The following is a 225964-nucleotide window of genomic DNA, read 5'->3' on the forward strand; positions in this document are numbered from 1 at the left end:
TGAAAACGAGCCTTGATATTTGAAGACTTAATTTGTATCAAAGAATGACAAAGAATTATATGCTATAACCATTTCCGTAAAATGGAAAAATCTTGAATCTTTCAAAGATTGAGTTATGCCTGTGTTAGTATATTAAGAAAATGATACAACAATGCAGACTGTCAAAGATGGGCTGAGACAAGTACATGATATTTTCAAACAAATTCCAGGAGTAAAGCCATACATTATTTATATTGATGATATTTTTTTTTGAAATATAAGTACCAGGTTAATTACCGACTTTTAAAACCATCAGAGCCACGGGGCACAATGACGCATGGTGATTTTGATCTAACAGTACGCTATTTGAATACGACGTAAATTCTAAGCCAATTGGTATTAAAATCATCGTCTCTCAGTTTGGTTACTATGATTCTGGAGCCAAGGATCTAATTTACTTTTTATTATTAACAGTTCGAAGCACAGTATTAGACGATAATTTAGAAGACATTCTTGATCATTATTATAAGTCATTTATCAACGCACTGACTTCGTTCAAGGTTGACACAAAAAAATTTATTAGAAAAGGCTTTGATGTCAAGGTGAAGAAATGTCGGCCACTTAAATTTGCGCATCGTATTCTGATGACGAGTACAATACATTTAGCCATCGGGGCGGTGAAAATGTGAAAGACCTGAGCAAAGATGTAACTGTGAAAAGTCCAAACTCGAAACCTTCCTGTTTCTGATCCAAAAACTCTTCGATCCAGGTTTGAGTGTCACTTCCTTGTCTAATTGGACCCCAAAGAATTCTGAAGAGGCAAGAAAAACGCCGCAACACCAGCAGCAGAGAAATTACCAACGAAATCTGACGTTTTTTGGCTGTAACTTTTTATTCGTTGCTCGCAGCGAGTTGGGACTGCAACCATTCGTTTTCTCTCGCATAATTACGTCGGAATAGTGCCAGAAAGAATTTATTCCGGCACTTTTCAAAATCGCGAAAATTTTCGCCAAAAATGCAAAGGGGTTAGCCTTACTTTTTTTTCATTTTTCGACCAAAAAATTTTTGGTCTCAGATTCGATTCTAATGACCCTTACCTGACCAATTGGACCACCAGGAACTCAGAAAACACAGCAAAAAGAGCGTGGGATCAACAGGAGAGAAGTTACGAAGGAAAAAGCACCTGCTGAAAAATGTCGAAAACACAGGTTCACGTTTTTTGGCTGTAGCTCTTGTTCTGTTGATCGCAGCCTATTGGGACTGCGCCCAATCGATTTCTCTCGCAAAATTACGTCGAAATAGTGCCAGAAAGAATTTATTCCGGCACTTTTCAAAATCGCGAAAATTTTCGCCAAAAATGCGAAGGGGTTAGCCTTACTTTTTTTTCATTTTTCGACCAAAAAATTTTTGGTCTCAGATTCGATTCTAATGACCCTTACCTGACCAATTGGACCACCAGGAACTCAGAAAACACAGCAAAAAGAGCGTGGGATCAACAGGAGAGAAGTTACGAAGGAAAAAGCACCTGCTGAAAAATGTCGAAAACTCAGGTTCTCGTTTTTTGGCTCTAACTTTCGATGCGTTGATCGCAGCGTTTTGGGACTGCGCCCAATCGATTTCTCTCGCAAAATTACGTCGAAATAGTGCCAGAAAGAATTTATTCCTGCACTTTTCAAAATCGCGAAAATTTTCGCCAAAAATGCAAAGGGGTTAGCCTTACTTTTTTTTCATTTTTCGACCAAAAAATTTTTGGTCTCAGATTCGATTCTAATGACCCTTACCTGACCAATTGGACCACCAGGAACTCAGAAAACACAGCAAAAAGAGCGTGGGATCAACAGGAGAGAAGTTACGAAGGAAAAAGCACCTGCTGAAAAATGTCGAAAACACAGGTTCACGTTTTTTGGCTGTAGCTCTTGTTCTGTTGATCGCAGCCTATTGGGACTGCGCCCAATCGATTTCTCTCGCAAAATTACGTCGAAATAGTGCCAGAAAGAATTTATTCCTGCACTTTTCAAAATCGCGAAAATTTTCGCCAAAAATGCAAAGGGTTTAGCCTTACTTTTTTTTCATTTTTCGACCAAGAAATTTTTGGTCTCAGATTCGATTCTAATGACCCTTACCTGACCAATTGGACCACCAGGAACTCAGAAAACACAGCAAAAAGAGCGTGGGATCAACAGGAGAGAAGTTACGAAGGAAAAAGCACCTGCTGAAAAATGTCGAAAACTCAGGTTCTCGTTTTTTGGCTCTAACTTTCGATGCGTTGATCGCAGCGTTTTGGGACTGCGCCCAATCGATTTCTCTCGCAAAATTACGTCGAAATAGTGCCAGAAAGAATTTATTCCGGCACTTTTCAAAATCGCGAAAATTTTCGCCAAAAATGCAAAGGGGTTAGCCTTACTTTTTTTTCATTTTTCGACCAAAAAATTTTTGGTCTCAGATTCGATTCTAATGACCCTTCCCTGACCAATTGGACCACCAGGAACTCAGAAAACACAGCAAAAAGAGCGTGGGATCAACAGGAGAGAAGTTACGAAGGAAAAAGCACCTGCTGAAAAATGTCGAAAACACAGGTTCACGTTTTTTGGCTGTAGCTCTTGTTCTGTTGATCGCAGCCTATTGGGACTGCGCCCAATCGATTTCTCTCGCAAAATTACGTCGAAATAGTGCCAGAAAGAATTTATTCCTGCACTTTTCAAAATCGCGAAAATTTTCGCCAAAAATGCAAAGGGGTTAGCCTTACTTTTTTTTCATTTTTCGACCAAAAAATTTTTGGTCTCAGATTCGATTCTAATGACCCTTACCTGACCAATTGGACCACCAGGAACTCAGAAAACACAGCAAAAAGAGCGTGGGATCAACAGGAGAGAAGTTACGAAGGAAAAAGCACCTGCTGAAAAATGTCGAAAACTCAGGTTCTCGTTTTTTGGCTCTAACTTTCGATGCGTTGATCGCAGCGTTTTGGGACTGCGCCCAATCGATTTCTCTCGCAAAATTACGTCGAAATAGTGCCAGAAAGAATTTATTCCTGCACTTTTCAAAATCGCGAAAATTTTCGCCAAAAATGCAAAGGGGTTAGCCTTACTTTTTTTTCATTTTTCGACCAAAAAATTTTTGGTCTCAGATTCGATTCTAATGACCCTTACCTGACCAATTGGACCACCAGGAACTCAGAAAACACAGCAAAAAGAGCGTGGGATCAACAGGAGAGAAGTTACGAAGGAAAAAGCACCTGCTGAAAAATGTCGAAAACTCAGGTTCTCGTTTTTTGGCTCTAACTTTCGATGCGTTGATCGCAGCGTTTTGGGACTGCGCCCAATCGATTTCTCTCGCAAAATTACGTCGAAATAGTGCCAGAAAGAATTTATTCCGGCACTTTTCAAAATCGCGAAAATTTTCGCCAAAAATGCAAGGGGGTTAGCCTTACTTTTTTTTCATTTTTCGACCAAAAAATTTTTGGTCTCAGATTCGATTCTAATGACCCTTACCTGACCAATTGGACCACCAGGAACTCAGAAAACACAGCAAAAAGAGCGTGGGATCAACAGGAGAGAAGTTACGAAGGAAAAAGCACCTGCTGAAAAATGTCGAAAACACAGGTTCACGTTTTTTGGCTGTAGCTCTTGTTCTGTTGATCGCAGCCTATTGGGACTGCGCCCAATCGATTTCTCTCGCAAAATTACGTCGAAATAGTGCCAGAAAGAATTTATTCCGGCACTTTTCAAAATCGCGAAAATTTTCGCCAAAAATGCAAAGGGGTTAGCCTTACTTTTTTTTCATTTTTCGACCAAAAAATTTTTGGTCTCAGATTCGATTCTAATGACCCTTACCTGACCAATTGGACCACCAGGAACTCAGAAAACACAGCAAAAAGAGCGTGGGATCAACAGGAGAGAAGTAACGAAGGAAAAAGCACCTGCTGAAAAATGTCGAAAACTCAGGTTCTCGTTTTTTGGCTCTAACTTTCGATGCGTTGATCGCAGCGTTTTGGGACTGCGCCCAATCGATTTCTCTCGCAAAATTACGTCGAAATAGTGCCAGAAAGAATTTATTCCGCCACTTTTCAAAATCGCGAAAATTTTCGCCAAAAATGCAAAGGGGTTAGCCTTACTTTTTTTTCATTTTTCGACCAAAAAATTTTTGGTCTCAGATTCGATTCTAATGACCCTTCCCTGACCAATTGGACCACCAGGAACTCAGAAAACACAGCAAAAAGAGCGTGGGATCAACAGGAGAGAAGTTACGAAGGAAAAAGCACCTGCTGAAAAATGTCGAAAACACAGGTTCACGTTTTTTGGCTGTAGCTCTTGTTCTGTTGATCGCAGCCTATTGGGACTGCGCCCAATCGATTTCTCTCGCAAAATTACGTCGAAATAGTGCCAGAAAGAATTTATTCCTGCACTTTTCAAAATCGCGAAAATTTTCGCCAAAAATGCAAAGGGGTTAGCCTTACTTTTTTTTCATTTTTCGACCAAAAACTTTATGGTCTCAGATTCGATTCTCATGACCCTTACCTGACCAATTGGACCACCAGGAACTCAGAAAACACAGCAAAAAGAGCGTGGGATCAACAGGAGAGAAGTTACGAAGGAAAAAGCACCTGCTGAAAAATGTCGAAAACTCAGGTTCTCGTTTTTTGGCTCTAACTTTCGATGCGTTGATCGCAGCGTTTTGGGACTGCGCCCAATCGATTTCTCTCGCAAAATTACGTCGAAATAGTGCCAGAAAGAATTTATTCCGGCACTTTTCAAAATCGCGAAAATTTTCGCCAAAAATGCAAAGGGGTTAGCCTTACTTTTTTTTCATTTTTCGACCAAAAAATTTTTGGTCTCAGATTCGATTCTAATGACCCTTACCTGACCAATTGGACCACCAGGAACTCAGAAAACACAGCAAAAAGAGCGTGGGATCAACAGGAGAGAAGTTACGAAGGAAAAAGCACCTGCTGAAAAATGTCGAAAACTCAGGTTCTCGTTTTTTGGCTCTAACTTTCGATGCGTTGATCGCAGCGTTTTGGGACTGCGCCCAATCGATTTCTCTCGCAAAATTACGTCGAAATAGTGCCAGAAAGAATTTATTCCGGCACTTTTCAAAATCGCGAAAATTTTCGCCAAAAATGCAAAGGGGTTAGCCTTACTTTTTTTTCATTTTTCGACCAAAAAATTTTTGGTCTCAGATTCGATTCTAATGACCCTTACCTGACCAATTGGACCACCAGGAACTCAGAAAACACAGCAAAAAGAGCGTGGGATCAACAGGAGAGAAGTTACGAAGGAAAAAGCACCTGCTGAAAAATGTCGAAAACTCAGGTTCTCGTTTTTTGGCTCTAACTTTCGATGCGTTGATCGCAGCGTTTTGGGACTGCGCCCAATCGATTTCTCTCGCAAAATTACGTCGAAATAGTGCCAGAAAGAATTTATTCCTGCACTTTTCAAAATCGCGAAAATTTTCGCCAAAAATGCAAAGGGGTTAGCCTTACTTTTTTTTCATTTTTCGACCAAAAAATTTTTGGTCTCAGATTCGATTCTAATGACCCTTACCTGACCAATTGGACCACCAGGAACTCAGAAAACACAGCGAAAAGAGCGTGGGATCAACAGGAGAGAAGTTACGAAGGAAAAAGCACCTGCTGAAAAATGTCGAAAACTCAGGTTCTCGTTTTTTGGCTCTAACTTTCGATGCGTTGATCGCAGCGTTTTGGGACTGCGCCCAATCGATTTCTCTCGCAAAATTACGTCGAAATAGTGCCAGAAAGAATTTATTCCGGCACTTTTCAAAATCGCGAAAATTTTCGCCAAAAATGCAAGGGGGTTAGCCTTACTTTTTTTTCATTTTTCGACCAAAAAATTTTTGGTCTCAGATTCGATTCTAATGACCCTTACCTGACCAATTGGACCACCAGGAACTCAGAAAACACAGCAAAAAGAGCGTGGGATCAACAGGAGAGAAGTTACGAAGGAAAAAGCACCTGCTGAAAAATGTCGAAAACACAGGTTCACGTTTTTTGGCTGTAGCTCTTGTTCTGTTGATCGCAGCCTATTGGGACTGCGCCCAATCGATTTCTCTCGCAAAATTACGTCGAAATAGTGCCAGAAAGAATTTATTCCGGCACTTTTCAAAATCGCGAAAATTTTCGCCAAAAATGCAAAGGGGTTAGCCTTACTTTTTTTTCATTTTTCGACCAAAAAATTTTTGGTCTCAGATTCGATTCTAATGACCCTTACCTGACCAATTGGACCACCAGGAACTCAGAAAACACAGCAAAAAGAGCGTGGGATCAACAGGAGAGAAGTTACGAAGGAAAAAGCACCTGCTGAAAAATGTCGAAAACTCAGGTTCTCGTTTTTTGGCTCTAACTTTCGATGCGTTGATCGCAGCGTTTTGGGACTGCGCCCAATCGATTTCTCTCGCAAAATTACGTCGAAATAGTGCCAGAAAGAATTTATTCCGGCACTTTTCAAAATCGCGAAAATTTTCGCCAAAAATGCAAAGGGGTTAGCCTTACTTTTTTTTCATTTTTCGACCAAAAAATTTTTGGTCTCAGATTCGATTCTAATGACCCTTACCTGACCAATTGGACCACCAGGAACTCAGAAAACACAGCAAAAAGAGCGTGGGATCAACAGGAGAGAAGTAACGAAGGAAAAAGCACCTGCTGAAAAATGTCGAAAACTCAGGTTCTCGTTTTTTGGCTCTAACTTTCGATGCGTTGATCGCAGCGTTTTGGGACTGCGCCCAATCGATTTCTCTCGCAAAATTACGTCGAAATAGTGCTAGAAAGAATATATTCCGCCACTTTTCAAAATCGCGAAAATTTTCGCCAAAAATGCAAAGGGGTTAGCCTTACTTTTTTTTCATTTTTCGACCAAAAAATTTTTGGTCTCAGATTCGATTCTAATGACCCTTACCTGACCAATTGGACCACCAGGAACTCAGAAAACACAGCAAAAAGAGCGTGGGATCAACAGGAGAGAAGTAACGAAGGAAAAAGCACCTGCTGAAAAATGTCGAAAACTCAGGTTCTCGTTTTTTGGCTCTAACTTTCGATGCGTTGATCGCAGCGTTTTGGGACTGCGCCCAATCGATTTCTCTCGCAAAATTACGTCGAAATAGTGCCAGAAAGAATTTATTCCGGCACTTTTCAAAATCGCGAAAATTTTCGCCAAAAATGCAAAGGGGTTAGCCTTACTTTTTTTTCATTTTTCGACCAAAAAATTTTTGGTCTCAGATTCGATTCTAATGACCCTTCCCTGACCAATTGGACCACCAGGAACTCAGAAAACACAGCAAAAAGAGCGTGGGATCAACAGGAGAGAAGTTACGAAGGAAAAAGCACCTGCTGAAAAATGTCGAAAACACAGGTTCACGTTTTTTGGCTGTAGCTCTTGTTCTGTTGATCGCAGCCTATTGGGACTGCGCCCAATCGATTTCTCTCGCAAAATTACGTCGAAATAGTGCCAGAAAGAATTTATTCCTGCACTTTTCAAAATCGCGAAGATTTTCGCCAAAAATGCAAAGGGGTTAGCCTTACTTTTTTTTCATTTTTCGACCAAAAACTTTATGGTCTCAGATTCGATTCTCATGACCCTTACCTGACCAATTGGACCACCAGGAACTCAGAAAACACAGCAAAAAGAGCGTGGGATCAACAGGAGAGAAGTTACGAAGGAAAAAGCACCTGCTGAAAAATGTCGAAAACTCAGGTTCTCGTTTTTTGGCTCTAACTTTCGATGCGTTGATCGCAGCGTTTTGGGACTGCGCCCAATCGATTTCTCTCGCAAAATTACGTCGAAATAGTGCCAGAAAGAATTTATTCCGGCACTTTTCAAAATCGCGAAAATTTTCGCCAAAAATGCAAAGGGGTTAGCCTTACTTTTTTTTCATTTTTCGACCAAAAAATTTTTGGTCTCAGATTCGATTCTAATGACCCTTACCTGACCAATTGGACCACCAGGAACTCAGAAAACACAGCAAAAAGAGCGTGGGATCAACAGGAGAGAAGTTACGAAGGAAAAAGCACCTGCTGAAAAATGTCGAAAACTCAGGTTCTCGTTTTTTGGCTCTAACTTTCGATGCGTTGATCGCAGCGTTTTGGGACTGCGCCCAATCGATTTCTCTCGCAAAATTACGTCGAAATAGTGCCAGAAAGAATTTATTCCGGCACTTTTCAAAATCGCGAAAATTTTCGCCAAAAATGCAAAGGGGTTAGCCTTACTTTTTTTTCATTTTTCGACCAAAAAATTTTTGGTCTCAGATTCGATTCTAATGACCCTTACCTGACCAATTGGACCACCAGGAACTCAGAAAACACAGCAAAAAGAGCGTGGGATCAACAGGAGAGAAGTTACGAAGGAAAAAGCACCTGCTGAAAAATGTCGAAAACTCAGGTTCTCGTTTTTTGGCTCTAACTTTCGATGCGTTGATTGCAGCGTATTGGGACTGCGCCCAATCGATTTCTCTCGCAAAATTACGTCGAAATAGTGCCAGAAAGAATTTATTCCGCCACTTTTCAAAATCGCTAAAATTTTCGCCAAAAATGCAAAGGGGTTACTTTTTTTTCATTTTTCGACCGAAAAATTTTTGGTCTTAGATTCGATTTGTGTGACCCTTTCCTGACGAATTGGACCCCCAGGAACTCAGAAAACGCAGCGAAAAGAGCAAAAGACAAGCAGCAGAGAAATTACGAACAAAATCCTGCGGCTTTAGGCTGTAACTCTTTAGGCGAATTCGGACTGCGTACAATCGATACCCCAGGCAAAATTTTGTCGACACCACCCATTTCAAAGTTCATTTCAGGACTATTGAAAATTATCTATAATATAACTAAGAATCCAAAGTGGTCAGCTATTCTTCTTTTTGAATGTTACGTCTTACAGTAAGTCTTTGAGCTGAGGGAGAGATCATAAGAGTTAATACTAAATCATCACATATTGTACTGGATTCTGATGAAAAGCGATGGGTTTAGCGATCGATCAATTTCTTTATTCTCAGATTAGAACTAGGTCATTGCATCAGCCCAGTATTTTGTTATCTTATCAGCGAGTATCATACAGTGTTATCAACCGAGTGTAATTAATAAAGGACCTGAATTGCCAATTCCCATTGCGTTGACGAATTGTACGATGGGTCACGTCGTTCAGGCGTCTAATCAGCAAGCAGAAGTTTGAATTCAGTGCGCTCGCACCTGAGCAGGGTTTCCTGCAGATTTTCTTGTTCCCTGCGCGGCTGCGGATGTTATTATCGAACACCTCGAAACGACTGCAGACGCATAATGATGCCGCTGTGTTGGCGGGAGTGTGGAAACGCATCATTGTACCAGAGCCGTAGAATCATTGTTATTTCAGTCAAATTATTGTACATATTTTGAATATCATAAATAATAATGAACTAATTATTTCCGGCATCAACAATATGATACAAAAATTATTACGTATATGTAACAAATAAACTACAAGGAAAGTTGCTGTAATTTCTTAAGTCACCATCAAACACTACTACTGTTAAATTCATAAAATACACTATTTCTGAATCCGTCAACTCGTGTCAAAAAACCACACATTTTGTCGACGATTTTCGGGATATGAATAACTTTCCTGAATTCTGCTACAAAAGAGCGATGCACCGACAAAATACGAACCCTTGCCGTTCGTTTGTGTATTTAATACAGGAAGACAAAGGGTGAGTTTGCTCGGTCGGTAAAGGCAGGAGTACAACGTGACATGAAATGCTTCGTTCCATAGCCAAAAAATATCGTCGGTCCACTTCCCTCAATCCGCATGCAGTGAGTTCGTGGAGCATGCAACGCGCCTGAAAACGCCGGCTCGCCTCGATCGGGCTTGATCCGAAAATTTGAAACGCGCTTCAACGTTTCGCCGAAGGGTATTTCGCGTGTCGAGGATTGGGCGGCGGGCCCCGGGCGATCCAGAAATGGAATATAATCAGCCAGCCGCTCCGCTCGGCGGGTTCCAGGGATGACAGCCCGAGGCTGGGACCGCCGCCGGCCTCACGGATATTGAGTTCGGAGTAACCATGGCAACTGCCTCGAGGCGTCACACAGCTCGAGAATTCGTCTGTCCATCCGTTCATTCGCTGGTTCAGTCCGCTCGTCGACCGCGGCCTGCTCTCGTCCAGTCCTCTTACTCTCTCTCTTTCTCTCTATATCTTTGTTTTATTAATTTATTTAATTATCTATTCTTCTTTTCTTTCTCTCTTTCTTTATTCATTTTATACACCACTTCTTCATTCTATACTTATTTATTTTTATCCACCTACCCGCTCATCTATAATATCGTTCTTTTTTTCTCCTACTTCTACTAGTTCGGTGCTAATTTTAATTTAATTTTGTGCTTCCTCACTAACTCGGTCATAAATTATTCATTCAATTGTTTTGTCTATGCACTGTTCATATTCCCGTTCGAAGGGACTTTTCCCAGGTCGAATAAACACTTCTCGCTCTCTTCCCCCCCCCCCCCCCCCCCCGCCCTTCCCGCCCCTCATATCCTTCGCCTAATCGAGTCTCTCCTTGCTCCAACATGCCCTTTGTTAATATTTTTATGCTCCTTTCATTCACCGTGCGAAGCGAGAGGTTTCGTTGTTGCGTTGACGGAATCGAGCAAGTGGCTCGATTTCAGTTCCATTGCCGGTAGTAGGTACCGGTTTTCTTTTAGTATCGATTGCACGGAATAATTTAATGACAAATCAAGACACCAACGGTTTCCCCGAACATATCGGCTTTGCGTCCAATTTGAAGAGCGGTTTAATATAACGCTCGCAAACAAACCTCGAAACTTGTTTTCCCGTTAACTCAAATAGCAATTAAGCTTACTTCAACGATTACAATCTGCATCAAAAGGAATTTTAGACAGAGGGAGAGCGAAGAATTTGTATTATAATATACTGCATTATACAATAATATCCGAAAAATTTGAAAATAGGCTTGAAAGACTGAATATAGGTATATTTTTTATACCGTTCGAACGGTATTTTGTGCGGTTCTTTCAGCAAGTTATTCAAGATCGAATTGTAGAGATAGGAATTTTCGTGGTTAGATAAACCGTGCTGCTACGATTCAAATTCTTATTTGCAGAACTGTAATGTATGCAAGAACAGCAGAGGTTATAAATGCATTCCCAGGATTATTAACGAAGATATGGAACAGTAATAATAGTAATTTTATCAATGAGATCAACGTTTCACATTTCGTTGTTATAATAATATCAATAATAATAATAATCATTATAGTTTATTATCTACAGTAAAATTATAAGTACGTTTAGAACAATGCTTAGAATGTATAATATACAAGTGCACAATTATAATATGTACAATAAAATTTTGTTTTTCTTGCTTATCTTGTATTTCGTTCTCTGATAGCATTATTTAAATACAAATATGCGATATATAATATGAAGTGTAAATTATCATAAATACATAAAAATGAAGAAATGAAAAAAAGAAATCGAACACAGTACCTGTAAATCCTCGATCGTGGTTGTAAAACTAACTGATAATAACAATAATGAGTACAGAATTACAGATGATGGTTTCAAACAATAATTTATCACCGTATACCGTATCCACAGTCTTTTCATTTCAACCCGCGGAGATCATGGTATTTGTTTGCAAAAATTGATGCAATTCGGTTGTCACAAGTATTCCCTATAGCTTGGTAAAAGCGTATCATATCTGCATCACGAAAAATTTCAAAGGCGAATGACAATGGTATCGATTGAAGATCTTACACCGAGTATAAAAATGCATCATAGATGAGGGTGTAAAAATGAATCATGACACCTAAAATTTGAAGACATGAATAACAAAATCCCTATGAAACATACAATACTTATGCAAAATACTCTCATCATCGATCGTTCTATCGTGCGTAATAACTATTACAATAAATAAATAAACGAAACTAGTCTAGCGTACAGCCGATACTTATATATCCACGGTTTCCCAGAGCAGACGAGAAAATGATTTTCACTTCTCACAGTAAAGTGAGCCGCGTTAGACGAGACCGCGCGCAATGAAACATCCCTGCACAGCTTTCAACGGGAGGTAAAAATGTATTTTATCGCCTAATTGCGGTGCGTTTTATACTTGCGCCGTGGCTGTACCGAGTTGCGCAATCCAAATAGCTGGTGGTACTGTGCGACTTACAGTCGAAGAAAATAACACGGTACCGTTGCGCTAGAGAGCGCAATTATTCGCCGCGGAGAATAAGCAGCGCATGCCTAACAGCGAGATGCGTAATGGACTCGCGCCTGGCGGACGGCAACCCGCGTTTCGCGGTGCCGCGGGGCTCGGCTATCGGTTTTGCGAATCTGCCGATTTGCAGCGGCTCGCGGGTGGCGAGGACATTTGTCAGGTGTTCACCGACTGCCGGACGAAGAGATATTCGGAGAACTGCTGACCCTCGACGCCGCCTCCGTTGCTAGCGACGACCCGGAACCCCGCGTTCAACAGCCTTGTTATCGCCTGCACCGAGTTTAGCTTGCAGTAGCCGTTCAGGGGGAATCGGATCACGTGCCGTGCGTCCTGCTGGTGCCAAGCGACTCCTGAACGCGCGTCTATCACCGCTTGGGTCGTCTCCGGAAAGACCTCGTCGAGGAGCGCTCGACCCCCCGACAGCATCACCCGCTCACCCAGGTCCGGGCTGACGTGGAGCGCCACGCACTCGTAGGAGTCGCTTCCTCGCTTCTCCGAGTCTCTGAACCCCTGCGGTCCGCCCCCGCTACCACAGTTGGGCTGTGTCGGCGTCGGGCTCGGCGAAGAGCCCGTTCCACCGTTTTTTATGCGCTCCTTCTTCATCTGGTCGAGCTGCCGGCACATTGCTGAAACATTTACAGAATCGGTCAGTCGGCTGGGGGATAATCTTGCAGGGCTACTTGAGTTGGGAATCATTCGCGAAATTAACTTGTGCACTTATTCATATACGTACAGGGTGTTGGGTGTTTTCAAGTGAACGCCGCAGTATGTTGGGTTGCCCACCACTGAGGGGAACAAATATCGGTAAGGTAGACCTACCGAGTTATCGGTAGGTAGTACGTTTAGTGTTCTCGCAAGTGAGCTGAAACTGCCGATATTGAAAAGTTGTGCGGATTTGGCCGAGCAGTTGTTTCGTTGTCTACAACCTATGCTAAAGCGTTTAGCTATCGTGTTCCGGAGTCAAGTTTAAGTGACTCGGTAGGTCTGTTTTACCGATACTCGTTCCTCCCAGTGGTAGGCAGCCCGGCATACCGTGGCATTTATTAGGAAATATAATGTATGTAAACGTATAATGAAAGATTGGGATTCTCACGTGCAATCTCGAAGTACCGTGCCTCTTCCAGGAGTAGATCCAGGTCTGCAAAGTTCTCGGGTATGAGCAGACGGGAATTTCTCATGAAGTTTAAAATGTGCCTGAACATCCCACCGTCTCGGTCTATGAAGTAGTGTTGCTTAAGCGAGTCTAAGACAATCGGTATACTACCGTTGAACAGCTTTGCCAATCTCGATTCTGGGTACCTGCGAAAGAAGATTGTCTATGAGTATAATGTAACAGTAATAAGGCGTATAATAGAGTATTTTTGGCGCCAAGATATTTGAACCAGGAGAAATAAACCCCGAACCATTGTCTTGTAGAACGGCCCTTCAGAAACAGAATTGTGACATGTGTTACAACGTGTTATAGTTTTGTACCTCACGGGACTCACGACTTACGATTTTTTCGCCATCTGCTTCCTACAATCGTAGTTTTGTTCGGATTCTATCGAGGGGTTGATCATTCATCGATTTGATGTACACCTAATTCAAGATTACAAAGATTTGAAAAGATTTCAAAGGATTTTAGAAGATTTCAAGGGATTTCACAAGATTTCCAGCAAAGTGTACACCAGATTTCACGAGTGATTAATCCCTCGGATTTCATCAAGTGCCATCAGTTAGAAAAACACAAATCGTACAGCCAAAGAATATTTGAAGACGAATCGAGAAAGGATGCGAAAGCAGCGTGGTTCTTGCGCATGCATGATATACTCCGTATACCTGTAGCTATTCCAAGTGAGCCTTTTATAAGGTAATTATTATAATATGAAGGTGCGGTGGTTCGGAGTGAGTCCTAAAGTTTAGCGATCAGCGGCAGGTGGACCGACGGACAATCAACTCCACCTGTTCACTTGCCCTCGAAGTTGTTCAAAAGTCGCTTCAAGCTGCTCCAGAAGTCTCCGTTCGCTTACACACGCCCTTGGCGTCGTCGTGTCGACGCTTACACATTCCTATAGGTATACCTTATACCTACACCTATTCCGACGACGCTGTGACTGCAGCTGCTGCTTCTCCGAAAATTTTATAACCGTTCAATCGAAGACCCGAGCTCTTCGAACTGAAATTATGATGTGGACCTAACGACGTTCGTTGCCTGATTCGTGAATTGTCTTTCTCCTAGAATCACACGATTCTCGTTATTATTAGACAGATTTCAGGAGATGAACCTACGGCACCGATATTAGATCGTGATTTCAAAATTATCACAAGTTTTGTCACATACGTTGATAAAAAATAAGTCGAGCGAGAAAGATCCCATAGTCAGTATATAGATGTGGTGTTTGGTATAAAAATGTGTGCAAAATTTTGTAGATTTCACCACGATATAAGCGTGAAAGTTGAGGAGTTGTAAAATGAGGAATACGAAACGGCATCTCCGCGTTTAATTACCTGAAAGACATCGCGACCGGAAGTATGCAGGACCTTCCATTCATCCGGTTTACAGCGGAAGCAATAAAAATGGTATAAATAACGTATAATATTAAGGCCGCACTAGATTTTGCTCTGGTTATACGATTATTCGCATACACTTAGGTGCAGTAATAACACAGCCATATATGGATGTATAAAAAGCATCTGGATCACCTTAAAACCTCTATCGCATGAAAGTTGCGACTAGTGTATCATAACCTATAAGCTTTTAGAATCCCGAGACTGGCCTCAGAATTTAACGGAACAAGTTGAAACAAAACCTTCTTGAATAATGATTAAATATTGTAAATAAACAGGGATAAGCGAACTCGTGTTACCCGTAAAAAAAACACCCCTGTGTATCGGTTTTCACACCCCCCGTGACTTTGCGCGCAGTATCATTTTTGCTTACCGGCAAGTTTGCGTTATAGGTATTATATTATAAGCAAAGCCTGCGGAGCGGAGGAAAACAAAACTCATTATTCTTCGGCATGGTTAGTGGGTATAGAGGTACAGGTATGCGGGCACATACCTATATAGGTATAATCGCGGAGGTAGGTAGGTAGGTAGGTAGGTATGTACGTTATGGCACAACGAGGAATACCCGGCCGCCCGAGGCGCGTTCCCATAGCATCCTCGCGATAACGCGTAATAACGCCCGCAAGCCCCGGGGGCCGAGGGGGTCGGAGGGGGGGGGGGGGTGGGTCACAGGGCCCTGCACTGAGTCGGAGATAAAGAGGGAAAAGGAGAGAAAGAGAGAGAGAGAGAGAGAGAGAGGCCCTGGGCTCCGCGTTGCGCCCGATCCCTCTGTTGTACATAAGTCAGGTAAAAAATGTTGAAACGAAACGAAACGAAACGGGACGGGACGGAACGGAACGGAACGAGGGACCGGGGGAAGGGACACCGTGAGAAGGGTGGGGGGCCTGTGCATCGGCCCGCCGGGCAAGAGGGGGTGGAGGAATCGCGTCCGGGGGGCGGCGGCGTGATGACCGCCGGGGATCCCCGAGCGGCGGGGTCAGATCCTCTTCTCGGTTCTCCGGTCGTCCCTTCTTCCTTTTCCTTCGTTTCGCCGGCTCGCTTGCTATGGGAAAATGTTAAACGATCGGCTCACATCATTCTCGTATTATTGCCTTCGTTCGTATGCAGCGTTATAATATCCATTTATACATATACATTAATGCCGCAGATCTACCATCGGCAGCGGATTTTGGGGTTGGTTGGTTGGTACGTAGGTTAAGGACGAGCTGAGTCTCTTAGAGCAGCTGTCCTGATACCATAAGTCAAGGATGTTTTATCGCTATTTTAACCTGCCTATTCATGTACCTGATGGATTACACAGACCTGCGATAGTTTTCTTCTTATAAAACTGAGCAGTAATTTCCGTAGGTATTAGGTACGAATCTATGGCAAGAAATATTTGAAAAATTCTTTTACGGCAGTTTTCTCAGAAGATAGATACATTATGTACCAAGGGAATAAATTCAGAGATTATTCTCGCGAGGGGTTTACTGCCCACCCACTCCCTTCAACTTGGAAAAGAAAATACACGTCTTATAATTTGTTAAACAGAGAGAATGTGTCATTAATATATTGTACAATCATGTAATATCAGTATCTATTATCATAGGTAAATCCTTGTATAATCAAATTTCAAGGAATCTGATAAATTTCAACTTACTCATCGAAATGTTTCGAATTTGTTGTATACCTTCAAAAATTTTTGGTTACAAATCGTTATAATTCTTTTATTCATGCGTAAGTGTGATCATTTTATCAGTTTGAAAGCTGGAATGTTGTTGAAACCTTAAAACAATACATATGGGCGGTTTTTCCAAATTTTTCATGTTGCACGTTGCAATGTTGTTCATTTCATAACTAAACGTTCATTATATTTTATTTTTTCACAAATATTGTTAAAAAGTTTGTAAATATACATAACTTACATGAAAATAAATCTCGATGTGCTGTAAACAAACTAGCACTATATTATAATTCAACATAACTAAATACCTAAAAAAAAGCATTATTATTTTCAGGGGAAATTGAAAGTTATATTTCGCAGGCCTGTGTTATTCTACCGAAGAAACAAATTACGTATACAAGTTTGGATCAGGATTAAATAGAACAAACCGACACGATTCAATCGAGTGTTCTCTTTAGTCCCAGACTCATCAAGCCTCCGGCATTTCAGCAATCCCGCAAACGAGTTTGTAGCGGCAAATTTCGGGCTCGATTTATTTATCCGCGCCCTGTGATATAATACCGTATAAGTTGAAATCTTTAAAATAATTCTGGTACCTGTGTTTCAGGTCTCTAATCTAGCTTCTGAGAACCGACCAAGATGAGACTAAATATTGCAAACTGAACAGATGGTTTCTTTATCTTGACACTGTGGAAAAAATTGCGAAAAAAACAGTTTAAAAAACGGTTCGAAGGGCAGAGAAAAACGTTCATAGTTTCCCGGTTTAACGATAGTCTCTGTGAAAACAGCATCGAATGTTACAAAGAAATTTCCCTGCTGTAGAGCGCTGGTAGCTTCTGCGAAATGTATGTTGAATCGTAAGTGTAATTTCCGATTCGGCACGACCTCCTTAACGCGGGGAAATAATTATTTCTATGTTAAAGGTATAACCGACGAGATTCGCGATTGCAGTGCAGCGGTTGATTTTTTTCCCCCGATTAGACATCGGTCAGCTGTAACGGAAAGTAGCAGAGTGAAGCAGGCGGCGGCGGCGTCCAACTCACCTACTGAATCTGTCAGCCTCGCATGCAGATGCAGAGAGCTCAGCACCGACACACACACACACACACACACACACACAAGAGACGTGGGGCAGCTGTACGTGTTTTGAAATAAACCGGACGCGATTAGCGATCGTTTGAAGCGAATCGAGAGCGGCTTATGGGATCAGAAATCAGCGTGTTGAGGCACCGGCCGCGGTTCACCGCGTTTGTAGAACGCCTATCGTTCTTCTCGAAAGGAGAAGAAGAATAAGAATAAGATGGCGGAGGTGGTTAGATGAGATGATGGAGCAGGAACTGGAGGCGATAGGCAACCGCTGTACCAAGTATCGCTTATGTGACGCTTAAAAAGATCTAGGGCCGCGGAAATCGGTCTGCTCTCGACACGCTCCGCTGCGCCTTCCTCCCTCGTTACAGGCTCTCTCGACCTTATTGTTTTGTCGAAAGCTAAGCTATACACGCCGCGGCCGCACCATGAGATTATATCATAAACGTACAGGCTACATGTGCGCCGAATGGAAACGGTGAAACTTCGCAGGCCGATGATTGACGTGCTGCGCATGCGCGAAATAATTCAGCTCCATTGGTCGGCGAGATCTTACAGCCCGTTATATTTTCGTCTGCAAGGTAGGAGAGTTTCAACTTTCTTGAAACGGTACGCAATTTAAGTAATCTCGTTAGTCAAAGTCCACGGTACAAGTTTTTCAATCCTTATTTAATAGCTACATCAGCTGTTTGAGGTCTGCTCGAACGAAAAAAATTTGAGCTGAAACTTGGGTTGGCCAGCCTGCATGAAGTGATGACAAAGCTTGCGCATGCGCGGTCAAACGTTTAATCTGACAAGCTTGACATTTTTTTTCGGTGAACGTACTTGCATGAATATACTTTCAACTGGATCGCATATTCGATGAGTAACACGAAAAAATTATCAGGAAAAAGCTCTGAATGCTCGAAGCCAAAGTGTCGGTAGGGTGAATTTTTCAATGGTCGCTTTCAAAGGATACCGCAGAATGCTTATGGATACTGGCTGCCGCAAAACAAAAATCGCGTAATCCATAGATATCAAAACATCCATCCACCCCCCTTCCGAAGTCTGTATCTTAGAAGCTAGTGATTTTTGGGACTTGTGTCCATGAGAACTTTTCGCATCGGGAGTACATGTACTATACCACATACTGAAAGTCCAGCCAATTCAACCGGGAGTCAATTTCCATCAGGATTCTGCGGGGTCCTTTCTTCACACTTCATTCAACTTCACCGTGGAATTACCGACGTTTATCGATCACGCCTTCACGGAATGGACAAAAGGAGTCTTCGTCGAAGATCCGAATCAAGCCTATGCATATATAAATGAAACTTATACTCACTTGGTCAGGGTTTCGAGGGATGAGGTATAAATCGTTCCGCCAACGTCAATGTGGACAGGGGCCGTGTACCTCGAGGCTGCAGCGACGCAGGGGATCCCCGTCATTTTTTGGTTATAGGCGGGGGCCGCGGGGGTCGGAGGAGTGGGCGAAGAGGAGTTCGACATCGTTGGCGACGTTGCTGGCGAACTGCTTGGCGATAGCAATCTGTAAATTCCGTCGAGGAGTGCAATGAAAATATAAAAAGTTGAGAAATTGTACGATAGATGAATAAAAGTGTTCTCTTTTCCATTTTCATCTGTATATATATACCTAGTTCAGTGGTAAATTACCTCATTTTTATTTGAGCGCTGGGGAACATATTGCGCTGCGCTGCCAGCTCCGTCTTGGTCTCCTTCCCGTCGGCCTCACATTTCCGTCTGAAATATAGAGAAAGCCCGGGAGTTACGAAATGCATTGCGGTTTGTATCGAAACAGAGGTAAGAAGCGATGATATGAAAAAAAGCACAAAGTAAACCAGGACGATTGATTTTATGCGTAGACTTGCGGTTAATTGCAGAACACGGGTATTGGCTCAACGATTATATCGGTTGAAATTCGCGAAAGGGAAAGTAGCCGGAGAAGGCGGGTGGGATATAAGCTGAAGAAAGAAGCAGCCTCGTTAAGCTTCCAAGCGCCATTCAGACCGGCTGCCAAACGAAACGGGGCAACGTTTTGTACAGAAGCTATGTGGGCAGATCACCGTTCTCGGGAGGAAGTGGGTAGCGAAACGGGATCCTGGCACGCGCAAGTAATCAGGATAGTGGGAGCCAGGGCACAGGCGCTAATTACGGTGAATTGCCTCCGACCGACCCACGCCGACAGCAGCCCGGCTGGTTCTCGGTTTAATTACCGCAAATGCAAGTTCATGCACTCCATGCGCTGACTTTCGCTCCGCGATTATATCGTCGCCACTTAATTAGCCCCCTACCCGTACCGACCCCCGTCCATTCAAACGATCGTGCAAATTTACGGAGAAACGATTCACTCCGTTTTACCCCATTGTTGCATGCTGTTGTTTCTCACATTTCTACCCCTATTAGCCCCCTCCACCCCCATTGCGATCGTTCACATCCATTTATAATCATACGATTAATTTCAGGGGGTCGTGGATCTGTGTGATTTTCATATGTATTAATAAGGCAGTTAAGTAGGCTAGCGGCGCGATGAAATGATACAGTGTACCTACTGTACCCATCAGATGTTCGTCAGCTGTATTTATACATATTACATTTCCGTTTGTGAAGGAATCGCTGTTGAAATTTCTTGCCAGGGGCGAATTACAACCTTTGATATAATGACAACTAATTTATCTTAGTCTCGATTTTTTGGGACGTACAATTTGTCGGAAAATTGCAACGGTTCTCATAGATTTTGAATTGAAATGGAACCTGGATTTGGATCTGGTTTTTTATTGAAATTCGTTCCCAGTGAAAATAGCTGGGTTTCTAGTATGTAGTATAGTACATATGGTCCTGATCAGAAAAGTTTTCATGGACACAAGTCCCGAAAATCACCAGTTTCCGAGATACAGGCTTTGGAAAGGTGGTGGATGGATTTTTTGATATCTATGGATTACGCGATTTTTGCGAATTACACAGCTTCGAGGGGGACTCGAAATCAAATATATCACTCAAAAAGTGCACAGCCGATTCGCAGAGATTCCGCAGACGCGTGAAAAACAGGACAAGTCGATTGTTGCAAGAGTCGGAGGGTCTCGTTCTTCGTGAGAAATCCGACGTTGCACTTCCTTCCGGTAAACCAGCGAGTTCGTGGATGGAATCAACGCGTCGATGGAATCGATCACAGCTTCCTGCCTATCTTTGAGAATCGACCGTGCAGTTTTTTGAGTGATTTGTTTGATTTCGCGTCCCCTCGAAGCTTTACAATTCACAAAAATCCCGAAATCCATAGATATCAAAAAACCTGTACACCTTTCTTATTCGGACTTGTGTCCACGAGAATTTTTCATCGAGAGAATATGTATATACTACAAGATACTAAAAATCCAGCCAATTTCCATGAGGATTTCGTGGGGTCCTTTCCAACCAACTCCTGTAAGACTGTTTCCGCTGGGTCCTTCAGGTTCTCATCTGCTTCCGAAGACACCGGGGAATCACCGAAAGAAATGAATAATTTTTGGTCCCGATTCGTCCCTGGAATGCGGGCAGCTTCGTCTTGACGAGGACTCGTATCGCGAGGGATGCCGGATGGGGGCGGGGGGTTGCGGTCCGTAAAACGCCGTAGGATCGTGCAAAGAGTCGGGCCCATTGCAGGCATGGGATGAGGGCGAGTGGATCGCCGGGGGCGAGCGTCTCTCTCGGACTCACGGGGCGTCGGATACTCCGCATCCTATCACCTCGACGCACGCATACCTGCAGTATTATAATCTTGCATATACCTCGGCCCTCGAGGGCCGGAGGAGCTCGCTTTTGCCCGGCCGCCTCTGACGCGCCAATCCAGATGCAAATTCAAAAATATATAACGCACAATGCCGCGTGCATGCGCCGCCTTTTACTTCTCCGTTTCACTCGATTCCCGCGAAAAATATGTCCGAGGTTGTAAGGCGTAAGTAGCCGCATGTTCAAGAACTCGCGTTGGCGCTATGAGGTAAGATTCACGGTCCGAGTATACGAATATCATCGGGTATTATGTATATTTGCTCGGAATTTTTCCGTCTCGTCACTGCCGCAGAGACGGAGAAGCTGCACCGTTAATTACGAACTTGAGAAAACCGCTAATTAGATATCAGCTTCCGTTATAATAACCGTCCGCCAGCTTCTTCTTAAGCAGCGGCTGATGTGCGTTATTATCGTTATTATCATCGCCGCAAATGCGGATCGAAGATCAGTGACAGATTCGCCTCGTTCGTGCTAATTAACGGAATACATAAATGGAAATCTGCATGCGGAGGATACAAGGAATTGCAAAAAGAAAGCGCAACGCTGTAGTATTACTTTTTTATTTTTTATTTTTGTATCAACGGATCCTTCAGTCTTCCTGCACTTGAAAATCTCGAAGAATTAAAGTGTTAATTATCGATTATCAAAGGACGAAGTAGTCACCAGCGTTGGGTGCAGTTTCCAGAGGCTAATCACTCATCGGTTTATGTGTAGACTTGCAGTTTTCAAGATTTACGATTTCAAATATTTCGAAGAATCCAAATGATTCATATGATTTCAGAATATTTCAGAGGTTTCAGTCGGAATTCTGCATTTGCAAAGGATTCAGCAAGATTTTGAATTATCCTACAGGATTTCATGAGATTTTAGGGGTATCAAAGAAAATTCATACGATTTTATATAGGATCTCAGAGTTTTTATGGGATTAAATATGATTTCGGAAGATTCCACAACATTTCATAAAATTTCAATGGATATCCGAATAGAATTTCAATAGATCACTTAGAATTTCAGCACTTTCATGTGATTTCAGAAATTTCTGAAATGTTTGTACACCAATTGAGATCTTATGCAATGTTGTGGAATCCTCCGAAATCATATTTAATTCCATTAAATCTCTGAAATCCTATACGTCATCGTATGAAATTACATGAAAGTGCTGAAATTCTAAGTCGTATCTTGAAATTCTGTACACGAGTTTGAAGGATGGGCAATCCGTCAGGCAGCCGTGAAGTACTTGAAGCAAAAAATTCCTGAAACCCATCTGACCGTATGGTTCGCTCCGCGCGGTTGTCGCAGAGTGAATGCTCTCGGTGGCTGCCATCAGCGCAGTGGAGATGGGGATTATCATTCCGATAGAACGGGGCGATAGCGCGGCTGTGGCGAGGAGCGCGTGCCCGACCGGTTTGGCTCGCGCTCCCCGGTCGGTCAAAAAGCGGTGGGGATCTAGCGGCTGATCTATGCGCGTCGCGTGTGTATGCAAAACGGCGCACTGGCGCGGCGACCGGAGAATTCGAAACCGCGCGGACGCTGGGTGCTGGAAATTTCGGAGATGCGCACAGCTGCGTCATCTTACAGTTTACACGCACGACGAGCGACGAGTTCTTGATTTCCATCGTCGCTGTATATGACCTCTATTATAACCTACCTTTTAGCCAAGATCGCCGTCCGACGAATACTTTCAAAAATTTCGCGACCTACTCACCGCCCGCTCTTACATTATTCGGGATAACTCGACGATGCGATGAAATGATTTTAGTCGCGGCTGTTTTTTTCCTTACATTACCGTTAATTTTTCACATGCTGCTGCAATTTTAGCCTCGTACCGAATGTATGAAACGAGATCCGAGAAGAAGTTGTTACGATTTGATGAATTTTGCCATTAGGAAATGTAAGGCTAAATAGATATTTTCAATTTTATCCAATATCTTATGTTTTCAACATTTTTTTTTTACCGTCTCAGCTCTATTGCTTTGAACAACCGACGAATCGAGAGTCTTACAAGCTGAAGTTACAGTGGCATAGCTCTGTGTATATGCCAGCTATGTGTAGTATGAACTTTCAAACGATCAAACGTCGCTCATTATCCAGCAGCAGGCATGACGCGAGTTTACTCTTGCGCGACGACGGGAACTAAGGAAAGCGAAACCTAGATAGTATTCGACATTTATATAAAAATTTCTACACACAAAATACCTGTCTCTTTATTCACCGTCACGTGGGGAAACACAGCAAAATATTATTCGCATGTCTTGAGAAAAGCGAAGGCACATACCGCGTCCAAATTTCGCAAACTGAATTCTCGGTTTTTAGGCTTTCGTCGATGGTGAAATCACCGGTTAAACTATTCTTGCCATCGTTATCTTCGGTATGAAGTAACGCTCGATTGCCACCGAGGTTTGGAAATAATCTAAGGGCCGAAACAAAATCGCAAGCGAGTAAACGGCGGCCATATTGAATCCTTCACTGGCTTGTTATTACCGCACGTAATAAGTAGCAAAATCCTTTTTTCTTAGAGCTTTGTTTTTTGACTTTAGGCGCCGTTTTACAGCTGGCTGTCGAAATCGAGTAATAATCAGAGAATCCCACGTATCTTGTGCAATTCGAGCCGAGGTCAGTATCGCTCGTTCTTCGATGGATCCGGGGGCTGAGCGGGGCGGTTGCACTGGCACTCCCCCGACACGCGCCAATGCGTGTCTTGCTCCATTTCGTCTGTGGCCTGCCTATTTGACCAGTTATACTCTCTCGCCTACTTGCCAACTAGACGGAAACTTCGGATACGCTACGCATATACCTACACATGGGTATGAGATACAGGCTGCGTGACCGAGGACCGCATATTACACCTTTCGTATACGTACCTACTTTGCACCCGGTTCTAGAAGTGTTTGAAAACTCGTTGGAGATTACCTTGCGTTCGGAATATCATTCCGGCTTTCATTCTGAGAGCGGCAAAGATTCGGCAAAGTGTTGTAAGGAAGATAGCAATATTCGAAATTTTTTTTAATCAGTAATCACGGAATTGCGTGCATACAATACAAGAGTTTTCGTTATTCGGAATTAAGTCCAATTTTTGATGCAGTTACATAATTATATATCATGACATGCAAGTTGACATGTCTCGATACGAGATTTTTTAAAATTTTAGAAACGCCAGATACTTCCGGTTATACACAGGCAGTCGCTTACAGAGATTCGTGAGTGATGAAGCTTGTTACAAGTAGACCGGTACATGATTGCAACGATTCTTGCAGCAATCGAACTTTGTTAGCATTATATTATACCTAGATGCGAATTTCTCAATTTTCATATCTTTCATAACGTTTCAGCAACAGTCTTCAAACTTCGAACCAACACTCATCTCAAATATTTTCCTCAATTCTGACTTAATCATTTTCCGTAATCTATCACATTCGAAATATTGAGTGTCAGATTAGTGATTTCAATTTTCAAAACCATCCAATTTCATTATTCCTCAACGGTTCGACGAAACTTCGTCTATTATACGATCCAGCGATGAAACACCGGTGTTGGAAAACAATATTAAATCATTGAAGATCTGAATAATTCAAGAATCTCTAGCATTCCAAAACCACAAAAATCCATCTGCATATCGCAAAAAATCTGAAACTCTAAACTTTCCTGGGAGTATACAAAACACTAATCTATAACTCGTACTGTATATTCGTACCTCACTTGAAGTAATTAACAAGATCGGCCTCTATAAATACTTGTGTTACTACAATATCATCGAAGCAATTATACATGCCGATACGTTATATTGTCTGACGACGATATCACAATTTTAATTTTACTAACGTAGGAAAAATCCTTAGTGAAATGAAAAAAAAATTAAGGGTCAACCGTTTACCAAGTCGGCGTGGAATATGCCGTACATACACACCTACATACGTGTATAAAAATATGGATATTTTCTCCGTCCGTTCATCCCCCTCCCCCTCCCTCCTCACCCTGATCCCGAATAAGTTCGGGGCCTCTTATACTGACGCGAACGCCTGCGGCTCGCCCTCCGGGCTTCTGCTCTAATTACGGGAACGGAACGAGAAGCGCGTCTGCACCCGGGGGCCCCCGATGCCCCGGGCGTCCCGGTTCCTCTCCTTTCACCCTCCTCCCCGTGTCCTCAACCTCGGAGGGCCTCAGGGCTCCCCGGGTTATCCTCAACCATCGCTAGTCTTTCCAAACGCCACTGATGTGAGCCCGAGGTGCAGTGTAAATGTACATATATATATATATATGTATATATATATATACACGCGATATAGGTGTAGTATAAAGTATACGCGATTGAAACACGCCTTATATTATATATTTACCGCAGGGAGAAGGAGCAAAGGATCGAGATGAGGGAAAAGATGAGGAATATTGTGACGAGGGGTGCCCCTCTGCGTCAGATGCTCGGAAAACGTTCTCAACCCACACCTGTATAGGTATACTAACAATTCGAGTTCTCTGTCAGGTTTCAACTGCACCGAAATTTCACTTTTCAGTTTAATCGGATTTAAACCGATGCGAAAATCGAATAAATTTATCCTTTTTTTTTTAAATTTTTACCTTAATTAGTGATAAAGTTTAATGATTTGTTTGGATTAAAAACTGTCGAGTACGTAATCGACTAGCTATGGCATCAATTCCCGATTTCGCGCAGACACGGCTGTTTGTATCTACAGTATACCTATATATTATACTTATATGTATGTGCATACATCACGTTTAATGGCAATTTCGCTCGTGCTCGGTAGCTTCTGGGTTTTAATTGCCCCGCTTTGCGTGTTGATTGGTCTCAGGTCGCAGCACCAATTTGTATACCTATCATACGATTCATTCTCGTAAATCTTTTTATACCAGATCGCTATTCCCCGCACTTTATTCCCCTCGTACGTTATAATACGAGCGAACAAGTCAAACCACGGACAAGAATTAGATGTGTAAGAAAAAAAAAAAAAAAGAAAAAATACCCCGTATCTGAACAGTTGCTTACAAGTTCAACAAGTTACAATCATTCATTGATCAAATATGTGCGCGGTTAAAATTACTTTAAAAACGGTGGCTGATAGTCGCTTTGACAGACTTTTGGATTAGGAATACAAAGGGCTTTAATACGGAAATGGCATGCTGAAGGGACTCCGCATTGCAGGATGCACCCGCATGAGGATGTTGGAGAAAATATCTGCGTCATGCTCACCGTTTCGGACACGTGGCCTCCAGGTTGACGGCTCCTCCCCGATTGTCCACGACGAATTGTTTTCCCTTGATTTTCTTCAACTTGACCAAATTCCGTGGACGATCAAAGATTCGAAATTCCAATGCGATATAATCAGGCACTTTCGAAGCACTTTGTATTCTTCGATTTTCAAACAAATCCCCCTTTGCTTTGCCAACTGGTCACCACAAGATAGTCGGATGTATTATAAGAGGTGAAAGATCGCACCAACTCACACGCGAAAAAAAGAAATGAAGATTGAATAACGAAAATGAAAAAGAAACAAAGAAATGAAAATAAAAACATGAAGGAGAAGAAGAAGAGAAAAGACACGCAGTCAGTCGTCAAATTCTCGATATGCGCGGAAAATGCGACTACGAGGCGACGGTCCTCCTGTCATCGGCACGTAGGCATCAGCTACGCCCACCTTCCTCTTAATTATTATATTATATATCTATAATACTCGTCACACTTGTCACGTGGTTGGTTTTCCCGCGTTAATATCGGACAGGTGCAGCACATCGACGCGCACGACGCGACAGCCGAGCGGGAACTGCGCTGCTCGCGACGTCGAGACGGACCGCAGGCCAGCGATCATCCTACGCTGGCGTCGCGACGCCGCCGCCGCCGCCGCCGACGACGACGACGACGCCGATTTCGATATCCGGCGATATTTTCACTCGGTGCCTTCATCGGGGTCTCAAGGTACTCCAAATCACGGATTGATCCAGTTTCACCTCTTCACGAACCCAGGAAAAAAGTGGAAGTGGGTGTAACTAGGGACATTGGGTTGGTGACCATGAAGCCGAAATCAAGATTCGGTACCGCGGAAGAATTAATCCGAAACTGCGTTATGTCGCAGGTTCGAGTCGCCAGAGATCGGCCAAAACCGGGTACAGGTATTCGTAGTCTCGATCATTTCTGATCGCTACTTATAGACAGGCGATGTGTACGATAGTTTTTAGGATTGGTGATCTGGGATAAAGCACCGTTGCTGTAGGAACGAATTTTTCACGAAGCGGTACAACTTGTGCGACGAAATTCACTTACTATTCTCGTCTCGATTATGGTACTGGTTTAGAGTCGAAGATGACACTCTGACATTCGTTCACGCGCTAAACGATGTACTGTATAGGATTCAATTAGAACTTCGCTGAAACGCTAATTATTGCTCCGAGAGAAAACATGTCAGTGTTGCGTAGCTGTTTGGTGCTTGGACGGAATGGGTGGATTTTGATGAAAAGAGGTTGATCCGAGATGCGTTAAATGGTCTTGGGAGAATTCCTTTTGTAAGTTTATTGATTTGACACGGTGGTCAACGAAAAATGTATATAACATGGAGTTGCTTCCCGGGTGTTGTTGCACGCAGCGTTTGATATTGAGGGAACGCGGGCTGGCTCGCCTTCGCAAGGTTCACTACTACACGGAGATATTCCTCTACAGGATATTGTAGTTATATTGGAATAGCCCAAGGGCGAAGCAGCCACGGCCAACAACGTTATTCCTCGATGCCCAAGGCGTTTCCGAACCAAATCGAACAGCACGAAACGGTCCGCGAACGCCAACGCCGACGCGAACGAGTATAAGAGCTGTAGGGCATGGAGCCCCGGCCGACTGCCCGGCCAATATCCCATCACCATTATCCGCCGTCGGTGTTAATATGCAAATTTGAATGACAGAGGAAAAAAGCAGACAAAGAAACGGAACGGAAACGTTAAAAGATCGAACGAGGCTGCGCCGAATGCGGTTTCATCGCCAAATCCCAACATTCCACCACGTGCAATGTCAATGCACCAAAACGAAACACTCCTGACAGGGTGCTGGAAGTAGCCGAAGGTATCCGAGATTCCATGGTGTCCAGTAAAAAATTCGTAACAAATTCGAGGACGTTTCCGGGACCACTGGACATAATGGATTCCAACGATCGGAATTTCCGTGGAAGGACCCTGCGGTAGACGCATCTGCACAGATGCACGAGGATGAGATCAGCCGTGGTTCGTCACCCACGTGGGCGAGTTATCCGCCCGACGAGGATAAGGTCGTCGTGCATGGTATCGCTCGTTGCCCCAGGGTCAGGGGCTCGAGTCCCTGTCGACGAATGGCGGAGGTATGACCGTACGAGTGCGCGAGAGAGAAAATAACCTCGTGTTTTTGTATCATACCTCGGCGCTCCAGAGTCAACCGGACGAGCGACGGACCGATGGACAGACGAACGGACGGACAAATCGGGCCGCCTCGGGGCATCCGTCGGGATGTAACGAGGAGTCCGCGTCGCCCGAGGGTCCACATATTTTAGGGCGCGCCCTTCCGCTCGCTGGCCCTATACCTCTACGTGTCTTTGAAACGGGTCGTGTTTCGCCCGAGGCGTAAGGCCGCGGTCGTCTTCCTCCGCGTCTCTCCGCGCCTTCCTCCACGGCACCACGGGCTACCCTCATCATCAGACAATGCCGCCCTCCCTCCCTCCCTCCTCCGTTTTTCGATCCTCTTTTCACCTCCACCTCATCCTCGCATCGCTGTACCTACAACGCGTCGGAGTCCGCCTGGACGCCTTTTCTGCACCACACAGAGTCGATGTCGCGTTCTTTCTCGCCTGTTTGCGAACTGTTGTGAGGAAGTGCACGACGTTGATACTCGGAAATGACGAGGTCGGGTCCGGTCGCGTGTATTTTTCAACTATCGATTATTGGAAAATCAAGATGGCCACCGTCGATCCGCACGCTTCGAATTTTATTTCCGACGCTCGATCGTCTCCTGCGCTTATAAACCACCGAACGCTACTCGACGCGCAATAAAACGATGGCAAGAGTGGACCACGTGCAATTTCCCCTTCGCTGAGGGGCCCGAGCACCGAGAATCGAGCCTTGAAAATTCATCGTTGCAAACCGTAGTGACGCGTTTGGGACAACGCTCGCGGTATTGGCGGAAGCGTTTCGCGAACGGTTCAACACATTTTGTTTTGCTAAATCCTGCTAACTGAGCTTCTCACTGACAAGATAAAGACAGACGGATGATTAGTAGAAAGAGGTGGGAGCTTACGACCTCCATTTGGCTAGTCACGCGGCGGTAGATCGACTTTAGAGTGTCTAAAAATAGAATATGCAGCGGTCTCGTGTGAACGCGAGATGCGATGAACACCGTGATCCTCTCATCCTACGAAACGGGAAGGAGATTTAGAGGAGAGAAGGGACGAAGGTGTTCCCCCCGACCCCTCGCCGCCCCCTTATGCATATTGTTCTTCTCCTTCGCGGCCTGCATATTCTTCCCGAAGCCTGAAATACCTAATAAGCCTTATAGGTGGGAGTTGGGGCCCGAAGCGCGTCCCACGGCCATCTACGGGGATCAGCGTCCGCGACGATCAGCATCGTCGTGCAGCCTTTCTCAAGGAATATTCCTCCTCTTCCTCTTCCTTCGTCTTCATCTTATGTAAGCGGACGCGAGCTGCGCCGCGGTACCGATCGCCATGGGGCCCGCAGGACAGAGGAGGATCGGGCCCAGAATCGCTCCCCCCCCCCCTCCCCTCGTATCCCAGCCCCAGCCTGGCTCTCCTGGGCCACAGCTACAGTCTACAACGCGGTTTACGAAATGATTCACAGCCTCTGGTAATTTACATGCCGGGTTGCGTGGGTGATCGTCGGACGTCGAGGTTGCCCCCCGTTCCCGTCTCCGCCCCCCTCTTACCGCCCGTTCGCTCGATCTCCCTTTCCATCAAAAAGGTTAAGCACACACCCACCCGCCGCAGAGGTCACGTGAGAGAGCCAAGAACGATTCGTAATCGTGGATCAGACTAGCCGCCGTGGCCCACCAACAACGAGCGTTATCCTCTTCCTGCAGCAATCGAGAGTCCCCCCACCCCCCCGTTTCGCCTATTAAAGTTGAGAAAAAACGAAGTTGTAAATAAGCGAAAACCGAATGAGAGCGACGGAGAGAGAAAGAGACGTCGGTACTGCCCGCAGGCATGGGTCCAGTTACACGGTTCCAACTTCGGTAGGGAAATTGGAACGAAAAAAGAAACTTGAAATATAAATATAAGACAATTACCTTGGATAGCAGATCCGAATCGCGTTTTGTATATTTATAACCTGCGTGTTCGCCTTTAATTGCAACTATTTCATCAACCGATTTATCAAGTTGGATAGGTACTCTCGAGTATCTCTCGAGACATGATACTGCGTGATTTCGGCATACCATTACGATCGCGCTGTCACCGAAACTCAAGTTGACGACGACTGGACAAGACGATAAGCCGAACAACATCCGTTGCACGGCATCTTGTGAAAAAATTCTCCCTTCCTTTTTTCTCCCACACTCTACTGTAATCTATACGTCGAATTGAGGCTGAGGTATGTACCTACGAAGATGACCAGAGCCTGATCGATCTTCGTGTAATTGTCTTCGAAGAATAGGACGTCCTCGGCCTTGCGGCAGTGGGGCATCTGGTTTCGTTTACGATGGAGACGCCACCCGGCGTCGACCGGAGGGGGATACCCGGTATCGAATTCCCAATTTTCACCAAAACAATTCATTAGCGTTCGTGCCTCAGTTTTCCGAGACACACGAACCCGTCGAAAAAAGCCCGCCAGGTCAATAAATCGAGGCGAGGTCAAAGTTCCGAAAGCGTCAAGTTCCGAATTTTTTTTGCTGACGAAACTTAAAGCAAAGAAAGCAAACTTTGACGAAACATCAAATTCTCGAATGGTCGGAAACTTGACGCTCAAACTTCCGAAAGTGCGAAGATGAGAAAATTTGCCAATCTGAAAAATCGAAATTTCGAATGATCCAAGATTTTCAGGTCTGTGAATGTCTAGCTCGATGAAATTTCACCACTGTGATCCGGCTTCGTTTTGGAGTATCGATATTTCATCGTTGGGGATCCTGGTAATTCCGATCATCGGTTTTTTTCATCTTTTCCACCCACTTGTTGAGTAAATTACGCGAATTGTAATTTTTCTCTATCGAAACTTTGAGCCGTAGGGTTTCGAACCATTCGAAACCTTGTTGTTTCTCGAAAGTTTGATTTCTCTACTCAAAGTGTCTCCACCAAACAATTCGGAATCAGACGCTGTCTCAACTTTTCATCTTCGAAACCTCAACCCGACCCCATCGAATCTGTTCCGAATCTCTTTCACCGCGATGACGAATCCCGCGTTTTCATCTCTGACAACGATCTGGAAATCATCGGGTCCACTGCGGAGAGCAAAACCGCACGATTATTCCCAAGATCCTCGAGGTCCGTTGACCGGCCGGAGGCTGTGTCGTCGAACAAAGGCCCCATTATCCGCGAACAGTCGGAGGTGTTCCACCGCCTTCGCATACTCCCGCCGTTCGTAGGCACACCACCTCCTCGGCGACGAGCCGTGAGAGGAAACTCGGTGATCGGGGGTTCGTTTTTTCCCCTTCCCCCCCCACCCTGCCAACCTTCGGCGCGGCGACGAGATGAAAAGGGGAAAGAGTGCGGAGGGCCTCCGGCTCTTCGTGAGCCTCGTGCTCCGAGGATCTTGGAGCTAGGTTACGGTTGCGGGGGCGTTCGGCTCTACCTCCACCTCCCAACCCCCCCTCTCCCATCCTTGCCCTCCGAGACCCGGTCTCTTCTTTCTTCTCCTCCCGCCTCCGGCTCCCGCCCCCGAGTCTTCGTGTACACGTACCTGAAACCTCTCGCTCACTGCAATTAGGAAATTGCCTCCGGTAGTTTGGTGCCCACATCGTATTCATACCGCGATGCATCCACCGCTGCACATCCAGCAAAGACCCAAGGACCGCGAGATCATCTTCGGTATTCTTCTTCCGCGTGCGGCGGTGATTCAGACGCGTATGGAATTTTTTATTTATTTATTTATTTTTTTTTCTCTCTCCCCAAAGACACACGGATAATAGTTGCAGGAATAGGAAATGAACGCCTGTTATTATTTGATCCCTGAACGTTGATATTCAGTGGTTTTTGAACGCAATCTTACATTTTTCATTCAATTAAAACGCGATAATAATGTTGTTTGTTTACTTTGAATTTTGCAGATCAGTAACGAGGCAATGTACGTAAATTCAATGCTCTACAAAAAAGATCACTTATAATTTTTTCATAACTTTACTCTTTCAAAAGTTGTTCAATGTTCAAATGAAATTCATGTAAAAATTTGCTATTTTTTCGAGATTGATAGCGAAAATACCAGACTTGTCAGAAAATGTTGTGGTTTCTTTTTTCATAAAGCATTTCAGCGGCTGTAAAATAATGTCGATCAATCAATTTGCAACTAAAGGAAATATATTTTTTGCTTCAAATAGACCAGGTGCTCTTAAAGCGGTATTAAATACATAACATATTATTACTTGTAATAATTATAAAATAAATTTGCCCAAGTTGAAAATTAGATTACACGTAATTTTTACACCGACAAGCGCGCACTCTTTTTTATCATGCGCATGTTTTAACTTGTATTGTTGTATTGATTCTACCATTAGTTTTTTAGATTTTGATTGTCGGTATGCATATTATTGCAGATTCGGCATCGTTACATCGGTGAAAAAGCAGAAAACTGTAACGGGAAGTTTTTAAATATTTACCGTATTGAAGCAGATTCTGAGAAGACGGATAGGTCAGAAAATCTGATTCCTAATTTCTATAATTAGTACACCAATCCGCGAAACTGGTTCAATCCACATTTGACAGACACTTGGGTAGTTGTATCGATTCTCGTATACTTTGGTACCACTTGTGCAAGCCGTAACAATCGAAAGTTGTGCACCACAGTAACATTGCAAAGTCAATTCCATCCGCACCTCCGACATAACAATAACCAATTCTTGAATAAAACAAAATGAACCTACACGCAATGCATTGAGCACTCGTACCAAAGTTCCGACTAACATACGAGTACAATAAGCAACAGAACATCACGAAATCGGTCAGATCGAAACATCGCATCGGCCCTAAACTTCGTACCGCAATATCCTAATTCCGCGTAACTGCGTCCGGAACGTGATTAGCGTTATTTCACCGTGCAACAACAATTCGCAGAATAATTACACGGAAGTTCAGCGTGCGTAATATACGTGCGATACATTCGACGACGATTGCAGTCTCACATGCTGCAAAGCTGCGCATTACATGCGGCGTCTCCCTCTCCCTCCCTCCCTCTCTCTCTCTCTCTCTCTCTCGGAGGGTATAGGTATATTGTTTATTATTAATATTTCATTCCGCGCTTATAATTTTCTCCGTTCCGTTGCCAGCCGTGGGGCAGAGAGCCCGGCGGGCGTCGTTACAGCCTCGAAGAGAGGTCCTCTTACACCCGCCGCCTTCCGCAGCTTCGCCCGAGGCGGCGCGGCAGGCCGCGCATTGTCTCATTCTCGCCGCAGGCGCTGGCCGCGAAGCCGCACCGCTATCTCTGCCCGTTTCCGCCCCCCCCCCTCCTCCGCCCCCACCTCCGGCGGGCGGCCTCGACGGGCCCCCAGGTGACCCCGACCCCGACTTCCCCATCCTTGAAGCCACCGCGAGCGGCGTCATCCTCGCTCAGAACTCGCCTCCGGGGGACGAAACGACTGCGACTCGCGTCTGCCTGCAGCGCCTCGGGCATCCCTGTTCTTGTCCTCGTCCCCCTCGTTACTCGCCGGTCTTCCTTCCCCACCGCCCCCGGCACCCTTCTTTTCTTTCTTACAGTCGGTTTCGTTCTACCCCCGAAGCCGTCTCCTTCAGCTCGGATGAAACGCGACGGGTATCATACGAATTCGCGTGCAACGCCATTGAACGATCGGCAAAATTCAATACGACCTTCGAATTGTCGTATGGATTTCCTTGCCTACGTAAAAATGTTTCAGGGAGACGAGACGTGTTTTTTTTTATCATTTGATAAACGGTTAAAGGTGGGGGCAAAAAACATCGACGACCTTGACGCTGCTTACGGTTTCTTTAATTAAACCACTTTGTACGACCAGGAACATCAAACGCGTTACAGTATCGTCGGAGGATTTTAGTTGTGTCGCAGGTATGGAGGCGGATTTTTTTCTTACAGATTATTGACTCGTTGCGGCTAGTATTGTATAAACAATAGTGTTCGCACGCACACGCTTTGTTACCTGCGTAATTTGTATGTTTAATTACAATTCGATCAAGCTGCAATGATTCGCGCAATCGTCCGCGTTCAATTTGCCAGTTGAAAACAGTGATTGTTCATCACCGATGTATCGGGGAAGTCCCGGAATTTAGCTGCGGATTGTGAATATTTCCGGAGTCGCAACAACATCAACATTGAAATATTTTTAAAACTGTATTTTATTCTCCAAACATTTTAAGACCGGGCTCGTGACCGGCTGATTTGCTTTTATATATTTCTTGCAACACTTTTTAATTTTTTTGATTAACTAAAACATTGCTCAAACGGTCTGAAAGTTCGTGAAAAATTCTCCATGCGTCTATTTTTTACAGATTTTTCACTTAGAACATTTCTAGACTGGTTTCATTACGAAGTTGATAAAACAAGTTGAATGTGTCAAAAATATAGACAAAAATCGCTCCACAATGAAACCGGTCTAAAAATGTTCCAAGTGAAAGATCGAAGTTTGTTGAATTTTTTGGAAATGTTCAAACAATGTTTCAGTGGATGAAAAAAAAAAAAAACAATTGAATCTAATGAAAAAAATCGGTACGTCAGAAGGGTGATCTTGAAATCTTTAAAAGAGAAGATATACTTTTTGAGCATTGTGAAAAACGTTATTTTCAAAATCACTCTCAACAATAACGAACAATAATCAACCACTTGAATAAAAAATTTAGGGTACTGTTTTAGAGTTGGGACAATTGCAGAAGTTTTTAAAAATAAATTTAAAAACGATAGATGTCAGCAATTGTTTGGGTTCGGATGGATTTTTCCGTATAATTATGTTCGCGCAGGAGTTTGTTTTTAGGTTTGATAAATAAAAGCAAGCCGTAACTCGTGATCTTGAAGATGCACGTAGTTTCTTTTTTTTTTTTTTTTTCTTAAACCAACTTTAGCACGGTGTATTTTTGTAAAACCAAATCGATATAAACGTTGTCGCGGAATGATTGTAGGATTTTAAACGATAGATAAGGAGGTAAATTTTTTCATTCGTATTCTTAATTCATTTATTCAAAACACAATCCAACCGACGATCAGTCCACCATTCACGTTATCTGATCCATCGATCAGTCGACCAGGACGCAGCATACCTTGTTGCCGGGACATGGACCAGGACGTTTCAAGATTTGGTTGCAATTGTTGAGGCATTCGCCACCGTAATGCCGACAGGATGTCTCCTGATGTCTCTTCACTGAAATTGTACCGACGAATAAGTCGAAAGGTTTTATGTAACGAACCTTAATCACTCACTGCGGAGAGTAGAGGTAAGAATAAGTATCTCGTATGGGGTTTTTAACTGGAAAATTGGTTCAACGAGTCACCGGAAAGGCGCTTATAACCAACAAAGAGAAACAATCTGATCGGAGCTTTGTGGAACTTTTGCTCCGGCATTCCCATTTTAATTTCTCTCTGGTTTACGGGCACTTTCCAAACACGGAGATGGTCCTCCTCAACCCTTCAACCCTCCATGTATAACTCACCAACGCTGCAGCAGACTTCCTGTTTGTTCGGACATTCGGCCCCTTTCCAAAGAGTGTCGCAACGATTCGCCGACATGCAGTTTTCCATTGGGCAAGTTTCGCCGGCAGATTTACCTGAAAACGGATTGGCGATAAAAATTGCTTACCGATGTTCGATTTATATCATTTCGTCACCGATCATTTAATCTTGCTACGAACGCGATGCGGATTGAATTCGGTTCACGGTGTGAAAACACTGCTGCTTTATCCGGTACACCGAGAGTGAAATTTTATCGAAAGAATGCTTGGGTTTTTAGGATCTTACTTGAAATCGATTAGAAATTAAATCGTTGCAACGAAACGGAGGTTCGGACTCACCTGGAAGATCGACGAGCGCCGTGACGGTGAATAGAAAAATACAAACGAATCGCATTTTGGCAAACCTCGTCGCGTTTTTACTCTTCTCGATCGTTCGTTGACTGTTTACGAATTAATGCCGGCACTTTCCCGTGCGGCTACTATTATACGAAGGAAGGTGTTCGACACGCACGCGCTTTAACGCTTCCATGATCTCTGCGTAACCACTTACACATTTGCAAAGGGGGACGTCAGACATTCGCAATGTTGGAAGCGTGGGCGCGTACGTTATACGTAATGATAATAAGAAAGTTTTTGCGTGGGGACGAGCGAACGAGCGAACGAAACGCGATTAGCGATATCTTCGAGAGATTGTCTCGATCACGCGCTAATTGGCGCAATGCGGTTGAAAAAAACAATTATTGTTCATCACCGATATGTCGGGAATGCCCCGCCGTTTTATACGCAGATTGCGAAAATTTCCGGAGTTTCGACAACATCGACGATAAGAATTGCATAGCACGATACGTGCGTTGCAGGATTGTTTTTTTTTTTTGTTATAAACTTCCAAGCACCGATCTCAGTGAGATTAAATTCCACCGTCATATGTATGTATAAATGTTGAGCAAATTTTTCTTTCAACTAGTGCAAGGCTTTTGTAACCGTTTGCGGTTAAGTACTGATTAGGTTCAAGGCAGTGCTTAGCAAGAAATTATTACCCGTTTAAACCCGAATTCAACATTATGCTTTCAAAAGTTATTTTCTTGGTTTTTTTCTTACCAACCTAGATTCAAAAATTTTTTACTGTAACTTACAAGTAAAGTTACGTAGACTTTACTGGTTCAGAATTGAAAGACGAGGATAATGTATTAAGCTGTTAATCTTAATTGCGTATATTAATCGCGCGGTGTTTCCTGTAGAATTAAGATTATAAAATTCTCGACTAGTGGGAAAAAGTACTTTCAGGAAAAACGGTGCATCCAAGTACGACGAAATGTGTTTGAGATAAATATACGTGAATATGAAATCGATCGATACTGTCCGAAGGTAGCGTTAAAGAAAAACGTCCCTAAATTGAAAAACTCGAGGTCCATGTAATGAAAAATAAAAATCGCGGGCTCGGTTTTTTCGTCTACCCATTTTACGCACTAGGAAATGAAAAATGATCACATGACCGTAGTCTTGACATCGCGTCATCTTCAGATTCTCGCCTTATTGCTTGACCTTAACGTACTTTATACACGTGGTTATATTGTACAGAAATGTCAAGTCTCTCATCGTAAAACTAGTCCATGAAAATCCTTACAGCAGTCGTCGTGCATCTAATAGCAGCACTGAAACAAAACCAACGGCTGTATCACGATTTTCCGTCGAGGTCAATGAGACATAAATAATGAAGAATATTTCCTTCGAGGCTTCTAATTCTCCTCACCTTTTATCGCGTCAAATTCTCGACATTCGACATTACATTACACCCAATAACACCGAAGGCGTTTCTTTTCATGTGTAAAAATACAAGCAGCCTGTAAAGTAATTAGAATACTTTCCATACACTTAAAATTCAAATTATCTTCCATCAAGTTTTTCAGCGATACACTCGTAAAACATTCAACGGACATTGAAATGACTTTTGCGATAAGGAATTGGCATGGCGTGTGACGTGCACAGTTATACAACGATATCTAACGTATACACACCGCTTTGGTTTATTCTCGCAACGCGTGTTATTTAAAACAAGCAGCAACGCCACCAAAGCAAAGTGGCATGGTTATACTTACATTCAGTATCCAAGGAGTAGCTGGACGGTTTTTTATTCATTCCAATGCCATGTACTACGGCTCTTATCGGACTTCAACCGACGAAGAGAAGGGCCGAGCAGCCCCGAGCTGGTTGAAATCGCCAGGCCGGTTTTGCTATCTCCGAGGAGGACGAGTTGCAATCGAAACGCCTCGAGCCATATCTTCGTATTATAGGTACGTAGGTAAGTACGTATACGATATACATAACGTGCATCGCAGGCCGAAAGGAAGTCGTAAGTTTTTGTCGACAGATATGCGTGTGCTTAATACGCTGTATTTTGAATGCTGTGAAAAATTTACCATTATTTACACCGCGTCATGAACACGGTCAATTAGGGTCGAGACTCGGCTGGTATATTTTCTGGCTAAAACGTTTTTTCAACATCACTAATTGTAAAGTCTGCTCCAAACTTCAAGCCCCTGTCCTAGTTTTTTGGGCAGATTTTTTTCTTATACTAACTAATAGAACTAAAAGAAATCTGGTTCCACGAAATTGCGAAAGTTGATGCGCGCGCTTTTGATGGATTCATGAGACCCAACGTCTGGATGAAAAGTTACGGGAAAAGAGAAGAAATCTTTAGGAAAATCGATGATAATATTTGACTGGACTTAAAGGATGTTTCTGTAAACTCAGGACCGGTGACTTGGCAAATTCTTCAGGTATGGAGTTCGTTACAGAAGTGGGAACGGAAAAGGGTTGTTCATTTACTCTATTACAGTTATATACGGTATTTTGATTAACGTTACATCTTTGCAATTTCTACTAATTTCGTTCCATTCGAGTCTTCGCTTACCAATAACGCCCAATCTGTAGATATTTTTCGCTACTTTTCCCAGCTGTATGGAAACTCTATACTCAGCATTCATCGAGTATGAATTACTGGAAGCTAAAATTTGAGAATATATTTTATTACAATTGAAACATTGTGAATGATTAAACTCAAGTATTTTTCTTCCTAATTTAATGCTTCTGGGCTTATTTTGCCTCGCTGACCAGGTTTTCACAAATCGTCTGAAAAACATTCGATTAAATCGTGAATGTCGTTCTTTTGAAGTGCTGAATTCTGTACTTGTACGACTATACCCCTTAAAAATTCGAAGCATCGATAATAATTTCAGGTGAAACACCATCGATTTCGTAGTTAGGAATAATCGTACATACTTTCGTTATTCCATCCATCAAACGCGACTCGCGTCGTGTATAAACATGCATAAATTGCGATGCATAAATGGGACGTCGCGTCGTCAGCCGGCTTCCGGTGTTCGTGAGTCCCGGTAAAAACGAATGTCCAAGTCCGAGTAACGACTCACGTTTCGCTTTGTCTAATGGGACAATTTGCCCAATTTCATTTCGGCTAATGGACACGGGGACACAAACGAGTGTGGATAAAAGCTCGTGACCCGGCTGACCGTCCACCCAGCCTTCAGGCTTCCACCCCTCGGACAAACGTATCCATTCCGTTTACCAGCACTTACTTATATGTCGCAAACATTTCCTGGTTCACCTGTACAGGGTTGGAATATTACCGATTGGACGGCCAATTTGTCTGAGAGACGAATTGCGCCGTGACATAGCCTGGCATTATACGACAGAAAAAAATTCAAGTTTCCCTGTTTGAATTATTTGGACACCGGTGCAGGTAAACTGCCTCCCGATTTCCTCGCAAAACGGCGACATTAACGATATCATTTTCGGTTCTGCGATTATTTTCCTGTAACCTTTTTTGACGCTCCCATCAATTATCGTTCCATTGAACGGAAATTGGTAGGAACCGAATTTTACTCCGTCGTTAGAAATGATTGGAATCGATTTCACCGATTCCAGTCGAATTTAATTCAACGAAAGTCACTTCTTTGATGGATTAGGTACATTTGGAAAAACTACTGGCACGAATTCCAGTCCTTCGTTCGACGCATTCGTGGGAATTCGTAGGAGAGCGAAAAACAAACATTACGGATTTGAATAATGCGGCACAATTTTGAGAGACCCGAGTTATTAGCGTAGAACCGTCGTTATACGAATAATGAGAACCCTTTTAACTTTAAATTTTCTACCGCTGCGACTCTTAATAGAATAAATTATGAGAAGCGAGCGCGAAAAATGCAATCCCGAGTCTAATACTACCGGTAGCGAAACTTTCCCTTAATTTTAACTATAGAAATTGTTTGTTAGTTTTGTAAATTAAAACGGTATTACTCATTTAGACGCATTATATATAATTTAAAGTATACGCTATAATATACAAGTTCGTAGATTAGTCAGCTTTTAGATTCTATAGAATTTTCTATTATACATTGTACAATATAATACGATCAAATTATTCATATAATATACCTACAATTTTATATCGCGATTTATACTTTAATTACTATAGAGTTAAGGATCTGTACATCGTGTAATTAATTAATCGTTAACATCACTCACGCATTCGGTGTACAAACGGAATACTTATCATCGGGAAATCAGTGAAAAGCTTATCGTTCGAAAAATTAAACTTGCACGGTAATTTTTCGTTCGTTAGATTATCATTTTCTCCAAACCTTCTCACCGCCACCGTTTATCAGATTTCTCCGGCTATTGTTGTTTTATCGCGAACAATTTTCAGCAGCTACATCCAAGTATGTAAATTATTTTTTTCGTCAGCGCAAATCTTAACAACCACAACGTTGTGTCGTAAACATATCGTACATAATCGAATATACATAATTATATGCTTTTTATATATCTAAGGATTGTCACAAGCTGACAATTAATTATTCATCATTTATACGCGCTAGGATGATGTATCATTAAGAATTTCGGCCGAGAGAGGCTGACTGCCCTACTAATATCATCTCAGGAAACAGCGCGATACATTAAACGAAACGTTGACGCATACAGGAGATCGATTTCCTAGCGCTCTTCGTCAGTTATCACAGTCAAGCACGACGATTTACATTCTACGCTGGCATGTAATCGCCATTAACGGTGACCAGGAACCCGCAGATCTCCTTGAAACTCGGCCGTACGGTTTCTTCGCGTTTCCAGCAGGAGCACATCAGCTTGTAAACATTTTCCGGGCACATAGTTGGCTTCGGCAGAAACACCTGTAGTGCAAAATAAAAGTGTACGAATGAAGTAATATGTTTAGAAAAAAACAAACGACTTATAGAATAAGAAGTAGGATAACCCTCACCTGCAGCTCTCCCCCGTAATACATTAGCTCGGCATTCTGGATGACCTGCTCGTTGCTGAGATGCTGAAAGGGTTTTTCCCGAGCCAAGCTCATTACCTCCCAAAGTGTGACGGCGAAGGACCAAACGCTGCTGGCGCAGGTGTATCTGTCCTGTAAAAAGACACGAGGAGTCAAGATGACGGAAATACGAAAGACGGATTAACGAATTACGAGGTCGACACTCACCAAGAGCACGCTCTCCCATGGCAGCCATCTGATTGGCGCCGGAGGCCTTCCGCCGATGTCGCAATAGTCCTTCTTGTACAGATCGCTGCACATCGCGATGTCGGTTACTTTTACGGCGTAAGAACGTCCCAGGAGACAATTACGAGCTGCCAAATCCTTGTGCACGAGATTCCTCGACTCGAGGTACCTCATCCCCGACGCTATTTGCGCGCCCATGTAGAGCAGGCAGCCTTGACTGTGGAAAATTGGTGATCAGGGTCGCGAAAATCAAAGATATCGGTTAATTTCGCTGTTCAACGCCGGTAGTTAGGCAACCGCAGTTACGTTTGAGGTCCGTATTTGCTCCTTGGTACCGGCAGACCGGCAACCAAAGTTACATTCGAGGTCTGTCTCACTGTCATTAGCGCACCTTCGGTTGCCTATCCGCCGGCGCTGAGAGGTAGGATTCGACGGAAATAATAAGTACCAGGCGATTTTCTATCACAAATCGTCACTGATTCCCGATCGGTGATGATTCCACGTACCTGAGGGCTTTCAGACTGCAACTAGTCCTCGTTGCACCGGTCAGAGGAACGCTGTACTGCAGATAATGAGCGAGGTCTCCAAGTTCCGTGTATTCCATGATGGTCCAGGGTGCGGGGTCACCGGCACAGACGCCAAAAACGCGGGCCAGGTTCGGATCGACGAGGTTTGAGAGAAACTTGACCTCCCTGAGGGCCTCGTCACCGCCGATCGGTGGCACCCGGGCAACAACCAGCTTACCGACGCCGTGAAGAACGGCGCCGAGTCCAACCGTCTCGCAGATGATGACCTGCATGGGTTTGAAGGCGGGTGAGGAACGGTGTCGTGCAGAAAGTCACGGCGAGAGAAAAGAACTCGATCGTAAAATTGACGATCGATTATATTATTAGGAGGATAATTATTCCTCGGGGGTGGCGGGAGGGGGAGGGGGAAAACTAATCAGGAAGTATGCATCATCAGGGTAGAATTGGGGCGTTGAGATTAAGTGGGTAATTGGACGTCGTTAAGGGAGGCTAGCAAGATTGTTGAGATTATTGAATTCGCCTCGTACGAGTGGAGGGAGGGCTGTATATCGACTAGTTACGACAGTCATTACCCTCGGTGTAAACTCACCTCGCCGATGTGACCCGAACCGAGTTTCTCAGCAACGCGGAGACACTGTCTTGGTATTTCCGACGGTTCTGTTTCTTTGCATTTGTATGGCCTGCTCATGCTCGGTGCGATGTTCCAGCAGACGACGGGTGCCGGTATCTGACGTGTAGTCAAACAAAAAGGTAGCTTTAAAACTTTCTTACAGTGTAGATTCCGCAAGTTTCTACACAAGGTAGAACTGAATTGGCACAAGTGCACCAGTTGCACGAATACCGAAAGGATTACAAGGTGAACTGGAAGGTCGGAAAGCGCGGTTAACTGTCGGGCAAACAAGAACCGCATATCCACTAAGCAGTTAGCAAACTTGCCACTCAATTTCCAACCGTCATAAACATGAGGTACAGGTATATGATACGCATATGATATGGCGAAGGCGGGTGGTTTTAACGCCGTCGTGGAAGCAGCGCAGAGGTGTCGGCTAATTAACGCGCCGTCAACTTCCATTATTTTAATACTCTACCGTGAGGACCCGAGACCGTGTGCTGTAGGTTCGTTCCAGCCGAGCAGACGTGAGCAGACTTTAGGGGATTTATGGCTGTCTGCACCTCGCACAGCGCCATCCGATTCATTAACGAACCGCAACGAGACGGAATTCAAGATCTTGAGTTGGGGGGGGGGGGGGGTGGAGAGGAGGGAGGGGGGCGAAGCAAGGCGCCCCATTCCTCCGCCCCTGCGGCTGTCTTATCGCGCGTACAGCGCGCAGTCATAATTAGTGGCGGTCTTACACGAACCTTGTGTTTCTCCTTGGGCGCGGTATGCCACCGTTTAGAATGCCAGAGGTCAAGGTCCCTCTGGGGAGACGCTGACGATACCACAGGAGGGTTTGTCCCCCTCGAACCGGACTGCAGCGTTCTGTAATTCTGCGAATGTCTCGAGCCGGATTTAACCTGATGCGAAGTGGGCGAGGCGTAGCTGCTGCACCCCGACGAACCCTTAACTACCAAATCCGTCTTTACTCCACCTCGTGGCTTACTCTCGTACGCCTCGGAGGAACCTCCGATATCCTCGTCCTCGATGTCTTCGAAATCCTTCACTGCGTCCAGAGACACTGTTAACAGAACAAAAAATGTTCTAGTTTTCTTGCAAGTTTTGCATCAAAATTTTTCTCCGGCGCGCCCTACGGCGTGCAGCCTGCTTCGCAATGACGCAATTCGGGTGGTCTGAATTCAGGCGCGTTAATTCGCTGTCAGTATCGTGTTTTGAGGAACAAAAACGTCCTCTCACCCCATGTCGGGTTCTCATTTCATCCCAAAAAAATGAAAAAAGAAGCAAAGCAGTAAAAATAAAAGGAAAATAAAACTGCCGACAAGTGTTTCTTTTCTTGCAAGCTCTTACCAGTCTTAACCACCGTCACGTAGGTCGGCTCGAAGGAGAGCGAATGAGCGGCGACGAGGGGCGAGTGAAATTGTTCCATTGTCAGGGACTCGTGCATGCTTAAATCTTCGGCGGCGCCAGGGGAACCGGCGTGCCCGTTGTCGCGAAGCATTCCACTTGGTGTTAGGTTCAGCAGCAGACCCTTCAAACAGGTGTAAAACGTAGAAAAAGGAAAACGACACCATAAATCCAGTGACGGAGGGTTCGAATCTCCTCACAGTTTTCCCCCCCTATTTTGTTCGATTCTCCAACAGACGATCAATGTACATGTCTGATGGAAATTGATATCTGTCGATAAAGAAACCGTGTACTAAGTATTAATCACCTTCATGTTGATAGCGAATCCGAAGGGATTTTTCAGAACGGTCGGTGAGTTTTGTAGCTTCTGTCGCCGGCTGAGCAGTAAGATGATAACGAATACCAGAAGAAGAAGAAGAGTTATGGCTGTAAGGACGCCGATTAAAACCTCGACGTATTCCTGGCCCTTTTCTCTGGCTGTAACTGATTTCCAGATGTTTCAAGATATACGTTACACACATGTAAAAGGGGAAAGATAAAATAGAACAGGGCAACAATATTCTTAGACAAAGGCTCGGAACGTCTGGGCATAATCAATCTCAATATTATTACACGTGATTAAATTCGCTTGGTAGGTGTATTAATATGCAACGTTATATTACTGTTAGTTCTCTCCGTGTAACCATCTACCTATACCGGCACCCTTTCCCGTTGGTAAAACGCCAGGAGTAGGAAGTCGCGGCGCCTAAACTTGGTCCATTGTTGGCAACAATAGAGTCATACTTAACGTCAATTCCTTGCCGTCGTGGATACCGCGTTATGGTATCTATATGTAATATGTATACGTATGTATGTACGTGTATATTCTATGCACGAGTGTAGGTACAGTGTATCAGTTACATTATTAAACCGTCCAACCGCACTACCTTGTATAACGGAAGTCTAGACCATTTCTCTGAGAAGTGTTTCAGGCCCGTTTACCCTACATTGTTCTTGCTCGGAGGCTGTTACATACCTCTACAGTATCCCGGCTTTCCTGGCACTTGAGAAATTTCCTATTCTATAAGCCGCTCGCGTCTTCCGTGAATGGAGGAGGGGAAAAAATCAACGAATTATTACCCATGCCTCGACGCGACGGTCGCGAAACGAAACGACGGAACAACGATGGCGCTACGAACATTTTCGAAAAGGGCAACGAACTTGTGTATACATATATTGGCATTTTGAAATTTTTTTCCTCGCTCAAAGAACGTCTTTCTTTTCGTTTTTCTTCCCTTATATAAAGGTGAATCATTCTCCTTTTTTTTTTTTTATTTCATCTGTAGCGAAATTTATTGATAAAGTTGTTCCTGCAGTTCCTGTCGGATATTATACGTAGAAATAGGTTCCACGACTAACTTATAGGTATAAGCGCGTGGGTATAAGTTCGGTATAAGCTGGCTACCGTATAACTTTTTCAATAAATTTTCCAAAGACGTTTGAAAAACAGAAGAAAAAGCATAAAGGAAGAGAGTCTGGAAACAAAAAATTAGGAACGAGGAAGTCTATTTCAATGAAGATATTTCAAACCCCCTTTCGTTGCTTATGCGATATCGTATTTCTCTCTATCGTTGTAAGAATATCATTTGAAATTCACGGAGGAATTTTATTACTCTTATAATCCATATAAAATGGTACGATATAATTTTAAGAAACACTGAAAAACCAGTTTCAATTAATAACCGAAAACGAAATGAAACCAGACGAAAAGAATATGATTACACGCAGCTCTATATCTACCTAAATTCGTGCCCGAGGAGCGCGAAAAGCGAGGAGAAAATCTGGGCCATGTTTCATCAGGACCGCGTCCCTCCCTCGTGTATTGTAGAAAATATGCATTTTCCTTCAAAGTGTAAAGCTTATGCAGTATACATGTATTTACAGAATATAGATTGTGTCGGTGCAGTGGAGGTTTTGATACATGGCGCCCGTATTCGATCGCGTAGAAGAATTCGTTCATACATATGCATTGCGTAGGTATGTACATACATACGTATGTATATTTATATATGTAATATACATGTATACAACATACACATACGCGCGCGTATATCTTTCGGTTGAAATATGCATTTCCTCACGTATGTATTCAGTGCCGTAGCACAATCTGCTATAACAAGCCTCCACCACCGGCACCACCAGTAGCAGCATCACCATGGTGTGCACTTGTCCCCTCGCGAATTTTCACCACGTATATATATGTAATATACACACGCACACACACACAGTATTTTGGGCATATGGCAGGTACATTTGCGTACAAACAATCATCGACAGGGCGTCCCGGTTTCGTAAGAGTATAAATGGTGTCTTGGAGGTATAATAAACCAATGAGAAAGAGGCTAACTATAAAGATAGACTCAAGAAATAGACTGGGTTGACGATCTAGGCAGTTGTTATTCTACGTTCTTCTCATCTGGAGCTATATACCGCTTTGGGTGTAACAAACGCCATCTATTGTATATAATTGTATGAAGTTCTGTTTCTTGTTATATTGTAATAAATACATTACGAACGAAAGTTCAAGTGTATCATGAAACAAAATTCTGTCCCATAATCATCTTTGCTACATGGTGTAGGGATATTTTGGAAAGAGAAGAATTATTTTCCCAAAAAGAATTCCATGTATTTGTATTTTTTTTGAAAAACTGGAATCTAGCACGGTTCCGGTCCTAAATTCGAGAATGAATATCGACTAAAGGAGAGTAGTTTTGGAAAAGGGACACCCTGTGCGTATCTCGACACTGAAACGGAACAGCGCGTAGCTCGTCTGGCACGTCGCTTAATTCGCGTTACGTATGCATTATACAAGGTATAATACACATACTCACACACGTTTAAGTGGAGAACGAGATATATGCATATCAGAAACACGTAGCTCCGGATATTCCGGCTGGCTGCAACTCGGTTCCCCGTTTCATCCCCTCGTATCAACCCTGCGGGTTATCCGCGTGCGGACCGCGAAGCCGAAGGCGCGACTCTGCCGCCTTACACGAGCCCCTTTCCCTAATCCGACTAATTGTTTACGTTAGCTGGTGGAAGTTGCCGCGTGAATTATAAACCGCACCCCCGCCCCTGCGCGACGCTACTTTTGCTAATCGCATCTACGCGGGGTAAAGAATAGAGGCCTCATTTTCCTAATGAAGTTACTCGAGCCCGCTAGCTGGCTCTCTCGTTTTCCACCCCCACCCTCATCCCCCTTTCGAATCGCGAATAACGCACGCTTGTATCCGCACGCCTGATTACACCTTCGCGCCGTGACGATTTTCATCAAGTAAAGTCAACAGACGTATAATTCCATGCACACCATGCAGGAGGCAATAGTTGGTATGCAATGAGGGTTCTGCGTACAGATTCCGATACCGGTGTTTTACCGACGATTCACCCGCTTTATAGCTCAGACACAAACTCTTCTCAACTTTTCATTTGCGCGGTAATTACAACTTTCTTTTTTATCTTGAAACAGAGGAACGGGAAGTTGGGTAGGGTTTGCGTCTGAGCTATAAAGCGGGTGAAACGTCGGTAAGATGCCGGTATCGGGATCTATACGCAGAACCTACCGGCAATTACGAGCGGCAGATTTATGGCTCCTGGATGCTGTGATTCCGCTTACAGCTGTGGATGAACCGAAGCGCGTATCGATCACGCCTCGTTCCGAAGAATAAGGTCGCTCAAAATAATTGATCCAGTGATGCTGCTTTCCACTGACATGCGCAATTGGGTAGGTACATATAGAATAAGGTTGGTAATATTGCTGCGGGGGAGGGTGAAAGGGTCGGACGGGGATGCAGAATGCCTCGGCGTTTGTGTTTTGGCTTTACGTAATTTGGGGAATGCCTCCGCACGCCGTTCTAATCAGCTCCAATCAAGCCAAATCAGATCCTAATCCCGAAAGCCTCCGCTGAATAGGAACCCGGCAAAAATACCTCGCTTTGAGCATACCAACTGCACCCGCTGCCCACTAAAAACATCCCTCAGTCCATTGGGCTTTTTGAATTGTACTTACTCGTCTGCAAAGTCAGATCCAATTCCGGACTCACTGGCGACTCGTTCACCCCAACTTCGAAGTTGGTCACCTCGTCCGTTGCGTTATCGGGCAGACTGGCTGCTCAGAGAAGAACGCGTCACCGTTATAGTCAAATTTGTGTTTATAGTTTTTTTTTTCACTTTCGCGTCAACATCGACAGACGTAATCACTGCACGCAAGTGAACTTCTGTCATCCATGTACCCAACTATTCGTTTCACCTCTTGTTAATTTTTTTCTTACCGCCTTACTTGTGTTTCTAATTCTTGTCCAACAATGCCATGGGCGTTTTAAACATTATATATCTATCTATCTATATGTAGACCTGCCGTTCAACTCCGTAACGCAATCGCGATGAGAGATGTGTACCTTGGATGCTGTGCAGCTAATTGCATCCGACGATGAGGACCAAGTGGTAAACTTACAGGTCTCGAAGACGACCTCGCTAATCATGATCCATCGGTTTGCGAAGTGTAGCTGGAGCTTGACGAATCGGCCGGTTTTACCGTGGAGACCGATCGTTACGTTCCTGGCGTTTTCGAGCACGGTGTCGGGCATGTAGGAGTAGGAAATGGGTCGACCCTGGTAGGCTTGACCACCAATGCTGAACCAGACATCCGCCTTGGCGAAGACCTGCCATAATTTCGTCGATATATATTCCTACAGTAGAATGTCGCGTCGTGATTTGGAGAAGAAGGTATACGATCATCAACGTACCTGGACGTCGCGTGAGAAGTAATTGTTGGCGTATAAGTGGACGGCGTGAAAGATCCTGATCTCGTCAAACTGAAAGACGAGCTCGAGGAAGTTCTCGGTAAAGGAATCGCTCATCCAGGCAACCCATCCCGTACCTGAAGATGAATCATTACCCGGTAGAATTTAGCATCCGCGCAAATGTCGAGGGGTGGATGTATGGTGCATACTATCCATGGACCCAGATCCCCAGTGTAAAACATTCCAACCGTCTTTTCGCGTATACTTATAACAGCCCGTTTCAGCGGTGCGCACAATGCAAGGGTGAAGTTTTCAGCTACTTGACAGAGCTGACAATGAGACGAAGGTGGAGGAGGGAAAAAACAGTCTCCACTATCTAACTTTCCCTTCCAACCTTCAATTTTATTGTACCTTTTCCGTAGCCGGTGTCAATCCTGTAGTCGTCGGCTCCAACCTCTCCGTCCATTAGCCGCCCGATACCGTCGAGGAGATTCCCCTGTCGCTTTATCCCGTCGTAATAGGTGTCCTCAAGTTCTGTTACCGGAGATTGGGGGACGGTGTAGCTGACAACTCCGCCTGAAAGTTAACACCTACGAATTTCGGCAATGGACCGCTATTTTGGTTGTCAACGTTGTTTCTTTTACCCCAAATGCAGAAGAACCCGTCCTCAAGTTTGTCACTGTACAACGATACGTAGATAGAGTATAGCCCCAAATTGGAGGGGTCTTCTATCAGATTCCTGAGCAAATCTTGAAGCGACTTGAAGTCTTTGTTTATAAGTCCAGTATCTTTTATTTCTCATTTTCTTTTTACATAATTGGACTTATAAGATGTCAATGTTGATGTTTTAAGAGGGGTTGTGATGATTCCGCGAATACAGTAAGGGCTATAAAGTGTTGAAACCGCTTGTTTTCACAGATTAAATGTAATTGTGGAAAGTTTGTGGGGAATAGAAAAGTGGAACTCGATAATCTTCGGTTTCTGGGGTCGTTAAAAACGAATCTGACGTCAGAATTTCAAATTTCCAAACAGCGGATCCATTATAGTAGACTCAAAATATAAAAATTGATCCAACTCGGTTGAAATTTGTTGCCCGGGGGTTTCCGGGATCGGTGAAAACGAATCCGGCGCCGGAATTGCAAAATCCAAGATGACGGATCCAATACGGTGGCCAAAAATACAAGAATCGATCCTAATCACTCGTATTTGATCCACCATTTTTAATTCTAAAAATTTCTCAGATCCGACCCTATTTTCGAAATCAGCAACTCTGAGGACCGCAAGAAAAAATGTATCCATCAAAGAGTTGAGAGATTTTTCGATGAATATTCACTACGCGATCATCTCGTAATGAAATTAATAAAAAGCACAGCTTTTCGGCTAACCGACCACCTCAATAATTCATTCGATAAGGAACAAGCCACCGGACGACGAAGTGTCGTGTCGTGTTTGGAATCCGGCGTTATAATACCGGCCTGGGCATTAATTCATCTGCGAAGGCACGCGACGACGCTGCATGCTGTGTTACGAGGCGGCGTTCGGTATTGAAGAGGAGGTGGAAAAGGTGGACGACCGCATTACGGTCACAGTGAGGAGTCGGAACTTGTTCGTACTTGTTAAAATTGGGTAAACGCGATCGGTTTTTGATTTATTAATCGGGGCGCCGCTGTCGGAGCCTCAAGAGCCATTTGCGATGACTTCAACGTATTTCAGCCAACCGGGTGTCGTGCACGACCGCCATAAATCTGCCACTCTCGTTCTCACGCGCTCTCTGATTATTTCTTATGCCGGTGGAACCTGGAACGCTCCAGAACCGGGACCAGCTATCGTGCCGACCGCCGTTCGTACAGACCGACGAAAAATTGTTTATGCAAATGTCGGTCTGCCTCGGCGCCGCCTTAAGACGCGGTTACGACGATTCCGCGCTGATTCCAAAATCCCCCCTCCTCTTAATTGGCTCTCGAATTACACCAGACGCATTATCTGTTCACAGAAACCGACTGGCATGTCGCGTTTTTCCGATAACTTCGATATAATCGAGCGCATACCGCGTTTTTCACTTTCAACTTCCGGGAGGGCGTGACTATCGCCAGGATGAAGAAATTTAACTACCCCATTTGGAGGCAACGTTAACAAAACCTACGATTCTGCGAATAGAGAACTTTGCATCGTCCAACGTTTTGGATACAATGTGATCTCAACGAAGAAAAAGGGGTCTTTTTTTTCTTAAACTTCTGTTAAAATAAACAAATTTTATAACCGAGTGGATTTTTACTTTCCTGCGATTCAATGTTCGTTATCTACGTAACTTTAAACACTGCGAATCGTCGCGGGGAATTCGGAGAGTGAAATATGTAAATTTGCAAGCGATAATTAATGCGAAGGTCGGTATAAAGGGTGGTAAAAAGTGTTCGTCTGACTTACTGGTTTCCGGGCAGCCCTTCAGCTCGATGCGAAGGCAAACGGTTCGCCTGTGAACCGAATGCGGTAACAGGCGTATTTTTGTGGCAATTATAGGCGGGTGAAGTTCCTGAGAAACGACGGTGGCCGTGTCGGTGTTCCCTGTCAATATCTGGGGAAAATAGAGGAAGAGTGAGAGCCGGGAGAATATACTGTCTGAATGTAATGAAAAAAAAAAGGACGTAACGGCGTTGCGGGTGTTCGATATAGATCGAGGAGGCGCTCGAGTCCTCAGGACGGTTTTTAATATAATGAACAGGTTCAAAGCTAGACTTTATAATGCATAATATCACCGGCGTTGTATATTTCCGAACCTGCAAACTCTCCCCCTGGACTTAATACAGGATATTGAGGATAATCGTTCGAGCAAAGGCGAAGCTTTCGCGTAGAAGGAAGCTCGCCTCTTCATTGCCCTCCATGCAGATTAGTCAATAAATAACGCCTGTGGTATTAAAATACACTCGCCGGTCGATTCTTCCACGGCTTTGTTGGGGGAGGCAAACGATGCCACGGGATGCAAATGTAAATTGATCTAATCACGGCGTGCCTTCAACTTTGTTACGCTAAAAAATACAACTGTCTACCGGTCAAAGTACCCCTGAAATTGAACCGAAGTTGCACTTAGATTTCACGGTGTAGTTGAGAATTTTTTTTGTTTTAATTTTTTTAACACCCTGTTTTCACCGCAACTGCATTAAAGGAATACCAAAGTCACGCAGAAAGATCACCGAATTAAAATTTTTCGACCTTACCGCTAGAGCAACACTGAAATCGAAAAGATTTCTTTACCGACTGATATTCTACCGAATACTTGTAACTGAAATCGCACCCGAAATTTACTGAAATTGTATAATGAGGAAATATTTTGTATTTATATAAAAGAAAAATAGTTTATCACTGATATTTTTGTCATACAAAAGTGAATTCTCGGAATTCAATTTTGGCAAAACTGTAGTGAAAAATTTACACAACTACACCGAAAAATTGATTGGAACCTGGAATATCACTGATTTTAGGATCCACTGAAAAAACACTCTAATCGTGCCGAATAAATTGCTTGAAATGTGGCTTTCGATAGTCGAGCAGTACAGATCGAGGATGAATTTTTCTAAACCGTAAGAATATCGGAGCGAATTAATGAGAAACGCGTGCTTTGGATGAAAATAAAAATGAGGCGAACCTTTTGGCCGTCCCACTTCCGGTACTCCCGCCATTCGGCGAACCCGGGTCTCCAGTACTCGAGGGTGTACTCCTCGACGTATTCCTGGCCTCTGCCGTGGTCGTAACGACCCTGCGTTTCGATCGCCGTCACGACGTGAGAGCCGACGAAATCGACCTGCAACCACTCCCGGACATCCGCCTCGATCGGCCTTTTCGGGCACCAGGCACCCCCCGCTGTCTCTTTTCGCAATCTGAAATCATAATCGGCTATTATTCGGAGGAAATCGAACCGCGAGAAGACCAAACGGAAGTCGTAAAGCTTCGTTATCTTATTATTGTTTCGTTTTTTTCGAACGATCAAAAAGCTCGGGGGGTGGGTCTGAAGATTGTTATTTTTATAACTTCGTTTTTTCGTTCCTCTTGCTTCGTGACGAATACGATAATTCCATGTTAGGTAATCCGACTAAAAATGTTCGCGCGTTGCGTCATTGAATATTTTTTTAAAATTCAGCGCGTCATTTATTATATGGTTTATCTTGTAAATTCGATTACGAACTTCCGAATCTTTAGATACATGTAATAAATCAAAATTGGTATAGTTCTAGGTAGAAAATGAAAATTAGTTTTATAGCCGTTACCGGAAAGTCTAGTATCAGTTACTATTCTTTATAATTACGATCGATTTTGCTATATTTTCTTGCAACTGTTGCGAAAATTTATTGCTCGTGCAATAATAAATTGACGTCGAAGCCTTGTTTAACTAAAAAAGTAGAGCAAACCGACCAAACGGATTTCGCGTTGCAATTACCAAAAAATTCGAATAGTTTTTTTAACGATTTGCTGTTTTACCGAAATTTTCTAGTTACTGTAACAAATGAAATTTTTCTCAGTGTAGTTGATTACCGGATATTTGATCTAGTATACCCGACGATTCGTGCTTTCGTAATTAATCATCCGATTTCTTATATATTTGATCGAATTCAGAAAGTAAATGTTAAAGTTATAAATTGCACGCTGTGAATTCTTTCGAAACTTTATGTGATTTGACACGTGAATCGTTTTTCCCCTCTCATCTCATTCTCGTTACGTAAACTTGTTACACATACGCGATACGCAATAATTTAAGCCCGATAAAATAACGGGAATAATTATACCGTGAAGTAACGAAAATAAAATTCAATCCACCACACGCGGAAAAATTGAAAATGGATGAGAAAGTGACGGCTGTAATATACAGGGACAAATGAATGCGATTTAATACGGTTTCGAATTAGAGAGAGAAAGAGAGAGAGAGAGAGAGAGAGAGAGAGAGAGAAACACGTATACAACATAATATAAAGGGGACGAAGGGACAAAGAATAACGAAAGCAAGGAAGAGAGAAAAAAAAAAATAAAAATAAGGGACGGAGATAGAGAAAGAGAAAAATGAATAACGACTTCGGGACGAATGAAACAGGAATGGAAAGAATGGTCGCGGGTCGAAAAGCTTTGGGCGAAATTTGATCGAGTGGAGTGGACTGGAGGTATGAAAAAACACGATATATACATATATATATATATATATATATATATATATATATAGCACAATAATGCACGTTATTCTATAACTATTTATTTGGTCCTTTATACATGGGGCATTCCATGTCAACTCTGTTGAACGGTTGAACACGACGTTTTTTAATTTCACCAAGGATTTTTCTTACGTTAGTAAGACCCTTGAAAAGCTTCGAAAAAAATTTGACATTTTTTTCAATCACTCGTCTTTACCCAATTTTTTAAACCCATCTGAAAAGTACCCAATTTGATTTTTATGAAACAAGAACAAAAAAAAAAAAAAAGGGCACTTGGTTTAAGAAACGAAACATTTTCACGCAAGATTCGGATTGGGACTTCGTTTTTTTTTTTTTTTTTTATAACTCTTTTTTTCATCGTTTTTCATATTTTCACATCTGTTACTCAGATTCGGCGGACCGTGCAGTCGTTAGAAATTCTCTGTGTAAGTTAAGCGTACCAGTTGCCGACACGTTTGGACCCAATTATTGACCCATTCGTTTTCAAAAATTATAAAATAACGGTACACAAATTGTGAATTTCTCGACGGCTAAAACCAATTGCCAGAGGATTGAACCCTAGAAAATTAATTTTTCTGGTAATTTCAGAACTAAGGATAAAACGGATGCAAAAAAAAAAATAAAAATGTCAATTTTGGCCACGATTTTTCAAAAAAACTGGTACACTAACCTAACAGACCGAGCCAACTTACCGAGCATATCGAGGTCCGACGTTCGTTACGTACGAGGAGGAAGCGTTGACGGCGGAATCTGGAATGGTCCCCGACTCCATCCCCAGGGGTGAATTACAAGATCCTGAAACATTTCGAAAAATGTGTAAAAAACGCGAGAAAAAGAAAAAGACAAACCACGATCAATCGTTTCATCAACAACTCTGCGATACTTACGGACCGGACATTTCCGTCCGCCCATATAAGATTCGCAAATTTCATCGATCCAAATTCCCCGTGCGGAACATGAAAAAGGTCCCCGATCCTCGGGGGTCCGTCTAGAACTTCTTATGAGACTGTTCCACGAGTTTCCATCCCATTGCCCGTTTGTCTCGTCTCCGAATTCGGTCGGGGGGGAAGTAAGAGAAAATAAATAAGTGGAAAGAGGGGGGCGTAGAAGGAAAGGGAGGAGGAAAGTAAAGTTCAGCCGTCGCCCGGGGCGAGTCAACCGTAATAAATGGCTCGGGACTCGCGGTAGGCTGCATGATGCGTAAATATATATATATATATATATATATATATATATATATATGTGTGGGGTGGTATTGAGTCATTAATATTAAGTCGGGCTTCCAAAGGGGTGGGGGGTGGGGGGTGGCTTTCACGGGTCCGAGCATACGTCTTCCTGTTGGTTGTATAGACAGCGGTCTGCACGGGCACATCATGGTGGGGGTGAAATTTTTATGAACCCATTTCTTAACCCTCGTTAGTTTAAAACGGGCGCCTCAGATCGAGGTTCGCGGCTTCTCTTCTTCCCTCGTTATCGGGGCATAGTGTAGTAATGAAAACAAGGAGGTCGGTGTTATTTTTTAACCCACCGAATCGATGCTGTCGTTATTTTTTTATCAAGACGTCGGGCGGGATAAGAAAACGAGGTGAAAATCAAGCGTCACGCACAACGGGAGAAAAGAAAAATCGCACGTTGATGTTATTGTAGGTAACTTTTTCCCGGGTCCTGATGCCATTCCGTGATCGCGTTATTTCGGGAAACACCTTTCGGATGTGTTCGGTTGACTGGTCTGACTGGAGTGAAACTCGGAACTTACTTACGTTTGTCCTCCTTGACTCTCGGAGGGACTTATTGGAAACGCATTCGGACCTGGAACAGATTTTCAACCCCTGATAGTTGCGCCGAGGTATCTAGGCACGGTTACCCGTCCCTGAAATATCCGGGTTTCCATGCTCGTAACGGTGGAAACTAACCGCGCTAATGATACTCGATGTGAACGCGATATTAACGAGCTTTACGCCGGAAACTCGAAAAGAAAAAATAACGCACAGGCACTTTTTACGCTGTTAACTTTGCCGCGGAATATTCGAACACTTGTGTAGAGTATGTGGAATTGAACAGGAGAATTGGAAGGTATCGACGACGATGAAAATTTGAATTCTAACCGAAATGCGGATTTTTGACAATCAAATAATAGGAAAAATTACAACAATGAGAGAAATTTTTAATTATCGTTTAGTTTTTTAGTCTCTCTGCAACTATCGCGATTATTTCACGTTGCTGAATTGGCGGTAAATTGACGGTTGAAAAAAATTTGATCATCGAGTAGACGGAGGTTGGATTAAATAACTGGCCTTGCAAATTGTGATATAAAATTTTGTACAACGTTTACTTTTAACTGGAACAATATTTGTGACGGTAATTAAATTGTAACGAAACGAATTTCACCTGATTTTTATATATTGTTGCTTGTATCGGACGATAATTGAAATTTTATCCAAGCGCTGTCGGAAATAAGAGAATTCCCGAAAGATAAGGATTCGTAGATTCGGAGGAATTCGGGGTAACTTCGATATTCCCGAGGGATCGGGGAAACGGAAGGCGAGCAACGATCTCGTCGAAGACAGGTGTGTCAGGCAATCCCATGAATACGTTTCGAGTGGCGGAAAGAATCGCTGCTGCAACGATTTGCATGCAGCCGAGTCTTTCTTCTCGACGACGAAATTTGTTGCACGCTTCAGAGATATCAGGCATCCTGTAAAAGCCTCCCAGCAGGGGCGGGGTTGAAATTCCGAATTTGAAACTTTCCGAAAGCGTTTGATTCTAAAAATTTCTCTCGGTGTTCGAAATTTCGATGTCTTAAAATTACTAATTTTTTAATTTTTGCACTTTTGGAACTTCGAACGTCGGGTTTCGGATCGTTCGAAACTTTGATGTATTTTCTTCAACTTTCGCGACGAAAAAAATCGGACCTCGGAGTTTCCGGATCTTATCAAATTCCGACTCAAATTTCAACCCCGTCCGTTCGAACATCTCTCTCTCTCTCTCCGGCTAACTTCCTCGCAGCTTGCCGCGATTCGACGCAGTTTTTTCGCAGTTCGCGAAAGCAGGCATTCCACGTCGAACAATTCGTCTTGCCAGCGGCGTGCGATTCGCCCCCCTTTTCCGAGCTGCGCATGCGCGGAGGGAAAAAACGTTTCGCAAAATCGCACAATGCCCAGCAATTCATGCTTGAAACGACTAATTCGCGGATTTTCAACCCCCGCGAATCATTCAACGCGGTTTAAACCCCGATCGGTTAAAACCGTTTCGTTTATTCGTTCGTTTGTTCCTCGATCCCTGTTGGCGTACGAGCGTATAATGCCAGGGTTTATATACTCGGGTAAACATCGGGAACAACGCTTGCCCGGAGCATAAATTGCGAGTAAAGAAATATACGTGCGAAGATTAACCGGTTCTCCATGACAGGCTGAACGGGTGAAATGTAGTCGCGAATTCGTGCAATAAAAATTCCCCTACATCATATCCGTATAATGCGCAACTTATTGCGTGCAGGGTTTACGTACACCTGTAACAAAGCGTGCGCCTATAAAAATGTCGGCATTTGTGCCGAGGGAGAAATTGCCGAAATCGGCGGAATCGGATTTCACTGCGGAAAAGCCCGGAGCTTCAAATTATTATTCTATAATTTTCGTCCACATTTTTTTTTACATCATTCTAAAAACCTACTTTCACGGAATCACGAAGCAATAATATTTCATTTTTTTTTTCCCCGATTAAAATTTCCGCAATTTTCATCGCGGCGAAATAATTCTAAACCAACAATTACGTAATAATACGGATATTTTTCTACAATCTTGGGCAATTTTGTCCGCTCGACGTTTCTGTTTGCTGAGAAAGAGCGAGTAAAAGTGTGAGTGAGAGAGAGAGAGAGACGGAGAGAGAGAAGAGGTGAGCTTGCGCCGGGGAATTGCATAACTTTTCAACATAAATTCCAGCACGGTCGTATATTAAACATGATATTCGTACCTATACGCGTACCTAGATATATGCAGTATATACACATATCTGTACGTATCTACACGTACGTGTTCAGCATGATGATATATGACGTATATTCACGAACCAATCGTAATACAGAGTAGGGTTGTACCTTCGAGACTGCGAATAGCGCGGCAAGTGAGCGAGGAAGAGTGTTTTAAAAACAGAAGAAGAGAAAAAAAAAAAGAAAAACAAAAAAATAAAATAACAAAGCCATTCATTTTCGACCTCGTTCCCCTCTAATTGAAACCCTTCTGCGGAAAGTTTCGGAGACGAAAAGCTTTTTTCCCGATGTAAAAGCTTTTTCTACATCGTGCGCGACGCGCGTACAATAATTCTTTCAATTTTGATCCAACTTCTTTTTTTTTTTTCTCTCTCCCGTTTTCACTTTCGAACCCTGTTTAAAGCTCTTCTCACGACAAAGTACCATACATGCCACGCGCGACGCTTTGCGGAATATCGTACTTTATACTCGACATGTAAATGCACCGCCAGCTAGTAGTGAAGTACTCACAAAGCGATTTCAATGGCTTGAAACGCATCGGGCTTAGCATTCGCTTCTGCATGCAGCGATCGTCGGGGTTGGTTACACTTCGTAAAAGGAAAGAGCGCATTTCGCACACAACGAGTTTACGAGTACGTATGTATGGGGCATTCCCTGACAGATTTATCAGATTGGGTTTGTCATTTTTCGCACGAAAGTAGGTACAGGACGAAAAATGCAATTGCAATTTTTCTTCAGGATTTTTCTACCCGGCGTATTTGAAGTTTCATTTGAAAAGTTTTAAAAAAACACCCAGTTTTCTAAAATCTGATAATATTCAGATAAATCTTGTTAAATGTGGCGATATTTTTTACACATATTAGAAGACCAAGATTTCACAACTTCGAAGGATAGTTGGAAGAATATAATAAAAATTGTTATTATTGGATCGCATTTTTGACATAAAAATTAACGTAAAAGCTTTGAATTGATATTTTTCGGCCCGTACACTTTTTCCTTCTCGTTACATTTTCTAAATAAACGATCACGTTTTCCCAAGTTTATACATATTTATTTAAAAACGAATTTATAAATCTTTTGTTCTTCCAATTTTTTTCTTCAAAACTTTTCTCACATTCGGCTGTCGAGTTTTATCATTTTCAGATTTTTGACTCTTTACTTTTCAACGGCGATGAAAAGTATGGTGGAAAAACTGTTTCTCCGTCTTCGTTTCATTTTTTTTTTTTAGAAAAATTACTACAGGACGTATTTAATATACGCCAATTCGAATCTGTAACTTTGAAAGAATGTAATAATTCGTAATTCCCGGATTTATTTCGGGGGTGGAAAGCGGCGGAGAGCTTTAAATAGGAGAGCTATATACCGTTGACGGGGTGGTAAAATTCCCCCGTTGAAACCGGTGAGATTCCGTCAGGTGGCCGAGGGTATTAAATCCCGTGAACCGAACCGAACTCGGCTGCATCGTCGTTCATCGATGCAGCAGCACTTACAACTGATCGCGAACCGTGCAGTCTGGTTTCGGATCAGCTGGACCGCGTATTTTTATCCGGATTAATTGAATCGAGGTGACGATTCTAGAGGTAGTGAGGTAAGGGTGGAAAAAAAAAAAAAAACAACGGCAAGCGCACTCGTCGAACTTTGACGGTGGATAATGCAGGTGGGAGAGGTGGAAAGTGGAGAGTGGAAAGGTATACATAAGGGGGATGAAGGCGTAGGTGTGGGTTAAGGAACTACTTCTGGGTCACGGTGGAGATCGAGGTACGTCCTTCTCGAGTGGCGGCGGCGGTTTGTCTTCCTGAACAAAAGCTTCTCGCCCGGATAATTGAGCGGTAATCTGGCCGAGCATCCTCGAGACGATTTTCTCTCCGGGGGATTTAAAGCTCATCGCCCACTTCCATTTTCCGTTCGTTCGTTCGTAAGACGTTTCGCGAAACCTCACCTCCCCATCCTCTCGCCTCGCCCTTCCACGCTCGGCTCGTTATCGAAACGTGAATTTGCTTTCGATTACACGCGGCACGAATGAAATCTGTCGAGGACGAATCTGAGGTTTGGAAAAAGTCGACGAACCGTAGAAAAAAAAATCTCAAGAATAGTGTATTGTGTAACAAGGAGGCAAACTCGGTATTTTCGAACCGAGGTTAAGTTTTCGATATCAGTCGTAGGTCAGCCGAAGACGAATATTGTAAATACGCGAGGCGAAAAGACCGTTGCATCCTTGTTGCGCACGATTCTTTGTATAACAAGAGTATGTCACGCGTCTTTCACGAAGTACGAAATTGAGGTTAGGCTCGCGTAACGTCAGATTTCTTCGCTACAGCGCATGCGCGGAGTGCAGAAAATACCACTTTTCACTTCTAGGACTTAAAAGTGGTCATTTCCGTACTCCGCGCATGCGCAATCGCAGACTCACTTGATCGTCATAGAAACGCGTACTTTGGGTACGGAAAATACACAAGAAAAAAAAAAAAACAACAAAAAAACATTCCTTCATATGAAAATGAATCTGACAAGTAAATTCGAACAATCACGCAAGCTGAGACGAATCAAGAATTTGGTAAAAAGTTTTTATTGTTAGGATTCGGAGGTTCAAAATGAACATATAGGCGTGGCGATGGCGATTCCTCAATTCACTGGGGGGGATGAAGACAGGCACCGCATGGCACTATTCCCGGCATGAGCCAGCAGGGATACTGAATTGCGGAACGGGAATGAGGAGATAAAACCGACACGCCATACCCTGAACACACAGAGAGTGTGTGAGAGAGAGAGAGAGAGAGAGAGAAAGGGGTAGTTTTGTGTGCTGCGAGTATACATACATGTATATTCATGTGTATGGGGGAGTGTATAGGAAATGCATATGGGGGAAAAGACGGAGAGAGCGACGGGAAGAAATACGATGAAAGGTACAATTGAATTCACGTTCGCCTCGGCGAATCGATGCGATCTCAGTGCCTATATATATATATATATATCTGCATTCCCTCCCCTCCCCTCCCCATCACTCTCCCTCCTCCCCCTCTCTCGCATTCTCTCTTTTTCTCTCTATCTTCTTGTATTGATAAGAGCAAAGTGGTTGCACAACGGTTGAAACAATTTCGTCGAATACCCGTAGGCTCAGAAAAGAAAGATTCTTTTTCGTTTGTTGAAGACAAAAAAAAGGTTTATTCCCGACTTAACCGTAATCTTTACTTTTTTGAACTGAAAAGAGGGACGAAAGTAGCATATTATTCCCTCTTAACTTTTTTCCCTGACCTGAGGGGGGAAGAAAAGTATGTAACACTTTTTTCCCGCATTTGCTAATCTACGACTTTATTCCCTTGTTACATAATCTACTACTAGCTTTAAAACCCTTGCTCGCTAAACCTCGCTCGGGGTCGAATGCCTAGTGTAACTGGTTTTTGTGCTCGTACTCTCGCTTACTAGTTGTCATTGTTTTATCACATGATACGAGATTTATCAGACACCTCACGCCCTCGATGCTTGAGGATTGTTCAATGGGTAATAAATGTTCATTGATGATTATTTCAATACGAACCTACGGATTAAATAACAATTTACTCGTTGCAGCTAAAGGAGAAAATTATCTTTCATCTGATCGGTAGGAAATTTATTTCAAGGAAATAAATTTTTGTCTCTTATCCAGGAAAGAATTTTCTGCAATACGTTATGACCGGTTATAAATCGAGTAAATTTTCTTTTTATATATTATGTTATGTAAAATTCTATCAAAAGTCATCGGCATCGAGTTATTTGTTGAAATGACACACACACACGATCCGAACGAGAGGTTCGCGATGAACGTTTGTGTATTTAACACAAGTTTGGCGAAACAACGGGGTCGGCGAAAATTCTGTCGGACCTACTACGAGGGGTGAAGTTTGACGGGCTTAACACGGGGTTAAAAAATTAATCCTCGTTCACTCAGTCACTCAATCTCGGGGGACGAAACGCGACGCATGAATGGTCGGCCAATGAGATACCCACGTGCGTTTTTAACACGGAAAATCCATTCTCATCGGTCACAATATCTCGATGGACATTAAAATATAGCTTGGGAATTAACGTCGGTACTTTTTTGCCAACGGGGATACAAATAATTGAAGAGGAGAATTAAGACTCCGTAAGTACCTGCATCAAAAAAATTTCAAACAAAAATAAAAAATATGACAACTGTTTGGATTTTTTTTTCCTTTGGTGCATATGGTTGTTTCTTTAATCGCTCGACGAGTTGGTTTGAAAAAAATTCCACTTGAACAGCCATTTTAAATTCTCCTCTTGAATTTGAGGAAGATCGGAGTAGCGATCAAATATCCGATACCGATTCGCTCGACGGATGAGATCGGAATTGCGGGGATGCTTGGTGAAAGTTGAAAAATTCCAGCCTCGTCGCAACTCGCGTTTAAAAAATCGAGCGAAGTTGCACACGCTGAGAATTTACGAGTATATTCTCTATACATTTTTTCGATCGACCGCAGCTACGAGAGTTCCGAAGTTGTTGCACCGGGTGTTGAAGTACGGTCGTTCAAACATTTGGTATCCGGTAATTGAATCGACGAGGATATTATACTTCGCGAGTTTAACATATTAAAAATTTTCAGCGATCCTGTCCGGTCATTTTCACAGCAGGAAAACGTGTGGAATCGTGCCTTTTTCCGACAAAGTGTTTTTTTCACACATCAAGGAGTAACGCCAATTTAGGATTTTTTTTTTTGTCAACTTAAACAACGTTTTAGGGGCATGAAAACAATAACTCTCGTTGTTCAATTCTCGATTTTTTTCCACACAGTGTCTCGGAGCGTATAACTTTAAACGAATTTTCATCGAAATCAATCGGAGGACAGATTATTTGGCATACACCGTTGCTTGGATCGATTTGAAATTTTTATTTCATACACGAATAAGTTTTAAACAAACTCTTCGAAAAGAAATCCTATCCCTGTTTTCATGCTCCTAAAATAGAGTGGTGTTAAACTTTAAAATAAATTTGTTTCTCGTTTGAAAAAATTCTTTTTTGTATCCTGCATAGTTAATTTTGCGAGTGTGATAACGAATCGATCCACACCCTCTACGGTGAGAATAATTTACGTTCGTAGTCTTTATGAGCAGCAGCAGCAGCAGCGGTATAATTTGAGTCAGGCAAGCGCAGCGAAACGCATTTCAAGCCGAGCGGAAGGCTGTCGGCAGCCTCTTCCAAGGGGTGCATTGTGCTTGGCAGAGGTTCGCAGGGGTGGCACCGACCAGGCGAGAATAATGCTGCATTATGCACCGGCAGCCCGAGTCACGCATGCAGGGTGAAAACGCGCGGTTCGTCGCTTCGCGATCCAGGAATAGATTCTTCTTATCAACCCGTCGCGGAATTTGAAACACGGATCAATCGCTGTTATATTTTTTTCAACTTCCAGTTTCCCTGTTGAGAAACGGAGAAAGGAGAAAGTTATTGTAATCACCCCGAAAATAAAAAGTTGAGCTTTATTCACTGGATCTTCACGTTTTGAAGTTTAGAAAATCACCTCCAGTTATTTTCGGATGGACGTATGTCATCAATTTTTTTGTTCGACGATATTTTGGTAACGAGTTACAGGATTTCGATGATTTTGGTATCAAACGACGCGACTTTTCCAAACTTGGAAGTGATTGGATTTTGGATTTGATCGATTCCGTGCTTTTTCAATTATTTAAGTAACAAGGTTTCAAAAATTCAAGTAAAAGTGAAGATATCTTGACAATGAATGAATGAAAATTGGTACCGTGATTCGTAGGTGGAAGTTTTTTGGGTAACCGATAACGGATCCAAGATCAAACTTCCAAAATTTGCAACGGTGTATCCATTACAGTAGTTAAAAATAAAAAAAAATCCAAAGGCCTTAAAATCGTTAATCACGAATCTGAATTTTTACTTCGAAATTTCAAATTTGATATTATTCTTTTTTCTCTCCATATATATATATAAATCCGCTTGTTCCCTCTAGTTTTCGATCGATCAGGCATTCGAAAAAGTCTCTACCTTATTTTTACATCAATCCTGGACGTATCTACAATACGCGCATTACGTATCCGCGAGTATAATAAAAATAAATCATAGCCGGGATGAAATATGATCTTAAGTCTGACATAAGTCGACAGACGACAGGTTATACCGTTCATTTTTGTGTCCCTTGAAAGGCGGCGGGAGACATGCGATTTTACACCCCCTGCCAAGACAAGGGTTGAAAAGTGTTATTTAGAAACGAGGGATCGACGCGATCGTCGCCGATTTACATACATATCTTTTCACGTACATCTAGATGTGTGTTTTATATATATGTATATATATATATATATATATATATTATGTATACTGTATATACATGTATATGTATAGGGAGGTTGGAAAAACGAAAAATCGACTGCGACAGCTGTCTGTACGAAAATATGTACCTACCTGTATTACACACATCGCGATTAGAATGATAAACCGACGTATGATGTTCAGATTGGCGTGATCGGTGTACAGATTTGTTTGTTTTTATTTTTTTATTTTTTTTATTTTTTCGTTTATCTATATATCTCACCGTATTTCTTTTTTCGAACCGGACGGGGGATGGAGGAAGGGAGGGGAAAATAATAGATGACCTGTCTCGTTAGCGGAAATACCGTGCAGCACGTTCGAATTCGTGCCCACCGATCAGACACGTACGCATCGAGTTTCGTCCCTGGCTGAGTTTCTATACTGCATTTTTTATCATTCATTTATCCAGTTATCGTTCGGTGTACATGTAAGGTAAAAGCGAATCGAGGACTGTAACGAGCCTGTGATAAATTGACGTTCGGAGTCGGAGAGCGCGGGAAATATGAAGTAAAGTAGGCACAAAGCTCGGAGGAAGTCTTTGTGTCGGTTGTAAATCGAGCAGCTGTGGCTCGTATACACTGTATATTTTTATTTCGAATAATAAAAAAAAAAATAAAAAAATAAAATAAAAGTAAAAAAAGAAATACGAACCACAGCGAGTAATATTCACAGCAATTATGTATTTAATATTGACATTGATGTAGAAGAACGTTGAATACTCAGCGAAATTGATATTACAGGTACGTACAAAGTTTTTTTAACGCAAGCTACGAAGCAACTTTGTGTATTGGAACGTTGCAAGACAAGCTGCTTATTATGACAAATATTTACCGAACTTGGTTGGCCAACACACACGGGTATCATCAATTATTCATACCATCCGAAAGCGAAAAGTTTGTCAGTCGGTGTGCGTTTAAACTCGTTGTAGGTTTTTTTCGCGTCTACAATTTTACACGTCACGGGGATTTTGTCAAACGAAACTTTTCGCTTTTACGAATGAACGGGGCACCTCGGTAGATACGTATAAGTATGATATTATATAATATATGTATATATGTGGAATAATACCTGTTTGTAGAGGTAAATTTAATATCCACAGGAAAAGCCGAATACATTCGTTGGTAAAAGGAACAAAGTGAAAGGGAAAGAGAAAAAAGAAAACAATTGGATATGATTTCTGAGATTATGGAAAGTCTCTTCCAAAGGAATTTTGTCGAAAATTCAGTTTGCGAAAAATCATATATATACAACAATATTCAACGGTATTCCCTGTTCGTATATACGTCATGTATAAACAATTATCTTGTCAAGCGATTCGTAGATCAAGTCGAGTCTACGATGAAAATTCGTCAAATTATCAAATCAATGCTGAGTAAGGAATGCGATAGATTATACATATTTTTGTCGGGTACGTTGTATTTTGGGAATTATGACCGTGCGTAGGCACATTTATACATGTATATATTTATCAAATCGTAGGTACGCACGATAAGATAATATTGTTGATAAAAAAAAAAAAAAAAAAAACGCACCTCGCGTGTTAACGCGTGCTTGATTATGGTGGTCAGATATCCGAGTCTCAGTCGGTAAGTCAAAATACTGCACGATTACAATTCTTTACCCGCGTAGAGATACGACGAATCGTGAATTTTTGGATTAGCGCGATGTTTGATATATTTATATCATTTATAATTCTCACATGCAACGGGTTGATGCTTGATTATTAAATTTAATTCCAACATACGTTCGTGACTTTCAGGCTACGGGTTCAACAAAGAGTTAACAAAACAAAAAAAAAAGAAAGATAAATGAAACATATTCGATAGAAACGATATTAAGACTGGGATTGATAAGTTCCTAGTCATTTCACGCATTTTGGTTTATCGTGAGAGGTAAAGTTGGTAAAAAATTGTTAATTAATCCTTAAAATGATGAGGAAATAAGCAATTTATTTAACTTGTTCGACGATCTGCAGCTTAATCAGCTGAATACAGCCTGTTTAATTAAATTGTCTGCATCTATTCAGCCATCATACACACAGAGTCGTATCTACGTGTAGCCCTGCAGTCTGGTACCTAAATTGCAAAATCCATTTCAGCATGATCGCATTTCGTATCAGCGAACCGAAGCAAACGCCTAGCAAGAGGCTAATCGTAAGCCAGAAGCCTGCAGTCCTAATATTGTTCTCTGACAATACACGGATGCGTTGCTTCGATCGTTTCGGGGCATGTAATTCAAATAATTTAACAAATGTACCCGGCATGCGGCGTGGAAACAGGTGTTTACCCCAAAGGTATAATCTCACGCTCGCAGGTCTAGACTCTAGAGTCTAAAGTCTAGACTGCGTTTTGGGGAAGGAGCATCGGGCGAAAAAACTTAGAAATATGAAGGGTTGGTTGTTATTTACCGAGAAAATTCAAGAGGTGTTATTAGGAGTTATTATAATACGTTGCGTGTATAAACTTGGCACGTTGTAAAGAACGTTCTTCTGTCTTGTCGAAATTGTTTCACATCACGATTCGTCCGTTTTGTTAGTACGTTTTAATTTATCTTTGATTATTTTTTTTTGCTTAAACGATATCGCGTACGTCTTTATGATATACTTGGACGGATGTGTGAATGAGGAATGAAAAGAGCAGCGACGCACTTATCGTGGAGTTTAAATACCGGGACAATCTCTTGAAACTTGAGAATCAACTGCGCATGCGCGAATTTTATCGTCTCTTCGTGCAGGCTTGCCATCCCGAGTTTTCGGCTGTCAAACTGATTCTGGCGGCGATGTAGTTGATACGAATTTCCGAGGTTAGAATCTCAAATAATTGAGGCAGTGACTCGGAAAGGTTTGGGAAGGATTTGTCATTGGGTCGGAAAGTTGATTCTTCAAAGAACGGTCGGAATTTAATGCTTACGCTCTTTGAGAATTCAAATGTACAAATTTTGCGTAGGTTGGCCCGCCTGCATCGCGGACAAGAATATCGCTGCGGGAAGATTTCGCCGACCAATGAGATTTAATTATTTGGCGCGTGCGCGGTTGATTTTCAAGTTTCAAGATATCGTTCCGGTACATGACGAATGAAAACGTAACGTCTTAGAAAAGTCCACGAAGCACTAAGCCAACCGTTGACAATTGGACTCCTCTGCTATGTAGGGTGGACTTTAATTTTGGCGAAGTGAATTCAAGCGAATCATCGCGAGAGAATGAAAGCGGAGAAACACGAGTTTGATCGATACAAGCCGATGACTGGAAGATCCTTCCACCTAGCCGGAAAATGAAAGGGGGCCAGCTCTCTATAGCTGATTATATCTAGGATGAGCTGCATGACGGGATGCGACGTCGCGACGTCCCGGAGGTCGCAGAGGTCGCTGACGGGTCGGAGGACACTCGGAGCGTCTCGAGTCTCGCTGCCTGCCATGCCCTTCTCCGTATTCCTTTGTGTACAACTGTTTACTCACCGAGAGGATCTGCCATTTACCGTAACGAGGGAACCTTCGCCATCTCCCGTATTCTACCTCCAACGACTGCCGCAAGCTCTTCCGTTTAGCCCTTCGAAGAGTTGCAGGTAACGACGCTCCTGTTCCTTCACCTCTTCACACAGGCGTTGATGACGCTCTTTTGCGTCGTTGCAGGACTGATTCGATCCCCCTTTTTTATGAATACATGCTTGCCCGGTTCAACAATTTTCCAAGTTGGGTTGGGGAGGGTTTCAGAGTATTTAAACAAAACACTATTATCATTGTTATCAAAGGTTGCTACAGGAATGATACTCAAAAGTCGTTTTAGTTAACGTGGCAATTAGGATGTGTCCAAAGGTTCCAGAACTACCATACTGTACATATATTAATTGTTTTAAATTCAAATCATTGTTGAAAAGAGAAGTCAATATTTCTTCAAACCGAGAATGCTTTTTCACTCCTTCATCAATATTTGGCAGATCGTTGACCTATATTTTGTGCTTGGGATACCCGTTGGATGTTGGGGGACGAGATGCGTAACCTATTAACGGTTTATTGAGCTTTAGCACGTGGTGCGAGGGCTTGCAGGAATGATTCACATCCACAGAGAGAGAGAGAGAGAGAGAGAGAGAGAGAGATACGCCGGTGGAAATCTCGGCATCGATTCGGGGAAACGGTTCGTTTGGTTCGGCGTCGGGCTCAGCCGTCCATTATTAATGGGATTCTACTTTCGTCATTTAGGTAAGCCGTTCAATTACGATTGCAACGGTAACGCCAACAGCAATTCAGTGGAGCAATGCGTCCGGTGAAAACCAACGCCCATCCACAAATAATATAACATGACAGCTGCTAAGGGAATTTCGATCATTTTCCTCTTGCTTAATTCTGCAAGGAACTTATGCCTACACTTCAAAGCGCGGTTTACACCAGAGAGCGAATCTTGGCTGAAACTCGGCATAGTGAACCAACACACGTGAGCGATATTTGTTGTACCATTGGACTGAGATGTGACAGGAAACAAAAACAAAGAACAGAAAAAAGCGAGTAGAGGAGATATTAAGGAGACGAGAAAAAGATGAACCGGTTGTCAAAAGGAGCTGGATAAACACGCGCGACATCCTTCTCGGTATCGCCTAGACTGTATGAGGGGGATGAATCCCTCTTTCGCATCCACCCGCAGTTTATATCGTTTCTCTTCTCGTGCGTGTATTACGAACATAAAAAAAACCAACTGCTGTTCATCGTTTTACTATATGTTCCCTGATATATCGAGCTCGGATATAAAACACGGAGAAAAAGAAGAAGAAGAAGAAGAACGTAAAAGGCTGAAAAGAGTCAGGTATGACATATCAGAGATTCGATCGTCAGATCCATGCATAGATCAATCGAAACATGGATCGCAATCATGTGTTCATGATACATCTAAACACAATTTTAGTTTTTCTACTTACCCATTGTGAACGACGCGACATGTTCGCCAATCCATATCAGCTGAAAAATAAGCGTGGCCTTCATCCTGCCCGACCAATTGTCTCCTATGACTCGGTCTCATGTGAACCTGTGAAAAAGAACAGGTGTGTCAAATCACAGAGATAAGCTCAGTTTCATCCCGGAGGGCAGATTCCGCGACTACCTTCATGATATACCTATAATGTACCGGAGTGAAGGGAGCTGCAGTTTAGTCATGGCGGTTTCAGTTCCAAACTTTGCTAATTATGGACGAGTAGCACGAAGTACCTCTGCGGCAATTCGTGTTAATTCGTCCATGTGCGGATTCCAAAACACGGTGTAAATCAGGCGTCGTCGTTGCAGCTGCCGATCAATGCAGGATAAATAGAAGCCTCTACTCTCCTCTCATCCTAATTTACGCTGCGGTGGGAAAACCACCCGGTAAAAGAAAAAAAAAAAAAAGAAAACAAATGCACGGAATCCAGATTCGCAGGTTCTCTTCGCATCCGAGACACGTGCGCACGTTTTGCCCGAAGCGTATATTATACGAGGTGTCCATAAGTCTAGTGAGAGTAAAGACAACAGTTTCTCCGAGGGCACAATATGCTCCTTCCCATTAACTCTTCTCTCGTTATGACGCCGCGGTAGACTAGCAATGAGAGTTCTGGATACAGATTCCTGCACCGACCTTATACCGACACTTACCGACACCTTACCGACACTTTACCGACATTTTACAAACATTTCGACAATTTTCAACGGTTGGGGGATACCCTCACTCTGGCTCATTTCTCAAACGTTCTGGAAGTGTCGGTAAAATGTCGGTGCAGGAATCTGTATCCAGAATTCTCCTTGCTGCTGTATTCGACGCGTTTTGGCCTCTGGTCATCCGTTGGAATGGACCAGAGGTCATTCGGAGGTCGAACGTCTACATGCTGCACGGTTCAGCGACGATCAAACAACTGATTCCGAGAGGAGCACCTCGGGATTTTTGCTCGCGGATTTCTTCTCTTTTCGAAATTGCACAATAAGGACGACGACGCGGAGGAGGATCGAGTTGTTCTGCAAACCGTTGCAGAGCAGAACTCCCTCCGCACATTATCGCGGCTACCCTCGCAGTTTCGACTTATCGCAGGTACATAGGACAGAACCCTTCTCGGCTGATGGCTTGCTCTTTCTCGCTTTCCACGGGGTTGCGCTCGCTCACTTCCGTCGCGATAACGGCTTCCCGTTTGCGCAAAGTGTGTTGCAGCCTTGGTATAAACGGGATGCTTCTTCTTCTTCTTCTTCTTCTTCTTCTTCTTCTTCTGCCCTGCAGACCAAAAGCTCGAGATGCGAGATACGGGGTTTGACACATGCACGAGTCAGCCGCGCAATCTTCAACCACCTACCTACTCTTCTTTTTCATTTCCTTTCCACCTTACGGGAGAAAACCGCTTTTCGCGATGCGATAAGATTCGAGGTATGATGGACGCCGTCTGCATGTGCGGGGCGACGATTCAAGGTCGCAGACTTTATTCATAAATCGGTCCAGAGCATATGTTATATGTATATATTTATCTACGCAGGATCAGGCTTCCTGGCGTTGAAATCACCGGATACCTATAACAATATAATCGAGTCCAGCTCCTGCCAGGATGCGGAAACCGGGTCAAGGAAACTAGCGAGGAGTTCGTCTCTTTGCACGTTCCGCGAGATGATAGCTTTTCGAACGAGACCACGAGCCTGCTCTTATTCCGTCTAATTAAAAGGAACCGTCTCTCCGAGTTGACGGTAAAAACTCGAATCTCATCTCGAGTATATATTAAGAGCCGTGGAACGATGCGCAAAAAGCACTCTTGTTCGTTGTCAAGTTTGTCTGCGAAATATCGTCGGGACTTATAAATCAGGTCAGATCTCCGTTTCCTTAATTAATTGTGATCCGACAATGAATCCAAATTACTCGTTTGCGCGATATAATCTAGCACAACATTGCATCACGATGGTTAAATTTAATAATTCCAACGATCACGAGATGTTTTCGCTTGTATTCCACGGTGCTTAAGAAGCTTTTCAAAAATCGTCCCAACAATATCAAGTAAAATTTGCAACCAACGTCTTACACGAAAATTGTAAAAGCGGACGGGTTATCGCTGACGTGTGAGGCGTTGTTGATCCGTATCCCAATTTTGGGGAAAAATATATCGGTACGTGAAGATTTTTAGGTATTTTTATCTCGCCTTTCTCGGGACGAGAGAACGTGATGGAATATATAAGCGGCCCGCGATCTGAGAATAAGAAGGGAGAAGGAAGAGAAGTGGAGAACGTTGGAGTTTAGCGAGCGGTCTGCATCGTCGAGCGTTGTAAATTATGTACCACCATAACAGGGTGAGGCAGGGGGTGGAATGCCTTTCTCCGCTTTCATCCGTCACTGTCACGACTCCCTCCCTTCTCATTTTTACCTCCCCCTAAGTCCCACCCTCTCTCTCATTCTCTCTTTCTCCCTCACCCGTCCTCTCGACTTCCCTGCACCTCCGTTAAGCCCTCTAACGGCCCAGAGTACCCACCCCGTACGTACCCCTCGTACACCAAGCTCGCTAATACATCCCTATTTACTCTGCACCACTTCCGTTTAACTTTTTCTGTTTCGCTTCTCTTTCGGTATTCCTCTGTTCCCCTACGCATACAGACACTTACACACAACCATTTTCAAAGCTCGGATACGATGAATTTCGTAGTTTTATTAAACTACGATTTTTTTAAACTTTTGGTTTTATTGAAAATTTAATCGGGACGTGTGCCCACTTAATTTGACATACAAAAATCTCATGGCCTTTCCCTGTTTCGACTCAACGAAATAACGTTTCTGTTTTCATTCCTTACTATTTGGTTGTGTAAATGAGTCAAATTAGAAAATTCATCAACTTGTTCGAGTTGCTTTTTGTTTTTAAAAAACAAAAAAAAAAAAAAAATAAGTTCAGACACTATTCGACAATCGTCTATACAAAACTACATCGATCGAAGTAAGCATTCCGATACGGTTTATTCTAAGAAAATTGCTGCGAAAAGTTTTATGAAACACGAAGAAATCATTTTACAGAATAAAAAAAAAAAAAAAATAAAAAAAACATGACAAAATTTTGATCAAAGCGATGAAAAGTACGGCCAAAAAATACTCCTTACGGTTTGTTTTCAACTCCGCGATGAAGGGGCTGCTTCTTCACCGCCATCTGCATGCTTCAGTTACGAAATTGAGTCGAGACGAGAAAAAGAACCGATGAAATATATTCTTCTATATTTTACACGTCTGTATTATATATATATCACAGGTACAGACATCGTGGTGGTAAATCGAGCGTTTTTTTTTTTTTTTTTTTATCGAACCTCCGGAGTTGGTGCAGGATATACGTGTGGATGAGCCGCGATCGATTCGACTATTTCCACTAATAGCCAGTTTGGCTCGAGCAACAAAGGCGTTCCTGACGCCGCTTACACCTCCTCGTTTGCGCGATTCTATACCACACGTCGTGCTTCTCGAGTTCGTCTATAAGTCTGACGTTTCTGACAGGCGAGAAGAAACGATTATTTCATCGTCCGTAAGTGTGTAATGGTGATTGGTGGATATGAGAAAGGGCGATAAAGAAGGCGGCTTTCCTTACCGACGCTTAAGCCGCGTTCAGTGATCGTGTGTTTAGAATAAGCACGGTGAAAAAGCACGGTTTCGAGTTACTCTTCGACAACGTTGACACGTCCGAGGAAACGAAATTCGTCCATTTTAGATCCTTCTGGGTAAAAAAACCGTGCTCTCGGTAGCAGGGAGAAATTTCGAGCTTTCCAAAATGGTTTTTGGAAGTGAAACGAGTTTATGCCGGTATGGGTTAACCCGATAGGACTGTTTCCCTTTATGTCCTTTATCTTTTCAACGCGGTTGATGTAGGTGCGGTAATTATTATCCAGAGCCGCGGTGACATCCGGCTTTCTTTATCCACCCTCCTCTTGATTTAATCGCCGTTTAGACGGCAAGAAGAAGGCCTCGCACGGCACGGGTTGGGTAATTTTTGTCAACGTCGTCGTTCGCCGGTTTCCGAGGCGAGCGCAGCACGCGATTCTCGAGGCCAGTCGGCGATAAAACGGGAATCTAAATTTACCGAGGCTTGATTGGGCGTTAATTTGTCGACACTGAGCCAATCCGAAGCTGCTGCTCAGCTTAGATTCGCAATTTCCTAGCACTCCCATGGGTCATCCGAGGACCGGACGAACTTTCTAAATGAAATTTACCGCCCGCCTGGCTATCTTCTCTTTCCTCCTCCTCCTCCTCCTCCTCCTCCTCCTCCACCACCACCACCACGTCCTTCTCCAAACGCCTATCGATTTATTTGCTACACAACTCGGAGCTAATACCTGCCCGATGACTCAGCCCTTTCACCCCTGCACGTAAAGCCGTCGATGCGATTTGCGGAAACGTCATGGCATATGTCCCTCTTACACGATGCAGTCTCTGCACCGGAAAATGCATCATGGCTGCAAGGCGACAGTCGCGTCCCGAGAAGGGATTCCATTAACCAGTTCAGGGTAGCAACGAGTCTCGCATATACTCGTATATGCAGCTGCTGCTGCCACTGCCCTTAATATAAGATACTCGTACTCACCGTGAGCGAAATTAAGGAAAAAAGAATCTCACGCTTTCATCACTTTTGCATGCTGCGCGGTTTTTTCTGCTTCCTATTTTCAGGAAAAAATAAAAAATAGAGAAATTGGGGGGGAGGGAGAAAAAAATTTACCGCGAACTTCCATGGGCAGGCAACTAATACACACCGGCCGTCGTTAGCTGGATGTTTAATTTCGCTCTACCGCGGTAATTGCAAACCAACCTCGGAATACGGGGCATTCCTATTTCACCCCATGCAAGTGAATATTGGCACGGCCCATATAAACACCGGTCTTTTTCAATTTTAACTCTGATTTTTCATTTTAGGGGGGTTGGTTGATTATTTTCTAAAATATTGCGGTTACAGGTATTGTTACAGCTTTTGTTTGAGAATATGAGTAACAGAGGAAATTAGTCGAGGCTAAATAACAATGTTCGATGTCTTCGTTTTCACTTTTTAAGTAACTAGACACGAATTTTTCGGGCCGTTTAACGTTTAGATCGGCAATTTAATGTCGGCGGGATTTTGGTTAAAATTACGACCTGACCTGACCGGGCCCTTTAAACGGCGAGAAGTTTCAACAAGTCTTTTCACCCGACGTGTATACTCGTATCTTATAGCGTGGAAAAAACACGGTTGCAGTGAGAGCATTCTTGAGAACAGATGCATACGTGTATACATACTAGGGTGGTTTTTGTTCAACTTTTTTCCTTCTATTATACACCCTTCGAAAAGTTAGTTTTTAACCTGAAACGAAGCTTCGTGAAACCGGAACACGGTAGCAAAATTGTAAAAGGTGACTTATACGCATTGAATTTTTCAAACACTCTAACCGACACATCTCGGAAACTATACAAGTTGGAAAGGTGTTTTTGGTTTCGTTTTGTAGATAATCAAATGTTCTTCAAACCAGATCGTGATTACTATCTGACATTATTTGTATCAGCTTAGAAGACGAGTGAGAGAAAAAATCACAAGGTAATAAGCATCTTCATTCGTTTATTCCATGCACTCAACTTTAAAGGTTCGTATCGAATACGAGGTGAAGATTTAAGTGTAAAGTAGTCTGAACCTTTTTTTTTTTTATAGAAAATTTGATTATCTACAAAATAAAACCAAGAACTTCCCCACTTGTATAGTTTTCGAGATATTTCGGTTAGAGTGTTTGAAAAATTAAAACCAGATGAGGCACCTTATAGAATTCTGCTCAAACGAGTTCCGCTTTCGCGTGGCTTCGTTTGAGGCTAAGAACTAACTTTTCGAAGGGTATATTAGAGAAAAATAAGAGTTAAAAAAAAAACCACTGTATTACACACCTGTGTACGTTAAATCATGTACAGTGACTTCGCATATAAAACAACGATGTTTTTCTCTCCTCTTTAATTTTCCACCGTGGAAATTTTCAAGGATCTGCTGCGGCAGGATTGTTCAAAGTTTTATCCGTGATATTGCCAAAATAAATAAACAACGAAAGAAACAGGTACACGGGGTTTGGAGCTTGCAGACTCCCCGCGGTTATTTCGTGCTTATCCCGACGACAAAAGCTCGAGCCAGGAGAGGGGGGGTGGGGAGATTTTTTTTCACGAAGTGAAATGGTAATCCTGCAATTGTAGGTTATCCGAGACTAAATTTCGTCGTACATAGCGAATAACAAACTTCCCCATGAATAAAAAGCTCCGAGGGTTGAATTGGTTACCATTGCCGATGCAAAGTTTTCCGTGTTGAAAAAAAAAAAAAAAAAAGCTCCGGGAACATTTGCCACTCCAAGAGTGCACGACGTTTACGAACGCACGCGAATTGAAACCTCCGTATCAAAGTTTCTGGGTGCTCGTACAGGCAGCGGGTTTATTTCGCGACGAGATAAAGCTTCGCGTATCCATCCCTTTGTGTAACGCGATTTGCGAGGGGTCTCATACTGCGTGGGTCGCACTTTTGAAACGCGAATATAAAACCCCCGGCAAAGAACTACCTGTGGAGAGTTTGGAAGTCGTCGTCGTCGTCGTCGTCGTTGTCGCGAAAGCTCATATCGTCGAGGCGTGTAACCGATAACATTGCCCAGGCGAAACACGCATCGCCCACATTTCCGCCCCCCATTTATCACACACGCAGCTCACACCCTTCGATAATTTGTCGATTCCACCCTCGATTCGTCGCGCATGTAGATATAGAACGAAACGAATTCACGGATTCAAGCGATTCGACAATCAACCCTTGACTTTGATCACCGAGCTTGCGGCATCGGGGCGTAGTTTTTTGTTGGGGAAAAAAACTTCCTTTGCATTATCAAACGTTCTCACTGAACCTGAGACTGATTTCGAGTCGTTTTCGTATTGAGCTTTTCACGAGTCAGAATATCGTCTGCAAGCCCTCGAAAGCTCTGAGAAGCCGACGGAAATTCATATATTAAGAACTCTTACCACGACAGAATGAGGCGAAAAGGTTAGTGTTCGATAAACAATCCTGCAAATTTTCCAGAAATTGAAATCTGGAATCTTCAGTTCCAAGAGATTCGACAATCAACCCTTAACTTCGATCATCGAGCTTACGGCAACGGGGCACGATTTTTTGTCGGACGACAAAATGTCCTCGCAGTATTACACGTACTCACCAAATTTGTGGCCGTCTTCCAGTCGTCTCCGTCGTGAGCTTTCCCGTAGTCAGAATATCGTCTGAAAGCTCTCGAAAGCTCCCGCCGGGGCACAATAATTCACATAACAAGAACTCTTACAACGGCACGTCGAAGCGAAACGTTCAGTGTCCGACAAAGAATCCCGCAAGCTCCGCAGAGAGTGAAATCCGAAAGCTTCACCGAGGCTCGAGGGGCTTTTTCCCATGCTAATAAAACCCGGTATAATCGTTGCCGCCGTGTCACTTCCGGCATTAGTCCCCTGTGATCTCGCGATTTCCGGACATTTTTCGCACCCGGTATTTCTCCAGAGTCTTTGTTGCCATTTGGAACGCTTAGCGACTTGTTATTCTCGGTTGTTTTCGCAGCGCCGGATGCGAAACGGCGCGATTTCGGTACCGGCTATCACACCGGAACGAAGGCGAGCGACGCGCGCGAAGCTCTCTCGCCGACTGAGCGCCAACCTTAGAGTACCATCGATTTTAAACCGCGCTCGCAATCCTCACCTGCCCGGCCGACGCGGCACCGCCTGCGCAGATGCGCTTCGTGAGCGCACGCATGGTCCCAGCCTCTGGGTCCAGCCCTCGGAAAAGCTGCGAAGAGTCAAATTCGACCTCTACGAAACTCGAGGTGAACAGGACAGAAATCGCAAGCTCATTTTTGGCTTGAAAGCTCGATGTTACGCCGCGATTTTCTCATCACTTATGCACGGTTTTTCTTATAATACTCGTCTCGACAGGGATTCCGGTGACAGCTTTTCAGAGAACTAAGAACGAAGAAAAAGAAAACCCTTGGTGATTGATTTAAAATCAACCTCGGATAGCTGACACGCATTCAAATATATATGATTCTATATTTATCTCTATTTTAAGCTCTCAATTTTGGAAAGTGACTGATAATGGTTTAAATGTACAATTTCATTTTACACTGAGCGATGTTTTTTTTTTTTTTTTTAACCCTTTTCTGCAATTTCCGCAGAAAGTGAAATTATTCATGTTCAAACTAAATCGTGCCTACATGAGTCGTGAATCGAAGATCTGTTAAGATAAGATAAAATTACAAGATACACTGAATTTAGCGAAACTCACCGTGTCTCTGATTTGTAACCGACAGAGTCTGATAGTTTTGACTTCGATCAACAATCATTCTAGTTTCTGTAAAAATAACTGATCAGCACAGAATCCTACAAATCTCCATCAAAATCTTACCAACTGTTTTATCCAGTAACATATTGAAAAACTTCGTTTCCAGTAAGTTTTAAATTTTAACCTATAAAGTTTACCGATTAAAAACCGATTTCACGTCAGAATATCCGGAAGAAATATTTAGAAGATTGAAGGGTTCTCTAAATGTTCCCAAGTAAAATCTCACTCCTGTCGAGAAAGTAAAGACATTTATTTCAGAAAATTAGAGTGCACTCGAAATATTCTTGGGTAAAATATCACTTCGTAATATCGAAATAGCGAAGCTTTGCTTGAACAAATTTCGAAAAAAAAAATGAAGGAAAATCTAAAAACAAACCGAGAACTGTACAAGCATTTTTTAGGGGCATAAAAATTGGCTGCTCGCTAAGCTTTCCCTGCCAATAATCAGCCACCCGAAGTTGACTCGACAATAAAGCGACGAAGGTTGACCACCCCTCAGCACCCGTTGGTTCGCGGGGTTGCAGGCAGCATTGACCATGAATAAATTAGCCAGCATCAGCGATTGGGCGGACCGAAGCAGCGCAACATCGCCTCTGAAGTGTCCGAACCCAATTTCGCTAAAAGCAGGCGTTTAATTCGCGGGAACATCGGCAGGCAATGATTATACCGGTGGATTTTTATACGAGAGAAATTTCTCTCACGGAGATTTTCGAGCGTTTGAAATTCCGAAAAAATTTCTACCCCGGCGCGCTTCAATGCCTGCGATCATTGAAATTGGCGGACCGCGAGTTGTCTGCAGCAGGCCGGGCGAAAATTAAAGGGATGAAAGGGGGCGGCTGGTTGGCAATAAGTGGGGTCGATATCCGTGCAGCTCCTTACACCGGCGGCTCAACGTCGCTGCTGTACAGGAAATTCCCTCATGTAAACATTTAAACGTTTAAACGTGAAGCTAGTCGGCTATCGAAAACCTTTCCGTCTATCAACAAACGAGCAGCTTGAAAATTTTACCCTGATTTTAAGGGGTGATATTACTTTGTGTATACGAGATCGAGGCTCATTTTCCACAATTTATTTAAGAAAGATGAACTTGTATTTTTTAATTCTGTTTTTCATACATGTTAACCCGTTCACTTTAAAATGAAAATATTAACTCTAAATGCCTTTGTTTAAGCGAAGAAAGACTTTTTGGACATGTTTCGGAACTTCAGCTTTTTTTTTTTTCAACGCAAGGTGGGAGAATAATTCTACAAAATAATAGCGGCAATCGATTAGTCAGAAAATTTAACCCCTATTTTGCGTATTTGACTATTATTTGATATGCGGCGTATCTCGAGAAAGTTGTGAGAAACGGAAATGAATATTGCATATTATAGTGCACGAAAGAGCGAATGGGTTAATATAAGTCTTGAAGTACAGGAACCTTTATTTTTCTTTTGTTTTTAATTGTTTTAAAAGAAAACGGCAATGCAGTGGCTAATGAAAGGAAACATCTTTTTTTTAAATAATATCCACGGGCAACCACCTGCAGGTCGCAATTTTCAATCTAGAACAAAATACGAAAAAGCTTTTGTAAGTCGATGCCAAAATCTAGCGAAGTGCGTAGGGTTTTTCAGATATAGTAATTTTTACAAAAATGGTGTCAATTCGAAGGAAAAAGGTTTTTTTTTAATGGCAGAATCCGGTCATAAGATCGTGAAACTTCAATCATTCGAAAAAATCCCACGTACTTCACTGGAAAATGTATTTATAAATAAAGCTCCAGTTAAAGTTTGGAGTTGATCAGTTTAAAATTGAGGGCGCTTTTTTTGTTGAAAAAAAAAAAGATAAATAAAAAAGGCAAAATTATAAGGTAGAAATAAAAATTTTGCTAAGGATAATTGTTAACAAGAACGCTTCGGTTATTTTTTCCCGCAATACTTCAGGTGGGTATTATTATTTTTTTTTCACATTTGGAAAACATCTTTTCGCTTATGTCACAGTGTGAAAAATAACCGGATGTATAATTTAGCGCGAAAAGGGCTTAGCAGAGAGCGAAGTGGAGGCGCGCGGTAAAGGATAAAATCAGCGTGGTCCGGATTTTGGTTTTAGTACAACGGTTTTCGCGGGATGAAAGGGTGAGACTCTTTATTTACTCTTTAAAGCTGCCGACACGCAAGCTGTTTCCTTCTCTTCACTCTTATTCTCGTTTTACAGTGTATTACTAATCCATACCAAGAGAGTGGAATATCGTCATTAAAATAATTACTATATAGTAATTGTATATGTATGTATACATATATACTAGGGTGGTTCATTTTTTATATTTTTTCAAAGAGGTACTAATCCAAAGATCTAGGATAAATATTGAACAGAAAATTATCGCAAGGCCTGGAGGAGGTGGGAAAATATTTAGAGATCGCTACCGATTATTGAAATATTTTTTATTTATTTTTACACGTACACCTTACGGACTTACATGTATATTAGTTTGTCTTTTTTGTGTCGTGGTTCAATTAATCGTTCACCAATCAACGGCAAACTGCGCCTAACAATTCCGCAGTTGGCTGTTCTCCTCTTTTATCCGAAAGATTAATCGTCTCGGAGAAATTTGGATAACAGTTTTTCTCACCGAAATAGAATTATCGCATCACCTTGATGTCCCTGTTTCGTTTTCAGTAATGATTTTTATGAACGACGCTTAATTGGACAACGATACGTAAAACATAAACCAATATATAAGTCCGAAAGGTTTACACGTAACAATAAATAAAAAAAATATTACAACAATCGGTAGCGATCTCTAAATATTTTCCAACTTCCTCCAGGTTCTACGATAATTATGTTTTTTTTTTTCAGCATTTGTCAGAAATTGTTGGAGTGGCAGTTTAAAAAATAAAAGTTCAAAAATGAACCACCCTAATATATGTATACATATTGTATACAACGTGCATACCCGCGTTTCACCCCGCTGTTAATTTTTTAACTTCTAGTCTTTTTCCGACCGTCCGTTCCGTCCTGTAGTTCACATGCCGGGGCTGAAAACGAAAGAGTAAAAAATACTTAATTGCAGGTTTAAGCACATCCTCGAGCTCAGGATGAAAAACCACGGTCTCCCTCCCTTAACTCCCTGAGGTTTCTCATGTAGCAACCGTTCACAATTACCTCGCCATGTCGTCATTTGCATAAGATTTTCCACCCCGACCTTATTACCAGCGTTTTATAGCCTGTTGTTTTTTTATTCTCCTCATCTTTTTATCCCTCCCTTTTATTCCTCGTGCTCTGTTTAAATTTGCCAAAAAGAAGTGAGAAGAGGAACGAAGAAACGGACAACCACCACCCCGCCAAACGATGATCCATCGAAATTTGACTTTTATCTGCCCTTCTATGGACACAGATTCGAGGGCTGGGGGTTGATATACATAAAATACAGATACGATATACGAATTTGAAAATCATGCGGTGAAATCGAGTCGCGGGTTTCTATGGAATTTTTATCCATATAAGCGAATAAAGCGAACCGATTTCGGTTTCCTGAATTATTCACGGGCAAATCAAGGCCCTTCCCCGACACCTCGGTCACGCCACGTCTGCTTCCTCCCCTACCCCTTCACCCTCATCCCTCATCCCTCATCCCCAAACACCGCTGATCATGCCAACGTCGAGACTTCCGTCCGTCCAGCTCTTCTGGCTGCTCCTGAGTTGCGTGCAGACCCGCAAAATGCTCGGAGGTTAAAGGGATGGCGGTTAGGGGGGAGGTAACGCCAACCGGGATCCGCACCATGTGCCAACTTAACTAAAGAGCTTACGAGCTTAGTTAATTGATGCATCGTGCATAGTTAGAGCGACGTTACCCCTCCTTCGATCCTGTTTAGTTCCTGTTCCCCGGTCGATTCGACAAAGCTCATCCTCATCGTCTGGTTGAGGGGGCGTTCAATTTTAGTATATGCGGAAAGTGTGCGTTTGATAAAGATCGATCGGACTGTGTACGAATCCCCAATTTTTAGGAAACGAGAACAAAAATATTGTTCATAAAATCTAGCAACGTTATTTGCGCTAATGACCTTATATAATGTTGCTACAAATGGTCAAATCATCCGTTTTGCCCTCCGTTTCTAATGATATAATAGCCATCGTAGATAAAATACATACAAGAGCTCTCGTATGTTATGAAATGAACAAGGTTGCTGCGTCGATGAAAATTATTGCAAAAACAGTCCTGCTTCGGACTTTGAAGTGATAAAACGTATCGATGTTAAACGCGTTTTTCCACCTTCTAATTTCTGCATGACTTGGTCACTTTTTTATCGCTCAACGAACCCGGTGTTTAATTACCGTAGCAGCAAAAGTGTTAAAGTATCAACATAAGCGATGCAAAATTTCAACTATAAAAGTCTGAGCGAAATCGAAAAACGCAAGTCGTTCATAACTGAGTGCGCAGGATTCATTTTGTGTCACTAGTGCGGTAATGTACTACTTTGCGCACTCATAGGAGTACGCAAAATCAAATTTTGCACACTCCGTTAGGAGAATTCCTTCATTCGCGTCCATTGTATCATTCATGCCCCAATAACATTGTTTTCGATTTTTTTAAACCGTTGTCTTCGTCTCCTTTAGTCTCAATTCAGACTGCGCTTGTTTTGTCCACCCTTAAATTATTCTTACATAACTCGATTTTGTCAACCGAAAATGAATATTGAAAAATTGGACAAAATTGAACCGATCAATTATCACGACCACAGAGGTCGATACCTCACATTACGTATTTTCGAAACGAAAGTCACGCGTCGGTTTTCCGCCCATGAGAATATATATTATAAAGATCAGGCGTTCGCCCTCGAATCGTAAGTTGGGTTATTTATGCAACTTGCAACAGTTTAGCACAAGGGGGGTGGAAAGTTGGTCTTGGATACCCGCGTGCAGATGAAATGTATAAGGCAGAGAGATCAGAGGAAGCGGATCAGGGTGAGGGAGACTCTCGAGGGCCACAAATCTGCGAAGATATTGGCACTCGGTGGCGCCTTTTCCCGGCCCGCGTCGCGCTCAGCTTTTCATCCCCTAGCGGTGCGGTTCTTCCCTCTTGGAGCGCGCTTTTTCTCCTCGCGGGGAATTACAAGTTGTACTTTTGCTTCGCCGTTTCCGCAGGAGTGAAAACTTGGAGTATTATCATTGTAATCTGCGGCGTTGTTTCCGCGGTTTGACCGAATTTTTTAAACCACCTCCCTTATTTTCCTTCACCCCTGCGCTGTCTGCTGTCCTGCAGCAAAATTCGCTCGGATTACCGTCTACCTAGGTTATAAAATCGAGACTGAGTGCGTTGCGCGGTGGATATGGGATGAAGGTGGATAAAAAAAAAAAAAAAAAAAGAAAATAAGGAGAAGAAAAGATGAAAAACGTACGGGGGTTGAAACGCGTGGTGAAAAGCGTTGTACAGCATATCCAGCTGCTGCGGATTTCGCATATTTTGTATTATTATGAACATACCTTATTCTGCGGGTGGGGGGGGGGGGGGGGGGGGGTAGTCAGTCGGGCGGCTAGGCTTTCTCACCCTCTGAAAAGAAACTTTTCGACTAAATTTCCCGACGCTATCCTCCCCCAACCCTCCGATTCTCACGCCCTGTCGGCGAACCCCTGACGTTTCCTGTGAAAAACCTTTGCCGGAAATACATATCGCGACGCGGATACAATGGATGTGTGAAATGCAAAACGAGAGAATTTCGAAGCTATAACGATTAAAATATTTCGGGGAGAATGTATCCTCAATTTTTCAACCTCGTTTTTTTTTTTTTTTTTCCATTTTTCCTTTGTCGCACATTCGGATTAAATTATTGACCGCCGCTGAAAGAAGCAAATTAAAAAGTACAGAAGTAAACGAAAAACGTTACGATACCCGCCGATACGTGATATCATTGATGGAATTGAATTTTCATCGTTATATACGTTGAATGATATTACGTAGCTAATATACGCACACGTAAAGTAAAATCTCATTACTTTAAAGGTAGGAAATAATTATTGGTGGAAAATTCGTTCACCGCGTTGAAACGACGAGATTCCCTTACTCGGGTAAGCTGTATAAAATATTACCCTCAAGGCTCGACTCGAGTCGCGTCGTTGGGTCAGGTGTGGGTGGATCCCTTTTTCTCTTTCCTTTTCTTTTTCTTTTCCCGTCCTCCCTCTCCAGTCGAGCTTTTCTACATAAACTCGTCTTTTCGACGGGCTACGCGCGACATCCACTTCAGCTCGTTGTTTCCTCCCTTCTCTGATTTTATCCTCATATTTTCTTTACCCGCCTTCATAAAGCGGACGTGAGGTAAAGATAAACAAAATTCGTTTCTCGAAACGTCGAGTATTTTTCTCCAAGTTTTCGCAAACATTTGAATAGACAATAATGTTCGAATTTTTCTTCGACGAACGTGCGAAGATTTTCTTTTTTTTTTTTATTCGTTTCTTTCACATTCAACTAAACAGACGTAGAAAAAGCGAAAAGAAGAGAGAAAGAGAAAGAAAAAAGGAATCGGCATTAGTTGGGAAATCGTCGTCGAGGATTAAAGGCATAAACGTTGCGGGGATCACTGATTTTAGATTCCGGTGTAAGATTTACGACGGGGGGGATTCGCCTTCTACGATTTTCTCTCAAACCAATGCAAATTTATACGGTAAATAGTAATCCCGCCTCTCTTTGGCGGCGGGCCATCCTCTCTTCTTCTTCTTCTTCTTCTTCTTCTTCTTCTTCTTATTCGCCTCTCCCCATCGTGTATACGTATATACCTAATAGGAATAAATTTTGGGAGAGTCAAGAATTGTGTCTGGCCCGAACGGGACGCGATCACTTGCGCCTCGTGTCTGACTGCCTGGTTTTCGCCGGCTGTCGCTACTCGTCGTCGGTATATGTATAATAATAATAATAATAATAATAATGATAATAATCAGCCGCGAGTGTTTCTTGCCTTGATGTGTTCCGAAAACTCACTCGCAATCAGCTCCTCGTCCCCTTCGGCAAGTTAACGGTGAAACGAGATTGGGAAAAAATATTTCTCTCGATTAATTCAAATCGTAAGAAATTCCGTAACGCGAATATCTCGCAAATGGTATAATATAAATATTAATATTCCCGGAGAAATGCTCGTTTGCGAGAAAATTAAATTCAAAGTATTCAATTAGATATTTAAAAGTTTTATTAACTCGAAAGTTACAGGCTTGTAAAGTTTTCACCATTATTTTTTTTTTTTACAAACCGTTTCTTACGTGTTTGTACGTATATGTTGTACATACGCGGTTAATTTGGACGAAAATTTTACTAGTTATTATAAAGCGTATTGTCAGATTCGTTCTCAAATGATATAATAATATTACGTATTTCTAATCGATTCAGAATAAAGTCTACGTATTGTTTGAGATTGTTAGTAACGAGATGTTTCACATTTTTCATTTCCCGTTTTTCTGTTTTAAGAGAAAAAAAAGTTGATGAAAAGTTGAGTTTTCAGTAGATTTCCACGTTTGGAAGCTCGGAAAATCACCTCCAATCATTTTCGTTTGGATGTGTGTGTTTGTGTACGTATGTACGCATATGATAAATTTTTTTGTCCGACGATATCTTGAGGATGTGTTACACTGGATTCCAATGATTTTGGTTTCAATCGACGCGGCTTTTCCAAATTTAGAACACATTAGATTTTCGTTTTGATCGGTTCGGTACTTTTTCAATTATTCAAAATCACAATATTCCAAAAAATCAAATAAAACTGACGATATCATGAGAATGGATGAATGGATTTGGATGAAAATTGATTTCGTAAGACTTTTTGGGTCGCTAATCACGAATCTGAAGTCGGATTGCGAAATCCAAAACTGCGATCCGATACGATGGAATGAAATCTACAAAATATTCCGATTTTGGTAGAAATTGGGTAGGAGCAGGTTTTTTTGGTCACCGATAACGAAACCAAGGTCAGACTTCCAAAATTTGTATCGCGGATCCATTATGGTGGTTAAAAATAAACAAAAAAAAAAAAAAAAGAGTCATACTTTGACGCAGAGGGGTTTAAAATCGACATTCAATCAAACCTACAACCAACTTTCCAAGCTTTTCGGACCGTTCCGTTTTCCTCACGTTTTTCCACCTCGTCCAATATCGAATCAACCATGCATCCTACGGCTATGGGGATTCACGTCCGCGGAAATCGTCAATTCGACAGGGGACCGAGCCGCCGTACAGACGTTCCGTCGAGGATCCTGCAGCTGACCATTATCAATAGCTCGTCATTACAATTAAACATTAATCACGTATTTGGGCTAAATGTGTCACGGGTATTGGACGTGTCCGTCCGACGAGCCGTTTGATTGCCGGCTGAGCTTCAGACGCATCGAATAATCTGCACACACGCTACTTGCCCGTATCTGTATACCCAATTCCCCGGATCACCTTGTACAAGGCGTTCTAAACACAATCGATCAGCCACCGAATTTCAACGATATTTTTCCTCCACTCCCCCCCAGTTTTTAAGGTTTGATTAATTTAAGTCTGACTGGAGTTTTATATTCCTTTACATCGCTTTGATCGATTACAGCGAGTGAAAGTTTTCAAATTACGGAATAAATCCTGCCATGGATTTTGAATTACATGAAAAACTGTAAAAAGTTTTTCTTTTTTGTGTTTTTGTTTTTTCTTTCTGCCGATTTCAATTATTCCAACTGTCTGTGATATCTACTTGTATAATCTGCCGGGCTGGGTTCGAATTCTGAATTTGAAAAGTTCCGAAAGCGCAGGAATGAGAGAATTTAAAGATGTGAAACGTGAAAATTCCGAATAATCGATGATTTTGAGTTCCGTGAATTTCTGACTCGGTGAAATTTCACCACTTTGATCTTTCTTTCTTCTGGATATTCGATATTTCAACGTTCGGAATCGTGGTCATTCCGTTCACTGGTTTTTCTCATTTTTTACACCTACTCAATTTTTCGAATTCAACTCTATCGAAAGTTTATTTATCGTAACTTCGCTCTATCGTAACTTGAATTTTCGGAATCTTGCACTTCGTAACTTTGAGCCATCGGCTTTCCGACCGTTCGAAACTTTGTTGTTACTCCAAAGTTTGATTCCTTCACTTCAAGTTTCCCCACCAAACAATTCGGAATTGGTCGCTTTCGGAAGTTTTCAAACTCGAAACTTCAACCCCGCCACTAATCTGCGTGTATTACGATTCGGAGAAATGACGTAGATTCGAGAAAAATGGATCGACCGGTTATGTACCAGAGTTGGAACGGAATCGCTCGTAGATACAAACACATCCGGCATCTGGTTCTGCAGAGGCAACGAGATCGGAGTCAGTCGGCATGCAGATGATGTCCCGGAGCAGAAGCTGCACACCGAGAGCTTTCACGTTGCCCAATTTGGATTCCTATATTGTCCACGACGCTCGTTTCGGTGTCCAATAAAATGGAAATGTTCACCCCACGGCGCTGCTACGGCTTATATAGTTTCCCTTCTTCCGGTAGCGCGGAAAAACCGAGTGGAAATAAGGAAACGAGACTTGTTGTCTTTTCCATCTTGATATTTCGACAAAAAATTTGGTACTAACGTTCAACTTTTTTTAAAATAATATTTCATCGCTTGCAGGTGACGTTTTTAATTCATATAACAAATATATCTGTCAATGAATAACTGATTTTTCTCTCTCGATTGCAATGAATTATACTCTGAGAGAAATTTTTAGTTTCGTTTACCGCTCGGTACTTAACTATTTTCATTTTTTACCACAATCGAAAATACAGTTCTCGGTAGAAAATGAAAATTAGTTTTATAGCCGTTACCGGAAAGTCTAGTATCCGTTACTATTCTTTATCATTACGATCGCTGTTGCTATATATTTTCTTGCAACTGTTGCGAAAATTTAATGCTCGTACAATAATAAATTGCCTGAATAAGAATAAATAAATTATTTTTTTTAAACATGTAAATCGTTCGACTTGACGGTGAATCTTAATCAGTCCTGACCACTCGCTCTTTTATTTTGCATAATTATAACGAATGACTGTTCTGTCGTACCAACCTACCTTCCGACAATTTGAATCTGAATTTTAAATCATCCCACCGCATAAGGCGCGCGGTAAATTCAAACACTCTAACGGCACTTTTTACCACCGTATTTTTTCGCTCAACCGTTGAGACGATTTTGCGCCAGTCATCGTCTGCCAGTTGAAGAGTGTTGAAAAATTGTTTAAATTTCGCAAACGATCCAACTTTATTTAAGCAACCGTAAGACAGTGCAACAAAAAAAAAAAAAAATGATTTGAAATAAACAGTCTACCGATACACGAGTTTAAGCTGGCTTCGTACCGCGAAATTTTCCAGCTTTGAGTTAGAGGAAAAAGTTAACGAATAACAGTTTTTGCAGCGAGTAAAGGCGAAGCTTCGTACCTATAACGAGACGGTTTTTACAAACCTTTCTCGAAACCCGTTTTCGTTTGATCCAGCGATAGATTTGAGATTGTTCTCGTTATTGGCGTTATTAGTAATTGTAAAAAATTAAGTGGAAAACCGTCGGTTTGCACACTTGTTGTATATCCAGCTCCTTCTTCTTATTCTTCTTCTTCTTCTTCTTCTTATAATTTTCACCCGACGTGTTTCCGCCTTAATCATTTCGAGAGGGGATGAGGGCACGCCAGCCTGTTGTTCGTTTAACAAAAGGTTTACTGCAGTAATTACCCACGCCTACAAACCGCAGAGCCGTAGAATAAGAAAATTTACACGAAGCGGTGTGTGCTGGTGGTTGTGGTGGTGGTAAAAGTTTATGTTCATTGAAATTTAGCCGAGCGGCTGTTGTTGGCTTTTAGCAAACATACGCCAGTTACTAATTTTCACGAGAATTCCTATTCCAGGATCGGTCTAACTTGCACTCGGAACACAACGTCGGATACTTGTTTCAACAATATTTCCTCGAGTGAAATTTAATCTGCAGTTGTGTTTCAAAGGCACTTGAAGAAAGGGAGTCCATAATAGCTACGATTTATTTGTCTACGTTGTAAAAAAAGAAAAAAAAAAAAATTCAAAAATTCGGTGTAGACTTCTATGGAATATTTTTTGATGCCAATCTGTTATTATGTAACGTTCAAGTTCTGAATTGACCACAAATATTGTTTTATAGTGTCTGCACTGGCTACTATTGTTAAATTTACTATTTTTAGGATGTTCTTTTTAATTTTTTTTTAAGAAAATGACAACACTTAGAGAAATTTGAGTTCGAGGGCTTTGTTATTTATAGTTTCGCGAACATTTTAGAATTTTTTCATTGAAATTGATAACAAAATGGCGGCATGGCATGCAAAAGTAGCGAACGACTACGTTTTCAATCCGGTGGTGCAGATGCCTCGGTCAATTTTTATCCAATCGACTTGAAATTTTGACAAAATCTTTAAACCTTGTCTATCGATTCAAACTAGAGGCTGAGTTTTTTAATTTCAAACCCAAAATTTTTTTATACAAATATTTATAACAAACTTGTGGTAGAAAGATTAAATTTTTCGTTTGTAATCGTACATTATTTGAAAAAAAAAAATTTCTTTCAACATTTCGGCTACGAGCTTTAACCTGAAAAGGTATTTTTAACTCAAAAAAATGTTTTCCATATGTCACAAGTTGGACAAGTGATGTGAAGAGTCGTTTGATACTTACGTGTGCCATTCCACGATTTTGTTATTAATATCAATGAAAAAATTCTAACCCGTTCTTAAAACTCTAAGCAATAAATCCCTCAAACTGAAATTGCTCCAAGTGTTTTCATTTAAACAAAAAAAAGAAACTCCTAAAAACAGGTATGGTTTTAGACCGTCCAACCTGTACCCCTCCCCCTTAACACCATCAATCTTTTACAGTGTTAACAAATCAATCGATTGCACAACTCGAAAATACGATATCTTGATAAACATACCAAAGCATGTAAGACCATCACCAAGACCAGATAGATGAAATGATCAAACCGCATCGATTTTCAGCCAACCAGCCTGCTTAATATTTATCAAAGAGGGTGAGGATGACGTGACTAGATCGTCCTGGGGGTAAATTATGATTAATATTCGTCCCTTCCGATCGTCGAAGCGAAGAGACTGCAGGGGTTTTGTTTGAGTAAGACCGGGTACCTGCAAAGTAACGATCGTTTTGCTCTTACTACTTTGTCTTCGTTTATTCGTGAAAAGCGCGGCGAGGTCTGCAGGGTGTATATATATATACATATAATGTCTTCGAGACGTCTCCCAGTTTAAAGATTAATCAAAATACCCGGGGCTAAATATTCGGGGACAATTTATTACCGCGGAGCAACGGGATTATCTCACCCTTTCGGGGGAGGCCGGTACATTGTTTAGCCGTAAGCAGATACGTTATCGTCTGGCAGCCGGGAGAAGGGAAGACGGGGGTGTAATGGAAACCAGGAACGCGGTCCGGGCTCGTTTTCGAGACAGCGAGTCGACGGGCAGAAGGCGTGCTTTTGCATACCGATGAGTGCAGCGGCGAGACGAGACGCGTGCAGCACTTAGAGCAGCGTGGAATTGGTGACAGCGGTGGGACGGGAGAATTGAATTTTTGCAAGCTTTTCCCGCGCTTCCGCAACGACCCTCGGATATTTCCCCGGCATATCCGTTGTATCCCTCCGGAATACGTGGCACGTCGCAAGCTCGCTGATACGAAGATAAATAAACAAACGCAAAGGACGAAAATCATCCGTCCGGATCACCCGGGGCGTGTCTAAGCCGCAGTCACGCACATGTATGCCCGGAGATTTTCGCCTAAGCTTGAGGGATGATTCGCGAAAGTGGAAACAACGATTTGCCGATTCTCCTTTACGCCTTTTCTCCACGTGTAGGTACGTACCTGTGAGGAAGAAAAAAAAAATCGAGCTTTCGAGGGAGCTTCTCAAAGGGTACAAATCGTTCGCGTAATCCTGAATTATACACGAGTTTCAACACCCCTGAGCAAATTCGCTGAAAATTTTCGCACGAGATTTCATCGCCGTGTCGACCGGTCGTCAAAATGTTGTCTCGTCACTTATATAACGTACAGGAGATGAGGATCGACGCCGGCTTTTTCAACCCGTCACTTCGCTTCGTCGTTCATTTGTCAGCCACCCTCTCGATACCGTACCAATGTGATTATACACCTCCACCATATTTTTCACCCACGAAAAGTATAATCGCGCTTCGCACATCCGGCTGCATAATCAGGTCCCTTTGACGAACGGTGGGAAAGGATCCCGCAGAATCCTTATGGAAATTGGTTGGATTTTCAGTACGTTATAGTACTACTATGACATACTGTAAATCGATCCAATTCGACGGAGAACCAATTGCGGTGAGAAAACTGCAGGGCCAAATTTGAAATTGGAACGAAGCTTGGGGTTAGAAAAGATGGTTCGGACTGTTTTCTAAGTTTTCTGTCCATCACCCCTTTACACCGAAGGCGTGTTATTTTTCCGACCGTCTTATCCGGGCTGTGCAACACCCAGCGCAATAATTTCCTCGCCGTATATTTTCAGCCGTATTCGGTGAGCTTGCAGGTAGCGAGGCTTCGGAGCTTTGGACCTTGATTAGGCGAGGGTGACGTCAGCCGGCGTTTCTGACGTCGAGGGGCTGAAGGCGTTGCCGTCGGGGTGACATCTTGATCCATTACGATCCTCCCCCGGCGAACAAACGTCCAATAATTTTACCGGAAGTTACGGGTGACGTGGACACGTGTTGGGCTTGCGAAAGACTCCGTGCAGCGAGGTTTCCTTCTGCCCGAAATTATTGTCCGCGTGCAGTGATCCAGGTGTGTCTCTGGATGTTGACTCTAATGGACTTGACAACCGTCTGATTGGATTATCCTCGCTTTTAACTCAGCCGCTTTAGAACCTGCTAAGGATCAAAGGGATCTACGAAGTCTGAATAACGAAGAAGTAGAAATAGGCAAATCAATGTTTAAAAAATCTCCGGCAATTACGTCACGTTTCCACCAACGGAGGTGAATTCATTAGTGAAACATCATCCTACTAAACCTAAAACCTTATAATTGGTTAAAAAAAAAGTCAGAGTTTAACCCTTTCGGTGAAACATTTTTGAACGCGATGTTTTGGCCTGAATTTTGTTACCGAGGGTTTTTGGGAATGCTGATTAAGAATCTAAAACTGGAGGTTTATCATTTTTAAATCCAATATAGTGGATGCAAAATCGAACAAAACTATCGAAATTTAATGATTCTGGTCGAAATTTGTCGAAAAAGTTGTAACTAAATTGTGGTAAGGCTTGGACATGAAAATTTGTATGACTGAAGGGGTTGGTCGTTTCGAACGTTTTTATTGCTGTAAAAAAATCACCTGAAGCCGTATCCCGATTGTCGTAAGTAAAAGTTGAACTCGTTCTGTGTTCAAAAGAACAGCAATAATCAATTTAATTTATTTACTACGATGAATCCAGAACAAACAAAACAATAATTAAATATGTGGGTGTGAAAGACGTCTTTGCAATTTTTTTGCTATCACAAAAATCTAGACGACTTGGCCTTATACTTGAGCTACAACGTCCAGTATTTTCAAAGCTTTTTTAGACCAGGAACAAGCATATTCTTCGAGATCGTAATGAAAGGAATTTTTCGTTTGGCGTTCAACAGTTTACCCCTAATGAGATGATGCTTTATACAGAAAGCAGCTGAAGTTTGAAAAACTTGCTCGCTCTGTTGGTAAGGAAGTGAGAAAAAGTAGCGCTTTTTAGGTTCTAACTAACGTAAGTAGCAATTTCGTTTTTCTGTATTTCGACTTATAAGCTTTAAAAATTCTGTAAAACACACTTTTGTATCTTTATAGTTTTTTACCCCCGCCTTTTTTGAACAATACTGAAAATAGATGTTTGAAAATTTTCTCCACTTCTATCGGTTTCAACTATGATTTTAAACAGAAAATAAAGTCTTACCGTACAAACTATTCGTAGTGAATAGGGTCGACCACTACGCAAGCTTTTGCCTAGCCAGCAGATTGACATTCGTCATAAATCTGGGACAAGACTTGTTCAACTAACGCTGTCTAAACTCGGAATTGGTAGACGTATCACGGCATTGAAGGAATAGCAATTATACCGTGACAATCTCTTGAAACTTGAAAATCAACCGCGCATGCGCCAAATAATTCAATCTCATTGGTCGGCCAAATCTTCCCGCAGCGATGTTCTTGTCCGCGATGCAGGTGAGCCAACCTAAGCATTAAGCGTTAAATTCCGACCGTTCTTTGAAGAATCGACTCTCCGACCCAATGACAAATGCTTCCGAAACCTTTCCGAGTCGCTGCCTTGATTATTTGAGTTTCTAACCTCGAAAATTCGTATCAACTACGTCACCGTCAGAATCGTTTTGACAGCTGAAAACTCGGGATGGTCAGCCTGCACGAAGAGCCGATAAAACTCGCGCATGCGCGGTTGATTTTCAAGTTTCAAGAGATTGCCCCGGTATAGGTGGGAAAATGGATATGTACTTTGCTTTTTTTTCTATTTCAATTCGAAACACCCTGGCACATATACGCAGGTAAAATTTCCCCAGGGCGTTCGGCATACATTGCCGCGTATTTGCGGTTTTCCATACCGTTTCATGGGAATCTCCGCAGGTATTAATTAGACAATATTCGGTGCCGGTTCAAAGCTGGATGTCGAGATCCCCTTGTCGAGGCCTGAGGGTGGGTCCGGGTTTCGAAAGGTCGAGCATCTCTCGTTAGCCTGTGACTTACCCTTCTCTCCTTACGAAGGTGGCTGCTGCTTCTTTGCCGGATAAGCTCGGCGGCGGTTTCCAATTCGGGTTCCAAGAGTGATCGCTGCATCCCCGACCATCGTGTTCAATGCTTTGGATATATGTTTATTTTCGCAAACAAAAATCGTTATTTACAAACGTTCAGCGAACATTTATACTGTATGTTACAATTGAGTGTGTGTTTGTGTGCGAGTGTGAAATAACAGTCGATTGTTTTTTTAGTAGATTTAGTTCGTGACGATTGGTGTGTTATTTATTATTCGTCATTGTTGTCACGACGAACGTAAAACGTATAACTTACGTTAAGGGGGAGGGGAGGCAGCTTGGACGGTTTAAAATCGCACCTAATTTAAGGAGATCTTTTTTTTTTTAACACATAGCGAAATTTGAGTTTGAGGGCTTTGTTACTTATAGTTTCAAGAATATTTCAGAATTTTTTCATTCAAATCATTAACAAAATGTCCGCATGGCTGGTATAAGCAACGAATAATCACGTTTTTAATCCGGTGGCGAAGATTCCTCGGTCAACTTTTATCTCATCGACTTGAAATTTTTACACAATCTTTAAAATTTGTTTACTGACTCGAGCTCGTGGCCAAATTTATGAATTTCAATCCCAACATTTTTTGTCCATAATCGTATACATGTGAAATTTTTTTTTTCAACATTTGGGCCACGAGCTTGAAACCGAAAAGGTGTTTTTGAATCAAAAAAATGTTTTCTCTCCGTTACAAATTGAACAATTGACGTCAGGAGATCCGCTACCGCAAAAGCTCTCGATTTCGAAGTCATTCGCTACTTATATTTGCCACGCCGTAAATTTTTTATAAACATCAATGAAAAAATTCTAAAATCTTTTCCAAACTATAAGTAACGAAGCCCTCAAACTGAAATTCCTCCAAGTATTTTCATTATCGTTGAAAAAAAAAAAAAAAAAAAAAAAATAGGTATGATTTTAGACCGTCCAAGCTTTATTCCCCCTTAATTACACATTACGCAAGGTGGTTATTTATTTACAGTATAATGTATTTATTGTGTACGTAGTGTTATTAAATTACTGCGCATTCTCGGCTCAGTCATAGATTATATATGTATACATATGTATACGTTTAGGAAAATCGCGTGCTTCGAGCACTTTGCGATGCAGGCAGGATTATTTGACAAACTGCTTATTTCCCATAAGGTCGATTAGCCTGCATCGTGGCGTCTGCTATACACACACATATATATATATATATATATATACATGTATATTATATATGTATACAATTATACATATATAAGAATCGCCGTTATCTCGTTCAACAGATCCGTGTATATAAATTCGCGAGCGTAATTTAATACGTACCCCGGAGGTTGATGGGCCTGCAGTAACAATATTATAGGTCGTAGCGTGTAACTGTAGAAATTTGCAAATTGTAGGAAACTCAGTAGCGATCAACGATGAGACTTGTGCTAATATTGTCACGCAGCATATCGCGGTTATGGATTGAATTATATTGCACAGGCGTATAATGCGGTTTGACGACAAACAAAATTACCCCGTCCGATTATACTGCGGTGTATAATGCGCGTGTGTGTTTACAAAATTTATGCTCAATTTTGTTCGACCAGTTTGTGTATAACAGGCGGTTCGAACTTTCGCGTTGTACAGGTGTATAAAACAAACAATTACGTTCACGTTGATCGCTGATCGTTGATCGGTTTTGGTTTAGAATTTTAAATCGGGGTGAAAAATTTCTTAACATCGGTTATTTATCGTCGACGCAAGTTTAAGATATTAAAACTTCGAAGAGAGCGTTTTTTGCAGTTTGCCTATTTATAATACACATGTGTATAGATTTTTTTCAACCTCAGACGCGAGTAAACTTTGACGCTTTGCGAATGAAAAGAAGAAGGAGGAAGAAGAAATAAAATAAATAAAAATTCTTCTCCACCCCCAAAAAACGCCCGAGACATGGAGGCGTATGTATAATGTTTCATCTCGTCGTTGTACAAAACTAGTCTGCACGATTAAACGATAAATGTAATAAATTTTATTTTTAAAATTAAATAAATATAATATATATATATATATATATTTGTGTTGTTTAAAAACGTTCGAGATTTTTTAAGTAGGTATATTGTGCGAAACATATTACACGCGTACACAAGTATACAGGATTTTTTTTTATTATGATATGATTTTTCTTTTATTCATATCGAACGACTCAAATTTTCAACAATATTCAACTCATAATATTACTTGACAATTAGCTCCGATTTTATAATAATAATAGCAATAATAATAATAGTTATATCGTGTCACGTAGAGTAGTAAACTTTATTTATATTATACAGTCATTATAATGTATTTATTATAATAGTTTTATTGTGCAGAATCAGGATATGTACGATTTTCGAACATCGGTGTTTTTTTTTTTTTTTTTTTTATTCGTTTCCATTTTATATGTACCGTCCTTTTGTTGTTGTTTTTCTTTCGTTTCAATTCTTTTAATTCCCATATCGAAGATATCGTCTCGCACTTTTCGGATACAAAGCTTTTCACATTTAAATTATACGTCCCGTTAAAAAATTTCTTCGATATTTAACGCATAGTGTTTTTATTTTCTTTTTTTCATTTATTTTTTTATTTTTTTTGTTTTTTTTTCTAGCGTCACTCCGTACACTTACAAATGGAATGAAACCGCGGGTTTGGAAAAAGCGTCATCTAAGTTTGTCGATAGAAATTGAAAATTTAGGTAAGAAACCAATAATTCAACCGATCAAATTATATATATACACAGATCGTAGAAAAATTAATATCACGATCATTGATCGTGTCGTTGGTTCTTTGGTCGTTGTATAATAACATGACATTACAAGTATTACATAATTACTCGTACGGTATACGTGTCGTATATACGCGAAACTTTAAACCTTACTTAAACGATATTTGGATTCATTTTATACTAACCCCAATTCATATTCATCCATGCATGTATATATTGTATGTGTATACGTATGCGTTTATTATTCACGTTAATATAATTATTGTTGTCATGTTTATCGTATATATATATGTTCGCGTGTGTGTGTGTGTGTGTGTGTGTGTTTTGTGTGCATATATATAAATTTGAATTATATACGCGATACCACGTTTGCAAATTAAATATACATATATATACGTAAAAATGTTTTAATATAAAACGTATATAAGGTAAGCCTTGTTTAAGCTATTTTATTCCGTTTTTTTTTTCTTTTTTTTTTACCCCGTATTATAATTAAAGTGTTTCTTATAATTCCTTCGTTTTTTTTTTTTCTTTTTTTTTCTTTTTCTTTTTTGTCTACCCTTTTTCACTCTTTAATCATGTTACTAAAACGCTACTACCAAATGTTTTTACCTATTCGTTCGTAAATTTTTTTTTTTCTTTTTATTTTCTTCTTCTCCTCAATTATTAATTTCCAATCTCTTACCTCATTCGTCAACAACTTTTATATAATATTTATTATAGATATGTGTATATATATATATATATATATTTTCATATACACTATGTCATATGTATATATATATATATATATATTTTATTTTATTTCTTTTTTATTCTGCAACCACCACGGTATTGTCAAATATTCATGCACTCGGGCTAAGCGCATTATTGAAGCTTAAGAATTAGATAATTATCTATAACTTATTGCAATACAATTCTTCGTCTTTATTTTCTACAACGGCTTATCAATATCGGCTGCAATTATACCTCGCAACGATTATTTGCCTATTAAATTTATTCATTTCCATTCTTTTTACGTTCGATTAATCAACAATTTTGTTAGCTTTTACGCTAGAATCTTTTATCTCAGATCCTGCGATATGATTCACGTGTATACAGAACCGCTTGTTCATGCTAAAAACATTTTTATGCATAAGTAAACGATGAACAAAATGACTATTGTCAAGAAAAAAAACGTGGCAAAAAAATCGGGCATATATTTCTTGAACATAATCCGTTCGTTCCGAATTCTTCGCAGTGGGTTGAGTAATTAACCCTGCGATGAATGATATACCAATAATAATAACAACAATAATGAGGTTAATAACGGTGTTCATCACGTCTGCAGACGGAGAAAACGACCGGCTTGCATGACCGCATTTATCGAACTTTTTAATCGCGTGAATCAGGTGTGTATTTTTTGTGGCTTTTCTGGCTGAGATTATTCTGCGCGGGATAATCGAAGGAAGAGTAAAAACTAAGGAACAACATTATAGATCCTCGAGCATCTCTCCGTATACGCTATAATCCACAAAGTGAATAGCTAACGATCGAATAGTCCGGCGTCTGTTAAAATCAAACGCGCATGCGCTGAAATTTCAGATAGCAATTGTTTGCCAGGTTGACCAACGGTCGAGAACGTAGTCTCAAAAATTTTTTCACAGTCGCGCTCAGCACCGACAGTTGTGAAAATTTTTGAGGTTAAGCTCGCGACGGTTGGTCACCCTGGCAAGCAGCCGCGCTCTTTAATTTCAGCGCATGCGCGTTTGATTTTAACGGATACCGATCCGTTCGGTCGTCAGAAATTCACCCTGTAAAATCTTGCGACGGCAGACGATCTCTATCGACTCGACGCATATCATCAGGGGGTGAATATTGTTTACGGGGATAGGATACAAGGTATTGGTCCAGTCTTGACCCCTTTAAGAGCTTAGGGGTAATTGTTAGGGTATCCCCACTGCATCCAGTTGCCGTTTAGTTCTCCGATCATCGAAAGCCGAATCAGGTTCCAGCCTTCCAGCTCTCTGTATCAGGTGACGTTGTTGTTTGGCCTGTAACCGAGGTTCTTACGCTGCAGGAATAAGTGGATCTCACGGAAGGTTGGCCTGTCGTTTTCACCACGCTGCCAGCACTCGCGCATCAGCTCGTAAATCTCCTTGGGGCAGTTTTTTGGCAGCGGAAGTAGGACGAACTGAAAAACCCCGTTACACAAAGATGAACGGGACCGAATATTATCCGCGTTCCAAAAGTCTCGGGGAGCGGAGATAAAACAGAATATATTCAACAATTCAGGATACACCAAACACGAACAGTCATTGACGAACGAAATATGCCCCAGTTTATTAAAATCGGTTAAACGATCCGATTTTTTTTAATGTAGAAATGATTCGATAATACCATCTCTTCAGAGTCGTTTATAATTATGTTACTGTAACTGAAATTTATTGTTTAAACAAGGGGTTAATTACTGTTGTAATCTGGTTTACATAATATTTCAGGTAATCTCTGTAATCTCTTTGTATTCGTCACGTTACTCTTTATAATTCTTGGAATCCTTGTAAAATTTGTAATCACCCGTCATCAATTGTAATCCTTGTAATCTCTGCAATCCGTGTAATCTTCGTCTAATCTCTACAGTCTTTGGGTAATCTTTGTAATCTTTACCGTGTATAAAATCTTTGTGAGTTTTGCAATCTCTTTGCAATCCATCCGTATAATTTTCGTGTAATCTTTACAGTCTTTCGGCAATCATTGTAATATGTGTAGTCACGTGTGATTCATGTAATCGTAGTCGACGTCTGCCACTTTTGAATAGTGATCAACCACTTTGGTCAGGTTAGGTCAGGTCAAGTTAAGTTAGGTTAGATCAGATCAGGTCAGATCGGGTTATGTTAGTCTAGGTGAGGTTAGGTCAGGTCAATAAAATGTCGTTTCAACTAATATCAAATCAATGGACCTGAGGCTGCACGTCCAAACCTTCGTTAAGGTAGGTGAGTGTACCAATTATTGATTCGTTCAGACCCAACCATTGACCTTTCCATTTTCCAAAATCATAAATCGACGGCAAAAATTGTGAATTTCTCGATGAGTCAAACCAATTGCTAGACATCACAAATTCATTTTTTGGTAATCTTAGAACCAAGGATCAAACAAACAGAACCAGAAAAATTTCAACAATTGGGACAGGGTTGATAACTGGTACATTTAACTTTATATCAGATTTATGCCCGTAGAACAACGTGACTGGACCCTACGTTAGATGCGTCCCTGATTGTTCGAACGGATGGTTCTTCTCCACTCCCGACTTTCGATTCGCGTCAAGGTCCGTTCACCCGGAAATCGGCACCACCGGCATATCTTCATTGCCTGTATATCCCTGACCTCCCGAAACTTACCCGCCTCTCGTTGTCCTGGCAGAAGAGGGTCGCGTTCTCGACGACGCGGTAATCGGGCAACTCCTCGAATGGCTGTTCCCTTGCGAAGGTGAGGACCTCCCAAAGTGTAACGGCGAACGCCCAGACGTCGCTCTTCGACGTGTATTTCCCCTGAATTATACCCGGAGTATCAATTAGCGGTGTTTCCCACCGAGTATATGGAATTTCCGCGGGTTCAAGAGCCAGGACCGCAGCATCCTTGACTCTTGAGTCGAGGATCAACTCGGGGGAAATAATTCCTCCTCGTCTCATCCTCCTTCTACCCGACAGTCTTGATACTTTCGCAAACTTGAGCCAATTAGTCCCGAGTTTCCGGGCCAACTTAACGAATTTATCTCCGTGTACATGTGCCTGTGCCTTAGCGATAGTGTCTGTGATACACCTGCGCCATCTACGTCGTGTAAAAAGCTTACCAAAAATCGCGAAAAAATTATTCTCAGGATACCTGCGAGAAAAGTCCTTTTATACTTGATTTTCTGACGTTAGTTGGAAATATAATGACCTACCTACGTAACCACGAGGCAGGTAGGTATATACGTATGTATATTTAATGCACGGATGCCAGATGCGTTTCATTAGTACGACGTAATGGGGTTTTCTGGATAAATAATGGGCCATAATGAAACATTAATGACATAGTCAATTTGAAGCAAAAGCTCGACGAGCTAGCCTGTGTATGCAAATGTATGCTAAATGTAACACGAGGGTAGTTTTCGCATACATATACATGTATATTGCATGTATACATATCGCATATACCCGCACAGTTGATGGAGTGTATAAATATAATATACGGTTACGAAACGCGGAAATTCGAAAAAGGCACCCGGAGCATCTGGCTTACAGATCGTCGTTTCACGCAGAATTCGAAAACCGAATTTTCCTTTCCATTAGATTTTCCTCAACGGCGAATATCTGTCTAATAATTCTAGTTTTGTTTCGAGGATCGTGTTACGAGGAATTCAATTTCACCGAGACGATCGTTCGACACAAATTGCGACACCCGATACGCCGGAAATCAACCCAAGAACTTTCGGCATTAAAATCCCTGGCATTTTCTACCTTTGTTTCGTTCTACTCGCTGCCAGAGCGAAAATCCGCAGACATTGCGGATCAATTTGCGAGCAACGGATCGAGGGGATTCAACCGGACTTTGGCCCAAGTGCGATTCGCGATCGTCCGTCATCGCAAGTATTTTTTTTTTTTTTGCGTGTTCAACTGCGCGTAGTGACTTCTAATCAATGTCGAAGAATAGAAACGGTTTCTTCGACTTCCAAGCGAATGGCTCTTGGACGTTTCTACAGACTAACAATAAGACACGAAATGCAAAATTACCAGGAGTATCGACTCCCAGGCCATCCAGCGGATGGGTAAAGGTGGCCGATCGTCGATCCGGAAGTAGTCTGCAGCGTAGAGTCTCCGTCCTGGTCCCAAGTCGGAAACCTTGATACCATGGCCTCGATTGACGAGGCAATTCCTGGAGAAAAAACAGTTGGAAATATCCTAGAATCGGGAATTTCGCACCTTCGTTACTGCGTCTCGTGTCGGATTCGCGATTTCGAGCTTTGGCATCGCTGCATTATTACGTGTGTGTATCTGATCATCGTGTATGCAGTAAAAGTTGCATTCCACGTCGCATCGAGCCGACAAACTCCTACACGTGTACGTATAATAAACCGAATACCGAACGAATTGAGGTATCTCTCATTTCAGGTACACCCTAGCCATATCCAATTATACCCACGCTATCCGCGAAACTTCGTAATTCTAGCGCGAGCTGCAACGCTAATTGGTATTTCACCCCGTTCGCTCGTACCTACGAGCAATTGCACGACCCTGTTTTGTTCCAATGGGTAGCTCATTTTTTACCATTTTTTTTTTCCAAGGTGCTACTCAAAAAATCCTTGACGAATGCTAAAAAACAATTTTTCATCGAACCTGGAGGAGGTAGGAAAGTATTTAGAGATCGCTACCAATTATTGTAATATTTTTTTAGTTATTTTTACGTGTAAACCTTTCGGACTTATATATTAGTTTATGTTTTACGTATCGTTGTCCAATTAAGCGTCGTTCATAAAAATCATTACTGAAAACGAAACAGGGACATCAAGGTGATGCGATAATCCTGTTTCGGTGAGAAAAACTGTTATCCAAATTTCTCCGAGACGATTAATCTTTCGGATAAAAGAGGAGAACAGCCAACTGCGGAATTGTTAGGCGCAGTTTGCCGTTGATTGGTGAACGATTAATTGAACCACGACACAAAAAAGATAAACTAATATACATGTAAGTCCGTAAGGTGTACGTGTAAAAATAAATAAAAAATATTTCAATAATCGGTAGCGATCTCTAAATATTTTCCCACCTCCTCCAGGCCTTGCGATAATTTTCTGTTCAATATTTATCCCACATCTTTGGATTAGTACCTTAAAAAAAAAAAGTTAAAAAATGAACCACCCGAACACATACATACAATTCAACGTGGAGCGATCAAGAAAATCGGAATAAATACTAAACAGTTTAATAAAATCCCAACGAAATTCATCCCCTGTAGAAACGATGAGAAAATTCTCCTCCAAACGGCGCGAAGGGTGTTTGCAGCCCCTTCAAGAGTAACCGCACCGTGCAGGGTGACACGTGCTAGGTCTCGATAAATCATAACAATTAACGCGTAAGTAACGGTAGTTCGGTGTTAATGTTCGCAAAGGCGTGTCTGCGTATAATATGATATACAATCAGTGTTTGCATACGTATACACACGTCACCCCCGTAGGCACACATACGTGCATAAATAGACGTTTATACGCAATCGCGTTCAACTGTTATACGGCAAACGACGGGGTAATTATAATCGGGGTTTATGATTATAGTTAATAATTCGAACACGTGCCTCCATTAAAGAGTAAATGGACCTGCAGGGACCAGCCAACCGACGCCATTTTGGTGCCGGCGTGTCGCGCTGCCGGCTATGGACGCCTAGGATTTCGGTGGCGGGATATCCTGGAGGACGAAACCGGCACCTGGCCCTCCTCTAATCGGGTGGCGATAAAACAATGGACTACTCTAATAAAGCGATCCCACCACCGCCTGCCGCCCGGCTTCTCCTCCGCCCCTTTTCCACCCCTTCAGAACTCTCTCTCTCTCTCTCTCTCTCTCTCTCTGCACTTTCAGTTAATCAACGAGCCGCGCGCCACGCGGCACACAAGCCAACCCCCCTTGCGCTTTCATTTTCTACCTCGTAAATTATTTTTCCCCAAAAACTGAACCTGTCAAACGTTCCGCCCCGTCGATGTCAAGAATAAAAAAATACAAAAATTAATATACTTTCAATCCGACCCTGAATTCTCCTTTTCTATCCCTCTTCTGTTTTTTTTTTTTTTTTTTTTTTTTTTTACTCAACCCGTGTTTTCGTAAACTTTTGTTTTTTTCTGCTCACCCTTTTTTTCAGAAACTTCGGGGCTACTTTTTAATTCACGCGCACAATTAATATTGTAATTTCTTTGCGTACACAAATAAGGTAAGACAAAAAAAAAAAAATTAAAGTACATATGCATTCAGTGAAATTATTATTATTATTATTATTATTATTATTATTATTATTATTATTATTATTACCTTGTGGCGAGATCCCTGTGAACGAAATCCATCTCCTCAAGATACTTCATGCCAGATGCAATCTGGGTGGCCATGTACATCAGGGTACCAAAGCTGAAAAACACAGGAGCGAAGGGTTTTGCAAGAAACTGGATAACCTGCGAGGGTTGGTCGGACGGGGTCAGGGGGTGGTGGGGGGGGGGGGATGTTTACGCTGCAGGTCACCGAGACAACGTGCCTCGTAAAAATTTACGTCTGCGGTAATCCGCGTAATCAGGCATGATTAGAATGTTAACGAGCAGCGAAGAGAAAAAAGAAAAAAGAAAAATCGTCGGAGGGTCTGCGATTTTTTAACCTCAAAAAAAAAAAAAAAAAAAAAACTCTGGGCATGTGTTTGATCCAAGCTCTCGGAAACGACGAGATCGATTGAGAGTAGTGAAAAAAATTATCCCGAGTCTAAATGTACAGTTTGAAATTATAGGTATGTGAGAAAAGATTTGCGACAATCTCGTGAAAAACGAAAAACGAAAAAAAAAAAAGGTTTTAGGATTCGATTGGAAAGAAAAAATTGGGATTCCAGAGGTGCTATTGTATATATCAACTGAAAAAGTTGACAAAAAAAAAAATATGAAACAAATAAAATCAAAAATTCCGAGGGTTAAAATTGCACTGGTCTGCAAAATAATATTTTATTTCAGGTCTATGGGATGTTTTTTAGTAATTAAACGAAAGTCAGAAATCACTTTTTCATAGGATTTTTATGATCAAGAATAGGATAGCAGATTTCAAATTAAATGGGTGTTTCACTCTGGATGAAACCACAAACACGAGTTGAAGAAAAAATCACCTGACGCGATGAAATTTTTTCGAGTATTTTTCCATGTTTCAATCAGTAAAAATCTATGTAAAAAAAAAGTTTAAAAACTTGTGCACTTTTTTTCATTCGCAGACCTGTGTTGTAATTGCTTCATTGATTTCGGATGAAATGTAAAAGAAAAAATTGTTGAAAAAAGTACAATCGTCTATCCAATCGCGTGATTTAACGTCTCGTTACGCGAATCGAGGCGCAGTAATCGCAATTAGCCAAACGAGGATTGGCTCGATCATTATAGATCTCGGGAAGGCGTTGAATGATAAATAAGCTTCGACGCTCGGACAATTTTGGTGAATATCGGATTTACCTCAGCGTTTTGGCGGTCTGAACGCTCGACGTTTCGGCTATGTGACTCTGCAGGTATTGATTCAGGTCGCCGAATTCTCCGTACTCGAGGACTATGCACATCGGATCGTCCTCGAGGCTGGCACCGAGCAATCGAAAAACGTTCCAGTCGGAGAGACGCGCCAGTCGCTTTGCTTCCTCTTGGAATTCTACCCTGAAATTTATTTCAGGATATTTTACCCCGGAGGCTTGACGATTTCTCCAACCCTTGTCCTTTCCTCACGAATCTGGAACCTGGCGCTCGGTCACTTCCGGTTAATGATCTCAACCGAGGGAGCTTGGAATTATATTCTCGGCAATTACCGATCGACCATTTAAACCACAATAATATTTGAGACTACGATAGAAACATGATTATTATTTTACAAATAAAAGAAATTGAATTTATATGTATGGTCCATGAAATTGTAAACGAGGACAAAAGTTACATGCACTTTTGCACGACTGAAAACATGATCGAATCAGGTGAGACAGTGGAATATATTTTTTTTTCAGAAAGGTATTGCAACTGTTGACAAAATCTATATCTTAAAAGGAAATCTGATCAGCGAAACTTTTGTTGTAAATTTTCAAAGCGTACGTTCACTTGAACGGATAAGCATTCTGGAAGGGTTGAAGCTCCGTTTTATCTCGTTTTAGTTTTAACACTTTTTCGGGGACGGGGTTTAAGTTCCGAAAGCGCCCAAGTCCGAATTATTTGGTGGCGAACCTTGATGTAGAGAAACAAATTTTTGAGAAATAACATAGTTTCAAACGGTCGGAAAGCCGACGGCGTAAAGTTCAAAAATACATGATTACGAAAATTCAAGTTACGGTAAAGCAAAGTTCCGAAAATTAAAGTTTTGACGGAGTAAGATTCCAAAAATTAAAATATACTCACACAGCGTAGTCTACTCAACAAGTGGGTGTGAAAAATCCAGAAAACCGAAAATCAGAGGGACGAGGATTCCGAACGAAAAAATATCGAGAATTAAAAATCAAAGTGGTGAAATTTCACCGATCCAGAAATTCACAGAACTGAAAATCTTCGATCATTCGGAATTTCGAAGTTTCAGATTTTTAAATTTACTCATTTTCGTACTTTTGAAACTTTGACTTCGACCGTCGAGTATCGGAACATTCGAAACTTTGATTCTTCGTCAAAGTTCGAGTTCTTTACATTAGAATTCGAAAAGAAAAAAATTCAGATTTTGGTGCTTTCGGAACTTTTCAAACTCGGAATTTCAACCCCGCCCCATTTTTTCGACCAGCCAGTAATTTTTCTGGTTCAAGTGTTTACCCAAATTTCCTAAAAAATTCCAAAACAGCGCAAGAACGATTTTCCGCAGTGACGATCTTAATTCCCGGCTCACATACGAACCTGAGAGTCTCGGACGAGCCAGGCCGAAGGGACTTGACGACAACGAGGTGGCTGCCAGCTGACCTGAAGACGTCGTCGAACCCCGGGAACCTGTCAACCTCGCAGAGGTGAATTTCGCCGAAGGCGCCGTTCCCGAGGTTCTCAACGATGCTGAGCCGCTCCCTGGGGAAGTCGAATATCCCGAGTTCCTCGTCCTCCTCCTCGGTCAGCATGTCCTCCGGACTGTAGCTCGTCATGCTGCTCGATGCTTTGGCGCTTGGTGGGGGCGTAGGGGATGGTGGGAGGGGTGGTAGGGGGCTCTGCAACAGCCCGAGGCGAATTTTTACCCTCGCAGTTTTGCCAAAATTCCTGGGTAACCTGACGGCTACGTTTTCCCGCTGCAGTTTCTCATTAGCCGCGGAAAACTCGGCCCGCATAGTTTTAAATGAAAAATTTTTACTCCCCCTCCTCCCCTTTCGACGTGTTACTTTTATTGCCGACCTCTCCTATGGGTATATTAAATTCACCCCCATCACCCCGCACTTTTCACGTATTGTTTACGAGAAGAAAAAAAAAATACAGATCCTGAAACGCGATATTTTATCTGCAAACGGAAATGATTATTCGGCGATATTCCCTTAAGTATGAATAAGCCTCTGACATTTTTTTCCTATTCTCCATGTACAGTTTCGTAGTATATAATTTTTCAGAATTTTTCGTACGCTAGTTTTCGAAAAAAAGGTTTTGGAAATTTTTAAAAATGAATTTTTGCTACAACATTTCGAATTTCGTAATTCTGAATTCAGAATCGTTATCAGCGACCCCTAAACCTGTATATCACCTATGATTTTCTAAATTTGTTTGATAGAAAATGTGACCCTAAAAGGGTTAACTGAAATTTATACAATTACACTTTACATCGCTAAAAATATTCACCGATATGATTTTGTATTATATTTATTCCCGATTCAACCATAATTTTAACTTTTTTTACCTGATAAACGGGATAAAAGTGGCATATTATTCCCTCTCAACTTTATTCCCTCATCTGTGGGAGAAAAGTAGTACTTTTTTCCCGCATTTGCGGCACATATGAGATTGTCGGGAAATATGAGACTATATTTCCTCCAGTATCGTTCGCTCGTTTCGTTCAGGCGGTAAACGCATCCACGGGTATAACGCTTCAACTTTATTCCCTTGTTACATAATGTCCGATTAACCATAAGCCTAAGATAAAATTTTCACGAATCTAATCAGTATCAAATTTTAATACGAGTAAGAAAACTTTCATCAACCTCAACACGGTCACTGTGTTTGTGAAAAGCTCATCGCCCAACCGCTAAATTCGCATCCCTTGATTTCTGCGCCGAGCTTTAATTCCCGGGAAATTATCCGCCGGTGCAAGTTCGACTCACCTTCAGTATTTCCGTGCTTGCGTAGTACTTTTCAGGCGGCGGTGGTATCGGCGGTGGATCAGACTGGTACTCGTCGACAGGTGGAATCGGCCTTGAAATATTGATTGCGGCGTTCATCAGCAGCGGGATCACCGGCTGCTGTATTTCCGTGAGTCCCTCTGCATCGGTAGAAATAATGAACTCAATCCTCCGGGAAATACGGATTTTCATCTCGGGTGGAGAGCGAAGGAAAAGGGGGGGGGGGGGGGGTGAATTTTTTAATCCTCCAATTGACGCGTTCACAAATTCAGGGTAAAGCTCTCACTCTCCCAGGGTAAAATCTTCGATGAAAAGTATTTACGTTAAATATCGTGGTAAAAAATCGTCAGCGGGTAATTAATCGAGCGTTGAATTACACCCCACCACTTTTCCTCGATCATTTTTATCCCGCAGAATGAAATTTGCGGGGACAGGATAATCCCGCTGGAATACTGACCGGGATCATAGTCCAGGCAGGTCTTCCGAGGCTGTGACGTTTTGTAGACTGCGGAATGGTACTGCGGCGGAAGTGGGGGACAGATCGGACCCTTGTCTTCCGGGGCTTCTTCCGTTCCTTGGGCCGTATCCTCGACGCAGACCTGCGAAAGAATTAGGAAAGGCGTCGGTTCAGATCCCGGATCTTATTCGCGGCGGGATACGGGAGAGGATTCGGATTGCCGACATGTGCCGTCTGGGCCGGATGTGACGTGTCACTTGGGGCAATGATTTTCGGCCCCAAGGTGCCCTGGCAGTAAGTCGAAGTCTCACAATCACGCTCAACGCTTAGCTCGACTATCAAGAAGGGTATTCCAAGTCGATATCTCAGATTTCATGTCTTTTGTAATATGTATGCGATAGTAGACCGAAAGCTAAGCGACACGTATTTTTTTTTATCCGCCATTAAACACTTTGAGGGGTTGAAACCACCTTCCAAAGTACCCCATGTGTAGGTTATTTGTTTCGTAAAGAAGCGTAGGGTCCTGGGGTTAAAGTGAAAGTAACGTTACTTCGGCATCTGTAAGAAGACAGCCTATGAACATAAACTAACCCTTCGTAAACATTTTCCCCTCATCTTTCTCGCTGTCGCATCAAACATTCGTTTTGCCAAATTTCTTTAGTACGGTGTGTACGGAACTTTCCGACACCCTGCCGTCTATTGTTGAGACACGTCAAACCGGTGATCGTAACTCCAACCCTCGAAACTCTCACTTCTCGACTCAGAATATCTCCTTGAACAATTTTCGCCAATCAACGGGAACTAGCAAATTTACACCCTTGGAAAATTTTCAACTCTCACTCAGAAACTTATTAAAGAACTCCGAGAGAGTTAGTTAGAGAACGACTTCCTTGTATACAACAGACGTAGCGACACTAGAAAACTTTACGTACAATTTCACCATTGTAAAGAAAATGCATAAAGACCACAAGTAAAAAAAATTGTGTATCATAGTTACGTACAATTGCTGTCGTGATTATTTCAACCAGTCTAAGGCCAGCAGATCACCATTACACAACCCTCGACAAATGAGGAGATGATCGAAGAGCCAGATAGTTATATCCAACATCGTTGAAGAAGCGGCTACAGGTATACTATATTTATATCATCTGGTTTCCTGTGATAAAACACCGGAAAACTAAGCCACGCGAAAGTGATCCCTTATCATTGAATTCGTTGTGCTCATTAGCCGGAATGACCGTTCTGGAAGAAAATGTTTAACGCATAAAATCGGAAAACTGGGTGATAAAAGTTCGTTTATTGTCGGCGCCTGCGGAACGAGACGAAGACGAAGGAGAAACTGTGGTATTTATCTACGTCATCGGTGCGAAGGGTGTTGTAAACGGTGTGGGTTTATAGTTTCCCTCGTACCGACAACACAGACATGAAAGACGAATGAGAGGAGGAGTCGCGATCTCTGGCTTCGTCAGCCTGGGCACCTCTCGTAGGAAATTAACATTTTTATAACAAACAATTGGTGAGTTAGTCGGTTCGCGATAAGGTGCCACGGTGTTTATGTTATGTTTGATATATATATAACGATGGCGTCGCGTAGCGTTTAGGGCGAGACGATGCGACCGGCTATTCGAGGTTATCATATCGCTACGCCCATTGATTTTTGTGTTAGCTCTCAGACGACGCGACAACCGACTGGCGTTCTCTTCGGGGGTGGTGGTGGTGGTGGTGGTGATGGTGGTGGTGGTGTTAATTTCCGTTTAGGGCGCGTTAGCGCCGCGGGGGTGAGGGACGAAGAGAGGCCACGGACCGTTAAGATAAGATAACCACTTAGCCATCAGGATTCTGCAGCATCCCACCCACCCACCCCTCCTAGAGCCCGCAAAACTCTTCTCCCGCTCCCCCTCTCTCTATCTCTCTCTCTTTCTCGACTTCATGGTTGTTGGCCAAGTTGTATCTTTCGGAAGCGAGTCGTCTTCCCCCTTTTATCCACCCCCTCCCCCCCTCCATACCTTTTTGCAATAGCTGGAACTCCGTTAACCCCGCGTACCTACGTCCGAGATTAAAGTTTGCGCACGCTTCGGGGTGTTTCGCCCCTTTTCACCCGTTATATAATGTCTATGTGCTTAGCCAAATCTGTTCACTGCGTACAGTGTAGGTAAAGATACATACACCCTGTTCTCTCTCTCTCTCTCTCTCTTTGCATGGTAGATCGGCCAAGAACGAGGGGTGCGAGGTTTTCAATCTACCCCAACACCTCACGTTTTGCGCACGCTGCTGTATGGACGTGTGCATGAGCAGCGATATTGTATTATCATATTGTACATAGGTGTAAAACCGGATATGGCTGTTTGTTCACGCGCCATTTCGATCTCCATGTCATCCACATTCACCCACTCGCACTCGTCGTGTGGGTGTAACGCTGTTATACTCTACGTAATGTGCATGTGTGACCTGGTCGGTGGTTTTATCGAATCGTTTCAAACCACGGGGTTATTTACAAGGGGCAAAAAGCTCACGCGTGTGTGTTATATTGCGTGTGTACCTACCTACCTTGGCGAATATTACCTACGCTTCTGATAATTCCGAACTGATAAGAGAGAAAACTAACTAAAAGTGGAATGAAAAAGAGAAATTGAGACAAAATAACGAAATGAACACCGAACGAGATAAACGTAAAATAATGCTGAATTAAAACCGCGACTCTGCGTATATGTCTAACCATATTTTTGCGTTTCTATTAATCTTGCAGTTTATGTGTTACCGAGTTTACGTTCCGTTCTTCGAATTCGTTATACCTATTCCAGAAATATCGTAGCCTATGCAAAGTTATGGATCTATAGATTTTGAACAATTTTAAGTATTCAAGTTAAAAAAAGACTATTCCAAAATACATCAACTAGCTTTGAAAAAAAAAAACTGGATTAATTGACGTTATTTAATTAAACAAATGTTTCGGTATTTCTTGCTAAATTTTATTTTCATCTGATTTTGTAGGTGAGAGAATTTTCAGTGCGATGGGAATAAAAAATAAACGCCATTTCAGCAAAGGTCGGCCTTGAAATTGTCGGTGTGAAAAACGTGCTTTTGAGTCGGAGAAAAAAAAAACCGGTTAAACTGTAAAAACGTTTGAATATACTTTATTCCTGAAAATCGTTCGTATTAAAAACAAAAAAAAAAAAAAGGGGACATCAAAATTTTGGGCTCTAGAGGCTTTATCATCACCTGAAAAAGATTGAACCAAACTAAAAACGAGGCTGAAGACAGTAACGTTAACGTAACGGAACATCGGTAAGAAAAAATCATCGTTGTGGAATTTTAGCACGACTTTTTAGGAGTTGGATTTTCAAAATATGAGTAATTTTGTTTATCATGGTTCACTGAATTTCGGATAATCCTAAAAATGCAAAGTAAGGATTTTCCGATACATGCATTGGAATAGACAATAACGTTACTAACTTCAACTTCATTACTAAAATCGAAACGATCAAAGCTTAGCAGCGAGTTGGCTGGCTTGGAACGCACCATAGGCGCACGAAAAATTTTCCCGAACAGGTTTTCCTGAGGGTTGACGGACAGCCGTGTAGGAGGATGTGGATGGTGTGTATAACGCGCATTGTCCTATAAGGGTACCTACGTATAGTATGTTTTCCAAGGGGGTCTGCAAGACAGACAAGATGTCGGGGGTAGCAGGTGGCTAATGCGACGAGAGCAGAATTAGGAGCTGCGAGGAGAAAAGAGGATCAGCAAAGGAGAGGCTGAGAGACCGAATGACTGATGGCGATAGCGCACGTCCCGAGTTTCGCGACAGTGAATTCCGTCTCGGTTCTCCAACTCGGCCCGAATCCCTTCTCCTACAACCTTCGTCGTCGTTGCCTGTATATTCCAGCTTTGTACCGAGTCGCTTGCTCCGCGGCTATAGGGGTTCTAATTAAGTGGAGTCAGCGCCGCGAGAGCCAATAAAAACTTTTAAACTGGAATAATAGTATTGCATCGATCGGTAGTTACAAGTGGGTATATATAAGGCTTATCATGTATAACGGACCGCAATTTTCACCCTCTTTATACAAAGTATCAGGCAGCGTTCGTAAAGAAGTTTGGTATATACCGCGTGAAAACTTGTCTGCAAGGTAGTTATACGAATTCGAGGGTCTATAAGGGTGTAAGTTGAGGCAGATAGGGGGGACCACTTTACGCGATTATTAACATCCTGTCGAGAAATTTTGGGAAAAGAGACATTGAGGGAGGAATGGGGAATATCATCGACTCTTGATCCGCGATATCGTCGTTTTATCTTTGCGGTAATTTTCAACGTGAACAACGTTCCTGATTCAGAAAGTGCTGGAGTATCGGAGCTGGGACTGCGGACTATCAATTGGTGCAACTCTTCTCGTAGCTACGAAACGTTCATCTGGAGATTACGCGGTGTGTATACAAAATCTGAGAAGTTGTACCGTCTAAGGGTGAGTAAACGAACGCTTGGAGTGCGGACAAACGCAGCAAATGAACGTGAGTACTTGCTCTGCAGGAGCAACGTTCGTAAAGTTTACATAAATGTCCAATCGCTGGTAATTGGCTCTCTTTCTCTCCTTCTCATCTCCAAATTCAGTCGAGTCTCTGCACCAGTTGCAGAGACCAAGTCGGACGAGTCATCCAGTCAACTGAATGGGGAAATTCGCGGATTAGTGAAAAATAAACATCTCACCTTGGTCTCGGGATGCTGGTGCTCGTTATGTTGGTCGTAGAAGGTCGGCGGTGACAATGTCGCCTTGAGTCTCTGGTTGCGGTAGAATATGAAGGTGATGGCAGCCAACAGCATGACGATGACCGTCGTCAGTATGCCGATCACAAGACCGATAAGCTGCCGGGATTCCGGCTCTTTACTCTTGTCTGGAACTGAGGCAGAAATTGTTCAAATCGTTATCAAGAATTAGAGACTGGAGTAGAGGCAACAATCTGCACCTGCTCGACTTACAGATATTGTCACTCCGTGTGGCGTCGTTGTTGTTGTTGAAGGTGGCTTTGACTTCGTCCCTCTGAAGCGGACCCTCGTTGTTTTGATACGGACTTCCCGTCGCTCCGGGGATGACGATGGTGCTACGGTTCCTTGCGTCATCGTCGTCGGTGTTGTTCCACTCGGAGATGACTGTGGAAAGAAGTGAAAAATTCTACTATAGCACAATCATCGCCGTAAAGTAGGGTGTTTCAATGGTTGTCCGAAGCAGGAAAGTAGGGCGAAGAACCAAGAGCTTGGAATCCAGCTCGCGGCACATAAACGTGGGCAGTTTTCGCTTCCCATTGAACGTCGGAAGCAGGCGGCGGGTCCGCAGTTTGTTATGGCTCTAGGTGTGGGTCTCCGGCTTCTGGAATCCCGTGTGTGAGTGCCAGTCGAGTGCTGTATCGGAATCTTACAGTGTTTTCTTATCGATGACGCGGTTCAGCGGAGCATTTGAGCGGCGCTTGGAGGGGCCCAAAGAGCAGAGAGTGTGGGTGCCTCTCTGCCGGCGACAGTCACCTCGCAGCGGTAAGCTAACCGTGCGGAGAAGAGGAAGAGGAAGAGAGGAAGAGAGGAGAGAGAGGGTTGGGAATGATTAATGGCGTCGGTGCGGCCCGAGCTCGCAGCCGCCGCTCCTTAAGTCAACAAGTCAGCTCCTGCGCCCTCAAGAAAAAGGGAGAAAATCTTCCTCGGGATACCTACTCTGTTTCTGCGATTGAACCTACTGGCACCGATGTTCGTTAACTCGATTTCAGTCGCAATGTGCGCTCTCCGCTGATGAGCACAGGGCACTTCAACGGCTATTCATATCGCGCGGAGAGCAGCGGAAGAGTAACTGCAAAGGGGGAAGTGAAAATTTACAGAAAATAGGTGAACGGGAAAATCGAACCCCTCGGAAGTAACTCCAGATTCATTCGACTATGCGACCTCTCGAATTTATTGAAAATTTGTTTGCACGGCTGCTGAGCTTCGTGAAAAAAGATCCCGAGGTCGACGAATTGGTCGAGCTGGATCGAGTTTCCCGGTCGAATTAAGAGGTGGTCTAATCAATCAAACCCTTGATCGGGAACTACCACCGTGAACCATTCACATGTGAGAATTGTGACGTAACAAGACTCACCAGACTCGAAGACGACTTCACTGAGCATTATCCATTTGGCGGCAAAGTACAGCTGAAGTTTGAGGTACCGACCGGCCCGCGAGTGGAGCTTTATGGTGACGTCACGAGCCTGTTCTAAGACGAGGTCCGGCATGTAGGAGAAATGGACCGGCTCGCCGTTGAACTGACTTCCCGCACCGCCGCTGAGGTAGACCTTGGCGTGCGAGAAGACCTGCGTCAAATGGTAGGAAAATGACAAGTCAGCGGGCTAGTTGCGACAATTTTGAATACGTGTTGAATCACCTGTACGTCCTTGGAGAAGAGGTTATTCGTGTGGAGATGCATAGCGGTGAAGTTCCTCGCGTAGTCGAATTCGAATGTTATTTCAACCGGATGACCAATCATGTTTGGGGTGTCGTTGCGCCATCCGACCCACTCGTATCCTTGGAACAGAAATAGGAAGGTGCTCAAATTCCTGCTGGATAAAACGGATAGGAGTTGTTTCATAAGTAATTTGAAATGCTTGAATCTTCTTGTTCCCATTCCTCGGGAGTCGGAGAGAGAAGCTACTACGGTACCTTATACAATATCGCCAAGTTTGAGGAGGGGTGAGACCACGCGACTCGGGCTCTCTCAAAGTCTATATTGAAGATAAATAAAAGAGTTTTCGAAGATATACAGTCGCCGGTTATTGCGAGACCATTCGCCATTAGAACTATCTTGCGCGTCGTATGAGTCTTCTCGTGTGGAAAATACTTCATCCGCATCTGGGTCATCATCGATTCCGTGTTACCCTCGGCTCCGAAGTCATATTTCCCGCACCGTAATTCAACCGCTCTCATCTCGGCTATATGCAGTAATATATCAGTTGTACCTACCTACCCTCGCAATGAATGACTACAGAAGAAAAAAAACCAACCCCGTGACGATATCCAGGCGAACCGATCTCTCCTGCAGTAGAAATTGAATATCATTGCTCCGAGGTTTTCCTGACCTGCACAGGTAAAGAGCTCGGGTTTATCGCCACCAAGACGAATATCCATCCTCGGGTGAATGGTTCCCCAGGTTTGGGTCGCCCGTCGAGATTAGTCGGCTCGTTGAAATGAACCCTGAATGATGGTCTCGACTCTCCTACAATAGTATCGGTGTCCACGAGGCATGTGCCGTAATTCAGGGAACGTGAACCGACTTCCAATGAGCCGAACGATCCCCGGCTCTGCAGGGATCGGCGCGAACACCATCACCGACGTATCACGATTCCGCGGACTAATTTAGGCCCGTGTCCGATGGTAAGGGATCGGGTATGGAGATTCAGTCGTTGAAATTCCACCCTGTAGAATTACCACTTGGCGGTCCAATCGAAGGCGCGAATTTCACCCCGACTCTGCACGGCACGCGAGGCAACCTAACCAGCACTCAGCTGCTGCGTTCAGGCGAATGGGTACCTATTGACGCGTAATCGCTTTATTCCGACCAAAGTTGAGCCAGCTCACCCCGCCGTTCGTTCGTTTGTTCGTTCGTTCGGTGCGGCTGCCCTCTGCCCGGCAAATGGAAAAGTTTGGCAATTTCGTTTGACGGGAAACGAACGTGAGTGAATGACAGGAGAGCTGGGACGCGGGCGACGTTTTAGGGGCAAAAATTTTCAGTCATCAATTTCAACGCGTCCTTTTAGTCCTGATTTTTAACAAAGTAATTACCCACTTTAGGTTCTTTACCGTGGTTAAATGCAGTGTGAAAAATGGTCGTGTTAAAATTCTGTGCAAATTTGCCGATGCCCGCTGCTCTGGAACAATTTTTCTGGTCAATTCGGAAATTCGGCAGTGGACCGTGAGAGATTGACATCAGAAAATGGTGTTGGATTGACGTGGAATGATGGTGTGAGATTCCCTTACTGAGAAACCCCCTCAAAACGCTCAACTTGGTTGTGAATTGGTACCCTTCAATTTTTTTCTTACGGGAATTTAGCATGTTGTGCAGAATTTTTATTTTTTTTTCGTAACGGTTAACATCAGATAGTTATATTGATACGAAATTATAGCTCTACAGAAGTTCGTTGCGAATTATTTTGTTCAACATTGGAATTGCCTGCCGGTGAACCGTGGATTAAAAGTGCGGAAGCTCCAACTCTACGCATCGAAATTATATATTCGGCAAGGCAATGGTTATGGATTATATCAGTCTGTGGTTGGCGGATCGGTCGTTGGGTGAGCGAGTGGTATTCCAATTAGCGGTGTAATTATGTATCCGTGGAAATACCAACGAGAAGAAAATAAACGAGAGCTTCAGGATACACCGTGGTTAATTGAACCGGCCGCTCTGCCGCGTTTCAAAATCATCATCCCCGGTCATGGCGATCCGGGACGGTCAATTATTGGCAAAGCGAAGCGATCCGAGCGGTTAAAGCCCGGTCGAAAGGTGAAAAGCCTCGGAGGCCTCTCTGAGCCGGAAATGAGATGACCGGGACGCCGACGGTTGACTTTACTTTATTATGCCTTATAGAAAAGCGACGAGCCGACGGTAAGCTGTCTCCGCAAATCCGCGACGGTAAACCTACCTACCATTGAATGGGAAAAATGTAAAATTACGCATACAGGTAATAGAAAGACATAAATTTGTAGAGGAACGGGTAAACAGCAGCCGCGCGGCCTAGCCTGCGGTTCAATATAAATGTAAATCCGAACAGATTCAAATGTAGCCAAAGCCCTCTCGGCTCTACGCCCTCCCTTCGCCCCTCTCGGCGACCAGAAGATCGGTCTGCGGTCCAGGCCCCCGAGCTCTTCCGCTCTTACACAATGCACACATGAGCGTAATGTACACACAGAAGCTTGCAAGGTCCGTAGGTCCGATCGTTTTCCACTGTCTCCGGCGGATCCCCGGCTGATTGAATTTTTCCTTCGTTTTTCCATTCTCCCGTTTCTTTTTTATTGTCACTTTCTTATCCCCGCAGGATTTGACGAACGTCCCGGGAGCTTTTCTCCGGGAGTAGGTATAGGTATGTATGTGCAGTAGACTGGGCGATAGAGAATAGACTCTGGGAACCTGCGAGTTATCCGGGGAGTGATCTCTCCTCGCCGCTTTGTTCTCGAAAGGTTATACGTATAATGTACGTTCGGGAAAAACCGGACACAATGCGCCGCGGGACCCGTAATTCCATTCGTTCCTCGGCGGACGAAATACCCGTTCGTCAGTGTGAACTTGGCCGCGAGATATCGAAACAAGGGATAACAATATTCATCTGATGCGTGGAAACACTGAATAAATGAATACACAAAGTGAATTCCTAACGACTGCACGTTCTGTCGTCTGCGAGAATTTAATGCGCACGCGCCTTAACCCGAGAGTAGCTGTTTATCAGGGTGACCAACCGACGTAAATATAACCTCAAAAGTTTTGATCACTGTCGCTGCCAGTTGTGCTCAATCCATAACAGTTAAGGTTTTTGAGGTTATGTTTATGATGGTTGGTCACCCTGGCAAACAGCCACTCTCAACGCATGCGCATTAAATTTTATGAAGTCGTTAGGAATTCAGGAATGTAGCTATTCAATTCAGATAGGAAGAAATGTTAATATAGGCGCAGAAATAAAATGCGTTGCGACAGTTAGAGTTTTGCTAGTTTAACTAACGGATTTGATACATTGGAACTTGAACTTGACCATGTTTGCAGATTTTTTGCTTCACCAGCTAGAATCTTTGCTGAGGCTATATTAACACTGATATTTGCTGGTGGAGCGAATTATGTTTTTTGTGAACCCCTTTTAAATCCAGGTGGATGCGTGCCTCAAAGTCAAAGGGGCCGATATAACCGCGGAGGTTTTAATCAGGTAGAATTTGTAAAGGCGTTACGTCGGGCTGCACAATCACTTTGGCCCGCTGGGTAGACCGGTAAAGTTGTTAAGACGTTTCGAGGCGCCATGTGCCGCCCCCTTTCTCTCCCGGCGGCTAAGGGAACGATTAATGAAATTTCATCTCGAGCCGCGGATTTCTAGAGCGGCGGAAATTGCGCCCCCATATTGTACTTTTGCCAAAACGGGCCCGCGAGTCGCGATATAAGGCGAGAGAAAAAAAAAATGAGAAGAAGAGAAAAAAGGAAACCACACGTCTACAATAATGATAATAATGAAATCAAATTTAGCGAGGAAACGGAAAAAATTTCTCCACTTGTCGCGTGCAGGATTAAAAATTGATCCGTCAACCGCAGCGCGACGTCGAGCGTCCCGACGATAGAGAAACGAGCCGGAGACAATACAAATTGAAACTTGAGAGATGAATATCTCAGCTCTTCTCTTTCCGCGCGTTTTGACGCTAATTGGATCTTTTGTTCCCTCATCTTCCAGGGATCTCCAGTAATTCCAGAAACCCCTCAACTCAATGGAACCGTTCGACATCGAGTTACCAACGTTGCATGGGGATTCAGCCGCATTTACCTTTCTCTGATATATCCTTACACACACCTTAAAAGCTATCAGCGTTCCGTTGACCGGTATTGTAATGCATATGCATTCACCTTCGGGTAGTTATAAGAAACTGCACGCGGTAGGGATTCGAATTCGTCGGCAAATACCATCGTGAAACGGAATCTGAATCGCGCTTATGGTTGAAAAACTGAATACCTAACGAGCGAAGGCAAGGTAAAAGAAAATAAGAAGTAATCGAGGCCAGCTTACCCTTCCCATTGCCACTGACGTCCAGACGAAAATTGTCGGCGCCCTTACGGCCGTCAACGAGTTGGCCCAAGCCCCTTGAGAGGTGTCCACCCTCCTCGCGGCCGTCGTAGGTTCTGTCTGAAAGATCGACCTCGGATCCTCGTTGAATTCCCTGGGGCATAGAGTAGGAGACGAGGCCTTCTGCGAGCAGAAATTGACCAAAATAATAAATAATAATTTTATCAACGGGTCGTAGGAAGGAAAAATAAGGGAACGCCGTACGTCGTCAACTTTATACTGAAAATGAGAAGGTAGGGTGAAACTTATCAGATCGTTCATCTGACTGCGCATGCGGGAGATAGGCTACGTCGTATTTTGATGCAGGATAGCCAACTCAAGCTTCTTCAGCTGTTAAACGCGACTTATGGAGATTATGCTGGTGATGCGAATTGTTTTTTTTTGGGTAAAGCAGACCTCAAATATGTAGTTGATGTACGAATTCGTGAAGGCTCGGCAGTTTTTTTTATCGTGTACTAGGAGTAACGAGTAACAGCATAATTTCGATTCACTCACTCTCGATGTGGAAGAGCTTGACATTTCATTCCCTGTAGTTTTGCTTAAGTTGGCCACACTACGTGGCAGATGAAAATGTTGCCGTGGTGGGATCTCCTCGACCAACGGAGTTCAATTATTTCGCGCAAGCGCAGTCAGCCTGTTAAGTTTCACTGTTTCCTTCTTAATGTATATATTATCCATTTCAAGCAACTGAGAGTTGAGTTTTACTTTATAAATGCAAAAGCGAGACTGTATAGCATAGAAAAGAATACCAGCGACGGAAATGGAGTCACGGGATAAAGAGAGAAAAAAGAAGAAGAAAATAATAATGGAAAAAAAAAAAAAATACGAAACGAAAATAAGGAAAAATAGTATAATAGCCAGCGAGGAAGAAATGACGGAAGGAAAGTCCGCCGCGATAATTAACTTTTCGAGATTGTTGTGTGTATATTGTTGGGTTTGCAGTACCGTATACGTACTAACGTATACACACAGAGAAAGAAAGAAGGAGAGAGAAAGACCGAGATCCGCATCCCGAAAAAGGTGGCAGATGGCCGAGCAGGAAATGGCGGACTGTAGGTATGCCTATAATAATACAGGCGTGCAGCAGAGAGCAGAGTAGAGCTATTCGGCCGGCAGTTTCGGATTGGATTAATGCAGACACAGCTGTGCTTTTGCCGGTGATCATAAATCCAAGTTAATCTCAGATAGAGGCTGGGATGTTGGGGGTGGGGGCGGGGGTGGTGGTTGGATTCCGCTGGTACGGAGAGAGACAACCGCCCACCCTTGCGTTCTCTTTTAGCGTAAAATAGCAAAGGATCTACAGGAGCGAGGGAACACAGCCCGAGGGCAGTAAACCTGGCGGTGGAGGGTTGCAGGGTTTGCGGATGGTGGACCGGACTCGAGCGGCTCTCGCGAAAAGGGTTGATACAACAGCGGTGGTTGGAAAACCGCCGGAAAGATACACTTTCCGAATTATGTTATCCCCGAGTGTGACGGGAGCTTTTCCGGAACGAAATTTGGAAAAATTGAAACATCGCTTGCGGGATTCCAACCCGCTAATCGATTCTACGCAGACTGTCGTTCGGCACTGGCTGATTTCCCGTGTGGAAAAGAGAGGGTATAATAACGTGTGTATACGTATAGCAGTATAGTACCAAGCGAGAGACGGTAGGAAAATAGAGTCTCTTTAAATTTCACTCACCGGTCCAGGGACAGCCGTAAAGTTCAACTCGCATACAGACTATCCTCATGTGGGACGTGTAGGGGATGAAACGTATTCTTGTAGCCACTATCGGTGGGTCGAACGTCTGCTCCTTCTCTGTGTAGGGATTGTTGTTACCGACGAGCAGCTGAAATCAGAGTGACGGATCTACGTGGTTAAATTGATCGACGAGCTGTTTCGCCCTCGACGCCCTCCATCCACCCCCTTTCGGAAACAACACCCTCGACACCCGCAATTCATCCTAGTCACGATCTTCAACAATATTTTCTATTCTAGTCTCTTCCTAGTTTTCTTCACGCACTTCATCCTGGACTGCGGATATGTTTTTATTGACGTGCAATTGTAAAAGAGGTTGGTTATTAATTTTGTTTCAATACGAGCGATGATGATATTTATCCTATATCCTTTCACCGGATGAGATGAAAAATTTGTAGCCAGTCGGTGAGAGTGCTCGCTGAGTTAGACATAATATGAGGAGAGTTCTGGATGCAGATCCCTGCTACCGACACTTACCGACTTTTTACCCAGACTCAAACCCTCCTCCGCGATAACGTCATGTGGATAAGTGTCGGTAGTAGGAATCTGTGTCAAGAACTCTCGTTTTAATACTACTAAAATTTACTCAGAAATTTTGACGATAATAATATCGTAACAATAACAATAACAGCAGCAACAGGGCTCGCAAAACAAACATATATATAACGTAACACATACATGTGTAAAATTGGAACGTGGGGGGTACAATTTCGCCTCGGGAGGCACTTACGGGTTATTATAAAACTTGAGGCTTAGCCGTCGGGTCGGTGTAATAATTTTACGAACAAGGTTCCGCAGGTGCTGCTAGACTGCGGAATCGGACCATCCGAAAGGCTCGGGGCTGCCAAACCCTTGCCCGAGATACGTAATCGGGGCTGGTCACAAATCCTCCGCTCGAGGAATTATTAAATACGTAAGGGGGATGATCCGTCAGGCGGGCAAGGCTGCCCGTCAGGCTTACAGCTTTGACGGGGTTTCCCTTTGGCCAAACGCGTTTACGACCTCCAGGTGGCTCTTTCCCATTTTTGGGGAGGAATTACCTACCCGCTGATACCGACCTGCAGTGTCCACGATAAAAACTATCGGAATTAGCGACGACGAGGAGGAATGAAAACACATCGATCTTTGGTTTTTATATTTTGATAAGAAGACCGGGATTACCTTCTCAGACCGAAAAGTCAAGCTAGCATACATTCGTTTTTATCCCCTCTTCTTCGTTGGACAATTTAAGGATCTATGGAACCTGGGTTGAAACTCTGCTGGAGTAAAAACACGAATCAGCAAAGGATAGAGAAATGCAACAGAACCTAATCAACTTGAATTTAATCAAACGAAAATCCCAGGTGTAATTCGGAGGATAAATTTTCAGATCACGAATTTAAATCGTAAAAATTTTATGATTATTTAACAGACTCAGAGAATTTACATTATTTTCAGAAGTGTATTCTTATCTAAGAATCTATCACATATTACTTTCCATTTTGTTGAAGAACAGTTAATTTTATTGACGAATTAATATCGTACAATTCATCTGGCGATGAGCCATATTTTTTCTCGATCTTGTGTGCATTTGGCAATTAGAGAGAAAATTAAACCTGATATTATACGCAAAATCGTGATAATAACTCAAGGGCTATAAAGTTATGATTAAGCAAGAAATACGTTGGTGATGTTAAAAATTTATGCACATAGACGATTTGTGAGGGATAATTTCTTTGCAAAAATAATCAGCTAAAAATATTTTTGTGTACCGTGATTTCTCCGATTTTGCTTTCATAAAGAAGTGATTGGAGGGAAAATTTATTGATTTATATTCTGCACGACTCGACTGTGCATCCTTTGACTGTACACCACCAAAAATCCGAAAAATGATAAGAAAATGTTGCCCTGTAAGGTATCCAAGAATAGCGAATCATGTTGACACGTGTTAGTGCATCTGTAAAAAAAATGTGTAAAATAATCCCAAACTTCACAGACCTTGCGAGAGTGTTGAGGGATGGGACGGAGGCCAGTGTACTTTCGAAAAGATTTCCATATACTCATTTGAAAGAAATTTGGGAGTGTCCCAGTCAAATTTATAAAAAGTCTAAAGTACGGACCATCCTAATATACATGTATATTACGGTCGCGCTTAGAAAGTTCATTTCTGAATTTCAACTCTCTCACCCCTGAAATCTGCTCGGAATAATTCAAAAATAATTTCCTCATTTTTTTAGATTCTTACATCAACTCCAACACGTGCCCGCAAGAGGTTGGATTTTCCCATTTAACCCTTTCAGGGGCACATCAAATCTACTCAGCGGATTTTGATAAAATCTGGTACAGGGGGATTTGTTGGGTCGCTGACTACAAATATGAACTCAAAATTTTAAAATCCAAAAAATAATTCGATTTAGATATAACTCGATACTCGGGGGTTTTCGAGGTCGCTGATTACGAATTTGAACTCGAAATCACAAACCTCAAAATCATTGATCTAATATGGCAACATTAAGTGATTCTATCAGGATTTTGATCGGCCATATTGAATCCGCCATTTTGAATTTCTAAATTTCGAGCTGAGATTCGTAATCAGCGATCCAAGAAACCCTCTAAGACCAAATTTTATCGAAATCCGTGAGGTGGATTCAACGTGTACTTAAAAGAGTTAAATGGGGAAATTCACCCTCTTGGTGGGAGAACTTAGAGTTGAGATAAAAATCTTAAGAAATGAGGAAATTATTTTTGAATTATTCAAAGTCGATTCGGGAGGGATGAGCCGGTAAAATTCCAAAAATGACCTTCTACGAGGATTACCCTAAAGTATACAGGTAAGCATAAAAATCTGACGCAGCGATCTCTTCGATCCAAAGGTTTCACATATCCGAATACATGTACGCAAGCTTTCAAAGGGGGTTGAAAAATGGTTGTAAATCCGTAGTCGTTGCTGTTTCAGGTTTAACGGCAAAGCGGGGGGGAGGGGGATCGGTGCTGTCCGGAAAATGAAACGCGTTTCCTTTGAAACAGGTAGGTAGACGTTTCCTGTAAAGAGCCCTTGGATGCGTTGCCTCGCATGCACATGCCGCCAATGTCTACCTGCAGGTATACGTGCGAGCTGTCGCAATCCGGTGTAGGTATATAACTACGGAGGAGGATAGCCGACCAGCCGCAATACGCGATAGGAATAATTAATACTCTCATAAACAAGGACGAGAACCGCCGGCTCAGCTACTCGCGATATCCTTTGCAGCTAGGTTTAGGTATCTGGTATATGTACCCTATACATGGGGCTGGAATTGATCGGACTGCCTTACACCGACCTGCAGCCCTGTCCGCAATCCTCGGCTCTTCTCCGCGTCGAGAGAAGTATCTAGTTGTGCTCGTAGTGCAACCCTTCGTTATAATATAGGTGTAAACATTTTCGTACGGGGTGAAAACGACCTTTGCAAGTGTAATGATCAGTGACCGACCTTAATATACCGTATAAAAATAACCTGAACAATAATAACTCCAGAAAAAAATTGACAAAGTATTGAATAACATTTAGTTGAATTAAATGAAATTGAATTGCATTTTATAAATGTTATATTTTTGTCACGGGTTACTTCTGTGTGGGTTATTTTTGTATGGGTTATTTTAAAGTGGGTTATTTTTGACTCACGGTATTTTAGTGTAGGTTATTTTTGTTTGTGTTATTTTCGTGTGGGTTATTTATGTGTGGATTATATTTGTCATGGGTTATTTTTGCTGTCACGGGTTATTTTCGTGTAGGTTATTTTTCCGCAGGTTATTTTTGCTGTCGCGGCTGATTTTCATGTGGGTTATTTTTGTCACGGGTTATTTTTGTCCAAGTTATTTTTCTCGTGGGTTATTTTTTATCACGGGTTAATATTTCTGGGGAATTAGGCCCCAGCACCGTAATAACCCGAAAAACATAAATTTGTGTTAATACAGTTATTCTTGATTTCCGTCAGTCTTCTTATATTTTCTTCCAACTATATTTCGATTGTTTGATATTCGTGTAGCAATAAATTGATATTAAGATTACTTGTTTGGCGGGAGAAAAGGTTTCGGAAACCAAAGTACAGATTTTATTTTACACTAACCGGATAACATACTGTGAACAACTATAATCAAACTGAATAATTACTATTTATATCACATTTTCTAGCACTTTGAACAATATTAATAATCGTTATGTTACGACGGTAATCATTTCACCAAAATTCCCTACAACGGCAACTTTGTAACAAAACAACAATCTTCGCAAGCTTAAATTCCAGGTAATAATTACAATCAACATAACATGAAAAAAACTTTGTATCAATTTTTCACCAAGTCGAAACTTCTGCACGATATAATAACGAGCAAGAATATTCGGCCGAAATTAACAAGGAGGGGAATTAAAACAAAGCGCTATTTAAATGAGTGACACTCGCTTCAAGACCGTTTTAATACCGTCTTGTTCATATTTATTTACACGACGATGTAGAACAACGCTCAGTTTTCTGACAGCGTGTCCGTCCATTTGTATAATTAGCACAAGTAATTATGATAATTATGCCCCAATGAGTTATTGTTATTATTTTTATAACAATGAAACGCGCCTCGACTGCGTTGCTGGGTGGGAACGAGGTATTATAATTAGCAATTAGCCCCGCACCTTGTTTAGGCGTGTATTAATCGTCGGGAAAACTCGTGAAAACTTCCGATTCAACCTTTCCGGTATATTAAAAGTCACCCCCCCCCCCCCCCCCCCCCCGCCCCTTCCCCCACTCCCCGGAACCTCTTCAACACAGCTGCTTATTGTGTTGTTGACAAATACACTTATTCAACGGCTGTTCATTCGCCTGAAAATCTTGTACGGGTTTTTAATTTGAAAATTTTTTTTTTTTTTAGTTTCCGAAAAAACTGTAAGAATTTGTAAATCGATTTTTGAAAAGAGGTACAAAGACGAAGACGAATCGTGAAAATTTTTGGGAAACTATGATAATACCTTAGAAACATGAAAGATCGCCCGAGCTTAATTCAGGGATTGATTTTTTGTCCCTTCTTTGTACGTCTGCAAGCCTGTTCGTGCAAGCTCGATGTGAGAATTCGCGTAAACTACTCGGAGGCGAGACTCGTCGGCTATATTCAAGTGGGGACAAAAGTTTAATGTTTTTTAGTCACATTTAACATGAAAGCTGGCTCGCCGAGGGCGTCATAAATCATTCGAAAAAGCTTTTCTGGAAACTCTCGACTCTTCGCCCTGAGGTTGTTGCAGGCTATACAAGGTGGAAATTATTATTAATACACGTTGTTATTGTGCCGGCCTTGCCAGTGTGATTGTGCATTAGGAATTAACGAGCTTAGGAAAGAATTAGAGACGGGGATGAAAAATGCGAAATAAAGGGGGCGGTTGTTTGCTGTCAGATTAGATATGAATTTTTAACACTAGCTGCCTGGGATTATGGAAGTTATAAGGTACGCACATACAGGAGGTTACAACACGGCTTAATAATTTGGCTCAATCGAGCGTTTCGCGTTATAATGTTATGAGATTTTAATTACAAACTTTTCGAGTTACGGGGATTTTGTTAATTGCATTTACTAATTACAAGTTATGACGGTACGCGTTTTATACCCCCGCAACTATAATAATAATAATAACGGCTGACAAAGGACTGGGAAAAGTTTTCCTCTCTTAAGAAATGTTCGACGGTGTTGTATAGGCATGCAGGCAGGCAGCCGGCTAACATTTCTGTATACCGGCAACTTCGCTTCGTATCGTTTTTTTTTTCCATTTCTTATTCGCATTCGCATTCCAGCCTTCTGCTTATTTAACTTCGAGATATCAGCTTCCAATCGCCAAAACTCGTCATATTTCTTATCAATTTAATTTAAACAATTTTTAAACAAACAAAAAAACAAACAAGTATCGCCATGTTCTGGTTTTCATAATCAAGAGTTTGATCTTCATATAAATGCAAAACCGTGTTATTATGGCTTGACAAGTAATCAAATGCAAAGAAGAATTTTCTAATTACGTATCAATGGGAATATAAAACGGATTGTAAATTACATTGCAGAGATTCTTATTCCAATCGAGGATTGTGATATTATGATTACAAAACCTGGACGGATAAAACATCGAATAATATATCGCTATCAATTTAATATATGTAATATTAATATGTTTAAGCAAAAATTTATTACAGAGGGAGTATTTTCGAAGTGTAGTAACGTTTTGTAAATTTCGAAAACAAAATTGATGGTGTAATCACGGTAAGTGCAAACATAATTCTGATTCGCATCGGGGCGATCAGTTGGTTCGGAATCATGTTCCCCTCTTCTCAAACAAGGGTTCCTACGTTTTTTTTTTTTTTTTCATTCAATCGATGAAAAGCACGTTCTACGGATCGTTCAGTCCCCAATGATGTAAGGAAATAAAAATTAAGGGGTGAATAAAAGGTCGCAAGATGCGGTGAACTGATTTATCAAAATTCACGCTTCGTCTTAACAAAATGAAAGTCGTCGAAACGTTATTTCTCATCATATCTCTCTGTCTCTCTGTTTTATTACATACGGGAACTGAATAATAGCGTAGGGCAAATATAGTAATATGATAAAATAATCGATAAATCGGATTATCCGGCGATTACTCATCGCGAATATGAGTATTAACGCAAAATATATCCGATGGACGCATTAGGAGGAATTGAAACGTCGCGTGACAATATAGAATGAATATTCAAAATGAATAAAAAGAAATATATGTCCATCTGCATATAACGTAAAATGAATTATACAGTATTGCGTAGGTTCATAATTAAATAAATATTTTAATTCACTTTCAGTTAATGCGAAGAGCTGTCGTTGCATTTGGCACGGCATGATTATTCCATCTCGATGAGAGAACGAGCCGGGGAAGGTAAAAAGCCAGAGTATTTTTTCATCCCTTTTTGCACCCCTCGCGTATACCTGCCTACATTTGTTCTTTTTATCCTCTTTGCTTTTGATTTGCATGAGAAGGCGGTAATGAATATATGCTAATCACGAACGAAGTTGGTTCTCGCCTTCGAACTGCTGCTACCGAGACGTAGAGAAGCCAGACTCGTCCTGAATTTGACAAGGATCGGACGCTTTGCCAAAGGGTATCGTTGCAGATCCGAGCGACACGTTACTTCAACCCGTGTCCTGCATAATTATAGATCCTGATTGAAATCCGCAATCGCATCGAAATACCAAGACGCGAAGTTGAGAATCTTTGAAAACTTTTGAAAGATATAAATATGATACATCTCATTGCTGTAAAAAATCGAACGAGGAATAAAACATTTACACGTATCTTAGCTTCAATGATAAAACAGTTTCATACAACTTAGCTCTAGTAATAAAGCAGTTTCGTGCAACTTAGCCCCAATGATAAAACAGTTCCGTGCAACTTGGCTCTGATGATAAAATAATCGTTCGAGATTTCGAGCTAGGGTCAAAGTTCGTTTTTGCAGATGTAGAAAAGGAGTCGCGTCACGAGTTCCAATAACGTTAGAAATCGGCTCGTTAATCCGGCTAATTTGACGGTGTCTTATAGGACTGGCAACGGTAAAAAAAAAGCTGTAGAAAGGAAGGAAAAACCGCTTGTTTCTCCTCTTGGGCTCCTCTTAAAGAACGGAATGAGACACGTCTCTCCGCTGTCCGCGATTGTCCCTTCGGTCCCTTTTCAGGGGGCCCGCAAAGCTCAACTTCTCGGCGCCGTCCCGGCGCCTCGTGAATTCAAATGAGGAACTCGGAGCTTCGGATGATCCAGCTTGGGGGCGGATGGACGGGATGGCCTGGCCGATTCGCAAACTCGACAACGGAATACGTGCGTGAGGCGGTGACACGTGTTGAACAACTGTTCTTCAACGCCATTACGAGTAGGGAAAACTGTTGTGCAAGTTAGCAAGATACGAAATTTGCCGATAAAGTTTCTCTCGTTTTCTATGCGTTATTATGACGAACCCGGTTTCGATTGTACGGATTCGATTTTCTGTTCAAATAGTATATTTAAAGGGGAGGTATAAAATAGTAATGCGCAAGTGTTGAGTATGCTATTTTTCTTAGCTTGCTGCGCAAAATTCGGTTTTGCGTAATCAAATGAGTGTGCAAAGTAGTACATTTCTGCACTAATATGCGAATTGAATTATAACATTTTTTCCTAGTGTTACTAGATATTTCGATTCAATTCCAGCACTAGTGTGGGAATGTACTACTTTGCACATTCAACAACATACGCAAAATAGAATTTTGCGCACTCATTTATAAAAAAGGCTGTAAGTTCCTGAAACCATAAATTAAAAAAAAATTGGCGATAACCTTTATATCTTCATAATTATTTATCGCTAGAATTTAACTTTACTTTTAAAAATGGCACTCACAGCCTTTTTTAATTCTTTTTTTCAAATCGATCAAGTGTCCTATGTAGCTGTTTCAAATTCCTACGAAGGTGCATTATAATCAAGATAGGAATTAGAGACCACAAAGATGAAGTAGAAGCATTAAGGAATAGAAGTTTCATTAAAATCAATATAACTGAAATGAGTTTCGACATATTTTTTCGGAAAACCTTCTCGACCTTCATACAACGAAAACATTTTCGTCAGAGTTAATAATCCAGTGATTAATCAACTGACAACGAGAGGATTACATTGTACAAGCGAACACCTTTTGTTAACGTCAAATTCGTATGACAGTTGGTCCAATTTCAATAAATAATATATCAAGTCCTACCTATAGGCTTATTCTGTTCGAGAATGGATTGTAAACAAATCACCTGACGTGACGTGAACGTATAATATTTCAAAATAGGGAGCATCAGTTTGTTCTGTGCGATCTGTATCGATTTTTGGTATATTGTTTTTTCGGTCAAAATTATTGACAAGCAAAACAGAAATTTAAGATCCGATGATTTATCGATTATTTATGTTTACAAACGCTGTGATCTATGAATTATTTTAATTGCATTATACGTTGCACACTTTTGTCAATTAAAAAAATGGAGAATCTAGTATGATACTTAATAAATGTAACGAGTAAGATATTCTGTGCGAAAATTGAGTTTCTTTTTTTTTCTCTGTTCCTTTTCTATATGTAGAAGACACGAATATGCTTCAACCTAATTCAACTTGATGAATCTCGATCACTCTTGTTCAGTCTTTGATTCCCAATTATGCTCTAATAATTTAGTAGATTGGTAAATTTTTTTTGAAAGTTCAAAATTTTTCAATATTCAGTAACATAAATCAATGATCGGTAGACTAGAAAATGCGATATAAATTGCAACCAAAACGGAATTTCATTCGTAGCATCGGCAAAGTGTGTAATTTACAAAATTACATACAGATTAAGTGTACATTCCTGTCAATTAATATTTTACGGCTATAGATATACGCGTATGATACACAAAACGGCTGTGCGAGATCCGCGTGTATTTTCACATACTGCCTAATACAGAGGCAGAAAAGTTAACGCTTCTGCATATAAATACCAATATGATAGGTATTTACATATACACAAAGTTTGCACGAAATGCAGAAATGCACTAAATTTTTCGTCGGCTCGTTAGTGGGTACATGGCTCGTTAATGGATATTTTCCCATGCACATACACGTATGTACAAATCCAAAAGCAAAGTACATAATCCGGTATTAATTCCGATTCAATATTTGAACGGAAGAATTACGGATATGATCTAGACGCTGGATTTGTGTACATGCATGTGGGTTTATTTGCAAGCTCGATTGGTTTTTCCTATCATTTTTCAAAAAGCACTTCAGAAGATCAAGCTGTATATATATATATATATATAGAAATAAAAGATTTAATTGATAAACGATTTAAAAAATGTCTGTAACATGTTTAAAAATTCTAATCATCACCATAATTTTCAGCACACTTGTTTATTCGTTTCAAATATTCAAAATGTTTTTTTCTCCCTTGTACATGGGCTGAAAAAACAATTTTTATTCTCCCCCCTTGGATAAATAACGTGATTCGAATAAAGGGAGGAAACAAACAGCAGGGGAAAAAAAAAGAATAAAAAAAAAATTGCCATTCCGTCTGATTCTCACGATCAATGAACGTCCGTCAGATGCCAGAATTTTTTTAACTCGTCAATGTCAGAACAAATCATATAAAAATCGGGGAGAAAGAAAAATTAAATGACAGATACGAAATGGGTAGAATCGGTACAGCGTATATTGAAATTTTTTTATTTTAATTTTTCTTTTCTTTTCATTTAACGTCACGAATATGTCACAATTAGCAAAATGGTTTCCGTTAAGCGCGCAGTCGAAAAGTAGACGTCTCTAGGTCTGAGCAAATATTTGAGAGGCGCAGGTTTCCTGCACATGCGAGACTTCTCGAATAAAGTTTTGAGTCCCGTAACGTCTTCGGAGCGATACGAGTCGGTGTGCAAAAGTTTCAGTCGAGACTTGAGAGCTGCAACTTGCTAGCGCACCTGCGCCATGAAACTCAATCGCGGAGTTCCACTAATCACTGGGAATTTTTAATTTCTATCCTGGAACGCTTCACGGTTTCGTGCGAAAGAAGGAAAATTATAAGAGTGAGAAAAAAGGAAAGAGAAAAAACAACACGAGGAAAAAAAAGGGAGGAGAGAAAAGAGAGCGAAAATAAGAAGGGTGAAATTCTATTACCCTCGGGTGTGCAGACTCCGTAATTTTTATCCCGGTTCAAAGGGGTTCGTTGGGTGCGAGGGGAACGACAAACTTCAGTCGGATGAAATGACATTAAAACAAATCTGTTTTTGCAAATTTCAGGCAGGAGGATATGTGCGGAAAAGAAGAGAAGTGTAGAGGGGAAAAAAAAAAAAAAAAATTCTGGCGCGATGTAAAAGTTATAAATAAATATGTGAGTCGAAATTTCGTATCTTATAAATCTCAATGCAATTTTGATTTTATTTTCAGCTCCTCGAAAATAGAATTTTACTCAGTCGTTAGAATTGAAATAATGAGAAAAAACGAAGCATTTTCATGATAAGTTAAATTTTATATACGCATAGTGCTGTGTGAATTTATCCGTCCGAGTTAAATGTTGCGTAACTGATTCATGATGAATAATCCGCGGTGATTAACCGCTACGATTTTCCACTAAATTATATACTTTTTTTTTTTATTGCTTTCGCTCCGTGTTTTCCCCAACTTGAACAAAATCAATCTTCCTCATTTCACCCTGTTTTTATAAATCCCCGCACGTGTTTTGTACCGTGTGATAAAATATGTAGCGAAAATTATATGTACGCCTGTATAAGTAACCGTAATCAATTAACGAGCTGTAATTCAATTAAAAAAAATAAAAAAATAAACAAATAAAATAAAAATCTGTCAGTCGTTCGGAGCAGCAGAAAAAAAAAAAGAAAACGATATAATTAAAGGAAAAAATAAAACACTGCCCGAAGACAATTAGGTAAAGAAGCGAATTAGCAGAAGGCTGCAATTGGCATTTTTCTCGAAAACGGAAGGAAATGGAATTGGGAGTTTTAAAAAAAATTTCTTCTTCTATTCGGTGGTGCAGAAGAGGGTTAGAAAAAAATTTCTCCTGGAAGTGTAATATTATATATTATACTCACGTCCATTCCTCGCCGGTTTCTCCACCTCGTCCATTTGGTGAACCCGTTGCGCCAATACTCGACGAAATACTCCTCGGTGTATTCGACTCCGTGACCGTTTCCAAACCTTCCCTGAGTCCGGGCCGAGGTTAGAACCCTGGTGGTGTGGAGATTGATCTCGAGGTACTCCTTGCCTTCCTTAGTCACCATGTTTCGGGGACACCAAGCGCCGCCACCCTTGTCCTGGCGCAGTCTGAAAGCACGTTGCAAGCTCAAACGAGGGATTTTTGCCTCTTTCAGAAATTAGATATGAAAAAAGGACACAAGGCTGAGGAATTCGTAACGTTGATGAGTCGTGAAATAATTGTTTTATGGAAAAATCATGATTGCACAGTTTTTAAAACCGTAGCATAACATGACGTAATCATACTAGAGGCATTGACTTTTTTTCACTTTTTTGTTTCATCGTTCAAGTTTGTAAAAAATATGAGGTCGGTCAAGCGGTATAAATATGGAATTGGGAAATGTATCGCGTTTTTTTTTTATTTCGCCGAATGAAGCACTGCGGTATTAAAAAACTGCTCAGCTTCCATGAGTGCGGGCATATCACCACCGCGGATGCACGAAGGAAATGAATTGCGGATTATATACCTGTAGGAAGAAAAGCCAAACCCCCGTTTTCACACCCCGCATTATAACAATTATGAACATCGTAACAAGCTGGGTGCAGTGAATTCGGTGTATATTAAAAATTCATCGCCATTGTATACAGTTTGCTGCAAGCTCAAACAATATGTTTGTACAAAATTTCATTATGTAGGGAATTAAATTACCTACTCGGTTACAAACTGTTCTTGTACGTACATGTATATATACATAGAAATTTGTTTTCCCGCACGATGTAAATTGTCAGCCTACGATAATATCGTGATAATACAAGCAGCAATAACAGACAGCTTCTAGATACAGATTTTTGTACCGCCATTTTACCGACAGTCCCAAGACACAAACCTTTTCAAAATCTAGAATAATCTAGAAGAAAGGTTTGTGTCTTGGGAATATCGATAAGATGTCGGTAAAGGAATCTGTATTCAGAACCAGCCTTGTATTGCTACTTATATAGATAAAAAATAGTGATTTTCCATAAGAGGATTGTTCTCTCAATGATTGTCAGCGAATAAGGGACAGCTTGTGATAGTTCCGCAATACCCAAATTATCAATACCTGAGTCCTCAGAGATACAATAAGCGGTGGCTTGCTGACCCGATACAATATTGCTTATACTGGTTGAGCTAAGCGGTCAGATAACGCGTCAATATCGTTAAGCGTTCTGGCTCAAAGCCGACTAAGCATGGTCCAGCCCTGCTCCATCCTTCTCTCTCTCTCTCTCAGGTCGAACTATTGCGCTTTAAAGCTTAAAGCCCGGTCCTACAGATAATATGCGGATGCTGAATAAACTGACAAAAAAGGTATTGTGTATAATCATTATATCAATGTTCTCTTTCGTACTCTTTTTTTTTCTCGCTCTCTTTCTTTCTCTCTCTCTCTCTCTCTTTTTCTCTCTTTTCCCAAAAATAATGTTTTTCTGACGGGTATCAGATCAGACACGTCTGCTAGGAGGGAGGTGTGGGCGAGGAACGGATTAAAAGGGTGGGACTTCATTAGAATAAAAGAGATAAATTCGGAAGAAAAGAAATAAATAAAAAAAAGAACGGCGGGTCATTCGGATATCAGTTTTTACAATCGGACCCTTCTTTTTTTGCTTATCCCTTTGCCGGAGGATTTACGACCGTTGAAAATCTCACAAGCATAAAGAAGAAAGAGAGAGGAAAAAAAATAAAAAAAACTTTACATCCCTCCGAAATTTCACTCCACTTGATCCTTAGAATATGTAACCTGACTATTGTATTGCAGGTAATACAGGCATAGGCATGTATATAGGTGCATGTACGCGTTATATGTATATGTACATATCGTACGTATAGTCAGTTCGAGAGTGAACTTGGGATAGCAATTAAAGACAACCTTCTAATCAAGCTTAATTGGCTGTACCGCGAGATGTACCTTCTTACTCTGACAATCCTTCCTTGTCTAATTTAACGATCAAACGGCGATTCGATTCCGCAGCCATATTCGCAAAGCCTTCAGCAATTTCCCACTCGTGCCTGCCGGCTGCACCACTTTAATTACACAATCGGTGTAATAAAAACTGTAGTCTCGCAGGATTTAACGCTCATTGTTACGCGTCTTACTCCACTCCCTCCTCTCTCTAAATCTATAGGCTAATTTACAATTAGGCACTTGTTTCATAATTCCTTTTAATTTCACTCCCTTGGGTTGGAACGTGATCTCGAGTTTCTTGTTTTCGCATTTTTTCTTCGTTTTTTTTTTAATGGTACAGGATCTAAATTTATACGATGATAAAACTTATCGAAAGATACCCATCAATTTCAAAGATCAACAAAAAGATAAGAAAAGAAGAATAAGATTTGCCAACCTTGAAGTAAAGTGATAATTACATTTCAGATATGTTACATGAAAATGATATGACGTTGAAAAGATCGTTGTTAAAAATTTTCAAGGTCAATTCAAAATCGTACAATTAATAATCGCAGTACAATATTCTGTATAAAGATACATCCATGTATGATACGAATAAACTCCGCATATATATAATATATGCGAAGTTAATTTATAAAATCTGATTTGCCGCATGGTGAGTCAGACAGATAATACACATACATATATATGTTAGAGTTACGTATCGCTGCTGTGATGGAGAAGCCAATCAGACAGGCCGAGGATGCACTTGGATTTGTAAAGGGTACGTATTATGTATAGGTATAATATAAGTAAGGGAAACCACGGACCCAGAAGAAAGGGGGAGAAACGAGAACGAAGAGGAATAGTACTTATACCTATACATATAAGGTACGTACAGATATACCTACGTATGTATAATAGGCGAGTAGAATCAGACGGGGGAGAGTTGGCTTCCTGCAGGGGAGAAGTGGAGGAGGCATTACCTGCGATGGCGCGCGCCTCATCGCTCGAAAGATGCATTAGCATTGCTAATGACGACCGTCGTTACCACCACATGCTGCAGGAGCCCCCCTTCAACCCACCCCTCGAATAGCCGAGAGGATATCCACCCCATAGCACTTTCCTTTACACCCTGGTCTCAACAATTCGCCTTGACTTCGACGTCGAATCGTGCCGAATACGTCGCTAATTTATCTCTTTCGCGATATAAAAATATGTGGAATTTTTCGTAAAAGTTAATAGTTTTACTAGCACTTCGTTAAGGATATCAAAATCTATCGAGTAATTGTTGTGCGATGGGAATAAAGTTGAAGAGAATGAATTATACTCACTAGTGTCGTATTTATTTACAACTTTTCTCAGGTTTTATTTGGTCATTCCACAGGTTGGTTCCAAGTAAAGAAAGAAAAATCTGCTTGAGCTTAACACGATCCGATAAGTGAGCTTAATTATTAGGATGTGGCTTCGAGAATATGAATTAGAAGAATGCCTAAATTATTGTCATTTTTTTTATTTTTTTTTTTTCATTTTTGGCTAGCGATTTTTAAGACTAAAACACTTTTTGTTACAATTTAAGCTTTTATAGACTCCAAATTCGAAATAGTAAGAAATTCAAAGAGCTGCAATATTAAAAAATTATCATAGGATCAACAGTTGAGAAAAAACGATAAGATGTCACCGTTTTTCGGCTGTATCTTTTGAACCTGCCGATCTAGACCGAAAAATGGTAAGAAGGCAAGAAAACTCTCTTCAAGTGTCAGCTCTTATGCACGAAACGAATATTACTTACAGGCATATAAGTAGGGCTAATTTTCCTCGCGTAATATCTGCACGCGCAATAAATAACACCTGGGATCTTACCGAATTAGTGAAATACAGGCGAGCTGCTCGGTGTCGGGTGAAAGGCCCGTTATGGGGTAGAATTATTGTCAATAACGGCGTAATCGCACTCTCTCCGTATTGTGCGGCCTGCCTGTTACGTATCAAGGCTTAGGGTATCGATTTGCCCGGAAGCTTCCTCCTTACTTCTCATGGCTTCGATTCTCCTGAAGGTACAATGTTCTGTGACCCTGAACCAGGTATATTTTTTATAAGTAGTAATATGTGACCGGTGCTGGATACAGATTCCTATAACCGGCATCTTACCGACACTCCCAAGACACTAACCTTCCCAAAATCTAGAATAATCTAGAAAAAAAGGGTTCGTTTCTGAAATATTCTAGTGGAAAGGTTTGTGACTTGGGAGTGTCGATAAAATGTCGGTGCAGGAATCTGTGTCCAGAGCTGGCCTTGTATTGTTACGTAAGTAAGCTAGGCAGGCTTCTTTCTTGCTTCTCATGGCTTTAGGTATAATGTACTGTAACCCTGAGCCAGGAATATATTTTGTATGAATAGTAATACAAGACCGGTTGTAGATACAGATTCCCGTAACCGACATTTTACCGACACTCCCAAGGCACAAATGTTCGCAAAATCTAGAATAACGTAGAAAAAAGGGTTCTGGTCTGAAATATACTAGTAAAAAGGTTTGTGTCTTGGGAGTGTCGGTAAGATGTCGGTGCAGGAATCTGCGTCCAGAACCAGCCTTTATATTGCTACGCCAGCAAGCCAGGCAAGCTTCCTCCTTGCTTCACATGGCTTCGGTTCTTCTTTAGGTACAACCACTAACCCTGAATGAGGTATATTTTGTATTCAGTAAAGAACCCAAGTATTTCGTTATCTGTCTCTTGGGCCGCGCGAAGTCAGCCGCAGCGCTTTGCCATACAAGGAGTATGAATTCATTAATTTAATTTTTTTCCCTCCTTTTCCTTGGTTTTTTTTTTTTCGTTTCTTATTTTAATTTCAAGTTCGAGACCGCTTTCACTACCTTTTATCACATAACTGAAGTAATTAGGCTATTCGAATGGAGAACCCGTTACCATTTAACCCCATGGACAGGTAGATTATACTATACTTATACCTGTTGCTAGATAAGCTCGATGTTCAATTACACTCGAGATTGTCTGACTCCTTAATTTGGGCAATTTTTTAATTTTTTGTTCTGGGAAGCTCCGGTTTTTCTCACGCTCATTAGTCAGGGGAACGAGTTTCGGTTTTAATTTCTTGACGGTGTAATTCAAGAGTTTCCCATCGTATACGAATGAGAACTTCTGACATTTTGACCATTCGAGTCCACAAAACCCTCGAGATAAAATTTGATCCGAATTTGAGCTCAATAAGTCAACAGATATAAGAATTATGAACATTTTCTCTCCTCGCGATGTTAAAAGTATATAAGCTAAAATTTTTCATGGAAATGTATATAATTTAATATTGGACTAAAAACTGAGGCGTAAGATTTTCTCATTCAAGTATTCCAACTCATTTATTTCTCTACCAGAACTGACTGTTCAAAATTAAATATTCAATAATATATTCCTCGCTGAATTCAAACTTGAATCCAAATTAAAAAAAGAATGATGCTTCGTTAAAATGAATACTTTTAATTATCCATCCACTATTTCTATTTCCATAAATATGAATAATTCTATGAAAATTTCGTATTATTGCTTTCTTTCCTGTTTTACATGTTTTCTTGTGATTTCGAAATATGAAGCAACGTAGAAAAAAAAAAAAAAACTTCACCAAAATTTCCCCTCGGCTCAAAACAAAAAAACAAAAAATTTCTTGCAACGAAAAATCGGCCTGCCTTGACGTATTGTAAATCGCAAAAATGTTAATCTCGGCAATTTGGATGTAAGAGGCAAGCGTAAGCACCGCTTACATGGATCAACGGTAATTAATATGCAAAACGGGGGTGGAGACGCGGGGCAAGTTGCCTATACTATCCGACGACGACGACGAGGATGAAGAGGAGGAGGAGGATGATGATGACGACAACGGTGCCCGGGATTCAACACGTGTTTTATTCACCCGTTAAATCTTAACGCTCTTTGAAATTCTGCTTACGTAGCGGCCCGCCGTGCGACAATCGCGTTGGTGTAACACCATATATACATATATACATATTACATTAGGGTGCTTCGTTTGAGACGAATATTTGTTTTTTTTTTAACTCAATTCACGGTACATCACTCTGAGCATCCAAAAAAGAATTCTCACCAAAGATGAGCTTTTAATTTTGATTCCAAGTACTCGCTAAACGAATTTGAAATTTCTCCATTTATTTAACGCGTAAATTTCAATTTTTTTTCTGAAAAAAATTAGTGATAATAATAACACCAATAATCATGATAATGACAATTACAATTTTGTATCAGCGATACTGTAATTAATTTTTTTTCGACAATAATTTAATGAATAAGTACTGAAATCTAGGCTAAAACGAGGATATTTTGAATTTTTCAATGTTCAATTGGATGTATCTCTTAAACTACTAGGCTTACGGGTTTGGCCTACATGGCTTTTTTTTTTTGTAGGAAATTTAATTTCCTACAAAGAAGTCAAATACAATTTTGCTGTGAAGTTAGTGGTTCACGAGAATAATGAAAAAAACCATGAAATTAAAGAAAAAATCGGTTTTAAGACTTATTACTGACGAGTCGGTTCGTAAAACATAGATTGGCTGTAGGTGCTTTCAAAGAGCAAAGAATCCCCTGTAATTTACATCTACAGCCGATTGAATATCCTTAAATGCCGCGTTGTTTTAGATAACTGCAATAAAAAAAAAAAAAGAAATCGAAATTTACGTGTTAAATAAATGGGAAAATTTCAAAGTCGTTTAGCGAGTATTTAGAATTAAAATTAAGAGCTCATCTTTGGTGAGAATTCTTTTTTGGATGCTTAGAGTGATATTCCGTAAATGGAGCAAAAAAAAAAAATAATCGTCTCAAACGAAGCACCCTAATATACGTACAACCACACTATACACTATACGCAATATATACTATACACTATATATGTATATATATTGTTTTTTTCACGTATACGGATACCACACCCCCCTTTTTCACCCCTTATTTCCTCCTTTTTTTCACCATCCGACCGTCGTACTTCTCCTCTCGAGCTCGTTATTCCAACAGATTCTGGGTGGGTACATAACGCCACTTTCCACCTCGCCCTCCTCGTCTCATCCATCCTATCCCACCCACCTCTGACACGCGTATATCAACCCCAAACTCTCCCGGTTCACGCTCACGTTTGATAAGCTTTTTGCTGACTCTTTCGACTTTTTTTTCTCTGTTTCCCCATTTTTGTTTTTTTTGCTCCCTTCTTTTTCAATTACTAATTCTGTTTCGGCTTCCCCTCCCCCCTTCCTCCTCCCACCGCCACCCCCCTCGCCAGCTGTTTTATTTTCACATTATATTATACATTACTCCGCGATATATTATCGTGCAACGTTTACGTTGAGTACGTGGTGTTTAATTTTTTTTTCTTTTTTTTTTTTCGTTGCAATTTTTCATCTCCAGATCCTGGGGGGGGGGAGGAGGGGGGGAGGTCTTCTGCATGTACGGAGATAAAACGCGGGTTATATTTTATGCCAAAAATGTGAAAAATTAATGAAATTATTACACAGATACGTGGGTACGGTTGACAGATGCGCTCGAACGTGTCGATTTGAAAATATATTTAAAAAGATACGAATGAGAGAAGAAAAAAAAATGTAAAAATTCGGATCAACCCCGAACGAAAAATATTCTCACAAACACGGTTGTCGGGGAAAATCGCGTGCTGCTCTTGAGGGTCGAAAGAAGAGGGCGCGTCGTTTATGTAATAATGAAAAGAGTGCGGGAAGAGGCAGCGGAGATATTAATTGGCGTTAAATTACACGCGAGGGAAGGCGAAATCGGACGGGGAGGGGGGTTAGGATTATAAATATAAAGGGCAGGTGAGCGGGTGTGTTACAGGCATATAGGCAGGGTTGTTAATTAGCCGCCTGAACCTTCGCAGGATCATTTCCTCACGTAATCATCCTAATTTAGTGATTTTTCGAGAACTCGTTCTTTTCTTTTTTTTTTTTTTTGTTGCCCCCCCCCTCTATTTCGAGCCGCATCCGAACGAAACGAGCTTTTTAACTGAATTTTCACAAGTTTTCAGAGTATGAAAATTCTTTTACAGTACTGGTTATTGTTGAACGAGAAAAATATGTGTATATACGTATTATGTACACGTATGAAAGTATTTTTTCTTTCTGGCACACTCAAGAGCATTTTTCATTCAACATTCCGTTTTTGCGAATCGAAATTCCAGTCACGACGTGACGGACACGTGGAAAAGGGCTGAATTTTGCGCAGCTGAGAGACACGGACCCCGTAGAAGTTTGACGCAAGAATACAAAACAGGCGCGAGGGGGTGGAAAGTAAGAAAAAAAAAAAATAAAATAAATAAACATTTCTTCAGTCGAATAATATGCTCACGATTTGAATCCCCGGCTCTCTAATATATACATTGTTTTATATACACGTGTGAGACACATTTTTATCTCAAGGTAATATATGGACAGTATGTAACCCGTGAGTGATAATAAAGTCATCTAACATATTTTTTTTTTTTTGACTAAAATGAAAAATGTGAGCATGGAAAATAGTATTTGAAATTTAGATGTTACCTAAGATCACTTCTAATCGGATCAATCTAATTATTTATTCACTAGTAACGATAAATAAATGTTTTGTGACTCAAGTATTTTTTCCCGCGTAAAATAGATCTGGCAACAGCGCATGTAATAGATGTATGTTGTTGTTGGCAGTGTTTAGTTGAGTTTCATTGATAAATTTAGAAAATTAGGAACGAAACAACTCAATTTTGAAACAACTACGACGATTTGAGAGGAACAAAAATTAATAAATGGAACAAAAGTTTTTTATCCGACGTTGCCACATTTTGCCATTCATTTTTAAGTATGGCTGACTGATATTTTCGTGAATTTTCTACCATTTAGATCAAATTACTCACAAAACTACACGTCAGAATACGTTTCTTATAATTTCTGTGTAATTTACGAGAATTGATTAATAACAATTACAGTATGTTGTATTTTTATCTTTAGCAGTTGTGATTGAGTATCAAATTTTCAATACTTAATTACAGAAAAATTACTCATCAGATCTGTATCGGAAAAATTATTTTATACGTTTTATACGCTGTACTGCAAAAAGGAGACAAAAACCGTCTCTACCGGTAAGTTAGAAGACTGTATTATACTTGGAGCACCATGCCGAGTTTCAGGAGGAGCAGAAGTCTATTACCACCCACCCATAGCTGCGTTACACAGATGCGGAAAACTTTTGATCCGATATTGTCGCGAGGAGTATAATAAGGGAGGGGGGCTAGGTACGATTCGGAGGGGCGGAGGAAAATTTTTCGGCTCAAACTTGATAAAATTTGCGAGCTTCGGCCGAAAGTTTTGGAAATATTTCCTTCCCTTACAGAGCAGATACACTCTCGGCGGTTTTCATCCACTCGGATCTTTCCCTCCCTTCATCCCCCAAAAAATAAGGTAATCTCATCGCCGCTCCCGGTGTGCAGATAGCGGAGAAATCTTGGAAGAGGAAGGGGAGAGAATACCGAGATGTGGTACGCGTGTATGGACCATCTGGAGGAATGCGGGGGGGGGGGGGGGGGGGGGAGGAGGCGAAAAAACGTGGAATTCTTTATCGATCGGGGGTGTTTCATGTCCCTCGGTAATATTTCGACCCCCCTTCTCCCCCACCCTCGTAGCGGGTGTGGTTAAGAAGAAAAAGAAAAAAAAAAAAATATTACCACCGATTTTCTTGAAAAATATCCACACCTATTTTTATTTGTTTTTTTTTTTTTTATTTTGGCGCTTTTGATTTTGAAGGAAATTTAAAACACGATCGTAGTTTTTTGAACGGAAACTTTTGTACAGTTTCGCGTAGTTTTTGCACGTAGACGATCGTTGTAAAATTTTTAATCGCATTTTCGCTGTAGTTTTTACTTGTTGTATAAAAGTTGATATTTTTCTGCGATATTTTTTCTACGAATAATTGTTACTTCTTCGATTAACCCAAGGTTGTAGATGTGTTCTTTGATGTTGTAATTGTAAGACCTACCAGTTTTTTTTTTTTTTTTTTTTACAATTATCCACACAGTCTACGCGAAAAGTTTGTACCGTTTCTTTTTAATCTTGAGCTTTTACGTACGAATTTGTACAATAATGTAGGCTTTTCTTTTCTTTCTTCGTCGCGATTTCTTTCAGGCAGTTAATTTTTTTCATTTCGTCGTGAAAAATAATACATACGTAACAACGATTTCCGGCAAATTTTTGTTCATCGATTCCCGAAAGATCGTAGAAATTATTCTCACCAATCGGACGCGCGAAACAAATCGACGTTTCGCTGTTTCTCACACGCAGATTGATCCGAAAGCTCCGCTTTTCGCCATATCTCCAGCATCCCCAAGGGTTGCTTTTCAACGTTGCACGATAATTTCGTGTATCGGACACGGATCGGCATGTCGCCACATTCCCCCCCTCATCCACCTCCACCTCCACCTCAATTCGCCAACTACATTTGGCCAGGGTTCACGAGGGTGTGACACCCCGGCTATCCCGATGTGTCCTGTAGCGGCTGCTGGTCGTCGTACGGTATTATTGAATATGCCCGCCAGAAATGCGCGGCCTCGAAATATGCCATCAGCTAAATGACCCGTAAAAATTCCTGCTTCAAGTCCCCCTTGACGATTTTTTATACTCAGCCGAAATCCCCCCCCCCCAGGAGTACGTTTCTCCCTTTTACTTATCAATTTAGTAATTTTCTTTTTTTTTTCCTTTTGTCGCCGTTACTCGTTTTATCAAACCCTGAATTTGTGTATTTGAATATCGTTTATTTATTATTATTATTATTATTATTAATATTTTTTTTTTTTTTGTTTTCTCTTGATTTCGCCTTTAGACTGCGTAAGGAGATGGGAGAAAGATACGAGTAATTGAAAATAAAAACGAGAAAGGGACTCTCGAGGAGTATTATACATATCAGGGAGCCTGACATACAATCTGCGGAATACGACAAGATCGTCGTTAAAAGGTTGAGGGTGAAGGCCAGTCAGCCTGACGAATTCTTCAAACGGCATTTGAGATAAAGGGCATTGAAGGGATGTGCGTGCGTGTAGAAATACGAGTATACGCTTAACGAGGAGCGAGTGGATAAAAGAATTCCCAAAATCGCGTCTCGTGACTTTCGTTAACCTCTCGTTATACGGGAATTCGAATCAGATCGATGCGCGGACGAGAGAGGTGTTCCTGGAAAACGGTTTTATTCCGATCGAAAGGAAATCCGGCGATGTTTTCCGAATGAAAAGAACGACACGGGACAATCAAATTTTCTACAATAAACAAAGAAGGAGAGAATTAATAAACAATTTGAAAAATAAAACAAATACAACAACGTCGCGTGAATTCAGACCCGTTCACGATATTCATCGGAGCTTTTCCCACCGTTCTCCAAAAGCCGGTATATATTATGGATAATGGATGCGGCCCGGCTGAGGAGTTCCGCACTATCTGCCTAAAAGTTTTCGACTGACGTGGCCCAGTTTCCACCCCCGAGTCAAAACTATCCCGGCCGATTCTACTGCATCTCGCACCGAGTACCCGTACAATTTCACCGCAAGAGGCTCTCCGAATTTGTCGCGGTTTCTCCCTCTTCAATTTTTTTTTTCTTCTCTTCTTCTTTCTCTGTCTCATTCGCTCCCTTCTGTTTTTCTCACCCGAATTCCTACGGTTCCTAAAGTTACAACACCTAAGGATTGTTAAGCCTTCGGAATGCCCGAATTTCGGGCTGAATAGTAAGTGAAAAAAAAAAAAAAAGAAGAGAACAAAGAAATCTGTAATACAATCGTACGAGTGAAACGTAACGATCGAAGACGAAGTTGAGAGTTTGTCAAATCACGCGTCAAACTTCCGTTGTTTAAGGTATTTTAATTTCACGCAGTGATTCGAGCAGCAAAGCGAGAAGGATTTGTCAAGAACCAGGGTGGTGACAGGGTGAAGTAATGCCTCTTCCAATTCAGGCCCGTGTCAAGGTGACGTCTCACACCCCCTCCACCCCCTTCTTGCACCAACTTCTGCTTGTACTTGTTCGTGCGTGCCCGTTGAATAGTCCTATTATACCTCCAACACAAGCGCTCTAGGAAAGTGCAAGGAGGGTTCGAAGGGGGCGGAGGGGGATGGGGATGCGCGAGTTTCGTTATCAAAAGAACGGTACGTATGACGCTTTGGTTCGTTTTTATTTTTTTTTTTTCCGTTTCTTCGCGTTCGAGATTTATGCCAAACCTTCGTCGTACGCGACGTAGCTGGTATGGGTGTATACGGAGTTAGCCTCTCTAGGTTTCGCGACACAATATCAAGCCTCCACCCCAACCCCCCCCCCCCCCCCCCCCCCCTTCCTTTCAACGCCCTTATACCGATTCTATACCCTCGCGCATCAATGTGTGTATCCGAGTACCAGCGCGTTATTTGCGTTGATGCGCCACGCGAAGGATTCGCCCGTAAATCATGTGACCCACCACCACCACCACCACCACCACGTGCGCGTCTCTCTTCCCCCACCGTTACCTACACTCACCTCGCCGTTTCCAACCCCTGAAAATACGGAACTGTGTACAGGAAGTGGCGGAAACCGTTGCCGATACGATACGATACGCGGCAGAGCGACACGTCTCTACATGTGGATAGTTACAAATGGGACACACTCCGCATCTGCGTACCTCGCACACACACGCACACACACACGCGCACGTGCATGTATATACATTATATATTAGGTAGATATGTACAATACATACATTTCTACGTATATACTACGCGCGCACACACACACACACATATATATATAAATACATGTCCATATATGTATGTATACAAAGGTAGTACAGATGCACGCTCGGGGTTTCGCTTCATCCCCACGACATGACACCACCATCACACGGTTAAGGGTGGGTTGCCGACCATTTGTCGCAGCGGTGAAAGCCATACGATACGTGCTACGTGGCGGGCCACCAGACGCAGGTTCCGATTTCATCCATCGAATTTGCTGCCCTGCAGCTATCGGTATAAGGTATAAGTCGACGACCATCTTTCTTTTTTTTTCTTTTTTTTTTTACCCGCCCGGCAACACCTGAGTAATGCTCGCACGTCACCGGGCTTCGATTCTTACCAATGCCGCCTATTATATGGCTGCCTTGATAAAGGCCTCGATTTGTCTCGAGGAGCCCTGCGGATCATCCGTCTGACTGGGTATACTTACGTGACTGTGTATGTATGCATGTGAGCACGAGTGTGTGTGTATGTGTGTACCTTTTAGGTGGGCATGTATACATATACCTATGTAGACACGCAGCTTGGTATATGCTAGATATACCGGAAACGCGACAAGAAACACAGTTTTTGCCATCCCTTCCTGCACGCGGACTCCACCGTATCCACTATCCACCCCTTCTAGCACAGATGAAAGCTATACGGTATATATAGCCTCGATGGCTGAGGAATTGGTCCCAGGAATTTACGGGAATCAAGATCGGTTATCGTTTCAACCGATCGGTCGTTTATTTCTTTCTTTCCAGGGTTTTTTTTCCTACCCCTCAGTTTCCCCCGATCTATTTTTTTTTTTTTTTCTTAGTTTCTTTTTTGTCCATATGTCCTTAGTCCGCATGAACGCGAAAATTCGATTCCAGTCAGAGTGCGCGAGAAAATAAGCAGACGGATGAAAACCGAGGGGTAAGGACGAAAAACAAAAGGGAGAAAAAAAAATAAATAAAAAAAAAAAAAAAAATGGAAAACTTTCTCAAAGTGCAAGCTTTCACTTTCTAACCCCAACCCACTCTCTGCAAATTGTCGAGGCACGCATGTTTCGGTTGGTAGGTAAAAAAGGGACCAGGGTGGTCGTGTTTTTTAAGAACAGTATTATCGATTTTTCATCCCCTGCTCGGATTCATGGTGCTCGGTTAAAAATCAGAATTTCGACGAAGTAGAGAAACAAAACTTGAAAGAGAAAAAATCATCCTGCGCGGAATGCAATTTCGCTGGATAGAGTCATTTTGCAATTTCGATACAAGTAAATGATAAAAAAAAAGTGACAATTTGGCAAATATATTTTACAGAACCGTGTTAATTACAAAGGAAATTATCAATCAAAGGTTTCACAGGATGGCCACAAATTTTTGGGGGAATAAAATTCCATGAGAATTCCAGGATTTCCAGGATCTAAAAACTTGTTACCTCAAAAAATTATTTCCAATTCTCGTGACAGAAAATGATACTTTCAGTATTTTCGATGACGAAATTAAAAATTGCCCGACAATTCCAGGTTTATTCCATGACCCCTTTTAAACACCCTGAAACATTTCCAGGTTTTCAAGGTGTGTAGCCACCCTGTTCCAATCTCGAGTGTTAAGTATAGTAATTTGAAGTTGGGCCGTGACCAAATTCTTTGAGGTATCCATACGCAATATCTAGGTATAGTATAACTGTATAAAAAAGGGTTGTGAAAGCGGTATTACAGGTCAGTGATTGGCCTGAAAAATTTCGTACCTCGTGCCTGTCTCGGAGCCGTTAACGCCCGGGAGCTTTCACCGTTTGGCAAAATACTGCTTTAATACAGATTTATTGCCGGTAAGAGCTCGGCCCCGCTTGCCTAATACAGGTATTATGCTGAGGCGAGCTTCGGGAATTTACACAAAATTGGGGGTAATTTGTAGGGCAGTCCTTCTTGGCTTCAGCTATACACACCGTGATGGTGGGGCGGAGGGGTTGGAGGGGGTGGATATATAAGGCTCCTCGAGCGCTCCCCGTGTGTATCTTGTAGTTTGGACCGTAATGACCCACCCCCTCTTCTTGTTTGTCTTGTTTCCTTTGTTGTTGCTTATACAGTTGCTTTCGGTTCCCGCGACCGTTATAACCGAAACCAGGTTGCAAATATCCGCCATCCGGCGGCCCTCCAAACGAGCCTCACTAGCGGTTTACACGATCGGTAAACATTCGGAGATACAAATGTGATAACAACCCTCGAGCGAACATACAAGCAAGGTCAGCAAGGGTGCAATCGCAGACGGACAAAAACTTGCATAAGTATAGTTTTATTTAATCACCTTGCGTGCTTCGGTCCGAGGCTTGGATCGTACATGGAACTTGCCGTGATGTCGTCGTCAGGAATTTCCCCATTTTCCATCCCCAGGGCCACGGTACATTGCCCTGCAATACACACACAAAAAAAAAAAAAAAAAAAGGAACAAAGAATTAGGTAACAGGAAATTCTATAACTTTGTAATTCTCTAACAATCAGTAATAATAATTCATACGTTATAATTTCCGACAGTTGCACATAATACTATAAGTTCAGCAACTTCGTAACTTCGTTCAAGCAGCCATATGCGATTTAAAGACTTTTGAGAAGGTAGGTGACATATTCAGTCGAGTGAAGGTAACCACCGGGGCGCATTGTATAATCCAGCAGTGAATATAACGAGAGAACGAGAATTTATTCAAGTGACTAATTATTCCCTCTTTCTCTTCTAGGAATAAAAAATATAGAGCAGGAAAAAAGAGTGAAAGAGAGAGAGAGAGAGAGAAAGTAGACAATATGGCAAAAGGAGGACTGAAAATGGACGATAAAGTTAAAAAGAAAGAAAAAACGAACGAACAAAGTTATAAAAATTGCCCGGGCGGTAATTTCTCTTAGCGTTCAGGCTGTGTGATAAATTGGTGGCAGCGGTGGGATGCGGAGGTGCAGTGCACTCAAGTTACCGGCTCGCTACAATGCCTGGCTAGCTGGCTAGCTCGGGGGAAGTTTCAAAACTGCAGAATGCAGCCGTGGTCCCGGGATTAGTCGGAGCAGAACGAATCCTGTCCTGCAGCGAAGCGAGGGTAGCGGGGGGGGGGGGGATGGCAATAAGGGGATATAGGAGGAGGAACAGGGTGACTGGAAATGTTTCGGTCCAGGAGGAACGGTTGGAAGGCATTACGTAGTCCAACTTCCGGTACCCCCATGCGGCAGTCCATCGCGTTCCGTCGTTCCCGTGTCCTGTAACGAGTGCGTGCGTGCGTGTGTGTCTCTGTGTGTTCAAGTTACAACCCCTAATTCCTAAGGGGGGGGGGGGGGGGGGGGGACGCGTGCACGTGTTTCACCCGGGAACCGTCGGAGTTAGGTGAGACAAACTGTGGAATGAGCAATGCGAAGCGCGTCCGTTCGATTGAAAAATTCATCAGTGAAGGGAGGCGCTGTGTGTGTGTTTTTTTTTTTTTTATTTTTTTTTTTCATCCACCTTTTTGAGCTCGGGATGCAGGTGCGGCTCTGTTCCCGTGTTAAACTATTCATTGGTGACGTATGCGCGTCCTTCCCCGGCGTGGTGAACGACGTCCGCAATTCGTCATTCCCACCGTTCGCGTTCCCTACTGCTGTTGGTTATTCGTTCGTTCTGTACCCCCCGTGTGTTATTGATTTCAACCCCGGTTTACGTGCTCCTCCAGCTTTTCGTGATTCTAGTATACTGGAAACCCTGCACAGTTAATTGACTCAGTTTGCTACAATTTAATCATACGGTACCGGATGCAATCGAAACGGTTCATCGACGGTTATAAGCTGCTGCTGAAACCGTTGTGTTTACGAATGTTTACTCGGGGGATGTTAACAACAAGGTATGAATTTTGCATCTTTGATTCGGCGTCCGATTTGATGTCACGTATCAAAGGTCGACCAAAGGTTCGTGTTATTATATGCATGAGTCTCAAAGTCTTCGATCATTTTGAAATACATGACACGTATCATCCGACGAGATGAGAAGGAATCTCGGGCATGTGACTAGGTAAAATGTAATTCGAATTGGAACTGTAAAAATAACACAGGTATACACAAAAAACGTGGTCTGTACCAAAGACTAGACCTAATAATTCTCATGTACTTTAACCTACTGAAATCGAATCCGGGGTTAGAAATGATTGAATTTACACCATTTTTTTTTTTAATTCTTCACGATATATAATGCTGATCTCCTTCATAGTAAATTTTTCGATTTTAAGGACGGTTCTTTTGATATTTGAAAAGAAAAAAAATGAAGTGTGTTCGATTATTTCTGATTCCGCGTTTGGATTCGGCACATCAAAATACATGGGAATTCATAGATCTAGTCTCTGGTACAAACCAGTTTTTTTTTTATTTTGTGTGCCTATGCAATTAATATTTTGACTATTCTATGTAGTTAATTTAACCATTATGTGCACAGTCAAGTTAACCATTTGTACAAGCCTACAGGTGTTTTTTTTTTTTTTTTCCTAATAACGTAGTTGAAAAATGGTCATTTCGACTAAACACCTCTCCGAGTGTGAGGACGAGAGATGGAAAAACGCGGTGGGAGGATTGCTCCGTTGGCTGGCAGTGTCACAGCGTGACTCGCTCCGGTTAATTAACTCTCGCGACGAAACCCGTGTAAAAGACGTGTAAAAAAGCCCGCGGTAGCAAGAAACAGACAAGGGTATGTATAATAATACCTGTACGCGTAGGTGTGTTCTAGAGGAGGAAGATGTGTAGGGTAGAATTTTGCGGAGGGTGCCCACTTGTCTGTTTCTCGGTTAAACGCCCGCGTTAAGATAGAATTGTTAATTCATCGTGCGGTTGACGTTTCATTTGCTGAATGTAGGTACACACAATGCCGACGAGTCACGGAAACTCGTCGACGCGTTGCAGTACACAAAGGACTCGACTCGGCTCGACGTATACTCCCAGTAAAATACCGGTAATTGCACGTCGGCACGGTACGAAGAAGCTCGGTGGTGGTGGTGGTGGTGGTGGTGGTGGTTCCTGGATGGAACTGGATGGGGTGCAGGGTAAAAATTTGAGAACTCACCGAGGTCCAGGGCCAGGGATTCAGGGACCCGCCCGATAAAGAGGAGGCCTAGAATCAGGATCAGGACGTCGCGAAGCTCAGGTGCAAGTCTCATCTTGCCGCCAAGCTGAGATTCAGCCATTACCCCCAGGCCTCGAAGGTCCTCATCGTAGGCAGAGGCGACCATCCGCCTCGGATCTGGGCTCCAACATGACTCCGACTGTAACTCCTCTTCACCTGGAACCAGAGGAAACACAGTGTCGGTCAGTTTAGTGGAGGAATCGTTGTTGCGGAGGCGATTGATGCCTGGATAACGACGCAAGCACAATCGTACTATCACACCCTCACACCCTCGCAACCTCGCGCCTTCACATCTCTCTCTTTGTCACTCACTATCTCTTCCAACGTCGTCACCCGGCAGTAGCTTTTCTGCGCGTTCGATGGCCCGTGCAAAGCAAACGAGCCCTACAACAAAACACACTCGAGTCTTCCACCCTCCTCTTCGTCCTCTCTGTCTGGGTGTCTGTCTCTCTGTTTGTCCTCAAAGATCCTCATGGCAGGCCCGTCTCTGTACCAGAAACACAATTTACAACGCGACGCGACGGGACGACGACGACGACGAAGACGACTCGGAGAGTAGGTTCATCATGTCCTTTGCCCGTTTCCACTGTGTGGGTTGGCGGATCGTTAGCGACCCTGCCGACGACTCGCCCCTCACTTGAGAGGAGACATTTTTTCACGAATATACATTCCTTACCCTACAAACCTACGTTACGGGACCACGAATCTTGGGAACGGTCCTGGCAATTCAGTAGGAATTTAACCCTTCCATTAAACAAGGGTCGGACAATTTTCACCAGTCCAATGGAAGAGGAAATGCTTTTTTGTACTATTATTAATCGTTTCGTCCCTACAAATTTTAAATCATTATAAACTCATCTATTTCGATGTTGTACCTGCTACAGATGAGTGTTCAATCGAAGGGTTAAATTCGCAAGCTCATTCGTGAACTGCCAAGATATTATAAGCCGACCAGTCTCATTTCATTAAGGGAGGTTTCGAAATGTCTTCCTCTTTTTATCAATACGTTATGCGTAAGATATTAAATATGGAATGTTGATATTTGGTATGCTTACTAAGGGGTCTTTATAAGATATTTTTTACTTTTCAACATTTCTTCTTCATTCTGGTTCAACTAATGAAGTTATTTGTTGTACACGTGCCTGTCAAATTTCTTAGCAAGCATGCGAGATATCAACATTCTATATTTCATATTTTTTCCATAAAAAATTGATAAAGAATGGAACGTAAATTTTTGGGCCCAGTAAAGTAGAAGCCCCTCTTCAAGAAACGGATCTAATTCCAATAATGTAGTCACAATTTCTCCCTCGACGTTGAAAATTCAAAGTGTTAATCAACCGACTGAGACTAAACACCGGATGTACATTACAATTATTCTGCACTGATTAATCCCAGGGCAAGAAAGTCGATTGGCGCTGGCGGATTTTCCGCAGACAAAGGAGTGCACAGCAATTTATTGTTAAAGTCTTGACTGCGAGAAGTTTGTACCTAGTCTGAGTACTCGATGAATATTAATGTTTATACCGGGTGGCGAAACGGCTTCGAAGGTATCGCGTTTTAATCACCATTTGGGAAATTAGTTTCCAGCGTGTGATCTTCACCGACCTTGAATACAGACTCGGGGATCCAGACCGCAACACTGAGCACAAAATCCCAGGTCCAACCTCAAGAAATTGTACTGCAAGAGCTTGTTGCTTCGGTCCAAACGGGGTTTCACAGCCGCTGATCGACGGAATTTCACGCGTAGAATCCTTATAGAAATTGGTTCCCGATCGAATTGTATGGATTTTGGAAGCCAAAGTGTCTGTAGGGTAAGTGGTTCAATGGTCGCTTTCAAAGGATCCCGCAGAATGCTTATGGATACTGGCTGCCGGTTAAATTGGCCGGATTTTCAGTATATTATAGTACATGTTCTCCCGATCAAAAGTTCTCATGGTCACAATTCCCAAAAGTCAGTAGTTTTCAAGATATAGGCTTCGGAAGAAAGGTGTCCACATTTTTTTGATATCTATGGACTTGGTGATTTTTGTAAATTATAAAGCTGCAAGGGGACGCGAAATCAAACAAATCACTCAAAAAACTGCTCGGTCGATTCTCAAAGCGTTGATTCCATCCACGAACTCGCTGGTTTACCGGAAGGAGGTGCAACCTCGGATTTCTCATGAAGAACGAGACCCTCCGATTCTTGCAACAATCGACTTGTCCTGTTTTTCACGTGTCTGCGTGTACATGAGAACTTTTTGAATCGGGAGGATATGTACTATACTACATACTGGAAATCCAGCCAATTCAACCGGGAGCCAATTTCCATAAGGATTCTGCGAAGTCCAAAGAGACGCTGCGAGATTTTCTCCAGCTTGATTCCTCGCTCGTCTAATGGATAATTTTCACCCTCCCCCGAAGCGTTATAATCCTGAAGCTTACTCCAAGTTTTAATTTCGCTCTGAATTTCGGAGTGCCTGTCAAGTCCGCCTTTTATAGCAATCAAAAGTTGTTTTCCCCACTCTGTCTCTCCTTCCTTTTCACTTACTTTCCCGTTCCTCTATTCACGCCGTTTTTATTTCCGATGAAAAATACTCTAACAAATCTGCACCTTTGACATTTGTCATCCCGCTTTTGCTCCCGAGGCTGAAGCACTAATAGAAGAAGAAGAAGAAGATAAAAAAACGCCCAAGACGATGACGAAGGTCGGGATGAGGTGCGTTGATTACTGTAGACTGGATGGAAGGTGGAAGGTGGAAGAGGAGGGCGGGGGTTAAACTTTGGCTGAAATGTGAAAGGAATGTTTCTTCCGCTGATTTTCCTACGACCTATTGTCTACCAAGGAATAAAACGAACGGTCGACAATGGCCGAGAATCCGAACGAATATTATCATTACACTGTGTTTTTTTACTCTCTCTCCCATTTTCTCTTCTCCTTCGTATTATCTTTCATCAACTTTCCACCAGATACTTCTCCTCACCGTCATCTTACGTCCCGTTAAAGTAAATCGACTCATTTGCACAACGTTTTCCCTCACCTCATATTACATTTTCTTGGTTCTAATTTCAGGAAGTTCTTGTCAAAATAACTGCGCGAAAACAATTAGTGTTAACGTTTAACCCCGATAAATTTGACGACAAAATCTTGAATGCGTTTAAAGATTAGTCGACAACAAAGCTGTTCGACTTAATTATAAGGTAAAATACAGAGAGTGCGGAAATGTAGAGGAAAATTGAAGCGGCGTGTTTGTCTTCTTGATCTTAATTCTCTTCTATTTTTGAATTAATAATCACCACCGAGGGAAAAAGCGAGGACAGCATTTCTTGAGCGACGAGTAACCGAGCGAAGAAAACGGAAGGAGATATTTCTGAGCGTCTCGGGGCGCGGCGTTGCTTGTTTGCATTACATCTTTTGCAGCTAGCTCTCGAATAAGAAAAGTTTATTTCCTGCAAACAATTTCCCCCGCAACGTTGGGAAAGGCATGTATACCCAGGTTCGGATGGTAGTTGGGTAGTTCGATATAGCTCCAGCTATAACCTACACCGCCAGCTTCTCTCCTTCTCATTCGTCTTCTCCTTCTTCCCAGATCTTAATTAAATTACTAACAATGTTTTCCCAGACGAAGAATTGCGATGAAATAACTTCGCAAAGACGCCTCTACGGTGCCATCGAGAATCTCGTCTAATCTAAATGAGCGAGCGGTTTCTCATTCTGCTACCTATAAAAAGAAAATTACCTTGCAGTCTCTCTCTCTCTCTCTTTATCTCTCTTTTTCTACACCCATCTTTTTCCATCCTTTCCTTGGCTGCTGCTGCTGCTGCTGCTGCTACCGCAGAATAGATTTGCCCCTTTGTGATATGCGACCTTTTAATTTGGCTCGAGTTTGTAGAGCTTCGCAACACGATTCTCGGGTTAATTTATCACCTGCACTGCTCGGATCTAGAATCGAATGAAACTGATTTAACATTCAATTTTGTTTTTCGTTTTTCCCCCTCCCTCCCTCTCACAACTTTCCGACTCTCCCTGACCGACTAATTCCATTACCTGAACGTTAAATTCGAGGGAAAATTCACAAATTTCAACATCGTTTATACGAGGGTCCGAAACGGCAAGTTTACACCGTTATAATGTACATTACGAGTTTTAAAAAACATACTGAAAAATGAATTTTCCGCGAGACACGCTTTGACGAGTGGCTAAAATTAACACGCATTTTACTGACACGTGGCGTGGCTTGCACACTGAGAAAAGAGTTTATTTACTGTTAACAAGCGTACATTTCGATATGGCGTAATAAATGTTTCGTTATTGTTATCAAATTTTAATTCAACCAAATGTGACTGGTTAACTATTAACAAACTCCTATCGATCATTATTTGACTCAACTATAAGGACCCCGTAGAATCCTACTGAAAATTCATCCAATTCGACCGAGAGCCAATTTCCATAAGGATTCTACGGGTTCCTTTGATGACAATACCAAAACATTTGTTTCGCCATATCCAAATATACGTTTTTTAACAGTAAATAAATTCTTTTCACAGTGTAATGCGTTCGCATGACAAATTGCGAGGCTGAAAAGCCTTTCTCGAAAACTATCTCTCTCTCTCTCTCTCTCTCTCTCTCTTTCTCTTTCTCTCTTCTCGTTCCTCGCCCTCTCTAATCGCGTTTAATAATGCATTTGCAGCCGGCTTTGCGGCCACCGTTCGAACGGAATTACCGGAGTTGCAATTAACGGTTGATTATCGCCACAGTTCGTAGGCACTAAGCCTTATTCGAGCTGTGCGTAGTCGCGTCCCGTCGGTGGATATTTTTTCCGAAAATCCTGCTGCAGGCTGTACCATTGAATTATAGAATACAAGATAATCCGAAACGTGTTAATGATCGGCATTCAACCGGCACGATCCGCTGCGGACAAACGGACCCAAAACACGTTGGATTTCCGCCAATCGGCTGCAGCGCAATTAACAGAATTCAACGGACTCGATTGCTCGCCGGCTCTGCAACCGCTGCATAAATGATTCGACCCTGCGTTATAGATGTCCCACTGTTGCGGGGCTCCGAGTTAATCTCCATTCAGCACGAATCGCGGATGCGTTTTCCGTCCACGCATGCCGGCCGCAGAAGCAAACCGTCTGACAATCAGCTGAGAAATGCGCGAGGTCGTTGCCAGTTTTACCTCGTTTTTCCTCTTTTATTGAGGCCCTTGCTTCGAACTTCCCGTTTCTCTATTTTCGTAGAGAAAAATAAGGTGTTGTAATCATACCGAAAATGAAAAGTTGAGCTTTTACTGGATCTCCATGTTTTGAAGTTTAGAGAACCACGACCAATCATTTTTAAATGGACGTCTGTGCGCGCAGATTTACGTTATCAATTTATTTGTCCGACGATATCTCGAGGACGAGTTACCAAAATTCAATAATTTTGGTCTCAATCGACGCGGCTTTTCCGAACTTAGAACTGGTTAGATTTTGGTTTTGCCTGGTTTGGTACTAATTTAAGTATTTAAATAATAAAATTCCAAAAAATTGAATAAAAATGACGATATCTTACGGATGGATGAATGGATTTGAATGAGAATTGGTACCGTGAAGTTTTTTGGCTCACTAATCGCGAATCTGAAGTCAGATTGTGAAATCGAAAATAGCGAACCAATACGATGGAAAGAGATCTAAAAATATTTCGATTTTTGTAGAAATTGGTAGGCGGAGGTTTTTTGGATCACCGATAACGAATCCAAAATCAAACTTCCAAAATTTGTAACGGTGTGTCCATTATAGTGGTTAAAAATAAGAAAAAATCCAAAGGCTTTAAAATCGTTAATCACGAATCTGAATTTGTAGTTCGAAATTCGAATTGGATATTATTCTTTTTTTTTCTCTATGAACTTGGAACCTGCGGTGTGAGAACGGGAAGTTGGAGGGCTGGCTGATGGCCAGTCTAAAGCCGCTTGTTCTTTCAAGAAGAAAAACCGCATGTCGCATGATTTGCGAATTTACGAAGCGGAAAATGTCCACTTTCGGATCTTGGGCGATTATGGCGTTACATAACGAATTTAGGTGGCGAAAAATGAAAGGCGGAAACGGGATGAGACGAGAGTCGCGCGATAATTCATCAGCTTAACGCGTATTTTATTCAAGTTGAGCTCGGCGAATTACCGGGACATTAATCAGCCTCGCGAGAGTCTTTTATACCTGTATATGTAATACGTCGTGAAAATTCGTAACAGCGGAAACGGGGGTTTGCAGGGATAAACTGAAACACTTTGAGAACCCTGTAATATTAGAGGGCACGAAATAAGCGATCGAACGAGCCATTTCAGTTTCGGGATATGGGAATTACGCTATGACACGTGATTCCCGAACATTTGCACGGACTAGCGGGCGAAAAATACCAATTTGTCAAGGTGCGGGTAAAGCGGAGCGAATCTACGCCGTCCGAAAAATTGAGGGGGGAGAAAAAACCATCCGACATTGGAAATAGACGGGAAACACTAAATCCTACAACATAATACACGCCGCTTTTCCGCCCCCAGCCGAAGGGGATCGGCTGAAAATGTTTCACCAAAATGATTCCCACATTTTTGCGTCAAGATCTTCCTCCCATTTTTCTTACAAGTATCACGTGATAAGGAAGATTTATCGTTCGTCAATTGCAAAGTGAAAATATTTTTTTTCCACAATTATTCATTATTTTTAGATAGGTACACTATTTTTTATCACACTAACAACGATTCTTGTTATCTACATGTCTCAGTTTTTTCGCACCCCAAAATCTTCAGATTTCTTATAATTATAGAGGTTTTCACTAACGCTTACACACTAAAAAAACATTTTTTCACCAGTCTTGCCTCAAAATCGCAAAATTCTTCGCCATTTCTTGTCTCTCGTGATAAAAAGTACAGGTCAAAATGTACTGTCACACAACGCGAGCACGTTTTCCGCGCAAAAAGTAACATTCTCTATGACGGTCGAGTGAGTCTGCGAATGCGCATGCGCGGAGTGCGGAAAAGACCACTTTTAAGTCCTAGGAGTTGAAAGTGGTCTTTTCCGCACTCTGCGCATGCGCTGTAGTGAAAAAAAATCTGAGATTACGCGACCCTAACCTCAGTTTCGTGCTTGATGAAAAAACGTGTAACATACTCTTGTTATATAAAAAATCGTGCGCAACAAGGAGGCAACGGACTTTTCGGGTCGCGTATTTTCAACATTGGTCTTCGGCTCACCTACGAATCATATTGCAAGCTTACGCTCGGCCCAAAAATACCGAGTTTTCCCCCTTGTTACACAACATACGATTTATCCAACGATGATCCGGGATCTCGCCCAAGTTTTTTTGCAGCACCATTCCTGACACCCGTGACTACTGCAGTACTTTAGACACGTCGCAAGACGGTCATTACTCACATGCAAATATACCGGAGGCGAAAGTTGATGTCCGCCACTTTGAGGTAATACGATTCTGCGAAATTTCCTATACCTGTCCAGAATACGCGTTTTGCACTCCGGAGTTTCGTCTCTTCGGAGTTAAAAAATCGAAGGTTCTTCCGACAATTTTTACATTTTTCGCTCCAGCGGATTTCTATGTATATACCTATAGGTATATGAGTGGCATGATTATTCCACGTCATTTGGTTTTCGCGAATCCAAAACTCTCCTTCAGAGCGAGAGAGAGAGAGAGAGAGAGAGAGAGAGAGAGAGAGAGAGAGAGATACTAGGGTCCGAATAAAAACTTGTTAAACTCCTACTTCCCGCTTTTCGCATCGTTCGTTTATACGGGGTTAATGGGCGGGTTCCAGGGTCCTCCTCAAATGGTCTCGAAGAAACGTTGAGCCTAAAGTAAGTTCTCGACTTAGTTTCTATCGCCGTTGGGATCGCGGGGTGACCCATAGAAACCCCCGCAAATTCCGATCCCCGTTTTCCCACATTGCGGTGCGTTGTTTCTCCCTCGTTCTATAACAGCGGCCGGTGGATTCCATTGAAAGACAAAAAGGCAACGTTCCTCGGGGGGAAAGAAGGGAAATAAGAAGAGAAAGGAAAAGTATTGAGACAAAAAGAAAAAAAAAAAAAAAAAAAATTGAAAGAAAGAAAGAAAAAGAAAAAGAAAAACCAACGCGTCGACAGATTCCTCTCGCTGCACGGTCAAACCGAGAGGCAAAACTGGCAGGTGAACGGGATACGAATATCGTCGAAGGGCCGAAGGGGGCACGTCGGGTGGTTTCAACCCCCCCCCCCCCTCAAGAAGCTCTGTATTCCCGGCATGAACGCGAACACTCAATAGTGTGCTTTAGAAAAATTCGTGACGGAACTGCTAATGCCCGGAGTACAATTTACGTTATTAAATCGGCAGAATGGTCGGAGCGTAGCGCCGCTCGAGCCAGTCGAGTGCTTTCTTACTTTCTCGCCCCCTCGCGATTCTCTTTCCCCAACCCAGAGGGCCCCCCCCCGCCCCCGGCCCCCCCCCCCGCCCACGGCGAAATCACATATATACGTATACAGCGCTTTTCTTACGATAAAATTTACACTCACCCGGCTCTCTTTTCACCTTTCGACATAATGCATATACAGGTGTGTGTATATATATATATATATACATATGTACATACATACACATATAACGTGTATTATACACAGGGATAGGAAAAATCGCAAACGAATTACCTTTTACGGAAATCGAAAAAAATTTGCCGAAGAGAAGAAGAGATGAGGTGTAATCTTGATTGCGGAAACTTGCTATACCTCGTGTTCGCGATTAGGGACAATCGTATGAACCTTCTTTCTCTCCTCCTCCCTCCTCTCATTCAATCGCTCTCTCTCTCTCTCTCTCTTTCTCTCTTTTATTCCGCGGCTATCTCCGCCCTCGCTCTGTCACAACTCACGACGACGATGCCTCGCCGTTTGCTTATCGTCAAATGAATACGGCGACAACCCTCTTTTTCCTTAGGCTCTCCTCCACTTTCATTCACATGAAACAGATTTAACGTTCCCCTGTGTTGTTTGTATAACCATTATTTGCCACGTGCGGACATAATTCTTACGTATCAACGTGATACTGGATTATTCCGTGCAGGAAATATTACGTGAACGAGCAATTTAGCGTTGGTTTGAATCTACCTATATTTATGAAACTCAGGGTACATTTTACTGAATCAGCCTGCGTTTATGCAATCCGGTGTAAAGTTTGTCTGAATCAGCCTGTATTTATGCAATTCAGAGTACATTTAGCCTGAATCAGCCTGAAATTATGCAATTTGAGGTACATTTTGTCTAAATCCGCCCGCATTTATGCAATTCGGAGTACATATAGGCTAAATTAGCCTCCATTTACATAATTCAAGGCACATTCAACATGAATGATCCCGAATTTTTGTAATTCAGGATACATTTCACAGATCGAAGAATTTTCCTCGTGGTCCTCAATTATTCATGTATATATTGAAGAATCGACCAATCGTAAACAATGTGACAAATATAAACCAATGAAATGTATCCCAAGTTGCACAAATGCAAGTACATTCCAGTAAATCTATCCCTGCATCGCATCAATACAGACGGATTTAGCCTGTGTGAAATTGTCCATGTAACAGTTCTGATGAAAAAAAAAAAGAAAAAAAAAACAAAACTCGACGCAACCTTTGTTACCCCGAAAAACATGCGAATTGGCCGAGTATCGATTTGCTTTAGGATTTCCCCTCCGTTTCCCGACACCAAAGCTGTTGACATTATTTTTCGTTGGTCCAAAAATTCAAGTATACACAGACATCGCGTAAAATTCTCAAGCCAGTATCGATCACATTCCTTGAATTTATTAGGTATCTCAGGTAAATGAAAATTCGCTAAGATATAATATAAACAATATTATTCCACGTGTCTGTGTAAACATGTCGTTAAAAATTTTACGAGATCATAAATAAATTCCTCATTTATCATATCATCGTCTTACAATTTCCCCCTTCACCGACTTGATCCCAGCTCTTCATGCACTTGATTCGCAAATCTCGTTGACCCAATTGCGAACGATCGTCGAGGCGGCTAATACGGCGATAAATAATCGGTCGAAAGAAAACCTAGGGGAGGTAATGAGGTGAGGGGAAGAGAGGCGGAAGTGGGCGGTGAAATTAGGATCCGGGGGATCGGGAATATACATTATATACACATGTATATACAACCCAACTATACACAAGCAATTCTACACGAGCTGGGAGCGGTGACAGTTTTAATATCGTAAACATTTTCCTTGGGAATGAAATAATTGCGTGCTTTGTTGGCCGGAATGCCTTTATGCTTTTACGCGGGCCGTTCTCTCTCTTTCCCTCTCTCGCTTGGATCCGTTGTAGCTGGTTGTGTACGTACAGAGGGTATACACCTACACACCATCATACACCCACACACACAAATACCTATACATGCGTAATGTGTAGCTGTGCGACTCTACACGTGTTCCCTCAAGAGAGGATACGCGAGGTCCTGGAAAGATCGCTACGAGCAAATTCCTCTCCTTGTGTATGGTATACGAAGGAAGACCCTTCTTGCAAAGGATACAATCGATGCCTACGAGGAAGGGTTCTGCATATTTTACCTTACCCTTATCCCCGCCATCCCCTCTGTTCTTCCAACCCCCCCCCCCCCCCCCTCCGCCCCTCATCCCGCCGCTGCCCTTTATTTTCTAAGGATTCCCGGTTTTCTTCGACCTTCTGCAGTAATTTTTATATTCTGATCCCTGCGCAAGGAGATGCCATTTCGATTTTTGCCTTATTATAATAATAATAATTATTATTATCATTATTATTATTATTATTGTTATTGTTATTATATATTTGGTAAACTCTTGAGATTGCTATAAAAATTTCCGGGACCATGCGAATATTGTGGTAAATTCTATCAAGCCGAGCGTGGACTCGGTTATACATATACCTATTATTACTTCATCCTAACATCACTGTAAATAAATCGTCGTTTTTTTTTTTAACGCTTTTTAATCAGTTATTATAGAGGTAATGTGTAGCATAATGTGTAAAGTCTGCAGGGTGTTTGTTCGAAATAAATTGATGAAGATGAAGAATAAAAATATAAATAAACAAGCAATTGAACGGACAAACATATGAATAAACAGCAATGTTTTTTCAACGCGGGAATCGTCCTATTATCTCTGTAGCGAGAGAAAGAAAGAGAGAGAGAGAGAGACAGAGGCCTGGAGCATGCGTTGTTGAATTTTTACGTGATACTGTCGTGCCAAACACAGTGAAAACAGCGAGTGAAAGAGGGAGATAGATGAATAACAAAAAGAAAAAAACGAAAAATGAATAAATTAATTTAGACGAGTACATAACGCTCGCGTCACGCGGTCTGGTTATCTCTGAAATTCAGATCTCAGCGGGAATTCCAATTGTAGCGAATGAATGTAGATACGTACAAATATGTATTTCCCACTGGGTGTGCGATATAGTGTAGTATGTATGGATGTGTGTACATCTATACGAAGTTGTTACATCAAAATGACGAATTATAAGCGAAAGGCGCGTGGGAGTGAAATAACGACGTTACCAATTTCGGCAAGTAATGTAGTATATAATACATATTATATAGGCGTGAAAAAAAAAAAAATAAATAAAAAAAAAAAAGATCCGACTTGAATAGAATAAGGGATGTGAATGAAATTCACACGTGCCGCGGGTTAATAAAGGGGGAAACACCGAAAAAAAGGGTAATGAAAGAAAGGAGATGAGATAAAAAAGAAAAAATGTTTTAAAAAAAAGTAATTATTCAAACACGTGTGTTTCGCGCTGTTCCAGATTTGATTATCTCTTACTTTTTTTTTTTCATCTTTTGAAGGGTGCAGGCTCTTCACGATTCGTTACGTACAACGTTATCCCTTTTTTACATTCCCTACATGCAATTTAACTGTCAATATTATACTAGATTTAACCGAAAAAATTAATCTGGGTTTCTTCAACTTTGCGCAATGTAATCGACGAGTAGGCGTGCTGTGTAAATAATGTCAATTCGTTTCGAGTTCGATTTGGAAAATTCCAAGACTTCGCCTCGTGTTCCATTAAATCGCAGAGATATCTCGTCGTCCACGTGCAAAAACGGAACGTTGCAGCTCGAGCTGCCGGAACGGGTTTCCGGATCCCGGACGATGCAGGTGTATACACATACAATATACGTACATATGATATTACATAAATTTTTGGGTGCCCCGGTCGTCGCAGCAGCATCGGTGCTATAATATTGATCCTGCATGGGTATACCAGCCGATGCACCGCTTTCCGAATCCAGGCTGCACTGCGTAGCGTATCGGAAAGTGCAGTAGAAATTCGCGCTCGAACGAGCAGTGCTTCTACAGTATAGTTAATAGTATATATTTGCACTACGTACCGAGCCTCAGATTCGCGAAAGTGAATATTTTATTTGAAGCAATAACAACCGTATACCGAAATAAATGTAAAAATCGGAATTAGAATGGTTACGTTGTTATAATAATAATTATTGTTATTCAATTGCTCGTGAATATTCGTCACTTTTCGCTTGTCAGTCGAGGTTTGATGGATTCCCGTACGCCGATGGAGTTCAGCCTGCATTTATGCAATTCGGCGTACATTTTGTCTGAATCAGCCTGCATTTATGCAATTCGGGGTACATTTTGTCTGAATCAGCCTGCATTTATGCAATTCGGGGTACACTGAACCGGAATCAGCCTACACTTACGCAATTCAGAGTACGGTTTGTGTTCTTGTTATTCAATCGCTCCCGTATATTTGGCAGTTTTCCCTCGACAGTCGAGATTTGATAGAGTCACGTACGCGATGGAATTCAGCGAAGAAAAAGAGTCGGAGAACAAAGAAAGAGAGAGAGGGAAAGAGAAAGCGAGAGACTTGAGATTTGAGAGACTGCACATGGGGATGATTTCACGAAGCGAAGTTTAACCGAGACGATTCCAACCCATCCAGCTTCTCCTTCTCCTCATTCTCTTAGCGTTTCCCGATCACTGCATCGCGTGTGTTTTCTGCTGAATCAGTGGGTAGGAAGGCACGAGCCGAGCCTCGAGGCCCCGAAGGGATGCCGGAGAGCCGGGACTCGCTATCTAATACGCGAAATTATGGGTGGCACACCCGGGCGTACAATACCCCCTGCGAACAATCGTATAAGTCAGACTCACGTCGAATAATAACCTATGGAAACCGGGAACGCCGCCCCGCAGCATCACGTTTGTTAGAAACTGAAGCGTGCACAGAGATACGAAGGCGAGAGACGGCGAGGGGGGAAGAGGGGAGAAGAGGAGAGGGAGAGAAAGGGCTTCTCCGACTTATCGATAAGTGGATGTAGTCGCATGGCACCTGCGTCCGTAGAACCGGCTGCATGAGAGGGTTGACAAAATTTTCAAACTCGCGATTTTCGATAAACAATCAACCGGTCCCGAAAAATTGTCGTTGTACTCCGTTCCACGTCAAAACCAGGTCACTATTTTTCGGGATATGTTTAGCCTGATTTGTTCTGTTCTAAAAAAGTGGAATTCAAATATTCATCTCCGCGACTAATTCCTACGAGAATTTCTAACCTGAACAAAAATACTAATATCTTTCTTCAAGTACAGAAAAATAAAGCTCAACAACATTTTTTAATTATTCACTGTGCTGATGTAACAATAATAATCTGCAGGAAATGATAAAAAAAAAAAAAAAAAAGTTGAAAAAAAGGCGTAAGTGGCGGGTTTCTCGGCACCGCGAAGAAACCGTTCTCATCGCAACGGAGGATATTCGGGGTAACTCGGTGACGACTCGAGGGAGGTTCCGAGGTCGAAACGTGCGGTCCCCACGAGTAGAATTGGCGGAAAGAAAGGATCATCGTAGGCGGTAGGAGGACGTCTACCGGGGGTGAAATGAATAGAAATTGACTCCTCGGAATGAGGTAAAGGGGAAAAAGGGGGAGAAGGGAGGGGGAGGGGGTCGTGAAGTCCCTCGGCGAGCGGACCAAACCGGTCAACCAGTAGCCACAACGGGTAAAACCGGAAGTCCTCTAATCCCGTTTAGGACACTGTGGCGTAGAAAATTCCCTCCGTCGATCAGGAGCTAATTCCACCTTCGGGAAATTCAACGTTTTCGAGAAAGTCTGTGTGCCTGGATCAAAAAAAAAAAAAACATCAACTCTCTATTTTCGACCGCTGGATATCCGGCAGCTATTGCGGGGACCGGAAAGTGATATTAGGGAGGACACATATGTCCCTAAGTCTAAAGGATTCGTGTAAAAAGTTTGTAGTAACGATAGCAACACTTATAAAATTATATTCAAAACGATTGGTTGACTCTTTCAGTCAAGCAATTCGCTTGTTTTTCATTTTAATTTTTTTTTGTTTTCGGCACGGAAGTGAAATTATACGTTACATATCTGTTTTTCGACGCTCAATGCGATTCTGACGTCAAGAATTTATTGAAACTGAGAACAACCCCTAAGACGGGGTAAAAATAGGGGTGAATTATTAGTATTGCTTTAGATAGTGTTCTTCAATGAGATTTATACGAATGTTTATTTTAAGACGGCACGATTTTAGGGTGAGAAGAGCTGCAACCCTCAATACTATCAATAAGCACCCCCAAGGAGGGTGAAAACTACCCTTATGAATTGAATTTTGTAAATCTAATTCTTATTCCGAGATCTCTCTTTGTCAACCAATGAATTCCAAGCGTTAATATTAGTATACGTTTGTTATAAAATTTCACCGCTAACGAATCGCATTCACGAAAATGCATCATTTTATCACACATTTCTCTACAACAATTGTAAACTAGTACGGATTTACGAAAATATTCAAATCGTTCCAAAGTTTAAGTATTTTATTACCTGAAAATCGAAAAACAGCTCAAGATTTTGCATGGAATATAAATAAGAATCGTGAAAAAGAAAAAAAAAAGAACGTGCCACTGCAGCGGCATCTGTGACTGAAAGGGTTGATCTCGCGCTCATGATTGCTACGGCCAAGGGAAAATTCCCGTCGGTTTGAAAAAAAATACGGTCGTCATTTTCACGCACGATCTCGGGTGTTAATATTTGCTAATATCGTATCGGGGAGGTGGGGGATGTAAATTTCGATGCGACGCGATATCGACGATAAACTAGCGATCGGGGAAATCCGGGAAATGGGAAAATCCTCGCTGCTTGTGACTTGGCAACACGACGATGCAGCCGAAGCTACATGTATACTTGACAGGTTATACAGACCGGCGAGTGAATATCCACCCTGCATTTTAATGGCTCTGTTACATGCCGCCAGGCAACCAACCGTGCAGTTATAAGAGATATCAAGCTCGCAGTTCCAGCAGCGGATTCGCGTAAATAGAAACCCGGAATGCAATCTTCCCGCCGCAGTTTTCATACACGCGGTACGGCACGTTTAAAGACGGAAATGAAAAGGATAAGAAGATGCGAGACGTGAATCCGGAGCTTTGCAAGCTCTTCTTCGATTTCGTACGAAGAATTTCCTGAACCCAACGTTTCTCGATCCTCGTCTCTTCTTTATGGAAACAATTTCTAACTACATGTTTTTTTATTTTTTTATTTTTTTTTTCAATCTTTATCCCTGCTTCGTGGGTTTCCTATTTTTCGTTGAAACGTTCAACGTGGTTTTCCTCACTCGCGTGCTACTGAAACTAATTCTAGGTAACTATAGGCGCTATCGCTCCGAGAGGGGTGGAAAAAATAGGAAAAGCAAAACGCACGAGACGGCTGACGCTTTGCACAATTGTAACCCGAGAACCGTCACGCCGTTTTGTTTCTACGATAAAGGTGAAATATTATTTTTTACACGGGTTTGGGTTTTTTTTATTCAACTCTTTTACTTTTCATACTCCGGAGAAGAGAAGGGCGAAAAATGAGAAAACACCGTTTCTTGTCGTTTTTTTTTTTTTCTTTCTTTTCTTTTGCACATGTTCTCTCACTCACACCTGTGTTTACAGACATTACGTATAAAAATCCCGCCGAAGAATGTTGCAATAATACCTCACTGTAATTAAAAGTGTTTTTTTTTTGTTTTTTTTTTGTTTTTTTTATATACACCGACGGTCGCACGCCGTTGGATAATTGGAGTTTAATGGTGTGTTAAAAGTTTATTATATACTTGGGGAAAAGTAGGCAGGTGATTAAAAACAATTAATCTCAACCCCTCGCGCCATCCAAGTTTCCCGCCCACTTTGTCATACATACATACATACATATATATGCGTTGTGTAATATTACACTCAGATGCTGTATGTATCAATATCAGTTTTCAATATCAATTCTTTCGAGCACGCATAAGGTTTTACGGTCTGAGTGTGTGTCCTCAAAATACGAAGTGAAAAAAAAAAAATGAATAAAAAAAAAAAATAGAAAAAAAAAATCAAACAACTCCAATACTCGCAAGAATTCGATCTTCTGCGGTACGCGTGAGAACCGAAGAGAAAGAAAAAAAAAGAAAAAACTGAAAAAAGAAAGAAAGGAACACGTTAAAGGGATGAAGAAAAAGAGAGCGCAAGATGTCGATAAACAAGGGAGGTTAGTAAAGCTAGGGTTTGGAAACGGGCGGTTCCCCCAGGTGGAATATTGTCACGTGAAAGGGGAGGGAAGTTTGAGGTTACAGGGTCACGTAACCCTGCTGGCGAATATCTTGTGGCATCGTCGAAATAAAGGAGGATAAAAAAAAAAAGCAAAAAAAAAGGAAAGAAAAATTGGCAAACTTTGGTGCTCTTTCCTTTTAGCGAGTAGGTAGGTAGATAGGAATCGATCCATTGTACGTGTGTGTGTGTGTTGTGTGCGGTGGAGGAAAAGATGGGCAAGCGTTGGAGGGTGGTTCAAGTTTAAAGGCTTGATACGTCGATACAGTACGTTAAACGTACACGTGAACACGCGGCAGCTACGCGTACATGCACAACACAAATACAAGTCGAAAGCTGTTAACTTTACCCTATTCGCCCCTGCTGTGCATCAATGCTTGCAAAACTCCGTATCAATCGTTTCGATTTATAGACGTGAAAATTTTACCGTCAACACCGCCTATCTCAGCATACGTATACATTATATATATATATATATATATATATATACAACGTGTATACTACATGATCATACGGACTCTATACTTGTGCGTACATCGTCACTTGGCAAACATTCATCTGCACCGTTAACCATGCACACTTTTCTACCCCATAAGCACGCTCCGAAGAATAGGTATGTAGGCATATATGCGTACCTATATATATATATATGTATATATGTATATAACATATCCGCGTTTTACCGAACCGTGCATAAAAATACTCGACTTGACTTGAATTCACTCCAACTTTCCTACCGAATGAGGATACTTGTCTAGTAGTTCGACTAGGGCGCATAAGCATATCTGCGAAGAAAAGGATAAACTAGTTGATAAAAAAAATAAGGAAGGGAAAAAATAACACTAATGATAAGAATAACAAATTTCACAATGCCGTGAAAATTCTGCAGAATCATTTCTAGGCGACGTAGCTCTGCAAAAATGTGTCTTGCCGACAAGAGTGGCTGGATAAGACCGTAAGCACGATTCGTACTTTATTTCCCTCTCTTTTTCTCTCCACGTCACTTCCCGCAGTGATTACATCGAACCGGTGAACGTTACGTAGACGAGTTTCTGCGATTTTAAATACATGCGCTCGCAAATGCAGGAGTACTATTTTGGTTCCTCGTTACAACGATGGGATTAATCGAATGGCAGGAAGGTTTGAAACAAAGGGAAGAAATAATTTATTACCGTAGGTATGTGGATAAGTAAACTTTTTTAATTAGCTGAGAATTTCAGCAGGAATACTGTCTGTATTAACGTAGGTAATGAAAAAAACTTTCCCATGCGTTTCACGACTGTAACATACAGAGGTGAAAAAGCTCCGCGTCTGGTTTTCTTCTTCTTCTTACGGAAAAGGGCCAAAGAAGGCTACTGTGTAAGATGAAGAAGAAGAAGAAGAAGAAGATGCGAAGGTATTCGCAGCGATCCGGGATTGACCCAGTTGCGGAAATCGTAAATCTGTTGAAACGTGCGCTTCTTTCAAAACGTCGAACCGCTGGCACACGAGTCGGCGGAAGGTTTCGAATTTCCCGCGGTATGTGATACATTTAAAACGGTATGTAAATATATGGGGAAATATTCCATGCGAATCCACCAACCAACAACTGAATTTGTTTAAAAAATTTTGGGATATTCTTCCAACTCTTAAAAAGCACCCTGAATTTTTTAAACTTCTCGATCGACCGGTTAATTGTTTATAAATATTTAAAGTGATTTTGAGAACGATCATTTTTCTAATTCTTAAGACAATTTCAAACGGTAAATTTTTAAAGTTTTGATAATTGTTCGGCAATTTTCAGACCATTTAAACAGTGTTTTAGTTGATCAAAAAAATTAAAAGTGCTAAGTAGAACAAAATAGAAAAAATAATGGCCCACGATAGGCCCAATTTTAAAATCTTTGAAAAAGAAAATAGTGTTATTGAAAATTTTTAAAATGGTCGTTTTCGAAATCACTTCGAATATTTATGAATAATTGACCAGTTGAATAAAAAGTCTGAAAAAATTCAGGGTACTTTTTCAGAGTTGGGACAAATGCATAAAAAATTTGATATACAATCAAAAAAAAAAAAATCATTCATAAGTAAGTACTATAGTGAAAAAGTGGGGGTATTACATCACTTAGACACCAATAAACGAGCAAGTGGAATCAAAATTTCGGGTATTACGAGCTGGAGGAGAATCGATGGGGTAGTTTTTATATTTTTCTAAACGGAAGTGCATAACGTGACCGCAACTGCACGACGGAGTCGCGTGTCGGAAATCTACAGAGCAATCCATGCGGCAGGTGTAATTAGACGACGTGTTCATCAGGTTGCATGATCGACTGCGACTCGTATACGAAATTCAATTGCGATTCCCAGCCCGTTCCGATCTCTGGGACTCGATACACCCCCGGGGTTGAAAACATTCTCTTTCATCCGTTATTCACGGGTGCGTAGAAAAGGAGGACCGGCACTCAGGAGTCCCGGTATCGTGGCTGAATAATTCACCCACATGGAAGAAGCGGGATACCTAGACCTGAGAGAAAATACCCCATCTGGACAATGGGTGAAACCGTTTTACAACACGAGGTACGATAAAACCGGTGGTAAATCCTCAAATGGATACGAGACTGAGAGACTCTTAACCTCAATTAACTAGAGATTTGTGCGGTACCAATATGGCCGAAGTCGTGGAACAAAGAAACAAGGAAACGATAACTAAAACAGAAGGGATGAGGGATGCGTGACGATCGGTCAGAGACCAGGGGGACCAACCACGCGATCCTGTAAGGCCTCTGCCACGAGGTTTATGTTATTGATTTCATGAGGCACGAGGCGATGAAAATCGGCCAGACGATGTATTCCTGCAGCCCGCGGTAACTCGCTGGAGCTCCAGGGTTTTAAATGATGGGCAATTTCACCGCTGTAATTATTATCCATAAATTATGCCGGTCTACGTATGCATCCATGTATGGAGGTACCAAGGCTTGTGACTGCATATAGTGCGGAGCTCGTACAGCTACCGGCACATTATTATACCCAATGCGGGAGGAGAAACGTGTGTATTATATAGCATAATAGCATCGCGTTAACGTCGGCCGGTGGGTGGGAACCTGCCCAACTCGAGTCCCAAGCCTCTGGTGCATCGCTTCCATGCTCTGCCAAGTTGTAACAACCAACATGCCCAGCGCTACTCGACTATCGTGCCCGGGTGATCAACGCCCGCCCGAACAGCAACCCCGTGCCATGATTTTGGGGTAAAGATGGTAACCAGAGGTGGTTCCATACCCCGGAGTACCGGAGGGACTCGCAGGCTTAATTGGAAGCTCTTGACGAGCTAAACTATGCAAGCCTGACTGCAGAGCTGTCGTCTCGAGGTGGGGTGAAAAAGTTTCAATTCTACCGTATAAACGTCTCGAAGAATTTTACTTACAAGGGTGGAACGAAAATTGACAATGAGATTGACATTTTTCGAGGCATCAGCGTCGATATTCGAGTCTGACGCTTTCGAACAGCAGCTTCGTACGGACGTACACCTTGTAATTGAATCAAGCGAGGCGCGCGTTGTATCAATCAAAGTGAAAAGAGAAAGGGAAAGAGAAATCCGAAATAGAAGGGAGAAGAAGTTGATACGAAAAAAACAAAAAAAAAAAAAAACAAGAAGAAGAAAACAAACGTAACCGGAGAAGAAAACTTTATTTGACGAATGAAATCCGATAAAAGCATGGCCGGCTGATGGGGAAGTTTATAAAGCTCCTTGTCAAAGTTGGTTTCAACCACTCGACCAATTCATCTGGGACTTTTCTCGAGATACACGAAATGAACAGGTGATGGTTTTGGATGTACGACTTCTCCCCGACGTGATCCACCCAACCGAGCACCAAAATTTCGACATCTCCTTCAGCGTTCCAACGACTGATCAAGCAAGCACGGCGTCCTTTGGCAAGTTCAGTCCTTCCGAAGCAAAGGGATGGAGAACGGATTGGCAAGTTGCACCGTCACATCTATCCTCGTCTGTTTTCGCTCTTGGGTGTTATACGTATAGCTGGCGAAATCGTTAGACAAGCGAGCCTTGAAAACGAGCGTTTCGGTCGTTTGATGTTCTCCGACAAGCAGAGAGACTCCGTGTTCCCGATCCGTTTGAGGAGCGCGGGTTGCGCGGCTGCCCGAGTAACGAGAAACTTTTCAATAAACATGCATGCCATACACTCGAAACGAGTCTGCGACACTTTACGAACACGATTGCGCGCGGTTGGTTATTGGGCTTCCCGTGTCCTCTTTTATCCTTTCTTACTTCCCTCTCGACTCCTTCATATCGCTCGCAGACTTAACAGGGTAAAAAATTGACAGCGCCATTTCACGGACTAAGGTGATGGGATTCACCATTTAGAAATTTATGCAGTTTTGAACCGGTGTTACAATTCGTTCTGGACAACTTCAAGGAAGCCAGGGTTTTAGTCGGGATTCATTGGGGCTTCCACGGTAAGACGTCCACACTGATTCCCGGTCAGGGCTAAGTCGGGAATTGATCAAGTTTCCCTGGGAAGAAGTTTTCACTCATTATTCCAAAGGTCCCAGCACTAATTTTTTTAGTCGGGATTAATTGGAGCTTCCACTGGGATTTCCGGTCGAGGCCTGGTCTGGAATTGATCGGGTTTCCCCGGGAAGAAGTTTTGACTTATTATTCCGAGAGGAAAAAAATTCTCGTCAAGTGGATGCACGGAGCGTTGGGTCCCGGAGGGACGTAAACGACGCTTTGCCCCAGTTCGTTGCAGCTCGTTGACGAGAAGCATTAGACGGGTGGAAAGGGGGCGATTCGTGTCAAAGAAAGCGTTACAGCGGAGCTCGCGAGTGCCTTTAATCTGGGAATACCGAGCATTCAGCCGGGTGGGTGACTCGGTTCGTATTCCGGGGCTTATAACTATGAACCTGCCTAGAGCCCATTCGTGTAGTTGGTAAGCCCCGAGACAATGGCCCCGGCTTCTCCTAGTCGTGGCATTTCAGCCCTGAGACGTGTTCGGGGAATCGGCGCCGGAGGGCGAAGACCGGGGACGAGATTTAACACGAGATAAGACGATTACAGCTTAGCTTAGCGCCCGGACGGAGGCGAGCCTATCCTCGTCCTCGTCCTCGTCCTTATCCTCGTCCCCCGGGTTTTGCTCTGGTACAACATACAACGACGGGTAAAAATTGAAATTAGCCCCTCGGTCGAGTTTTATTTTTCTCTGTTACTGTCTCCTGCTTTATTTCCATATACCCAAATTCAGCGGGACGAATTATTGCAGCTTACGCTGGGCTGCCGGTATTCCGGATTATTCGTCATACTCCAGATAGATTTTTAGGGGTGAAATTTCTATCCAGCTACAATTTCAATTTCGATACGTCGCAGGCCGAACTAAGATACGAGAATCCTCCGATTCTCAAGCCTTCAACAATAAGACCCAAACGTTAACCCGAAATACGCTGCTCGATTTTACCGCTTTTTTGACTCAAACCATGAATTTCTTTTCGAACTTTCACCACTTCCAGCAGTGATCCAGAAATCAAAAAAACATTACAACCTTATATGTTTTCGGTACAAAGGAGCTTCACCTTTCCAAATATGAAATCCATTACAAACAAATCTTCAACAATCTACTGAAAAGCACGTTTTTTACAGATACGAGTATATATCATTAACGTTAAGCGAAAAAGTAGATATTTAGAGATCCTTAGATCTTCGGAATAAAATGAAAACGGAAAGGTCACGAAATTGTTGATTCGTGCATGTATGCGTGTGTTCCTTCGGGATTGAGGGGATTGGCTTTCGGGGTAAATATATTCTTTTCTTTTCTTTTTTTACATTCATACGTTTACGGGACACGATGGCGGACGGCTCACCTTTAGGACCATCGGAGTATCGTCTCGTTTTGATTGTCCTTCCCTTTATTTTTTTTTCTTCCTCGTACTTTTTCTCCCTCCTATCCCGTGGCGCGAGGGTTCCGTATCACCTACCCTTAGCGAAGAAGATGTGGTGGTTGCTGCCGTGTCGTTAATAGCTCGGCAGCTCCGACGCCCACCGTATCAAGATACGCACCGATATTTATTTTACGGTTACGAGTTTGCCACGGGCTGTCCCGCCGGTACAGGTGCTTTTATTTTATAATAATTTGTTGGTTTCTTCTCCTATTTTCTCTGCCATAAACGTATTTTCATTTTCATTTTTTTTTTATCCATTTTTTATCATCTTCTTCACTCCTCTTCGCGTCCTTGGGTAAGAACTATTTTGACTCTCTCTCTCTCTCTCTCTGTCTTTGGGATTTAGGGGTGGATGTTCGGATGTTATCCGACGCGCGTTGTTCAATTACCTAACGCGAAAAGGGTGTGGAAGAAGAGAAAATAATTCTTAGAGAGTTAAACCGTGAAACTGTGGAACATCTAATTTAAATACCAATTCTTACGGGGTGAAGAGGGAGAAACAAAAAATGGATAAATAAGGGGAAGCAAATGGCCAAAAATCAGGGAACAAACCACTGAAGATTCTTTTCTACTGACACGACTGCAGAATTTACCTCCATCGTTGGATAGTCGTTGGAATATTGCGGGGGTTGTGTTTTATACGTGTGAATTGAATTCTCAGGTAATCAACAGAAAACGGAGTTATCGATGCTGCACGGTGATCAACGAAGCGTTCGAAGATAGATTCTCGATACAGTGTCCTTTGAATTTTTTTGAAAAATACAGCTCGAAGCTGGTAGGGGTGAAAAAAGAGGAACCAAGATACGGATGGAAAGAGACGACATTATACGTACAGGGTTTCTATATCAGACTTATCCGTGTCTTGTCGTGCTCTTCGTCCTTCTCCTCCCCCCCTCCTCTTCCTATTCCTCTTCACCTGCAGTTGTGTCGGCGATATATCCTTCTTTATCATTTTTATGGAGGAGTCAGTGGTCGTGAAATGAGCTTCCATTTATCCCTCAGGCCAATAAAACACACGCCGTGTATCTCTTATTGCCATAGCTCCGCGAACCTCGGGGCGAACCGACCAACCTTTCGCCTTACAACTTTGACTCTTTTCCCTTTTTTTACTTTTATACACCTGTTCCTATAATATCCTTACGCTTATGCTCCTTATATCCCGTATACCTCCACCTTCCACGCGACTTCCTCACCGAGAATTCTCTCCCGTCGCGTCGTACGCTTATCATAATTCTCTCGTTTACCGACTATTGACAATATGCATACATACATACCATGTACCCACCTAAAATTGGCTCGGAGGGTGGATAATAATTGGGAAGTGTATTTTATTTATTCCCTGGGTTTTATATCCTCCGCAGATTGAATGCGAATCGAACTGTCGACAATTGGCACCGAACCAACGAGTCGGCCGGAATTTCTGAACGAATAAATGAAAGAATGAATGAATGAATGAATGAATGAATGAATGAATGAATAATTGAACGAAGAGAGCCGGGGGCTTGTACATCAGCCGATCAGCGATTGAATTGGATTGAATTTCGGATTTCTCTGTACATAAGGGGGTCTGATTTTAATTAGGTGTTCTCTTTTTCTCTTTTTCTCCTTTCGATATCCGATTCTCGTTTTCACGAAACGTCGCTTTCGTCCGGTACATTTTATGGTATCGCGGTCCTGTAACCCCTGTACTTTCTTCATCACGTGCGCAATAAGTACACCTGTGATACACGTGTACGGGAAAAAGAAGGAAAAGGCAGACATGCGGTGAGTGAAAACTTGGAGAAAACCTTTCTCAGAAAAGAACGATCGCGCCGCAGCAGCTCCGAGTGAATAAACAAACCCGTCAACCCATGTCGAATTATGGTTTTCAGTGTAAACCCCATTCCTCTTTCACCCCCCCGAGTGAAAATCCCTAGAATTCCTGCGCATCCTCGACTCGTTCATAACACTCGATTGCACTTTCTTCTACTCTCTCCATTGCGGTTGCGATTTCGAAGAACTTGTATAAAGGATACCGTACATATGAAAACGAAGGGAGTACGTTTCAGTCTCTCTAGAATTTTATATACTAGACTGGATGCGCATAAAGCGTTTTCTTCCCAAGGGACGTAAACAAGACTCATTTCGTCGATCATTTTTCCGTTTACACTTTTTCATATCTTACGATATTTAAGCTAGTGACGTTCATCATCAGTGACAAGGTCATCATTGGATAATATTAGAATGACTATCAATGATTTTTCATTGAAAAATATCGTTAAATTTTATTCATCATGGTTTATTAAATTTTAGACATCCCCAAAGTTGCGAAGTGACGATTTTTCATCAACAAGCCATCGTTACAGTAACGCTACTAGCTTCGTCCTCGTGATATCTTGATGTAAAAATGATTGTGAATTTACTACAAATTCAATGTACAAGAACTTGTCAATTTACGAAATCAGATTGCCATTTCACAAAATCAGTGTAGCGATATAAATTGCTGCACATTTGTCTTAAACCAACGATAAAAGTTTTTAATTTCACTAAAATTTATAGAGAAAACAGGAAAAATCAATTTAAACTTACTGAATTGCGTAGTAAACTTATTAAATTTGTAAACCGAATAAACAATAATGTATGATGTATTCACCGTCCCGTACGGAAATTTTTAACAGCGTACCTTTGGCCCTGGAATATGAATTTACTGCCATGCGACTAAAACTGTGAGTTGATTGGCCAATTTATAAAAGTATAGATATCATGTACTGATCGAACGCGTATATACGCATAAAGAACTGCACATACCCTTCATATGTACATGGTGTACAATGTACACGGACCAGTAATAAATATACGAGTAAATAGAGAGAAAAAAAAAAAAAGAAAAAGAAAAAAAAAGAAACAAAGAAGGAAAAAGTACGTGTAGTAGATCGATATTTGCGGGCGTTAGAACCGGATGCAGGATAACGGCGAGGGAGGAAAGTTTGGGGGAGGGGGGAGGAGGTTTGATAACCGAACGGACATTTTTATCGAAAATTCACAATTCCCGCGGGGTCAGAGATGCGCTAGTTCAGCGCACAGTTTACAAACGCACACACACTGAGAGAAATTTTTAGTTCCGGTTACCGCTAAGTCCTCAACTATTTTCATTTTTTACCACAATCGAAAAATTTAGTTTTCCAGCTTTTACCGGAAAGTCTAGTATCCGTTGCTATTCTTTCTCATTACGATCGCCGTTGCTATATTTTCTAGCAACTGTTGCGAAAATTTAACGCTTGTGTAAGAATAAATTCTCGTTAAAGCCTTGTTTAACTAAAAAAGTAGAGTAAACCGATGAAATTGATTCAGCGTTGCAATGACCAAAAACGAATCGACAATAGCGTAAAATGTTTACGCGTACTTCGTTTTTCGCAATTCCAACAATATTCAAACAGTTTTTTCAACGATACCAGTTTAACTGAATTTTTCAAGTTACCGTAACAAATGAAATTTTTCTCAGTATAACGGGGGTTTGTTTCGAGGGAAACTGCATAATGAGCAGTGAATGGGGTGGTCATAACTAAAAAATTGGTACGTTTTCCGCTTCCCATTTCCCTTGTAATACCTCCCCCTTGGATTCTTCTTATTTTTTCGACGACATCTGCACCCGGACCTTCGCCTCCAGCCTCCCACAATCCCCGTTGTACAAGGTGGGTGTTGTGTAGCATTGTCCCGATCCGGCGAAGAGACGTCGTTATTTATTCAAGGCGAGCCCTGATGAAGTCAGCACTCTCCAAACCCTCCCTCCCTCCCTCCCTCTTTCTCTCTCTGTCCTTTTTTCCTCGATTCACCGACTGTTTTTATTACGACCCAGCATGCCACTGCAGCGTGCCTAAAAGGCAGACCGACCGACCGTGCAAGTGATGACCACGCAGGTTAACGTGGCCGAGGTCCAACCTGCAGCAGCACCGCGGTTCGTCGTTTTGAAAGTATAATTCGGCTGGCAACCCCCGTGAAGAATAAATACATCGGTAATAATTCATCCCCAAAATATCCAGAGACACCTGTGCGATAAATATTCGTTTCGAAGGAGATCGTTTCGATCGAGGATTAAGAAGAAAAAAACCTCGACGCCTCCGTAGGACTTTTCCTACCCTTTGGAAATTTAGTTTTTGCACTCTGGAGAGGCGGTGACTCGAGCAGCCGAGAACTCGGGCGAAACGGTGGGAGGTATGCACCGTATAATAAGCAATTCGATTTTCCATTACACGAGGGGGTCGCAGCCAGGGTAGGTATTAGGGCTGTGCCGGCGACTTGCAGGGGCAACGGGGCGATTGCTTGGTTGCGTGTTAGATTTAACGACTGATCGAAACAGCGCAGCGCGGCGCCGCGAGAAGGGTTGAAAAGACAGAGAGAGAGAGAGAGAGAGAGAGAAGGAGAGCGAAAGGGAGAAGGGCGTACCTATTTTTCATTTACTTATTTTCTCCCATTTCTCTTCTTTTTTATTTATTTTTATTTTTTTTTTCTTTCACTTTGTCTCGTTTTCTTTTTTCAATGAAAGGAAAGTAAAACGCGACACCGCGGCGCAAGGACGCGGAGTAAATTTATACACCCATTATCGCGGCTGATATCTCGGCTCACCGTGAAACCAACCGACCGACGACGAGGCCGCGACTATGGTGCAGAAACCGCCGAGGGATGCGGGTCTTTAAATTTGAATTTCGGTCCGGGTGAGGAGTCGTACAATTTCACCCTGAATCCCGCGGTCTTCCCTTATTCTCTCCTTTCACCCTGCGCCCCCCTCCCGTCCCCGCGGCGGAACCACTCACCGTAATTGGGTCACTATTGCAAATAGAAACCCACCCGTGTCAGTCCGACGACAAGAACGAAGGATCAGAGTCCGAGGAAAAAGCCGGTGAACAAAATCGGCCGAAATGGTTCTGTCTGGATGTTGTAAAAATTGTTCGCAGTGGGCGGTGGTGAGTCTTCGTCTTTGCAGAACTTTTCAGTTTTCATACCGTCGGTTTTCTTCGTTTTTGGTTGCATAGATGAACCTTTATCAAACAAATTTAAACGAGGAAAAAATGAAATCTCTGAACTATAATAAAAATGCTGCAGCAAATTTGTATTATACGTTATTCGATTATCATTAATTTTGGCAGTAGAGTTTTTTCGTCGGTCCGGAGGGGTGAATAAATGATACGAAGACATATAAGATTCCGCGTGAGTTGTTTTTCGGGTAAACCGAATCATGTCCCGCGTGTGCAGGAATTGGTGTAACGGTATTTCATCGCTCTTCGTGTCTCCGCGGAATATCGGAAAATCCAGGTTGAGTTGCAGAAGGGGGAGAAAAACCACAGGACATCCGGCGTTATTCGATTGTCTCTCAATCGGTCCCGGGAAAAACTCGGGAACGGTGATAAATTCGTTAGGACAAAGGGCGAAGGGTGCGGAGAAGAAGGGCGCATGTGAGCGGGAAATTCGAATTCAGTCGGTACGCCCTCGGATAGAATTGAACGGAATGGAATAGAATATTTTACAGAGATCCAGAGATCCAGAGAGAGAAAGAGAGAGAGAGAAAAAGCTGCAGGAAGATAATAAAGAGTAGAGAACGAGAGAAGAGGATTCCCCGAGATTTTGTTGATTTCCTAGTGACAGGATCTCAGCTCAGTCTCGAAATATATGTCCGGAATCGCGGCCAACCAGTTTTTCGGAAAGGACGCTGGACGTCTGCGTCGCGATGCGTTACGAGGCAATAAACCTCCGTCCGTGAGTCAAGGTAGACGTCCTTGAGATTAAGCTGAAGCCTGGTGGAGGATCAAGGTAGCGGATCGAGAATTCGAGTCCTTTGGGAGCTGCAAGTCGCACTGAAACGAAAGAGAGGAGAGAGAGAGAGGGAGAGAGAGAGAGGTAAGGGGTTATAAGGGTAGAATATCCCCCCGGGGAAAATATGCGGCCACGCGCGGCGGAATTTGCGGTCACCTTTTACCTCCGCATCGCTGCATCTTGCGGCTACGCGCGTCTAACCGTCACAAGCGTAACGCACATTACGGTAAAAACCTCTTCTCAGGGCCGGCTTTTCTCATTTTTCGGTCATTCCGTTCCTGACTTGGTTTACGCGGATTGTTATCATTGTTATGATTATCAGAGAGGTCTCATTCGAATTTGTTGTTTCCCGGAAATTTATACATACCGTCTACGATATAAACATTGCAGGCCAAGGCAGCCTGTATTTAAGCAATTCGTGTTTTGTTTTACCAAAGTTAGTCAGTATTTATACAATTCAGGGTACATTTTCCTAAAATCCGCCTGCATGTACGCAATTCATGGTACAGCTTTGTTGTAATCAGCCTGCAGTTATGCAATTCATGGCACATATTGTTTACATCCGCCTGCATTTATGCAACTCAGGGTACATTTTGTTTCAATCCGCCTGCACTTATGCAATTCATGGTACAGCTTTGTTGTAATCAGCCTGCAGTTATGCAATTCATGGAACAGTTTGTTCACATCCGTAATCATTTATGCAATTTTGGGTATATTTTTGATGAAATCAGCTTGCATTTATGCACTTCGGGAGATATTTTACGTATTGAAATTTCTCTCGTATAGTCGAAGAATGAAGAGAGTGAGGATTCGGCCAATCTCAAATAACAAGACAAGTCGCAGTAGATAAAATATACTCCGAGTTGCAAAAGTACAAACGAATTTCGATAAACTGTGTATCGTACTTCGAATTGCATGAATGCAGTCGAATTAAACCCATGATAAATTATTCCAATTACGTACGTTTCCGCGAGTACATTACTTTCACATAATTTTCAATATAATACACACGTTCAATATACATATTTTATGGAGTTTTCTTATCATCAGCAAAATATTTGCATGTACCAAGTACAAGTGAAAACTAGAGACAAAAGAAAGAGTGACGAGTGTCCGCATCTTTCGGAGTTCCAGAGTTGTAAAAGCGGGGTAAAAACGACGGGAGATTTGCGGTGTCTCTTTTTATTTATTTTTTTTTCTTTCAAGGATCTTTTCTTCTCATCTTTAGTAGTATAATTTACGCGACGGGGTGGTAAATCATTTTGCGAAACCGAAGGGCCGATTTATAACAATTACGGGCGTCGGGGAGCCGCTTCACCTCCCCCTCGACCGTCCCTCTGTCAGTTCACCGATGCGGCGGGAAGGGGGGGTGAAAAGCTCGGCTACTCGCGCGGGGCGCGACGGGTAATAAGTCTTAATAAGCGAGGAGCTAGTTGGCGGCGTGGCTTCGCCGTCCCGTCCCAGCCTACTTCGAAAGCTTTGCAGGGTCTCGAATCTCACCCCCCCCCCCCCCCCTCCCAACGTTCCTTTACCCGTAACCTGACTGAAACAACACGCGGGGTTTGCGAGAAACCGAGAGGGAAAGAGAGAGAAACAGAGAGAAAGAGGCAGAGCTTTGGGGTGCAGAGCAGAGTGTGCTTGCGAGTCCGCAGGTTTGCGCTGTGAGTTCTGCCAGGATATCGTTGGCATTACCGCCGGATGCCGCCCCATATTAAAAGCCCCCCCCCCCCCCCGCCCTTCCCTACTTGCCACCCCCGTAGAGAGAGAACGAGAGAGAGAGAGAGAGAGAGAGAGAGAGAGAGAGAGAGGGAAGGCAAGGACGACGGCCCTCCGAACGTCGTAATTTGTTCTAAAACGTTACTCTGCCAAAATGAATAATATCCTTTGTTCCGAGTATTGTTTAAGAAAGTTGGATTTCAGGGCGTGTAAAGCCAGATTTATTGAGGCGGGTCGCCGAACGGCATGCGCGCTGCTAATGGAAATGTAAATTGGTATAATAACTCATTTGCATTGCCGTCGCAAAGGAGTGTGTGACGTGTATTATTGAGCAAAACGATCGACGCGACGAGTTACAACGAGATCGTTTGCGGATACCATTGTCGAATAGATTCCAGCGTTGTTTTTCAGAGACAAACGATACTTTTCGCAAAAGGTTCTTGCGTTTCGAAAATTGACGGGGGATCATATCAAGTCACGATTTTTCAAAAGTCGATTTATTCAAAAGTTGATGTGAAAATTTCACGTCGATCTGACAAATATTCTCGAAGTTGTACGCACGTTTGCAAAGACGCCTCGGAGGGTATTGAATTGCTTTTGAAACTTTGAACGCGTTTTTTTCTCAAAACTATGTTTTCAAAATCGGTGAGCAAGATTTCCCGGAAACGGCTGAACCGATCAGTATCAAATTTTTACCCAAGCTTTGTGAACATATTTTTCAGTCCTTGATCGAAGCTTTTTTCTCGCCGACAAATGTTTTCCATTTTACAGACAGATTTGAGCGAAAATTTCTATCGAAGATCCGTTTTCGTTTTTTTTTTTTGTTTTTTTTTTTTTAAGAAGCCGCCGTTTTCTTGAAAATTAATATTTTGCTTATTCCTTTGATCAAAGACAACGGCTTTTTTTTTTACAAGTACTCCCGGATATCGGGTATAGGTAGCAGCTTTAAAAATCATTACTTTCGCAAATAAATATCACCAGAGTGCAGTTCAATGTTACCACGACATGTATATAAATTCTAATACAGTTAAATTGAAACGTCTCTTGACGGAAAAATCCTTGAAAAATTGCTTTCCTTCGGTCTCCTCACAGGGTTAACAACCCCTTAAACTTCCCTCCTGCAGCCCAGGTTCATAATTCATCCCTGAATTACGGTACAATCCCGTATGCATCGACGTTCGCCGCGCGTTTGAAGTAATGAAATTTTTTCTAAAATCCACGCTATAGCTGTTGGAGAAAATTAGACTTCCAGCCTGGGAGGAAAAATTCACACACAAACTCGGCAGGCGGAGAAACGAGTCGACTTTTTATACAGGTATACATAGGCATATATATATATATATATATATATATGTGTGTGTGTGTCTACCTATATACAGCATTCGGAGATGAAACTGCGAGGTTCTTCTCCTCCCAGCGGTTTTTGCGAATGGCGAATCCGAGAGAGAGAGAGAGAGTGAGAGAGTCTTGTGTCTGGAGACGTCGCTGAGGAGAGGGTTTGGCAGAAGCAATAAATATTACTTAGAGTCAAGAAGCGTTTAGGGGTCGCTGAGCAGCCCTGGTAAAATGATAACGGGTCGACGGGGCGCGACGGGAACCGCGATTTCTGGAAAAAATCTACAATTGGAGGTAATTTTCATCCCCCGACCGGCTCCGCGCCTTCTGGCACCGATAAGCTCATCCACCGACTCGACTAGCGATGCCGAGGTTTCATTGGCGGCGGTTGAGTGAGAGAGAGAGAGAGAGAGAGACTGAGAGAGAGAGAGAGAGAGATCGATTCTCGGATCCGGCGATAGCGAGCCCTTAAATTCCGCTTCGGAAGGGGGACGAGAAGGTCGGACGTCTCAACCAAGCCCGAATTACAACGAGCTTTCGAGCTTTCGACGGACAGGCGCCGGTGTTATGAGCTTTCGAGTGTCCGTGCGGAGAAGACGAGAACCGGCCGATCGGATTATAGGCGAAAATCGATTCGCTGCCACGCGTGGTTCTGCGGATTCGCTAACTTTTACCAGCTCAGTCAAACCAGGTGGACGCATTTCAAGGACGGGAAATCATACTTACATATTTTTAGGAGTTTCTTGTTTTTTTTTTTAATTTTTTTTGAAAAAAATTGAAACCCTTGTAGCAATTTGAGGTTAAGAGCTTTGATATTTGTAGTTTCAAGAATTGAGAGCAAAACGGCGCGTACGAGTAAAGAATGACCACGTTTTTGAATTTCAATCACGGCATTGTTTTTTATACAAATTCTCTCAACAATTTTGCAGTCGAGAAATGAAATTTTTTTGTTCACAATCGTATGCGATTGAAATTCAATTTTTTTTTCTCTCTTTTCCAACACTCGGGCTACGAGCTGAACCCGAAAATGTGTTTTAAACTCCAAAAAAAAAAAACGTTTTCCTATCAGGTTACAGTAAGTTGGACAAGTCAGGATATGCGCCAACGCAAAAGCTCTCGATTTCGGAGTTGTTCGCTACTTATACGCGCCACTCCTCCATTTTGTTTATAATATCAATGAAAAAAATTCCAACACGTTCTTAAAGCTCTAAACAATAAAGCCCTCTAACTGAAATTGCTCCAAGCGTTTTCGTTTTATTCGAAAAAAAAAAAAAATAAAAAAAAAAACCTCTTCAAAAAGGTACGATCTTAGCCCCCCCCCCTTCAGACTTTCCGAAACAACTCAATCCTCGGGAACTGTGATAAAGTAGAAAATTCAGGGATAAGATAAAACCGAAGCTGATATTGTAAATCTTTCAAACGGCACGATCATCCGAAGCAAGATCCGCGGTATTCGCAAATTCGAAAATTGTACACCTCCGGCCGTATCTGCGTGTGGAGGCATCGTTGGAACTTTCGAATCTGCATCGGACGTTGCAGGGAAACTTTGAAAACCGTATCGCAGCGTTTAACGAGCAGCTTCAAGCCTGGTTGCCCGATTTGCACACGCGCATATCCGGGTATCTGTAAATATCGCATTCATCCCGCGTGGATGAAGAGGAGGAGGAGGAGGAGGAGGAGGAGATATATAAGGACCCTTTCGAAACGGTTCATCAGACGTCTCGCCGTCCGGCTGAAGCTTCGTCGCCATTGTCTCGAATGCCGGAGACATCGCTTGTAAATTTATCATCAAAAGAATCCCGCGAGCCGAGTGGCTGCTCGCTTTCTCCTTGCCTCGTTACAGGCGGCTGGACAGCAGACGACAAGTTTCGTTTCTCGTTTTTTTTTTTTCATTTCTTCTTCTTCTTCTTCTTCTTCTTTTTTTGTAACCATTTTTTTTCTCTCCATCCGCAATTCTCTTCTCTTCTATTTTCATCACGTTCGGATACGATACCATGGCACGTTAATATTCAGACGCTGGATCGGTTACGCAATGGGGGGGGGGGGGGGGGGGGGAGGGGGAAGATTGTCGAGAAGTCCTTGACGAGGCTTCCGGACCGTCCGTATTCCCGCATTCTTACAACAACGCGAATTCGTCGGATGAATTTTTTCCACCGTGAGTGAGAAAAAAAAATTTAAAAAAACAAAAAAAAAGAAACGAGTAAATAAGTAAATAAAAAAAAAAAAATCTATAACAAGACTTCTCCCCAGGCTTGAACTCCCTTTGTTATACCGATACCAGGATCTTCGTCTTGTCCTTTTGCTTCTTCTTTCACTTATTCTTCTTCTTTTTCTTCTTATTTCACCTTCGAGGACGAAAAGCGCTGCTGATTTGAAAATGGGGAAAAAGGAACGAATTCAGTCACGATGGATCGATTTATTTCATTCCCTCAAGGATGTTGATCCGAAACGTCCCTCCGGCGTATCCCACGTCGCTCTGCATGTAGGATGAACAGTTTTTTTTCTCAGACCACTGACTCGACTCGCGAGTAAAACGCGCCACAACAGTTAAGGACGAATGCGGGATCGAATGTCTGAAGAAAAAAAGTTGAGAGATGAGAAAGAGAACCTTTTCGCAAAAATCTCCGTGCAGTGACGTTGATACTTGCGCCTGCGATGATTTGACTAACACGCAAATGGAAAAAAATTTCTACCGCGTGTCCGAATCGAAAGAAATTCGTACAACTCGAGCTGATTGTGAGTTATGGATAATTTGAGAAAAGGGTTTATAGTCGGAACTTTCGAAACGATCAAACTTCGGTTTGTTCCATCCAATTTCACTATTTTTTTCGTCTTCATTAATCAGTGTGACAAAAATTGACTTGGTCAATTTTTAACCTACGCTTTGCTTCGTTTTTTCGTCCGGGGTGAAGAAAGAATTTGAACAATTAAAGAGAGGTTGTAATTACAATCACCGTAAAAATGAAGACTTGATTCTTCACTGGATCTCAAAGTCTACAAAATCAACTCCGAACATTTTTGGACGAACGATTATATCTGGCTAACGAATCGACGAATTTTTATGATTCTTGGTCTCGATAAACGTGACTGTCTTTTCTTCGGTCAGAACTAACCAGATTTTGGATACGATTGTTCGGTTACTTATCGATTTGTTTGAATAGAAAAACAGAAAAAAATATGTATACACATATATATATAAGCAGAAATTAATTAGTCGTTGTTTTATGGCCTCGGAACTTCCTTTTTCACAAGGTGAGCGAAATTAGCCACTTGTTACGTCCGAGAACCAAGGACACCCCGTAACCTCGATAACGTGCATGGTGAAAATTTCAGCCCCGAGAATAAGTAGGAGGGGGGGAGGAGGAAATTTACGGAAGGAGTTTGAGGGGTGGAAAATCGGGGTTCGGGAGCCGCGACGACGTTGGCAAGGAAGAGTAGGAACGGTTCGCTTAGCTCAGCTCAACATAAAGTTGCGGAGCATCCAGCCGGAATAAAGTAATAACTGTAATTGATCTGATAAGTTATTGCCCGAGTCGGCGGGCAGCCATGGCCATTGCCTCGAGTTATCGCAAGCTTCGCTGGTTGAAGGGTTAATGCTGCGCGGGGCTGGAACGTTACGATCGGAGCCTGCAATTTTGACGAGCCGCGGAGAAACGAGAGAGAGCCGAGCACTCAACTTATACCGACCGTTTTTAGAAACTAAAGGCGCGAAATTGTTCGAAGAAAAAAAAAAAATAAATAAAAATAAATAAATAAATAAAGTAATAAAGATATTACAAGTATTGTATTATTAATATTACAGATATGAAGCTTTCAATGTTTCAAATCCATATCTGCTCTCCATTTTTTCTTGTCACGTATACATTGCGTGATACGATTGCTTTGTCGTTTTGTTTTTTTTTTTTCTTTCCATTGTCAAGAATTCAGAAATTCTCACCTTTTGTCTTTGAATTTACACCACCTCGATATATTTGCACGGTATCTGTGCGTACAAAAACCATTTCGAAATGATAAAAAGAGAATTTAAAGGAGATATTAGAAGAATCGAAACGATGATGTGAAAAGAACAAAAAAAAAAAACAAAAAAAAAAAAAACTACAAAACAACTAGAATTATATTGGTAGACAGATTTTCTGTCAATTTTGGTGTTTAAGCTTTTTAACTTTTCTTTTTTTTACGTATGTATATATATATATTATATATAAATATTGTTGCTACTACGCATTAGTGTTTGATTAAAAATTTTTTTTTTAGCTAAATGGCGTTCGTTGAACCAAAAAAAAACATTACACGAAAGGCACACGTGCTAAATATTTTTTATAGCTGTATTTAGATTCAAGGGCGTCGAATCTGTTATAATTATACATAATAGTGAAAAGGAGCAGCTTTTTTTGTTTCAATTTATTACTTTTTTTTTTTATTTTGCAAAACAGTCCTTATCGTCCAAGATCTAGTTCCGTTTCTCGATCGAATCTGAATGGTGAAGAGATTATAATTCAGCGTGAACGGATCGCGGAGCGACAGCTAAATCCGGTCTAGTGGATCTCGATGACTTCGCTTTCGAATAGGAAAGTCATTACTCAAGCTCAACTTCGTCTCCCGAATAAGACATATATCCCGCATGGCGGGGAAAAGCTCTCATCGTTTCCTTGCGGCTTATCACCATTTTTCTCACTCCGGTTTAACCGTTTTTATATCCACCGCGACTGCCGATCAAGATTGGAAAATTAGCCGAGCTTGCGAAGCTCTTTACCTAGGATTCCGTATATATATATATATATATATATATATATATATATATATATATATATATAAAAGCTCATCGAGGTAAGAACTTTTCACAAAGTTTCGACAGATTCGAGGGGTATTTTTATACACACGATGCTGCTTTCGGTGCATCGGGATCTGAACTCTCTCTTATCCTTTTCCTTTTTCTTCTCCTCCTCCTTATCTTCTCTTCTCTTCTCTTCTCTCAGACATGCGCCATGGCGAAGTTGTGTCCCCCCGCGAACCATGGCACTCTATAAATAAACCGAAGGTCCCCGAGAGCCGTAGAGAAGGAGGAAAAAAATAGATAGACAGAGAAAGAGATAGAGAGAGAGAGAGAGAACTCGGAGAGATAAAATTGAGAATGATCGTTCGGCGAGTGTTCGCGCAGCAACCTTATACACCCTGCAGAATAGGATCCATAAAGTAATTGGTTTCGAAAAAGTTTCATTAGTAGTTAGCGCCGCGAGAGATTCTCCCGTTCGATTTTGTTTTCAGTTCACGTATAACTCCTTTTTTTTTTTTTTCCCCGAGGTCGAATCAGGCGCGAACGTTTCTCCAAACGACCCCTTTCCATCCCCTTTAGTCCCCTTCCTACAAAGATTCGTAATATACTCACCGCGAAATTTTGCACAAACCGTGATTTTTGAAGTTCAAAACTGCGATTCGTTCTATTCTTTTTTCTGCAGATATATTTCATCAGTCATGGAATTGAACGATGCTGATACTTTGAGTCGTCGTACCGAGTATACTTTTGTAAAAAAAATAGTATTCAGTGATTTTTGGGGTCGCCGATTACACGTCTGAGATCAAGTTTCAAAAATTCAAAATGGCGGATCCAATATGGCCGAGAAAAATTTCAAATTCGATCAAATACGATCAAAAAACACGATGCAAGGGTTTTCGAGGTCGCTGATTCGATTCTCAATACCGAATTTACAAAATCTGGCGACAGATTCGTAATCAGCGGTCCCAAAAACCCCTGGACAGAGTTTATTCTCCGGAGTCGATCGGTTTTGAAATTTTCGTCCGCCATATTGGATTCGCCATCTTGAATCTTTCAAACGCGCTTTCAGATTCGTAATCAGCGATCTCAAAAACTTGTAATTCATATAAAACATATATACGTGTAGAGGAGTAACTTTCTCGTAAACGAATTATTCCTTCAATTTTCACGATTTTCTTCAATCAATTTCTTTGTAACAACAACAACTTACACAACATCTCAATAATTACTCTCGAGTATTGAAAACAGCTGTTTTCGGTACACCGTCGGAACTGGCAAAAAACCTTGAAGAAATATATTTTCAAAGTTTACAACTCGAAGGGTTAACTCACCCCGCGCTTATCAAAGATGTTTAAAAACGAACTGGAAAAGTGTTGCAAAAATTTCTTCGGAGGATTCTGCGGTGGACAAAAGTAGACCTTTGATTTTTTTTTCGATCATTTTTATTATCATTTTTTTTTTTTTCGGCAGGGGAGAAGGGGGACAATTTCCGACGATATTTCCCCGCGAATATTGGGCCTTGGACCGTTGCCGCTCCCTCAATTAAGGTTATTAAGCCCGTTTCTAACGGCGGACCCATTTCCTCGGACGACGACGTCCCTCGTCGACGTTAAATTCCGACCCTGCAGTAATGGAGGTTGGTGCAGACACGAAGAGTCGAGTGGACCTTCTGCCGGATCCAGTCTCGACGCCATTATCTACCTTGGCACTCGGATTGCTCCCAAGATGTGAGTAAACTCGGTACGGTAACGTAGAAACACGCGCTCTCTAAGTCCTATTACAATTGAACACGGATATCGCCGTGGGGGGAATTTGATAAGCCGTTGTTTATGCTGTAGGGAATGGAAACGCGAATTATGGAAAAGTTATTCGATGTAAATAAGGTTTCGGCTAATCGTTGGGCATCAGGCCCGAAACAATTGAAGGTGAAAAACGCTGAGGAATTCAAGCACGACGATTAAATATAATGAACCGAAGCGCACGTGATTGAATAAAAATAATAAAAGTTGTTTGTTTGTTTGTTTTTTTGTTTTTTTGTTTTTATTACTTCAAATATTTTAAGACTTTTTTGTCATTCCATTCTATTTTTAGCTTATACCAAACTTTGTACAACGAGTAAGGAGGATTAATTATTTTATTATATTGTAAATTTATTCCATGACACGTCGATCAGCAGATAAGTAAACGAATAAGCTATTTTTGACAATGTCTTGAATTCTTTTTTTGTATTTTTCTCGTTGGTATCTTTTATTTCAAATTTACTGGTTGTTTTGAAAAAAAAATAAAAAATTACACCCTGGTCGCGAAAAATCTACACAATTTGTTACAATTTTATTTACAAAATAGACGATTTGGACAACTGGAATTGTATAAGAAAGAAAACAAAAAAAAAAAAAAAACTTCGAAATCGTTGAAAATTCAGTAGGATTCATTCAATTTCTGTACGTCGTTGATATTTTCTAAAAATTTGACAAGGTCGTTGGACGTCTAATTTTTCAAACATTTCACCGATATCGTTCACTATACATTTTCAAGAATTTGAATAAGATTCGAAACCAGAGATCGTTAACCAAGGTTTTCTTTTCAAGTCTATTATTGTACATATCAACGTAGGTATATCGAAAGATGTGTTTGTGGCTCGTTAGTGAAATAATTTGACGAACAATCAACGTCCGAGAATCGGGTGATAAAATTACTAAAAAGTATCGATATTGGGAGAACCAACCTCCGCAATCCACTTTCTTCAAGCTTCTTTTCCGTGTTTTCCGCACGATCGAATTTGCCGATGTAAGAATTGGCCGGATCGGAAATCGGCTATTCTTATTTCCAGACGAACTGCCTCGGAACGGGAAGTGGATAAAAAAAAAAAAAAGAAAAAAAAACTGGAGCACAAATGACGTCCAACCGAGCGGTGAAAAAACGTTTGCGACCGGTTAAACCGGGTGGAAAATGTCGTCGGACGTGGAGGGGCTGGAAGGGAAAAAATAATAAAGGCGGTACGTCAAAACAAGTTCTGCAGCGCACGTACAGCGAAAGAAAAAAAAAACGAAACAAAAAAAAAAATGTCCCAGCGGTTCGATTCAAGTTTTTGGCTCGATTTGACAATATCGAACAAACTGCAAAGTACAAATTAAAATCGGGTACGAAAATTTCGATATTTAAAATAACCATAATTTCTTTCACATTTTTCCAACAGTGTAGAGGAAAGTTTTTCGAAAGCAGACGGTTACAATTTCCAATTTCTTATCAATTCGTAAGCACAGATTGGTTTCCTTCGGATGTAAGCTAGATAAGATTTTGATAAATTCAAAGAACGAAGGGTGGGGATGTTCAGGATAGAAAGAATGAGGCAAGGATCTCGAATACTGCGTTAATGATAACAGGAAAGATAATAATGACAATAATAATAACAAGAGTAACAATGATAAGACGCGATCAAGAATGAGAATGGAGGGAATAAGACGACGTTTGATGTATTAGTTCGGGTCGCAGTTCGCTCGGAACGAACTATTATCAAGAGTCTGTATCCCTTTCCCCCCTCATCCCCTCGTCATCCCTCATCCCCCGAAGGTTCTCTAAATTATTGATTACGGACGAATATCGGACCGCTGCTGTTATTATTATAATCAATCCGTACCCACCGCGAGCAGATACCATCTTATACTTTAGCCACCCCATCCATCGATCACCAACATCGACGGGCATATTTATACATCCCCCTCTTACTAACCAGCGAATTATTACCGCGAGTTTGTTGTACAATCTTCGGTTTAATTCGCAGAAAACTGAAAACTCCCGAGGATATCGAGTCCTCGGTTTTTCAGAATCCGTAAGCCCTGAGGGAAGTCGGCGGAACGAAGGAAGATGGAAGGCGAGAGAAAATAAAAAAAAACAAAAAAATATAACCAACATTATGCGAATTAAAAAAAGCTCGGCTATCGATATCTATGGATCTGCGGAAATCGCCGAATCAATTCGTCGAAATTAAAATTACATACTCTTTTGCGGATCAAAAATTGTATCGCGATTTTTCTTGTTTTTTTTTTTTTTTTTTTTCTACGACGCACGAATTTTAATTATTCCTCGTTTTGTATTTTGAAAAGAAATATACGATTAACGAGCGATACGCGATACTTTTCGATACTCGATTGGAAATTCGTCGCGTATATACATACTTGTTTCGAAACGTGTCTTCATGTAAAACAAATATAATATCTACGATGTATACATATACATATATATATTTTTTTTCTCCCTCTTTTGTCTGTAAAATTCTAAAGAGTATAAATATTTCCAAAGCTCTTCGCGTATCGGAAATTAAACTCTCGGACATATTGCGTGCGGAGAATGAAAGTGAGGAGGAGAGAATGACGAAAAAAAAACAAAACAAATAATAAAAAAAAAAATAAAAATAAATAAATAAATAAAAAAAATAAAACGAGGGAACGAGAGAGGATGAAGAATGGATTCGCGGAAACGTTGGTGAAAAATTACTCAAATTTCAAGTACATATACCGAGCATATAATAGCGGCTCTTTCCTCGAATTCAACTTATCCCCCAGGAGGGGGTGAATTCCAAGGGAGTGATATACAAATACAAATAAAAATGAAAATACACACCCACTCACTTACATACATATACACACATATATATATATATATACATATATATGTATAAAGTAAAGGTACGTACGAAGAAGCGTTGCCTCCCTCCCTTCCCTTATTTCTTCCGACGGGATGCCGTCGGGTTTGTGAAGAGAAAATCTTATTCAATCCCACCCCGTCAGGAAACATCGAGGAAAGAGGATTTGTTTTGTCGCGATGTATTCGAAACGTAAAACAACATGGGGCGAGAAACGAGTGAAAATCTTTTGTTTTATTTCCATTTCTTCCTTATTCCCTTTTTTCTTCCCCCCCCCCCCCCCCCCCCCCATTCCCCATCCCCCCACTCTCTCTCTCTCTCTTGTTCTTCTCTTTTGCCCCGTGAAAAGCGATTACTTTACCGTGACTCTCTTCGCTCGCCTTTTATCTCATATCTTCGTTACAACACAGACATCGCTGTAATCAAGCGTCGATCGACGATTTCTATTATCATAAAATTTACCGCCCGCCCGCAGCACGATCGACTTGCAACATTATTTTCTGTTTCAATAAAAATTACTACCGCGTTACGCGCATCAGTCTCAACTTTCACGTCTGCAATTTAGAGTTGTCAATAAGATATTATTACTCGTCGTCGCGCAGTTAAACGCACTCGCAATTCTCTGCGGAAGAATAATTTTACGCCTCGAACCTAACCGGTAAAGTTTTTCTCTCAAAGGAACGAATCGGAGAAAAAAAAAAAAGAAAAAGAAAGAAAGAAAAGCGACACGTTTATAATTATAATTTACCTGTCAGACAAAAATATCCGTATATTATAGCGCAATTTTTTATTATTTAAAAAAATTTTCTCCCTTTCTGTCTCCCTCTTTTCTCTTCGAGTTTGATGTTTCAAGTATAAGATAAAATTGTAGCTGAAACTAAACCGTGGATTCTGCTTGAAATTAATTCCTACGTGCGGAATGTTGTATTTAATTTAATTTAATTACACTTAGATCCGAGCGTGTAATTATTATCGTTCTGCCGTTTGTTTATTTGATTATTGTTCTTTACTTTCGCACAGACGTTACTTCTGTAACTTTCAAATCTAAATCCTGAACCATCGGTTTTTTGTATGGGAAATAATTGCACGACGGTCAAAGCCGCGAATCTCAGAATATCTTGCCCAATTATTCAAAGGCGATTCGAGGGGCGAATTTTTATACAGGACTGATAGCAGGGATAACGAGGAGGCGAGATAAAAATAGCGGTAAGAATCGATAAGCCCGAGTCCTCGCGGGTCCTTCGCGCCTCCAGGAGTCGGCCAAACAACAGGCGAGTTTTATCCTTGCGCCCTGTAAGTCTCTGATAAAAAAAAAAAAGTCTCTGAAATTAAACTACACACGGTATAAACCTGTCGCAACACCCTGATTATTTGTTTCATCGATCATCAATTCGTCGCGGTAAAATCATCCGGTCAATGGATGCAGTTTCTTTTTTTTTTTTTTTTTTTTTTAGAGTTTGCTTGTTTTTTTCCAATTTTTCAAAGGTTTATCAAAAGAAATCGATTCGTTACCTGAAAATGCGAGAAATGAAATTCATAGTCATATATATTCTGATCATTGAATTGAATATTAATTATTGTTGATTATTGATGGACATTAATTTGTTAAGAAAAGCGTGAATTCATTATTCGTTTAGTATTAAGTATATTATATATTGTCTTTCTTGCTTAGATTCGTGCAATGAGCATTATATTTGCCAAGATATTGTTATCGACCAATTTATGCATAATTAACACATTATTTTGGAGTATATTTTTTTGATAACGTTTTTTTGAATGGCCCTTATAGCCCGAATTAATATGTAAACAGACATTTTTCATTCAAATCACTTTCAATCCTTACTTTGTTTTCTACGTAAAGTGCGATGTTTGAAGCAAGAAAATGTACGCTGAGAAGAATTTCATTTGTTACAGTGACTCGAAAAATTTAGTAAATCAGGTATTTTTTGAATATTGTTGGAATTACGAAAAACGAGGTACGCGTTACCATTTTGCGCTATCGTCGATCCTTTTTTGGTTATTGAAACGCTATATCACAAGCATTAAATTTTAACGTAACGGCTAAAAAACTAATTTTCATTTTCCACCTAGAACTGAATTTTTCGATTGTGGTAATAAATGAAAATACTTAAGAACTATGAGCGGTAAACGTAACAAAAAATTTCTCTCATCGGAGTTTCTATTTTCCTTGTTGTAAATTTTGAAGTCCATACTCACGTACATGTTTTGTAATAATTCTTAATAAATATTTATCCGGGCCCTACATATTGAATAAACGTTGATTTTTCATTGGTGTTAAACCACGATCCCTTCCTGAGAACAAAAAAATAAAAATAAAAATAAAGAAGGATTTATTCTTCGTCATTTCCGAGCCGATTTCTCGCGCAGATTTCGATTGAGATACAGAGAGAAAAAAAGGAAATCCCGGTTTCTTACGGTTGACCCAAAAAACCGTCTATATCAGAGTTAAGGGAAAAACAGAGAGCTGTCCAAATGGCGGGGGTGGGAGGAGAAGAAAGAAGAAAGAGAAAGAGAGAGAGAGAGAGAGAGAGAGAGAGAGAGAGAGGAGAGACTGAAATAAGCCCAATGTGTTCATTCTTACGACGCGCGCTGGGGTTTCATCGATTCACGGACTTATCGACTTATTTTCTTCGCCCCCTGAATCGGACCGTCTCAAAGCCACCCTCTGCACCTTATACCTTATACCTTGTACCTTATATACCGGATTGAGAAGGTGTACAGGTGCTCGGGATTAACCCTCGTGCACTCGACGAAACATCTCTGTATAGATTTATACCTACGTATATATAAATATAGTGGAAGAAGATAAGTACAGGCAAAAGGAGAGGAATGAACAAAAAAAAAAAAAAAAAATAAAAAAACCCTTCCGTGAAAGGATAGACGGAAAAACCGGATCGGGTAAATTCAGTGAACTGAGAAAAGGATCAGAGTTAAGAAGTTGGACGTTAAAGCGTGCGAGATAATTTAACGATATAATGTTTATCTTATCGGTTCGTTTTTTTTTTTTTTTTTCGTTTTTTGCTCCAAAGTTGAAAATAATATTTTCTCTGCGTCACTTTTGTAGTACGATTAAAAATCGACTGTACTTACAACGTGTGAGAATTGATTGATACTGATCGTGTACAACGTAAGCATGGAATTGCGTAACATCGTCGTACGATAGGAATAGTTATATGCATAGAGTTTTGTATTTTGATTCGATCACACTCTGATAACCCGGTAAGATATTCATAGCTTCGGAATTAGGGGAGGAGGGTAAATTCAAACTTCGAGAGAAACCTTATTAAACTTGGAAGCGTAGCGGGTATGTACCTACCTGTAAGAAGAGAGAGGAGTAGACAAAAAAAAAAAAAAAAACACCTCAGCAGGAAAGAATCGAAAAAAAATGTGTATATATGTGTATGTAGAGAGAGAGAGAGAGAGAGAGAGAGAGAGAGAGAACGGGAACACGAATAGCATTAGCATCGACTCGTATAAAAATCGGTATAGTTGAAAAAGTAAAGGGAAAAACTGTACAAGACGCCGGTTAAAAAACGAAACTTTGTTGTAGGTGATTAAATACCTTATACAATTTGCACGAATCAGGGTGAAGCGTATGATTGATGTCAGACATGTGTAAGGCGTTATTATTTTTTGAAAAGTTCCTTGAAGAAACTTGAACTGAAGGAATTAAAGTTTGAGGAGATGATAGAGTTTTTGAAAAGGTCGGAAAACCGACGGCTCAAAGTTACGAAATGCAAGATTTCGAGAATCCAAGTTACGGTAGAGCAAAAATAAAGTTTCGATCGAGTGAAATTTCGAAAATTAAAGTATGTATAATCAGCCAGCTTGGTTTGCTCGACGAGTGGGTGCTGAAAAAAAAAAAAAAAAGAAAAGGGATCAAAGCGGTGAAATTTCATCGATTCAGAAATTCACGGTACTGAAAAAAAAAAAATCTTCGATGATTCGAAATTTCGACGCCTCAGATTTTAAATCTTCCAATTTCCGCGGTCCCGGAACTTTTTGACTCGTCTGAACTGCGCCCTTTTTTCCGAACTTCGATGTTTCGTCAAAAAGTTATATTTCTTAACATTGAGTTTCGGAATATCAACCCCCCCTCCTCCAAAACACAACTAATATGATCCACGGTGTTGACGAAAACCCGAAACACATTTCGATTCTCATTTAATTTCTAGAAAAATAATTCCGACGTTGCGATTAAAAAAAAAAAAAAAAAGAAAAACCGCACAAAGACGCGTGCAAAATCAGCGAAAGGCTGCCGCGTTCCACAAATCTACATTCCTAAGGGTGTTTAAAGGGGGTTCACGTGGCTGCTGGGGGGTGGAGGCTTTGTCTAAACCACAGAGCGCCACCCCAGCGACCTAATCCAATATAAATCTCACGGTATAAAGCTGTTCCGATTAATGGCCCGACAAACCAACGCTGTGCGGTGACCGACGAGGGGGATGGTGTGTGGAAGGGAGGGGGATGATGCTACGGTGCACGAGACACGCGCGGGTCGTATGATAATACGCGGCTGCGGGGGAGGGGGGGGGGGGGGGGAGGAAAACTTTATTTCGAAACTCTTAAGAAACGCCGGAGAGCTAATGAGCTTTTAAATTATTCGCCTGAAGCGGCATTGCGAGAGAAGAGAACAGAAGAGAAGAGAGGGTAATATGGGGGTTGGTTAGCGGCGGGGGGAAATGTCCTTCCTAGAAGAATATAACCGCGGCGGGGGGTGGGGCGGGGGGGGGGGGGGAGGAGAGACGAATAATAAGAATAAGAAGAAGGAAAAGTGGAAGGAGAAGATTTTACGCCGATAAATCGAACTCCGGTACTTGTATATATATATATATATATATATATTGCCAACCCCCATTTTTGTGTTTTGATGGAATCGCGCGAAGAGAAAATAATAAAAAAAAAAAAAAAAAAATTAAACGACGAAACCGAAAGACAGTAGTAATAAAGACAAAGAGCAGTTGACGAGATGAGACTTGGAAGAATTAAAGTAAGAAAATAAAAAAGTAGAAAAATACAAAGTACAAATATTACTCGACCCCCGAAAATTTCAAACATACGGCTACAATTACAGCTGGTACACGTGTAAAGTTTAAATTTTAAATTATCTTAAAAGATAGATAGATAGATAGATAGATAGATAGATAGATAGATAGAGAGAGAGCGAGAGAAAAGCACGTGCAAAAAAAAAAAAAAAACAAATATGAAAACAGGAACCGCGAGATCAGGGAATGCAGTGGAGGGTGGGGAGGGGTGTAGGGGGGGGTGGGGGTGGAGAAAGGGGTCCGATCGACCCAGTGACACAGAGCTTGTTGATAAAGGAGTGTGAAGTTCACCGACTGGGGGAATGGTTTTTTTTTTTCGGTCCGGGAACCGGTCCAATAATGAAAACATCCCGGAGGAATAAGATCGCGAGAACGAGAGAACTGCCCGGTGTCGAAGGGTGCGAGAGGGATGGAAACGCGGGAAGATAGACAGATAGATAGAGACAGAGAGAGAGAGAGACAGCTCCGGGCTCGTCGCGCTTATGTCTGTGAATATTGGAATAGGTGAAATTCCGCGACATTTTTCTCGGAAGAGGAAGCTTATAAGCAAGGGGTTTTTCGAACCGTGAGTATTCACTCCCCCAAAGACACGACGAGGTGACATTGAACACAAGGGGGGGTGGGTGATGGGGAGGGTGAGAGACACTCGAGAGATTCGCGGGTTCCTGCACCAGATACTGGAACAAGACATTCTTCGCGGTTTCCGTACATCTACGTATACATCCCTTGCATACAGCCGAGGTTTAGTCGAGCTCTCTCTATGTGAGGGGTGAAAATTCCTGTCTCCTTCTCTCTCTCTCTCTCTCTGTCTCACTCACTCATTGACGTGTCGCTATTGGAAAATTCTTCCTCGCGCATCCCCCGCGATTATATACATACACTTATATATATATATATAATGCAAATTCGATATAGTTACGCTAAATACCAACGACTTGCGGATTGATATGCACGCCGAACACGCCGTGAGAGAAACACCCTGTGATATTTCAATATACTGCTGTGTGGTTTAAGGGTGTATGTTCAAGGGATGTGTAACGCCACGACTGAGTAAGAACAACTCGCGGAATATTCCATTCGCGAGAAATTCCTCACGTGTAATGCGTATAATAATGATATAGGCTGGTTGAGCAAGGTACATTAATATATGAATGGATTATACATACGGGTATACTGACAATGAGAGAAACTTTAGGTTACGGTTACCGCTCGGTCCTTAACTCTTTTCATTTTTTACCGCGATCGAAAAATATCGTTCCAGAGAGAAAATGAAAATTAGTTTTATAGCCGTTACCGGAAAGTCTGATATCCGTTGCTATTCTTTGTCATTACGATCGCTGTTGCTATATTTTCTTGCAACCGTTGCGAAAATTTAACGCTTGTGCAACGATGAATTGGCGTTAAAGTCTTGCTTAACTAACAAAGTAGAGTAAACCTCAGAAACTGATTTGCGTTGCAATAACCAAAAAAGGATCGACGATATCGCAAAATGGTTACGCGTATTTCGTTTTTCGTCATTCCAACAATATCTAAACAATTTTTTAAACGCGCGTAAAATTTTTTTCATTGAACACCCTAATACATGCATACATATATGTGTATAGTCTGTAAATTCGCCCCAAAATCACATTGTAAACGTTGCGCGTATTGCAATCCACCCACATGTAACAAAATTGTGCAAATTATGATATACCCTGTATATAATATCAATACTTAACAACAAAGTGAAACGTGTGTATGGGTGGTATGGAAATAGAAAGGACGAAGAAAAATAAGTAAGTAAAAAATACACACGCGAACAAGAGACATGTTTAAATATCTTTTGTCAAGGTGAACAAATAAAAACTGGAAAAAAAAATATATATATACATATATATATATATATATATATATATATATATATTGTAAAGAAAAACCAATAAAACGCCAAAAGTTTATCGGTGAAAATTTCAATGGGAGAGGAATATCGTTGCGTTCATACAATATGTTTGTATAATATATGTAGGTATAGAGAGGAAAAGAGAGAGAGAGAGAGAGAGAGAGAGAGGGGAGAAAGGTGGAGCGAGCTGGTTGAAAACACAACTCTCACGGCGTTTAAACTCGTTCGTGACTCGCTTATATAATATTCCGCATGGTGGGTGCATTGCATGTATTCGACATGACGTACCGCACGAGGAGAAAAATCACCAGTATTTCCACTTTGTGATTTTGCTGCTTTTTTTATATACTTCTTTTTTTTTTTTTTTTATTTTCACGGTGTCGAACCATCGATACGGCTATATTCAACCATACGTACAATCACAGTTATGTGTAATTTGCCTATGATAGATACATCGGCCGAGATTGGCGTAACGCAAAACGTCGTTTACTATTATTATTATTATCTAAGAATAAAACAAACGTGCTCAAGTGTATTAAAAATGTTGAAAATCGAAGGAATAATTCAATTTTCGAAAAAGTTACTCCTCTACGCGTATATACATGTTTTATACGAATTATAAATTTTTGGGCTCACTGATTGCGAATCTGAAAGCGTGTTTGAAGAAAATCAAGATGGCGGATCTAATACGGCGGATTAAAATTTCAGAACCGATCGACTCCGGAGAATAAACTCTGTCCAGGGATTTTTGGGGCCGCTGATTACGAATCTGTCGCAAGATTTTGAAAATTCTATGCGGAGAATCGAATCAGCGACACCGAAAACCACTGCGTAGAGTTTATTGATCGTATTAGATGAAATTTGAAATTTTCTTTTGCCATGCTGCATCCGCGCCATCTTGAATACTCGAAACCCGATCTCAGATATTCGTAATCAGCGAGATCAAAAACCGTAGAATCTCGTTATAAAAGTTGACTCGGCACAATAACGCGTGACTCAAAGGATTAACAAGACACCTGCGATCATCAAGCTCGCATGTCATCATCCCTCTTCCCATGTTTCCGATGGATCGGTTACGGGGGTTATGTTTTACCGCAGATATACATATATACATACATACGTACGCATATATAGGTAACAGGTTCCGCTGACGGTGGTAAACGATTTCATTGGAAGGTTTACGGATACAGAGAGAGAGAGAGAGAGAGAGAGGGAGCGGGATAAAATTGGCAAAAGGTAGCGGAAGAGAGAGGGATGAAGAGTTGGCGGTGATTAGCGAGGTTGAGGGCGAAGAGTCTCGCTAAGTAACATTTAATTGAACACCCTATTCGAGTTCGTTAGGTCCGCGCTATGCAATTATAATCGAGCGTGCTACGTATCTATTAATAACGAGTTCAAATTATAATTATACTCATGTACACGTCTGTGCATGTATATATATATATATATATACATATATATATATACAGATATATGTGTATGTATATATTTACACGAACATAATTTCATACAAGCCTGCGTATATATCGTCGTTTATCAACCAGGGGTCATCGGATACTCTTGACGTTTAAGCTTTCGCTAATTGTTACTCTGGATCAGTGAAAATTAATTATTATTTACCCATTTATTATATGTATGTATGTATCAAAGGAGACTCGAATCACCTTAAAGTCTGGAATATGTAATCCAAGGGTGTTTGTCTTTCTCTGTATTTCTTTCTTTCTTTTTTGTTCCATTTATTTTTTTTTTTTGTCTTTTTTCTTTTTCTTTGTTCTTCGATCTAATTAGCAGACATTTGCGTATGGATCTTGAGAGGAGAATATACGGAGAGCTGAAATATTCGAAGCTGCAATCCGCGGTAAAAGACGCCGAAAATGAAGCTCGCCAAATGAGCAACGGTGAAAAAGAAATGAATATTTGTGGTTAGGCTCTGAGGGAGCTTGCATGAGGTTGAAAATAAACTTCTCCGCCATGCGGTGATGGCAGCGGGATAAAAAGTTGCAGAAAAATTGGACCCTGCAAACGCGTCTGTATATCTTTATATAAACCTAAAACGGAGGTGAAAACACGAGTGAAAGAAGGAGAGAATGAAAAAAAGGGGGAAAAAGTAAAAATACACACATATTCCAAGAAACGTAGTCGGATGCATAAATAACGCACATGCATGTATGTACGCATGTGCATAATGTATGTTTATACACAGCGGTAAAAGAGCTGCACGAAGCCAGATTTGGAACGATGAAAGAGAAATAAATAAAGAAAGAATGAATGGAAGAGAGAAAAGATCCAGTTTGGGGTGGGGTTGAGCTTACGAATTTGAAAAATTCGACGAGTGGGTGTAAAAAATCAGAAAAAACGAAAATCAGACTGACCAGGATTTCGAACATAAAAATATCGAAAATCTAAAACAAAGAAAGATCAAAGTGGCGAAATTTCAACGAGCCAGAAATTCACGGAACTAAAAATCTTCGGAAATTCGGAATTTCAATGTGTCAGATTTTTAATTTTTCTCTTTTTCGCTTTTTCGGAACTTTGACCTGTCGGAGTTACGCCATTTCGACATTTTGTCCTTTCGGAACTTTAATGTTTCGACAAAGTTTGATTTCTTCACTTCGAATTTCGTCCTCAAATAATCTCGGAATCTGGCGCTTTTCTAACTTTTCAAATTCGGAATCTCAACCTCGCCCCTTTGGTTTTCAGCGAAGTTTATTCGCGAGAAATCGAGCTACGAATTAGAACACGAAATTATCGCGAATCGATGATCCGCTAATTCTCTCGTTTCAAGGACTTCAAAAGCTCGAGAAGCAATTCCCGAGCAATTCTCGCCGATGTAATTCGAGCCAAATGAGAAGCCGTTTAATTGCCAGCGAGAGCTGGTCTTACAGTGTCTGCAGATCAGCTACGAGGCCAGAACAAGGGCGGAGAAATTGACTGGAGTACCGATTTTCACCACTTCCGGTTTGGCACTCGGAAGATGAATTAGCCGTGACACAACGTCGCGGTGAAATTGGATGTATGAGTGGGACGACGTTGATTTATTGCGAATTAGGACGAATCAGGGCGTCGGGATGATGTTGGGAAAATTGGTGTGAGGGGACGTTCACTTGTGCGAATTAAGGGAAAAAAGGAGCCAATTTTTTCCCTCTTCTTTTCCGTTCGTAGTACATTATATAACAAGGGAATAAACTCGCCTTTTATTCCTGCGTTACGTACAGGACTTTGTTTCCGACTCAACGCGGGACTTTTAAATCGGGCTCATATTTCCCGCTTATTTCGATTTGCGGGAAATATGATCTCATTATTTCCCGCAAATGCGTTTCAGGGAAAAAAAACTGAACCCGAAGATTGAGTCGGGAATAAAGGAAAATAATCACAACTTGTCGATGATTCGATACCACCCATGTTTATCACCTTTTACAAAACATTCTCTCAAAACATGGCTTAAAATAAATAAACGAACACATTATTCGGGCCTGATCCTTAAAAGTAACGCTGCAATTTTCTTTTAATTTAGACTGTCGCCAAACGACGGATAAAAATATCACATGTAAATACATATTCCAAACTTTTGTTTGTTGAGAAAGACCAAAAAAAAACTTGTTACAAGAAAGAATCATCGAAAAAACAATTATGGAGGAAATAATGTTTGAAAATCGACTTTTTTTTTCAAAAACCTAAAACAAGGGACTTGGACTTTGACAATACGAGCTTTGTTCGCTCCACGCGAGCTTTCGGAGAAAAAGAAAGTCCGAGGAGCTTGCAGCACGTAAATCCGTGTTATTGCCAACAAAATATCCCCGGTTACACAAGGTATTGCATATTTCAGGACACTGAGATTTACGCTTGTTTGCAGGGGATAAAAAAGGGGATCAAGAACGATTATTCATCGAACGCATGGCGTCGCTGCCTCGACTGTGTTTAACGAAATTAATGCCTCCGGCTTGTTGTTCCTTCTTTACAATTTTCGTATAAGTCCACAGTTTTAAGCCTTCAGGCTTCACGCACGAAAAAAAATGTAACGTTGATTTTACATTTCCTGCGATTAATGTATGGAAGAGTTTTCAATTTTCAAAAAAATTCCTCTTCTCAGTATATATTTCATTGCAAGAGTAATGATGTTGGAAAAAATTACAGATTGTTCGGAATATCATTACTCGTGCAATAAAATATATGATTAAAAAAAAAAATTTTATTCCTGTGTCATTTCTGTAAAAATATTCGATCAGAAACTAAACTATCTTAAAGTTGAGGTGAAAATTTGAAAAAAATAAAGCAAGTGTTTTTAAATTATTTGAAATTGTTTTGGGGGGGGTGCGGTGAAAAAAATTCGTCAACACCGTAAATAAGAACTGTATATTCATATATTCATATATTCACCATAGGAGATGTAAAATCTACATAATTTCTCTTTCCGTGCATAAAAAGTCCTGCAGCTAATTTCCGAACATTAACTTCTCTGATTTCACTATATATAACAAGATCGCGTCGTAAGTTTCGGTCTCGATCTGACCTTATTCGCAATTCCGTCGCTGAAGCTCGTTATATACTTTCAAAGAGAATTATGCACAGGCCTGTGAATCATCGATTCCAATATCCGTACACCAGAGATTCACTTACGCATCCCGATACTTCCGGTACTTATACACATAACATCAGGTTGACAACTTTTCAACGTTGAATATGAAATCAAGGTCATCCCAACTTTCGTTTACGTATTACTGGGAGATTTTTGTTTCCTAAATCTGTGAGTGTACGAAAGAGAATTAGAAGAAACAAACACAAAAAAAAAAAGAAAATGAGCAGAAAGTAAGACGAAAGAGGGAACAAGAATTTATACAAGAGCTTAAGTCATGTGCGAACAATTTATTTAATTAATCTTATTTTCTTGGCACTTAGTGGGTGTAATACATAAGGTATACACGTACACATTCACGTATGAAAAACACAGAGGCGAATTCGTGTAACCCATTTTTGGAGATAATTGAATTTCTACCCTGCGGAGCTTCGTGCGGTTATTAATAACAAGTGTATCCGTACAGATGTGTTTCATTCTCCGTTTTTCGATAATACTGAGATTTAAAAATATCGAAGTACACGTTCGGATTTTCCCTGAGTTAGTGAAGTTTCACCAAACTCGGAATTGCGGATTCGGGTTGTTGAGTAAATTTAAACAATTATCGTCAGAATAATTGCGCCGAGGGCATCGATGATTTGTTGAACGAGTTTCGTGTGTGATACACATGTGTGCATATTGTACGTGTAGGTACACGAAAGATGGGAGGATTGCGTAGTGTTATTTTTTTCTTCACTTTTCTCCAGCAAGGAAAAGTGACTTGATCAATTACAGACGTGTATAAAGTTGTTTGGATTTCTTTTCTTTCTTCCGGATCGGAATGAAATTTAATGACTTGTGTATTTTTTGAATTTATCGTAAAGTCAGCCAATTTCGAATCGAAATTCTAGGGGTTGAATTTCAGTCTTGAGAAAAACAAGCGGCTTTAGAATGACCATGAGAGAGAGTCGTCGAACTTTCCGTTCTCGCATTGAAGGTTCCAAGTTTATACAGAAAAAAGATGAATAATATCCAAATCGAATTTCGAACTACAGCTTCGGACTCGTGATTGACGATTTTAAAGCTCTCAGATACCGTATTACAATACAATGTGACTATTTTTTCATTGTGAACCAGTGTAACGGATACACGGTTACAAATTTTGAAAGTCTGAGCTTGGATTCGTTATCGGTGACCCAAAAAACCTCCGTCTACGGATTTCTACGAAAATCAGAATATTTTTAGATTTTTTTCCATCATGTTGAATCGCCATTTTGTATTTAGCAATTTGACTTCAGATTCGTGATCAGCCACCCAATAAACTGACGAGTAACAATTTTAATCAAAATCCAAATGTTTTTAGTTTCTTTTTTTCAGCTTATCGAATACGCCAAATTAAAATTTTGCAAATCTGACCTCAGATTCGTGATTAGTGACCTAAGAAAATCCGACGGTACCAATTTTCATTCAAATCCATTAATCCATTCTAAAGATGTCTTCATTTTTATTTGATTTTTTCAAATTTCGTTACTTAAATAATTGGAAAAGTGCTGAACCGATCAAACCGAAAATGCAATCAGTTCTGAGTTTGTAAAAGCCGCGTCGATTGAGACCAAAATCGTTGAAATCCGGCGACTCGTTCTCGAAATATCGTCCGACAAAAAAAAAAAAAAAAAAAAAAAGTAACGACATACAAAACGTGGAAATCTCGTAAAAACTCAACCTTTCATTTTTGGGGGTGATTAAAATAACTTCCTATTTTTTTCTCTGAAAACAAAGAAACGAGAAGTTGAAAATGGTTCGGCACACAATTGCCGAAAAATTGTGTAAGTCGCCTACGTTTCGAGGGTGTTAATATCGTCCATCGCAATTTGCGCTGCACCAAACGGTCGTTCAGAGATTCGGGCGATCCATGCACACGTTTACATGCCTGCCGGCCATCAACCGAGTACGCGGCGTTGTATGCACAAAGCTATAATAAACCGAGGCTAGGGACGAAGGAAGGGAGGTAGGAAAGGGGTTGGGGGTGGAAATTCAATATTGCAAAATGTTGGACCGCTGGGAGCAGAATTGGCCCGACGATAAAAGTAGATTGGTAAACATTTGAATAGAACTACACGGAGGACCGCGTTTATTATATACATATGTATATAAACGACTTGCGCGTAACGCAAACGTAGGACAGGCAGTGGTCATAAACGGCTACGGAAAGAAGTGGCGAAGCGAATTCAAGCGTTGCGCATGCGCGCGGATATTCCGAAGCCAAAATTTTCAACTACGTCGTCGATGTGACGAAAAACGAGGATTTCACGTTGTTATTATCACTGTTTCCACGGGGCTCGAAAGCACGCCGAATTTCTTCTTTCGTTTATAGTTGATTAAAGAGCCGGATTTTATGCCCGTAACATGTGCGGATTTGGGAAGGTGGGGGATGATTTCTGATTCACGAAAACAAAAGAGGAATTTCGGAGGATGATCCTCGGGGAATAACGGTGAGGATTTGAAACGTTGCCAATACGCGGTAAGCGATTGTCACGAAAAAAAAAAGAAGAAGAAGAAGATAACAGACGGACAGACAACGAAATATCGGAAAATCACGTCGAGGATTGAAGAGAAGGAAAATTCTAGAAGCTCGATTCGAAACTTGTACCGTTATAAATAATCGATTTTCATCTGCACGGAAAACATTCCATGCTGTGAGAATATCCGAGTGATTTAAAAACTCACCAAGTCGAATGTAGGGGATGATTTTCCGGGTTGAAAAGGAGGTTGCGTTGTATTAATTCCCAGGTTTTGATTCACATCGAGGCTCTTCGATGACTCGGAACAACGAAGACAAACTCGCACAATTATTCACTGAAAAAAAGAAAACACGAGCGACGGTCCGCCGATTACGGATCGATTGGAAATCAATCAGCTTTTAATTTACGACTTTTCGCGGCACTTGGCGGGAAAGTTTACGCGACGGTCATTTAAATTCCCGCCCCGTGATACGCGGAGCTTCGGACTCGACTCGAGATGTCGCTTCGCGCTGCGTCCGTTCGATGCCGACGCTCTTCTCACGAGCGGGCTTCGCGCAAGACTGAGCGTCGCGACGCGCCGTCGAGCTTTTTCTCCCTCGGGCCGTCGGACGATCTTCCGGTCTTGCGCACCTGCGATTTTAGTCGACGTTCCACGCGCTGCGCTCCCCGACCGCAACGCGTTTACGACCCGGCGTTTTAATTGACCGCGATAATCCCTGCGGCCGATTTTGGAGATTTGAAAAACGATGGGGCGGGGTTGAAATTCGGATTTCGATTGATTCTGGATTATTCGGTGGCGAGACTCGGAGTGAAGGAATCGAACTTTGAAGATACGACGAGCTTTCGGATGCTCGGAAAATCCACGGCTTGAAGTTAGGAAATGCAAGGTTACGAAAATTCAACTTACGATAGAGCGAAGTTCAGAGCAAAATTACGAAAAATAAAGTTTCGATGGGGCGGAATTCCGGAAATTAAAATATACTCAGACATCGTGGCTTACTCGACGAGTGGGTGTGAAAAAATAGAGAAAAACCGAAAATCGGAACGACGAGGATTCCGAATGTAAAAATATCGAAAATCTAAAGCAAAGAAAGATCAAAGTGGTGAAATTTTACCGAGTCAGAAATTCACGGAACTGAAAATTTTCGATCATTCCGAATTTCGATGTTTCAGATTTTTAAATCTTCTCATTTTCCCATTTCGGAACTTTGAGCGTCAGGTTTCGAACCATTCGAAACTTTGATGTTTCGTGAAAGTTTGATCTCTTTCCTTCAAGTTTCACCACCAGAAAAATTAGAATTTCAACCCCGTCCCAAAAACAATCTCGATTCGGTATCCAAGCAGTAAAAAAATGTTGTTTGTTACAGTCGCTAGAAAGTTTTAGTAAAATAAGTATCGGCAGAACAACTGTTTGAGTATTGTTAAAATTGCAATAAAAGGAGGTACGAGAAACTAATCATTTTGTGCGATAGCAATTGTCAGTACTACATTATCAGTAATCTTTTAGCTGAATAAGATCGTGACATCAATTTATCGCCACACCAATATCAAATTCTTGAAAAAGATACTAGATCTTCCGGTTACAGGTACAAAAGTAAATATTTCTTTTTTAATTCGACCTCAAAGAAAAATATTCAATTGAGAAACTAATTCCGTATCAACAGATTCGAGATCTTTGATTTATTCGTTCATCTGTATATTCAATTCAATATCAGATTCACTTGAAGAATCAATAAATCACAAGTTTCAAGTATGAACTATAATTCGAAAAATACTTTCACCCCGACTTCAGACTTTATTTAAAATTTTCGAACTTTACGAATTAGTGGATCGAATTTCATTTTAGGTTTTCTTATTATTATCTACGGAATACGCGTAAGTTGTATGGGAGAAGAAAAAAAAAATCAATTCCGACTAACTGCGTGCAGTTTTTACCGAGAGTATACATGTTGAAATTTCATCAAATATATTTGAGGAAGACGAAATTTTTTTTGTTGTCTGACAACTTTTTACAGCAGAATATAAAATGTATGACGAAGATATTTTTTGCCGAGGATAGAGCAATATTAGGCTATAATCAATTTGGGTTTCACTCGCTCGAGCACATTTTGAACCATCTAAAAACGGCAATATATACACGTTCGAACTCTTGTGAATAATTAATGCCGAACAGTACACGCGTCATTTATTTACTCGCAATGTCTCCGACAGTTTGCAGGTCGGAATATCGACAAGGGTATAAATTTTTTAGTTAACATTTTTCGAGTAACTAATAATATCGAAACTTGACATGTTTTTTATACCAGTTTGACATTTTGCCCGGGACACTGAGCAGAGTATTGCATAATGGAGGCGCGCCTCACAGAAGAAATTGATTAGATTAACCCTTTGAGTCACACATTATTGTGCTGAGTCAGCTTTTATAACAGAATAGCATTCCATGATTCAGAGGTTTGCTGATTACGAATCGGAAATTAAGTTTTCAAAATTTAAGATGGCGAATCCAATATGGCGAAAGAAAATTTCAAATTTCATCGAATCCGGTAAAAAAACTCTATGCAGGAGTTTTCCGGGTCACTGATTCGATTCTCCATACCGAATTTTCAAAATCTGGCGACAGATTTGTAATCAGCGGCCTCAAAAATCCCTGGACAGAGTTCATTATCCGGAGTCGATCGGTTTTGAAATTTTCGTCCGCCATATTGGATCCGCCATATTCATTTTTTTGAATAGACTTTTAGATTCGTAATCAGCGAGCCCGAAAACTCATAATTTATGTGAAACATGTATACGTGTAGAGGAGTAACATTCTCGGAAACGAATTATTCCTACAATTTTCACGATTTTTTTCAATCAATTTTTTTGTAACAATAACAACTTACGCTACATCGCAATAATTACTCTCGAGTATTGAAAACTTATTCGTACGTCGTCAGAAATAGCAAAAAACCGCAAAAAGAAATATATTTTCCAAGTTCTCTAAACATAAAAAAAATGGATATAAAATAGGTGGTGAAAATACTTACCGCTATGACTCAAAGGATTAAGCCTTGGGCAAAAAGGGCCATGTGACTCGTCGAGCATGCGAGGAGCCTCACGTTACCAAACTTCTCTTTCTTCACTTTAATTTTGTGCTGTTATAGTTTTTTGCTTTTACCATTCTACTTTTTACGCCCTGTTTTTTGCGCGGTGCAAAAAGTTGATAAGCACGCGATCTCATTACTGATAATCGAGACAAGGTATGCGCGTACTTGATAAAGTGAGAAATAACATGAAAGTAGAGTGAGTACAAAAAAAAAAAAAAAGAAAAAAAAACCAACACCGTAACGCTGGAATTCTTTTCGACGGCTAGACTATTGAAATTCATATATTTATACGAATAACGGGTAATAAATTTGTTCAACACTTGATTTGAATAGTGCGTGATTGATTCCAATGAATTTATTCCGACGAATCGATTCTCGTCCGTACAACTATCGCCACACAATTCGGTCAAATATTAAATAGGAATATTGTCAGCCAAAATAGGTACATTATTCATTCGATTCTGCAGCCGCTAATTAATCTCGATCAATTTCGCCGCTCATGGATATTGGATGGTTGAAAAAATTCGGCGTCGATTCGCTGAGCGAAAAGTCATATTCAACGTCGCTTTTAAATTACACGTCGCATATATTTCATTTTAGCGAGTCGTCTCGTTTACGAATAATTTATCCGTCAATAAAGTGAAGACTCATTTCGATTACAGGTCACTCTATATTTATAATTACGTAAATCGTGCTGCCGGCGAATATTTTTGAGTTTCGGAACGTTGAAGCGGTAAAAAAAAAAAGAAGAAATAAACATAAATAAAAATAAATGAGTAAAAAAACTGAACCAAGATTGTGTTAAACGCAAAGCGTTCGAGAATTGAAAACCTTGATGCGAAACGGGCAGAAATTTCATCGTCGAAAATGTATTATTCTATAAAAGCACGTTCTCCTGCATGTACGTGACGGGTGGAACGAATTGTCGGTAAAGCTCACGATTTCTCTCCATTTTTTTTTTTTTTTTTCTTTTTGTCTTTCAGGTACAGCTTCGAGCATCGAAAAGTTTCGCAAGTGAAATCGCAAGTCTGTTTCCAATTTCGGTTGATCTTTCCGTAGCAGCTGATTGCAGCCGAAAAAAGATGTTGATAAAAATGAAAATTTCAAGATCGATGTCAAGTCATGCATAATCAAATTTTCAGCCAGGATAATTCGACGAAAGAATCAAACGTCCGGATAACTCTCGTCGAGTTATCTGCGATGTCTCCTGACATCCATCTGAGGTTCATCGTGTATTCCGAAGCGGTTTATTAATTCATCTGCTTCCCTGGTCCAGAGTCTGATTCCCATGCATTATTGGACAGGCTGGAGCTAAAAGAGGATCGGAGTCGGAAGCTTGACTTACAATTAGAATATCTACGTCGATCGGACGTCTGAAGCATGCGGCAGCATCCTTACACGATTGATTTTTTGACTTGGGACACTTATTGCAGATCGCAGACTGTGACTGTGAGAATTAGTGTCCTATTTCCAGATAACGTCGCGATTTCTCATGATCTGCTCATTTTGGGGTAGGTAGGTATGTGCGATAAACCCTTTTCAGGATGCAGACCGAAGACGAAGAATAAGAGGGGAATATGAAGAAGAAAAGGGAGAAGCAGCTTTGGCAGCACGCGGTGAAGTCAATCGTGAGACAATCAAAAGAGACACAAGGCGTTCCCCGACTTAAACACTCGAACCCTCTATTTTATTTGTGTTCCCAGAATGAAGTTCCCGGTCCCCCTTTTTCCTTCCCTTCCTTCCGCCAAGCCAAACAGACCTGTAAACGCCAATCGATTGAGACGGGCAAGTGCAGAGAGTGGCGGCTGGAGGAGGTCTACCGGTAAGCCGAGAATCCGGAATCCTGCGAGACCGCAGGATCAGGATCACCGCGGAAGAATCAACAAGTGCACGTACGCACGGCCACTCGAACCCAACGACTTGCATGAAGTACCTAAGTGTACCAGTTATCGACTCTGTTCCAATTATTGACCTGTTTCGATGTATCTCTTTGATCCTTAGTTCTAAAATACCCAAAAAAATAAATTCGTAGTCTCTAACCCTTTAGCAATTGGTTCAAGACATCACGATTCTTGTTGAATTCACAATTTTTTCCGTAAATTTATAATTTTGGAAAATGAAAGGGTCAATAATCGGGTTTCAACGTGTCAATGACTGGTACACTATGGAACTTTCGGTACATCATCGCAGACAGAACCTCGGCGCGAATCCTTTGGTAAATAAGAAAAAGGACGAGACGAGTCGGTGTGAAATTTTCGAAAAGGGATCCAATGGTCTCACCACGCGAATTTGGAATGACTGGACAGTTTCACCGCGCCCTCCGTACTTAACCTAACTTAACCTAACCTAACGTAACCCGACCTGACCTACCCTAACCTAACCTAACACGTCCATATCCATCCTAACCTAACTTAACCCGACCAAATCTATCCCAACCTAACCTAACACATCCAGATCTACCCTAACCCAACCTAACCCAACCTGATTTATCCTAACCTAACCTAACATGACCTGATCTACCCTACCGGACACTAACCTAACCTAATCCAACCTATGGAACTTCCGGTAGATATCACAGGCAGACGATTTGGCGTGAAATTTGTGAAAGGGGGTCGGTTGGTTTTACCAGTCGAATTCGGAATGGCCGGACAGTTTCACCGCGCCCTTTGTACCGTGACCAGTAATTATTATCTGGTCGAGTTTACGGGGGCGGTTCGTTTCTCCTGCTATCATTATACACATGCAACGTCCAAGTATACGTGTTCACAGTCACATTATCCGGCACTATGAACGCGCATCGTTTCACCCGAATGAAGCAGCCACCTTCTGACACGCGACTTCATTAACGAATTGGGTCCTCCGTGCAGGGGAGGAAACTTCCGAGCATTTCTCACCCCCATCCCTCCTCTTAACGGATGGTTTACAGGGTCAAGCGATGATTAATTGCCTCTTGCTTAATTACCAATTAGACGAACTGGAGAGGGATTTTCAACGGCGGAGTGCACAGGCCTGATACTCGATCTAAACTAGCTCTGATGAAGAGACCATTTCGATCCTTAGGTTCGACATCCTAATAATTGCGCTATGATTCGATCTGACCAGAGACTGAATTAAAAACCCTAACATTTTATTTACGGTGAATCAACGATGGTACAAGTGATTGGAGATCAATGTTTTTCGAATGGATGTAGTAACATTCGTAAACGATTATACGACACGGTCTTTTCGGCCAAGGCAACGTAACCTCAACATTAATTTTTAACTTTCTCAAAGACAAAATGTCGATCGTCATTATTATTTTATAAACTAAGAAAATAGTCTTGCAAATATGAATTAAAAAAAATTTTCCAACAGGCGATGATCCCTGGAACATATTCCGTTGATGTCATTTCAAACTTTCCACCCTATGAATAATTTATCTGGTCCGTTTCTCTGCAGTTTACATAAAATAGATAGATCATGCATCGGTTCATCAAACAATTTCATTACATTAGCTAGCTTCAACATTTCAATGATCAAGGAAGTTACGTCACGCGGAAAATGGACGCAAGGATACTATCCAATCCATAAACATAGAGCTTCCATCACTCGTGTCACCGTGAAATGTGATAAAATGTCAGGATAAGGGTTGGAGCTCGAAAAGTCATGATCAATTGAAAAAATGAAAGAAGCAAGAGTCACGATCAGAGCGCACGGCCCATTTATCCAGACGAAAAAAACGTTGAAATCATATCAGGTATATACGTAAACACCTGGTTCTACAACACAAGGGTTAAAAGTCGGGCAAGGGGGAAGGGAGTTGGAAAATAAAAACGAAAAGGAAAGACCGCGTACATCTGAAAAGTCAGAATATCCGGTATAAGTGAGACAGGAATAGCCTGGCACGTACATGGAAGCCGGAGAAGAATCGCGAGATCCATGGACGGGAGGAGGCGAAAGGGATGGTTGGGGGTGGGGGTGAGGGGGGTGTTTCAAAGCGGTGGAAATCTCACGCTCACCTGGCGCGGAGACTGACGGGTTTTCTGCGGGGGCGAAGGGCGAAAAGGCGAAGGAAGGGATGTTGGGGGGTTGAAATATTTATGTTTTCCCTTGAAGGCGTAAATATTGGATGGGCTGACGGCGCGATGCGGAGAGCCTTGGGGGGCCGCCCACGCTACAAAAGACGCGCGGCTGATCTAGCCCCCTCACCCTCCTCACCCTTCCATCGCCGAATCAATTTCCGTTATTTATTGTTCGGCTACTGTTTTTCGATAGGATCGTATTTCGGGGGTAGCTCGCCGTCTATTTCAGTCGCGGAGAAACCGCGGCGCGGGAATCGCTGCCATACGCAGCCCCCGCGCCCTTTGATCGATTTTCTTCACCCCCGTCCAAGGACATCGACTCTTTTACGATCGGTGTCCTGATTTTCGAAACCAAATGCGGTTTCCGAGAGTCGTTAAATGAGATTATCGTCCACCATATTGGATCCACCATCTTGCGTTCTCCAAATCTGATTTCAGATTCGTAATCACTAACTCCGAAACCCCTGCACAGAGTTTTTTGACCGGATTCTATCAAAATTGAAATTTTCGTCGGCCATATTGGATCCGCCATCTTGAGTTTTCTATATTTGATTTCAGATTTGTCATCAGTGACCCTGTAAACTATTGATAAAGAAATTTGAAAACTTTACCTAAAAAGCCCGATGGTTACCAATAATTTCAAAATTAAAGCAGTATTGTGAAAAATATGAGTTAAAATTTGTACATCCTTATACGATAAGAGAAAAACAATAATTATATTATGTCTTCAAGGAAAATATGGAGCGTCGTTTTTTTTGTAACAGAAATGTGAAGTCCTCTCGAGAGCTGAAGTACAACTTCGGATTTTCAAACTTCAAATTCAACGATCCGACGAAGTCTTCGCAGCACTTGAACCATGCATGGTAGGTACAAGTTCATGTAATAAAACGATGAAATTCAGTGTGCATAACGTTAGTATGTATATTTATGCATGGGCCGGTTGTCGCCTGGCTGTGACGTCGCGACGCCAGGCGTCTCTCGCGGGTAAATATCCCATATGAACACGCGGGGCGTTGGGACGTGTATAATATACAGTGCGTTCCGGCCGATGAGTGAAAGTAAAGAGAGCAAGAAAATGAATGAGGGAAAAATTACGCGTGTATAGTCCGTTCGGGGCGAAAACAACGTGCGTCGAATTGCAGGCCTCGAGACGGAAACTGTTCCCTCGCGGATTCTCTCAAGGCTCTCCATAAATTCTTTGGGGCTATATTTTTAACCCCTCCTCTATCCCCCATATATATATTTATACGAGAATATCTTATACTCTTCTTTCGTTCTCTTATGAAAATTTCACGGGAGTTGAACAGCGAGCGTATAGTTTATGTAACTTATACTCATGGAGGAAAAGCTCGTCTAACGATATACATATACCTATATTATATACGTAATACCGTTACTCTGCGTAAGCTCGCAAGCGGTTATACAATGTAAAAAACCTGTTTTTAAGTTTTATTCTTTTTTTTTTGTTCCCGAGTACGATAAGTAAATCTTCTTTAATTTTTTCTTGAGTTGTATAAAAGTGATTTGTAGAGAAGCATAATTTAAACCATATATTAGAAATAAATTTGGTTTGATCACTCGAGTTGACTACAAGTTGAATTCTGTAAAAGAAATAAATTAATCCCCAGCAGAGGAATTCTTATTACCAACAATTTCAGAGAACACTGTTTCGAAGAGTATAATTTTTTTTTTTTTCCTCTTCAAAATTCCAAAAATTATCACGAATCTGATTTTTCTTTCGTTTTTAAATCGATCTCCTGAATCGTGACGTATTTTTATGGACGATTTTCAATCTCGTAGACTCGGTATTTTCGGAGTTACTACGTCAACCGTAATTTCAACGAACGTTAATCCTGATGCAGGCTGTGAGGGTAAATATGGACACAGATAGAGACATATACACAAGGAATTTGTGTATCTTTGCTTCCCAGTTTAGCCAGTTCGCGACTCGACGATGGCGGTACTTGCTTGTCGACTTGCTCTTTCCATGCAAGCGTTTCGTAACCTCGTCTAGGGGGTTGAAAGGGGGGTGGAAACGAACCTACCGCAAGGATGTAGCCACTAACAAGTTCGCCCGAAAGTTAAGGGTAACTTGATTAATGGAACGCGGGGGTTTCTCGCGAGTTATTTCATGGTTACGTAATGACCCCCTCGCTCCCCGCCCTCCCCCTCCTCAAAATACGGCGTTGAGTGGACCTTATTAAGCCTCCGCAGCATCGTTTTTTTTATATTTATATTTTCTCACATGATAATTTGCGGGTGGATTTCCCGAACCGTGTGAATGTAAAGTCCAAGTTTTCGGTGTCGCCCCTCGGATCGGGGGCGCGAAATTTTGCCTCAACTTTTCTCCGCACAGCTCGAGCAAGGGAATGAATAAAATAGGCATAACGGTAAAATCCGTGAAATATCTTCAAAGTTTAGCAAAGAAGGAGACCCGCCCCTGCGGAAAACCGGCTCAGCGAAATTTCCGCGTTTTCAATTCAGTCCCGAGATTATAAGCCCACGGGAACCGCGGCGTGTTGTTCCAACTTGTGTAGGTATATCAATTCCCGGCGTTTCCTGCACTCTGCGGCACTCCTGAATTGAAATTCGGATAAATTAAAGCCCGGCCCCCGGATAACAAGATTGGTCCGTGGAAGGGCGAGATGTATAGGGAAAAATAAGAAAATGGGGCGATGCCCCGCGCCGAGGTGAAGGAGTGTTTTTAACCGAGTTGAAATGAGGATTTGCATAGACAATGAGCCACGAGTCGAGGCGATATATTGCTGCGCGAGAGGAACTTTGAACGTTATAACTTACCGGCGTCGGCAGCGCGCATCGAGAACCGAATGAATAAGTCATAAATGACACCCTTCCCCAAAAGCTATCCGCCACCCTCGAAGCTAACTCGAAGGAAATAGGTGCTGCGAATAATTCTAATCTCGGGTGAGACTCGGGGTTCATGATCAGGATTCGATCGGAAATTCCGTAATCAGTAGCATAAATAACGACAATTCTGCGTACAAAACCCCCACTCTGGGGATAACCCTCACCGAGAAAGGGTTTGTGTCTGAGCTGTGAAGCGGCTAGAATGTCGGTAAGATGTCGGTATTGGAATCTGTACGCAAAACCGGCTCTGGGGACAACCCGCACAGAAAAAAGGGTTTGTGTCTTAGCTGTGAAGTGGCTAGAATGTCGGTAAGATGTCAGTATCGGAATCTGTACGCATAACCGACCTTATCATGCTACTGTGATCAAAAATCTTGCCCCGATTATTACAGTCGTGTAATACCGCTGTACCGATCGAAACATGCGCAATGGTTGTAGCCGGAAGTGTTGCTCCTGGAATTTTCCGGTGGCTTTACGGTGCGTCCTGAGAAGCGGAAATTAGGCCGACAGCATCTCCTGGAGGAGTGATTTCGGGGCGTGTGAAGTTTTATTAGATCGGATAGACGACAGGGGGTTTCATTGTTTCTTTTCGAGACATTAATCAAAACCTAAACGGACCCCGACTTCGCCCCGCGCGGCCACTGCAATATAAGAGTCGACTCTTCTGCAGCTTGACGGTGAAAATTTATCAACAAGATAATATTTGTCTTTCCTACGAAGCTGGCGGAGGCTCACGACTCTACATGTATTCGCGTTCAACCCGCCACCTTTTCCCGGAAACACGGATGAGCGCTTGCGCTGCAAACAAACATCCCGAAATCCCGCTCCTTATGCATGCGACAACAAGCTGTAAGGTCACTGCTCTCTGCAGGAAATCTTGTGACTTACATCCTGCTTCACGATTTACACCTTTTTTTAAAATACGATCCGACAGCCGGTTGATGTCGGTTTCAAATGTCGTAACAGAATTAGGAAGAACATTGATCTGATCATGAATGAGCTTTTCTCCGCGTTTTGTAGATTTCACTCTCGCTGAATAACGAAATGCGTACTTCTCTGCTCGAGTTTTTAAAAATTTTATTCTGATTATACCTTTCTGTCGAACTTTAGTGAAAAAAAAAACAAATCTCCCAGTCTTACGGCATACGGCGTTAATTGTGTAACGAAAATGATTGCTTGCTGCGGGGAAAACATGACGTGTACGCGTACGCTTCGATTAAAACTTTTGTACAGGATAAACTTTCTGCTATATTGTCTGGGAAAAAAAAGAGAGTGGAACAAACAAAATTACGTAACGCAATTTGGCCGAAAAGTTGATGAACCGCATCTGCACGATGGTATTAAAAAATCAATACACTTGCTGCCTCGTTTCGAAGTTGTTATTTGCATTGTGAGAGCCGCGTTCTCCGTTAATTACAGTCCCGTCATCCACCATCGATCACTGCCTGTTCGACCGAGCTTTCCGTACGAAAGCAGCTAGCTCAACTTATCTAGCAGTATATACCGTAAGGCTGACGGTCTTCCCGTGAGGAAGTTGAACGGACGTCGGGTAGGTGCCGCCACCGAGTAGATTGCCGACCACCCGGATTCCCCGATCCATAAACTTCCAAATTTAACACCCATGGCAGTGGTGAAAGGAGGAACAAGTGAGGGGGGAAAGAGTGGAAGTGAAGTTGCCAGAGTTACACACGCTTCGGAATGTCAAAATTTCGAGTTTCCCGCGCTCCCGGCCCCTCTTGGAGGTTATAAAGGTAAAGCCTTGAGAGGAGACTAATGGCTCCCTTCGCTCTCTGACAATTGAAAAACACTCCTCGAGAGACACTCGAAATACTCAGGGGTACGAGAACGAGGCTAGACTCGTGAGACGCGGCTCATAGATCGAGGGACTCCGAAGGGAGAATCAAACAACGAAATTCGTGCGGCAGGTTTACTCCTCGAACGCCGTGGTGGCAGTCGACGGGGGTCATTACTCAAATTCTCATTAGTACGCTTCAGCCGAACCGGCAGCGAGTTTACTAATTAACGGGAGCTGGGTGGGCCTCTCGATATTACGAGGAGAGAGCACGCGGCCCAGCGATGTGACAGAGCAATATATTGTTGCCACTTTTAATTACGCAGACGGGCGGAAGACCCGGCCACACTATCCGGACGGCTGATCGATGCTAACCATCGATGAGATCCTTTCTTCGCATAACTCTTCTCGAACATGCCCCTTCAACTTGGCCCGCGCAAGCCACTCCGAGAGGTCAACAATTATCTACCCTCAAGATCGTGGACTCCAAGTTTGGTAGCCTGGATTGGCACTGTAGTGAGTTTGGAAAGCAATGAACTTTCGGTATAAAATGTATAAAGTCATTCCCATGCGTTTAATAGTCTCCGTTATTACCAAGACTGATTTGGCATGGGTGAGGACAGTGTCGATGAAAGTATGACTTATAGTACCAATGGTACAGATGACTTTCCACAAACCTTCGACAGTCATCGAAGCAAGCCGTTGAGGTCCGTTTACGACCTTCGTTGGTACCATGCCTGATTTCGGATGGATTAGGAAAATGTCGATTACAGTATGACTTATATTACCAATGGTATAGTCGACTTCCCACAACCCTTCGAGAGTCATCGTAACATCCTGTTGTGGTCCGTTTACGACCTGAGACGGAGGCAGGTTTTTGGTCTCTTAGGGCCTCGTCGACAAGCGATAACCGGGCGCACTGAGGAAGTGGAGATAGCCGAGGAGTGTGGAGTACATAAGTGTGTGTTATTATCTCGAGGTGGAGGAGAGAGGAGTGGAGGTCCGCCTTTGCAGCAGCCGCGGTTCGTCGGATAAGAGATTATATATAGGTACGAGAGACGATGATAGGATGATCGTATCGGATAATGATAATCGTTGAATAACTTCGATGCAATGAGATAACGTATCGATAGGAAAAAGACCCGAGCAGGTCTCTCTATCTTGTTTTGTCATGCTGACGAGTCCGTACGTGGCAATAAAAATGTACGGGGTATCTCTGTTACACCGGTTTCTTTTATGAAACATCAATAACGGGCTAATCGATACAGGCAGTATAAAAATCGTCAAGTCGACACGGCGATCGCTTCATCTTTATCTCGTAGGTACACGCAGTCCCTCCTCGAGGATCGTTGTGAGGTAGATACCGATCTGCCACGGCGTTCCGGAATCGGTAATTCGGGTATTCCGATGCCCGGAGAGACGAACAGTCGTATGTTTCATCCCCGGTTTACATTCCACGGATATAACGATGTATACCCACAGGTGTATCGTGTATATAGTAGGTATGTAGGTAATCCAACGAAGCGGCAATCAGCAGTTGTTGATTAAATTCTCGGCCGATGAACACAGCTGCGATCAGGCGAAACGAAAGGTTCATTCGCACAAACAACAACCATCCGATTACGCCTCTGCGAATCCCTTGTATACTCCATCCCACCGAATCTCTATCCCTTGACGCGTAGGGGCTAATTGTCGATGCTGCCGAATAATTTATAATCGGCTCGAAAATAACGGAGGCCTGACGGGTCCAAGGCCTTTTGTCCGTGGCCGATCGGAAGGATCGGGAAAACTAACCGGTCCTGAATCTACGAGGTGGGGAAAAGGAAAAGAGAGAAGGAATATTGACCCTGGCTACGCGCTGTTCGGCTCAGCAATTTGCTAGCTCAGACTCCGCGGGCTTCGTCTCGGCGAGATGATTAACGATCATGGAGGAAAGAAATATAAGAATAAGAACGCGGATCCCCGACCGGACGGCCAGCGAGAGGATTTTCTTATCGTATGCTTCTGACATGTTTCCGCTATGTTTGCTTAACAATTAATGTTTCTCCCAGAATAATACGAACATAAATCATGGGGCTACCTACCCACCGCACAATTCCTACCTACCTACCCACCTGCCTGCCTCCCTTCTTCGTACTTTTATAACGTAACAACTCGCCAATTATTTCATACCTCGAAATTGCCCCCATCGACTCGAAGAGCAAAGTAAGTGTATAGCAGTGGCTGTTGCTGTTACGGTACCTACTTCTTGAGCAGGATTAATTATCCTCTACAGCTTCTCGTGTTTGAGAAACAATCCTCTCGTCACCTGCACAGTTTTTCGCAGTACCGGCTGCTTCGTAGTAGTTGTTGTTGAAAATAATCGTTCCTGAAGACTGACGGTTCTCCAACCGATAGTCAAGAGCGTAACATGAATCCACTCTCGCGATGTTCAAGGTGGAGAATTTACTTCCAATTGACCGTATACTCTCATGCAGGCATTTGATGTACACGAACCGAGGCTTTAAGGGTTTGATTTGCACCTGACTGGACCAGGGATTCGCGGAGCGTGAGTAGCGTGTCGAATTGACGGAGGTTGACGGCACATGGCAGGAATGCATGGTGCCCCATGCACGTGATGGTGAGATGTAATTTCCTGCGGGCCGCAGTGCGGCGCGATCTTGCTCACACCATGTGTATCGCTCCCAGGTTTCCATAGACGGCGCTACACTAGACTGCGAATTGACGCCCCCCCAGGGGGGCCACGAGACCGAGGTCATTAATCATTTCAGTCCGCGGATAGCGTCACCCTGAAAACAGGATACCACTCAACGTCCCAGTTCATAACGTAGGTCGGTGACCCACTGATCGGTCCTCGCTACTGTGCGAGGATGAAAATACGATAATCGTGACAAGACTGCAGTGGAGGGAATGATAATGACGATGTCGTTGAAGAAGCAGGCAGTCACCTCAACTCGCACTGGAGACTGAAGAACCCGAAGTGCGCCGTTGATGTTGGCGGGTTCCTCTTACGGGGGGGAAAGTGTTAGACATGCGAGCATGAAAATTGAATTGGCAGGGTCGATGTGTCGCTCCTGAATACCTTATCCGCGTTCGCGTAGGAGACGCGGTGCTAGACGGCCCGAGGCGCATATAACCTCGCCCTCCTCCGGAGTTCCATAATTCATGGGGAAACCCCGAAGCCGGGTACCCTCTCGGATTCAAGAGCCCTGCAGTGTGCGACCGCGCAGGTTCGTGGAAACCGTCGCACCTTCTGGTGGCACCGATCGCAAGGGCAATAAGTCAGCGGAAGGACGAAGGAGCGGGAACAGCCTCGAACATGACCTTTTAGCGGTCACGAGCCTTCGCTGTGGCGTGGGTGGAAGCCCTAAGTTACGAGGTAATACCGGCGTAAATTGACATCAGCCGTGTGTGGTCCATGCGGCCGGAGCAACGATTTTACGTTCACCACGTAAACCGAGGCTCGTTCGAATGTGTGGCCGTGTCGATGGGGACCAGAACTCGCGGTGCGCCGAAGACACACAAACATCGATAAAGAGGACGAGGAGGATAAATTCGGCCCCGTATAAAGCGGCTCCGACGAAAACGATCGCGTGCAGGCTCGGTTAATGGGACGAAAGTTATGCGCTTTCTCTAATTGCACAAGGAATGGTGAAAAGCTGTACGTATATACCATCATCCGAAAGATGTCCACTCGGGTTTTCGGGCCCACGCTGCTCCGGTGAGATCGTCGCACCTCGACGATCTGTAACAGCTCGTTCTGTAGACGAAACAATGGTTAATGGATGGGTGGACCATGGGCGTGTGGGCCGGGTCCTAGACCTCGCCGAGTTATTATAAGCCGGGTCGGAATTTCGAAACCGTATATTTTTCTCTTATCTCGTATGCACGCCTGGCTGTAGACTCGTAACCGCGGCTCGACCATCATCTCGAAACGGTCGGAGATCAGCTCTGTCGACGTATTTTGTCAATTACCAAGTCCGGACTCCTCGCCTGAAGCAGAGATCATTGTGCTGCACCGAGCTAATAAACTAGACCGGAACGTGGGCAAGACAACAGTGTGACTGGACACTCCTCTCTTACGTTCCCAATGGAGGATATCCCGTTTCTAGGTTTTATAAAAAATTAGACACTCGGACTCGTCTTCAACCTTCCATAGTAACAAGGATTCCATGAAAGCCAGGCGTTTTCGAATTCTTCCATAGAACTCATCCGGTCCTTTTGCACTCTGCCACAACAGTATGGCGTAACTGGACGAGAGAATCCGGGCTGAAGTTTGGTCGTGAGAGGTTTATCTTAGAGAGACGGTGAGTTTCGCGGTCAGATTTCGCTTTCATCTGCAGCGTAGGGCGACGGTGGTTCTGGAGAGGATAATGTTCATGGCTATCCCTTGGGAGTTTAACAGACGTCGTATAGGAAGTAACGCGTTTCAGGGCGTCGCGACGACATCCCGGATGAGCAAGTGTGCCGTCCAAGTTGCAGAGTACGGTATATAACACGGCTTGTATTTTCGCGTCCATGTGAGCCCAACGCACACAGTACCGAGCAGCGAGGCGCCGAGATGTCGAAACTTGTGAAATTCCCCCCCAACAGGGTTCGCAAAGACGTATAACGCGCTCATACTGCATGTATATATATGTAGGTGTGTACACATAACGGTGGGGGGATCAAAGGCTTTCGCTGCGACTCGTGTATACTTTGAATAATATTCATAGCGCCGCAGACGTGTATACGTCAACAATGATAAAATATCGAGTACGACGGTGTTACCCACATTTGACTAATGCTGTGTCACCGTGCCCACCTCGAAACGGTATTTCAAACCTGCCCCGCAACGCACACAGACGAAAACGTCGCTCGTTGCGCCCCCGTAGACTTCACCTTTCGGATCTATCTTTAAGAAGAATTACCTTCGGAGGTGGATATCGTGTTACACGCTGGTTAAAGGATGCTCGGAATATCAACTTGCCTGTTATAAGGACCTCGCGCCGACGCACGAACCCTTCGCTCGATGTTATGCCTTGACATTTTTTTGTACCTTGCACCGTACATTGGAATCTCATGTGCGGGAGGGTTTCCAAAATTCGAAATACCGAAAATGAACCGACTGCGGCTGGGACACGGAGAACACTAGAGGGCCACCTATATGGTCCCTCGAGTATCACCCGACTGGGTATAAATCCATTTCGTGGTCAGATTTTGCTTTCATCTACGCACCGAGAGGAGGACGTGAGTATTCCCAAATGACGAGCCACGCGAAGCGGGGGAAAGCGATGGATTTTCGCGCTGCAGGACTGGGGAAGAGTCCTGGATACCAATACCGGTACGCAGGAGGTTGTGCAGAGTACCCGAAGCTGAGTATCTCGGTGCTTTTGCCACTTTGTTGATGCGCGAATCCGTTGCAGGTATACCTCATTCGGATACGTCATATACAGGGAAATAAATATGAGAGAAGGGGAGAGACTCTTTGATTGAATTTGGCAAAAGTCACTCCGTGCGCATGAGGTGGAGGAGTAAATCAGAAGTCGATCCATCCATTTCGACGAATGAGGAGACGGACACGGAGGAGAAGAAGGCGAAATGCGACGGAAGGAAAAATAAGTGAAATTAAGAGCCTTATGACGAAATGGATGGAGCGCACTTGTGAAAATACGCTGTATGCAGCCCCGGCACTCAGTAAACGGGGGCTTCCTTATTTTCTTTGCGGCAAGTCCTCGACCCTGACGGACAGTTCGACTCCCCCGGAATCTCAAGTTCAGAAAAGGCACCTCCAGCCGCTTCTTAGTTGTAAAAACATTCGGTCAACACTCGTGGGAACTCTGCATCCCTGGGGTTTTGTTGTTTTTGTAAATTTATACCTTTGGATTGCGGCCCGGAAGCCACCCCGTAACAGTTTCGGCATTCCCACCCCGTACATAATGGGATCCTCGCTCTGGTCGGAAGGTGTAATTCAGGCGTCGAGAGGTCCCTGGTATTCCCGTGCGACGTGGCCGTAAGTAAATGTTAATAAAAATCGAGGTAACTCGACGAGGCTCGGACGTTTATACTGGTCCAGGCCGCGTCTGAGGCGTTCGTGTTCCGTGAGCGAGATAGGATCGAACATTCCAAACACTCCACGGCACGCAAGAATCGTCATCGAATAGCAGTAATCGTTGTGATTATACGGGGATCCGATTTCTCGTACGATCGGAGCCAGAGGTTCAGCTTGCTTGCAGCGATCCGACGAGGGAGAGGGGGGTGAAATAAAATGTCGACAAAATAAGAGGACGAGGAAAAGGATGAAGAGAGTACGAGGAGAAGAAGAAACGCCTAATGAGATGACAAAAGGAAGAACGCTCTTGTCGTCGACGGTCCATGCTAATCATATTTTGCCTGATCCTATTGTTCGTGAAAGCCGCGAGCTGCTTTCTTCTTGTTCCCTCTTCTACGCCTTGTGTAGGTGAACTCGATCGCCTTTGGATGTCTGGGTGCAAAGGTCAGACAGGCCTCGTGTTTCGTCACCCGGTACAGAGCGTCTCTGTACCAAGAACGAGCCTGTGAACATGGGTAGAGAGCCATTTGCGCTGTGTCATCTTCGAAAGGTTTCACCACATCGTTATGCCTCGATGAATTCAATCGCTACGCAGTACCGTTTGATTGAGCGCAACATGCTCCAGTACATATTCTTCTCGAACCGTTTCACTTTTCACCACGCTAGTCAAGTCTAGTCGTAACAAAACGTTCCCAACCGGCTTCTGAACTCATCCCGACGCAACAATGGTTTGAAAAACGTGTTTCGGTAGGTCAGCTCGGTTAGTTAACCCCTCAACAGCTCTGCCGCTGCACGTCGTCTGGAATAAGGAAAAATGAGGAGCGTTGATCACTCGAGGATAGACGCCAAGCACCTGGGATACTCACTCTTGACTCATTTTCAACCTGATCAATGGTGTCCGTCCTGGTCCACGAAATGAGAATACGACGTTTCGATGCAACCATGAGAGATACCCCATGGAATGGATTTGGGCTGTTCTGTGACGGGGGCATCTTGGGGTGTTTAGAAAATCCCGAAAGGCTAGGGGGAAGCGAAATGCCGTACGAGTTTCCTCCTCCCGGAACCCTGACAAACAAACATATCGAGGCGGGAAGACGCAACAGCTCGAGTTGGCCATATGGCTGCATATATGGGGCGCGGGGGTCGAGACGGCGGTTCTGCGGAGGCTGCCAAGCCCTGGCCGGGGTTCCAGGATAATCCCTAGGGTGTTGACGGTGGCTGAACAGACGTAGGGTCCGGGACACATTTGTTTTTGGCTAACAAGTATATGCAGCCTCGCCTGTTTATATCCGTCTGACGTATCGGCCGCGTGTTTACCCCACGAATCCTCTCTGCGAGGACCGGCAAAGAATGAATATGAAACGAGAGTGACTCTGGCAGGTCGATGAGGTCATCCTCCCATCACGGTTCCACCCAGAAACCGATTCGGCAGTTGGACTCGGACGAATGTTTCGCGTTCCTTAAAAATGGAATATTTTCCGGACGCAGGAAAAATTCAAGGACATTTTCAGGACCTCAATGAACAACTTCCAGAACCACTGGACACCATGAAAGTGAATTCTATAGGCAGAAATTGGCGATTCAGGTACGCAGATAGCAGAGCCTGTATCGGAAATAGTATGAGAACGTGAATGGAGTCCTCTCTCTGTCTTTTTCTCTCTCTTCCTCTCTTTGTTCGGGGAGCTTCTTTGAAGCAATAAAACTCCACGCCCCTCTGGAATTTTAATGCCAAAATAAGGCGCAAGGTGCGGATACGGTATACCTATGGAGGAGGAACGCGTGCTCGGCGTGAAGGCGGCCGCAGACGAACCGACTGAGCCCAGTCAGTGGAATGAGGCGGGTGATCGATGGGGACATACATCAACGACCGGGTGCCTTCGTGGCCAAAGCCTATCGGGATGAGCTCTGTCGGATAGCCAGGTGCCCCTGCAGACAACACCTAATGTGAATACAAAGTACTCTCTTTACGCTTCGCTTGTCAACCGCACCGACTTGACTCAACTTTTACCGCCTTTTCAGGATACTCTGCAGGTGTTAGCTTCTCGAATCGCAACGTAGTCAGCGGGCAGTAGCCTCGGATATGAGTTACGCCACTTTTGCATTACACAGGTGTCCGAAAAAAAAATTTTTTTTCAGCTCAATGGGATGTTTTTGGTGAATATTATATTTTCGAGTGTGCTGAATCCAAAAATTACTTCCATTTCCCTCCATCGCGTACAATATTCTTGCGAAATACAAGGTGTTTGCTTAAAAAAAGCATAACCATAATGAAAAACACCAACATTTCATTATACTAACTAAACATTATTCCTCATTAAATTAAACAAAAAATTTCTTTATGAAATGTATTCAACATTCAGTGTTCATTCTTTTCGCCTACGAAACCTTTTCTTCTTCTCTTCGATACACCTCCGAACACGCTTCCGCTTTCCATTTTCTCTTTCCCTGTTTGTATTTATTCTCGAGTCTCACTCTAATACACGTTAAATCGAAGTAAGAAATCAATTTTGGATAGAATTTTTGAAAATCAAGAATGGGATACCAGATTTCAAATTAAACGGGAGTTTCACTCTGAATGAATCTACAAATACGAGTTGAAGAAAAAACCTGACGTGATGAAATTTATCGAGTATTATTCCCAGTTTCAGAGAGTGAAAATCCTGTGTTGTTTTTTGACTGGAGATCTGTGTTACCCACGTTTGCTCCACGTGGGCATCGGTGGGTTTGAAAAATCACCGGGCACGCTTTGTTTTACTTCTCTTTTTACGAAGAAGCTCCATTTTTACCTGTTCATTTGGAACGGTCCACGCGTGTACCGTTTCTCCTTTTTCCTCTTCCGCTCCAAACAAATGTTTGCTCTTGTGCTCAAGTGTCTTGCGCATGTTGGTACCGTGGAATTTTGTTTCGACACAGCTATTATCCAGGCAGTTTGTTTTCTGCTATTCATATTGTAATTCGTCTGAGACTACCTTCATACCTGTACCATTTTACTCCACGTCTTTAATCTTTTCTTTGTCACCACGTCGGAGTTGAAAATTACTCGTGTTACACGGTGTAGGTACTATTTGATTTATTTACCAGAGATCCATGGTTAGAGTTGCCCTGCTCCAACGAGCCATCATTTGAAAACAATCGGTCGGCCACTGTGTCGGAGTCAGAAATGATCTGAAGCCTGCCGGGTTCTCCCCTGATCCAAAATGCCAGTCCTAAGGTAATACATAGTCTGGGATTGTATAACGACAGGAAAAAAAACTGAACGACTATCAGATTACACGCGAGTTAACGTTACAGGTACCTACGTACGTTTGTTCGTAGAGTGGAAGAGTGTTTGACATAAATCTCCACCTGTCCCCGGTAAATTTCAATAAAAATTCAACGTAGAAATGTAGATTTTAGATTTTCAAAACCTTTTTTTTTTCAATTTTGACAGGTATAATCGTCGGTCAGTGAGTGATGCCTTAGCTAGCGTTAGAATCTCGATTAGCATCGAAATACTCGAGTCGATATATTAATTCACGGCATAGACATTGTCCCACAGCCTCGTGACCGGCATAACAATGAGAATCTCGGCGCCGAGTCGTCATGCATACTAGGGGGAAAAAAAAAATCGTGACTGATCCGAACGTCAGGCGCTGTCACGGTAGCCAAAGTAAAAAGGGTGGCGTT

At 42.1% G+C, this 225964-nt stretch overlaps 3 protein-coding genes across 5 annotated transcripts; all 3 read right to left on the minus strand.

The window, feature by feature from the left end:
- Positions 1-10967: 10967 nt before the first annotated feature.
- On the minus strand, positions 10968-27005 carry LOC124176206 (BTB/POZ domain-containing protein kctd15-like). The gene is made up of 5 exons (XM_046557156.1): positions 26448-27005; positions 19136-19222; positions 18807-19010; positions 13283-13488; positions 10968-12815 (listed from the first exon to the last, which is right to left on the minus strand). The coding sequence occupies exons 2-5, from the start codon at positions 19162-19164 to the stop codon at positions 12346-12348; spliced, it is 909 nt and encodes a 302-aa protein (XP_046413112.1). The 5' UTR covers positions 19165-19222; positions 26448-27005; the 3' UTR covers positions 10968-12345.
- Positions 27006-40398: 13393 nt separating this feature from the next.
- LOC124175748 (discoidin domain-containing receptor 2-like) lies at positions 40399-77009 on the minus strand. 2 transcript variants are annotated; one of them, XM_046556236.1, is made up of 17 exons: positions 76553-77009; positions 69319-69425; positions 54794-54896; positions 52550-52781; positions 51334-51481; positions 49321-49485; positions 48913-49046; positions 48621-48828; positions 48177-48275; positions 44439-44614; positions 44075-44255; positions 43471-43787; positions 42701-42838; positions 42091-42377; positions 41567-41801; positions 41342-41491; positions 40399-41252 (listed from the first exon to the last, which is right to left on the minus strand). In XM_046556236.1, exons 2-17 carry the CDS (start codon positions 69380-69382, stop codon positions 41106-41108), a joined length of 2784 nt encoding a protein of 927 aa, XP_046412192.1. In that variant the 5' UTR covers positions 69383-69425; positions 76553-77009; the 3' UTR covers positions 40399-41105. The 2 variants fall into 2 exon arrangements, with proteins under 2 accessions (XP_046412192.1, XP_046412193.1); XM_046556237.1 differs by lacking the exon at positions 54794-54896.
- An 18826-nt stretch (positions 77010-95835) lies between these two features.
- LOC124175753 (discoidin domain-containing receptor 2-like) lies at positions 95836-204998 on the minus strand. 2 transcript variants are annotated; one of them, XM_046556247.1, is made up of 18 exons: positions 204666-204998; positions 149635-149850; positions 146884-146986; positions 131818-132049; positions 120174-120321; positions 118436-118615; positions 114073-114212; positions 113791-114001; positions 112650-112820; positions 112380-112570; positions 107681-107822; positions 107206-107363; positions 105812-106110; positions 104414-104605; positions 103254-103346; positions 100974-101115; positions 99600-99749; positions 95836-98395 (listed from the first exon to the last, which is right to left on the minus strand). In XM_046556247.1, exons 2-18 carry the CDS (start codon positions 149798-149800, stop codon positions 98234-98236), a joined length of 2880 nt encoding a protein of 959 aa, XP_046412203.1. In that variant the 5' UTR covers positions 149801-149850; positions 204666-204998; the 3' UTR covers positions 95836-98233. The 2 variants fall into 2 exon arrangements, with proteins under 2 accessions (XP_046412203.1, XP_046412204.1); XM_046556248.1 differs by lacking the exons at positions 146884-146986; positions 204666-204998 and having other exon boundaries at positions 149635-149693.
- Positions 204999-225964: the final 20966 nt, after the last annotated feature.

This window comes from Neodiprion fabricii, chromosome 2 (genome assembly GCF_021155785.1).
Source record: "Neodiprion fabricii isolate iyNeoFabr1 chromosome 2, iyNeoFabr1.1, whole genome shotgun sequence".
Lineage (NCBI taxonomy): Eukaryota > Metazoa > Arthropoda > Insecta > Hymenoptera > Diprionidae > Neodiprion > Neodiprion fabricii.

Bases quoted from the DNA above. Each gene is read 5' to 3' on its own strand.
- LOC124176206 (XM_046557156.1), bottom strand. From the start codon at position 19,164: ATGTTCCCCAGCGCTCAAATAAAAATGAG. The intron at 19,011-19,135 runs GTAATTTACCAC...CGGAATTTACAG, and splicing joins AGCGCTCAAATAAAAATGAG to ATTGCTATCGCCAAGCAGTT. The intron at 12,816-13,282 runs GTGAGAATCCCA...TAAATGTTTCAG, and splicing joins ACGGTACTTCGAGATTGCAC to CAATGTGCCGGCAGCTCGAC.
- LOC124175748 (XM_046556236.1), bottom strand. From the start codon at position 69,382: ATGAAGGCCACGCTTATTTTTCAGCTGATATGGATTGGCGAACATGTC. The intron at 48,829-48,912 runs GTACGTTGATGA...AAATTATGGCAG, and splicing joins ACTTCTCACGCGACGTCCAG to GTCTTCGCCAAGGCGGATGT. The intron at 44,256-44,438 runs GTGATTAATACT...ACCTGTTTGAAG, and splicing joins GATTCGCTATCAACATGAAG to GGTCTGCTGCTGAACCTAAC.
- LOC124175753 (XM_046556247.1), bottom strand. From the start codon at position 149,800: ATGGTCGCCTCTGCCTACGATGAGGACCTTCGAGGCCTGGGGGTAATG. The intron at 118,616-120,173 runs GTGAGTGAAATT...TTCTGCTCGCAG, and splicing joins TTACGGCTGTCCCTGGACCG to AAGGCCTCGTCTCCTACTCT. The intron at 112,571-112,649 runs GTAAGTCGAGCA...TTTCTGCCTCAG, and splicing joins CACACGGAGTGACAATATCT to TTCCAGACAAGAGTAAAGAG.